General features: G+C 47.0%; 1 protein-coding gene and 1 long non-coding RNA gene across 4 annotated transcripts; one reads left to right on the top strand and one right to left on the bottom strand.

Annotated features, from left to right (window-relative positions):
• Positions 1 to 3,714: 3,714 nt before the first annotated feature.
• On the bottom strand, positions 3,715 to 146,706 carry LOC138487729 (interleukin-18-like). 3 transcript variants are annotated; one of them, XM_069614276.1, is made up of 6 exons: positions 95,800 to 96,835; positions 49,338 to 49,402; positions 46,075 to 46,086; positions 45,794 to 45,937; positions 13,801 to 13,934; positions 3,715 to 5,278 (listed from the first exon to the last, which is right to left on the bottom strand). In XM_069614276.1, the coding sequence occupies exons 2-6, from the start codon at positions 49,390 to 49,392 to the stop codon at positions 5,060 to 5,062; spliced, it is 564 nt and encodes a 187-aa protein (XP_069470377.1). In that variant the 5' UTR covers positions 49,393 to 49,402; positions 95,800 to 96,835; the 3' UTR covers positions 3,715 to 5,059. The 3 variants fall into 3 exon arrangements, with proteins under 3 accessions (XP_069470377.1, XP_069470376.1, XP_069470378.1); XM_069614275.1 differs by lacking the exon at positions 95,800 to 96,835 and adding an exon at positions 52,334 to 52,471; XM_069614277.1 differs by lacking the exons at positions 46,075 to 46,086; positions 95,800 to 96,835 and adding an exon at positions 146,557 to 146,706.
• LOC138487730 (uncharacterized) lies at positions 52,566 to 239,967 on the top strand. The gene is made up of 3 exons (XR_011274531.1): positions 52,566 to 52,667; positions 125,463 to 125,537; positions 239,757 to 239,967. It is a non-coding gene; the product is annotated as an uncharacterized lncRNA (long non-coding RNA).
• Positions 239,968 to 246,339: the final 6,372 nt, after the last annotated feature.

The following is a 246,339-nucleotide window of genomic DNA, read 5'->3' as shown; positions in this document are numbered from 1 at the left end:
CTAGTAGGGATAAAATAGTGCCTGGAAGAATGCTTCTGGTTGCAGTCTAGGTTCAGTCTCACCTACTTGTGGCTTTCTGAGGGGTTTTCAAAGCAGAAGGTAGAGGGACATTCTCCCCAGAATGCTCCTTTTAGATTTTACCGGTAAAGGAATATTTTCTCAGCTCGTGTTAGCAGGAGCCAGGATACTCCTGTCACGGTCACCCTTTAGGACACCCTCTGAGGTCTTGCCTCTTCCCTTGCCAGGAATTTGTCTTTGTCGCTCTGTACTGGCCAGCTGTCGACCCCGTCCTGGTCTCGTCCTTTCTGCTGGAGCCTGCTTCCAATATCTAGCTACAAGGGAGGCCTGGCCCTACTTTCTTCTGACAGCCCCACCGAACCCATGAGGCTTCTTCTCCCTCCTACATCTCCAGCTTTTGTACCACCACATTCCCTCTCCAGCTGTCTTTCCAACACACCTCGTGTCGCGCACCTCTGCTATCGCTCCATTTCCCCCTCCTTCTCTTGCAACCAGTCTCTTCTCAACCATCTCTGTATCACCTCTTATTGCTCCTCCACTCATCTCCATCCAATTTCACTTCCAAACTCCCACATCCTCTGACTCAAGTGAAGCCCTTTTGTGTGGCATGAGACACTCTCCCAGGTTTGTGTTTGTTGCAATGCACCCAGGGTTGTAACCTTGGCACAGCAGCTGATGGGCCCTGACCCCATGAAGGCTAGGACGACCACCTTGGATCTTGTTTCTCTTCTGGGTCTCTCACCTGGGTTATGGTTCATGCAAAATTGACATCCTGGTCAGTCTAGTTCAGTGCGAGTCGGTTTCTGTCTTTGGCTGTGAACTCTTTGACTCGTGTGTTTACAAACTGCGATCAAACTGGAGTTGTACAAGTCCCCTGCGAGCAGCTAGGCCGGTCAAAAAACGCCCTTTGGAATTTCCTAGCACCTGAATGCTGCGGTAGATTTAGCCCGGACCCGACTTGCAACAGATGGCATGTTCTCTTAGTGACCACTCCCACGAAAGACGCCTGAGGATATACAATAGTTTGACTCCTAAAATCACCCCGGATTGGTAGGTCGCCAGGTTCTGGGAAACAAAACTGATTTAACTGGATGGTTTTTTCTTACAGGGTCCACCAGGGCTGTTGTGGCTGTTCGCTACCAAGTGACGGGACATGGGAGGGTGTCCAGGGATCCTTCCCATGCTGCCCTTGGGTCTATCATCCACTGGCCTGGTACCTGGCCTCCCTTTTTACACACTTGGTGGTCACCAGGAGCAGGGGACTTCGTCAGACAGGGCATTGCAATTCCTTTCATTGGTAACTTCTCGCCACTTTTTACATAATGCTGGGCCTTCATGTAAGTTCATCCCCATTCACAGATGACTGGTATCATTTTCCTTATTAGCTTTTCGAGGAGAAGCAAGTCCACCCAGATGGCCATCTCGTGGCTGCTGTAGTCAAATAGAACGCACTCCAAAATTTCACATGCATTGCTAGTACCTATAGCCAGGGCACGCAGTTGGGTTGAAAGAGTATTAAAATTGTCAAAGGATGGGAAGTTACCAGGCTATCCAGGCCTTTCTAGGGGCATGTATTAACTACAGTACTCCCAGAAAGTAAGACTTTGGTGAAAAGTAGGTTTTTTAAAAAAAAAGTATGCAGGCTGCCGTAGCCTGTTTCTCACATTTAAAAAATGGGAAGGCTTTCTCCATCACCTATTGGTAGCCTAGAAGTGCCTACAAGCGCTTTGCTTTCTGTGGATTCTACCGAACGAGTACTCTGCAGACTCCTCTCCAAAGCACTCTTTCCTTGTCTGGTCCTATTCTCTGTTCTTATGGGACTGGCTGTCATCTTGATGGCTCCCAAGGAGATTTTTTAATATCTTGTCTCTTTTCCGCCTGGGAAAGAAAGCTTCTGCAGAAGCGTTCTACATTCTTACTCCTGCATCTCGTAATCCTTTTGAATATCATGTTGTTATAATCACCATCCTTTTTCAAACATCCTTGGACATATGATCTAGTTTCTGACTCTAGAACTTGGCCACTGGAGTGCCCACATTTGCCTACTTAATTCCATGATGGCATCTGCAAAAAACGACAGTCTCCCCAAGTACGTCAGTTCCCCTTTTACAAATATATTTTGGGGTGCACAGAAACTGTGAGTCTGGTGCCTACACGTGAAGCAGGAACCTTTTCCACAAATTGGTCTTTGGGGACGTGGCAAAGGAATGTGAGCAGTGCTCCAGATAAGATTTTGAAGTGGGAGTGTTTTACTCCCCATTTTTAAAGTTGGGTAAAAGTCCTATTCCTAATGTGAGTTGTTTCGTAAGCAAGTACACATTTTAATTGTAAAACAAACAAATGCTTTTGCAGTAAATATTTCTTTGCATTCATGGACATTAAAATATACATCCTTACCTCTGGATTAGGGCGTAATAAGTTTTTGTTTTTCTTCCTACGGTACTGTTTTTTACTGGCCAAGCATACCAGTAGAGATGTGTGGGTGAGAGCAGGGGATAGGCTCATGTGTGTGTGCTTTTTTTTTTTAATGTGGAGCACTTTTACTTTAAAATATATATATATATATTTATTTGTTATCGTATTTGCCTATTTTTAGGGCATAAAATAGACGGATTCACCATTTCATTTGTAGGGCTGAATGCGAAGGAGGGTGCTGCCAGGGGCATAGTTTAGAGGCTGAACTTTCTATGTCTCTGCTGTTGATTGCAACTGTTTCAGTAATTGCATGGATTTAACCGGTATGACTGCTGACCGTTTTAAAGAAGGTATGCCGTATAGTTTTTCCTAGTTGCAATAGCCGAGTGCCTGTTACCAGAAGCATCTGACATCCCCTCCTTTGACGCCATGAAGTGGGGGAGCAAGTATGATTTGGAGGAACTGCATCTCTAGCAAGGTAGTGCTAGCTACTGTAACCAGGGTACTATGATGTTACATCTCCCGTTTTATTTCAGTTTTTTTGCCAAAAATACGATTAGAAAAATATAGGGGGATATAAGAGGTACGGGGCTGGGGAGTAGGTAGTAAATAATAGGGGAGTAAAGGAACACCCCCCGCCCCCTAAAAATGAAAAATTCGATACGTTTTTTCAGCAAAAAAAAAAGTCTGATAATTCTCAGGAATATACAACCGTAACCAGCATACTATGCACACTGATTTGAGACACTTGGTTTCAGAGAGGACATGCCGTGGGCACAATAACTAACGGTATATTTATGAAGTCCTCGTTTACTTTTTTGGTTTATTTTTACATAATTTAAATTGATACTCTAATACAGGGATTCTGAAAACTAGGGCTCGACAGATATTTTGAACTATGGTTTTCATAATCCCTCACCTTTTGACTGTGCTGGCTAGGGTGTTATGGGAGCTGTAGTCCAAAACATCTGGAGAGCCAAAAGTTGCAGACTCCTTTTGTAGCGGCTCTGCTTTACGAGAACAGTTTCTCATTTGTGTAGTCGCCAGTCCTTGCATCCCGACATTTGTGTCTCATCACAGCGTGGAAAAGAATTGCTCCATCTCATGGTATTACTAAGCAGATGGGTTCCTGTTGCAAAGTTTACTAGAGCAATGATTAAAACATAGTCATCACTTGTATGTGTGTCCCATCTAGCGACCGCAGTGGATGTTGTGTAAACTGTACAGATCGGTCAAACACATTAGAAACCTGGTATTGGAAGATGAACAGAAAAATCAAAGTAAATTCATGATTGAATTATATTTAGAAACAAAATGGAGGGATCAATTGTTCATATATTACAAAACTGTATATTAAGGTATATGCAATACAGGACAAACGACATATAAGGAATCAAATGATGACCCGATACAATTCATACAATACGTGCGGTCCTACCTAGAATCAATCAGTCTGCACCGTAATCTACACTTGGAGCATTATTTTGATCACCTGGGGTTTAGCCACCCTCATACTAGTCCATATCGCAATCTTATTCAATTCTCCATTTGTAATCTTATCATGATTTGGGGATTTGACACAAGGCACCATCTCAAAGCAAAAGTGAACGCTTGCCAGACAATTCTTTTTGTAGTAGACCTATCTAAAACACATGGTGCTATACCTACAGCAGTGTGTTGTGTGGAGTCTGCGGAAGCAGCTTACAGAACAGCAGGTGTGTAGTGGAGGAGAGCTTGGAAAATTAAACTGTGTCACTAATAGCACATTCTACAAACAATTTCTACTTTTTTACAATGTAGGCAGAAGGAGAGCAAGTGATTTTCTCTATATGACCAGAATTGTGATCAAGTTCGTAAGATTAGATTAGAGTCTAGGTCTTGAGATTCCAGGTCAACAATTTAGTGGCCTAATTAAATCCCAATACCATAATGTTTGTGACAATCCGAGACCTGGACCCATGCCAGGGCTGAAGTGTAATCTGCAACCTGGGAAAGCTGGCCTGATCGGAGCAGTTGTACTAGATTCACAGGCTCCCTGGAGACTGTTCCCAGTCCATACCACCATAGACTTGAAGGAGCAAGGTAATGGAGCTAGTTTAGCAGTCCTTGGCCCGAGTCGCTTCAGCCAGTCCCACACCCAGATATCGGCCCTGTATTAGGAAGCCCTAGACTGAGGTCAAAGGATAATGGAACTAGCCTGAAGGTGCAGGAGAACATACATTTTCCACAGGGAAGAAACCGTGACATCTACTGCCTGTATGGAGAAGAACACAGAGAGGCAACAGTCTTTAAGAGTCTTATTGAATTCAGATCAACCGAAGTAGCCAGCTGGAGCAGAAGGGAGAACAGGGACTGCAACAGATTACGTTGAGCATACCACAATGCCTGCCCAATGAATTGGAGCCTTTGATCTTGAGATCTAGTCCAAGTGGACCAGAACAGTGAGCTGGGCAGTTGATCTCTACATCAGCAATCTTGTTCACAAAAAGCAACAACGTTCATAGACCGTCTATTCTAGAGGATTTTGTAACCTGTATATGGTATGACTAAGTAAAAGTTGACAATCCCGTTAATGTCTTGAGTGGGTCTGTATTCCTATGCTGATGTGTTGATCGTTTGCATCTTTTCATGAGCGTTTGTCCAGCTTTAAGTGGCACGCTTCATCCACCTGATCCTGGGCTTCCTTCAGAAACAGCCTCCTGCTCCCACTCTCACGGGCAAGATAGCCTCCCTTGACAAGCGACGACTCAAACTTGAATATATTGGAGCTGCTCCCGGAGAAGACCCTTTGGTAGAAAATGAGATCACTGCCGTTGCTGGGGATGGATTTCGGTGGAGTCCCTTCCTGCAGAGAGAGGAAACAAATGAATAAACTAAGAAAAAAACGTGTAACATTTGAATGTGAGAATATTTCTAATGATAGCCTAAAGTTACTTTTGGGTCGGCTGCAATCTGTACATTTCCAAAATGGCTGAATCTGGGTCTTGCCTCAATAAACGGCACCATTTTATTTTTTGTGGGATAAAACCTTCCAGATAAGGATCTATGAACTTTTGCTGAAAATCTTTTGTCAAATGCCATTTCGCTGATTTTGTTTTCACTGAATTGATCACTTCCTTACTTTCTAAAATATTCGGCAAAAAGAATTTCGTCATAACTATCATTTGGCAAAAGTAGCTAATACCCCAGCTGAGGAGTGAACACGTCAATGCACTAAATGGAAAACAATACTTGCAATTTAACAGAATAGAAAAGCCAAACGGAACATGCAACCCTAAGAGGAACGGTGTTGGTGTGTATTTTCATTGAGTCAGACCTGTAACCATCTGGCCCTGCACTTGGGAAGGCCTGACCTCCACGTTATCTGGTGAAACACCCTTGCCACAGTGATGTGCACTGCCTCTGTAGACCTGGGGCTTTACGTAGTCTCTCATGCAACAGAGGGAGCTGAAAGTGCAATGGCAATAGTTCATGCACAGCTTTAAGTCATAACAGCCATCATGAAGTTGTCATGGAAAAGTACTGGTAGCCAGTGCAGATCATGCAGAATGTGGTTAATGTGCTCAATAAGCGAAACATCTTAATCAGACAGTTGGGTATTCGAATAAAACTGTTTGTTAAGGCAATGGCAGATTGTCTGAATTCGACATACAAAAAACAACGAAGTCCTGGTACGCCAAAGTTCCACTTCCCCTGGACTCGTGGAATGTCCATACAAGTTCTATGTTACATTGGCAGTTATTTTTCACTGTGTTTTTTGCTGATTTTGTTTTTTACCTTTCCCCCCCAAAAACCTGCCTCTCCTATTAGTTACTCCCTATTTCCTACCCCTTATATCCTCTTACCCCTTGATCCCCTCTATTTTTCGATGAGTTTTTTCATTACAAAGGTTTAGGTAACAGCTCATTGAAAAATATACTGAAACTGCAACGTCGTCATACCCATACAAGGGTTTGGGGACCTGCGTGATTTTCTGGGGTGCTATAAAAGCAGCCAAGAAAAGAGGGAGCTGGGAGGCCATGCATTCATTTCCTCAGGCCCAGGCTCCGCCTCCACCTTGCCCGTCAGCTTTATGGTGCTCTTTTTCCATGTTGGAGAATCACTGATGGTGCATGCATTGCTTTCCTGGATTTAAGAGATGAGGTTCTTTTCTGACCAAGTTCCCGACTGATGACGCATACTACCTGTGTCCTCTGGTCAGTAAAATGATTACCATTGAACAGTTAACATCTGTTATTTGCACCCGAGGCCCCACGGGGTAAACATTGCTTAATGATGCGCCTATTGGGATCTGCCCAGGGCCTTGTACCTTTAAAAAAAACAATAATAATTTCACGTTGCTTTATAGCCTTTCACGCCTGATTCTCCCATGTCTCAGCACTTGAATAATAGCTGCAGTTGTTACCCAATTTACTGGCACTGAATGGATCGATCTCCTAAAGATGGAGGAAGTCTGCCCCGTCAGGATTTGAATTTGCAAAGTAGTGGCTTGCCCTGTATAAGACGGGTGTATACTCCAGAAGCTATCCACCCAATTTCCATGGCCCAATGCGTACCACCAGTGGCGTGGCATGAGCTACCCCTGGAATCTGTGGCACCCATTTATCCTAAACTATGATCAGCACCCCTGCAGAAGTCAGTGCCCCACCCCATTCACACTTTGCAATGGCCTATTGGTTCACTCGCTTCAATGCTTTGAAGCATTCCCCAGGTGTGGTTATTTCGTTAAGAGTTTCCGCACCACAATGATTCCAGAAATGTGTGATGCTGAAGAAAAAGAACCTGAAAAGATCTGGAGGCTTTCCCGGGGTGTTGCAGGGATGTCATTCCAGTGACTGTCTGAATAGGCTGGGATATCACAATGGTACCTTTGCATTGGGGCCCAGACGTCCACTGTACTACTGCAAGCAGTTCAGGGAGAGGTGACTGATCTTGCATCGTTCTGAAGAGTCAGTGGATCTGCTCTGCCCACATCTGAGGGGATGAATCGCCTCAAATCTGCAGTTTCCTGTTGTTTACCACAGTACCTTTGGGACATAACTTTGTTCCACCAGGTTGCACTAGTATTTTCCAGTTTGGGGGCTGAGCTGCTGCACAAAACAAGTTGTGCAAGGCGTTCGGATAGCAATGAAGTCAGAGGAATGCCCAGAGCGATACCAGGAGTTGAGATTAATTCTAAACCTTACAGCCATCACCTCTGTCGTTTTTCATTTCATACCCTCACCATTTCATCAAATGCATGCCCGATCCATTTTTGCAACATGTATTTGGCTGCCCAGATCCTGACGTGCGGCAAGGGTGAATGGCTGGCAGCCATCGACCTCCAGGGTGCCTACCTTTACTTCCCGAAATGGCCTGCAGGTAGAGTTCAAGTGGTTTGTGCCCAATAGTTTCCATGACCATTCAAGGGCACTCCTCTTAGCCTTTGCACAGCCCATCTGGTGTTCACAAAGATCATAGGGGGGTACTTGAGGCATTAGGGGATGCACGTCTACCCCATTGTAGATGACTTGCTTTTCAGGACCACGTCTCCTCGGATAGCACTGGATTCAATCCAGCAGGCATTGGCACTGTTGTCCTCTTTAATCTCATCGACCAATGTGCCAACACAGGTAAACCTCTTTTGATTGTGATACAATCAACAAATTAATATTTCCACAATACACATAAAAAACAATTTAACATCAATTAAATTAAGTTACAATTATATCAAATGATTAAAATTATTGGAAATGATTGGTTAGAAATACTTAGAAGTGCTAAAAGGGGCCAAACAGTAGTAAAACTATATAATAACTATACCTTCCATATTCCAGATCGTACAATTTAGGGCTTACTATAAAATAGGCTACCCCTTTTTTACATGGGCTTAAAGCCCCATCTTGCAGCTCTCAAGCATTTGTATCACTGCTATTGACTTCTGCTGAGACTGCCCATCAATCAATATTTCCCACGATTGATCTTGAACACAGTCTGTTGTGTCGTGGACAAATTTACTAAAGAACTAAACCTCTTCATAAGTGTGGCTTGGGTATTCCCTCCTGGTGAGAGACTGGGGTCACTGAGCATGGTCCTATGCTGTTTTCGCATACAAAGAGGGTTGGGCATGATGGAGTCGGAAGTCTTTTGGCTGTATGGTGTCCGGCGCACTGGTGCTTATGAACCCCAGGCTCTGGATGAACAACGTGCACCTGGCTGCTTCTTGTTCTCCCGGAACGGGACCCCCCGCTCCCTCCTCCCATTACTGCCTTTTGTGAGCCAATCCTGGAAAAGCTTCTATGGTGGGAAGTCAAGCCCAACTTTTTTGAATGTATCCTTTCTCCCAGGCAGAGCCTTGTCGGAGGATGACTCGAACATTTCTAGGGGAGCAACTTCTGGTCCCGAGAGGATCAAACACTCCCGATCAACGTTCTGTAGCCATATTAGGATAGGATCAAACACTCCCGATCAACGTTCTGTAGCCATATTGTTAAACATTTACATGCATTCAAAACATTGAGAAAATGCAATTTGCACTCTATTTACTACGGTTTGTGTTATAGAATGGCGCAAACCATTTCCCCCCCCCGCCCCAGTCAATATTACAAAAATGTTTGCACTGGGTCAAATATGTACCCGACAGATTTTCTTTTTTTATTATATTCACTGTGTTGCATAAAACGAATCGGATCTTGCCGCAAAGTGAGTCCCATCTTTCACATTGGAAAGGTGAAGGAATATATATTTTGTTCTTTTTGCATAAACAGAAAAAGAACAAAAAGGTGGGTTTGTGTGCCAAGATTTACTGCATTCGAGTCTTCGTTTGATTAGGCTGGCAAAAAATAGGCAAATCATGTTCTGTATTACACAAGCCACAAAACTGTTGCTAAATCCATTTGCTCGATTTTTTTTTTAAATTACGTTTTGCAGAATTGCAATTGTTAAACAATCTGGTGCTCAAGCCCATCTTTTTGTCATTGAAGATCTGTCCTCTTCTGGTGCTTGGCTGGAGGATTCTTCTTTGAACAGACAATACCACTGCCATGTTTTCCGTAAAGAACTGGAGGAGGGCTAATAATGGTGGTTGATCTTTCCGCGTTGGTGATGACAAGAAGGAAAAATGGTCATTGGTGGATTGGTGAAGACTATTAGTAGAAAACAGTGACTGCACGAACACAACAGCAACACGAGACACATTTTGAGTGTTCCCTTCCCTCCGAGCCCCGTGCCTTTATACCCGACAGTACACATTCTTTTCAATGTACGGGGTGGTCCCAACAGGTCAAGGTTGCATACTAAATTCATCCTGTTAGCAAAGAACAACGCTTCATTATCAGCCTTTGACACCAGCTCTGCTCTTTCATGTAAGCCAGTGTTATCCGTGAGGTCACCCTGTCGTAACTCAGTGAAGGTGCCCATACTCCTTAGTGTTATCCGTGAGGTCACCCTGTCGTAACTCAGTGAAGGTGCCCATACTCCTTAGTGTTATCCCTGAGGTCACCCTGTCGTAACTCGGTGAAGGTGCCCATACTCCTTAGAGATTCCCATATGCTATGAGGCAAGCAAGAGTGTTGGTGTTCTGACGACTTCTGCCCCTTGGTGCCGCTTTTCTTAATCAAGCGAGAGCCTAGATACCTCTTGCATATGCCAAAAGAGAAACTCGTTGGATGCGAGAGATGAGAAAGCGAGCATTCCAATAAGCTAGGCAAGAGGCTTTCATTTCACAGACATGCACCGTATATCATACCGTCTCTGCCTCGTATAAACAAGAAACACTGTTTAAACATGGTAGGTTACAGGGCCCAGTCACTAGAATACTGCAGTGCCAGGTACGGGGAGTACTTAATATTTTCATTTCCCCGTTTTCGTCCACAGTGGTGGTGATCATACGTGGTATTATGTAACTCATCTGGCAGGAGACCTCCACACAGACTGAGGCACTCAGCAGGTTGAGGGTACTTTTCTGTGAGTAGTCTATCCACAAACCGGTAGTTCACAAGCTTTTTTTTTTTTTTAACTGGTAGATCTGTTGTCATCATAGAACGGGGCGTGGGAGGGGTTCCCCGGCTTTGTGTCTTGGTTGGACATGGTGCCAAATTGAGCAATGTCCTTTAGCTGTCTGGAGATAGCTCCCTCGTCTACTGGTCTCGAAGGTTTCCTATGGATCATGAAGTGCGCTAGGATTATGAAATCTCTGTATTGGCCCAACCACTTTGGTTTGTCCAGGTCCTAGTTAATTCTCCTCCCTCAACATGTTTTGGTTCTGCAGCCCTTCTGCTTATCTTCTGCCTTAGCCACCTTGTAAAGGTCCAGTCCAAAGTAATCCACAAAATAATACAAAAGTTGTCAAAAACTGAGTGAACCAAGTGCAAGAAAATACAGGTGTTATTACAAAGAAACAGCTGGGAGAAAAGCAGACGGTTACATGGAACTAAACTGGAACATGTTCTCAACATTGTTGGGCTACATCTTTTAAAGCAGAAGAATGGCAACAATTAATAGAACTCTAAACATTGGTTGCTCAAGATCGGGTCCCTAAAGAATGCTATACATTGACAAATCTAACTGGTGGTTTCCTTTCTCATGGAGAAAAAACAAACCGCCCGTTTGAACATTATCTAATGGAAGAGTCGGCACAAAAATGACACCGTGATTGGCTGCCATTGTTCATTGCACAAGTTGATAGAATGCTAGGTGCCAATTGGGCAGTTATGTTTGAGACCGAGTCAGACAATAACATCCTGCCGAGAAGGACCAATGACCTTACGAGTGGAAATCAGCGAGGGCAACACTTTGTTGCTTTCCTCAGAACACCACAATCCCATAGCCCTGATTGGATGGATCCCTTACTCCCTCGCCCCTGCTCGCTTCCCACGTCGATGCATGTCAACTCTGGAACGATGCTCACAGCTTTTTGCTAAACCATGGTATTCTGCAGCGTTCAACACTGTCCGGCTCCCACAGGCACATTATCTTGCGCCCTGCAGCAACTAACAATTATACCTCATACAGTAGAACCTATATAATAAACCCAAACCCTACCTGCCCTTTTCTTAACAATATGAGCATGCTAACCCATGTTCCCTCTAAACACTTCCCCTCTGCACGTGTGTTCTTCTGCACAGCCCCCAACCTGACTACTCCCTGATGTGTGGCACAACTATATGTATATTCTAATTACCCTGTGGCGCCACCAAACCATTTGACCACTGCATCACTACCCAGGTCTAAGGCCTTGCTAAAATATTTTCTGCAGTACTTGTGCCCCTTTTGGGACACTGGATTAGCATCTTTACAACCTTGTTCCTGAGGAAAGAAAAAATGTAACGCCCATCTTGGTCTCACCATGGGCAACATGCAATCATGTGGGTGGCTAGACAAAGTTAAATGTGCTGTCAGTTTAAGAGAAAGTGTCTCTACCGTGCTTTACCAAGATCTGGGCATTAGTTGGGAGTCCTGCAAGTCACTTTTAGCTGCTATTCGACATTAGTGGGATGCGACCGATCAGGGTGTGGCTCTGGGTAACTTTGTTTTCAACCAACATTTTGGGAGCTTTCCACCCCCCCCCCCCGCCCCCCCCACTTTGAAGGTCTGTCCCCACCTGGGACTCTAATGTTGTTATTGCTCTTTTTACTCATAACCATTTTGAACAGATGACCACTGTGGATCTTGAACTGGTGTGCTGGATGATGGTATTTCTGGTGGCCGTCGCGTTAGCTCATCAAGTGGGTTTGTTGCTGATAACCCACGTTTGCTTTTTCATTAGGACAAGGTGAGTGATCCAACAAACATCCATCCTTTCTCCCAAAGGTTTTGTCCTTTTGCATATGACTGAGGAGATTGTGTTGTCAGTGTCTTTCTGCATTGGTTCTCAGACGCTTGGTTAATCCTCCATGCACAGGACAACAAGAGGGTGCTGAAGTTTTATTTGTAACATTTGAAATCCAGGCCACGCTTTCTGACCTTTGGTGAAACATTTCCTTGCAAGTATGCAGAGAAGGCATCCATTGCTCGCACAATTGTTGCATGATTTCTACAATAGTACACTGTCAGTGGCCTCCCATCTCCATCAAGACTCCATGCTCGCGCTGTCCACGAGAAGGCAACCTTGATGGCATACCCATGCTAGATTCTGCTGGTGCAAGGCAGTTATGTTGGTCAATCGTCATGTAATTTGTAAACAATATTTGGTGGATGGGAGTTGGAGATTTTCCTCCCAGTTTGGCCTTGTCATGCTAAAAAACCTCCTTCTGAGCTGCTCTTCTGAGGGTATCCTGTAGTTACAACGGCAATAAGTACTGCAAAGTTACTTCGATGTAATTAGTTCAAAAATACTCCAAAAATATACATATGTGTAAAAAGAAGGGGTAGTAGTCGAGGGGGAAGTGGCCCCCCAGTTTAAAAACAAATCTAAGTAACATATCAAAGTAATTACTGGTGTCGAAATGACAGAGAACCTTTCTGAGGTATGCCTTTTCTAGCTGGTTTATTTGGTAATTGATGCCACAAATCTGGAAGAAGGGGGGCCACGAGCCGTAGTGATAGTTATGACTAACTCCCTGCAGTGACTCTTGCTCCCCTAGTCCATGTCCCCTTCCCTCGGACGAGCTCACTCAAATTCCAAACTTCTCTGTCGGTAAACAAGGCTGCCCAGGCGAAGAAAAGAAATCTGATGGATGTACTAGTGAGAAGAGGAGACTGGCCATGGCCTGAGCTGTTCATGCATGCACCAGGCTCCCTTTTGTTGTTGTTGTTATTGCTTTTGTTCAGTTTCAAATAAATGCTTTCCCTGTACCTTGACATGGACAGCACACAAGTCTAGAGGAATGCGGACTCGGAATAAGACTCCCTACCAGTCGTAAGTTGTACCTTTTCAGAGAGATCCAACAAAAATTTGCAATGACTGATATCGCACATATTCACCAATTTTTGCAGACCAAATCTGATAAACATTTGGTTTGTGACATCCTAAACATTCATGCATGCCTCATGCATCTTTGCTAACTTTTGTCCTGGCACTCAGCCAAAATACCAAAGATAAACATTGGGTATAAACAAAAGAAAGCTGAAGTCCACGTCCAAGTCCAAATAGACTAGATCAACCTGTGCACAGTGATCACACATTGTTTACATCTGATTTATATCAATCTGTTAATCGTAGAACTATTTTCTTTCCCCATCACAAGGATTTGCGTGAAATAAGACAACAAACGTAGACCATGCCAAGAAAAATCGAAAAGCCCAAACATGCGGTCAGAGGAGCAAAGAGAAATCGGCGATGTTACTGTTTTCTTTTCTCCTCCTTTAGGAGTCGCCGCAGTTTCTCGAAGCAAAATCATTCCCAAACGATCAAAGCTAGGACAAAGAATTAAAGCTTTTTGTCCTTACCCTGAATTGAATAGATTTATCCTTTGTGCAGTACATATGGTAGGTCTTGTTCTCCACGTGCACAGAGAATGCAACGGCTATCCCATCTTTGCCATTTGTGTCTTTGTACAGATGCAGTTGGAACTTGCAACGGTCTGTTGGGAGAGTTGAAGAAAAAAAAAACTTTATTTAGTGATCAGCCATAAAAAGTAAGTGCAAGCAATGGCACTTCTAGTTAGCAGTTATTTACTTGTCTCAACATTCAGAGTGTATATCACTTATATTACAGTTACAAGTCTATAATGAAGAGCCTTTGCTTTCCCTCTGCAGAGAATCGATGCGTGGGACTGGATCACCTGCAGCATATGCTATTGTTTTACGGGATCCAGTGCTTCAGTTAACTTTTTGATAAAGTCCTAAAATTCCAATCCTGGATATCTTTCAAGCCATTCAATTGTTTGAGGATGTCAAAATACTTCAATGTTTAATAGGTTGGGAGTAAATTACTTCTATGATAAACAAATGTCAGTGGTTACATAACAATACTGTGTGACAAAGTCCCATGTTTGAGATTGGGGAGCCACAGGGGTGAGGACCACCCACTACAAGAAGTAGGGCCCAGAAGACGTAAATACTGGATTACCAGCTCCTTGCTAATATTTGGTGTTTAAATATATCTTATCCTCCAACTGGCACACCAGCCAGGTCCAGCTCTTCTAGCTTATATTTTATAGTCTTTACTTTATAGTCCAGACTCTTCATATTTTTGTTAAGAAACCTTTCCTCCTGAGGCTTGCACCATAAGTCCTATATTTTGAAAAATACCTATACTCTACATATTTGTATAATGCTATATCTAAGCACATTTCCTGAAAAATAACTTCCTTTGGCACTCCTTATTTACAATTCAATAAACATCTACACCTAAGCACATTTTCTAAAGCTCTGCAATGAAGACCATAATTATATATTCTCTCAACAAGCCCATTCATAAACCTTTTACTAACTGCACAACTACTTACATTCATGTATATACCCAAAACAATGGAGTATCTTATAGTTGCCTTTGCACTAAATGTGACTTTCATTATTTCTATCCTAGTTTTAACGCTATATCTGCATTACTCTTGAATGCTTGTGCATAGACTCATCATTCCCACAAAATCAAGGAAAAGAGAAGTATGTTGTGCAGTCACACCTTTTGTGCGTATTGCCTTAGCAGTCGACGCAGGACTTCTACCAGGCACAGTTGGATGTTCTTCGACATCATTTCATGAAAGATGCCGGGCTGAGCTCCCAGCCGCTCCGCTGCCCATGTTTGAGTGTTTCCATCTGGCACCTGCCAAGCCGCTCCTTTTTCACCGGCACCTGCAGGCATCCCACTTTCTCACCCTGGATCCTCCAACAACAGCAGCACCCCGAGTACCCCCTAATTGCTCCGTGCCCATTCCATTGGCAATACCATCATGTAAAAGCTGATTGTTTTATTAAGGGATAAGCTGGGAGGGCATTTTACCTGAAGCGGTAATGTCGCCCCAGCGAGGGGATTACTGCTATTACTACCCTGGCCCGTTGGACCAGAGTACTAATGGAATCTTTTCGGGAGTTGTGAAATGCCGCCAACGTTTCAAAACAGAAAAGGGAAAAAAAATGGCCTACGTAGTCCCTTCTCCCTTTTCATTGTGGCATGTCACAGATCTGGGAAGAGAGGTGACTGAACTCTGTGACAAAGCGGGGTGGGAATGCAGGGGGGAGGGAGGAAGGGGGACGGTGGCCTCCAGGCCTGAGGAGGTTCAGAGTGGCGGGATTACTGTATAGTAATGCCCCCACTCTGAGCCTCCCCATTGGCTGGGAGGACAAAGCCCCACCCCCGCCAGGGACTCATTTCAATTGCTCTCAAGAACACACACAATGTGTTCTCTACCATTTTTGCCAATCATGGGGGAGTAGTGGCCACTTTTCTTTTGGTTCTTGTAATTATCGCCACTTTTTACCCAGCTAACCCCAGTGAAAGTACATTTAGCAAGGCAATTTTTGTGGTACTTTTGGGGAGATTTCTCACACAAGTGCTAAATTCCCTCTACCTTAGAGCCCTCCAGCTCTTTTGCTATATTTTGGGGCTTTGAACTTTTTATTTTCAATGTGTTTTACTTTTGTGTTCTTTGGTTATGGAGTTTCAAAACAACTCCATAGGCATCATCTTTTTCTGTGTGTCACACAGCACCTTCAGTGCAGTGGCACAGGGATGTCTTTCAGACTTCCCAAGGTTTAAATACCTTCTCTGGGACTGACTACTGTCATCCAGAGCATGTAAAGTTAAATTGGCTTTACTAGTCTCTTTAAATTTACAGACCCAGCACACACTATAGAGTGCTGGAGGGGTAGCCTAGCTTCGCCCGAGTCAAAACACTCATGTAACAGTCCAATATTACCATTTCCTACTTTAAATGGCTGGTGGCAGTGGTTTAGATTAAACTACCATGATTTTTCCCAACTGCAAAAAACGGTAGCTAAAAATCAGGTCAGCCATGTTTTTCAATATGGCGCCCAAGACCTACCTGTAAAAACGGACTCTGGTCAACTTTTATTGCTATTTCTTTTAGGAAAGGTCCTTCTTGTGTTTGTGTCTGCGTGACAAACCAGGTTTAGTCCCTTTTTCGTTGGCCTTTGGTGGGCTTCAGTGCTGAAGCCCTCCTCTGGCACCTGAGTGTCTGGGGTGGACAGGATGCGAGGGAGGTGCCCGAAACTCCCTGTGCTTAGTCTGCTAGGAGACCTGAATGCACTGTGGCGTGATTGGCCGGCTGTCTGTCCGGCAAGGACAGCCACCCTGCTGTGTAAGTGACAGCCAGGATGGAATGAATGGGGGGAAAACTGGAAAGCTGCAGCTTTCCTGCTCTGGTCTCCGGTCCCCGTCCTCCGCCTACAGCACTAATGAAGGGAAAGCCACCCAGCGGTAGCTTTTGTTTACTACAGCTGGCTGGCTTTTCCTTCATTAGTGCCGCAAAAGCAAAAGCCAGCACAGGCGGGGCATCCATTTCACAAAATGGATGCGCCCATGTGCTTGCTTTTGCGAATTTTGAGCTTGAATAGCTCAAAATTTTACATAGGAAGTTTTAAAACGGAGAATGCTAGTATTTTTGTTTTTTATGTTGCCTATCTATTTTTTAAATAAAAATTTTTACTAGACCATCTCTTTAAAGCTCTGCCATTTCCCACCTTCTAGCATCATTTCTAACACTTCTATACACTTTTTGCAACCTTTTCCACTGTTTCTGCAACTGTCGACGTCCGCAAACATCTGATGTCATCACATAACTTCCGGACAGTGCCACGTGACCATGCGCTCGCACGCAGCATGATGACGTGTCTGCGAAGGCGTCCTCACTTCGCGATCGGGTCCATGCTTTGGAACTGCATTTTTCGACTGATCTAGGCACCTTCAAGCTCAAAATGTACCCTTGCACAGCTACTACACCTATACTTACTCATTATCCATTAACAATCTAGTACAAAGCACATACTTGGAAGAATACTAGCAAAACTGCTCTTTCTCTTAAAATTGGCATCAGCAATTGCCATCCCTTCTCCCCCAAGAGCCACCACCACCAGCTGGAGGACCTACACAACAACAACAGTATATCCAAAGACAATGAAGAGGACCAAGAAGATGAGGTAGTACCTACCTCTAGCACCCAGAGAGAATCATGGGTGTGGCAGTTCTTTATCACTTTTGGGAGTGTACCAAAGGCTAAAGCTACCAAAGTGAAATGCACTGAGTACTCAGTCATGGACTACCTGGACAGTACTCCTATGGGACCACCTCCATGCGCCGCCACACCAAATCCAACCACCGCAATGCTCTCAGTAAAGGTTGTTCCTTTCTCAGCAAGTAGTAAGAGGTGTTCCTCCACCTCATCTTCCTCAACCAATACTGTAACCACACAGTCTACTTCTGTGGTACACAAAATCCCACCAGCTACCTTGCAAGCAATAAAAGAGGCTGTTGGTCCATATCTTTGGAAGACAAAAATCCTCTGTATATACTGCAACACACCACTCTGCAGGGGGAAGCAATTTCGACATGCGTTTTGAAGCTGTAATCAAGGAGCATGAGAAACACTGCCCACTACCTTAGAAGTAACACACGCGCAACATTGTCCCCCGTCCACCTGCCCCTCCATATTAGTGCTTCTTCCCTCATTTCCCTCCTCCCCTTACGTTCTAAGCTCTCTTGCAAACATTGTTTTAAAACAACAAAATAAATGTTCCTTTAGGAACCACCTTTCACAGTTCAAAAATAGAACTAAAAAAGTAAAGTACATAGAATCAATAAGTTTTTCCAACATTTCCTTTAGCATTTTGTGTTATGCTAATGGGAATAATGTGACTTCCAACCCCCATTCCAGTGTCCGGCACAGGGGATAACAGCCCGGCAGCCCAAGTTATCGGTCCAGCTTTCCTGCTCTGATCTCCGGTCCCCGTCCTCCGCGTACAGTACCAATGAAGGAAAAGCCACCCAGCGGTAGCTTTTGTTTACTACAGCTGGCTGGCTTTTCCTTCATTAGTGCCGCAAAAGCCAGCACAGGCGGGCATCCATTTCACAAAATGGATGCGCCCATGTGCTTACTTTTGCAAATTTTGAGCTTAAATAGCTCAAAATTTTACATTGGAAGTAAAAAAAAAAGTGCTAGTATTTTGTTTTTAATGTTGCCTATCTATTTTTTAAATAACATTTTTTACTGGACTATGCCTTTAAGACCCCCCCCTCTATTTTCACCACTCTTGAGAAAATCCCACCAAACTTTAGAAAAACATTTATATCCCAATGTAAAATTGTTTTTTGCAAACTGTTGTGCAGATTCGTCAAATAGCACCACATTTATAAGCCTTTACATTATTGTGGGACCCCCCTCTACTATTGCCCCCAGTTGACAGAATCCCACAGAACTTGCAAAACCATTCAGAATTACATGCAGTTTCATTGAGTGGCGCCAAAGTTATAAGCCATCCAAAAACTGCTTTTCACCAACCCTGTAATGCAGAAATGGGCACAGATGTCCTAGGACATCAGAAGTGTCCCAGGACATCTGGAGTGTTCGTGGACTTTTGGGGATTAAAACCCATTTTTTGGCTTCTTATGGCCATATTCCATCCATCCTCGCCCCACCACCTCCCCAGAGATCATTTGTTGAGTTTGACAAGTGCAACGTTGCGTTTATTTATTTCCCTGCCGCAGTGTTCTTACTCCAAAAGTCCACAAATCCAACATGGCGGGCGTTTCAGGAAACATGGGGCATTTCATGTTTTTCTCCATCTAATCAGCGGGCGCGCCTGATGTCCGAAGACTTCACGTCACCCGATTGGCCAATCGGATGACTGTCCGCGGACCGAACAGGGAAACTGGTCCGCAGAGCCAGATATCACAAATGATTTTGACTTATGTTTAGCCCGTTATAAAGAAAACTACTGGACAGATTTATGCCAAATTTACAAAAGCACGCTTTCGGAACGAAGCCGCTGCTCCTGCCACAAATTTGGTGAAAATCCATCCAGCGGTGTGATCAAAGTTTGTGGGAAAAAATGAATTTTGGGGACACCCCCTATAACTTTGCTCCCCCTGGACGAAACCTCACCAAAAAAAAATCAGAGCAGGCCAAAATACTTTTTTTTTATTTGCAAAGTCTGGTGAGGGTTCGTCCAGGGGGAACGAAGATATAAGCCACCCGAAAAGTGCTCTTCCTATCGGTTTATCAACTTAACCATAACTACATGCCCGCTACAGCAGGCAGTGTAATATAAAATATCTCATGCTATAGGGTATGAACAAACAGGGCACTGCTTATCTGATCTATTTACTTCCCAACATCCTCCTCTCACACTATTTGCACATGGGACACACATCACTGTTCTAGTGGATGTACACGACTGCCCTGTACTTGGCCAGGCGTGGTGCTATGTTATTGCTGTCCCCAGATATCCGTACATGCACATGGTGTAGTAAGGTGTGTGTACTAGGGTAATTATATACAGGTTGCTATATCTCATATGTACTTACCTGGTACTCCATATTATACCTCGCTCAGAATTAAGACTACTACACCTTACATATAAACTTGTTTTACAACTCAGCCTCATGCTCAGGACAACTTCATTAAGGATTCTTGGGTGCCCAACAAATTCTCAGCGGGGAACAGTTTTAGTCTCTCCAAAACGTATCTCAGTGTAGATTCCAAAGGGGAGCTCCAGAAACCCCTATGCCATTGTCCTGCTTTGTAATCTACAAGTCAACAAAAGGAAAGGCTCTGAATTATGCCTAGTTCTAGGCTATGCATCTGTAGCATGAATAGGTTTCCCTCAAGGTGTCCGCCTGCTTTCTCCTGCTCTAGGCATGTTCACAGCCTCTGGTAACCCAGGAAGGGGAAGGATGCAAGGTACCTGGTCCCGCAGAGTGCGGTAATGGCCATGGGTTCCGCCCTAGTGTTCCCTCCTGGTCTCCTCGTTGCTACACCAGAGCCTTCTTCCTGCTTTTTCTCATCCCCTTTAGATCAGGAAATCTGCACCTAAACCCAGTGCCTGCTCTCTGAACCGATGCCTCCCTATGTTCAGGTTGAGGTAGGTTTCATTTCACTACCTACTGATGTTCTATCCATTCTCCCAATTCCACCTAATGTTTATCTAATAAGTTCCCCTGTTCCTCCTGCGGATGTTTCACAACCTCCTGCTCCGTCCAATGTTTCTTCCAACTTCCTCTAAAGACTCTCGTTCTTCTCTGTCCAGTGTTTCTCCAACTTCCTCTAATAAATCTGCAACCTCCGACTTCCAATGTTTTCACACCTCCACAAAAGTCTCTCCCACTTCTGATGTTTCTCCATGGTCCACTAATAGATAGTCCCATTGTCTTCCTCCGTCCATCTTCTTGCTCGGATATTTCGTTGGCAGTCCTTTCTGAAGCCTTCTCTGTTACTAGCTCTACATCCTCCTGACTCCCCAAATGCATCTCCTTCAGTCTTCTCCTCCAGTCTATGCACCTCTTCCTCTGTCCACTTGCCCGCTCTCTCCAAGTGCCATCCACCATCTGTTCCAACAAACTGCACCCTGGGCTATGAGGTCTTCCTTTTTAGAAGGTCTATGCCCCTCTCCTTGGTTGACTCAGACTCATGAATTACACCTGGAGCTTGGGGTCTGTACTCATTGTGAATGGATATTTCTTAATACCTGCCATGGGGCCTACCTAGTGAGGTTGAGGCTATACATAGAAATTGGGCCATTCATATTTCCATTGAGCGAGGTTCATATGTTATAACAAAATTACTTCTGCTCTGCAGGAGTATAGGGTTGAGTACAAACCAAAAGTGATCCCAATTAAACAGATAAAACCAGCACAGTCAAGCGATATATTTCTTTTGCCTTTCGTAGTAATGTGAGGTGGTGGAAGGCCTTACTCTCAAGGGGGAAAGGGTGAATGTGATTCAGTACTAACCCAGTGCAGCACTGAACAGCGTCAAACATGCAGTTCGAGTTTTTAGAGCTGGGTGAGTGCCAAAGGCAACTCCAGATCGTCCTGGTAGTTTGAAATGTGGTGAACTCGGTTCTACGGACGTTTGACTGGTTTGATGCAAGGAAAAACAAGAAAACGAGGATCCTGGCTGTCTTCCCTTCTCATGAATAGAGGTCTCGGGGACAAGTATAATCCTTGTTCTCAGGCTCCCACTGCACATTTCCAGGGATCCTTTACCACAATAAGGTACTGGACTGCACTGTGGCATGGCAGAGTTGCAGGTCTTGTTCCAGCAGCAGGGTCACTCTAATGCATCCTGTGGAAGAGTAGGAAACAGCACTTACCTCTACCTTTGACACTTGGTCTTTATCTCACTGTTGGAGGGCTCTGGAAAGTCAACTCTTCAATAGAGACCTAACAACGTTCTTCCAGAGGTGTTTCTTGCAATGAGTGGACCAAACTAAGCCTGCCTCAAGGGTCCCTGTTCTTGGAACAAGTGGATCCTTGCCTTCTGTCATCATACCCAAAGTGCTTTTTGCTACAGGATATAGGGGGGCAAGAAGGAAAGATGGAGGCAGAGGGAAACAAGATGGTGGAACCTTCCTCCAGCTGTATAAAACCTTGCCCTGTCTACACTAATCCCTCCCCTTCACTTCTCAATAGAATTAAATGCCCCTTTGGTGTGCAGAACCCCGGTTTTAGGCTATTCCTTGGTGAATGTGTGTGCCTTGTGATTCCTGTTCCAAGCACAGCTTCCTGTGGAGTAGCTATCTGTCTGAGGAGGGTATTACTTGCCCTCACTAAGGAACAAAGAGGAAACCCCGAAGCATACCATCATATTGGTAGCATCCCTGCAGCTGTCAAATTGGCACCTGTGTCCTCTGACTCTGCTCTGTGCCATGGAAGAGCAGACGCTGCAGATCAAGCCACTGATGCAGCAGTGCCCAGGTGTGCGCTGTGCTTTTGTTGAATGGAGCTTATGAAGGTGGAACCTGATTAGGAGGTTACCCTTTCTGAGATGGAATTGCCTGCATCATTTTTAATAATTAATAAAATATAAGTCAGGGCTTCTACACCCTTGCCAAATGCCAATCCTTCACACGCCCCTCCAGCCAAAAGGTTTGATACTCGCCCTTCCAAGGGGCTAGCTCGTCATCCTGGTGAGAATACCTACTGAGGCCATCTGCATTTTAGTGCTGCGACTGAGGTTTGTTCTGGATATCGATGTCCAATCCCTGTAGGGATATGCCCAACGCAATATCTTTTGGAATCTCTCCCTGTATGGCCCTTTAATCCCCTAAGGGTTCTGTGGTCCGTCTTGACAGTGCAGTCAGACCCAAAGAAGTAGGGTTACAGCTTGCTTACTGCCCAAACTACCACATATGCCTCTCTTTAAATGGTGGCCCAGTTGCGCTCTCGCTTGGTCAAGCACTTACTTAGGTGTGCTCACTGTTGTTTTACTGCCTCAGAGTTCAGCTGTGCTACTACTGCACCAAATCTGAAGAAGTCTGTATGAATTATTGCTCATAATCTGGGCTCTTGTGAACTAGAGCCTTGAATCTACCATCTTTCTAGCTCTGGAAGGATGTCCGAGAGGCAGGGGGTCCAGGTGAACTTCTTCGGCATTGTGTTGGAAATAACATTGTTAAGGGGGTGAGGGGGCAAGTGTCCCATACGCCTTGATAAAAAGCTGGTATTATTCCATGAGGTGCGGGAAGGCTCTCATTTGTGTCTGGGTACTGGGAATGTCCCAATTCACCACTGCCTGCACTGGCCTGGAGAGGCTGTTTCTTACCACCACCCACCTGGTGTGCTAGGTAAGGTACCGCTCCCTGCACTATCTGGCACTTGATAGCAAAGCCAGCCTTCTGCCTGGCTTAAAGCACCTGTTTCAGATGGGATAGGTGGTCTGAACACGGTCACGTCATGTAGGTAGGCAATGCTGAAGTCTTCTAGTTTGTTTATTTATTTAGATTATTTATAAAACGCTTGGATGAAGCCCATAGGCATAGAGGCGGTGGGACAAAAACAGACCAACACAAAACAATAAGGATTAGATACCAGGCGCCGGACATTCCTTATTTATAGAGGATGTCTTCAGTCTATGCTTGAAAGCTGATAGGGATGAGAAGGATCTAAGTTAAGGTGGTAAAGCGTTTCACAGGCGAGATGCTGCCCTGGAGCCGCATCCTGCTAAGACTAGAGACAGTTTGGTTTTTGGAGTCTGCAAAAGGCAAGAGTTGTTGGACCTCAGAGTGCACATAATGGGAAGCCAGGAGAGCCAATTGGTGAGGTAAACTGGGTTTTTCCCGTAAAGGCAGGAATGTGCGATACATAATGTCCTGAATGTGATCGCTTACCAATTGATAGCCAATGTAGGGATCTCCCAGCCATCGTAACATCATCACTTTTCCAGAGTCCCTTGACCGCTCAAACTGCATTGTTTTGCACCACTTGTAGACGATTTCATTCACATTTCCCTATACCCTTGAGTATGCTGGAGCAGTAGTGCAGACAAGCTCCTATAATGGCATGGGCTAGAAAAGGGCTAATAGCGCCAAGAGTTTTATTTCATAGGATGTGCTCAACACAAGGCTACTGATGTGATCTTTCATAGTAAGTTCTTTGTCCAGAACCACTCCAAGAGTCTTAACCTTGCGAAGTGTCACTAGTGAGCACTTTGCAATTTGGAAATGAAAATAGGCATCAACCAATTTACACAGATTGGGTGCAGTGCTGACAACAGTCTTTGCATTATTAAGTGCCAACCCATTGCACATCATCCATGAGTGTATGTAATCATAGGTGGTGGTATTGATGGTCATGTTGTCTTGAGTATGGTTGCAGAGAGGGGAATAAGGCACTGTGTATCATCTGCATAGTTGCCATATATTATGTCTATAGCATCCAACAGCTCAGAGAGGTAGAGTGAAGAGATTGAAAAGAATTGGAGACGTACAGGACTCCTGCGGTACCCCGCATGAAAGCGCATACCCTTCTGCCATAGCTTCTTCATGAAAGACTCTGGCAGTCCTGTTTGTCAGTAAGGAATGACCCCAGGAAGATGCTTTGCTGTAAAATGAGGTAGAGTCCTGAGGTTTTGCTACCAAAGTGCTGTGATCTACCAAATCAAAGCCGCAGTTAGATCCAAAAGCATCAGAAGCTAGATGTCCCCTTTATCACAGTGTTGCAAGATGTTCGTTTTGAAGTTCAAAAGAGTGGACTCTGTACTTTGAGCACGTCTGAAGCCTGACTGCTTAGGACCTAAGATGTTATATAGGGCTAAAAACTAATTTACAGTTGGCCGTTTTGTCAAGTATCTTTAGAAGAAAGAGCACATTTGCAATAGGGCGATAGCTGGCTAGGACGTTAGGATCCAACGAAGGCTTGTTCAAGAGTGTAGAAATCCATGTGCGTTTTATATCAAAGGGAACGTAGTTGTCTTGAAAAGAGGCATTTACAAATTCGGAGATAAGAGGAACAAGGAACGTTGCACAGGATTTAATAATAGCCGGGTAGACATCACCTCTACAATTAGTAGGTTTTATATTCTCAAGAGTATGCAACATCTCTGCTTACTTCACCTCTCTGAATTGAAACTGTGGTATTGAGGGGATGCAACCGCCACGTTTACCTTTGGCAGACAGTTTGTCTGAGGTCTCTAAATTGGATGAGATTTCACATTTGATTTTTTTGCAATTTTTCTACCATCGCATTCTGGATGGAGGTGCACCAATTTACATCTTTGGCCACTCTGGTAGCAATAGGTTGAGGGTCTTCCAGTTCTCTCCAGATTTTAAATAGTTCCCTCGAGTCAGATGTTGCCTCCTTGATTCTTTTGCCATACAAAGATTTTTTTAGCTGCACAAATGGCAGTTTTAGATTCCTTAGCAGCAATCCCGTAGCTTGTTTTATCCTCCAATGTTAAGGACTTTTCCAAAACCCGTAATGCTTTGTTTTTCTGATGTTTAAGTTTCAAAAGTTCTTTGGAAAACCACGCTTTTGATGGTTGTGATCTCATCAACTTGGTTTTCTGTGGAGCTAAATTATTTACTGTTGTGGACTTTGCACTGTGCAAGATTGTGGCCAGCTCAGTTGTCGGTTCCTCAGATTGTCCAAAATGGGCGTAAGGAATGGCAACATAGAGGCAGGAGTAGGTTTCCGCAAATTGCGGCATGTTATTTTTGACGGCCGACTTCTGGGTCTCTGTAGGGGTCCTGTCCAGAGTAGCTGGAATTGAATAAAGGAATGATCCAACTAGGTACATGGAATTATTTCCACGTTTTCTACCAGGGTACTATGAGTGACTACCCAGTCCAGAATCATGCCCCCTGAGTGGGTTGCTTGTGTAACCTGATGAGCACAGCCAAGTCCCTCCAGAGTGGATTGAGTAGATTTAGCAAGAGTATCCATAGGGTCATCTAAACCTAAGTTTAGGTCTCGCATAATCATTTTAGAAAAAATGTAGTCGAAATGTATAATAAAATCAGGCATACCATTTAGGGGCCTGTAAATCACTAGGACATTAAAGGGTGATATCATCAATGGATTGCTTGCCTTGTAAAACTTCACAATCAGGAATGCTGACCTCTTTTACTTGATGTATTTTGATTGACTTATGGAAAATGAAAGCAACACCTCCTCCATTTCCAATTGCTCGAGCCACTCTCAGAACATTAAAGTTTTGATGTAGTGCCCAGCTTTGGGAAGGCACCGCTGCAGCATGCAGCCAGGACTCAGTGATGGCACAGAGATCTATCTCATCCGAGATATAATGAGCCACCCTAGTTCAGTGCCTGAGTAAGGGTCTAGTGTTCAGAAGGCAGCCTTTTAGGATTTTTCTAGGGGGTCTTCACTGACAACTTCAGGAAGCATTGTATAGAGGTCAACCAGTGAAGTTTTTAAAGTGAGGTCTGGTTTTATGGCCTTTTTATGCGAGGAGGTTCCGACTCTTAGTGGGGTCTTCAGGTATGTGAGCATCAGCAGATACTCTGCCATTTGATGTTGAAAGCCCTGCTTTCTGAGTATCAAGATGCAAGCTGAAGGACGCGTTTGCATTTTGTAAGGGGTCATGTGGACAAAATATGTCCTTTGTGATTGTGGTCCTGCATTTATCAATGATGATGACTAACTGCTGCAGGTTGTAAGGAGGAAAAAGTCTTCCTGCTGGTCCGGTGCCTTCCACCAATCACCTCAAGCAAGGGAGAGGGAGAGGAGGGCTTTGCCTGCTGGGGGTCAGTCATAGGCAGTACTGCGACCAGCATTGTCATAAGGTTCTTGTTGAGGCGGCATAACCGCCTATAGTGTATGTGTATAGTAAAGAGGCTTAACTAGGGCTAATCTAAAATATTTCTCAACGATAGCCGAAGTCCTTGACCTAATGCTGCCTGTTGCCATGGTTGATTGCAGCGTGTACACTGTTCTACTGAGAGAGAAGCCGGGGACAGGCTTAACTTAAACTATTCCACCCTAGATCGGTCGTGCGTGGACGAGAACTGTAGATAACCGGCCTCACAAACACGCCAGCACTAACGGGCCAGTGACAGCGTTTTGAGGCACGGTTATCCTGGGAAATGTAGTTCGGATGAACCACAGAGAGCACAGGACTGTAAGCAAGCCTGCAGCCGACCCATGAATGAGCACACGTTGCTAGGGTTGAAAGAATACAAAAATCAGCAATGCTGTCAAAGATGAATGTAGGAGATCTCAAAAATATACAGCAGATATAAATCTGCACGTCGCAACTATTAATCAGCAAGTGTGAGTGGCAGTCCTTACTGCCTGGAATAACAGTGGAAATCGCACAAACTCGCCTTCCACAATAGCACAAGCTGGCAAAAGATAAAGTCTGAAACAATGTTCTTATAGGCAGCCAATCCTCACGCACATACAAACTATCCGATATTCCAGATAATACCTTGTTTACAATCCTCGAAAAAGGTGACGGGGGCATTTTTTAACCCAAAGGGTCTAACAGTGAACTAAAAGTGAACTGGCAGTGCCCTTCTGCAGTGGAAAATTATAACCGCTCCTTTGCATGATCAGATGGGCCGACCTTCCAGTACCCTGAAGTGAGGTCAAAGATACTCATGAACATGGCAGTGCCTAATCTGTCACTGAGTTTGTCTGCCTAGGCATTGGGTGCATCTGTCTTGGTGAGCGAATAGAGCCCCGGAAGTCCACACAAAAGTGGGCTTCTGACTTGGGATCCAAAGACCCACAATGTCTATACCGATCCTCTTGGAAGTGGCTTCAAGGAGGGCTTTTGTGGCTCTGCCAGCCTGGCTGGATGCTTGACAAGTATGGCAAGCTCTCAGATTTTTACTCTCTTCTGGCACAAGTAAAAATGGGCAGACAGCCTGTCTGCTTTCTTGGTCATCCCCAAATGGCCTGTGTAAGGATTTCACAGTATAAAGAATAGACAGACACAAGTGATCACAGTTCAAGGGTGTTTATTAAACTGTATAGGTAGGGTGGAAAAACTCCTAATCTAAACCTAAGATGGGAGCATGCTATGACAATCATATCAAAATAAGGCGGTACTAGTGGGGTCTTGTCAAATAAAAGGGCCTATACTAAGAAAAACGTATTGCCAATCTTATGCTAAATACAAAAGAGTGTGGGATAAGATTCACAGGAATGAAAGAAGTGTTCACAAATAAGTCAGTATGTGGTAATTGTGGTGTCCCTTACCCACATTTTGAGCACAGGAAAAGGTGGGCTTTAGAGCACAGCACACGCTTGAGCTTTCCTAGCACAAGACTGGAAATGTATCAGAGGGGCAGGGCCTCCATATCCTTGTCCTTTACTGCTTTTTATTGCGTGTTCTGTCGTGTTTGCCACACAGGAGTTCATGCGGGACTCCTGGCGGTGCACCTCTCTTTTGGTTTGGTGTACAGACCCATGGGATACCCTTATGGCACCCATGGGTGGGGGTACAACCCTGTGCCCCTAGTGTATGTTTTCGGACACCTCTGTGTGGCCCACAGAGCAGGGTACTGGCTGGTGGCAGCTCTGTGCTGAATTGACAGATGCCCTGAGCGTCCTCCATTTTGGGATGCCCAGGCCCTGTCATTGGAATTGCCTTCAATCACCTGTTAACTCTTGTTTTCCCAAAGTCCCGGGAAGCCCTGACTCTGTTCCTTCCCCCTGACTGGCTGTTGGGTGGAAGTTCTATATATGGTAGTGTGAGGGGGGGAGGGCGGAGTGCCGACTAGACTGGCTGAAGCCTTCCCAACGTCCGTATGATGTGGGTATGCCTGTGGGTGGGACCTGGGTGAATGTAGTGTGTGACGAATACACATTCTGTGTTGTGGATGTCTAGTATCTGGTGTTTGACACAATGACTGAGACAGCCCTGCCCGAAACTGGTATGAATGCAGTGTGTAGCGTTGAAGGGCATGGTACTTGTCTGAATCCACATTCTTTGTTGTGAGTGTCTGGATGGAGAAGAATGGCCCGAATGCACTGTGCGCCTGATTGGCTGCCTGACTGCCTTCTGAGTGATTGGTTGCCAGAGTGTTGCCAGAATGTGACCTAGCAGAATGAATGGGAGATCAACAGTATATCTGTGGGCCTCTCCCTGCTAGAATTCTTTCAGAAGCTGGAGTTGAAACTGATGCTTAACCTTGAAACCCTGCTGGAAGAGCAGTATTGCTGTTGCTTTACTTCATCGATCTAAAAGCTGCTGTGTCTTCAAGAACTGATCCGAGAGAGGACCTGGTTAGGCGCCCTCTTCCCGAGCTACGAGGGACCATCGTGCAACGCTAACCTTCGCTGAAGCGCCCTGGAAGTTCGCAGGTTTGCTATAACCGCTTGAAGCCTGTCAAAGTTAGTTTCCCAGAAGAGGGGACTCTTTGACACTGTGCCGTCAACGACTGAAGCCGCAATGCTCCACTGAGTAAGACATTTGATTCCCGGGCGCGCTTGTCTACACCGCCGACCGCCTTATCCCGCCGGAGAAGGCTAGGCTGTCGGCGCATCTGCCGGTGGGTTTCCCGCCACCCCAAGACCGTAGAGACGCCGGACGTCTCGACACCCTTGCTGGGCCACAGTTCCTCACAAACTCTTTGCGGTCCTGAACTATCGACGTCTAGGTGCCCTGCACCCCTCTTCCTTGCAGGATGTCTTCAACTTGTCGATGAACACCGCCAGGACCGAAGCTGCTGCCTCACCACCGTTGTTCACCCCTTTCTTCGAAGGATCTCGACGATCTGTGGCTCCTGCTTTTTTTTTTTTTCCTTTAAATGTGTTAGTACAGCAAGATAAAAAGCAAGACATGTAAAACAAAAACACAACTCCCCTCCACTCCTCCCGCTGGCCTGCCCCATGCCCGTCAGTACGGGGGCTCCACCCCCCGGGATGTCTCCCCCTCCCCCCCCCCCCTTCAGGAGGTGTTTTGATTTTCCATGGCCCGCCGGATGTTGCTGGGCTTATAGGTCAGTGCGGGGAATCTTTGATCATACTCCAACACAGGGGCCCAAGTGTTCTGGAATCGGTGGAGGGCTTCGGCCCTTGCTGCTGTGATCTTATCCGCGATTAGTGTGTCCCATATCTTCCCCCACCCTTGTGTTATAGCAGGGCCGTCTGCAGCCCTTCAGAAGCAGGCGACCACTATTTTTTCCCACCAACAGGCATTGGGTCAGTAGTTTAGCTCTGTTTCCGGAGCATGGATATATCCCAGGAACCAGAGCCCCCATGAGGACGGGTTCAGCCTCCAAGGGGAGGGTCATCTGGGTAATTTGCTCGATAGTGGCTAGGCATAGTTTCCAAATTTGTTGAATCTTCGGGCATGCCCACCACATGTGGAGAAAGGAGCCTGGCTGGCCGCACCCCCTCCAGCAAGCACAATCGAGTGAATGATTCATGTGGTGGAGCCTGAGAGGAGAGTAATACCACTGCAGCAGGACGTAATACACACATTCTCGGTTAGTGATGCAGGCAGATGCCTTGTGTATCCGGGACCAGATGTCCACCCAAGTCTGGTCCTCAATCGGTGTCCCAAGTCAGCCTCCCACTGGGCCATGCATCGAGTTTTTGAAACCAGGAAATCCCCCAGGAATCGCCTGTATAGGGTAGAGATCCGTCCTCGGGCTGGGAGATCCTTAAGGGTGAGTTTGAGCGCTGTGAAGGGGCGGGGGGCGTGCAGCAGCTTGCAGAGTTTGGGGGTGGGAGCACCAATGGCGTAGCTGGATATATGTGAATCTATCTCTTTCTTGGAGTCGAAACCTTTCCTTACATTGTTCAAAGGTGCAGGGTCAATCCCTCTCATAAAGTTGTCCCAGAGTTTCTAGGCCTCCCACGATCCAGTTTTGAAAGTTCTGGGGGTTTGCCCCAGGCAATAAAGCCGGGTTGTGGAAGATCGGCGAAAGGGGGCTCAGTCCTCTCGGGATTCCCTCATTTCTCAGCGCCCAGTCCTAGCAGCTCATCGTGTGTTTAGTCGCCAGAAGGAGTCCCTGCCCCCGCTCTCTGAGGGAGGGCGGGATGTGTGGGAGAAACCACAAGGGAATAGGGGTCAGAGATTGTTCTAGTTCCACCCATCTAGGGCGGTCAGAGGTTATTTGCCATGCACGGAGGTGCGCCAGTTGTGCTGCCACTCTATATGCTTGCAGGTCGGGGACCCCCCCAGTCCACCCAATCTAGCATCGCCCAGAATTGACTTCTGGGGAATCCTCGCCTTCTTACTCCTCCAGATGAACTTAGCCTTCTCCTCTGTAGCTCGCAAAGGGCGGAAGTTGGGATGGCCTCTGGGAGGGATGAGCAAGCGTAGAGGAACTTCGGGAGCAAGTTCATCTTGCAGGCTGTTATTCGTCCCATCAGTGAGATCTCTTGGGTTGCCCAGTGTTTCAGATCACCCTCTAGTTCCTTAAAAAGCCGGGGGAAGTTGACCTGATAGGTGTCCTTCGGGTTTGCGGGGACCTGGACCCCCAGGTAGGGGATGGCCTTCTTCTCCAATTTGATTGGACACAAAGGGATCCGCGTTTTTCCTCGCTCCTCTGGGGAGAGACCCACTCCCAGGGCCACCGATTTGCTGAAGATGATGGAGAAGCCCGTGATCTCCCCATAGCTGGTTATTTCCGCTAGGGCCTGCTGTAGTGAGGAGCGGGGCTCCGAGGTCGTGAGCAAAACGTCATCTGCGTACAGGGCAATTTTGTGCTGGGATGCACCAGCCTGCGGGCCCTTGATGCCACAATTAAATCTGATCTTTTGGGCGAAGGGTTCCATAATCAATGCGAATAACAGTGGGGATAGCGGGCAGCCCTGTCTGGTTCCAGACGTTGGGGGGATCGGGGCCGAGAGTGAGCCATTGATCCTGAGGAGGGTCTTTGGAGCTTTATAGTTGGCCAGAACCATTGCCCGGAACGCCGGGCCAAATCCAAAGGCCTCCAGGGTCAGGCCCATAAAGGACCAGTCCACCTTGTCAAATGCCTTGGTGGCATCCAGGGCCATCAAGACTAAACCCCTGAGGGCCTCAGGAAGCCAGGTCGACCAGGTTCAGGGCCCTGCGGATGTTATCGCCTGTTGCTCCATTCAGGATAAAGCCTGCCTGGTCCGAATGGATTATACTGGGTAGGATGCGTGCCAGGCGGGATGCGAGAATCTTGGAGTATAGGTTGGCGTCGATGTTGAGCAGGGCTTTCGGCCTATAAGAGGCCGGGTATCTCGGGTCTTTACCTGGTTTAGGCAGTAAGATGGTGGTGGATTCCTGCATTCATTGAAGGGGTTACCGACCCCGATTCCCAGAAGAAGTTGAAGAGCGCCACTATAACAGACGTTATGCATCAGCTGAGGTTTAAAACTTTTGTAGAACCTGGAGGAACATCCGTTGGGGCCTGGGATTTGAGGGATTTAATGGCCTCCTCGATGACCTCCCCTGTGATTGGAGCTTGTAGATTCTCCCTGGTTGCGTCGTGTAGCCAGGGGAGGGCTGCTTCCCGTAGGTATTCTTTTTGTTTACTCTGATCTCGAGGGGGCACCGTCATAACCTGGGCCAAGTGGTCAGCCGCCAGCAGTAGTTTTTCCTGTTCTGCATATTGGATCACCCCCTGAGGGTCGCGAAGGCCAATTATGGTATTACTACGTCTCGCTTTAGCCAGTTTAGCTATGAGCAACTTGTTCGCCTTATTGTTCTTCACATAGTAGAACTGTTTGGCTTTAACCATGAGCTGTGCGGTGTGTTCGGCGTAGTGAGCCTCTAGCTTTTTCCTGGCGGTTCGGATCGCTCATAGAGTTCTGGGAGACCAGCCTTTTCGCTTATGGGTTTCTTCCGCTGCTTTGAGCTCTTCCTCGAGGACCTGGCGAGCCAGTCATCTGTTATGGTGGTATGCCACCCCCTGTGTGACTAGTTCTCCCCTGATCACCACTTTCAGGACGGCCCACGTGTTTGCTGGGGAGGTGTCTTCGACTGGGTTTTCTCTGAGAAAGTTGTGAATTGCTGTTGCGATCTTGTCTCTCAGAGGAATGTCGTTAAGGATAGGGTCGTATAGTGTCCGTCTAGGCGGCACAGAAAGTTTAGGAATATGAGCTTGGCTCTCTATGACGACTTGGGAGTGGTCAGACAGGATTTGTGGGCTAATGGATACCTCGTTAGTATAGCTAAGCAGCTGGGAGGATGTCAGGAGGAGGTCGATCCTTGAGAAGGTTCAGTGAACATAAGAATAGAAGGAATAGTCCTTCTCGGAGGGGTGGAGCACCTGCCATGAGTCCACCACTTGCAAGGCTCTGAACAGGCATAGAAGGCTGAGCACCTGAGTGAAGTCTCCGGAGGTGGGGGTTAAGATTTGTCCAAAGTGGGATCTGGGATGCCATTGAAATCTCCCCCAATTATGACTTGGCCTTCGATGAAGGGGGAGAGGGAGGAGCCCATTGCGTCATAGAACGCTGCTTGCCCTGAATTAGGGGCATATACCGATGCAAAAGTGTATAGGTCGCCCATCAGTAGGCATTTGACTGCCACAAAACGGCCCTCCGGGCATATTTTTGTTTCCAGAACCTGAGGGGCCAGGCCCTTCCTGAAGAGAACCTCTGTGCCACCTTTTTTAGAGCCCCCTGAGGCCAAGAACTGAAGGGGATAGGGTCTCCTGAATAAGAGCCATAAAGTCTTATGCTCCTGAGCCGGGTCGCTCTCTGCCGCCACATTCAGGGAGGCAAGGTCGGGGGGGGGGGGGGGTGGATTACCCATCATCTCGCGGATATGCTAGGAATGTGTCCCGCTGCTCTTGGGATTTTAACATGCGCCCCCCAACAGGGGGGTGTAAATTTAACTGGTAGGAGTGACGACATTGTGGGTTCATCAGTTCCCCTGGCCAACGGGCCAAACGTATAGGTAAGGTGTGTGCGATTCCAAGGACTCGTATGTGGAATGTGCCTTGGAAATGGGCATGGGCCGTGGGTGGGGCCCGCAGCATTGGTGAACTATGTTCATAAGCTCGGTCTAGGTTGGTAGGGTTCCCTTAAAATGGCGCCCGAAAGTTAGTGAGCTCATCAGTCTGGGTTACGCTGGTTATGGTCCTGCCCCCAGCTATCATCTCCTACTGCTCTGCGGCACTTTCGACCAGGAGGCCTGCCTAGACTTCGGGGGGAACCGGATCCCGGGTCCCCAGTGTCTTCTGATCTTGGTGAAGTAGCCTCTTCAAGCGAGGGAGGGTGCAAGATTTTACTGGCATCTTCAAGGTGGTTACTCCTGCGTAGGGTGCCCTTATATGAAAACCGTAAAGCAGTTGGAAATAGCCAATGGTAGTGAATTTGATGCTCCTGGAGAAAGAGTGTTGGAGGTCGGAGAGCTTTCCTTTTCTGGAGGGTGAGAAGGGAGAGGTCCTGGTAGATCTGGAGGGGTGATCCTTGGAAGGAGAGTTCATCCTGCGTTCGGCTGATTGCTGAAATTGCCTCCTTTGTTGTAAAAAGGTGCACTCTAGTTATGACATCAGGAGGAAAGTCAGACTCCACTCCCCGGCATGGGCACAGCCTGTGGGTGCGATCCAGGAGGAGTTGGGGTTTGTCCATTTGCGGGAGCAGGGATTGAAAAAAGTACCCCACCACTAGGTTCTTGTCTTGAACAGAGGTTGGGATCCCTCGAATGCAGAGGTTGTTGCGCTGGGCCCTGTTTTCAAGATCTTCTTGCTTGAATTTGAGGATTTCACATTTGTCCTGTAAAGTCCTGATTGAGCGCTGAACCTCCCCCAGGGCGATTGTATGGTCCTGGGAGCGGTCGTCTATCTGCCCCAGCCTTTGCTCCAAGTCGGTTACTCTTTGATCGGTGTGCTCTAGTTTGGTGGTAAGCTCTGTCATGCAGGATATGAATTCTGACTTGATATCGGCCATAAAGGCCTGTATGTCCTCTTTGGTAGCAAGAGCTCCTTTATCCTCCTGGGTTTTCTATAGAGTAAGGTTGGCGGGCGGCAACTTTCTTTCCTTTATCTGTTGATGTGAACATAGTGGCGATGTCCGAATTTTTGCCCGCTTTTGATTGCTTCGCCATAGTCCCAAATTGAGGGTGGGGAAGGCAGATCAGGGCTCTTTCAGAGGTGTGGAGTGGAGGAGGCTGTAGTCTGAGATCCAGAGAATCCTGATGTAGAAGCGTAAGACCTGAGTCCTTGGTTAGAACTTGTGAGGGCAGGTGCTCTCGTGGATTGAGGGCCCCTAAGGCAGAAGGGTCATAAAGCTGTCCCTAGATTTTTAGTGGGGGTTGGGCGGGAGTAGGGGAGTGGGCAGGGGCACCCCAGGAGAGATGTCCACCTAAGGTGGGGGAGCGGGTCAGATGCAGGACAGCCCCCACTGCTGAAGCGTTTGTGGAGTAGCGGTTAGGGCCTCCTACTTACTGCTAGTTATTGAGCCGTTGAGCTTCCAAATGCACGATCTAGGCGATGGGGAATGCAGGCCGCCTCCCGATGATCCAGGTAGTTCTATCTCCCCAAACGGCGATGAGGGAGAGCCAGGAAAGTTCCAAGCAGAATGGCAGCGGATTCCTCACAGGGGGCTGACGTGGGCCGGGCACCCCAGGATGTGGAGGCGGCCTCGGGGCTTCGAGCCCATGCCGCTGGCACAAACTTGGTCCTCCTCTAGTTGGCCACCATGGGTCCAGTGCACGGGTGTTGCTTCCGGGGCCTCCAAGCAGATACAGGTGAGGGGGGGAGGGCTGGGGGGAGCGGGGGGTGAGGGTCCGTGGCTCTCAGACTGCCGTAACAGAAAAGTAACTTGTATTCCCCCTCCGTCCCAGAATGGTGGGGCGAGTCCTCCTGGGCTCTGGGCTGGACCTCTGGTGCGGTCCAGATAATGCTGGGGGGGGGGGGGGGACAGGCTTTTGTAGAGGCATGGAGGTCGGTGGGGGATTCAAGGGTCCCAGGCTGTTGTAGAGAGAGGGGGGGGTAATCTTCTTGGGCTCTGGGCCAGAGCAGTGGATGGTGTAGAGGCAGGGGGGCGCCACAAGAGATGTGTCTTGCACTCCCCCTCTGACCCGCCGTTGAGGAAAGGGTTCTCCTGGGCCGGGACAATGGTGCAATCAGGATGGCGCTGGGCCCGCCGAGTTAAGCACCTCGGCCCGCCGTGTCCCCACCCATGCACCGGGATGGTGTAGAGACACGAGGGGGGGGGCACCGGCGGCCACGCTCCCCCTAGGTCTGGGTGCAGCAGGGGGCTGCCGAGTCTCGCACTGTGATGAGCCCGCTATGAGGGGCGCACTGTGTTGAGCCGTGCCCTGGGCTGATGTGATGTTGCAGTGGGGGGGAATCATAGAGTGCCCCACAGCTGCCGGAGTCAGCATGAGGGAGGTCGTGAAGCTGGAGGCACCCTGCCGACCGTGGCCCCCCGCACCGGCGTGTCTATGCTTGGCCTATGCCCAGGCCCCTCCAGGTGGTGCTGTGGCAGCGCCGCCTCAGTCTAGGTGCCATCTTAGATTTTTCCGGCACGAGTGCCACAGACTCTCACCCGCTTCGTTCCGGGGTCTGGCACTGCGTTATGGGCTCAAACTCCTGCCCCAGGTTGTTCAGATGCTCCTCTTGCAGGAACCATCGCTCATTGTGTTCAGGGTGGCGGGAACCCTATGTTTTCATTGCATGCTGCGGGCTTCCCCACAGAGGCCATCAAGGGTGCAGCCACATTGCTGGCGCTCCAGGCCACGCCGCCGTGGCTCCTGCTTTAAAGGGAGCCGTTCAAGAAGGATCCGTCGACGACTCGTCATCTAACTCTGCTATTCCAGGTACATTGGGGTGGTAGAAACATTTTAGGAGGAAATAAGACTTACTGAACAATATATGGACTGGGCTTGTAGTATATCCTTATTTTACAGGTTGCCCAGGTGGGTGGAGGGTGGGGGGTGATCTCCACACAGAACGGAGTCTAGGTAACAGGGCCTGTATTCTGACAATTGTTCTAACTAACTGCTTTCCTCCTATATCTATTGCTGGTTACCTTTATTAATTTATTTGTGTGACATTTGACCAGAGTACATTTGATGCACTTTAATAAAATCTGATAATAATTGTGGTACCACTTAGAACTGTACATATATCGCAATGTAGATTAACTGAGCACAAAGTGAGTGATTGTGTATATAACCTTGAACCTTAATTATATAAAGACTGTGTTTTCACTAATACAGTGTGTGGACATTCCTTAGTGGGTGCTTGAGGACCACACTGTACTTAAGAACCAGCACCCATATCACCTGAGAAGCTAGGCCTTGATTGCTCGTCCACTGCTACCAACAATAGAGAATCTTGGCTGGGGTACTCTTTGTACTCCTGCTCTCTATATGGTAGAGGAGAGGCAGACACCCCCACCTCCGGTCTTCACAGACGAAAGTTCTGTTCTCAATTATCAGGACCGTCAATAGCCAAGTCTCTTTCTCTGTAAAAAGTCTCTTGCCTTTGAGGACCTGATGTGTAACAAAAAGTTCCTTTGTAATGGTACTAGGGTGATGCCTTTTCACCCTTTGATCCCCATCTTCCGGGTTCAGATCGCCAAAACGGTTCTTGGCAATATCAGGACCTTCGGAGGTTAGTAGTCCTGCTTCCGATGGCCTGATAGATTCAAAATAAAATAAACAAAAAGTTCCTTTTTGGGTTTGCACTTGAGGTGATGTTTCTTCACCCTTGCGCCCCCCTCTTCCGGGCCTCAGAACCATATCTGCCTCCCTCTATTGGGTTCACCCTCACTTGTATTCAAAAACAATTTCTCAATTGCATTCACTGCTGTTGGGGTAAGTTTCTTACCCCTGGATCCCCCTCTTCCGGGCGCAGAGCCCTCTCAACTCTTTGCCTTCATCTGTTGGATTCACTGCAACTTTCTACACAATCTTCTTTGTGATATTCACGAATCTTAATGTGTTAAATAGTTCACTGTGGACAACCCTCTGCCGAGGTCAATCTTGTCAACACACTGTTCTTTCATTTTTCTTATGATGTGGGATTCACTTTCCATAGCTTTACGATAATTTGCCGGTCAAAGACTTTCGACTGTACAGAGGATTTTACTAGACCCCCCCCCCCCCCATGAGCACTTTGTTCTTCTCGCCTGTCCCAAAGCCTTCTGGTAACAGTAGTTTCAACAATCTGGTAATTGCCCAGAGTTTCTCGAGCGAGCACCCACATGGTGTCTGCCTCATCTGCAGCTGGCTTTCCCCTTTCACATTAACAGTTCTTTATGCTTTCTGAAATCAGCAGTTTGTTACTTTTGTTCAACACAGTTCGGTTTCTTTAACGGTTCTCCCCTCGACTCACCGGCTGTGATGAACTGCTTGTCTTTCTTTGCATCAGGAGTCCGGTACCATAGTTGCAGGCGTCCCCCTCTGTCCTTTTTATCAGCGTCAACATGCTCTGTGTACCGTTGACATATGCTGCAACACACTTGGGCTATTGTTCACGGTTTTAAGATCCCTTCTGCAGAGGTTTTGCGGGCCTGGGTTGGAAAGGACAAGGTCACTTCTCTCCTTGTAAGCCTTTCCGGTCTTGCAGCCTTTCTTCTCCTCTTGAACTGCCATGCCTGGATAGCTATGTTGTCATGCAGTCTGCCTTGTTCGTATTGTGCTCTACCTTTTATCCCTGTGGGGAAGGGAAAGGCCCGTCGGGTGTGTGTGAGATTCTGATCAATTGCCTGGCCCTTGTATTGGAACATGTCAGGTAGACAGCTTGGGTGTTTGTCGTTTTTTGCAGTGTGCAAAAGTGTTTGTCAGAAAAGGGGGGCAGAGTGTTCGAATATCCTATGGGTTAGGATGCGGAAAAGGTGTTATGAGAAGGGGGATACTGCATCCCATCTGTCGGTGTCCCGATTCCACTCCCCAAGGACCCCCATCCAGGTGATCCTCCCTCACTAGTCCACCCCCAGAAACTGAATGCAATAGCGATGGCTTTCTCTTGGCCACCTGGATGATAGATCCCCAGAGACTAGTGCGTAAGACACCGTCATGTTTCTCACATACCCTTCCCTTATGTGAGGTGGATTTGCTTGTTCTTTGTCCAGGCCTTGTGTTGTCAAAACCTGGAAGAGGAGAGGGATGAGAGATGTCCAGGAAATCTTGCATATTCCACTGCTTGGTGTTGGTCAAAGTAGCTAAAGGTAGAATTGTTTTACAGGTTTCTCTACAATAACCTATGAACTGGGTTTTCGGATCTGTTTTGGGGTCCACAGGTTCACGGTTATCACAGTTTCATATAGGAGAGTTGTGGGAATAATAATGTGCCTGCTAAGAACTCTGGGGTAGGAAGTCTTTGTATGGAGTTGGAGTTTCCTGTAAAAGAGTAGAGAATGTGGGAAAATCCCTCACTAGAATAACTTCTTCATGCAGTATTATTCCTGGTATTATGGCTGATGATACTTCACAGGATTTACCCCGGATCTTAATGTGTACAGGCATTTTAGGGTACACCTCATTGTCTCCATGTACACATGTAACTTTGACTAGGGCTGCGTTATCCAGATTCCTGGTTGAAGTAGAGCGGCCCGGGCCTGTATAGCAGTTTGTCTACTGCCCGAGTCAATTAAGGCTCTTACCAGTCTCCTGTTTACCCAAGCTTTTTCATAAGAAAACTTGGTAGGGGGTTGACATAAACAGATGCTAAAGGTATCCAGCTCTTCCTCAGGTTCTTCCCCACTCTTTGCCCTTTAGACAATAGGTTCGTCCCGGATATTCGTGGGACAGTGCCTAGCTAAATGTCCCGTTTCTCTACAGGAAAAAGAGACTGAAAGTGTTTTCTTCCTTTTATTTCCTCTCTTCTGCTTTCCTCTTTGGATTAAATTTTCTGATTTCCACTCTATCCCGGGGTAAACCCTCTTTACTTCCGAATGACCCAACTTGTTTATCTGTTCCCGGAGGTTGAGGTTCGTGGATCCTTTTGTTCCTCCCAACGATGGGCCGAGTGGAAATGTTTACATGTGTCTGAATGGTTTTGTGCAGTTTCATGGCTATGGCTAGTGTATGTCAGTTGAACTGTAGCACAGCTTTTTGCAAATAGAGGGTAAAGAGTTAGTGAACTGCTCTAGGGTGATAATCTCTGTCAGTTATTCTAAGGAGTTGTCATTGATCCACAGGGCCACAGTGTTTTTGACCCGTTCACCAATTTCTAAGGGATTTTCCCCTGGGTTCAACCTAATGGCCCTCAACTTCTGCCGATAAAAGTTGCAGTTCCCCCCCCCCCCCCCACTCTTTTTAACAGTCCCTCTTTGATGGATCAAAAGGTGGCTCCCTGTGCAAGATTTAATAGCCGATATGAGGTTTGTAGTTCGCCTTTTAGTAGAGGGGCTAAATAGCATCTTTTAAGACTCTCTCCCCAATCTAGTTGTTTAGCTAGTCATTCGAAGTTCAAGAAAACATTTCCTAATGCTTCGCCTTCAAGATATGTTGGAAGCACCCCTTGTGGTAGTAAGGGTCTTGCTTGTAGTTCATTTAGCTTAGTGAGATTTTCTTGAAGCCTAAGCTCAGCCTGCATCTGATGGGTCACCAACTGGGCAATGACATTGGCTAGGTCGGACATTTCTTCTGGGGGTTGTAAGGGTCACCTCAGTGGATGGTTCTGAATCGGAAAGGAAACTACTTTCAACTCCATTGGACAAGGTCTCAAAATCATCTTGATTCTTCTGACTTGGCCAAAGTAATGGGTTGCAGTAAATTAATCCCTAAGCCGCATGATCCTCCAACTGACGACTGGGTAGCTAAAAAAAAAAAAAAAAAAAACAAGGTTCTGAAGGAGGGAGTTCAAAGCACTAGGTCTAATAAAGGAAAAAATACGGGTCGAATTTTCAGGACTATCCGGTCCCACAGTTGTATGCTCTAATGAGAGAGAGAGGAAGGGTATCTAGTAGTACTTGAGTTTTAAAGAACAGATCCTGTTGACCAGGTGGGACACGTAACAGAGAACACCACCTTTTTCAGCATGGATACTCGGTCAGAATCAAGGAGGTCAAGTAGTTTGTTTTCCCAGTCTGGTGGTATCACATTAGCATGGGTTTACATTTTCTTTTTTTAGCAATTGAATCACATCCCACGTCTGACACCATATGTAAGAAAGGATTGCATGGTATCAAGAATAGACTGACACAAGTGATAACAGTTCAAGGGTGTTTTATTAAACTGTATAGGTATGGTGGAAAAATGCCTAATCTAAACCTAAAATGGCAGCAAGCTACAACCATCAAATCAAAATAAGGCATATACTAAGAAAAACCTATTGCCAATCCTTTAGCTAAATACAAGAGTGTGGTATGAGATTCACAGGAAAGAAAGAAGTGTGCACCAATAAGTCAGGATGCAGTAATCGCGGTCTCCCTTCCCTACGTTTTGAGCACAGGAAAATGCAGGACTGGAGTACAGCACATGCCAGAGCTTTCCCAGCATGAGACAACAGTTCTGTTCTCAATTATCAGGACCGTCAATGGCCAAGTCTCTTTCTCTGTAAAAAGTATCTTGCCTTTGAGGACCCGATGTGTTCAACATAACAACAAAAATTCCTTTGTAATGGTACATTGGGTGATGCATTTTCACCCCGGGATCCCCTTCTTCCGGCATTCAGATCCCCAAAATGGTTCTTGCCGATATCAGGACCTTCAGAGGTTAGCTTTCCTGCTTCCGATGGCCTGATAAATTCAAAATAAAATAAACAAAAAGTTCCTTTTTGGGTTTGCACTTGACCCTTGGGCCCCCCTCTTCCAGGCCTCAGGCCCACCTCGAATAACTGCCTCCCTCTATCTGGTTAACCCTGGTTTGTATTCAAAAACGATTTCTTGATTGCATTCACGTGCTGTTGGGGTAATGGTTTCCAACCCCTGGATTCCTCTCTTCTGGGCTCAGATCCCTCTCAATGGTTTGCCTCCCTCCTTCGGGTTCACTATGGCTTTCTACACAATCTTCTTTGTGATATTCACAAATCTTAATGCCTTTTACAGTTCACTGTGGACAACCCTCTGCTGGTTTCACTCTTGTGAACACACTGTTCTTTTCACTTTTCTTACAATGTAGGATTCGCTTTACGATCATCTGCCGGTCAAAGACTTTCGCCTGTACATATGATTTTACTCGACCCCTGTATGACCACTTTGACCCTCTTCTCGCCTGTACAAAGGCCTTCTGGCAACAGTAGTTTCAACAATCAGGTAATCGTACAGAGTTCCTCAAGTGAGCACCCATGTGATTTCTTGCTCTTCTGCAGCTGGCTTTCCCCTTTCACATTAACAGTTATTTATGCTTTCCGCAATCAGCAGTTTGTTGTTTTTGTTCAACACAGTTCAGTTTCTTTATCGGTTCTCCCCTCGACTCACCAGCTGTGATGAACCACTCGGTTTTCTTCATATCGGGAGTCAAGGCCGGTAGCAGGTGTCTCGCTCTGTCCTGCTCATCAGTGTTGACATGCTCCATGTACTGTTGACATCTGCTGCAACACACGGGCTATTGGAAAGGGCAAGGTTGCTTCTCTCATTGTCAGCCTTTCCAGTCTTGCCGCCTTTCTTCTCCTCTTGAACTGCCGTGTCTGGATAGCTGTGTCATTGCGTGGTCTGTCTTGCTCATATTGTGCTCTCATGCTCCACATTTTATCCTTGTGGAAAAGGGCTGTCAGGTGTGTGTGATTCTGATAAATTGCCTGACTTTGCCTGACCCTTGTATTGGGACATGTCTGGTAGACTGCTTGGGCGTTTGTCTTTCGCAGAGTGCGAAAGTGTGTCAGAAAAGGGGGAAGGGGAGTTTGAGTGTTCAAATTTCCTACGGGGTAGGATGGGGAAAAGGTGTTATGAGAAGGGGGATACCACGTCTCACCAATTGGTGTCTCGGTTCCACTCCCGAGGACCCCCCCACGTGATCCTTCCTTACTAGTCCACCCCCGGGAACTGGACCCAATGGCAATGTCCGTGTCCTTGTCACCTGGGGAGTAGTGCGTGAGACACCTTCAGGTTTCTCACACCTGCCGACAGAATGTTGTGAGCCAAGTCCCCTGTGCCATTGGAGGACCACCAAAAGTGGCCTTGCGCCTGCCTCATAATTCTTGGGCTCACTGTACAGGAGACCATTTTCCCAGTAGACCCTGAACATCCGAGTGGCTTCCTTCCCTGCGCCGGTTTCTCTGTCTGCTCACACAGATCTGCCAGGGTTGGGGTAGTCGCACTGTGATTGGTCAGCCTGGCTTGGACTATGTGTTTTTGTTGACCACGCTTTTACTGTGCCCTCGTAGTTGATTACATATTTATTCATTCCCCCTTTTTTCGACCTTGTGTGTTTGAAAGTTTCAGAATTGCTAGGTTGACCTGAAATAACCATTTACTGCTTCCATTACCTACCTTATTGGGATCACCATACCCTACATTAAACTGGCCCTTACAGACACCCTGGGCCCCTCACAGCCCTGTCTCCCAGCCCGCAGTCTTCTTGTACCCACCTTGCTGATTCTGCTTCACCACTCTTGCCTGCACTATCTGTTTCCTTACCTTGTACAAGGTCGTTCACAAAAATGTAGCTCCCCCCACCTATCAATTCCCCCCCCCCCACCTCTCTGCCATCGAAACCAGAGCTGGAATGGGAGCCAAAAGAGGCCCTGAAACATTTGCAAATACTACACAAAAGATGCCAATGGTGCAGAGGCCTACCGGGAAATCTCCAGAGGTCCCTATAAGCCAGTCCACCCCTGATCAAAACACACCTGCCTGGAGCTAGCAAGCTGGGGGCTGATGAAATCTATGCTGCTTCCGGCGATTGAGGAGTACGAACAAAGAATGTTGGACAGTCTCTGCCTGACGCATTTTACTTTGATCGAACAAACAGTGGTCGATAACTGTACTCTTAAGTGACCATGCACATTAAGTTTTAGCTGCAATGGATGGCATAAGTGGGGTATTTGCAGGTCAGGAGGTTGGCATATGGTGCATGTGAGGCTGCTTCTTAGATATTGTGATTATAAATTGAACATGATTGGATGACATAACTGGGGTATTGCCATGTAAAATCAATAAGTGGACGTCAGGGGCTTGAACCTGCACTGTGCACAATGGATCACCAACAGGGTGGGATTGGCCCCTCAGCCGGCCCAAAATCGTCCCTGGGGAGTGGGGGCGGTTTTTGGTTTTTGGCCATGCCTGGGCCGGTTTGGAAAAAAAAAATCTGAAAAGTAACAAAAAGAGAAGTTTTTTTTTTCTTTTCAAAAACCCTTTCTTCCTTCTTAGGTCAATAAATGAGTACCGACACAGGTTGGGTGATATTGTATGCATATTTGTTCTATAAAAAAGAGCTTAGCATAAGTGCTATACAATAACATAATTTGGCCTTGGACGTCTGCTTGGATTCAGTCATTTGATAATATGGATCTATACACACACACAGATCTTATTGATGCATATGGTGATCCATTCTTGTATGAAATGAATATCACATTAGTGAAATCATAACTACATTTGTTTTCGTAGTGTACTTAGGAACAATGCCATTTGATGCAACGTCTTGTTTTGTCAAGGAGTGAAAGGTTGTGTTTCATCGCTTCCTGGGATGTCACTTTCGGGTGGGGTCAAATGACATCACTTCCGGTGATGTCAGAGGTCAAGGGTCGCGAGGGGTGGGCCACATTTTTGGGTAATCGGGCCTATTTCTTGTCCCAGTCCGACCTTGATCCCCAAGGAGAAGGTGCACTACTAGGATCTGGTAAGGGAACCAACAGAAGGGTAAAATAAGCAGGCTAAAGCAGGAAGGTGCAAGAGGCAAAGAAGGAGTAGAGTGGAGAAGAACAGTGCAAGCGTGCACCCCAAAGTGAAAGAAAAAAAGACAATGCACGTATGCGCAATAAACACCTGAAGATAAAAGGTTCCAAGGAAAGTGCAAGTTCGAAATAAAGAGAGGGGTAAAGGGTCAGAGTCATTGCACTGAGGAAAAAGCAAAAAGCCTGGCACTTTTGAAAGGCTCCGATTCTACCCCAAGTGTATGTAAGATAAGTTCTACATAAGAAAAAGGCATATCCTGGCCAGCTGACTTTGTGTTTGAAATTAGAGAGGCCTAAACTTGGGGAAGGGCGCCCTGAGAAAGTAAAAAGCAACTGTAATATATTTTGTGTTGAAAGCTGGAGGAGGCCTGTGCTTGGGGAAGGGAGCCCTGAGAGGTCTACTTGAGAAATCAAAGTACATCCTGATGAAATGTACTTTGTGTTTGAAAGCTGAAAGGGGCCTGGGCACGGGAACCCTGGCAGTCCCAGCTAAATTGTAGACTTACTGCTTTGCTTTATAGTGTGGAAAAGACTGAAGTGTGAGGACAGGGAACCCTGGGAAGAGAACCGCGATACATTTTCTTTAATGGTGCTTGAACCTTGAATAAGGTGAAGCTTGGGGAAGGGAACCCCAAGGAACTTAATGACACTGAAGGTACTGGAGTTCACTGTAGGGACCATGTGGCGAAGGTCCACCAAGCAACCCTGTTTTTAATTTTTTTTTAAATTTTTGGATAAGCTTAAAACCACACCAGGCAAGAAAGCCACTGGAAACCAACCTTGGTTTCCCTATTTTTCTGTTGAACAAACTACTTTCCATTTTTGAAAAAAAGATCCACCAACACTTTTTTGTATAGAGTGAGGACAAGCATAGGTTTAGACTGACATTTTTTGGACTTGACACCAATGGCCCTTAGAAGCATTGTTTCAGGGAAATATCCCTTTAGAGCAAGGTCTGGTTAGGTATTACACCAACCCTCAAAATTTAAATAAAGGTTTTGAAATCTTACTCTGAGTCTGTGTCTCTCGTCACCATGCCTGTCTCACAACATTAGAGAATGAGATGTACATGGCTATTCTATTACCGGTGTTTATCGCCAAGCCAGAACCCTCGGTTCGGGGCTACCCATGAATTATCTAGCTCCCTGCATCTGTTGCTGTCACTGCTGCTCCCTTATTGGTCAGCCATGATTACAGATATTGACAGGTTGCAGACAACGGGTGACGTCCAATCACAAGTCTGTCAGTGTGGCACCCCATGAAGGGGAAAAGCAGCAGTGAAGATAGCAGTAGAGTTGGAAGGTGGCAAAAAAAGGTTGGGATCAGGCAACCGTGAAAAATGAGCATCATTTACCTTTTTTGGAATCGCTCTCCACCACAGGCTGAAATTGTGCAGAGCTTGTCTCGGGAAAGCCCACAAGTGTATCATTGAAGTAGTCCAGAATTAGGTACGGTAGACTTCCTCGATCGTACTTGAAGGCATCTGTTTCCAGACCATCTAGAGACCAAAGGGGGAAAAGATTAGAAAATGTATATCCACCTTCTACCTTTGGAGAATATTATAAATAGCAGATCACCAATTAAAAGACTCAATTGCATGCTCTTAATAGCATGATATATTTAACAAAATGGTACCTTCCGGTTGTTCTGTTTTTCACCAACAGTCAGAAAAGGAAGGGGGGGAGAAAAAAAAAAAGTGTAATTATATATTTCAAAATAAAAAAGATTCACTTCCAGTTGTATCATACAAAATGCTATTTCTATTTTAAAAAAAGAAATACGACTTGCTATAACACTAAAGATGGAGTGTGTTTTTCAAATATGAAGCCAAATCTATATGCAGGATCATCTCCATTTTACTATATGATCTTAAAGTATGTGGTCTGCGCCCTCCTCCTGTATAATAGTAAACATAAGCTAATCAAAACAACCAGGTTTTACACAAATAGAAGGTATTTTATGCTGTATAATACCCACCGTGTGCATTTGCTCTCTCTCCATCTTATTGCCATTCCCTCTTTCTTTCAGATTCCCCTTCATACTCTGGTGGTGTTGCTCTCTTTCACACTTTTGCTGTCTCAGCTCAGCGGCAGCGTGCTCGCCTTAGAAACAAGACGACACAGGTTCGATCCCCGGGTCCGTGCTTAGAAACCTCTGGGTATCAAGCACGTTATAAATACGCAACTAAGACATATTCCGTAACAGCACCTCGATGGCTTTAAAAAAGCAAATAAATACATCTATTTTTCATTTTTAGAGACATCAGCACCTATCTCCTGGCCCCTACTAGCAAATTAGAAGACGGTAGCTGGCAGAGTTAAAATTAATCATAACCTCCCATACTGGTCTCAGCGACACTTTTGACCATCGCTTTTCGGCCTGCTATGCCATTACAGATGGGGGAAAAAACCATACGCAACTCAGACATGGAGCCCCTCCTGCGGGCACTTGAGCCCGAACTGCTGGGTCATACCCCTTCTGCACAAGACCACAAGCAACCCCAGACATGTTTCAGCCTTGTTGGCCAAGGTCAGTAAGGTGTAGCTTGGGTCTCTGGGCATAGCAATCTTGAGTATCACCTCTGGGTACCACCCCCCCCCCCTTAGGGAGACTTTAGCAAAATTGGAAGCATGATCACTGGGCGGTTTTCAATGATTTATAACCTCTAGCATTGTTTTGGGCAATCCTTATCGGTTTTCAGCCTGCCAAGCCATTACAAAAGGGGTGAGACCAAGCCTGAATTGGCTTATCTCCGTCAATGTTGATTTACCAACCCTAATTTTCACATGGTCTTGCCCCTTCTCTAATGGCACGACAGGCTGAAAAACACTGGCCTGGAGGGTTACCCCGAGCAATGCCAAAGTTTATGATTTAAAAAGAGGTAAGGGCTCCCCTCTGCAAGAAAGAACACTGCATGATAACCTGTTCTGTGGGAACGTACCCACTCAGAGTCCGCAGCCACATGTTTTTGCTCACTGTACCTTTCACAAAGGAGGAATAACCATATGCATAACAGTCTTTGCCCCACCCACTTGAGCAGTCCAGCACCGAAATGCTTTTGCAATCCTCCTTTGAACAAGAGTACCAACAGCCACCCCAGACACGTGCTTCAGCCTAATCGGGCCTCATCAGTGAGGTGGAGCTGTGCCTCTCTCAGCACAGTGAGCCAGGGGGTCCACGTCTGGATGGTAATTTAGGGTGACCAACCCCAAGTTCCTTTTACATATACAAAAAGAGATCAGGGCGCCCCTATGCGAAAGTGAAACGTACTGTGAGCTAAAACATGCGGCTGCGGACTGAGTCGGAACATTCCCACAGAACAGGTTATCATGCCATGTTCTTTCTTGCAGAGGGCATCCTTTTTTTTTATTTTTATAAAGGTTGATTTATTCAAAATCTTCCAGCTATCAACTTCCAGTTTTGCAAATGTCAACTCAAGTGCGAAGGGTATTACCAGACTTGGATCCACACCTAGAGGCAACATATACACTGCAGATAACAAATGAGTCTGAAACATTATCTGGGTTGGTTGTGGTCTCATGCAGAAGGCATGTGACACAGCAGTTTTCTCTGGACTGCCATCTCTGGGGGTGGAATCAAGTCTGATTTGCATATTGTATTTCCCCTTCGGTAATGGCTTGGCAAGCTGGAAAAAGATATGTCGGGAGGGATTCCGAATGTAGCGCCATGGGCTATGATTGATTCAAAACCTTCCAGCCATCAACCTTCAGTTTTGAACAACATGGCACTGGCTGCTACCCAAGGAAGTGCCAGACTCTGTTACAGTAAATTGCTGACACAGTAGGACTGAGCCTTCCAGTTGTTTTCAAACCAAGCAGAGCAGGTTAGGAGAAAGACACAATGGGATAAATAAACAAGAGAGCATTGTGCTATCAGAGCAATAGATCATCGGACTGGGAAACCGCACTGATATCAATTGGACAAATCTAATTTATAACGCGCTTAATACCCAGATGTTTCTAAACGCAGACCCCGGGGATCCAACATGTGTTGCTCGGTGTCGTCTTGCTTCCAAGGGGAGCACGTTGCCCCTGAACTATCATCCCTAACACTAAAGGGCAGTGTTAAACAGATGATTTAATACATAGTAGTAATGGGTAGTGTCAGCGCAGGGGGGAATACTGCTGATATGGGTTTCTGAATGGAGGGCAATTAGGTAAGTGCTGGGTAAGGCAGGGCAAGGGGAGGAGGCATCTGTCATCCCTTAAACGCAGACATCATCCATTTGCTGCTTTGGCTCTTTAAGGGGCCTGTGCATTGGATAAAACTACGCACCTAAGGATATTGAGCTAAGGGCGGCAACAGTGTGGCTCCTTTTTACAAAAGCACCCTCCCCACCTGATGATCTTGCTGCTGCGCACTGAATCATACAGGGTGTTACTGGAGCAATGTAAATGAATTGCTGAATCTGCAGCAATATTCCCTCTGTGCTCAAATGATCTAGATAGGATGAAGTGGGTGGTATTAACTCCCTGAGCTCCCCAGTCCCATGTAGTCTGCCATTTTCCCCGTCAGCTGCAACTCGGTCAACTCTACTTAGCATCCAGCTCAGTATTTGCTAACACCACAAATACCTCTCGATTGCATAACATCTGCCCCATTAAAAGGGGAACCGTAGGGGGAATTTCACTTTTGCTGATGCAACACAAATTCCTTTCTCCGGTCAGGATCCTGATTCAGAAAGAGGCTGGCGACCACAGGCCAATTTCGCCCCAGTAGTAACTCATCTTGGACAGAATTCCTTCTACACGGTGTAGACCGATGGGATCACCGATACGAATCCGCTCCTGATCAACATTGCAAACATTGGCACCCCACTAGGAAGCCAAGCCCTGCTATGTGAGCCACGCTTGATGTTCACAATCAGACCAACTCACCTTCAATGCAGAGTATGTCATCTAACTGGAAAACCATTAATCTGCAGCCGTCCATCTTTCTTCCACTGAAAGTGAATTTGTAAAGCAATGTCAGTATTAGTCGTTATCAAATGCAGTATATATCTTCAAAGCTGATTAAGACAACTGTGTTGGCTTAGGCCTTCTATCTTTTCTCATCTGCAGGCACTAGGGAGTCCGGAATAATGCTGCTCCTCTCCCTCTGTGCCTGAATTGAAGCAACATCCCTCCAGCACTTTCCTTTCTTGAAACCCGAATCGCCAATGGCCAAAGAGAGCAGTTCCCTAAAGGGAAGTGCTCACTCGCTCGCACATGCACCCTCGTAGGTCCCAGACAGAGGTATTGGGACAGTGGCTGGCATGAATATAGTTGAGGATGATCATGGTCAACCATCATCAACCAAGGCTGGTCTGGCAAAGGACGACCACGGTCTGGTAAGTGTCTTTCGCAGTCTGTTTAGAGTCGACCATGGAAGGTGAGAGGGTTGCTGATTGTCAGCTGTAGTTGATAATGCCATATAGTTGGCAGTGGAGCTAGCTAAAGTTCATGCGCAGAGCCAGACCTTAAAAAACCTTTGCCAGTACAAGTAATATCAAATACCTGACTCTAAAATGGCTGCCAACTGTGACACATACAATGTAGACAAACAGCACCAACAAAATACATTTGCCTCCATTATGCCAATCCTCATCTCTACACATGTAAAACATTAAATTTGGCTCGGAGCCAAAACTAAAAATAGGTGACCTTTTCTCATTTCAAAACCTCAACACATTGCTGTCAGAAGGCCATAACCATCTCCTGTCCACCACGCCCTACTTTCACAGGTGATACCCAGGTGGACATGCACGCCTTTCTTGGTCTTGCAGCCAGGACCCCTCACAGCTGGCAACCATGGTGGTGATCACCCAAAACCTGGCTCCTGCAACAAATCTAGCTTCCCTGGATTTAGTGGTCCCATCTTGGACACTGACCACCAATGCAGGGAAAGGAACCCTCTAAAACTAATAATGAAAATATAAATAATAGCTGTGGGGACATAGGATGTCAACTAATATACGTTTTCAATTTCAATTAATCTTAAATACCTGAATGCTAAACTCATCTATTTTCTGCCACCAGCAACCAAGTGAAGAGCTAGCTTCGCAGCAGGTCAACCTCTTCACAACCAAGAATAGTAAATACGATTCATCAACGACATCATCTTCATATGGGAAGGCAGCATGGCAGAACTTGAAACTTTCTTCATATGGTTAAACAATCAAGACCCAGATATGCAATTAAATATGGAACAGTAGGCAAGCTATACATTTCTTAGACTTAAAAATCAGTCACAAAGAGGGAAAACTGATATGTAACCTATACAGAAAACCAACGATCACAACACACTGTTACACTATACAAGCGACCATCCACAACATCTTAAGGAAAATCTACCATATGGGCAATTTTTGCGGTTACGCAGAAATTGCACACAATTGGAAGATTTGTATAACAATGCGGCAGAACTGAGTGAAAGACCGAAATACAGAGGCTACCTGAAGAAATTGGTTACCACATCTAAGAAACGGGTGAGGTTTACGTGCCGAGAATCAATTCTGACACCACAAGAGAGACAGCAAGAAGAGCAATACACCAGACCAACAAGTTTACTCACACATGGCCCCCACACATACAATATCAAGATCATCATCCGAAAATACTGGCCTCTGGCGAAACTTAATCTTCCGGAGGAAAATGAACCACGTTTTGCATTTAAAAGATCACGCAACATCCGAGAATTTCTGGTCCAATCCAATTTTACCAAGACAACTTTTCGAGGAGGACCTTGGAATCTAAGACCCCTTGTGGGGCACCACCCATGTGGCTCGTGTGTAGCTTGCAAGTATACAAAATAAATGCAGAGCTTCACTTTCAGCAATAAAACTTGGACATTTTAACACTTCAGAAACTGCAAATCTGCGCAAATAGTATATTGTATTGAGTGCCCGTGTGGCTTACGATACGTTGGACAGACCATGCAGTGTCAACATTCGCATCTCGGAGCATAGATCGAGAATCCATTGCAAGAATGAAACCTCGCCTTTGGTTCAACACTACCTGAACATGAAACACATGCCTGATGAACTACTATGGTGGGTCCTTGAGAAATTAACAGCAGGCTCAGGAACACAACAACGCCTTTTGAGATTGGAAAGTCGCTGGATTCATAGGTTTGGTCAGATGGGAGAATGGGTTGAATGAACAGTTCGTACCACCTTAGACACCACATCAACCAAATGTCCCATTCAGATACCTTTTCCAACGTATAAACTGATGCCTCATCACCATGAAACACTTGTGAATAGGCGTGTTATAAACGCCATATCATATACCATTGTGCTGCCATCTATGCTTTTGGCAGCTGCTCGGTAAACACCATGTCAATCGAGAGACAATACCATCCTTTATTCACACTACGCTCCATCATGAGATCAACCTGCTTAAATTGCACATCTCGGGCAGGGAACGCAGGAGGCACTAGGGACCCCATGAAGGCCCATCCACCCATATTTCTGATCATCATTGTAGGAAGCAGAGTACTTAGAAACTCTACTTTTATATGTGTGTGTCACTTTATTAAGACTGTATGTCCACACATGGGACACAGTAACCGAAATGTATCGTGCAGTAGTGCACCTACACTTAGACCTGGTCCGCAGTAAATCCCCTGGTTTTGCCCTACAGGGCCACTGCAACGGTGCAGTGTGCAATGTAGGTACAAGACCAGTACTCCTGTGCACATCGGGCATTCACACTTCGGTGTGATTAAATGTGCACATTACACTGCACACACGCATCTCTCTCTTCCCGTATTACAGCACGAGTCTGGGCATCAATCCCATCGGCTTTCAATGCCGCTACAGCAGCCATTGAGTAGGGAAAGCTCTTTCTAATTAATGCCTACATTGGGCGCCACCCTAATTCGTGTGCCATACCTTTTTGTAACTAATAGCACCTCATTATGACTCATCAACACGTCTGCAAGAGCCATCAATGTGCTTTCACATTGAGCACAGAGGGACCTCGTCATGGACCCTCACACCCCCCCAGTTGGCGGACCTATTGGTCTCTCTCTTTGAGCAATCGCCCTCTTTTTCTTCTTCTTCGTCATTTACCCGCAACTTCCGGGTCACGTGAAACTGACGATATCAGCTCCTTGTTGCTAAGCAACCGGCTTGACGAGCCGGGCTTTGCTGAAAGACACAGCACTCCCCCCGCACGCAGACTACAGCGGACAGTCCACTGTGATCAATGCTGCTGCAGCCTGAGGTAAGCCCCCCCACCCACCACCTCTCATCCAGTCACCCACGGCTCTCCCCGCCCATGGGTAACGCCGGCACGCGGCAACGCGCTTTTTTCTGCGCATGGAAACAATTACACAGTAATTTCAGGGGAATTTTAAAAAATAGGAAGTTCCTGGTAGGAGCACTTCATATTACCCATTTCTTCCAGTTTTTCGAATCCCTTTTGTTTCTCTCCCACAATAGTATCCCTGCAAGACACCACAACTATTGAATTAAGCTCTTTACAAACACGGGAGCATCTATAGTGAACATATCTCCATTTACCCCAATGCAGGTTAAAGAAAACGACGCAGAATTATCACACTAGCACCTCCCGTACCCCAGAGCCTTTGGCACGCCAGGTGCCCCAGCCACCCCTCCGCAAGGTCGCCAGAGACGCGAGGATCAGCATGAAGTTTCAGTCTCCCGTTTCTTGAGACTGCCCCAAACCCCTCGAGGTGTGAAAAGATAAATCCCCCTCTTTTCCCACCCCTAGTGGGGGACCTAGAACTCGTGTGCAACATGCAAAACTTCTCTAAAATCTTATAGCGAGCTCGTTTTTAAAATGTGATTTCAAGCCTGCAAATTTGCCACTTAGCATAACATTTTTTAGACTTCAATTCTATCCACCTCTTTTTTGTCCTTTTTCCCTATAGGGTACCATGAATTCGCCCTGATGAAGGTGGCAGCACAAGACCACCGAAACGCGAATAACACTAAGGGGAAATTGCTTCTAGAGCTGAATTTTGGACAGATGAACAACTTTCCCTTCCTTAGGAACTAACAGAGTGTCTGGAAGCACACCTTCTTGGTTTTTCTTCATTACATTCCCCCTATACGCGTTGGCAGACCCAATGGGGGTTTCCACATGGAATCCATGAACTGAACTCCTTAAACTTATGGACTCCTTCATACCAATATATATAACAAATATATTAGTAGGAACTAAAGAACAGATTGGTTTGACTAATTATTTATATACCCCGATCTCATACTGCATTTGTAAAAAGCAGACTAACCTTGAATTCATAACACAGGCTATATGTGTATGTGTATGTATACACATTGGACCCAAAGTATACACAAATAAGTTTCTGGTGTAACAGGTCAATACCCAGAATTGTTTTTATAAATTGTAAATTTACCATTTCTTTTGTTGTGAGAAAATCTGGCTTAGATCTTACTTAGAAACGAAGTCCTTTATTTTCATTTTTCTTTCTCTTTGACTTCACCATATTCAGAGACACCTATTTCTCTCCCCTCCAGCACTGGGTTTTTGTTCACTTGCATCTCTATCCTCTTCACTCTTTTCCCACTCCATTATCTTCAACAACACGATTGGAAGATGAGTTAATTATTTCTTATTTTTTGTTCATATTTTGTGTTTAACATACTCAAACTTTGTTTGAAAAAAAATGTCTCCATGTAATTTGAAATGTGCAATTATCACAATAATAATTATATATTTAAAGTGTTATGGCATATGTGGTATTTATTTACATGAATCATGATTAATATGATTGAGTTCGGGGCAAGATTTGGCACACAAGTCCCGGCCATAAAAGGTACAAATGTGTAAGGTGAATAGTACCATTTCTTTTGCAGCAATTGGTTGTGTTTTTGTGTTATTTAGTAAATACGTGGAAACAGGATGCCAACTGAGATTGGTTGTTGAGTGACAGTCACCGGCTCATTGCAAAATAGAAGCCATTGCCAATGCATTCCATTAAAGCCAACATCGAAGGCTGACACAGCAATGAACTGAATATTGACGAAAGGGCCCCTTACATAGACCACAGAAAGGAGCGCTTTTGACATAGGCTATGGATGGGAACACTCCTGACATAGGCTAGGGACTGCAATACCCCTGGCATAGACTAGGGTCGGGAGAGTTCCTAACATAGGCTAGGCACGGGAGGGCTCCTGACATAGACCACAGAAAAGGGCGCCTTTGACATAGGCTATGGATGGGAACACTCCCGACATGGGCTACGGATGGGATGGGAACACTCCCGACATGGGCTACGGATGGGAAGACTCCTGCCAAGATCTCCAATCCCTTTTGACAAGACTAGGTAGTGACTCCATCTCATGCTGTCATCCATCTCTGGATCCATCCATCAATCATTGTCCATCTCTGAACTTTGTCATGCTAACCCCATTAAATTGAGAACTGCTCTGCTTAAACCCGCATTCCATTGTTGAACACGCCGTAGAGTTGGCCAATCGTTTGGTCTAATCAACATTTGCTCTTAAAGCACTCACTGAAACGTGGTTACATGATGCTCCCTCTCATTCTGGCAACACCGGAAGCTGCAATTCTTATAGGGCAGATGGGGGTCTTTCGAAGTGGGGCAACTCTTATCTATAAAGACTCTTTAAAGATACATTCCACTAAGAGCCTTTCGCCAGATAATTGTGATTTGTGACTGGTGAAACTTAGTTTAAATCCCACCATCAGTCTCCTGATAATGGATCACCCACCACAAAAAATGCCACAAACTTCGAGGAGCAGTTTCTTGCCCTCTGTAATGAAATCTTGAGACGTGCAACCCATTTCTTGTTATTGGGGGGAGTTTAATCTGTGGTCAGGGAATGATCAAGATGCTGATGCAGCCTCACTTATTGGTACTCTTGAGCCTTTTGGTATTAGCCAGGAAGTACACTCCGCCACACACCAAAAAAGCAATACGCTTGACTGGGTGCTGTTCCATAACATGAAACTTATTTCCATTGAAGTGACCCCATGCCCTTGGTCCAATCACCATCTTGTTTCCTTTGATCTTACTCTGCCAGATAACTTGTTCAGGCTGAAGTGGCCGCTTAAAGGAATAGAAACGATAAGGAACTATAAGAATGTTACACCCCAATCGTTAGCAACTGTCGTGGATTTTTTTTCCACCCCCATCTATGCTAGTGGATGACTTTGTTACTCAATACCAGCATATCATCTATGCGGCTATTGATACTCTTGCCCCCCTCTTATGACTAAATACATTAAAAGGGATACCAAAAAAAAAACCAAACACTTGGTTTAATAACGACCGGATTACACTCAGAAAAGCAAAAAAGGGTGAAAGAACGAGTTTGGCAGAAAAATCTGTGCACTGATTCACTTCTTGGTTATAAGAAAGCTGTGGCTACCTAAAAGCAGGCTATTCTATCTGCCAAATGAACTAATCATAACAGAATCATCGAGGCCAAGTCTAGTTCACGTGAGCACTTTGCAATTCTCTGTGAACTCGAAGGAAAGAGCAAAAGGTTGGATATTGAGAACAGTGATGTTTGGTGGCAGTCCATTCAGGACTAGTTTATTAGAAAAAAGTCTGTCCATTAACAGTGCATTGCATCTCATCAAGCATCTCTCAATCTCTCTTCCTACCAACCTGCGGATTCCTTTGCGCCTGTAGTTCTGCCACTTTTGGAAGATCAGTCGCTATTCACATTCCACCAAGTGTCTGAGGATGATGTCCTTTCAATCTTAAGGGGCAGGAAACCCACCTCCTGTCTGGCGGGCGTGTGTCCCTCAAGCATCATCAAGGACTCTTGTACAGATTCCCTGGATTACTAGGATCATACATGTGAAGAGGGATGAGGAAGCCAACCCCTCCTACGAAATGTATGATGCGGAAGAAGGCCAGGAAACACTGCAATCACTCATTTTATTTTGGCCAAATTCCCAATGGACCAACAGTTGAGAAGTACGTCGAGAGATACCCCCTCAGCCAGTTATATGCCCTCAACCAGCCATACAGAGCAGGTGCAGTACAAATTTACCCCAGCGTGGACGAGGAGCCCTAGGCGATAATCAAAGACACCTCAATGGACAGTCAAGCAGCCCTGTTGCTGACGTTGTTTGAGACACCACGACATAGCTGCATTAGACATGAAGCACACATGCCATCTGCACTTCGGGACACAACCATGCACTCTAATACATGAAGAACACGAGTGTACAGTTCTATAGTTAGAGGACAGCCACATATACATACTGTCATTGCTTTATTATTTTTGCAACTAATCAAACGCAGCAATGCAGAAACCGCAAGAAACAAGAGACCCTGAATAAAGCTTGCAGATGCATACATGCGAATAACCATGTGCAACTGCAGGGGCACCTATGGGGCCTGACAGAACCATGTGACTAACCTATGCAGAATGTAGTTTAGCATGGATATTGTAGAAACCGCATTATAATGGTTTAGGAAAATTACAGCAGGCCACAGGCTGCTCAGCAAGTCGAGTTGAATTCAGGCTGGACAGAGAGCAAGACGTGCGAGACAGGACGTGCAGCCAAGGCCACACAATACGGATGACATTCCATTCCCTAGAGGACAAAGGCACCATCTGCTGTAAATATGAATAATTCCTCATAATCCAGAGCTGCACAGCTCAAATTAGTGGTCTCGGAACACCGAACAGCCGAAGCAGACAATGGACAGCGACAAGCGCTGGGGAAAAAAGAGCCGGTCTCGGGTACCCTACAGAACACTGCAACAAATATGCTACAATATGAGACAAGTGTTGCACCGAGCAAAAGAGCACGCTCATATACTAAGGTAGTACAGACAAGTTACAATGCAGACACAGTCATTCTTATTACCTTGAAGAGGTACACCGGGAGCTGAGAACCTTTGCAGATCCCAGTCCTTGGGGACGTCAGATCTAGCCAACCACAGTTCAGTATCCTAGGGGTGGGTATAAATGGACAAGAACCAAATGGTAAGACCCCCACACTGCAAAATTGTTATATATAGTGACTTGGGGATGGACCAGGCCAGCCACCTGACATTCGAGGGCCAGTAGAATAACATGTATAGCGTCCACTATAGGTAGTAGACTACTTAACACCCAATTACGAGGGCCAATAGGGTTTCTGGAGAAGGGCCTAGGTTATGACATGGTGCTGATGCCACCCTAGAGTAAAACCGGCCGGCGAGCAGAGAATGAACAAGATGTGCATGGATTCTCCTATTCCTGTGCTGATCCCTGTTGGTTTTGTCTAATAAACCACAGTTTGAACTTGCCATTGACTGAGTTCTCGGTTTATGCTGGAGAGGGCCTCCTTTACTGAGTCCTTAGTTCCCTCTTCCATCAAGGAAGCATGGATATACAACTCCAATATTTTTTCAAAGCTCTCAATCTAGTGGGGGCTTGGCAATCTGGCTTTTCAGTCGGATATGGTACGGAGATGACGCTGCTCGATTTTAAATCAAACATTGAGTGCATTATTGACCGGGGTAACATGGTATTATTGATGCTTCTTGATTGGTCACCAGCGTTTGATTTAGTGGACCGTTCTCTGCTTTTCAGGAGACTGGTGGAAATTGGCAGATGTTCCAAATCCACTGCAGAGTGGATACAATCCTTTCTGGGACCCCGCAGGGCTAGGTTGGCAATGAGTGATTTTCAGGCATCCCCAATCCAACTTACCTGTGGTGTTCCTCAAGGCTCGTACCTCTCCCCCATGCTGTTTAATATCTATACCAGGCCACTGTTTGATCGGCTTGCTGGCATGGGGGCCTGCTATACAAACTATGCAGACGACACCATCCAGGTTCTTTGGGAACTGTCCGGTGTGAATGCCCATGATACCATAGCCATCAATAACATCCATGCTGTTTTCCAATCTTGAATGGCTTTGAACTCTCTAGCTCTCGATGGCACAACAGAGCTATTGATCATGTGTTCTGCCACCAGGCTAAAAAAACCTGACTCATGTTGTAGTCACTTCTCAATTGCTGTGTGGTCTATTAAGGTTTCTCCCCCCCATGTGAAAACTCTGGGAGTATACTTTGACTCCACGCTCTGCTTCGATAAGTATGTTCTCAACTGTGTTTACCCTGTATCTACTTAAACAACCTGCTTAGGCAAATACGCCCCTACCTCTCCACATAGAATAGAGCTGTTATTGCTTCAGCCCTAATCAATGCTCAGCTTGATTACTGTAACAGCTTGCTGGATGGTACCTCTAACTCTAAAATTAATTAGATGCAGGTTATCCAGAATGGGGCGGTCAGGGCTGTCCCCTCACAGAAGAAACAACATGTTGCTACAGCCAGACGGTACTTCCACTGACTTCGAGGAAAACATTGAATTCTCCACAAAGTCTGCAACATGACAACGTTGGGGTGGTCAAGAAGGCTCCCACGAGATAGAGGGGTTCATGTTGCATGTGTCATATTTGTCACTGGGGGTGCGTCAAAGTTAGCACAAGGTTGAAATTTTATATATGTATCAAGTGTAGTTAAATGTGAATGGGAGGTGTTACTTCAAGTGTTATTTTGTTTTCAAGTTGATACATCTTAGAATTGTAAACACGCAGCAAGATAAATGCCAAAAGCACCAAATTAAATATAAAAACAATCCAGAAACAGTGTGCAATGAAGGGCCTTGAGGCTGGGCAATGAGAAGTTTCATAATGCGCATGCGAGGAAGGAGACTTGTCATGGAGGACCCACTGTGAAGAGAACATGGTAGTTATTAAACATGCATGCACACTGGTATATACATACACAGGGGATTTATACATCCACATGTAGCGTCTTCTCTTTAACAGAGGTTTGCAAGGTGAATTTTAAGTGACTTGGAAAAACTGGTTTTGCAAGGTTTCAGAGACCAGAGGACTATAATGAGTAACTACGACCTTAGCAGATGGAAAGCCAACAGACCGGCCCAGGGTTTTGAATGGCTTGGCAGTATCCCAAATGCAGATGTAATATTTTTTTAAGTGCATGCTGACTGCAGACGGATTCAGATATTTGCTTCTGACCAACAGTAAACGTGGAGTGAAGGACACCTGAGGCCAGAGCAAACCAATACTCCCTGTGTTTCGATTGTATTTAGGATGTGCCATGCATGCTGAAGCGGTATTCGTTAGATTTGAATTTTCCAATGGTGATAGGGAGTTGGGGTGGGTGAGATAGTCATCAACAGTTCAAAAAGAACATGTTTATTCTCCTGCTCCTCATGTCGTTTGTAGTATTCATGAAAACCATGTGCAATTACATTTTAGGGTTAGGTCTCAGACCAGCAGGGACTTGTAATGAATTATGTTTGCATGTGAATGTGTAACTGTATGATGATGTCATGACCTGCCATTGACCAATCCTAAAAAGAGATGTGTTCTGCACATGAGCTGAAGATGGTAGTTAAGATAACTGCCACCAATGAGAATGGGGGAATTAGGGAAAGATTGGATTTATTTGTATAGGTTAAAACCAATCACGTGTGGGGGTGATTTGTAATAAAATAATTGGGAGTGTTTTAACTGTTGAAAAAATGTGTATAATGTGCCAACTTGTGTGGTTCAGGAAGACTCTGGCGGGGGGGGGGGGGGGGGATTAGTTTGACTCCACGTGCACTTGCTTAAGAGGTGGGTTAAGGTGATTGAAGGTCCACCCCTACATTTTTGGCAACCACGAAGCGACCCTGGGCTCCGAGACAATTGGGGTCTCCCTTCCGCACAACTCGGCTGCAGCGCCTCTCGGCAGGGACCAGTCTTCCATGCATAGTGAAAAAGAGAGGTTTATGGGTGCCATATTGGTTAAAGACCTATCGGTTCCTCTGAGGCATAGTACTGTGGAGCAGCTGTGCAGGGCAAATTGAAAGAGCACCACTTCGGGACTGCACTTTTGAGGGTAAAGCAAGAGGAGAAATGGAGGAAGAAAAGAGGGTTGTTTCTTTCTTTTAAGGGTTTTTTGGTAAGGGTAGAATTGGAGAATGTGTGTGGAGTTAGCCGAGGTTACGTGGATTGAAAGGGTGAATGCTTTGAAGAAATTAGTGAACTGTTTTGAGTTGTTAGTCCTTCGTATATATTTTTACCTAGTTTGTTATTTTAGAGGTGTGAGGTGGTATCTTGCACCAGCATGTCCATTGTGAGGTTTGTCCTGATACGCTTCAGTTTGCTTGTCTGGTTGGCTGGAACCCTCACCTAGTGGTGAGGTGGCATATTATGGTAAGTCCACCCATAGATACCTTCCTGAAGTATATCCTTGACACCCTTCATTTTGTATTGAGTGTGCGGGCAGAGGCCCTTGCCTCGCTTTTCTTAGTTAGTCAAGGTAGTGAAGGGTATCTTCAGGAGTCAGGAAAATATGGTATTGTAGTAAACAGTACTGTACTAGTGATGAAGACAGCAGCAGTATTGTAGTGGAAGAAATGGTGCTCCTATGCTCGAGTTAAGAAGATATATCAGAGATATTGGCCAGCATGTGTTTTATGGATAAGATGCTGTCTTTTGCGTAAGACTGAGAAGTATAACTAAAGTAAATAGCTAAGGGAAAGGATTGTGGCGGAAACGAGTAAGGTCCCCCAAGGAATGGTCACTCTTTACACTGTAGTAAGTGCGTTTGGAGGGAATCCTCTCTCGCTCCCCAGTGCTCATATGTACCAAGAGTAGGACAGCCCACAGGGATCTCTGATGTGTCCAGTCCTGTCCGTTACCACCGATCCAGAAGAGGAATCCTGGACAGGTGTGCGACCAAATGTTTTTTGTTCATGGTGAATACAGGGGCTACAAAATCTTGCATCAAGGAAGGCGAGCTCCACTTGTCAGGCAAAACAATTGACACAGGTATTACACTGAAGATATACGTATTAAGCTAAGTACACAAAATGTATTTTCTCCTTTGTTGTATTGCACGGATACCCCGGCAAATCTCTTGGGCAGAGATCTCCTCGGTCGACTCCACATGTTGATTGCTTTCACGGAGGAAGGTATAGTATGCTCCACTCCAGGTTTGTATCCAGTAAGAGCAGCAGCGCATTTGCATGCGTACTGTAGTAACAGCACGATAAGTGGGGGTGGGGGGGGCAGTACATTCAAATTTGTTTCTTTATGGGGTAATTGTTTTGTTGAGTTGCATCCCAGGAATCAGAGAAATTGATTGAGTTTTTGTTTATGCCTGTTCTGCCGGAGGTAACACCAGGCACCATTACAATCTCCTAGAAGCAGTAGTCATTAAGAACAGGGTGGTTCTATCAGGCACGGATGAGGAAGTCAGAGAGTGGTGCACAGTTCTGTGCATCGATTTGACCTTAACGCTCAGACGTGTCCGACAAGCAATTGTTCAAAGACACCAAAAACACAGGAGAGATGGTTTTTGAGATTGGGGGTGCCTTGCCAGATAGTGATGGAGCAAAGGGAAGTACCTCAGACCATGTTAATTGTAAGAAATACATCGCCCCATTGAAAGGAGGATCTGGGAAAGGTGCCCGACCATTTATGGACCAGCAATCCTCATAAGGTGGGGCTGCTAAAAAGTGTTGGAGCAATGAGGATAAAATTGATACCTGGTGCGATATTACCACATGTTAAGCAGTACCCCATGTCTAGAGAGGCGGACAAGGGAATTTGAGACCATTATGGCATTGTTGAAGCAAGGCATAATGCAAACTTCTGCGTCTACATGTAACGCAGCCATCTACCCTGTGAAGAAGGTAAAGGGGTCTAGTTGGAGGATGGTCCAGAATTTGCGCCCCCTCAATAATATTGTTGAGGTGGAATTTCTGGTGATACCGAATCCTGGTATTCTCTAATATCCCTACTGGGTCGACCCACTTCATGGTGATTGATTTAAAGAATGCATTTTACTTGGTCCCCTTACACTCCAATTCTCAGTACCTCACAGCGTTTAAGTACCGTGGTCAGAGATTCCAGCACACAAGGTTGCCCAAGGTGTACTGTAAATCTGAGTATTTCCAACAGGGTGGTTAAAATGGATTTGGGGAATTTACATGTGTCCAGTTCAGTATTCCCTTATGTGGACACTTTGCTAGTTAGTAGCACCTCAGAAGAGCAATGTTGAGGAGATGCAATAACACTCCTTACCCTGCTGGTGGAGAAGGGGTACAAAGTGGACAAAGAAACATTTCAGTACTGCCAGACAGAGGTAGTATATTTGGGGCAAGTCATATTGCCCGCAGGAAGAAAGGTAATGCCAGAGAGAGCTACAACAGTTCAGAATATGCCTCAGCCAGGCACAGTGAAAAGCAGTAAAAATGCAGCAGTTTTTGGGACGCTAACTATTGTAGATCTTGGATCTTTGACTTCTCTAGTTACGTGAGGCCCTTACTGCAGGGACTTAAGGAAGTGCAGACCATAAAGGGCCCCATAGAATCGTCTGAAGAATTGATGACTTGCTTCTGGGAACTCTAGGCCGTGATCAGCAATGCTCCCGTCTTGGTAACCCCGAATTACAAGAAGCTATTTTATTTGTTTTTTGCACTCAAATGGGCAGGTGATGAACATCGGTCCTGACCTTGGGAACATCGCTAGGCCATACTACAGCAAACTCATTCAGTGATGCAGGGACAGTTAACTTGCGGGCAAGCTTTAGCAATTCAAAGTCTTCAGCCATTACCATGGGTTTCCCGGTGACATTGTACGTGGAGCATGCAGTCTTTACGTTCTTGCAAATATCCAAGTCGACTTTGACAACCCAAAGAGAGTCGGGGGTATGAGGTTAGTCTATCAAATGCATCTATACATCCCTTGCAATGTCACCTAGTCAATCATGCGACATCTGTAGCTGAGCCAGTGAAACCATGTGACATTGTCCATGATTGTGCAACATATAAGGGAGAAGAGGAAAAGAGGACAAGTGTTAAGGAGGATGCTTTGGAGGGAGGCACCTTTGGTTGATGGGTCCTCAATAATTAATCAGGATGCCGGTGAGAGGCATATGGAGCAGCCATTGTGGGCCTTCTGGATTGGGAATACCAGGTCCAACTGAAGAAACGGTTGCCTTCGCATTACTCAGCGCAAGCGGCAGAACTAGTGCCACTTATAGAGGCACTAGAAATGAGTAAGGGAAAGGTGGTGTGAGGAGTCCGAAAAATGAGGCAGACAACTGTGAGGTTTTCTCAACAAATGCCATTTTATTAAATTAGAAGGTTGGATAAACGTTTCACTATCCCTACCATAGTGAGGATTTCCCTGCTTAAAATAATCTAAAGGAAACACTAGGATATCTGTCCTTCACACTTCTACATACAATACAAAAATGAGGAAATGCATGGCCGTTCAACACAACAGTGATTGAATTCTTATTGGAACAACAGTCTGTTCTTAGAACCTGGGCGAGTTCCCTTTCCACAGATTACTGCTTCACAGTTCAAAAAAAAAAAAAAACGAACATTAGGAAATCCTGGTTTGCAACAATGTTCCAACACAGTTCTTTGCAACTTCAATTTGTCAACAGAAAGTTCCAACACTCCAATGATTCAACAAAGAAAATAAAAGGCTTCTTCTCCTTGTACCATATGTCCTCCTTAGATAAAGAACATCTTCTGAGTTCATCAATAACAACAATAATGGTCTTGGTCAGGATGATTTGCCACAACTGATACAAAGAAGTTGTATTTCTGTAGAACGTAACAGCTTTACACAGCTCTTTCTTCAGAAACACAAGCAACATAAATGGTCTCTTGTCAGGGCCACTTTGTACCACTTCAGCTTCCACCTGGTTTACTCCATGCCAGGTCTACTCCTCCAATGGTTTACAATCCAGATATACTCACCTGCCCGAACAGCGTTTCACAAGTGCTTTTGTGGTTAAGATCAACTGACAAGAGGTTAACAACAGCGTCACAGTATTCATCAGTTTGCAGCTTTAAAGCTTAACAACTTCAGGGAAAACAAGATTCACATTGCTGCTCTTTAATACTCCTCTGTAAATAATGCTACTCTCCTTCTGAATATCCTCTTCCAGAAGGGCAGTCTTTTGCCACTCTTGTTTCCCACTGCACAAGTAACCAAATACCGAGACTCCTAGGGTCTTATTCCGTTTCTCCCTTGGCTTTGGCATTGTGAGCTAATACCAGCTTTTAGCATATGTTGTACCAAGGTGGGCAACAGGTTTCACAACTTATGGACCTTTCATTAGCCCCCCCCCCTTCTGCTGTGGCATTTGCTGCTTTTGAATAGTCTGGTATTCAAAATTCATTTGGGAACTACCTTCACTCATATGTGAGTGCTGTTTACTTGACGAATTCCTGCCTGGAACACGAGAGCAGGTTTGGAGCGCTCCGGGGTCACTACCAGCTTGTGAACTCCCTGGGTAAGACGTGTGCTTCCGATCCCCTTGCCGCTTGCGGGACGTCTGCTTCTGTGGCTCCTTGCGACCCGGCAAACTGCTTCACTTAGCCCACCGCCTCTACCTGCATCTGAAGCTCCTTTGGCTCCTGGGGCCCTCTAGTGCAGGCCAGCCACTGGAGACTGCCTTGATTCCCTCGGGTGAACGCAGCCACTGCAGACAGCCTCCTGGGAAGGAAAGCTTCCCTCATGTTCGCTTCCTGCTGAGCAACAGGTCTCCAGAGGGCAAGCTTTCCTCTTGCATGTTTCCCACTGCACCACCTCTGCACTTCAGGATTTGGGAGACACAGACACTCGCAGGACTGGCAGCTGATAACTTCTGAACAGTGGTCCTGGCCCTGGCATCTTCTCTCCTCCAGCCCCTGTCTGGGCTGGCTGCATGAACCACACTGCTCTTGCTCTCTGCTCTTCCCTATGGGCTGCGCCTGTGGGGGCCTTTTAAGCCTCTCCGTCTCCCTCAGGTGTGGGTCATCTGAATTAACGAACTGACCACTCCTGCAACATTGCACCTATTTAGCCCTCTTCTTCATCCCAGTACCTAGGGAATTATGGGACTTGAAGTGGCTAATGGCAAAGTTCCTTTTTTCCCTACTTCCTTTAAAATAAGCCATTAGGAGATGAGGGTTTCTAGGAAAGGCAAATAAGGGGGTCTCCCATTCTCCCTGACCGGCTTCCCATCCCATGTGATCCTCCTGTAGAACACCCCTTCCCCCCCATGTTCGGGTGGGGGGGGGGGGGGCGGGGGAACAGGAAGCATCTGCCGTTCCTTGGCCACATGAGAAGGGTCTCGAGGCAGGTTCTCTGGAAGAATCATGGTTGAGCCATCACATCGGTCACTATTTATTCTGACTCTGCGTATGTAACCTCCACTGTACATTGTTGGTTATCAAGGTGGCAGAGAAGAGGATTTAAGAGATCTGACAGGATCACTATCCAGCATGCTGCATGACTATCCAGACTAATTGAAGAGTTAACCCTGTCCACAGAGGTAGCCATTTTAAAATGTGCTTTGCATACTAATCTTACTAACGCAATAGCACTTGGAAATGATGCCACAAACAGGGCAGTGAAAGAAGCCACATATTTGCCGTTTAGAGATTCCCAGAAAATGTAAACGGTGTCCCAGCAGGTACAGTTGGCTGCTCAATACACTGCAGTTCTGATACTCCAAATCATAGAAATGCAAGGTAAAGCACCTAAAGGAGGAACAGGAGGTTTGGGCAAAAAAGCGGATGTTCTCCCTCACCTACAGATTTGCTGTGGAGACAGGAGCTGATGGGCAAGGAAGTAATGGCTGTAAAACTGTTCTTTTGGCTCTAGAGCATTACTGTTATGCTCACCCGGTTCCCGCAGGGGCGTTGAACGGAACTGAACAGCAGTGGTCTCCACCAGCGTGACTCGTAGGGCGGAGATGGCTGACTGGACTGGCCCTCCTAGTTTTGTCTGCTTGACCTGTAAGAGTAGTTTCCTGAAAACAGTAGAAGGGAGTTAGCCACCTGTGGATTGCGAGGATACCTGCACCCAATTCGTTCCCACTGAACACCTCCGATATTCCCTTTATGTCCTCACTTTAGTGCTTGAAATGATGAGCTCTCCATCCTCTGCTGATTGCAGGGGCGTGTAGAATGCCAGTTACTTCTCTGGATCGAAGGAATAGGGCGAGTTCCAGACGAAATAGGGCTCTGGGGTATGTGGCGTGGAGCCGTAATTATATAGTCTTTAGAGTTCTAATGTCTGCTATTCACTCATTTCCCTTTTACTTTATTTATCTTGCAGCTTGTTCCAAAAGGAATTCTCCTGATTGGCAGCAGGTCGTGCTAAGGTAATAGTCTGTATTACCCAGCACTGTCCGGTAGAAAATAATGATGCTAAATGTCTCTAACCAAGTGCTTTTGTCTTCTTACAGGTGGGGTGTAAGAAGATGCTGGATGGCGAAGAATTCTACCTCGGGCAGCAAATCAAGTAAGTGCCTGGCGGTAACCAAGATTGTCTATGTTTGCCCTCGGCTCACCTTGTTTTTTCTTGTCTTCCTCTAGGTGCCGAGAATGCAGCTACGAAGAGATGTAAGCTGCGCTGGATCGTGTAGATGCTGTGAAGACTGGTAAGTATGGCGCGGCGCAGTTGCTAGCGGTGCAACGCGTTTATTTTTTCAAAGTCTTTTTCCTTGTGCAGGAATGCGGTGGATTCAGGAGCTGATGAAGATTAGAAGGTAGGTTCTTGCTCTAACTTTTTCTTCTTCTTCCCAGGATGCGGTCCGGACTCGGAGCGGGTGTGGCAGGTAACAGGATGCTGGCTGTAGGCACGGTGAGCGTTACGCTGCTGAATGCAGAATAACACGAAGCGTGTTCTGCTCTTCGGGCGTGGGTTAAATAGCTTCCAAAGTAATCCGAGGTAAATAGCTCCAAGCACCACACCCAAGTAAAAAATAGTCCCTGAAGAAAAGTAGTCCTTCCCTGGCCTCACAAAGGCCAATACTAGAGTTCCTTGCAGCATGGTCTGCATGAGGTAAGTTTGACTGTATGAGCCTAGCGCCATATCCAATATATGAGCCTGGCGCCTATGGCGCCAGGACTGAATCCATAAAGCCCCTAACCGGGGCTTTGTGGGTTCCAATAAGGGGCTGGATGTCTGCCCTCTGGACTGAAGGACTTGATCCGGAAGTCCGGGGGGTAGGCATCATGACATTTACTCGTCACACACTTCTCAATGACAAATTGCAGCAGAGCTCCAGGAGGAATGGTTTATACCATACCTCCAGGAACAGGTAAGTAGATTTGTAAGAACCTGCATAGTTTGTAGGGAATTCAATCCTGGAAACACCATGAGGTCAGTAAGGGTAGTTTTGCCTAGGCCCTCTGGGCCATTTAGGGAACTCCATATTGACTTAGTAGATATGCTTGCGAGATCTAACAACTACTGGTACCTCATAGACATAGTTTGTCTATTCTTCTGGTGGCTTGAGGTAGGCCCCTGCATACACCCTGATGCTAAGTCTGCAGCAAAGTTTCTGGTGAGTGAGTTATCACAGTGGGGAATTTGTGAGGTTTTGAAGTCCAACAAATGAACACACTTTTTTAATGTTCTCAGAAATCACTTTGCTCTTGAGAATAAAGCACAGGTTGTGTTCAGTGTACAACCCGCATGCCAGGAGGATCGTGGAATGGTTAAATGGGGTTCTTAAGGTCTGGTTAGCAAAAATGAGTAATGATTCAAGTAAACTATGGTTGCACTGCCTTACATTAGCATTGTTTTATTTGAGGAATCAGCCAGGGAAGGAGCACCAACTCAGCCCTCATGAAATCATCACTTGCAAGCGGAGCATCAGATGCACATAAGACAGCAGAGGTCATGGGTGAGGAGTTTATGGAGTACTCTAGGGCTTTAACCAAAAGTGTCAGAATTATATCTTCACATGTTGTGTCTTCTCACCAACAGCCTATAGAAGGAAGTGGCAAAGAATCCGACGAATGGCACAAGCAACTACTATTCCCTGTGGACTGGATTTTTGTCCGGACCTTTGTGCAACGCAGGAGTGAGCGGTGTTTCCTAGGGTCATACCGTGTGACTTTCACAACTCCGATTGCTGTCGAGGTAGAGGGCAACACGAGTTGGGTCCACATTAGCAACATGCAAAGGGATATTGGTACCCCCTACACTGGCACAGGAGCAGGGACAAACTTAAGTATGCCCTAAGGATTCACAGTTAATTCCAGTGGAAAAGGGGGATGTAGATAAAAACTAGGAATATTTTTCGAGAGAACTTTGGATTTAAAATGTATAGTAGGATGATTATTCATATTACTTTTTCATCATGTTCAAAGATGGCAAATAATATGGATGTGAATGGTTAAATTGATCTAGAATCATAAAGTTTGATGAAGGAAATGTTGATGTTGCCTTTTGAAACAATGAGGACGATGAAAATGTAGACCCCATGATAGATGCCCATGGCTTTGCAGCAGATAATGTAGAGAGATATATATATATATATATATATATGTAGGATTTTGCTACATCTTCTGTCTCATCCCCCATGCTTCTGGTGTCCCTAGGATGTTTAATTGGATGAAGTAGAGTAAGCAGATGCACTGTGCCTAGTGAATCTAGCTTTCTGCAAGGTCTGAGGTTCAGTTCTAAGGGCAATCAGTCACACCTTTCATTTGACCTGTTGACAAAGACTGTTTAGCTATATATTGTAAAGATAAAAGAGCAGAGACCTTTTGGTGTATGCAAAGAGTCCAATTTAGTTTAAAAGGGTCCATTATCATCAATGAACAATGGGAGCAAGGGGTGAAGAGTTGCAGAGCTGAAGGAATGAGGGGATTCTCATAAGAAGGAGTGGCACGTGTACACCAAGAATGTGGAAATGTGTGGCAGAAATATATACAACATCGGATATTGCTTAAGGAGCCTGAAAAACCTGTTAAAATACAGACATGTACCCATTTTTCTCTGTGTTTTAAAGGCGATGACATGGTGCCTATTGGCGCATGCTTCACATCGTCAACATGGCTGGAGGTACAGCTGCACTTCGGGAAGTTTTTTGGACTTGTGGATCATACGCCTACAGGCAGTTCCATCTAGGCTGGCGAGGTGTGCAGTTTCACCACATTACATGTGCCTTTCCTTGTCAATCTGGAGGAACACTTGCTCCTTGCCCACCTAATAGACACATCTGTGTCCCCTTTATCACCTGTGCCCCTTGAATCCCCTTTCTCATGATATAAGGACATATCAATGAATCTGTCAGATAACAGAAAGGAGGGACTATTGTGACAGACCAAGAGATCCAACTATCTTTCGGCGGCATCATCAAAAGCTTTGATGAACATTCCTGAACAGTACCTGCTGTTTGGTCAAATCTAGATCTTCTTTTCATCCCTTCTGGCACCTTGCATCCAAGCCGCGGCAAATGCCAAGTGGCTCCAGATGTTACCGTACAAACTTCTGCGGTTTATAAATTCTTCTTAATCAGCTTTTAGTGCCATCATGGAAAAACTGCGGGCCTTGAGGCTCATAGCCTTGCTAAATAGGTAGATCCTCGACCTAACCGCTACGGAGGGAGGGGTCTGCCAGAAGAAAGGGAGCATGTGCTGTACATTTGTGTCTCCAAATGATTTGGAGAATGGGTCCATGACAGACCATTGCTGCAGGAATCACAAATGACTCTTGGTTGGACTCTTTCTTGGGTGCCGTCTTGGATGAGTCTAGCTGTGAGAAATCTAGTGCCTATTTTATCTTAACTTTTGTTCCTGTCTGCCATGATGACTGTGACCCTGTCCAAAGCTAGAACCACTACCATTTCATATCACATGGATACTCTGAAGCTGTCTTGCAGCTTCCACCAAATGGGCATGATTGTGTGGAGCTGCGGGTAGATTGTGGAAATGGTGGGGGGATGAGTTGGGTTTGTCGAGCAGAAGATTATGCCCATATTGGGACCAATGTGAGATATGATGGTAGGTCTTTTTCCTGAGAAGATGGTTTTAAAGAACAAGACTTTGATTTATTTATATTTTATGTAATTGTTTTTTTATAAACGTACCCAATACCGTACCCGAGTTCGGCTTCTAAGCGCGGATCCGGGATTCAAACCTCTATTGCTCTTGCTTCAAAGAATAGCGCGTTGCCCCTGTGCTATCCTCCGTTTATTAGTGAAAGTATTAACTAAAGGGGGGGGGGGGGGGGAATGGTGGGGTGGTCAGGAAAGGTCCCACCAAGATAGAGGGGTTCATGTTGCACGTGCAATATTTGTGACTGGGGGTGCAGCAAAGTTAGCGTGAGGTTGCAATTTTAAATATGTATCCAGTGTAGTTAAATGTGAATGGGATGTGTTAGTTCAAGTGTTATTTTGTGTTCAAGCCGAGGCTCGCCGAGAATGGTCGTAGAAGTTCCTAGTAGCCTGCTCTAGCCCTCGCCAAGGCTGTAGATCTGGTCAATTGCATTGAGAACGTGGAACAGGGTCGTTCCATTTACTCAAACTATCTAAAACAGAAATCACTGCAGTTTCATGGTGTTCTTTTAATAAATACACAACACACAGGCTGGGCCAACTAGGACACCGAGCATAAAGAAAGTGGGTTTTTATATTAGAAGAAAGTGTCAATTATGTGACTCCTCTCCACTCCCCTGGCAAATTGACAGACAATATTTTTGTACTCCCAAAAATGGCATCCATAGACCATGGTTGTGTATGGGTGGTAATATTTCGATTCCATGGGACTGAATATTGTAGTAGCAATCTATTTCTGGAGTCAATGAAGTAACTGAGGTAGAAGGACATTTCTGCCATTTACAGCCAGGCAGGCTATTGACACAATCCCCAGATACCCTAGCTGCGCCGACTCTCTCCCCTACACACTGAGTGAGTCACTGCTTACATCTATTCTCCCCAAGCCAACCCCTGTTCTCCTGCTGCTTTGGACCAAACAATTATAATATGGTGGGGGGGTAGGAGGGGGGGGGGGGGCTTTTGGAAATTGACATGTTTTCATCCCCAGGAACCACAATATTCAAATGCACTCGGTACATAGATTCCCCCAGACCAGACTGTCAGGTTTACCTTCCAGGTCCTGCTCATGCTGACAGCTGTGTGTTACACATCCCAGCTGTAGGGCAGTTTTATGCTGATGCAAGAATAAAGACCCCTGCCCCCCCCCCCCCCCGACATGATCACAACACCACACAACCATCACAGGTCTGTCCCCACTGTTTGTGGCACTGGACAGCTACCCTCTTTGTGTTTATTTTCTTGTTGTACTTAGAGTTAGCCAAGTGATGGCTGCTGCTTCACACGAAACACACTAATGGTTGTTTGTGATGTCAGCTGGGAAAAAGTCACCAGGTAGGTGACTTTTTTCCTGCACCCATAAAAGCCCTCCCCCACATATTCTAGGACAGGTATAATTTACTATAATATACTACAGTCCAAATATTTGGGGAAAGTATTTGATTTCATTTGGAGTCTACATTATGGGGAATGCTACCCCCTGGCGACCATTTCGCAGGCAACTATCACTGGATACCACATAAAAACAGCAAAATGCAGAATTCGGTTTGCGAGGAAGAAGAGCCAAACAATACATGTAAGAAGAGGAAGAAAGGAGAATTGATGACTTGCAGATGTCCTTATTGATTTCCCATCACATATAATCTAAAGAAAGTACAAGGCTGGGAGAGAGATACGAACCCCGAGACACATACAAAAAAAAATAAGAAGAGTGTAGAAGCAGGACAAGGATCCAACATGCACATAAAACAGATAAACTCATACTGCCGGAGATACCCTGGATGCTCTCATCTCCTCTGAAATTTCTATCTCCAACCTTCTCTCACTAATCCTCTCTCAGATCCCCCTACTATGTCTCGGCCGTCACCGCCTGTCTCCTTCTCCGTCATTCAACCGATGAAACGAGTGTCAGTGATTGCCTTTGTCTCCACCTTCATTCTTATTTTTTATTTATATATAATGCGCCAGCAGCACACGGGCATCAGGGCGCAGTGAAAAACACGCTCATACAAACACAGAGGTCAAGACAGTCTGACCTGGGGAAATAAGTACCACGCTGTTACTCAGAACACTTGAAGAGTAGAGTTTTCAGTGACTTCCGAAACTATTTTACGTCTGCCTCTAGTTTAAGTGCGGGTGGCAATGCGTTCCAAAAATATGCTGCCTTTGCAGGGAACGATCTTCCTAGGCCTTTAGTGCGTTTGAAGCTCAGAGCCAGCACCTGCCCCTGGCTGGAAAATCATAGGGTTCTACAGGGAAAGTAAAGCAGGGTCAATGGTTTGAGGTAAGCAGGGGCCATTCCAAAGAGGCAATGGTGGACCATGATGCCCATTTTGAAATGTATGCATTCCTGCATCGGTAACCAGTGTAGGTCTCTTCTGAGGTCTGAGATGTGGGTCCTTCTAGTAACATTTTTTGACAATACACACTGCATCATTCTGTATAATCTGACACTTCTTAAGGTTGAAGAGTGAGGCTCCATATAATAAAGAGTTGCAGTAGTAGAGTCTGGTTAAATTGTTGCCTCGGGCGATGATTGCGTAGTTCATTTCTGTAATAGAATGGCAAATGTTCCCAAGTAGGCGTAGATGGTAATTGTAGTTCTGACTCACGTTGTTAACATGAGCATCTGTATTTAAGGAGGCCTCCAATTGAACACCCTGGGTTTTTAACCTTCTTTTGTAATTGGATGTCATGGTTTCCAACTTTTGTAGTCTGTGCTAAGTTTGCTCCCGGCCTGCCGTGAGCCAAAAATCAGGAGCTCAGTTTTGCTGCCATTTAGGCATAGCCAGTTATTTGACATCCAGTCTTCAATTTGATTATAGATGTTGGTTAGGGTAGTCGAGTCCTTGGCGTTGTCGCCACTAATTTCCATGACTATTTGGGTGTCATCTGCATAGTTTGTAAAATATGCACACAAGTTGTCTAGGAGTGAGCACATCGATCTGGGGTAAAGATTGAACAGCACGTGCGATAGGTCCGCCCGCTGGTGTACCCTACACGTAATGGGCACTGATGGGGAGAAAACTGAGCCCCACTGGATTCTTGACTCTCGATTTGAGAGGAATGAGCGGAACCAGCCAACAGCCTCTTTAGAGCAGTGACCCAGACGGCTTAAGGAGTGCAGAAGACGTGTGATCTATAAAGTTGAAAGCGGCGGATAGATCCAAGAGGATCAACATCCCATCTTTCCCCTCATCCATGATTTTTAACATGTGGGACTGGAGGTTGACAACAGCTGTCTCGGTGCTGAAGGAAGGTCAGAAGCCTGATTGCCGATCATGGAGGTTGCCATTACGTTCCACGTGTGCTTGAAGCTGCAAAATGGCACATTTATCTAAGAACACAAGGAGTAACTGACAGTTTGTGATCGGTCTAAGATTGCTTGGTTCCCTTTGGGCTTCTTGGGGAGAGGGGCATCTGTGACTTTCTTGATTGAGTTGGGTACCGAGCCATCCTTAAAAGAGGCATTTACAAATCTGATCAGGAATAGGGCAAATAAATCTTTGCGTTCCAAAATCAATTTTGGTGGAAGAATATGAAGTGAGGTGCATGGGGATAGCATTTTTTGCATGTCTGGAACAGAGATTGGAGCAAACGAGAAGACAAGTTGTTCATGTACCCTAGGTTTGATAATCAACTGGTCCTTGGGTGCGAGGATAGTGCTCTGGGCTTTTTTTTATTTTGTTTCTTGCATTGGAAACTTTGGCCTCAAAAGGCGGATGGGACCGCGAAACAGTACTGGTTTGTGGGCTGGAAGGTGGTTTGGAATGCCTTTGGTTTTTCTAATAGTTTCAGGATTTCAAAGGGCTTCCCGGTGCAATGGGAGGATTGCTGAATCATGGTGGTAAGAGTTCTTTTTTGTTTCCACTATTTAAGTTTGTATATTTTATCAGCATCCTTCCAGGCAGTTCCCCTCCCCTCCCCTCCCCTCTCCTCCTATGGACACCCACACTGACTCTTTCCTTGCTAATCTTCATCTATCTCCAATACCCTTGATATCTTTGCCCCCGTTATGAGGATTCGCGTGAAACCGGCCTCCAAGCGTAACACCTGGTACAACTCTGACCTAGCCGCTCTAACACAAATGCAGAGTGGCCGAGCAGAGGTGGCAGTGTCAGACGCACCCTCTGACAAACTGTCCTGTCACCTGCTCCAAAGGCAATACAGACTCTCCATTCTCTCAAAGAAGAGGGCTCACATCCAAGCCCACATCTCTGGGGCCTCTAACAATTCTAGCAACTGTGAAAATCTGCAAGGAACTTGCCAATTATTCTGCAGTCTCTACCTCTCCACCTCCAACCCTGTCCCTCTGTCCCTCTCTGGCCTCCCACTTACTCTCCAAAACCCAGGACATTCTGTCCTCACTCTCCTCTACCCCCCTCCTGCCCCGGCCACCTTGTCTGCCTTACCTCCCCTCCCCCATTCCCTACCTCTTTCCTCCTTCTCTCCCATAGCACTGGATGAGGTCTCTAGATTAGTCCGCTCTATGAAAGTCTCCTCCAAACAGGTGCTCCCCTGTTCTTCTAGAACTATCAAGGACATTATTGCCTCCATTGTGCCTTCCCTGGCTGATTTATGTAACCACTCCTTTGTCACTGGATCCTTCCCTCAAGCACTCCATTGTGCAATCCCTCCTTAAAAAGCCCTCTTTTGACCCTTCCTGTCCTGCAAACTATCGCCCTGTCTCCATTACCCCTTTCCTTGGCAAACTCAGAGAAGATTGCCATCTCCCAGCTGACTCAGCATTCTGATTCTGTTGGCTGTCTTCACGACCATCAGTCTGGCTTCAGAGTCACAGAAACTGCTCTACTGAACACCCGTGATGGCCTTCTTTCTTACCTTGATTCTAACTTTCCTTCCGTTCTTATGCTCCTTGATCTTTCCTCCGCCTTTGACACGGTCAACAATGCCACCCTGATAAATTGACTCTATGCCTCCCTTGGCATCACAGGTCTGGCTCTTGACTGGTTGACCTTCTCTCCAACAGACCCTTCCAGGTTCAACTGGGTCCTTTTCTCCCCTATCACACTCTCCACCTGCGGCGTCCCTCAAGACTCCTTCCTCTTGCTGTGGCTCTTCAATGTCTACCTTGTGCCCTTGGCCCGCCTAATCTCTGCTTTCTCCCCTCACTTCCAGTGTTACGCAGACAACACTCAGCTCTCCTTCAAGCTTCCCTCTCCTTCCTCCTCGCTCATGTCGGACTGCCATTCAGTCCTCAGTGCTGCCAGTGATCTCTGCCTTAAGGCCAATAAGACTGAGATCCTCTCTATTGGGACCCTGCTCCCACCTTGCTTGCCTCCCTCCCTCCCTCCCTCCCTCTGCCCGTCTTCTATGGGCTCTCTCCCCTCCCCCACCTATGAGGCAAAACACATTGGTACAAAGGGTGAGGTGTAGGGGTGCACTGATCTGTGTAAAAGATCATTCACTGTTTCTATAGAAGAGTTTTAGGGGGGGGGATATTCATCAACAAGTATTCAGGTGTCATGTGCAGATTATTTCATGTGCAGGCGGGCTGACGTCACAAGGCCACTTGAGACAGAACAATCGAACAAAACCAGAGCTGTGTATTGCTACCCAGCAAGCCCAAATGCACTACTAGGGGACCACAATCCCCAATTACACAAATACTTTTCATAAATATTTTTGCCAAAATGGCAGACATTCGAATTCAAAACGTTGCTTAATCTCTAATCAACTTGTATCAAATGGCTGTTAACTATACATCATTCAAAATAAAGCGTCACAAATCAATGTCAAATATATAGGTGAACCAGATCGTAGAGATAACTCTTGAATTTGAATCATTCAAGTACAAAAGTCATTCGAAGTGAGGAAATCAGATTTGCAATATATCCCATATTTACACAGAGCATATTTTGTCAATGTAACACACAGGACATGGAACATTTTCAATACAGGAAATGCCTTGCAGCAACAGGCATTGTGCAGATCACTTTCAAGTATTAGCAAATTGTCGCTTCATTGATCAATTGATCCAATTAACATACGTTTCCAGAAAAAGTCCCTTTTGAGTATCAAAAGATAACTGACGCATTTCGGTTCATAGAACCATCTTCAGGGTATGGACTTAACTGTTCCCATTCGTAATCGCATTCATACAACAGACCCTAGAGGGTAATGGAAATAGACATCTATTTAGTAATTACTCTCAGCTTCTATACTCAAATTCAATAGACAAAGATGTATGGTAAGTAAGATACACTAACCTCTCTGAGAAAAAGGGAGGGGTCCAGTGAATGAACTTACAGTCGTACAGGAGAGAAAAAAGGGGAATATCAGAACCCAGGACAAATACTCCAACAGTCCCATAAGTATTCAACACAATAACAACATAGACGGAATGCACCCATCCACTTACCCAGCCTTCTGGCAGTAATCCAAAAGGACTGGGCTTTGATAGAGTACAGTCAATTGAAGTTCTAGAATAAACAAAATGGCCCATTTGTAATAATATGCCTCCGATATGTATTGTCAAGACAAATTAGCAGGTGACTCCTGCAATGTATATAATGCTGGGGAGATCGATAAAGCTGAGTGCTTCAACGCACTAAAAGGCTCATATAAAGCTGAGTGCTTCAACGCACTAAAAGGCTCATATATAGGAAGCTGCAATACCATAACAATCTAGTAGGTAGCTCAAACTAGGTTTGTAAGGAGTTGGGGAGAAGCAGGGTGCTCAATCCGGAAGCAACTAAACCGTTCCGGATTCAAACTGGTAAAGAGATGTTAGATCAAGTTATAAAGTTAGAAATCAATGTCCTTCTGAATTGGATCTCTAAGTAACACAACGTCGCAAATGGGGCCATTGCCCCTCCGGCATGAGGACACACAAACTCGCACCGAGCCGTGTGTTTAACTTACCTCGGGACGCAAGCTCTTCCGTTTGGTGTAACCGCAGCTGAGCGCGTGGTGTGAGTGAGCTGTAGCATTATGCATCGTCCTGGCAACCCCGCGGCCAACTTGGTGTGGGCACAGGGCAGTGCTTTGTTGTCAAGACAAACGCAACAAAAGTGCTGCTAGAGGTCCCAACCTCCAAGAGTCCAACGTCAAACTCAGGTCTCCGTGAGAGTCACAGGGGACAAAGGCTAAGATGCTTATGATAAGGTAAAATGATCTCGAACGCGCATGGGGGCACAACCGCAGCTCCAAAGAAACCGCGGGGTGCCCCCATGACGCGGAGGATAAGTCTGGTCAGCCATCAGGTAAAGATGTCCAGTCTAGTAAATTGCGTGTCGCGTAAGGAGAAAAGGGGCAGTCACGGGCGCAAGTGGGGGCAACCCGTGGATCGGATGAATCAGCGCGGTGCCCATATAGTATGTCACAAGTATAGTAATGTAGTCAGAGGTCTGAATTAGAAGACACGCATGGGGACACAACTGCGGTTCGAATGAATCCGTGGGATGCCCCCATAGCGTGTCATGAGGCAACAAGCCTCCTAAAATAAAAAGCCTCGTAAGATAAAATAGTGCTCAAAAACTCTCACTGGATGTTACAGGAGTCAAACAACTAGGAGTGTAGATAAGGGTGCTTGCACGTAGCTTCACGGGGTAAGGTGTCAACTACATCTAGACATCACATCACAGCTGCATGAGTTATTTGTATAACTACATTCTCTGCAACACTTGTACAAACTCAAATTCAATTCTACAGGCATATATAGATACAGACATGGAAGCTCAATACAGACTGTGTGACACAAGCCGGTCCGCCGCAGTGACTCATTGTAAATGGCCTCATGCATCATTCATACATAGTCACATGCAAATTCGGGTGAATAACCAAGCTTCTTCAACTGAACGACAAACATGTCAGTGTTATACGAAGCACATAAGGTCAAACTCAGTGTTCATGCCTCGAGGGCTCAATGAGTCCCACAGTTCAATCCATAGGATTTCCCGTTGTAGCAGTTTATGCTGCACATCCCCACCCCTGCTCCCCATTGTGATCTGTTCTAAGAGAACACATTTCAGTTGTGCAATGGTGTGTCGTGCTTCCTCAAAGTGTGAAGATACCGGGGACCTTTGGCTCTTGGTGCGGATATTTGATTTATGTTCAGACCATCTCATTTTCACTTTTCTGGTGGTCATGCCCACATAATAAAAGCCACAAGGACATTTCAATGCATAAATCACATTTTGGGCATCACAAGTGCAGGAATGTCTAAGTGAAATCGGTTTGCCAGAGTGAGTGTGATATGCTGTTGCCTTTGATGATATTCCCACAGTGCTGGCAATTGTGGCAGGGAACCCTTGAACTGATTCTGTGTTCGAGGAGATGGTACTTCTGCTTTAACTAAACTCTTGCGTAAGGACCTACTATTTCTGTATGCGAAGGTGGGCAATTCTTGAAATAGTTGTAACTGTGGGTCCATTCCCAGCATTGTCCAATTCTTTTGGATTGCCCTCTTTATCTTCATGCTCTGCATAGAATAAGTTGTAACATAGACTAGCAGCTCCCAGAGTTGGGTGGTTTAGGAACCAGTTGTGTATCTCGATCCGTACCCCTAACTTTCTCCGCCACTTCAGCAATCTTGAGTGATTGTAACCTCTTGACTTAAATTTAGTCTCAGGTAGTGACGATTGGCGCTCATACTCAGTGTTCTCAGAGATATTCCTTCTGTAGCGCAGAAATTGGCTTAACGGCACGCTGTCAACTGTTCTTAGGGTGGAAACTCGTAGCAAGCAGCAGGCTGTTCCTGTCAGTCTGTTTCATATAAATCCTGGTCTCTAGTGAGGTATTGATGACATATATTTCAACATCCAGAAAGTGGATGGTGATGTTGCTAGTCTCAGTAGTGAGCTTGATCCGAGGGTGCATTCCGTTCATCATTTCATAGAAGTTGTGTAGGTCGTCTTCAGGGCCTGTCCATAGTCCGAAGAGGTCATCGATGTACCCGACGTATAGTGAGAGATGTCTCATCCATCTTGGTGATTTAAGGATATGTTCATGCTCCAAGTAGTACATGTATGCATTCGCATAGCACGGTGCCATAGCTGCACCCATGCTCGTGCCCAATATTTGAAAGAAGAATCGATCTTGAAATTTTAAAAAATTGTTCATGAGCACCACTTTCAGCAGGGTTCATACAAAAAGTCTATCGCCCTGACATTTGTCAGTTTGCAGTAACAGCCATTCAATTGCTTCTAAGCCTGCTTCATGTACTATGTTTGTGTAAAGCGAGGTTACATCCATGGTGAACATCAGGTCTCCCCCTTTAACAAATTGCACACTTTTAAGTTTCTGTAGGAAATCCATTGTATCTTTGACGTAAGTAGTAGTTTCCTGAACTAGAGGTTGCAGGATTCTGTCTAGGTATTGAGCCAATGGTTCTAGGAGATTATCTGTCGCCGCTATGATGGGACGTCCCGGCGGTTTAATTAATGTCTTATGTATCTTGGGTAGTAGCCAATACATAACCGGCATGATGGGATGTTTATTTTCAAGGAAGCGACGTGTTTTCTCTGAGAGGACATCATTTTCTTCCGCCTCATCCAGTACTCCTTTAATGAGGGATCATACTGATTCTGAAGGATTCAGGAGTACTTCCATATATGTCTCTCCATCATTCAGTTGGCGTTCGATTTCATCAATGTAGCCCTGTTTATTCATGAGAACCAAGGCTCCCCCCCTTGATGGCTGGTTTGAAAATAACGTCCCGATTGTCCAAAAGATTTTTAAGTGTCTGGCGTTCCCTAATTGTGAAATTGCCTTGAGTGTTAGTTTTAAATTGTATTCTCTGGAAGTCCTGCTGTACTGTCTTCTCGAAGGTAGCTAGAATATGATTCTGTATCGGTGAATTAAAAAGGTACTTTTGGGACTTAATTCCAAGAATCTGTGTGGTTCTTTCAATGTGGCGTCCTCCTCTAATGAATCGAAGAAGACCCTCAATTTCAACTTTCTCATGAGTTTGAAAAAGTCTATTTTTTCATGGAGCAATGTGCTGTTGTTGTTAGGGACAAAGGATAAACCTTTCTTCAGGACTTGTAATTCCATTTTCGATAGATGGTAAGATGAGATGTTGAAATAGCCATTGAAGTAGCCGCTGGATCCTTTGCACTTGGTCCTGATGTTGTCTCTGGATTCTGGCTTGGGGTGACTTCAAGTTCCGTATTTGAGGCATCCGATGAGGTATTCTCTGCCGGCGGTTGACCTGGTTTCCATGAATTACTAAAGTTAGGTTTATTCTTAAAATGACCGTAGTATGCCTGCCAGCTGTAAACAATATCGAGCTTGTAGTCCTGCATATCACGTCTGAATTTTCTGATCTTCTTAACCTCAAGTTCTTCTTTATAGCTTGCCAATTTCTGATTTGTCTCCTCTAGGATCTGCTTAAGTTGATCCGCGGTGTAGCCTTTACTCAGCAAAGTTTTAAGTCCTTGTATATCTTCGTTCACATTTTTTAGTGAATGCGCTAGTTCCTCAATTGTTAGTAGTATAACATCGAGCAAGCACTTATTCAGAATTTGGTGCCACCGTTTAACAAAAGCGGGATTTTACTTACAGAGCATCAGCTCTAAGTTAACACGTAGGCCCCTCGGTATTCTCTTGGTGGTATAATATCGAGCCAGAATAGAGGCGTGGAGTTGAAGATTGATCTCCCTCCATATCTTCCATTCAAGTTGCCATATTAGAGCTTCAGGTTTATCAGTTGCTGTGATTTCGACTCCTACAGATTTGATCAACTCCAGTATTCTTAGTGCTTCTTCTTCACTAAAAGCAAGAGTTTCAGCTCCGTTTTTTGTGTTCTGGTCTATTCTAGAAAATTGGGGATTGTGGTCCCCTAGGAGTGCATTTGGGCTTGCTGGGTAGCAATACACAGCTCTGGTTTTGCAAAAAACATTGGTGTGATCTTTGATTCCTCTCCCTCCTTCTCTGCTCACATCGCGGACCTTGCCAAGACGTCCCACCATCAGCTACACCTCCTCAGAGGTGCTCTCCCTTTCCTTACCTTCCCCCAGAAACTCCATGCCTCCAGAGATCTGGTCCTTTCTTGGCTGGACTACTGTAACAGCCTCTTCCTAAACCTTCCTTCTACCTCCCACCGTCCCCTTCAACTTATACACGCAGGGACTGCATCTCTCCAGCCCTAATTTCTCTCCACTCGCTCCCAGTTGCTGCTAGGATCAAATTCAAGACCCTCTACATCATCCACAAGGCTTTCTGGGGCCTGGGACCCTGCTATATCCTGCTCTCTCGCCCCAAATACCTCCCTACCAGAGCCCTTCGGTCTGCTACCTCCAACTCTCTGCGAGTCTGTCGCTTCTCCAAACAAAGAGGGGGGGGGGGCAGATGTTCCTCCTCCTCCTCCTCCTCATCATCATCATCATCATCCTCCTCCTCCTTCTCCCTCTTCATCCTCATCCTCCCCCTCCATGTCTGGATCCTTGGTCCCCTCCGAGTATAAGAGGGTTGCAGGCCCTCTAATGCCAGACCCCCTCGCTCTGCTTACGTGCTATCCAAGGCACTTGCCCCTTTCTCCCCACCCCTCCCGAGCTCCTTACCTTCCCCTTCCCTGTGCTTACTGGCTTCCGATTGCACTTGCCTTTTGCCCCCCTAATGACCAATTCCCCCTCACTTTTCCCTTCCCACCTAAGTACTTCATTGGTTCCAAAGCTGCACTTCCCCTTCCCCCCCCCTCGCACTTCTTGTTCTGCACTTGCACGGTCCGAATATCCCAAGGCCCAATAGGACCGTAATTGTAGCCTTCTCCCTTGCCCACCCCAACCCTTTTTTGTCTTGTGGCGCCTTGAAAGAGCATTTGTTGTATAGGCACCTCTCAAATGTCCAATGAATACAATAAATACAATGAAATAAACACAAGGACATGTCAAAATCGGCCTTTCCTAACCATTGCAGGTCCAGCATTGCGCCCAAGATCGAAACGTCCTTTCCGCATAAAGAGTCTCATTCTTAAACTTCAAATACATTTACAGTAATTTGGACAATCACATTAACAGGCGCAGAGTACATGGGTCAGTTGATCCCGTACGCCTTAAACCACGGGGGGTAAGAGTATCATTTTGCTGCAGTGGATATTCTGCATGCATTTGTATGGGGGCGAGTGGGCGACCAAAAACGAAGAGGGGTGGGGGGGTGGAGAAGGGGGGGCCAAAGGATTGAGTGGTGTGCGCTTTTAAATCAGCCCGACGGGGCTTCTGGTTGCTCTCCTGCTGGTCTCAGGATCAGTGAGTGTTCACAGGCATCTTGCAAAATTATCAAGTGCAGCTCTCTTCAAAAGGAGGAAGGCTGTCTCATGAGTGGACCACTTGAGCCTTAAGGGGGGGGGGGGGGTAGGGCTAGAAAGGCCAAAGCTGTTAAGCAGGCAGAAGAGGTATGGGGAAAGTGCAGATCGAAAAGCACAATGCGCAGGTCGGGAAAGACAGCTCAGCAGGTTAGGCAACTGTTGCTTCAATGTTATAAATTTGGACCCGGACCCGACTGTAAATCATTTCCAATTGTATAGCCATGGTCCCAACACACAAAAAGAAAGAAAGCCTCCTGCATGCTGGGCCTTTCCTAAGACGTTGAGGGCAGGCAGCCCTGTACTGTCCAGCCCGTGGCTTGGTTTCCAACAAGGTGTAGGTACTAGATTAGTCAAAGAATACATGGACAACTGATTAAATGTGTGCAGCACCCCCTCCCACCCACGGCGCCCGCCACCCGGGGAGTGGCCCAAATGCGCAAAAGTTCCAATTCCATCTTAATGACGCATAGGTATATATTTGATGGCAACCATATTTAGGCACATTAGTTGTGAGATTTATCAGCGTGTTTAGTTTCAGGGCTCGGATGTGACAGGGCTGACCCTGTTGTAGGTTCTGTCTTACCTAAAAGCAGTGACAGTAGGGTTGCCACCTTTGTTTGAAGCAAAAAACAGACTTGCAGACCTATCCACATTTTAGAATGCCCACCCCTTGACATCCCTTTTATAGATTTGAAAACTATAGTACAAAAGCAAGGGAAGAGAAAAAAAATCTTGCTTCTAGTTATTTTTTGATGTACACATGTATCATAGGATCACACCGAGGCAATGTGCTGGTCTTGGAACAAGGCCATGCAGAGTAGGTTTGAATCCCGGATCCGCGCCTAGAAACAGAACTTGGGTATTAAGCGCGTTATATAAAAAAACAATGAAAATAAAAACATTTAAATAAGGTAATCTTCATTGTTAAATTAAGAATTAAGGTAAAGCTAAAAATGACATTTCACTAACTTATATACCATACATTCTTTTGACTTAGGAAAGAAGCAAGGCTGAGCTGGTTGTAACAACATTGGATCCAGAGACTGTCAAGACTCTAACAAGATGGGCATTAAACCACTTGCTCATTTTGCTAGATCAAAAGATGGCACAGATCATTTAATTCCTGCACCTTGGTTTAAAGAAGCTGTAAAAACATTCGTGGAAGGGTTATTTGAACTTTGAAAGCCAATGAATCTTTAGAATAACTCAATAGGTTCAGAACCTGCAGCAGAGCTCTAGCTACAGGTTTCACATAAATCACTGCAGCAGGCACATTAACCCACCCAGCCAAAATTCCAAAAGAATCTCATGGGGAGAAAATATAAGGGTGATTCTTCAACCATTCTAAAAAGCACACACCAAAAACAGAATGGCGTGTTGCAATTTTTAAGAAATACTGACATTACTACCCAACCAAATTAGTTTTATAGTAGCAAAAAAGTTTAAAAGCTGGTTTAGGCACATCTAGTATCAAGCTGGCTCATCCCAACCCCTACCAACTTTTTAGGAGGTACAGGCCAGTCATAAAATCCTGCCTGATAATAGTTTATTATCGAATCATTCATTTTGTCAGATGAGATAAGAGGCTGAGCCAGGTACCCCTACTAAGTCTTTCACAGAAACTGGCCCGATATTAACGCCCCCGTTTTATATTTTTCGTTGCACTCGTTAAGCATATCTTACAGCAATATTGTAGACCTCCTGCTCCCTTACACAATTATTAACCCCTCCCCCCAGCTAAAAGTGATTTCGCTATAAAATACTGCAAAAAACACGCACAATCTGCATTAAAAAAAAAGAAATGTAACACCATATGAATGGGGAAAAGGGGAGAGAGCGGTAGCTGTCGGCCAGAGGTGGGTATGAGGGTAAGCAATGGGCCAGAAAGCAGAGAGGGATCAGTGGGCCAGATGATGAGAAAGGGGCAAGAAGGCAGAGGGGTAGTTGTGGGCAAGAAAACAGAGGGGGCCAGAGGGTGAGCAGTCTGCCAGAAGGCAGAGGGGTAGCGGTGGGCCAGAGAAGGAGTGGTCGGTCAGAAAGAGAGCAGCAGGCCAGAAAGCAGAAATGAGCGATGGACAAGTAGCAGAGGGGAACAGGTCAGCCAGAGGGGTAGTGGTGGCAAGGCAGAGAGGGAGTGGTGTGCAGGGGGAGATTAGGGGGGGGGGGGTTCAGTGGACCAGAAAGCAGAAGGGAGGAGTGGAAGCAGACGGGGGGAGCACGGTGGACCACAAAGAAAGGAAGCAGTGGGTGGGAAAGAGGAAGTGAGCTGCAGATTTGGAGAAAGGATGGTGAAGAGGACGATAGACTGGGGGAAGGTTGCGAGATGTAGAAGGAAAGAGAAATACTTAAGGACCAGGGGAGGAACTGGAGAGGGTGAGGTGTGAGCATGGTTGAGAGTGTAGCAGGGACTTGGCAGTGAGAGTTGTGACTTGGCCATGTGACAGAGCAAGTGAATAAGTGCATCACTGGCAGAGCGAGAGGTTTGGGGCAACGGCATCTGGGACTCTATTAAATTGAAATCTGGAACCACATGCAAAAGGTGCAGATAAGGACACCCTTGCTCTTTTGCAGGTTCATGTATTGTCTCTTTATAGCAACCTGGCTCTCTTGCAGCCTGGCTCTCCTGCAGCCTCCTCTCCATAAGAAATATTCTACACTAAATAGAATTTAGTGCCGTAAAAATGTTTTTTTTTTTTTTGCTGCAACATGTTAAAGAATATCCTGGAGTATCTGAATAATGAAGTCTAATTTTCCCAATGGAAATTTAGTTCTATTAAATGGCAGACTTTAAAGCTTTATGTTGGCCTTCAGGCCACGAGTGGTGTAGCTCTCCCCTCGAATTGGTTAGCTAGATAGATCTAAGAGAGCACACTACATTGCAACAAAGCTTTATTGCTTTGTTGGATTTTATAGCCGGTCCGTTAGCACAGCGAGTAGAGCGCTCGCTTTGACATCTGTACACAGCTACAGCCTGCTGATGCAGGTTTGAATCCGGGCAGGGCCAAAGTTAGCCTTTCATGCTTCCGAGGTCGATAAATGAGCACCACACACCGTGGGTAATAATAAGCAGCGCTCAGATACCCGAGGGTTCGTAGCACTATATAAATGATAAATTATTATTAATATTATTGATAAGTGGTCCCATAACATATCAGATACCCCACATCCAGCCCTGGCTGTCCATTCAACAGTGGTTTGCATTAGTTCAGGTTTCCCCAAATGTGTCCCACAAATGAAATGTAGGTTGGCATTGGCTAAAATGCAAACACTGACCACTAGCCAGCTTCTTTCCCGCCACTGTCTGCTTACTCTATATGGTAGTGGTTTCCATTAATTTCTGCCTGCCGGGCAGCCCTTATCTGGCAAAGGAGTTGTAAATCAGAGCCCATTTAGCTCTGGTCTACAGAACATCCTGGCTTCTGAGACAGACCGCCATCCCAAGGGAGAGAGACATCCAGATTATGTGTACAAACCAGTTAAAGCACTGAAAACAGTCAGCCCGGACCAAATACCGACGGGTGTATTTGATAGTGAGGGGTGAAAGCTCAGGGGCAACACGTTTGTCTTGGAAGCAAGACAACGCAGCACAACACAGGTTTGAATCCTGATCCCGCACTTAAAAACCAATCTTTGATATTAAGGGCGTTATAAAAGAACAATAATGATAATAGGTTTTGAAAGAATTTGCTTGATGGGGTACAATGCGTGGCAGAAAGAGTCGTTATAATTACACGTCTGCTTCCTGGCCGATACAAAGCAGAGTACCTTTAAGTATGTGACATTATATATAATAATTAGAATGTGCAGAGCATTTGCGATTGATGATCAATCGCTCATTCATACTCTGGTCTAGTTTCTGGGCCAATTGGACCATGGTGGGCTTGGCAGTGGCTGGCTGGCGGCTTGCTTACCTGTGCCTCGCAATTCTTCCCGAGCCTGATGTCGGGCTGCTGCTCACTCTTATTCCCTGTCGAAGTACACAGCGGAGTCCAGCCCAATCACCTCAACTCTGAAGACTCCTCAGGAGGCACTTGCAAAGTACGCAGCGGAGTCCAGCCCCATCACCTCAACTCTGAAGACTCTCAGGAGGCACGTGCAAAGCACGCAGCCGAGTCCAGCCCAATCACCTCAACTCTGAAGACTCCTCAGGAGGCACGTGCAAAGCACTCAGCCGAGTCCAGCCCAATCACCTCAACTCTGAAGACTCCTCAGGAGGCACGTGCAAAGTACGCAGCCGAGTCCAGCCCCATCCCCTCAACTCTGCATAGCGCATGTGTACAGTCGGGTCAGGAACTGTCTGCACAATAAGACACCAATATTGCTTTTAAGATAAAACGCATGCCGGCAGTTCACAGATTCGGGGCTTGCAGAGAGCCAGGTGCTAGGATTTGCCAGCACAGCTGCTGACTGCAGTAGAAACTTGGCCTCACAGAGAGAAAGATTTATTTTTTTCAGCACTTTGTTTTATACAATACAAATGATGCATGGTGGTGTTCGACTCCCTTGAGGCTGGCAAGCCAGGCAGCCGCTGATGATATGATATGGCATGGCATGGCATTGTAAGTGATTTCAATCCAGCACTCCAACTAAGTCAATGCCTAGTATGGGATGTCCAATGGAAACCCTTATTTATATATTTTTATGTCAAAAGTTCTTGTAATTCTGGATGATGTACCCTTATATAACACCCCTCTCTTTGAATCCCCCCGGTCTCCAAGACCAAGAAATAGGTTTGTTTTGCAAATTAAAAGATTTATTTGAAGAAGAATTGAACAATATATAGATTACACTTTTATGAATAATATCTAAATATCACACTTATGAATATGAACAATGATCAGCAATGGGTAATATTACAATATCAACAATCTATTTAATCAAGTAGGAATAGGAAGAATAATGTAGCAGAGAATAACTTTGTATGGTTCAAGGAAATGCAATGATAGGAAAGAATGCAACACAAAAATAAACTTGCTATGAATTCAATCAAAGACAATGGGATTACTCTTTCCCTCTGTTACTACTCACTCCCCCCCCCCCAACATGCAATATGAAGATGTGGAAGGAGGGCACACAGGTTTCAGGAATAACAATCAACAATTGCAGTTTCAATCCAGATTCCCCCCAGTAAGCTTAGAGAGAACAGTAATGATTTTAAAACAGGTCAATTGCTTTTAAGTGTGGTTTGGATTGAATGGGAAAAATGCTAAAAATGACTTTAATTCGCTAAATTGAATTCAGGACTAGTGAGAGTGGCCTTGGATTGGTTCAGGTCAACACTAGCAATGATAGTTGAACGGTTAGCAGATGGAAAACGAAATTCAGAAGTTGAAAACAAGAAATAGCTGTTTTTACAGGTAGCGAAATTGAGCCAAATGCAAATTCGCGGCAACTTTTCCGTGTGCGAGAAACGCGATTACGGAAAAACTATAAGGATGTTAGCTTCAAAATGACATTTAAATTTTGTTCCTAGCACATACGGTTCAAAAGTCAGAGGTTTTAGTAGAGGTCGATTTTTCTCAAAAGGAGTCAAGATTGCTAATGAAATTGCACTTTACAAACAGGTTGGCTTACACTAACAATTATCACAAGATTAGATGGATGAGAAAGGATTCAGAATGGACAAAAGAGATTCTACAATGCAGTCTGGATATGTTGGAATGGGTTGGATGGATTACTTTAAACTAAGGGATGACTATGGACAGTTCTACGCTTAATACTCACAACTCTGGTTTAAAATGGAATGGGCCTGTCACAGATCTGGTCAAGGGTTTGGACTGGATTTCGCTCGGCACCGGGCAGGTCTCAGGCGCTTGGTTCTGCTCTCAGCACTCTGGTCTCTGCGCGGCCTCTTGGACTGGATCTGCTGGGTTCTGGGTTACAGCTCTGCTGGACTGATCTGGATCTTGGGTTCTAGCAAAGGTTTTTGGCCAGAAGCAGCAAACAGCTCAGCCAGGCTGTTGGATCAGTTAGGTTAGGCCCTGTGGAAGTTAGGGGTTAAATCAGGTTTGCAAGGTTTTTAAAGGCCTGCTGAAAAGGGTTCAGCTTTTTGGATTAGGCCTCTGCTTCAGGGTTCTAGAGTGTGGATCTAGGTTCTGGAGTCTGGATCTTCCTGCAGGGTGCTTCGCCAGTGGATCCGTTGATGAGTGAAAGTGTGTGCGTCTTGCCTGTCCTCAGCAGTCCATATTTATCCATTTTCCATAGTGGGTGGGGAGGCTGATTGTCTGTGCCCAACTCTCTAAGGATCTGATAGGTCAGAGAATTCCCTGTCCCCCGATTTGAGAAAGGAACAAGGTGTCATGTGTCAGAGTGATGCTGCCATTTACAATCTAGGGAAGATCCTCCCCTTTGCTTTTACCCAGAAAATCTATTTTTCCCCAAAAAACATATTTCCAATATGCAAAACTTGTTAATAATAAATAGAAACGTACCTTAGGCAATCTGTGATGTGTATGTCAAAATCTTATCTTCCTACAAGTTTTGGTTCATAAATGACAATTTTTCGCGCTTTTGGTTGGTTAGACATTTTCGGATCTGTGCGATTCTTTACACATACATGCACATACCCTCTGGCCATATTCCTGTAATTTTTCATGTTCCTAGCATAATCACAATAGCTACAATATTTTAAAAAATCGTGGTTCAGTCTCTGAATGTCGCACAGATTCCAGATTAGTTTTAAACTGTGAGTGAATTTTTCATTTTAATAATCTCAAGTTTCATATTTTTCAGTTCCGTACAATATTTTATAAGTCTTTTCCTTAAACATATATTTAGTCCAGTTTCAAATCCACATTTTCAGTCTGGCCCACCTCCACATGGCTTGTCTTCCTGCCAGGGCAGTTGATGTCAGTCACACCCGAATTAGCATTTCCATTCAGTTCAAGGACTCCATTGTCTCTTTCCCAGAGCCACATGCTAGAGTGCCCCCTCCCATTTCCTTTCACATTTGCCTGTCAGATACTGAGCAGAGCACAGGAGAAAAGATTCCTTTGTTTAGGGATAAGGTGTGGAATGTGTTTGAAACCTCTTGGAAGTTTAGCTGAATCAGGTTACCTTACAGTCCATTTTAACATTGTTCCTTGTGCAAAATTACAGTTACAAATTTAAAATAAGCAAACATATCTTCAATTCCAGTCTTTTTCAACATGAAAATCAATGCGTGGCAACCTATATCGCATTTGATGGAAATCCCTTCTTCTATTCAGTTTTTGAGACACAAGTTTCTCCTGTTAAGATTTAGAAATCGCCAGCGTCTGACAGAGGCGAGTAACGGTATTGCACCCATTTTTGACAGATTTCTTTCCAGCAACCATCTTCAAAAATGGACTTTGTTCAGATAATATATACTTCTGCTGACATTATATTTATGTGGATTCTTGAATTAGAATGATGTTCAACACCCAACAGGCGGTTGGATCTTTTGGGTGGTTTGTGAGCCATGATTTATGCAAATTTGACAACCAAGAAAAACCGGATTTTCACACAGCTCTGTGTTTCTTTTGCAATCAGCCTTGCTTTGTGGGCAGCCAAGTGATGGGTTTTGGCAGTGGTCTCCTGTGTTACCACTGACATAGGCAAAAGTGGATGGCAGCCTATTTTTCAGATTTTTACTGCACATTTCTGGGCGATTTTTAGCGAGCAGCATGCTTTCCAGCGGCCATTTCTGATGTTTCTGCTGCCAGCAATGCCCAGTAATGTTGCAGGGCCTGGACTAGTGGGTTGACACATCCCACAGCATGGCATTTATAACGCGCCTATACACAAGTGTTTCAAGGCGAGGAGAGGGAAGGCAGACAACGAGCCTACTAGGCCAGGTAACATTGAGATCGTGCAAGTGCGGGGGAGCGGAGGGGGCAGTGCAGTCCATAGGATAACAGAAAAATAAATAAAGACTATAAATAAAAGTGTGGCAAGTGCAAGACCAGAAATCAGGGTCAAGTGCTAGTAGGGGCTGTAGGGATACAGAAACAGTCCCCGAGTGCAAGGGTTGCCAAGGGGGCAGTGCCGGTGTGCAACTAGTGGGGAGGGGACCTGGGCCGAGATCAGAGGGTAGCCATGTAACCAGTGCAGTTTCACATTCAGTCAGAAGATTAGCACGGGAGGAGGAGGAGAGAAAGCAGAAACAAAGAGGAAGGTCTTGAGGTGCTTCCGGAACCGGAGATGGGTCTCATCAAGTTTCAAAGAGGCAGGGAGGCTGTTCCAGAGGGAGAACTCAGCTGGAAAAAAGATCTACCACCAACTCGCTGCTTGGAGAAGTGACTGACCCTGAGGGAGTTGGAGGCAGATGAGCGAACAGCTCGAGGGGGAAGGTATTTAGGAAGAGAGAGTTGAAGGTATTTAGGGGCCAGGCCCCAGAAGGCCTCGTGGACAATGCAGATGGTTTTGAACTTAATCCTCGCCGCAACTGGGAGCCAGTGCAGAGATTTCAGTCCTGGAGAGATACAATCCCTGGGCTTGAGGCCAAGAACAAGCCTTGCAGTCCTGTTTTGGATGAGTTGCAGAGGGCGGAGAGTAGAGGCAGGCAGATTTAGAAAGAGGCTGTTGCAGTAGTCCAGCCTAGAGAGAGCCAGAGCTCTGGAGACAGTGAGCTTCGGGGGAAGGCTAGGAAATGAAGAATACCTCTGAGGAGGTGCAGCTGGCAGAGTGACTTCTTAGAGACGTCAGAGATGTCAGGAGTGAAGGAAAGTGTAGAGTCGAAGATGACCCGATGTTTTTAGCCTCGCAGGTGGGAGCAGGAAGATGCAAAGATACTGCCTGATGCAAAGACTGGCCCTCTGTGCTAGAAAAAAAACTGATGTGGCCAGAGGAATTGTTTCGGCAAAATGTGCTCTTGGAAAACAGGATTCTTAGTCATGAATTTCAGCACTGCGCCCCATCCCAAACCTGGTGGGAGAAGGCGGAGACATGCCAGACGATGGAGGCCACCATTTGTAATGGCAGTATTGTCCAATTGCAACACTCAGCGCTCTTCCTCATTTGGCTACTAAAACAGTTACCAAAACATCAGCACCCTAACCATATATTTTCAATTGAAAGTCCACCATTTTGCTCTGGTAGGAGGTCGCAGTTGTGGTAGGAGGTTGGGGGGGGTGCCTTTTGTAGCTTTCTAAGTAGGCTGTTGTGGTTCTTCAACTGATAAAAAAAACTTCTGTTTTTAATTGCCCAGCTTATCTGTAGATGCTGTTGCAACACAAGCAGTTTTCATGACAGTAAATATTCAATCCTGCAAACAGCCTTCCTAGCGAGTGGAAGCCCTCTACAATATTTGTTATGCTATGCATATTTGTAAGTATTTGGCGTATGGACATGGTTGTGAGTCTTGGTGGAAGAGTAAAAGAGGGTTGCAGTAGCCCGTGAGTCATGCATGGTTGTGAGTCTAGGTACAAGGGTACCAGAGATTTTCAATTGACCACAAGTCGTGTATGGTTGTGCGTTTGGTGCAAGAGTAAAAGAGGGTTGTAGTAGCCCATGACTTATGCATGGCTGGGAGTCTTGGTGCAAGGCTACCAGAGGTTGCAGTAGACCCAGAGTCCTGCATGGTTGTGAGTCTTGGTGCAAGAGCCAGAGGGCTACAGTAGCCCAAGAGTCATGCATGACTGGGTCTTGGTGACACAGTAAAATATGTTTGCAGTAGCCCACGAGTTGTGCATGGTTGTGAGTCTTGGTGCAAGTGTGCCAGAGGTTTGCAATAGACCAGGAGTCGTGCATAGTTGTGAGTCTTGGTGCAAGGGTGCCAGAGGTTTGCAATAGACCACGAGTCATGCACAGTTGCGCATCTTGGTGGAAGAGTAAAAGAGGTTTGCAGTAGCCTATGAGTCATGCATGGTTGCGAGTCTTGGTGGAAGAGTAAAAGAGGGTAGCAGTTGTGCATGAGTGTGAGTCTTGGTGCAATGGTACCAGAGCTTTGCAGTAAACAATGAGTCCTGCATGGCTGGGAGTCGTCGAAGAGTAAAAGAGGGTTGCAGTAGCCCATGAGTTGTGCATGGCTGCGAGACCTGGTGGAAGAGTAAAGATGGGTTGCAGTAGCCCACGAGTTGTGCCTGGCTGTGAGGCTTGTTGGAAGAGTAAAAGAGGTTTGCAGTAGCCCACGAGTCTTGCATGGGTGTGAGTCTTGGTGCAAGGGTACCAGAGGGTTGCATTAGCCCAGGAGTCATGCATGTTTGGTTTCTTTTTTTAAATATATTGTATTGATTTTAACACAAACAACCCCACAACATCATGCACAGATCCATAACCAACGCATTTGCATGTCCCAGTCCCTCCCCCTCCATTCCCATCTCCATCCTCCCAACCCCTTTCAATCCCAGCCCCTGCCTGCATTCTGCTTATACTGCAACGCATTCCCTTATTGAACATTAGGAGCCCACAGCACCCTTGTCCCGATCATTGTGCCCCTGCTTCTTCCGTGTTAGTCTCTGTGAACCGAGATCCCAGCAGTACTTCCCAGTCCATGAGTCCCACCGTGGCTTCCCCATGTCCTCTCTCCACCGCCCCCTCCATGCCGCTATTTCCGCTACTCCCCACCTGTACAGGTCTCTCCACCAGCCTACCCGGCCACTACCCGGGCCTTTGCAGAATTACCATGGGATGGAAATCGACCATTTGGACATGCCCAGAACATGTGAAGCATCACTGCCTCCATCGCATGGCAGTTGGGGCAGCCTTGTGCCACTGCCCCCGGAAAACTTGAGATCCTTTGGAGTGTCATGTATGCTCTGTGCATCACTAATAGTTAGATAAGCTATAATCTTGCATTTCGTGACACCTTCTTATGCTAGTCGAATATCCTCCCCCATTGTGCCTCAGTGAAATCTACGCCAAGATCTTCCTCCCATTTGCCCCTTGTCACCAGAGGGGGGCAGTCCCTCTAGTCAGTAGGCAATCGTACAACCTCGATAGAGCACATCCACTATCAAGTGCTTCCCTAGGAGTATGCAGGCCACCTACGTATAATGATCTCTCTCTTCACGCTACCATGTAATATGTATTGACTGGTATGCATGCCTGTCTGTCTGTCTGGCCAGCTCTAAGAAGCGTATAAAAGCAGTATCCTGTAATAAGTCCCCTATAGTGGCCACCCCGCAAACCTCAGTATGTGCGTATTCCCATTCTCGCCTGAGCCAAAGATGTCATTATCGAAACCAAGGGAGTTTGTCCCGAAATTGGGTCCTTTAGCCCTATCACCGCCAAAGCCCTGTCCCATACTTTCACCCCTAAGGCCCCAAGGTAAGACCCCCCAGCCACTGTGTGACCCCCCCCAAACCACAATAGCTATTTTTAAGTAATACCTCCACCCCGTGGATTGCAACATCTGCATGACCGGGATGGGTTCTTCCGCTAGCCAAGCCACCATAAATTGCAGCTGTCCTGCTATGTAATACAATTCAAAATGAGGCACTCTGATTTCCCCCCCCCCCCCTCTACATACAGCCTACACAACAATGCCAGCGCTATTCTATTCCTCCCATTTTGCCACAGAAACCCTCTGCAGATTCCCTACAGGGCCCTGAAAAAGGATCCAGGTATATAAAAAAAAAAAAGAACATTCACGAAAAAGTGTAGTAGTCTGTGCAATACCACCATCTTCAGCAAAGCTTCTCTCCCCATCATTGAAGGAGGTAGTCTAGCCCAGAACTTCATTGAGCTCTTGATGCCCTCTAGGGCTTGTAGCATATTATGTCTGTGTTCAACCGCTGGGTCATGGTACACGTTAACCCCCAAATATCTGAACGTGCGCTCCTTCCACTGTAGGGCAAGCACGGGCAGCACTGTACCATCCACCCGCGTAGTCCCACTAATAGGAACAATGTCGATTTATCTGTGCTGATGGTAATCCCCCCCGACAGCTTTGCAAAAAGCGCCAAGGCCTCCAGTAGCAACTCTAGGTTATCCTCCGGGTTCTGAATATACAGTAGCGGGTCATCCAGGTACAAGGATATTAAGTGTTTGACCCAATCTATTTCAATACCCGCATCCCTATATTCCATCCTGAGGTACTGAGCAATTGGTTCCATAGCGAGGACATACAGCAACGGTGACAACGGACATCCTTGCCTCATACCCTTTTCTAGTTCCCATGCATCAGATATGTATCTACCCGTTTTAACCCTGTGCCATCGGCCTAGTGTACCCCAATTGCACCCACTTAATGTAAGTCTGCCCCAAGCCAAAGCTGCGCAGTGTGCCATACAGCCAATCCCATCTCACTGAGTCAAATGCTTTCACTGCATCTAGCGTAGCTATGGCACATAGCGGTGTCTGCTTCTTCAGCCCAATGGTGATGTGGCTGTAGGGGCTACAGGATGGAGGGCAGGATGACTTTCTTTTTTTGCATGCACCGGGATCTTGTTAAGGTATCTTTGGTATGCCCCCCTCATTCAGGGGTTGTTTCCCTCCCCGATGACCATTGTTAGTTTGGTAGGTGCAGGTTCATAGAGTCCCAAGCCTCATTTTCCTGCCTCTTTGAGGAGTGCCTGTCCTGGGGGATCAGTCAGCACACCTGGAATCCGACCCCCGTTTAGACTACCCACAGGCCAGTGGTTGGTGGTTTATCTCGGGTGGGCGGGGGGGTGGCTTTCTGGAAAGCTATTTCTGATCATCTGGCTTTGAGAATACAGTGCGGTTGTTGCCCTTTTACATTGCACTGGGCCCTCGTCTTGCTCAGCGTTGTTCCTTGGGGCTCCTCGCGTTGCTTGGTGTTGCCTTCTTCACTGGAGTTTTGTTTGGGACTTCTATGATAATCTAGAGGATTTTCCAGTACAATAACCCCCTAGCTATTAAGGGGAGGAGCTAAAAGAAGAAAAAAAAACAAGGGTTCTGTCGGAAGGCCGAGCACCGTTCCAGTGTAAGTACTGTGACGAGGGAGAGTAGGGCTAGGAGGTATGAAGATTACCAGTAAGTATTTAGAGCATTAATGTGAAAGGCATAAAAGGAGGGCAGGAGAGACAAGGCAGGAAGTTCAAAAGCGGGGGCTACTCTCCCCTCTAGTTTTAGATTACATTGTTTGGAGTTAACATTGTAACACGTTAATGAAGAGAAACTTCACAATTGGTTGTGGACTGAAACTGCTGACAGGTGAAATTGAAAAGAGTATGCCATTGCACACTGGACAGGACCGAATGAAGGTCATTCTTGTGGCATGGAGCAAATTGACAACTATGAGCATTGAGTGATGTACAGTTACTAAATAAGCACGCACAGACATGTAATACAAAAACGAGTAAAACGCTGCCCAGCCTTACCTCTGAATGTTTGCGTCTTTATTTTCACTGGCAGAGTTCCTTGGTGCTTCTCCTACTGACTGAAGGAGGAAGTCGTTCTGCGTAGGTAGGGCAAAGGGCAACTCACTCCACCGGCCAAGCCCTCCAATCTCAGATTCTCGTCAACAGGTAAAGCTTCGAGCCACGGACTGGGCATTGCAGGGGAAAAGGGTGGGCGGAGGAGGAAATGAAGGCCAGGAAAAATCACTCCACCTCCAGACAAGGACACTCCTGCAGGACCAGTGCTGCTTTCATCTCTTTATATAAAGGCATAGCAGCGTCTTTTCATGCCAACGCGCCTGTTCCATTCGGGAGGTGGTCCTCCAGCCATGTTTTTTTTTCTTCATTCTGGGTCTTTAAATCTTGCATGGTCCCCATTATAAATTGTGCGCTACAATAGGCGGAATGCAAAGAAACAAACACATTCCACACTTCCGGCAAACGCCTTTGACTCTGTGTACTTTAACCACCATCTTATCCTATTGCCCGTGAATCCTTCTTTCAACTGTGCAAGCCCTCCTCCACCATTCACACACAAGACTCTGACCAATGTGTGTGTCGGAAGAAGGCAGCCGCAGAAAGCTTCTTTTGTCCCAATAGCCGTCTCACTACATTTCTTTTCACTGCACACTTATGTTGTTGCACATTTTAGGATATGTCCACGTTACTTTCCCACCCAACAACTGGAGCTTGGAAAGGGTTCCAGGCCCCCTCACCTCCCCCTAAGTGACATGGCCTCCCAAGGTCTTGTACCCCTGAAGGCTATTCTAAACGTGTGGCTGCGCTGTACGATGTGGTGACCGGTACACATGACCAGCATGGCACGTGATGCATCAGAGGGTAGGGACATGAATATATAGGGGCAAACGACATGACACTCGTCAGTTTGCCAACCACTACATTCTGAGTGCCTGTCATTACCGGCGTGAGGTCGGCGTCCAGCGCAGCCTCCCAATGATTGAGGACGAAGGGCTAGAAGGAGCACTGCCGAGCCGCTGCTGTAACGTTAGAAAATGCTTATCGTCAGAAAATACTTTGCCTGCTACTGCGCATGCGTGAAATGCAATCGGTTAGCAAAATCTGACGGTACATGTAAACATCGATTTTGCTACCCGTCAGAAAATGCTTCCTATAGTATTTTTTGACAGTGTGCTTTTCACAGCCAACCCTATGTTGTGCGGGGCAGTGCTGCATTAACCCTATGTTAGCAATTTTGACCCAATTTTTGTACTAACCCCATGCTATCAAGTTTAACCCTATGTTGAGCAGGGCAGTGCAGCATTGACCAGTTAGAAAATTCTTCTGATGCCATTTTTTGACAGTGTGCTTTTCGTAGCCAACCCTATGTTGTGCGGGGAAGTACTGCATTAACCCTATGTTAGCAAGGTTGAACCAATTTTTGTACTAACCCCATGCTATGAATTTTAACCCTATGTTGTACAGGGCAGTGCAGCATTAACCCTATGTTGGCAATTTTTACCCTCTGTTGCGTCATTTATGTAGAGATAGCAAAATCTGGTGGCAGGGTAAGCAAACTCTGACGGCAAGTAAAAAGTAATTTCCTGCTGCCCTGCAAAGCTGCCCATCAGGAATTGTGCCAATTTAACCCTATGGCAGCTTGGCGCGGTCCTTCCTGGGCAACTGGAGCTGTGCCTCAGCATTTTTAACCCTATGTTGCCTCATTTAGGTAGCGTTAGCAAAATTGGACGGCGAATCCTCTGTGGATTAGCGGGTATTGAGTCATTTCCTTTCCCCATCTGTATAACCTGCGGGCTTGTCCTGGCCCATTTTTAATTCCATGAGCCTCCCCCCCCACCTGTGGTGTTATCTATTGTGGTGGGTGCCCTCCCCGGGCTTTCATTTCATCTTAAAGTTTAGCCTCCCTGGTGCTTTTATTCTGGGCCTCTCGGACCCCTCGTCGCCCTTGCATTTCACCTTAGTCCATTCCCATGTTTTCTTTGTTCCAGGCTCCCTTCCTCCTCCATAGCTGGGTTCTGGTTCTTCCGCCTCAATTCCCAGGATGGTGGCTCCTTCTTTGCATGTTGTAATGCAGTGTCGTTTTCCCTCCAATTCAAACAGCAGACCAAAAGGGAAAGTCCAGCAGTATCTAATGTCCTTCTCGGTGAGGATCCGTGTTATGAGGCCCATTCTTCTCCTTTTTTGTAGTGTCGCGTAGAGGTTTGTGGAACAATTTGCCCATCAACTTAAGAAAAGAAGCGAACTACTTAAGTTTTCTTAAGCAGTTGAAGACTCCTATCTTTAGCTATAACTGGCTTCTTAAAAACCACCTAGTCATTCCATCTGTGCCTGTCCCGTGATTTAGGTTTGTATTATGTGTCCATGTATCTGCACCCTGAGACTTGTGAGTTACCGGCGCAATAGAAATGAATAGAAATAGAAAAATAGGTCTTGGAAGAGTTGAAGTTTGGTTCCAGTATATTTGATTTGTTTCGCCCTGCTCGCTGCCCGAAATATCTGTTCCTTCTGGCCATATTCATGGAGGGCTGCCAAAGTGTCCCTGGCTCCTGGTTCATTTCTTTGTGGGCCAACCCTATGGACCCTGTCCAATTCGAGTTTGGATTCCCCATGCAGGTCTATTAGATCAGCAAAGATTTGCCGGACCGCGTCCATGAGATCCTTGTCATGGACATCTTTGGGGAGGCCTTTAATCCGAACGTTTGATCTCCTGGATCTGTTTGAGGTCCTCGGCCTCTAATTCCAGATTGTATGTGGAGGCAGCCAGTTTTTCAACCAGGTCTTCTGTCTTTCTCCCGTCTCTGGCATGTCCTGTAGTGCCATCTGTTAAGATACACAACTAAAAAAGGGAGGAGCGGTCAACACTCTCCCCCGAACCACAGAAGCCAAATGAAGTCGACCCTCCCACCGTGGTTGGCACAGGTGCCTGGTATAGTGAACAGGACACCACGTGGCAGCCAGTGGGGGGGGGGGGGGGGGTGGAAGAGGTTGTGGACAGGGTGGGGGATTATAGGGAAACCGGAAAGAGGTTGAAGGGAATCCTAGTGTGGATAGGTTAAGGGAAGCAACAGGAAAAGACCCTACACTACTAAACCTGCCTAGTTCCTGAACATAACTTATTGGTAACTCCCTTGAGAACACCACATCACATCTTAATACATGTACCACAATGCACATTGACATGGAACATTACATAAAGCAAGCAGGATGACACATGGAGAAACTTACTCTCCTCATGAAGGACATAACACATGGCCCAAATTGGGCTAGCAAATAGCAACAGTGATCACATTAACATAAGCAACATGTACACATGAGTATTGACTTCTTTTCAGTGCAAAAATTCCTCTTATCAGCAGAGTAACCCTATATGCCTGCTGAAGAAGGACTGGTGTCTGAATGTCCTCGAGAAGGCCTTGTATACCAGGGCATAGACCCTAACAATGTTCGTAATTCAGACCCTAACAATGTTCGTAATTCAAACTCATTACCGGATCTGCAGAGGACATTGCCACCCCAGCCCTTCAATAACCAAATGTCTGTGGTGCCCAGAAAACTCATTCAAACGTGAGAAAACATACTCATGAGGCACTTATCTGAAGTCCGGGAGGCTCGGAAGCCGTCCCGACGCTGGATGACTCAGCACTTCACAGCGGCAGCCTTGCATGCAACTCAAACCGCCTGGTCACCGCCCGCCACCGTCTCCGTGAAAGTTCACTCCGACATGGAGCTCCGCGCACACCCACAAGAAGCCACATCTGCCATGCGCCGTGTGGCCTTAATAAACCGTTCCTAATCCAACTCAGCTGGCCACACGTGCGCACGGTGGGGAACTACACATTTCCGCAAGTGCTCATGGGAATTGTAGTCTTTACCCTATTTGTTCAGTTTCTGGCGTCTCTTCCGTCCCGAACAGCCCCTAATCCTGACATTACCTCCTCTCTCAGGGCCCTTTCCAAGCCGTGGTTTACCTGGATAACGCCGTTGAAATTGTTGAATTAACCTTGGGGCATGTATCGCCTCCACTGGTTCCCAAGAACAATCCTCAGGCCCATAGCCCTTCCACTGAATCAGGTACCATAGTCTTTTACTTCTTTTCTTGACATCCAATATCTTGTTCACTTCATAGTCCGTCTGCCCATCCTTTATAATCTCCGGAGGTCTTTTGGTGGTCATTCCCAGAGCTGCGGGTTTAAGTAAAGACACATGGAACACCGGGTGGATGAGTAATGATTTAGGCAAACACAATTTCATAGCAGTGGTAGATACACATTTAATAATTTCGTATGGCCCAATGAAACGAGGTAAACATTTTCTTGATCCAATCAAAGCTAAATTTCGTGTTGATAACCACACTTTATTCCCCACTTTAAATTTGGGACCTTCTTGTCTGGGTTTGACTGTCTGAAACTTGTATTGTCTTTTTGCTTGTTCCAAATTTTCCAATGCCTTCTGCCTGATTTCAGAAGCAACGGTTTATGCTCATGTAATACTGGCATACGGGTTACTTCAGGCAAGTGTTCTGGTATCATATTTTGTACTGGACCATATAAGCATTCATTGGGTGCCATTCCCAAAGATGTATGGTACGTATTATTATAAGTGAACTCTGCCAACCATAAGGCCTGTACCCAGGATTCTCTGCCATCTCCCAAGTACCCTCTTAGATATTGCGCCAATGTCTGATTCACTTGTTCTGTCTGACCATCTGTTTGGGGGTGATGGCTCATGGAAAGCGCACACTTAATTCCCAGCATCTGACAGATGGCACGCCAAAATCTGGAGGTAAATTGCGATCCTCTATCTAAAACAATGCTCTTTGGTAATCCATGCAATCGTACCACATGCTGCAGAAATAACTGCCAATTTCCCAGCTCCCGTTATACTCATACAAGGAACAAAATGAGCTTGTTTGGAAAAGAAGTCTACCACTACCCAAAGGTGTCAAATTCATTATCAGGGGGTACGCTGTAATGAAATCCATAGAAATGATGGTCCAGGATTGTGCAGGAGTTGGTAACGGTTGTAACAACCCCCCTTTTCTTTACATGTTCCGCCTTATTGCGTGCACAATTCTCACACAACCCCAAATACCTTTCCATGTCTTGTCTTAAGGTCGGCCACCAGAAGTATTTTTCTAATATCGCTTGCATTTTTCTCGACCCAGCGTGTCGTGCTAATGGAGACTTGTGGCACCAATCTAATGCTTTATTCTGTAAGTCCTTAGTAGGTAAATACAGCCTACCCTTATGATAGGGTAACCCATCACGAACGATTCGTGTCACATGACTCTCTTCCCACTCCTGCATCTTCTTGAAGGGTAACGCCTTCTTGACTTCCTCAATGACCCGTTTTGTGATCACACCAATTATTCTTTCAGGTGAAATGATGGTCTTAGTTTCACTTACTTTATCTAGACAACAGAATTTGGAGAATATTGTATCTGATTTTCCATTCTTACTGCCTGGTCTGAAGGTAACTACAAAATCAAACTCATTGAAGTACTGAGACCATCGTAACTGTCTAGGACTAAGGGAATGGGCAGTTTTAAAATACTGTAGATTCTTGTGATCTGTAACTACCACCACTTGATGCTTAGCTCCCAGTAAATAATGTCTCCATTCTAGAAATGCTAATCGGCTAGCTAACAACTCTTTATCAGTGATGGAGTAATTTTGTTCGCATTCTGACAACTTCTTAGAAAAAAATGCCACAGGATGCAATATCCCCTTCTCATCCTTCTGAGATAGAATTGCTCCTACAGCCACATTACTAGCATCCGTTTCCACCTGAAATGTTATATCTGTATTGGGATGTCTTAACACAGGAGCCGTAGTAAAGGCTGTTTTTAAGTGCTGAAAAGCTCCCTCTGCCTCCTCAGTCCATTTAAACTGCACTGCTTTTTTCAATAATTGTGTAATAGGAGTGACAATCTTAGAGAAATTGCTAATAAAGCGCCGATAAAAATTGGCAAACCCTAAAAAGGATTGTATATCTTTTATGCACTGTGGAGAAGGCCAATCAGCAACCGCCTGAATCTTTTTAGGATCCATTACGATTCCAGTGTTGGTCAGTATAAACCCCAGAAACTCCACTTGTCGCACATGAAAAGCACATTTCTCAATTTTCACACACAATTGGGTATTCCTGTAACCTCTTCAAAACTGCCCTTACATGATTTACATGTTGCTATGGAGATTTTGAATAAATCAAGATGTCATCAATGTATACAATGACAAAAATATCAATAAACTCATGCAATACCTCTTGCATGAAAAACTGAAAAGCTGCGGGAGCATTACACAACCCAAACGGTATCACAAGGTATTCAAATAGTCCAAAATTAGTTCTGAATGCCGTCTTCCACTCATCACCCTCCTTTACTCCTTTTAGGTGGTAAGCTCCCCTCAAATCCAACTTGGTATACATTTTTGCATTTTTTACCTGATCTAGCAACACAGAAATTAAAGGCAAAGGAAATCTGTTCTTAATGGTTACTTTGTTTAACGCCCAATAATCAATGCACGTGCGTAAAGTACCTTCCGTTTGGGAACAAAAAAAGAACGAGAAAGGCACAGGGGAAGTAGAATGTCTAATGAATCCGTTGGCCAACATCTCATCTAGATACTCTCGTAGATGTTAATTTTCCTTTTCTGTGAGGGCATAAATCCTACTGCAGGGTAATTTTGCTCCTTCCTCCAACTCGATAACACACTCATATGTCCTATGAGGAGGTAATTGTTCTGCTATTCTTTTATCGAACACCTTCTCAAACTCCCTGTACGGTGCAGGAACACCTCCCCCTACCGTTCACACTACCCGAGTTCCCATGTCCTTCTCAATTAACAATGCGGCAGGACCCGCTTCCGATAATATGTGTTCCTGACATCTTGATCCATCAAACTCCACTGTCTGTTGTTCCCAATCAATTCGGGGATTGTGTAATCTCAACCATGGTATTCCCAAAAATCAATCCAAACTGGGGTGCAGCTATGAAGTCAAAAGTAATTTTCTCCTGATGACCCCCCCCCCCCCCACACAGACCATTTCCAAGGCCTCTGTCTGTTTCCGTATGGGCCCCGATATTAGCGGAGAGCCATCTACTGACTGGACTCCTCCGGCTTGTTTCTTGTCCACCAATGGTAACCCTAACTGCTTGGCCAATGAAATGTCTATAAAATTACCTGTAGCCCCCGAATCCACCATAGCCATGACTTCCTGTTTAGTTAGGGCAAAACATAGCGTCACCAAAATATACAAGTGGGAAGTTATACCCCCTACCGTATTGGCAATCCATTTGAGGAATCTTACATCAAAAGGGCCTGACACCTGTGTTCCCCCTATAGCCGGCCCGCCTCTTTTGGATTTTTCTCACCATTCTTCTGAGGAGTATTGGAGCATGTACGTATAAAATGCCCGGCCTGTCCACAATACAAACATAACTTGTTGGCCTTGCGCAATTCTCCCTCTCCTGCTGACAAAGGACCTCTTACACTCCCAATCTGCATGGGTTCTACCTCACTTGTCCTTCCCCCTCTACTCCTGTCCAATCGCACAAAAGGTGCTGCTTCTGGTCTTTTTTAAAATCACCTTTTCGCTCATTCATACGATGATCTAATCTTAATGCTAAATCTATCATGGCCGTACATGTTCTGGGTTGCGGTCCACTTGAGCAATTGCGTCTTTAAGTTCCTCCCGCAATCCATGATAGAATAACACTGTCTGTTTAGCCACCGGCCATTCAGTCTCCATTATTAATCTGTTAAATTGGGTTACATAGGTTACCAAATCCCTCGTTTTAGACCCAGCAATTCCTTATCCTGGGCTAGAGACACTTCTCGCCGATCAAATAGCCTCCCAAACTCTGCTAAAAAACCATCCCAGTTATATAACAGAGGATCATCTTTCTGCACCAATGGCATTGCCCTTGTCGCTGCATCTCCTGTCAAGTATGAAATTACAAAGGCTGTCCTAGCTTGAATTGTCTCAAACGCAGCAGGTTTACACAAAACGTGTAACCTGCATTGTGTAATGAACATGTATTTTCGAGGATCCCCTGAAAACCTTTCTGGCGCAGCCAGTGGTACATTGCTAGGAGGTTGAACTATGACTGTAGGATTCTGACTAGAAGAGGCACCCATAGTGCTAGTGCCAGCCCCTTCTAACGGCGTCCTCTGTGCTACCAAACTTTGTACTTGTTGTTTTAGATTATCAGATTCTTGTCTAGCCTGAACTAATTCCATCTGAATATCCTGCAATGCCTTTAGCACATCGGCCAAAGGCGGAGGAGTCGCTTCCATTTGGCTTGCATGGTTGTATGTATCCCAATTTGGGAGTGGCTCATTATGTCAAGATACACAACTTAAAAAAAAAAAAAAAAGCAGTCAACACTCTCCCCCGAACCACAGAAGCCGAATGAAGTCGACCCTCCCACCGTGGTTGGCACAGGTGCCTGGTATAGTGAACAGGACACCACGTGGCAGCCGGGGGGGGGGGGGAAGAGGGTTAGGAAGAGGTTGTGGACAGGGTGGGGGATTATAGGGAAACCAGAAAGAGGTTGTAAGGGAATCCTAGTGTGGATAGGCCGAGGGAAGCAACAGGAAAACACCCTACACTACTAAACCTGCCTAGTTCCTGAACATAACTTATTGTTAACTCCCTTGAGAACACCACAGCACATCTTAATACATGCACCACAATGCACATTGACATGGAACACTACATAAAGCAAGCAGGATGACACATGGAGAAACTTACTCTCCTCATTAAGGACATAACACATGGCCCAAATTGAGATAGCAAATAGCAACAGTGATCACATTAACATAAGCAACATGTACACATGAGTATGGACTTCTTTTCAGTGCAAAAACTCCTCTTATCAGCAGAGTAACCCTATATGCCTGCTGAATAAGGACTGGTGTCTGAATGTCCTCGAGAAGGCCTTGTATACCAGGGCATAGACCCTAACAATGTTCGTAATTCAGACCCTAACAATGTTCGTAATTCAGACTCATTACCGGATCTGCAGAGGACATTGCCGCCCCCTCCGAACCCCAGCCCTTCAATAACCAAATGTCCATGGTGCCCAGAAAACTCATTAAACGTGAGAAAACATACTCATGAGGCACTTATCTGAAGTCCGGGAGGCTCGGAAGCCGTCCTGGACGCTGGATGACTCAGCACTTCACAGCGGCACCCTTGCTTGCAACTCGAACCGCCTGGTCACCCCCCGCCGCCGTCTCAGTGAAAGTTCACTCCGACATGGAGCTCCGCACACCCACAATAAGCCACACCTGCCGTGCGCCGTGTGGCCTTAAACCGTTCCTAATCCAACTCAGCAGGCCACACGCGCGCACGGCGGGGAACTACACATTTCCGCAAGTGCTCATGGGAATTGTAGTTTTTACCCTATTTGTTCAGTTTCTGGCGTCTTTTCCGTCCCGAACAGCCCCTAATCCTGACACCGTCTCATGCGCGTTCGCCCTTTCTTCGAGTTTGCTTATGTCCCCCTTCACCTCATGTAGGGCGGAGGCCCAGTTTTCTCTAATCTTGGCTAGATGGGTTTCTACTGTGCCTGCTATTTTGTCCCCAAGTCCTGGAAGTGCCATTTGAGAATATGCTGGGTAATTGATTGGGCTGCCCCCGCCTCGCCCTGCTTCTGCCTGGTTTCTTGGGATTACGAGGGCACTTCCCCATTGTAATACGCCTCTGTGTCTTTCCTCCAGAGTTCTTTGGGGGGTTTGGGGTCTTTGTTGCTCTTTGCCTTTATTCTTTGACATTCTCTTCGAGCCTCTCCCTGCCTTCCCCACCCGCTTCTCCTTCCCGATCTCCACCCACCTCCCAGCCCGCTCCCCTCCCTGATTGGTCAAAGTCTCTGTGTTGTGCAGGTCTAGTGCCAGCAGCAGCCTGCACTCGTTTCTTTGCTTTGCTAAAAGCGAGGTGAGTGGAAAGCATGTAAAAGCTCCTCTGAGCCGGTTTTTAAAAAAATCCATTTAATTTTATTAATCTGTGCTCCGTGCCTCAGTGAATCCCTCTCCCTGCCTTCCCCACCCACTTTCTCTTCCTGATCTCTGCCCACCCACCTCCGATTGGTTAGATCACAAGTCTTAAATGACCCTCCTAGCGCAGCCCCTGGTGTGAAGGGCCCAAGGCAAAGGGTGGCTCCTACAAGAGGCAGCTTCATATCATGTCTGCAGGTGTCACCAGTGGCCAGCAGCAACTAGTAAGGAAAGTGTGCCTAGGTAGCTACCACCTACTAACTATCTAATCTCATTAAATGTTAGCCTACGTCACCCCTTTTTAAGCAATGCAGGCCGATTCTGCTAGTCCAAAACAATTAGAAAATTGTTCCTGTTAGCCTGTCTCGCATCCAGATAGTGTGCCCAAGGGACTACTGTGTTGTTTCTGCCTGTCACACACACCTAAATTGTTCCCCTTAACCTGTCTCATATCTAAATAATGCAACAAGATTCTACTTTCTGGGACTCTGCTGGTCGCAATCACTGAGATATAATTCTGGTAGCCTACTTCACATCTAGATAGTAAACCTTATATCCTTAGATTTTCTGTGCAACATTCTCCTATTCCCAAACTCAGAGAATTATCCGGGTTTAACTTGGAACATTTACTCTTATTCTGATCCTGCACTCATCCCCTCAGGTGGCACTGATTACCTACCTACGCTTCATAATTAAATTGCTTTCACTCTCTCCCCCTACAACTACAAGGGCCACCTGTAAAGTACTGTAATTCACTTAAGTTCTAAGCGCCCTTCCTCATCTAGACTTCCACCCCATCTACCACCACAGGTTCTTCAATTCCTAGCTTCCCAACACCAGATGGAGACACCTGCCCACAAGAATTCCCCTCTCCCACCTGTACCGATCCCTAGCCTCCCCAGATCCCTCAGCACCTGGCCTGCACTCTAGCACCCACCTTCTCGAGCCCCCCTATTTCCCTCCCCTGAGCACAACCCTAGACACCTCCCCTCATTACATCCTGGCCCCGCTTGCCTCCTCTCCTACCACCACCCTGCATCCAACTCTAAAATCAGAGGTGCACTCTGGCGCGCCAATCACCTCCCTCCTTAGAAGCCTATTCCCCACCCTGCTTCCCACCCAAACTTACCGTCCCCCACCCTCCCTCTGACTACTATTGAGAACTCCCAAATACCCCACGCCAAGACACCATGCCCCCTATCGAACTCCCAAGCCACAGGAGTCCGCTGGCATGCCAAACAGCGCAAACCCACCTCTCCCTCCACTCCTTCCTTGCACCCTCCAATGAACATCCCTCCCTTTCGCTCCCCCATGCCCCCAGTCCCTCCCCCATAACCCTTCTGAGAACCCCCTCCCTCTCGCACATCCGCCCCCCCCCCCCCCGAGTGCACCCTCCCCCCCTTTAACCACTTCTCGACCCCTGCCAACAAACACCCCATCATATCCCTTCCCCTCTATGAAAACAGCACGCCCCGCCCTCCCAAGAACGGTAGCGTCATCTCCCTCCCCTTCTGCCCCCCACCCTCTCTCACATCCCTAAAGCACCAAAACCCACAAAATATAGAAAACAAGACCGGTCCCCATCCTCGACCCCCTACTCGACACTTCTACCTCAACCCGTCCTCCCAAACTCGCCCTCGTCCTTGCCCTGCTTCCACCCCCTCCCTCTACTTCTCACCCTGTACACCAGATTCCCCTGAACCCTCCCAGACTCAGTCCAATTTCTAGCCCCCTAACACCTAATGACCATCTTTCCACTCACCCTCTCCATCTCAGCTCTTCCCACACCCCTCACATATCCTCCTCCGCCTGCCTAGTTTTCCTAGCCCCCACAAATGTAACCCCATCTCCCGTCACTCAAAATCCAGGCCATGCATTACCTCATGTGAATCCCTTCTAGTTAAACTCTTGCTACCTCAGACTTTCTCCCACAGCTTCCTACTCATCTACAGACCCCCTGGTTACGAAGAGACATTTCTCCAACAACCTCTGTGATTCTGTAGCCACTATTCAGGTAAATTACCCCTCTCTGACTCTCCTTGGAGATTTCAATATTTGGTTGGAGATTCCCACCAACCCCATGACCCATCCACTGGTCGACAGTCTTGATGCGCTCAACCTCTCCCTTCAAAATGACTGGGCCTACCCACTCAAGGGGGCACACCCTTGATACAATGCTCCCATGACCTGATCTATTTATCCCCCCCCAAAACCAATCATCTGGACTGACCACTTTGCCATCCCCTTCTCCATTCTATCCCCCTACCCCTCCACCCCCACACCCCTGGTCTCCTCCCCCATGACCTCAAATGCTGGAACAAAGTGAAGATCTTTCCTGATCTTGCCGAAGCCCTACTACTTAGATCCCCTACCATGCCCCCTCCTGTCAACTCTTGGCTCAATGAATCTCTTATTCCTCTCACCTCCCCCCCCTCTCGCACTGCGCTTCCTCATGCAATGGACCATTCCCCAAATGATTCCCACCCCAACGCCAAAAAACAAATGACTCTCGAATGCAAATGGCGAGCATCAAAAACTGATCTCAGCAGATATATGTTCGCCTTGCACCATCGTAACTACAAAGCTGAAATCCAAACAGCCAAAAAAGCCTATTAAAACAAAAATTCTCAACTGTGGAAACCACAGCAAAGAACTCCACAGAATCATATCTGAATTCTTCACACCCACTTGCACCTCTACCCAATCCACCCCATCTCAAATCACTCTGCAACTCCCTCTCCCTACACTTCTACACCACTGCTCTTGACAAGACAACCTTGCTTAACAACATACCGACTCTGCCCCCACACACACCCAACCAATCAATCCAACAATCCCTGCCACCCTCCTCCCCCTCCCTCTCCTCCCCACTCCTCCCCCACTCCCCAACGTTGAGTGTCCTATAACAAATTCAAAATATGTATACTGTACAGCTTATGAATTATATCTTCTTTAGCACTACCAAGGAGTTCTCCAGGCTGAAGTTTCAAGGCACAGCAAATAGTTCCTACTGAACAGTATGTGATGTTCCATCCCACTCTGTTACTCCTGTCAGCAAGCATAGATGTACAAGCCCCCATTCACTTTATTGGCCCACATTCTATATAGTTGAAGGCCATTTGTAGCCAGAGAAGTTACGCTGATTTGATCAATGTGAACACAAAGAAGCAATCAAGTTTTACACTGATTTTATTCTTTACAATGAAATAAATTGCAAAAGTCAGCCAGAAATTCTTTTTGGACAACTTTGAATCAATGTCACTCAGAAGGAGTTTGGTGCGAAATTCAGGTTACCCACACAAGCCAACACTGAACGCTCCAATGAGGAGGACTTCTCTCCAAATGTAGAGATGAAAAACGTAAGGCTCAAAGATTGGGAGACATACAATAGGCACCAAAATGTAACGTATGACATCATGAGCATATTAAATCAATAATTTATAATGCACCTATACAGCAAATGGTGTATCAAGGCACATAGTAATGTGAAATTCAAAATTACAATATAGAGGGCGCTAGAAAGCCCGACAAAAATCGCTGCAGGCTCATGAGCTCTGTGCCACCTAACAAAAATCCGGAGCAATACCCGGCAGATTCCCTCATAGGAGAGAGCAGAGAAATTGGGGTGGCAACTAAGACGGCACAAACGGAGAAAACATTTCTAGCGAATCGGAGCAGGTGAACCCCGGAATCAAGCCCGAGTGACGGACGGCGTGTGGCCCGGTTATGATATGGCATTTGTAACGCACCTATACACAAGTGTTTCGAGGGGCAGAGAGGAGGAGCTTGGTGGCGCGCCTGTGGCCTATTTCCCTCCCCCCCCCAAAACAATGAGGGGTGCAGATCACCGAGTCGGCATCAGAAGGGAGGGGGCCTCCCCCCCGGCACCCCGGACTCCTGATCAGAGGCTGTGAAGAGCCACAGGTGCGGACTCCTGATCAATAGCTGTGAAGAGCCACACGGGACCGGCACCCCAGACGGAGGGAAGGGTACGGCGCCAGTTCTCCAGGACCCCTCTGGCAACTAGGTACACATTACGGGAGATATTGGTAGCCCAGGACGGAGACCGCCACCGTTAGGGTCCAGTGGTGCAGGTGGCGCTACCGTTGGAGGTTGCAGTCTCCCAACAGTCTACAGGGGCCTGGGGGCAGACCGGACACAGGCTTGACCGTGCTGCGGAGCGGTCAACAACAACTGCTGCAAGGGACACAAGGCCCAGTCACCTTGCAGGTCTTGGTTTAGGCCCATTGGGAGGCCGTGAGCGGGGCTAGATGACTCTTGGTGAACAGAGTTTGTGGACTGCCAGAGAAGCGGAAGAAGATCCTGTAGCCTGGCGGCCCCACTACTGACAGAGAGCGGCGCGCACACACAAGGACAAAGTGGCCTGAACGCATCTGGACACACGATATCCCCGGGTGGTGGGGGTGGACTCCCTTCTGGCCACGCAATGTGGTCAAACTGAACCAGGGAATCTACCCACCCAGGATCACAACTGCCCGATACCCATCAACCGAGGGACACAGGGCGCGTGACCCGACCCGACACAGGGTGTCACTCCCGTTGTGCCTGGACAGAGAGGATCGGACCTCTCCCGCCGCTGCCCCTCCTTGGAACACACTACTGGTGCGCCGCGGTGGTGATGCTGCCTCACGGCCGCTGTATTTACGAGGATGCGGTGCCACTGGATGAAACAAAGGATACAGAAGGACCGGCGGGGCGGAGTGCGGCATGCACCAAATTCAGCCCACAACATCCTACGAACACGCTGGGTATAAAGAATTGGATCCTATACCGTGGAGGGCACAACCCACTCTGGATCTGGGCAAAGGTGAAATGGTCTGTTTTACTACACAGACATAAAAGTATTGAGGCTGCACCTGGCGCAGCAGACCCCTGGTGGGCATCATCAGATAAGGAGTCTTTAAAACCTGTTGCGTGAGGGGCAATGAACCCGCACTGAACATAAAGTGATCTAGAGGTGTGGTATGGCCTACTCTACACCCTCTCCCAAGTGGCACACGTGCTAAGAGGGGGTAGGATTCGCAGTCAGTCCTCTTTAATGCAGCAAGCCCGTAAGGAGGAGTTCACACCTTGACACCGCCATAACATCGAGAACTGGAGTCCACATGTAACACGTCACATACACTAGGAACCCACAGGTGGGGCTGTCCGCATAGCCTACAAGACCAACGGACGACGGGTGTGGAATTGACCCAGCAACCTGGGGGGAGCCACACCGTCCCGGCCATCACTGCCTGCTGCATCAATCATTTACTACAAAGGCGGGACTGTACATAGGCACTGACCAGGTGGCAAGGCTAACACCCACAGAGATCACAGGATACAGACGAATTGCTACTATATTGCTGTGGCACAGACCACCCAAATTCATAGCGGTGGGGGCCGAGGGGTGGACCTGCCCTATAACAAGTCCACCAAGGTGCACAGGAAGGAACTCGGTGCAAGTGGGCCTGGCCCAGTATCCATGGATGGTACAGTAGCAGAGTGGCCCCACCAGGGAGAGCACACTAAGCAGACAATCAGCGGACCAAGGCTTTGACTACCCAACGATACCCTGGCCACTGGCAATGTCCAAGTCAGGGAAAGGTGGCAAGCATCAAGCCAAATGACACTTGACCCGCCTGCTCCAGTCAAAAATAAAACAACGGAGACAATATCAGACATGCACTCTCAAACTTCAGCGCAGGACCCAGCCGGAGCATTTCAGGATATTAAAGAAATGTTTATGCAGCTACAATCCATCATTCAATCCTTGGATGGCAAGTTGGACTCCATGACCTGCAAGGTAGACCACATGCAGGTCCGTCTAGACAAGCACAGTGAGAGATTGGATGAAGCGGAGGGAAGGCTCTCCGCCTCCACTGCCAGGGAGATGTCCCGGGTAAAAAGAGCCTTGAAAGAGCTCGTAGACAAACAGGACGATCTGGAATCCAGATCGAGAAGAAATAACTTTAGAATAAAAGCACTGTCAGAGAATGCCGATTGGAAAGATATGGAGAACCTGGTGGAAGAAATACTGTGGGAAGCCCTGGGCCCGAGAGTTTTTCGGATTTGTGCATAGTGGAGAGAGCACACCGGATTGCAAGCGGAAAGAGGCCTATACCGGGAGCACCACCACGCCCTGTAATTGCATGACTACTAAATTATCGGGATCGAGACACCACACTGCACAAAGTTAGGGAGAAGGGAACAGTTCACTACAAAGACAGCACAATCAAACTGTTTCCAGACTTTTCGGACAAGGTACAGGCGTTGAGTAAGATATTCTTGGAAGTCAAGAAATTGCTGCGGGATCGGGGGCTGAAATATGCAATGTTGTTCCCGGCTAAACTTAATGTGGAATATGATGGTCGGGCTAATTTCTTCACCACTCCGGAAGAGGCCACTGCATTTCTAGAGACAATACTGAGGAACCCCAGACAACAACGGCTGATTATGCCTGGCCGGAATATATCCTTTTGCAGTAGAGTAGCTTTGCTGCCTACAACAATAAGCTTCTTAAATGTTGGGGGAATCTGTGGTTAATTTGAATCCGTTAGGAGGTCGGGGTCATAGTTGCGCGCCCCCTGCCCCCCCCCCCCCCCCCGAGTGGAAGCTTGAAAGGGCATATGTTCAGAGAAGGGGGAAGGCTGAATGGTTGGGGGATTCAGCACGGAGGGTGGGGGTAAACCTAACTTCGTGGGCTTTGATGTTGACAGGGGAAAAGGAGTGGGAAGGGAGGGGACTTTATGTTCACTGATGAGTTGGGGTGGCCGGTGTGGGGTCAGGGGGGGGTGAACAGGGCACACCTGCCACATTATTTATGATTTACCTAGCGACTGGTGGGACCAGGTCACAAGTATGCACAATGAGCTGCCAATCATTCACGCAATGGGCAAAATATGGGAGAAGACAGTGGTCAATACTGGCAATCATGGGTAGGAGTGGTATTCTTACAGGAAACTCACCTCACGTCAGACTCAGAATCTAGGTTTGAGAAGACATGCGGCTGCCACAGGTACTTTTCCTCATACTCGTCTTACGCAAGAGGTGTGTGCACCCTAATAGACAGCAATGTGGGGTTTCATAAGACTACAGTTTGAAATATGATTGGGGGGGGGGGGAGGCCTCATTGTTCAGGGTACTATCCAGGGGGATTTGTATACATTAATTTAACTACTATGGCCCAAACCTGGACACGGTAACCTCATGGGAATGGGTGGATCGACAACTGGGAGAGCTGCCATCTGGAAGAGCTGCCATCTGGAAGATCATCTGGGTTGGGTTTCAATCTGGTGATGCAGCCAGCATTAGACCAAACCGGGGATTGCAGAGATCTGGGAATAGAGGGACCAACAGGCTACAGGGCATGACCATCTCGTGGGATGTCGTGGATAGTCCGCAACCAAGCCGTGAGACAGTACATGTGCCATTCATACTCTCATAACTCTGCATCAAGGATCGACTTCTTTCTGGTGTCGTACTCACTAATGAACTGGGAGGTGGAGGTGGGAATACATGCTCGTACCCTATTCGATCATGCTCCTGTTATGCTAGGGGTGAATTTACTGGAAAGGGTAAAGGGAACGGACCCCCCCCCCCCCTGGCGTTTTAAAAACGAAGGACTCACCGATGCAGTATTTTGAGAAAGAATAGCCCACGGCAATAGACACCTTCTTTGAAGAGAATGCAGGGTCAGTTCAGTCAGCAGGGACTCTGTGGGAGAGAGTTTTGAGTGCATGATGCAGGTGGATGCATCTCCAAGGAGATAGGGATTAGACGAGAAATAGAACTTAAGGAAAATAGCATACGTATGTCTCAGACGGGCCCCTGAACTCCACGGATTGGGAACAAGCTCGCCTAGGCCAAACAATACACCCAGACCACTAATAGGTTTACTAGGCTACACCAAAGGTATCATTAAACACACCAGGAAATTGCTTAGTCTGCTACTTATGCTGGCTAAACGGCAGGTGGCTATGCACTAGGGGGCAGGGAGGGGGGGGGGGCAAGGAGCCCAGAACACTCACAATGGAAACTAGACATTACATATTGTTTTGATATGGAAAACGTTTGGGGGTCACTGACTCAAAGTCATGGCAGTAGCAGTAACATCTGGGATGCCTACACAAACTATTTGATCCAACAATCTGAGGACACTGGGGAAGATTCGCCTACAACAGAAGTAGACTGTTAATGTGCAAAATGTTGTACTGTGAAAGTAAAATCTGAAAAAGTGATTGTGAAATAGTACCAGCACCATTATACAAGCACAAGATGGCTGCGGCTCAACGATTGGAACTCTAAAGATATCAGGTCTTGTGTAATGTAATGAATCTCTGAAAGGTTGAAGGTGTACCAGGAGGGGGGAGGAAGGGTGGGAAGAAAGGGGTATTACCAGCACGCAGTGCTGACCATTTGTTTTTGTATTACTAAATGCCAATAAACAGTTTTTAAAAAATGTACATCACAGTAAGCACAATGGTTGCAAGTTCAGGCCCAGGTATCCCGCAGAAAAATCATACAATAAATTGTGAGCCTGATCTCGCAGTTCTTGGGGGGGGGGGGGGGGGGGGGGGGGGGAGGGTCGTTCGCCTGAAGTGCTCCAGCACCGTTTCCCACAGTTCTCAGGTTCCCTTCTCCTTTGTTCTGTGTCCCAGGTGCTTGTACAATAATTGGAGCCGGTGAGTGGATTCTAGATTATTGGGATATTATTATTCCTGTCCCATTAACTTAGTAACTTCCACGGACCTCCCCAACTAGAAACAGTTGAGCCGCAGATGCCCAGAGGGCGGAGAACAGCACGTTGAGATACTTACCAACTGCAGAGTGAGGCAGCGAAAGGTAGTGTGGCGAGGAAGCCGTGTCCCCCAGGTGTCACGGGTCCTCTGTCTGTTACGCAGGGGCAGCACAAACTCATGCATCCCCATATGGTTATGACACCTGCACTATAATAGTACACAGGCCACTCTAACCCATTAGGGATGGAGGGTTAGGGTCCATTGGATTGGATACGCACAGGGAGGTAGGGTAACCGGAAAGAGAGTTAGGTATAGGGTGTGGAAAGCAAGGGGAGGAAGTAGGGTAAGGAACAAGTTATTTACCTGTAACTGTTCTCCAGCATGGGTCTGGCATGGAATCACATGCTCATGAATATTCCCCTTGGTCGGGCTAGGAATCTTCGGTATAAGAATAAACTGTTCACTTTCGTTTATAAACTGTCTTTCACCTATAAACCATTCACTGAGTTCTGGGTCATACTGTCCCCAGCCAATGATTCCCCTCTCCCCAAGTCCCTCCTCTGGCAGCCATCTTCAGATTTGGTAGCACATTAAGTGGCAGTATGACCAAGAAGAGCCCCAGAGGGGCAGGAGGGGAGGGTTTGCATATGAATTCATGCCAGACCCATGCTGGAGAGTTACAGGTAAGTAACTTGTTCCTTCTCCAGCATGGTGTCTAGCATGCATTCACATGAATAAAGAATACATAGCAGTACATACACACACAACCACGGGAGGTGGCAAGGCTCACAGAATGAATAACTCTTACCTCCTCACCTTCAAGCAACCAGGTTGCGTAGCACTGCTTGCCCGATTCTGGACTCCTCTCTGAAATCTCTGTCAATGCAGTAGAATTTCGTGAAGGTGTGGGTAGACCTCCACGTAGCAGCCCTGCAGATGTCTAGCAGGAGCACACCAGACAGGAATGCTGTTGCAGCGATCGCTCTGTTGGAGTGGGCTCTTGGATAGCCAGCCAGTGGTTGGTTTGCCAACCAAGGACAATGAGTGATGCAGCTGGAGAGACACCTTTAGATGGAAGCCTTGGACAAGGCCTTCCCATGGTTCACAGGACTAAAGTTAAGAAAAAGCTGAAAGGTCTTCCGGAAACTTTGTGCGGGCCACATAAAACAGCCCTCGAGCCACCTCCAGCGAGTGCAAAGTCTTTTAAGCCGGTGTCAAAGGTGTCGGAAAAAACACACTGCTTGCAGGACAGGGCCTGGATCTCACCTACTCTCCTGGCAGAGGTGATGGCCATGAGGAAACCGGTCTTCCAAGACAGGAACTTGAGCAGAGATTTATGCATAGGCTCGAAAGGGGCCCCTGTGAGCCTAGTCAGTACCACGTTGTGTTCCCACGCCGGGGCAGTGCCTTCACCAGCAGGAACGGTCCCTTGATGATCTCCTGGACTAGACAGTGCGACCAAAGAGAAGACTGTCCGGAGCCCTGGTGTAGTGGGAGATAGCCTCCAGATGCACCAGGATGGCGTCGTGCGCCAGCCCAGACGTAGCCAATGACAACAAGTTGGAAGGACTTGTGGGGCCATGACCCTCAGAGGGTTAATCTTATGCGATCGGCACCAAGTCGCGAAACGCTTCCATTTGTGTCTGTAACACTTTAGAGTCCATGACGCCCTGGCCTTGGCGAGGACATCCTTGCAGTCCACAGGCAGCTCCTAACCACCAAACTCTAATGCTACAGGAGCCAAGGCTTCAGGTTCAGCAATCCTGGGTCGTGGTGCAGGATTGCGCCTCTTTCCCTGGCGAGAAGATCTGCGACCACTGGTAGTTTGACTGGAGGGGACACGGACATGCAGAGAAGGTCCGGGTACCAGATTTGCCTCGGCCACGACGATGATCATCCTGCACGGCACAATCTGAGTTGACTTGTAGTAGCAGCAGCAATGGAGGGAACGCATACATGAACAGGCCTTCCCAAATGGAAGGTGAATGCGTTCCCTGTGCTCCCCGGCAAGGGGGAAGCTGATGGTGAACCTCCGGCACTGGTGTTCATTGCCGTCGCAAACAGATTTTGAGGGCTGCCCCACCTGAGGAAGAGGTTGTCCATTTCACCCTGCTGAATCTGCCACTTGCGGTAAGAGCGCAGCTCCCTGCTGAGGGAGTCGTCAATGTTTTTGACTCCTGCCAGGTGATAAGGAATGAGAAAAATCCCCCGGGCAACGACACAATTCCTGCACCTCTCTGGAGAACGCCGTGGATCTTGTGCTCCCCTGCTTCCGGATGTAAAACATTGTGGTGGTATTGTCTGTGAAGACTCTCACCACTTTCCCTTGAGGGACAGAAGAAATGACTTGAGGACCCAAAACACTGCCCAAAGTTCCAGAACGTTGGTGTAGGATCTTCTCCGGTAGCCACAGGCCTCTGGCGTGGAGACGTTAGTTTTGGGCTCCCCAGCCTTCCAGGGAAGCATCCGACGTGACCGTCTCCTGGTATGGCAGGCTCTCAAGTCTGTGCCCCTGGCGAGGTTGGAGCGCACGCGCCACTGACTTATCGCCACCGACAGTCAGCTGTCTGTGTCTTAAAGCAGATTTGCTTTGGGAGTAGGACCCCTGAGGCATTAAATCAGTCCTTTGTAGGCTTCGAGGAAGGGAGCCCATTTCATTTCTCTGCTCAGTAAGTGGTCATGTAGGAGGCCTGTTATATTTTCCATTTCATAAAGGTCTTTGGCTTTTCTTGCCCAGGTAGTTTCAGTCAGGAGAGCGGGCAATTTCCATCTCATCAAGATGCATGCCCTCGCCGCCAGCAACAAGAAGTGAGCCATGTGGGGCACCCTCCTCCATTGCTCATCATTCCGTTCCAGGCCAAATAGAACGAGTCTGGGGTCTAAGTCTCTGGGGAGCCCTTCAATCTTTCTGATGCAGGCTAGAACCTCCTTCCAATATGCTTGCGACTTTGGGCAGGCCCACCACATGTGCCAATAGTCCCCCTGGGCACCACATCCTCTCCAGCACAGAGGACTCGTTTGGGCAAACATTTAAGAGTCTCTTTGGATCAAATTGCCACAAGTGTAATAATTTTATACTGTGGAGTTTGTATTGGGCCTGAGATAGACTTTTGTGTGCTGATCTGCACAACATGGACCATAGGTTAGCCGTCATTGGGCCCATATCTTTCTCCCATCTTTTTCGGTGGCTCTGTTTTGATCCCCTTCGCATCGTCAAGTGCAATTTGTAATCTTGAGATGAGCCCCCTGGTCTGAACAGACTCACTCAGGATTTTTTCCAGAGGTGTGAGATCTCATTAGCTTATCCTTCCATTTTGTTGATGTCGGGTTCCCCTTTAATTGGAGGAATTTGAACACATCCAGTGGTCCCACCTGCAGGCTGGCCTCCAGGTCCTGGAGTGATATGCACCCCTTGGGTTTTATTAACTGTCCCACCCTTTCGAGTCCAGCTTTGTACCATTGCTGGAACCGTTGTGGCTCTGTGATACCATTACGAAGCAGCGGGCCCAGATACAGCTCTTGGGCGACGGCCACGTAGTGAGTCCCTTCATTTCTCCCTTGTTCCACCATAGCCGCAAGAGGGATCACATTACTAAGTGTTTGATGACACTGTTTGGGAACTAATTCCTTGGGGCCCATAACCACTCCCCCAGTGAGACTGGTCTCATTCTATAGTTTTCAATGGCTACCCATTGTTTTTGCTTGTCCCCTCATAAATGTGGGACTATGGCTCTGAACTGGGCTGCTCTGTAGTAGGTGTACATGTCTGGGAGCTCAATCCCTCCCATAGGCAGGCAGATTTTAACAGTGAGCTTCTGGGAGAAGGAGAAGGTATTGTGACTTCTTAGAGATGTCAGAGATGAAAGGAGATTGAGGAGTTGAAGAGGACCCTGAGGTTTTTAGCCTCACAGGTGGGAGCAGGAGGACGGCCAAGAGAGGCTGGCCAGAGAATGATAGGAAAAGAGGAAGCAGGTGTGCCGATGAGGAGAATCTCAGTCTTACTGGCATTCAGGCATAGCTCATTGGCAGCACACCACTCCTGGATAGCAGACAGTCAGATATGAGAGAAGGAGAAGAGGTGACTGAAGGGAGCCTGAAAATGAGCTGAGTGTCATCCACATAGGACTGAAAGCTGGGGCAGAGAGCGGCAATGCAGTGGGCAAGTGCCAGGTATTGGTTGAACAGCCAGGGAAAGAGGTTAGACCCCTGGGTAACACCACAGATGGAGATAGAGGAGAGGAAGGACCCAAGTTGAACCTGGGAGGGTCAGTCAGAGAGGAAAGAAGTCAGCCAAGCCAGGGCCTGATCAGTGATACCCTGGTTATCACGGAGAAGGTTGAGTTGGATGGCATGGTTGACCATGTCAAGGGCAGAAGAGAGATCAAGTAAGATGAGTACACAGGGTGTGTTGGAATCGAGGTTGGAGAGCAGGTCTTCACGGATGTTCCGGAGAGCGGTTTCTGTGCTTCTGGCAGCTCTGAAGTCAGACGGATGGTCGTGTAGACAACCAACAGAATCAGTGTGAAGATTAAGCTGGGAGATGGCCACCTATGGGTTTGCCCAGGAAAGGAGTGATGGAGATTGGGCGATAGTTAGCCGGGCAGGACAGGTCGGCAGAGGGTTTCTTAAGAAGAGGGTGCACAAAGGAGTGGTTCAGGGGTGTGGGGGAGACTCCAGTGCGAAGGAGTGGTTGCAGAAGCCAGCCAGAGCAAGAGCCAGGGTGTCAATCTGGTCCTTGAAGGTTTTGGAGGAACAGGGGGTGAACCTGTTTTGACAAGACTTTCATAGATCGGACTCGCCTAGAAACCTTGTCTGGGGAGAACAGGGGAAAGGCAGCGAGGGAGGAAAGAGAGAAAGAGAGAAAGAGAGAAAGAGAGAAAGAGAGAAAGAGAGAAAGAGAGAAAGAGAGAAAGAGAGAGAAAACGTCCTGGGTGTTAGAGATGAAGTGAGAAGCCAGAGCCGGGCAGATGGCCTGGGTGGGAACAGAAGAGGTAGAGACTGCAGCAGGGTTGCCAAGCCCCTTGCAGATTTTAAAGAGTTCGGCCGATTTGCTAGATGCCGCAGCAACGCAGGCTTGGATGTGGGCTATCTTCTTGGTGCAGACAGAGAGCCGGTATTGCCTTTGGAGCAGGCGGCAGGCCAGTTTGTTAGAGGATGTACCGGAAGCATGCCATTTCCTCTCAGCCACCCTGCACTTGCGTTTAAGGGTGATGAGGTCTGAGTCATACCAGGAGTTGCACTTGGCTTTGGGCTTCAAGCGGATCTTCATGACACGGGAAAGAGCTTCAGGAGTATCAGATATAGCAGAGTGGAGCATATAAAGGGCTGTGTCAAGGTGTGAGCCAGCCTAAGGGGGAGGTGGGGGCGATAAAGTGGCGGCGAAAGCCTCAACTGACACGCTTCATAGGTCGGATTACCGAGAAGGTAGGTGGCAGTGCTGGTGTTGGCTTGGCCTGGTGGGTGGAGAGAGTGAGCTGGGAGGGCAGGATAAAGTGATGGGAGAGAGGAGTGGTGAGAGGGATAGATAGGGGAAGGTCTGTAGAGATCAGAACATCCAGAGTGTGCCCTGCAGAGTGAGTCGGGGCGGATAGACAGTGAGAGAATTGCAAGAGAGTCCATAGGAGGGACAAGAAGCATCCAGGTGGATTAAAGTCTCCAAGAAGGAGGAGTTGAGTGGTCGAGACCAGGAGGGAAGAGGAGAGGTCTGCCCACTCCGGGAGGAAGGAGGAGAACTGACCAGGTGACAGATGGTAGCCACAGTATAGAATGTCTAGGGGGGGGAGAGAGATAGAGAGAGCGCCTGAGGCATTCGAAAGAAGAGTAGGCCTCCTTAGGAATGCCAGGGGCAGCAATCTACTCGGGGAAGATCAGGGCTACACCCCCTCCGAATCGATTGGACCTGGGTGCGGAGAGGATCTTGTAGCCATCAGGGAGGAGAGTGTCAAAGCTCGTGACAGAGCTGGCCGTGAACCATGTCTCCGTGAGACCGAGGACATTGAAGTGGAGTTCTTCAAGGAGGCGACATATGTTAGAGGAGTGTTTGACAGCTGAGCGAGAGTTTAGAGTGGCAATATTGAGAAGTTTGCCGTCCTTGAAAGACCTCTGGGGAGGGGGGGGAAAACAGGAGGTATGCCCTGGGGAGGTATAGAAAGAGCCCAAGAGGGGCCAGAGGAGGAAGCAGGAGAGGGCAAGGTAGCCAAGGAGGAGACAGCAGGGGGTGGCAAGGAATCCATGGAGGGAAGAAAGGGGACAGCAGAAGAAGAAAGGAAATTGAGGAGGCACAGGAAGCATCTATTAAAGAGGAGAAGGTTCCCCCCGAGGGCCTTGGACCAAGACGGTACCATTCAAGTAAACATTAATGAAGACCTTAGAGGAGTGGAAAGAGGCCAGGAGGGCCTCTCACCAGGTGCCACCATTAATGGGAGAGGAACAGAAAGGAGAAGGCACTGAGATCATATGAAGAGTCCATAGGTCTGGCGAGGGAACGACAAAGAGGATGTTGGTGAGGGTTTGCCTGGAGGAAGCGCTGGTATAGGAGGTCAGCGATAGGGAGGCCTGGGTTGTAGACCAGGATGTCCTTTTTAAACTTCTTCCTACCAGATTTAGTGAGGAGAGCAGGATAGTCGATGGAGAAGCAGTTATAAAAGATAGGAGAGACTGAGAGCACCATAGAGTAGGTAGGGAGAGGAGAAAAAAGGAAGGGCTGTGGGGGCGGGGAGATCACTAGGGAAGGACACAGGGAGGGGCGCGAGCAGACAGGGAGAGACAAGACAATAGTAGACAATTGAACAAAACGACAAGAGCTCAGACAGTAGTAGAACAGTTTGCTAGATGAAAGCTTTGCTAAGCAGGCAGAACCAAAGACAGCACTACATTCACAATGCGATTTAAATACTGTTGAAAACACACCTAGGTCTGAGAGTCCTGTATAGTGAGAGAAAGGCCTAGGTTTCACAAAGTAGTTTAAATACAGCCAATAACCAGAGAATTATATCAGAGTGGCACTGGCTAATAGTCACAGTATTATTCTATTGTACGTAAGGGTTGTTATATGGCAGGGTTTTCGGGGTAGGGTGAGAATCAATTCCTCTCCCGGGCCACTCCTACCTTACTAGTCACTGCTGGTTGAATGCCCAGTAAGCACTGGAGTAACCGCAAGGCACCTGCCGCTCTCCCCTTCTCTTCCACATTTACATGAACCCCTCCACCCTGCCCCCCCCACCCAGGACCATCCGCTCGCACAACCGCACCTGCTATAACTATGCAGATGACACACAAATCATCTTGAGAATTCCTAAATCGACCCCCTACCCTCACCCAGACTAGCAGCATGTCTCACATAGATTGACCAGTGGATTACGACTAACCATCTTCTTCTACACCCAGGTAAGACAGATCATGGTATGCAGCAAAACTCCTTTATTCTTCCAACCGACTCCCTGGCCACCCTCACTCACCCCCCGCCATAGTTCCCCCCCCCCCCCTTCTTTCCCAACCTCCAAAATCTTGGCTGCACGATGGACTCAGACCTAGCTCTGTTTCACCACATTAACAATGCTTCAAAATCCTGTCATTTTACCCTAGGCTCCTGAAGCAGATCTTCCGTACCTCACCTACCCAAACAGACTGGAAACAATTTGGTCCATTGTCATGTCCAGACTTAACTATGTGTCTCCCTCTACCTGGGTGCACAGGTCTACCAGCTAAACAAACTCCAAAGAGTACACAACTCGGCTGCCAGACTGCTTCTTGCATTTGGACAAAGGGACCACATCTCACCTGCCCTCTGCACACTACATGGGCTCCCAATTGGACACAGGGCGACCTTCAAATTCCTACGCATCACCCACCGAGCAGTGCACAAAGCAGGCTCCAAATTCCTGCAAGAAAATGTTATGCCTTACCACCCCACTCGCACCCTAAGGTCAAGCACTGCCCTCCTCCTACTGGTCCCCACCTCCAATTTGGCCAGGATAGGAAGGTCTGCCAACTCAACCTTGGTGCCTACTTTGTGAAACTCACTGTGTCCCTGCATTAGACACAACAAAGGCTACATGGCTTTCCGGAAGGCACTCCAAGCTTGGCTCTTTGCCAAGAAAATAAGGAATGCCATAAATCACTCGATTTACCACGAGCACTAAACTTGCATGGTACCCTCCTCAATACAGAACCTTTTCATAGACTCTCAGGCCAGAGATCTACCATTACCTGTAGCCGAATCTTAGCGACACCCATGCGGATTGATTCATTACCTTCACCCACAGGAATACTGTATGCTCTGAGACCTAGAGTTATCCATCGCCAATAATCTGGACTGACTGTGCTAGACTCGCAACCCAAGCGCTAATAGCACTCATGTGATTGATCAAGGCCATGCAATTATGCATTACACGATCAGTCATATAAGGCATATGCCTGCTAATCTCACTCATCTGGAAATCCAACAGCAGAATCAAATCCACATCCATCAAGGAACATATTTAGCAGAACTACCTGCCGGGAATCTACCTAGCAGAACTCCCAACCCAAGCGCTAATAGCACTTATGAACTTAATCACTGCTCTGTAATTATGTACTATGCAATCAGCCCAGGAAATCATCCCGATTGTTAATCCCACACTTCTGTAAAGCCATGAGCTGAACTACCAAGGAATGTTCTAGCACTGATAATCCCAACTATATGGGAATGCTCTAGAACTACCAGTCAGGGATTCGATTTAGCAGCACTACCAACCAAGTACGTCTCTAGCACCGTCACCACCCATCAGCCTTCACCAAAGCAATCTTACCCATCAAGGCAAGGAGAGGACCTCAGCCTAATAGCTCAAACCCAAAAGAGATACCATCCCCTCGACAGGCACAGGAAGCACAACAGGAAGAAGGTCCCTCTGGAAAGCACCCAGACACTCAAACACCCCACGATGCTAACTCTTTCCTCTACAAACAATACAGCTACACCCCTCGATTAATTCAGCCTACCTGCCCACATACTTCCACCTCAACAGTCTTTAGAATGCAGCTATACCCATCAAAATCGGCCTAGCTGCACACATGACCTCATTCACAAACGCCACGCAAGTGCCGCCAGAATGCAGATACCCAAGTCCATTGGTCTTGCTGCACACATTCTACTGATCTCATACAACCACTGCAACACAGAAAGCACTAGTGCGCAGCCACACCACCTATTCCACACTGGCTGCACAATAATGAGTCCACCCAAGCACGTTTTACTACATTATTCTCTCCACTGACCTGCAGCCCCCAAGGGTGTTCAACCCACAGTGCTTCGGAATCATACCAATGGTAAAAGGCAGAATACAAATGCTGAATGCATAACATGGCACGGTCTCCCTGTGTGCCCTGTAAATTGGTTCTTCTTCCTCACAGACAAGTTTCTATGCAAGTATAGAAGTGTTTTCACTTACCACCACCTTAAAGTGCTGTAGTGGAAGAGCACCATTCAGTGGCCCACATTGGCGCTTGGTTTGTATGTCTGTAGGTGGGGGAATCTCAGGAACCCAATCACCAGATTTTGCAAGTGGTGTCTTCAGATTCTTACACCACCCTGCAGCTCGATGCCTGTCCTGCAGACCCTAGTCCACTCTGCCTTAATGAGAGATTCCAACTATGCCACCATCCTACAGATGCCGTTTTCTTCTCGACATCAGCCCTTCTTCCCTTTGTGCCGTCAGTCCCTCCAGTCTTTCCTCCATTCACGCAGAGCCAGTGGCCAACTCCTTCCTGCACACCACACACCATTTCTTCATAGACTATTGTCCATTCATCCACCCTGTCATCTCCTTGCTGCAGACCTTGTTCCATACTGCAAACCGATTGCTCATACTTTCAAACTACACCCAGTTGCCCAAATCCTACTGAAGACCTCAAGCCCTGCCTACCGTCCTGCAGTTCTCAGACATAACTCCATTCCTAGAGACCCCAATCGATACTCGCTTCCAGCAAACAGCCTCTCATTCTTTCTGCAGACATTGGTCCCTCCCATCATTCCACAGACACCAGCCCTCCCACACTCACGCCGACCCTAGTGGCTCATGCCTTCTTTTGGACCACTTTTTCCCTACAGACTCAGTTCCTCTCCCCTTGCTGCAGATCCTAACTGCTCATCTCTCGCAACAGACTATCCTCCTGCCTGAAAGCACCACTTCCTTTTGAAAACGTGATTCCCTCCACCCCCAATCATAGACCTCAGCCCTTCCTCCATTGCTGCAAAACCCAGTTGCTCACCCCTGCCTGCAGACCTCAGGTCCTGCCGTCTTAGACAAGATGAGAGTTCTTCCTCACTTCCTGCAAACGTCACCCTCTTCTCCCTTTCTTAAGATACCAGTGTGCATCCTTTTTGCATGCTTCAAGCGACTGATGTTCTTACAGTAGAAGAAAATGCAGCGCAGATCGGTTTACTACAGAAAGTCTTTCTGAGAGAAGTACTATTCACAAAAGTATGCTTCCTGTTGGATTGGCATCTTGCTGCCATGATGAAAAAGGATACCTCTGTGAAATGCGAAGCACAAATGACAGCATGGACATCCAAGAAGGAAATGTAAAAAAGAAAAAAAAAATATCCAGAAACTGGCTTGTGAATGCTAAGGGCATGCCAAGAATTGTATGTTTCCATTTAATTCACTTCACTTTGGATAATGCTGTATTTTTATTTAAACTTGAAATGTGACCGATTATGCAGTTCACCCAAAAAGTATTTCTTGCAACCAACTCCAAAGCCGCCTGGTGCACGAGGAAAAGAAAAATGTAGTAACCAAGTTGGAAAAATAATTGTCTCTGCAAATACACATCATACAGGGACATTCAGTGTGAATTGTGCATTCTGATCTACAGAATACAACTTTATTAAACTCGCAAAAATTTAGATCCAGAGTTCCATCATTAAAAATAAATGCCTCTCCATTAGTTTACAGGACTGCGTTCCAGCCTTCCCTTCTGTGTCATGAGACTGGTGGGAGCCACACCTTACTTACAAGATGAGGTGAGTAATTATTAATAAATAGCTTTCGCATGGAATAAAAAATTAATATTCAAGAATATTTCTAGATTCAACTAGAACGCAATCGGAACAAAGACAAATTGGAAATTGGTATTCAGGCTGGCTAGAGAAATGAGCCTTTGAGGAAGTCATGTTGGGGATTGGGTTCCAGACAGCGAGTTAAAAAGGACCTTGCTGAAGCAGTAACTCCAGATCGAGGGGCCAATCGGATTCTCCAAAAAGGAGTTTTACATGTTTTAAATGTAAAGAGAGCTCCGAGATAAACTCCAAATTGTCCCTATCGAGTATCCATGGTAATATCCCAGGATGCAAGGGGGCTGGGAGCCAGTGGGGAATGCTAATGTGACAAAGATATAGGTGCAGTGTTAATTATGATGCCCTGTGTCTTGCATACAAATCGGGTACCAAGTGATATGTAATTTCCTTAAAGCCGAATGTGTTATTTGTATTCAGAAGTGCAGTTTAAAACTGGCAGATTTGGTGCAATTTAAATGCAGTGTTTTTGTAAAATGAAGCACCATTTAAAATATAATTCATGGATCCTACCGGCATAGACACAGAGACCACAGTATGGTCATGAAATACCATTGTCTGGCGAGGTATCATGCAAATTTGTGGCTGATGGGAGCTTAGTCATAAATTAGATGTTCGTGCAACAGAAATTAGCACGAGGAATTCTTTTTAGTCACAGAAAATTGTGCAAAGTGTTAAACCCATGCAGTACTTTTTCGTGAAATGCAAAAGGGCATGGGTGCTTTAACATTGTACCTTTTAAAGGAGAAAATGACATCTCCAAGTAAAAAAAAGGGGTAGCTCTGAAGGCAAATGAATAATAGATGGAAAGATGTGCACACACGTGCATTGAAAGCTTTGCATATATGTGTAGCTTGAAAGTTGCACACATATTGATTGAAAGTTACATACACATATTCAGAGAAATCTGCACACACATTAAAGAAGCCCATGCACCACATGTAATGCAGTATTTTGATCTGTAAATTGTGCGTGTCATTGTGAAAAATGGAAACTGTATTTTGTCATAGTAAAACACAATGGTATGCCTTATATTGAAATGCTTATGTGAAGTTAAGGACGGCAAGCATTCAGATCGATTAGAATCTTAGAGTATATATAATATATACCTAGAATTGACTGTGGTAATGAGTGATTGTGTGTGAATAAGTAATATTTATGTAACCAGACAAAACGTCATGTTGCAGCGATTCCCCTTTGTATAAAGCTAGAGACCACCTCTGTTTGAATGGACTTTAATTCTTTAAATACATTCGAGTTTTGAGAAATCACCGTTTTTCTTACCCTGAATTGTGGTGGGCCTACATATCGGGGATATGAAGGTAAATTGTGTCATCCCAAGGTGAGACTAGAATTTAAATGTATAACAAAAATATTTCTACAATCCAGAGTTCAGTTCCTCATCCCATCCTGCACTCAGATACCCCTCCATCACTGTAGATCCCCGTCTCCAATCCTGCAAGCCAAGGTTCCCTCACCCTGCCACCAGATCGTGGTCGGTCCTTGTTTTCTGCAGACACTGTCCAAACCCCCACCCACCTTAAGGTCCGGGCAGGCAGCTCCAGCTTCCCTGCTGTCGCCGCCCTACTCTGGAACTCCCTACCGCCTCACATCAGGATCATTGAATCCCACTCAGCCTTTTGCAAAGCCATCAAAACTAACCTCTTTGACTGCTTTAACATGGGTTCTATGACAATATGCACCTGCATGTATTCTGTGATACTCTTAACACTTTCTCTGAACTGTAACAAGCACTCTTGGGCAGCTTCCTTGTAACCCTTAATCAAGCCTTCTTAAGCTCCGATATAACCCCTCCATGCCTGCGGGCTGTAGTGCACTCTACAAATTTAAATAAATTACTGCAGACCATTGTAGAGGAGGTCCCAGATATGGCCTACACTCCAGCCACCCATTTTTAGATACCAGGAACATACTTGCCAAGATATGCGATGTATGATGAGCAAATAAACCAGCAGAGAGCCGTGCTAGGGTTCTGCCCAGTGCCCATCAGAAGAGCAATACCTGTTGAAGTGCCTATAACCAGACAACCATGGTACCCATTGAGACAACCGTACCAACAGCTGACACGAAATGAAGAGTACCTACAAACTGTGCCTGAAGAGACCCAAAGGGCCTTAATGGAAGGCGAATGGTGACGTCACGAGGGCCCGGACAGACGTACGAACAACAACCAAAAGATAACACTAAGACGAAAACTCTATGGATAAAGATATCACAGACATATAAGAAGAGACAATGTGAAAATATAAAGAAACATAACCATAGAGCAAGATGAAAATATGCAACCAGTTAACGCCTGTACATAGGCTTGTAACGCAAGAAGCTAAGAAAACAGTACGGCTTGCTATGCTTAGTAGACGAATAGAGCGGCAACCGCCAACTATATATACATATATATATCTACCTCAATGAAGCACATTATATAAGTGCAGTCCACTTTACATGAAAGCAGAATTAAGCCCAGGTTGGCAGGGCCAAACAGGCCAGGATTCATATACCAGCACAAAGCCAGATGAAAGAGCGAAATCGAAACTTAGCAAGAAGCAGCTCATGCTTAGGAATTCGAGGTCAACTCCAGGAAGGGAGGAGAGCAGCAACTTCGAAGAATCAAAACTGAAGAGCGTAGCAGCCTGCCCCATGAAGGTCGAGATAAGGAGGCCCAGGCAGGTGGCAAGGCAGAAGGGGAATCAGATACAGAAAAATAAGGAAAATGAAGCAGGTTCACTGTGAACTAACGTGACCAGCCAAGCGCGAAGAGGTACCAATGTCTGATGTCACCCAGAACCCGAGGATGCCATAACTTTTCCTGATAAGAAGCTACAGCTTCGAGGCCATCCTCAGCCAACTAATTGACACATAGCCCTAAGGTACTGATTGATGGAAGGGAGGCAGGGTGAATCTTGGGGCACACCGCATCTGGGTGTCCATGCTGCTAATTAAAGTGGAGATTTATGTCTAGGGGTGTAACCTAGCCAATCACAATGGACCAAATAATCCAGGGTCCTATAGCTAGTAGAACCAATGAGACGTCGTACTTGTAGTGACGTCTATCACAAGTGATGAGCGTAGACGCCCCACCCGATAAGAGTCATCCAATCCTCACACTCTGTTACCACATACAGATATAGCACCTATGCTTAAGTTACCTTTTCCAACCAATAGAATTGCATGACAAACTTATGAGTTTAATACGTAAATGATGATGAAAATCAGCTATAACTATTGCTGTCTGAATGAAAAAAAGTCAGGAGTTGAAGCGAGACAGGCAATCGCATCATTGTTGATTTCCATTTGTTTCCCCGTTTTTTGTACTCGTCATTAAACGAACTTCCCTTTGGCAAACCATTTGAGTTGTCCTTATTGATTGGTATTGGAGTAAGAGAATCCTGCACCCCACCCTCCTCAAGGTGCAGCTATCTCGTCTTAAAGTACTTGAGGGCGGGCTCTGATCCCATGGGCCTGTCAGAGGTCGCTCCGCCCTCATGTACACCATGATCTCGGATTCCTTCCCATAGACACCAATGCATCCTTCCTGCAGACCCCAGTCACGGCCATCTTTTGAGTGCTTAGTTTGTGCTATCTTTCTGCATACTTGTATGCATATATGTATGGTATTTACACAAACAGCTAGTAAGCAAGGAGGTGCAGTATAAAAAATTAAATAAAAAAAGATTAGATGGGTTAAGAGGGTGGTTCCCTCATATTGTCATCGCTCAGGGGCAACACACTCGCCTTGGAAGCAAGACGACATGGAGTACCACAGGTTCGATCCCCGGGTCCGCGCTTAGAAACCTCTGGGTTTAAGTACGTCATAAATAACCTATCATATCATATTCCTGTAGACCTATGAATCATGTCTCACTACCAGCAGCAGTCAGTGTTGCCAGTTTGTGCTATTTCACCACACAGCTGGGCTTTAACCTGTAGGGCGCGATAGGTATGTGGCACATTTGCAGAGTGTGGCAATTTTGGGCTAATAATACCATTCCAATGATTTCAGGGAAAACATACTCAATGCTGGGAACTCTGTATTCCCTTACTGCGAGAAAGGAACGGAATGGAAGTACAGTGGTGGGCTTGGAAACATGCAGAACGCCCAGATATTACGTTCCGGGAATGAGGAGGGACAGTCTCGGTTGAGAGGGCTCTCAACTTACCAGTGAGGACCTGCAACGCTAAGTAGGGCAGCGCAGTCACTGCCTTATTGTGACCTTAATCACAACAGAGTAGCTTATGCAAGGCCATCAGCTGCAGAACATCTGCTTGAGTTGAGCGGTAGTTCGCACCCTTACCCACCACGTGCTGTAATAACAGCGGAGAGATGTGCATTCATGCACATTCACGTTTATCTCAATGCAAATGGAAACTGCATTTTCCAAGAACTGGGTTTAGGTGGCATATAGAGGTTGACACTTCCAGTTGTAAATGCTACCTTGGCCAGTGGTCGAAGTGTACGAAAAGAAGTAGTGGAACTATGTTCCCTGCTGGCCTGCTCCGCTCCCCACAAACCCCATCACCTCGTCCCCTCCCACACACAATACACCCCCCCAAACACTTGCACCTGCTGTTTAAGGGAACGTTCAGTGCCGTGCACTGAAAGTGCAAGTTTCAACTTCTTCCTAAACTTTTATTTTAAAACAAAACCATTCTGGAACGGTTTCTTTTTCAAATAAAAGTATAGGAGCTGCAAAAGGCAATTAAAAAAAGTACAGGAGCACTGTTCCCGACCGCTCCCGCTCACTTCGACCACTGACCTTGGCAGTATTCTGCATATGCAGAGCACGGACTCTGTCCTGGATTAGTCAGTAGCCCATTCGTACCTCGTCTCTGCTTTAATTTCTGGGCCATGCAGATCTGCATTTAGAGTCAAACTACATGACATGATATAGGAATTTATAAAAAAAGGTGCGTCACTGCCCCAGAATACAACTAAATAAATGGAGTGGCGACTCGCGAGCTATGAGCTACCTCGAGAACTATGTCTGATATTCCTATAAAAGGGGACTAATACTTCTCCCACATACCGGTCAGGGGTGCACAGTAAAAAATACCAGTATTCATAACCTAAATATAATGTGCATTAAATCGGTTTACCGTCTGTCAAGTTGCATCTATTAAATGCGTGTGGCTAATTACTGAACCTGTGGAGGTGGCAAGTAAGTTTGGAACCTATTGGGCAGCACACAAATGGGCTAAAAAGGGATTGGGGTTTCAGTCTCTCTGTAAACTTTGCCCGTTATTCTTCCGCCAAGCCCAGACTCCGACTGATCGTGTCTTCTGCACACTCCAGCCCACCCCCTTTCCTGCAGATGGCTGTTGTGGGGCTTCTTTGTGCCTTGCTGTGAGTAATGGACACGCACGTAGTGTATTATTCGTATACGTCTTTATTCCGGTTGGATTACAGTGGGATGTTTGTTACATCACGACCTATGGAATCTTTTGCCAAGCCCCTGCCACATGAGAAGGTGCCCTCTCCACTGGCGGTTCCGGGTGTCCAATTAGGTGTACCTTGGTTATGGATCCCAGAGTTCTGATTTGGCTGCATTTCCAGTATTCTACGGTGCTGCGCCAATGGAAAGACCGTCTCCTCGATTTGAAACCATAACCTGGGCATTTGTCCAATAGCTATGCCGTTTGTATCCAACCTCACACATTCTGTCAGCCCCTTCGTTTCCCCTCCAGTAAGGTGCTGCATGAGACATTTCCTTTGGTTTGGCATAACAAGGCCGCAGATTTATTTTTACATATACATGACCATTGCAAACAGGTAAAAATTAGTTCCAACAGGTGTGGCGACTGCTCCTCGTCCTGCTTCCCCCTTTTTCCTCCAGGCACAACTCCCCCAAGGCCCTCGAGTCTGAGAAACCGCCTGCCCATGCAGGTCTTTGCGGACTGGGGGAGCGCCGTTTGTTAGGGGGAAGTTGAGCCCCAATTGCTACCGCCAGACACCCCCGCCGTTTAGGCTCCCAGGAGGCGCTGTCTAGAATGGGCGAAGCCCCTTCCGGTTTAGCAATGGCTCATTCGGAGTCTTTGTCTTATATTAGGTTGCCACAACCCGCCTGTCCATCCTGCGACAACGATGTCCAGGCTCCGCCATAGCTGTAGGGTGGGAGGGTGGGAAAAGAAGTCCTCCACTCTTGGCGGGCGCCCGGCTGCTGGAAGAGCTGCAAGTGGTCCTGTGACGGGCGCCCGCCGCCTTTATGCCCCAAGCCCCTGCCCCAAGCCCCGCCCCCTTCCTTTGTTGCCCTTCGCGGGCTTTCCTGGGCTCTTGGCGCCCTTTTCTCTGGCTCCTTTGCCGCCCTCTCCCCTGCCCCTGTGGGGGAGGGGGAAGAGAGCGTAAAGGAGGAGGGCCCCTGCCCCGGTTATCGGGGTGCCTCCTCCATTCGCCGTGCTCTCCCCTCGTCACCTTCATACGCCCTCCATCTCCTTTGAGTTTAGGTCTGTGGGCGAATATTGCACTATTTAGCAGTTTGCATCAATTGCCTTCCAGCCCAGCCCACAGTATCCGCTTCAGATCATCGATTGTGGTCAAACCGTTCAGGGGGCCTCTACTGTACGGATCATCCATCACGTAAAATCCTGTTGTGGACTTGCCGTTGCATGTGATCGTAGCCTCGAATTAGACCCCCCCCCCCCCCATAAGGTCGTACATCGGAATCCTGGTGCTTCGCGGTGTGCAGGTTAGAGTGTTGCAAGTAAGCATATCTAGGATGTTTAAGGTTGACCCGCTGCTGATAAGGATTAGAAATTGCCTGTCAGAAAATGCTTTCATGCTAATACATTACCGAGCATGCGCAGTAAGCAGGGAAAGTGTTTTCTGACGATAAGCATTTTCCGACGTTACACCGCCACCTCTCGATGTGCTTGCAGGCAGTACGGAGAATGGGCTGGAACAAGACAGAACAGCGCACCACCAAAAACGTCTTGCCAGAGCTCCGCTCTGTCCCCCAGACCCAGGGGCCTTATGTAAGATATCCGTCATATACATTCACGTTCTTGTACGTGTAGATGGCGCACGACTTGACATTCGGTGCTCCAATTTAGAATGTCATTGCGCGAGCAGTAACAAACATTCATTCTTCCGTTGGGGTTCCCTCAGCACGGATGATGTTGGGGTCTTTTCTGTAATTAAACTTCTAACATTATACCAGCTTTACTTGGATGTGGCAGCTGATTTATTGCCATAGCTCTCAACCTTTTCTGTCGCAAAAGCGGGTGAAAGCACACGATTTTGTTTTTGGCGGGTGAGAGGCCATTGGAATGAATGGGCGTGCAGGAGGCTTGGCGGGTGAGTCAGCTCTTTACAAGGCGGTGACACCCACCAAAAAGCATGCGAGTTCAGAGCCATGTATTTCACATGGTTACTACATTTAATTGGCGACGAGGATGGGAAAAAGGATCAAAGACCTCAACGTTACTGAGGTCATTAGGAAGAACAGCGCATGCGCTTCACCAAGGGACAAACGTGTTAATTAATGGGCACATGGCACACATTGCGGCAAGTGCGTGTGTAGGTGGGTGCGAGGACAGACTTCATGACACGGCGATACCCTGAGGGATACCAGGTCAGGGCCTGACTTTGGGCTCTGGGAATTTCGCCACAATGGGCGGCCGTTCTGGATGCATACGAGTGGGACCCTGTCAATTGATCCGACGAGCTGAATTTCATGGTTGATATGGTTGTACGCTGGGGGAAATACAGCGTTCACATTGTTTATATGCTGAGGGTTATCGCTCGGGGCCTAGTTCGGTGCTCAGGGAACACCGCCACAATGGCCTAATGTCCTGTGATCTAACAAAGTGACTTCACTCTGCCGGGGTCCAATTCGGGGCTCGAGGTATATCCCAGGAGGGACGTCGAGAGTCATTAACCCTGGGCGCTCGATCACTTACTTGAACGGAGAGTGTGTTTCCAGTGTCCACGAGTGGCGGCAAAGCACATCCGAGAGAACATTTCCAAAGAAGGATCTCTTTCGGAAACTGACTTTGCAGTTTTTGCATACGTACATTTCCACCAGGGAGGAGTACAACGCCACCTTATGGGCTGAACTTGTAATGGACGATATATAATCTTTCAATGGAGTCCGTTTAAAATTAAACGCAGTGGGAGATTTTCCTGCGCAGTCTGCAAAACAATTATTTTTCTTCCTCTTCCTGAATTTACGTGCAGTGGGAGTGTCGTTCCTGCACTGTCTCAGGAATACTCACCATATTTGTTGATTTTCTTTGTCTCACTTGACATATTTTGTTGCTTTTTGTGTCTGGTTACATTGAACAACAATACATACCCAACAAGGGTGGCGAAAAGGACATTGTCCACAGTTCGGATTTGAAAAACATGGTCTAAACGCAAAAGAGTGCCCCGCTATGAAAGGGATATGCATTATGGGTCATTTTGTAAAGTCAATCCAAAATTTGACAATTGGGGAGATTAGTGTGAAGGGTGTAGAGGATGACAATCAAGATTGGTGTAACAAAGTGGTTCATATTGTGGGGGAGGGGGGGCAATGATGACGAAGGGGATTATGTAGCTCCTGGCAGGACAGATCAGAGCTCTAGCAGATTCAGGGTCCCCATATATAATCATTTCAGAAGCAAGATGCAAAGAGATTTGGGAAGGAAATAACACACTTTACACAACACAGATATAAAGCCCAAGGCATATGGGGGAGAAGATAGATTTGAAAGGTTTTGGGTGGTGTGATATTGCAAATGGGGTCAAACACATTCATTGTAATGTGTATGTGGCTACCAGTTAGGGTGGAAACACCAAGGATGTTGGGGTTAGAATTGCACCCTACTAAGGAGTCACAAGTATGCACAGTAGGAAAGAAAGCTTCCAGGAAGTTCAGTGATATGGGAAAGGGTCAGTAAGGTTTTTCTTAATGGCATTGGAAGAGAGGTTACGTACATAAAATTCAGTTATTGGAAAATGCACTTTCCAGTGTCCAGAAGGCGAGTTACCTGCCACTGAGTGTGAGGGAAAAGGGGAGACTGGAATTGGCAAATGGCACCTGCAAAGAGAAGAATATTCACGTATTGGGGCAAAACACCCCTTCCTTTGGAGGAGGCATTCCAGGTGGTAGTAACACACTGATGAATCTACCAAGACAACATACTATGTAACCGAAGAAGCAAAGGACACCCTCCTGAGCTGTCTGACGGCTGAAATCTTCGTACTAGTACACTTCACGTTCCAGGTATATCTGATGGACGTGGAAAAGCTGTGCATGGAATATGAGCATCAGGTCCATGGAATAGGCTGCCTGAAGGGTCAATAGGTGAGACTGCATGTAGACTACACAGTGCAACCTGTCGTGCTAAGACATCAACGTATTCCATTCCACCTGCTGAAAAAGGTAGAGGAAGAGATACCATGCATGGAACGGGGCAACATAACAAACGCATTATTCGGTATACCAGAGAGGACCAGGGTTCACACTACGCATTCACCATTCAGAGCACCCAGAGCCCAACATTTCAGGCACGCAACTATATCTTCGAGTTGCACCAGGATCAAGCAGCACAGGTAAAGATGGGCAAAATAATAAAAAATGTGATTATACTGTTGTGTCTCTTTATTCCAAGTGGAGTATTTGTATTTATATTTTGGAGAATTTTGCTTGTTGTTAGCGCTACCATTGTATCCTCTAGTAACATTACCTCAACCCCAGCAGATGGAACGACAAAGTCAGGTGGACAGGAGAGCACTGACAGCAGGTAAGGAGAGGTAAGTGGAGTGTTGACAGAGACATGAAAGGGGTAGATCGCTTTCTCACTGCTAGAGTGTCTAATAACATGTAGTATAAGCACATGACAAAAGTAGGTAAGGAAAGCAGTGGGGAGAGCCATTGTGTCTGCTCATTAATCCGCTATGCCATGAGTGCCTCCAGAATGTTTATAGTAACTGCAATACCAGGTAAAAGGTAACAAAAACTGAAGGAAGATTTCAAGGGAAAACAGCAACATTGAGATGGATGTCTCGAGCAACGTTCCCGTATGAAGATGGTTACATAAAGACTCGACATTTTGAACAATTACTGGCAGTTAGACGAAAAATACAGTATATAACTGATGGTCCTCAGAAAGGAGACAAAGACTATAACGTTGAAAGAATTGCCTTGCCCATGGAAGAGAGTCAAAGAGATGGTGGGAGAACCTGGTTGCTGGGAGAGACCACAGATGTTTGTGCATGGCCAAGTGTACACAGAAGATGGATGGAAGGAAGGATGGCGTGGTAGAGAGCAAAGCACACACTCGCAAAATTAGAGTGAACAAGGAACAAGAAGAGACTGACAAGTGCCTGAAGGAAGGAGTGGGACGCGAGTGCAAAATTGCTCACTTCACTGGAAAACTAAGCTGGACCAATGCCTATAATACCCTTGAAAATGCCAGCACTCTTGTTACCAAAATGACGGTGAGGCGGAAGTTGCTGAGAATACAGGATGCCGAAGCATAGACAAGCACACAGCGATGAAGACTGGCACTGCAGTGCTGATGGATCACTACGGGGCATGCAGATCCAAGGCATACGAGAAGCTGCCACCCAACTGGGGAGGAGTTTGCTCATTGGTGCACATCAATATATCCTCATTAGTTATGCTATGAAAGGATGGAAGCTCGACGACTTCCCGAATATCGACACTGACAAAAGGAAGAAGAAGGGGAAAGGCCGGTACAAAAAAGTGGAGTGAAGAGAAGAAACTATTTCTCACTGAAATCAGAAGCAGCTTTGGATGAAGTGCCAATGTTGTTTAGCAGAACGCAAATGTTCTTCACATCAGCTGTTCCCGCTGTACAGACGTATATGAATGCGAAATGGCTGCAGGTTACCCAGTGGGAGCTGATGACGATTAATTCCACAGTGAATGGGTTCAATGCAATAAAGGAAGAGCTCCAATCAGTAAGGTTGATGGCGCTCCAGAATAGATATATTCTGGATTTACTCACAGCAATGGAAGGAGGTATTTGCACAAAAATTGGGAGTTCCTGTTGCACATTCAGACTTGCCAACGACGAAGATAACGGCACACTGACAGAGCCAGAGACCCAGCTATCCCAGATGCATGCAGAGATGTAGGAAGAAGCCAAAGGGACTGGTAAGGATCAGAGCTGGATATCATACATATGGTCATGGATGCCATCATGCCCGCCAGATGGACTTAAAGTAATATTGGGAGCACTAATATTGGTTGGAGTGACACTATGCGTCGTGAAGATTTGAAACACCCAGTGCCGAAAGATGGCAGAGGAGACTATTGGCATGAAGGTCCTGCTGGATGGGACCATAGGAGGAGCAAAGGATAAAGATAGTGGAGTAGCGAGACAAGCTGAGAGAATGAATAGTAAACTGTCCACTATTCTCACTTCATGCAATGAAGCTAGATAATCCATTTGATGCAAAGTACTACTAAGGGAAATGGGTATGGTGCAACACGGAAGGAGTGTGCAGTTGTATGGAGTGGACTTTTGATGATCATGTAAATCATTATGGACATGGAGAAATTACAAAATCCTGGCAACCAAGAGCTACAGGCTTAACATATAAGGATTTGGTCCGACAGGTCGACCTGAGGGGGGACTGAAGAGGGGGGTCCCAAAGATGCCCCTCCTCACCCCCAGATTCATGCCAAGACGAAGAGCCAGGAATGCTCGCAGCCACCCATCTTATGTCGGACGAATCCAGAGTGCACCAATGATTGACAAGTACACTGAAAGGTATCCTCTCAGCCAGCCATACAAATCGAATACAATGCAAATCTTTACATGTGTGGGAGAAGACCCAGAGATCGTGGACAGAGACACACATGCACAGCCTCCACTAAGCACCAAGAAGCCATGGTGCTGATGCCATTAGTGACATCACAACATAGCAGCTTTAGAAATGAAACACACTTGCAGTCCTGCACTGCATCACACAAACACACACTTGTATACATGTATAGCATAAGAGCACAGTTCTATAGCTAGGACAGATACATATACATGCTGTCAATGCTTTTATTATTTTCACATTAGCCAAATGCAGTAACACAAGAGATTCTGAGCAAGCTTGCAGATGCTTATAACAATAGTTGCATGGACATACAGGAGTATATATGGAGCCTGATCGGACCACATACAACTAACCTATAGGGAACATAGCATAACATGGACAATGTAGAAACTATATTTTAAGGTTTAGAAAAATTACAGCAGGCCTCAAGCCACTGAGCATGATACGAGCAGAGCTGATTCAGGCTGCACAGAGAGAAAAACGTGCAAGACAGGCTCACAGCCATAGTCAGAGATACAAGGGCACATTCCAATCTCCAGATGACATGGGGACCAGCTGTAGAGAAACAAAATAAATCCTTATAAATGTGAGTTGCAGAGCTCAATTTTGCAGAGCTCAATTTTGTGGTCTCTAATCACGTTGTACAGCGAAATGAGACAATGGACACTAATCCGTGGTGGGAAAGAGGAGCCGATCCCAGCAAGCCAGACAGACTGCAATAAGTGTTGCAATGTGGGGAGAATATTCTCATAGGCAAAGGTGGTATGCAGGTACACACAAGTTACAATACACACACACATTCACATCACCTTGAAGAGGTGCACAGCGAGCTGAGAACTCGATCGAATCCCAGGCCTGGGGAGATTAGCTCTAAGCAATCACAGTTTAGAAACCCAGGGGTGCATGGCAAGGGGCATGAACCAATGGTAAACCCACTACTCTGCAACAATGTAATAGATCGTTTCTTGGGGATGAGACAGGCACCTGACATGCAAGGACCAGTAGAATAACACCTATAGGGTCTCCTATAGGTAGTAATGGTCTCAGTACCCAATCCCCCATGCAGATAGGTTTTTTGGAGACGGGCCCAAGTGATGATGCCAGAGTCACACAAAACCATGCTGCACGCCATGGTTGAGATGTACCAGAGAATTCCTGTTTTCTTGTATTGACGCCTGCGACGCATAAGAAACAAACATTGATCCCCATTGGTTTTGCAATAAACCACAGTGCACTTGCCGTTGGCCGAGTCCTCCGTTTGTTCTGGGGAGGGTGTTGGGCCTTCAAAGTCGGCAGACACCCAACAATACTCTGGCATACCGCTGAGTCCCACCCATCAAGGACACCCGTGAAAGCACCACCAATCGAGGCGCTATGACACCATGGCAGGCAGTAAGCATGGATTTCAGCACCATACAAGACAGATAAGCACTTTAATTATCACACTTCCCAGAAGTGCAATTCATAAAAGGTGCACTGTGCTGGAATTCGTCCTCCCAGTGTTACTGGAGATGTTTGCAAGATATGACCTGCCAGAGACATTAAGTTTGGACAATAGAGCAACGTTTCAAGGCCATCAGTTTTCAAAATTCATGGATGCACAAGAAATCAGAGACATCAGAATCAAGCCGTATTGGCCCAAGGCAAATGGATGCGTAGAATGCTTCATGATGACTCTCAATAAAAGTGTTTTGGATTGTACTAGCGGAGGGCACGATGCTGCAGGAATAATTGGCGACTTCCGTCATACAGGACGACCCCTCACTCGACCATTGGGGCATCACCGCCTGAGGCGCTCATCGGGTGGAAAGTCCGATCAGCGATGCCGGAGCACAGCTCCAGGGAGTGCTGGAAATGGAAAACATGTATTGGGGGGGGAACTGTCACCTCTTTGGAGGGGTGGGGTCTGGCCCCTGGCCAAGTTGCACAACACAGTATCCCTTCATAGAACCCAAGCCTAGCAATTTGCATTAAAGCAAAGAGCATTATGGGAACATCGTTATGTCCACAATTTTAAATGTTAAACATGTCTTATAGTGATTCAGTAAGAAGCCCTTTTAAGTGAATAACCGACTTTGGTCACAATAGTCACCCGAATAAATAGACGTCTATAAATTGCAGCACATGTATACTAGTTTGGACAGCTGCAGCATTGTATGTGATCATTTGGTAGTTTCTGCCTGGAGAGCTGACTCTTCTGAAAGCTCAGTTGAAAAACGGATTACTTGTGCTTGCAATGTAACAAGCAGACTCCTTTCAGAAGATTAGGCTTCACTCTGTGCCAAGACTTGGTCTGCTCTAGGACCTGGTAAGTCATGTGCTGACCCCTGACGGGGTGGGAGACGGGGCAGCTATCCGGCAAGATAATTTTTTTGCTGGAGCACTGCTCCGTCTTGTTTCGGCTCATTCCCTGCACTGGCTCCAGGAGCGGGGTGCTCCTGGAGTGGAACTGCATATGGAAAAGGTGAACAAGGCGCAAAAGACAAAACAAGAACAAGGAAACAGTGCCAAGAAGGCTGGAGGCCTCGGACATTCAGTGGGTGACGCAGCGCTTGTGAAGAATCGGTAACTGAAGCACAAGTTAAGCCTCCCACACGAGTTATCCCAGTGGACCTCGACAGAAAGGAAAGGCCCTATGGTGACGGCTCAAAGGAACGCAGGAACTGTCACAAGGAAATGTAGCTGGTTCCGGAAAATTCTGCCACCAAGAAGGAAGCTCATCTAGCAAGGAAAGTGGATGCTAACACCAAAGTGACAGAGAAGAGGACGCCCCACACGAGATCACGTGGTCATGGTCTAGAGAATCAAGAGGCGGATGAGGATCACATGATCCTAGCAGGTGCATGACGATACCCAGCAAGAATGTAGAGAAGGTGGTCACCTCGACTACAAGATTACGCGGTTGATTGAACATGGAGGGGCACCATCCAGAACTGGCAGACTTATCTCTTCGCTATCTCATTGTGATATTGGTTATGAAGGGATGTGGTGACCGTTACACGTGACCAGCGTGCCGAGTCTTGGGGGGGGTGGACATGAATAAGTAGGGGCGAGCGACGTTGCTACGATTAATGCAAATCCTTTTGATCGTTACCCCCCACCCTCACAGAGCCGACCCTGTGAAACCATCTCTACTGTGACAAGAACACAGACCAAGAAGCATTTCAAACTGCGACTAAACTCTCAACCAGAGAAATTGGAGTAATGAGCATCAGCCTCCGTATCCAACATCCCCCACTGACAGATCAAAACTGTCACCAAGATAAAGTTCTCCATGACCCGCATCAGCTTCCCAGCCACTACATTCTGTGCGCGTGTCATTATTACTGTAAGGTCCGCGTCCAGCACGGCCTCCCAACATGCAGTAGTCCTGTGATCCGACCGTTCTTTCTTGACGGATGCAGACCCGTAGCAGATAAGGCCAGAGAAACAACACATATTAATGAACAATCTTTACACTGAGGTAAACGATCACAAATCTAGAATTCTGCAGTAGGCTGTAGAGATGTCTCTTATTAGTCACACCGGACACACAGACCAGCTGTGGAGACTTAAGTTATTTCCAGGCAAGGCTTTATTTTACATATGTACAATCTGTACATTGCTCCAGTTACTCTTGTTATAGTTACAGCACGTGTGGACATGGGAAGGTATAAACATCACTCACAAAGGAGCAGACCCACCGGCCATCCATTCAACCCAGCTCAGGCCCCCAACTGACACTCTCAGAACATTCACACACAGGTCCACCCAACATTCTCCTGAGCTGCATTCACGCACCAACATTCTACAGCAAGCATCCAGGCCAGTGGCAAGACAATACAACATCTCCCTTTCATACCAGACTCATCACACTCAACATCTCCCTTCCATACAGACTCACCACAACATCTCCCCATCACCAAAACATCTAACCAAACAATCACCTTCCATTTGGACCTGCCACATCCAAACACAGAGCCTGCCACACTCTGGCACCAACCATACACAGCCAAGGAAACCAATCATACATTCAGGTGGGGAAAAAACAGGGGGGGGGGGATCACGCATTTGCCCCACCACGGACCCGGTGTCACCACAAACATGACACCCTGGGGAAGCATAGTCCAAGTAACTAACACACAACAAGAGGTGCTGCCATGACAGGTCAACAATTGCAGAGGGCTACCTAGATCACTCCTCTTACACCCTCACATCACATCCAAATACAAATCGCTCCCACTTGACTCCCTCATACATCCCACAGAATCACCAACAAGCAGAAAGAAAAAAACAAAACCACCACAACCAACAATCGAACTGCAACCAGAAAGGGGAACATACGCACACGTCACTTATCACCACTATCATCCAAACCAGACACTACCAGAATCACACACACAAACGACATGTAACAAATGATGTGCTCCTGGTAGCACTAATGCATTGAACAACTTAACTTTGACCTGTAGGGAAACAATAGTTAACATTCTAATAACTTAAACCTATTAACTAGAGTGCACTCTATATACATTGTAATTACAACCGCTGGCCAGTTCAACCCCAATTGGTTGATATAACTTTACTTGTAAAGTTCCACTAAATATTCCACTATACTCACACCATAGCACCCTTAATGATGGTTGACCATTAACTTTGACAAATACTATCCCAATAAATATTATAACTCTCAGGCGCAACCCTTACCCGGTTGGCCACCACTGTACCTCAAACTTGAGTCTACATATCACATATGTACCTCATAAGTGAGTGTGAATTCCATCACATATACTGGCAAATACAGATCCACCCAACATTCTCCTGAGCTGCATTCATGCACCAACATTCTACAGCAAGCATCCAGGCCAGTGGCAAGACAATACAACATAGGCAAACAAAGGCTGCCTGAGTTTAGGCACTGCTTTTGAGTTGGGGATGCAGGCCTCTTTTGTTAAGAGCCACGCCCCCCAAGTGACGTCCCTTCATGGTAGTGCTAATCCTGAAGGGCCTTAACTCAGCTTGGCCTTTAACTATGAAGGGCGTAGATCTAGACTCCGGGCCCGGTGGGGGACGCCACAAAATGCAGTTACCACCAAGGCTGCATAACAGAGTAGCCACCAGCAGGACTGTCCTACAATCTCCCTAATGAAATGTGGCATGTTGGCGTATATGCATGCAAGGGGGCTGAATACAAAGTTTGACACATCAGCAAAGCACTATGCAGATGGCCAGATCAGTCCAACAAGGACACCAGTGTTTATATAAATCAAACATGAAGGTCGCGCTACATATTTTTGGTCCCATATTCCGCAAAAATATCACGATATTTTTGCGGCGATATTAAGGCATAGAACCTGCGGGGGACACCCTTGCAACCCCTGTATTATTATAAAAGGAGCGGGGGTGCACCGCCGCTCCGAAAAAACCCTAATATTATCCCCACTCAAAATATCGCCTATGGCCATTCGTAACGACCATATTATACGTCGATATTTTTGGTAGGGATAATATTACCTGGTACTATATTTTTTTTGGCAATATGAACTAAGGTGTCTGTGGGGACTCGTCCCACGCGCTTTTGTAGCTACAAGATCTCGCGCATGAAGTGAGAGAAGCGGCATACGCGGAACGGACTGCCAGGGCACCAGGTCGTGCCCCAGCGCTCTTCCTGAGGTGGGGCACTACACCCTCACTCAGCAGACTGACACCCTGATGCTGAACATTACATCTTCACAGGCCTTAATTCCATGGCCATATAATGAGGCCTTGTGGGAGCTCTTGTGAATAGGTTAAGACTTGCAGATAGAAAGTGTCACGTCAGTGCAGTGAAGCCAACTCCACTGCTTCACTAAGGACTCTGCGAGTATGCCAAGTGCTCTTCAAGTTACGAGGTGCTGATAATACACACCTTACAATCATTACAGCGTCCCGTGTTGATTGGGCCACAGTGTCCGTCAAGGCCTTGAAAGATAAATAAACCAAGGACATTTTTTTTTAAACTGCAACCCATGTAACTAAAAGATTGACCCGGCATGAAGGGGAGAAACATCTCTAATACTGTGTGATGAAGATAATAAAATCAATAGTTAAAAAAAAACTAAAATAAAATAATGAAAATGAAATCAAATTAGACTAATACAGGGTCCAATTCAGGTACGATTGCTCAAGGAGTTAATGTGCTTGTTGCAGACAACAGGGTTACTCCATGCCCCCCCCCAAAAAATCTAGGGTGAAGCGTGCAGCATGTAAACTAAATGAAAATGTCTGCTCTAAGAACGACAACTGTTAACAAAAAGGGTTTCCTTCTAGCAGCTCTCTGTAGTGTCCAGTGAGGTGTTAATACATCAACTGATTACTTACTGGTAATCTTTATTACTCCTCGTCCTACTCTTCCTCGTCTCAGTACTGACAATTGAATGCGTCCCACCCTCTCAGGGACTCTTGACTTTCTTCCTTTGGCTCCTCGCCTCCCAGGAGGTATAATCTCCCCCTTGCCTACAACTCCTCCGTAGTACCCAAAGCAGAGGAATGGGCAGCTTCCCCTCAAGGGTGGAGAGGAGGGATGTCAGTATTGGGACGAGGAAGAGTAAGACAAGGAGTAATGAAGATTACCAGTAAGTAATCCAATCATTAACTCCACGTCTCTCTACCTCATCCCAGTACAGGCTGCGATACCAAAGTAAGAACGCAGGAAAGTAGCCCATGTCCAAATAAAAATCCACCGACACCAAGGGTAATGCAACACCAACATAACACCCGTTTGAGCAGCAGGAAGGTTGCACAGAGAAACAGAACTGTGCCCAAAAGTCAAAAAGACAGCTCCAGGCACCCCCACACCAAAGAAAGAGCGGGGTTCATCAAAGTCAAGCTGATAGTGTTCGGGGTAGCCCAGTAGATATCCCCAGAGGACCCCTTGAGCATTAGCCCCGCAGGCGGCCATCCCACTCGTGGACCGACCCTGGATCTGACCCTTGGGACAGAGGGGCCGGAGGACTCATAAGTCTGCAGAATCAGAGACTTGATCCACTGGTTAATCGTGGGAATGGATGCCCTCTGGCCACAGCTCCCACCGCACCAAAGGTGACCAAGAGATGATCGGTCTTCCAAAAAGACTGAGTGTAGTCTGGATACTGCAAGACCACACCAACATCCAAACAATGCCACACCGTCTCGTCAGGAGAGGAAGGAGCACCACCTCCTGCGAATGATGGCACTTCAAGAGGACCTTAGCAACAAAGGAAGGGTCACATCCCAGAATCAGAGCCTCCTTCTGGACCACCGGAAAGGGGGGGCCTGCGCATAAGGGCCCCAATCTGACCCAAGCATCTGGCCGAAGTTATAGCAACCGAAAATGTCATCCTAAGGGTCAACTACTTCAGCTCAATACTCAGAAGGGGCTCAAAGGAGGAATCTGCAGCATGGACAGGGCAAATGGGAGGTCCCAGGGAGGATCCCCCGCAGGAACCAAAAAGCGAGGCCCAGCCACTCCCTTCAAAGGCCTCCAGACCAGTGCCCTCCCACCCAACAACCACTGCAGGGGACCAGGAGACCTGAAAAGCCTGAATAGCCGACCACTGAGAGCAGAGAGTAGAAACAACCAAACCTGTCACTGCCCCTTCATGTAGAAACTGCAAAATGTCCGGAAGGCCACACTCCAGGGCCTGGACACCCCTTTGCGCACACCATGCCATAAAATTAGCCCAATGGTGGCCATACATCTTCGGTGTAGATGACAGACGAGTACGCTGAACTGCCCCCACCACTGCTGCCCAAAGACCTAATTCCTGAATGCCCCAACTTTCGGTTTCCAAACCCTCTAAAGAAAGAGAGGAAGAGCGCCCCACCAGAGCGGCGACAGCCACCAGGGCAACATCCCAGGGGGAACCACCTGCAGCTTCAGAAGGCTCAGGGACCACCCCCTCCTGGGCCAGTAAGGAACCACCACGATAACCGGATCCTCCTGACAACCCGAGAAATTAAGGGGGATCAGCAAAAAGGCATAAAATACAACTGGAGGCCAGGCCAAGGTGAGAGCATCCACTCCCCAGTCCCTGGGAGGCAGAGCCCGGGAACAGAACTGGGGAGCCGAGAGGTCCACCCAGAGTCGACCAAACCTCCTGCAAATCTCCCGAAAGACTTCGGGACAAAGCAACATTTTTCCTGACACCGGGAACACCTTGCTGAGTTTGGTGGCTGTCATATTGCCCACCCCCTGAATATGGACTGCCTGCAGAGAGACCAGGTGCGACTCAGCCCACGAGCCGCTGGACAATGGCAGAGTCTCCAGAGACCGGGATCCCATCCCCCCTGATGATTCACATAGGGCAGGGCCATGGTATCGTCTGTCCAAACCAGCACAGTCCTCCCCTGGATCGACTTCCCTGAAGAACATCAGAGTCCTCTGGATGACGGCCAGCTCTTTCCAATTGGAAGAATGCTGCTTGTCCCCCACATTCCACTGCACCCGATTAGACAGGCCCTGGAGAGTGGCACCCCAACCCAGGTTGCTGGCATCGGTAGTAACTATGGTCAGCGACTCTGGGGACAAGTCCACACTCTTCTGGAGATGAGACCAGAAGGACCACCAGTGAAGAGCCCCCTGTAGGGCCAACGTGATTGGGAGGAAAGTGCTGTAAGTCTGAGACTCTGGGCCCCAACGGGACTGCATGTGATGAACCAATGGTCTCAAATGCAGCTGTGCCCGAGGGACCACAAAGACCCAGGAAGCCATACGGCCCTGGAGACACAACTCCCCCCTAGCTTTAGCCCAGTCCTTGCACAAAACACCACACAACAGGTTCCTAAGCCGGACCACCCTGCCCAGAAGGAGCCGAACCGTTCCTTCCCGAGTGCAGAACTGGGCACCAATAAACTGGGATCTACGGGATTACTGTGCCGTTTTTACTGCGCCTCCTGAAAATGTCGATTTTATTTTTAACCCCCTTTTCACTGTATATATACCCCCACCCCGGCCCCGTTACTACACCCATTAATTATTTACTATACTGACACCTGCACATATATATGCAGTGAAAAGGGGGGCGAAAAGAAATGTCCAAAGTCGACATTTTCGATAGGCGCAGCAAAAACGGCGCAGTCATGAAATGTTCTCCGTTCCGGTTCGCCCTGGCCCAACACAGCCGCAGAGGAGGACACAGAAGCCCCCCTGCCACCCCAATGCCAGAGTCTCACCTGACACCCGGGGCAGGGCACGGAACCCCGACCCAGGGAAGCGGATCCGCGGTACCCCACAGGGGACCCGCCAGGCATCCTCCAAACCCTCAAGCCGTGCAGGAGAGTCGCCTGACGCGGGCCACCAGCTGGTGCTGCTCTTCTGCCCCCACGCCGAGAAGACGTTCCGGCAGGAACAAAATATATGGGGAGTTGTAGGTATGGGGGAGGTTATACCTCCTGGGAGGGGAGGAGCCAATGGAAAAAATCTTGTAAAAGAGGTCCTGAGAGGGCGGGACAAACTCAATGGTAAGAATTGGGGCGAGGAAGAGGGACTTGAAGTTAATACCCTTTCTATCTCGTATGCACAGTTGTAGAAAGATGCTCTTTCACTGCAGCCTGCAGAAAGAGGAGTGGGGTCCTGCCCTGGGTTGAGGGCCAGCAGGGCCCCATCTCCATGCTGAATTTAAAACCCCTCTGCGAATCTCCCACAGGGTGCCTTCTTAAAGCCCTGACATCTATTGCTGCCAAGTAGTTCCATGTGATGCGTAACGCCGTCAGCTCCTGACTCTTCAACTCTTTGCATTATGGGAATTGTACTTCAGTTTTCCCAATTCCAAATATGATGATAATGATGTATTATTTATATAGCGCCTTAACCAAAAGCGATTTACAGAGCACATATTTACATACAATATCACCCAACTGAAATTGGTACAAATATGGACCAACAAGTCTTTACACGTAAAATGCTGATGTCTAAACAGCGGGTCGAAACTTACGGTAGCACACGTAACATAACACGAGACCACACAATAAATCATTGTTTTTTTCTTACGCAACAGTACCTGAGAGGGGTCACAGTCCAGTGGCGTGCGTACAATGCGTGTTAGTCGTTTCAGAAAACCGTATCAACTTGTCAATTACATCTTTAAAGCCCCGTCTCATACTTACACACTCAGAATAGCTCTTTGTTGCAGTCCTCTGGCATGATAGCTCAGTGGGTTGACGTCGGCGGTATATGTGATTAAGTATGGCGTTATCCGAATCAGCTTTTGATTCTTTAGGTACTGGCCAAATACATCGAATGCGAGTATGATATGATAGTAAGTGATAATAACACTGATTATTTCGCGCGAAGCAAGAACTTTGTGTATGGAGTGCGATAAACAAACGGTTATGTACCAGTCCCAATATCCAGCAATTCCGTTTTTTTCAAATGTTTTTTTTCTTCTACTTGCATGACCATATCCGCGGTTAAGTCGAAAGTTCACAGACAGTGCAGCCTCAATGTGGCTTGCATCAGCTAGACAGGAACTGACGGCCGGCAAAGAGCCACATTCGGATTTTGTTTAGAAGCCTGCTTCTATTTATTTTGTAAAAATACGATACGAAAAGTATTTCTACCTTACGAAAGAAACTAGAACCCATCAAGTGCACGTGGCATGCCATGTGCAATGATTATATGCTAAAATAGCTCAGTGGGTTAGCCGGCTGCGGTTAATGATAAACTGGGTGCATCCTACAATGCTGGGCTTTTGGAAAATTTTATTTTTTATTGTGTTTTGAACAAATATTTGATCTTTCACAAATCATAAAATACAACAATTTATATTCAATTTTTATACAATAAATAAAAGAAAAACTTAATTTAATAAAATAATTTCCCTACACCATATCACTTAAACATTTCAGGAATAACCTGCATTAAAGTACATTTCATTTAATCATCTTTACCAGAATTTAATAAACCTAAATCATCCAACATTTTTACAATTGCAAACGCTAAAAACAATTCACTTCCCGCACACATTCGGTTACAAAAATCATCTGGATAAACATCCTTATTCTGACTAAAAAAGTGACCCAAATGCTTTTTTCTAAGTTCGGACAATTTAAGGGATTCCGCCAATAAATGTTTCAGAGTTTCTGGTTTTCTTAGGTTGTGACAATGAGCACAAACATTATAAAGTTTTGTCAATGTTTGTGGCACGGACATAGTGAGTTTCCCCTGTGGGGAGGAGATTTAAAGGAATGGTTTAGTCAAAATTTTTTATTGTCCCTACGGGTCGGCCTTGTGTTTTTAAGCCTAAGTCGCTCGATTTTAGAAAAATTTCCTATGGACCTTACCCGAGTTTTCGTCCATTAAACGCACACGAAAACAGGCACCAGGGAGCTGCCATTTTGTGATAATCCTAACACTTGCCCCATCGCCCTGGCTGACCTGCTTCTGCGGCACTAAATCATATCCCCCGCCCCTGAGCCTGACATTATCAAAACATTCATATTCCCCGCCTCTCTCCGTGACGTTTCTGTGCCGCCCAGTCGTCTTCTACGCGACTTCACACAGAACCCGGAAACCAACACAGATCAGCTCACAACACAGCGCGCCACAATTCGGAATATGAAACTGTACTTTAAAATCAAACAGCAACACAGTAAATTTGGTAAAGTACATTTATTTGACATTAAATGTTTATAGAATATTCAGCAATTGCCATATGAACTCCGAAAGTCATATATTTTCTTTTATCTCTATCCGCAAATCCGTAAAATTTTATCGTGAGTCACGCGCTGTTCCTTTATGGTACACAGGGTGTTGGTTTTCGTTCAAAGAAGCACTTTTGTCGCACGTTGAACTACAAGGCTGTTCCATCAAGTAGGCCCTAGGCCAGCGTAAAAGTTGATATGTTGCTTCTAGCCGCTAGTACCGCGTAAGGGCATATGGGCCCTTGGCGATCGTCCCATAAGATCATCAGAATGGTGCAGTTGTTTACATTAAGCTGCAGCTGGCGGTTGAAGAAACCGTCTGCCGGGGTCTGAAACTGGTGGCAGTGGCAAAAGGGAAGTATATACCTGTTTTGAAAACATAAAATTTATAATTAGTCTCGCCAGCCGATCTTTATTAATATTATTCATTTTATTTATTACGGCCAAGCTGAAACTATTTGCTTTCAAGGATAGTGCAATGGAGTATGTTCGGCTCTAAAATCAATGCGAAAACTAACAAAATAAATCGAGGTTAGTACACAATGAGAAACGACTTTTTGTCTACATGCATGTGGAATGTGGACCTGCATGCCCATGTGCCCGCTACAAGGACGATCCCACAAACGTTTTCAAAGCTATTCATTCATTCATTTATTCATGCATCCATTCATTAATTCTTCATTCCGGTATAAAAGCGTCTAAAGAGTTACTTACATTATATTTGCAATTTCTATTGTGTCTCTGCGTAATGCAGTCTGTAAATCCCACTGTGCTCTTGACAACGATTTTTCATATACTGAACTAACATGAAACTCGGTCTAGTTTAAGAATTTTCTGCCTTATCGTCTCTTACGTTATTGCACCCCCCACACCCCCTTCAAATGAAGTTCTTTCGGCATGGTCCCTGTCTCTCAAGGTCAAAAAACAATAGAACCTTATACATCCAGTGCGAGTTGTGGGCCTCTTCAGGGCGCGAGCTGAAAATCAAAGCCGCTGACCTTCACTAGAAATGAGCATACATTCTTTCTTTGCAACATCCCGTAGTAAAGCCATCTGTTAACTTTGGATGACATTCGCGTAGGTGGGAACACTGAGCAGGACACGGGGCATCCATTTTTGTACCCCCTTTACACTCCATTTTGGTGACCAGGCCTCACTGCTATAGTACAGCGCGCAGAGCACATGGCCCACACCCTCGTTCCCACTCTGACTGGAAAACTCCGGAGGTATTTGCAACAGCTAATAAATGTAACACATCACTCTCTGAGATCACGGTCCTGCATGTGAACCGGTCTGAACCAAGCACATGGCTCGTTCATCTCCACAAACGTGTCCTTGCCCACGCACCCTCGCCAGTGGAAACTTACTGACATTCTGACCCTGTGTCCCTGCAAGGTATTCTCTTCATGTGCCAGACCACTGACCACGCCATGATGCCCACCTAGCAGATCCCCAACTAACATTAGACCCTTACTGCAGTATATCGTTGCATATCAATAACAAATGCCACATACCAGAGATTCTTGTGAGCACAGACCCACACTTCAAACAGTGTATTATAGTGGTCAAGACCCTTGACCTAAGGCCTGTATAATCCAATGTTAATTGATAGTATAGATATATGTGTGACTTTTATAGAGACATAACCGACTGAAAGACTTTGAACAAGTTTTATTTAGTGCTTGCATTATTGATAATATATTATGTTAGCTTAGATAGTGACCACCCTGCTTCACAGCGACCTGAACTTCACCCATTCCGAGCACAGATGTCTGACGTCCATCCTTGAATGGAGACACACTTGATTGATTTAAAAAATCGAAACAACTGTTGTTAAAATATATGTGGTGTTTTATTTTGTATCTTATTTTGATGACACAAAAATACAAAACTTTACACATTGTACAGTTCAGGTTGCAGCACAGCGAGAGAAAATCCCCTGTACTGACCGCTGTCACTCGGGAACGTTTCTCTTATGGCACGAACGGCACAGGCGGGTATCACTCTTCGAACGCGGTGTCAAGCCTCCTGCGAAGCCACCATGTAAAGGAACAATAGGCCACCAGCCTGTACCACCTGTGAAAAGGAATGAAACAAACTGTTTTTAAATGACCAAGATAAGTTTAATAAACGTTTGTTGTCAATGACAATTCTTGTAACTGATGGCATTCTGCTCGGACAAATGCTATCTAGACACTGCACACTATTGAAAGACCTTTGTGCGTTACAATGATATGTATATGTAATTTTGCATATAGTAGAAGACCATGAAATAGGAGTGGCATGACAAGCAGAGTATACTTACTCGTTACTCGGATTACGAGGACGAACAGTTGCGCGAAGTTTGTGCATAAGCACCATCATTATCCTCAACACGGACCGTGTGAGGCAGGCTGCCCTGAAGTCTGGCAGCTCGGTGGTGCATTGCGGTCGTGGCTCGCCTTCCGAAATGTAGGCCACGCATCCCGAGTTTTCACAGCAGCAGCAGTTCTCGTCCTCGGTTGGCATTAGCTCGCACCGATTGCATGTGCACCAGGTGGAAACACCGTCCATGCGACTAGGTCCAGGCTCTTCAGCTGTTGAATCGTCCTCCCAACTGCCGTCCGAAGACCCATCGTTTTCGCGTGTTTCCCTTTCCAGTAGTTCCTCCTCGGTATACTCGGGCTCGTACATGTAGGGCATTATTGTATCCATTGTGTGTTAAACAAACTAAAATACTGGTATCTGTTCACACGGGCTACAAGCAACGAAGGTAGCTGACCAGAGCACAGAAACGAGTCACAGAATATTCAAAGTAACAGAGAGAGAGGAATGGAATCGAAAATCTGCTGCTGTGTGTTGTGAAACGGTCTGTTTATACTTATTGAGGAAAGAGGCGTCCTGCCATTTCCATGGCGACATGTCATTAGCTGAAGCGCAGCGAATGTTGACACGGGACGTGCTTTGGCGTTGTGAAATGGGCGGTACGCGTCTGCTGATGACAGGCTCAGGAGCGGGGGATATAATTTAGTGCCGCAAAAGCAGGTCAGCCAGGGCGATGGGGGAAATGATAGGATTATCACAAAATGGCAGCTCCCTGATGCCTGTTTTCGTGTGCGTTTAATGGACGAAAACCTGGGTAAGGTCCATAGGAATTGTTTCTAAAATCGAGCAATTTAGGCTTAAAAACACATGGCCGACCCGTAGGGGCAATAAAAAATTTTGACCGAACCATTCCTTTAATCAAAATTGTAGGAATTGGTACCTAGTAAATGAACACGGATATTGGGTCAAGTATTTCGGCATGTCCTCCAAAGCTTTGTCTAAAATTGAGAATGCGGAATGAACTGTATAACCTCTGATTTGACTTAATGTATAAATCCAATCCAATTCATTTAATGTTTTTTTTAATCCAAGTGGATTTTCATGTAAATCACAACGATCTTTACCAAACCGAGAGAGCAATGCGTCAGTAAATTTCTCCATTAATTTCAAAAAAGGGGATGTTTTGTCACTGTCATGAAGATTCATAAACAAGTAATTGGATTTAGGGAAAAAGATTTTGCCAACAATAGATTTTACACGCCAGTCAAACCAGAAGCGTAACGACAGAATACCGAGTTCAAATCGTAACGACGCCATGGGAAGAGAGGGTGGCAGACCCAGGACCTGCTTCTAGAGCATTGGTCTTCATACTTTTTTGGCTGGGGCCTCCCCGAGCAAAATTTGGGCAGGCCGTGACCCCCCAGAAATGCCAAATGGACAGTATGTATAGCGTGCCGCCACCTGCTCCCATCACAGTCGCTGTGCTCCCTCATTCCACTCCTACCTAGTCCCTGGTCTCTCCCCATTCCATCACACACCCTGGGCTATCCCCACTCTGCTCCCACCACAATCCCACTCTGCACCCACCCACTATGCACCCACGTGTGGGTGCTGACACGCCCTGCTCCAGGCTGCTCTGTCCGTATGTGCGAGGAGGCGCAGGAGCTCCCCCTCAGACATACAGACATGCAGTGCCCCAGCCAGAATTTCCAATGAGCTATGCAATGCTGGTGAAGCAAAACGCCCCAGCACTTGCATGGCTCAGTGAGCATGTGCGGATGGGGAACTAAACTGAACTGTCAAAGGGAAACAGTGTTTCCCTTTGACAGTTCAGCCAGCCCAGGAGCACTCCATCAGCTGGAAAAAGCAGCTGAGGGAGTGCTCACTGTTTCACTGGGCTGACTCCTTAGCGCCTCCATAATGGGTAAGGGGTCACTGGATGGGCGCCCCCTCGCCATTATGAATGAGCTGCCAGGCTCGGACTGGCCTATAGGGCAATGCCTGTACCAAAAATGTAAAATGCTAGTGTGGGCCAGTCAAAATGGGCCACCATTTTGGCCAATGTGGACCAGTTTGATGAGTTACTTTACTATGCAGTAAGTAATTTTGACCATTGTTGCAGAATATATCACCATTGACTTACATTTTAACACAAAGCACCCCCTTGGGTACTATGGAAACAGTGGGCCTCATTACAACCCTGGCGGTAGCTGTGCCGGTAAAACCGGCATGGCTGCCGCCGGCGTTGCATGTGGGTCTGTCACCCGCAAATGGGCAATTACTGGGTCATGCCGAGTTAGGCGGACCTGATAATTGCCCTTTCGCGGGTGCCGGTGCCGGTAGATCCCCAGTCCCATTGGAGCCCCATAGGGCTCAATGGGAGTGGGGAGCTTGGATGCACCGGCACCATTAATAACTGTGCCGGTGCATCCGACGAGCTGTGCTCGCGGGTGCCACACGGCCTGCCATGTCAGACCTGGCGGGCTGTCAGGCACCTGCGAGCACAACTTGTACTATGGCAGTACGGTAGCAACGGTGCCGGTAGTTTACTGGCACCGTTGTTAACGTACCGCCATAGTTGTAATGAAGCCCAGTCTGTGACTAAAGGAATGAATATCCATTTACAACTGTGGGCCACTTTTTCATTTTTGCTGAGACAGTTTCATGCTTCAGCCCGAACATGTGAGCCAACCCTGTCCATTTCTTCCAATCTAAAAAAACAAAAATAAAAAATAAAAATATTTTTTTTAACATTTCATGCTGAGCGCTCATGGCCCCCCCCAGGGATGCACCTGTGGACCCCTCAGGGGCTGCGCCCCACAATTTGAATACCGCTGTTCTAGAGTCTGCCCTCCAGTCTATCCCATGGAATGTCATACGCCGTAGGTTCTATCTCCGTTCCATACAATATCTTCGGGATTACCTTGCCGACATAGAATTTTATTAAATGCTTGATTGAAAATGTACAGTGCCTGTCAAAAATGTGCTTTGTTTGGAATGCCAGTTGATCTATTTAATTCCCAATGTTTTGAATCGTCACCACCTTGTTATACTGTTTAGACAAATTGAATCCCAAATAGATAACCTCGCTCCTGGTTTCAATACAGATACCATGAATAGACCCTTTCACTTGACTGGTTTCCTTCCTGCGATTAATAAATGTGATTATATGACTATGATTAGATCATTCGTTTTTGAGTAATTACTCAATGCTGTGAGAACGCTCTCTAGTCCCATTGGCGAGCTATCCAAGAGGGCGATATCATCTGCATAGGATAATCAGCTGATTCCTTGTCTGCCAATTTTAGGACTGATCAGCGCAGCATTCCTTAATGTTTCATCCAGATAGGCTAGATATAAGTTAAATAAACATGGTGCAACTATGCAGCCTTGATGCAATCCTTTGGATGTGGGGAAGTTGTCATTGAGTGATCCCTTCATATCAATCTGACTTTCACTGATGTACCTTCATGCACATATTAAAGAACAGATAACAGGGATGGCGGTATCCCCCACTTTCTCCATTTTTTCCATAAAAGATGGCGATTGACCATGTCAAATGCCTTGGCGAAGTCTATCAAAGCCACACATATTTTGGTCGGTGAAGAATTCTCCCAGGGACTGGTTCCATCATTTCAGACTGACAAAATTAGTCCATTCAATGTTGTTGATAGTTCCTTCCTAGAACCACATTGAAATTTGGATAGGATGTTTTTTTCTATAATCCACATTTCCAACTTTTCCAAGATGAGTGCTGCAAAAATGTTACTATCAGAGTCTAGAATGGCAATGGGCCGACAGTTGTTCGGATCCAAACAATTGCCTTTTTTGAACACTGGAATAAGGATGGATTCTTTCCAGGACTCTGGCATAGTACAAGTATTAAACAATATCTGTGAAGAGTAGTGTAATTATTAATGACCACAGATCATTGGTCTGTTTGAACAGCAAGCTAGTGAGGATATTCAGCCTTGCAGCATTAGATCCTGAAGATTTTGTGATTAGACACTTAATATCGTCTTGTTGAAAGTCCACATCCCATGTAGACAAATTACTATTCAACTTCTAATTGTAGGGAGTTGGCGGATATATGTCAGCCCAATGTATCCTCCAATCTGTTTAATTAACCCCATTACTTTGTGCTTCAATTTGACCACAACTTGATTCAAGATACTTCGGACCAGGCACTGCAGCATCTCTTCACTATCTTGCTGTACCACAGGAATCTATGATTCCAAAGCCAATTTTTATGTGCTCTTATCTTTTGATAATATATGTCTAGTTCATTATGCGTCAGACGCAATTGTTTAAGATTGGCCCCATGTTTTTTCCTTTTGATCCCATACCAACAGATCAAAGCGATGTACGTGTGTAGTTTTCTTACTCTGGCGTACTCTAGGAGTTTCCCCGTCCCATGTGAATTCTTGAAAACATGAGCTTATACAACATGCATAAATTTCAGCTTTGGGTGCCGTATTCATGTAATTTTTCACTTTCCTTTTTCAATAAATTCCACCCCAACTGAACTATTTAATATGATTTCCACTACTACTCAAAACCAATTTCTGATTTCAGTCAGAGTCTAACTGATTAGTGTACAATTCAAATGTTTTCATAAGTAGATTGTGATCACTCAAGTTTGCCGGTTTGATCCCAAATTGATTACATATTTTAAACATTGATTTAGATAAAATAAAATAATCAATATTCGACATCTGATCTCTTCTTGTCCAGGTTAGCATTTGCACGCGGTCTCCATACACATTTCCGTTTGCAACCAACAGGGCCCATTCTTGAATAACATTTATCCATTTTTTATTTACGGTGGTGCAAGAATTTTTTCTCTGAGTTATAATCTTGCCTATAGCAGGAGTTAAGCTCTCCCGCCATAATCACATGAGTTTCTCCACTAATCAGCCAACTACCGATACACTGCGAAATCTGGTTAAGAAAGTGGTCTATTTCTGAATTCTTTGAATTCCAACATAAGTTTAAAATAAGAATGTTATCTTTTTATCACTAGTTTTAAATAGCACAGAGACAGCTAAAATACTCAGAATATTATCTGATACAATGTTTATTGATTGAAATGTAGAATTTCTGAATTCATTTAATAGACCACGTGCAGGGCGACCTACCCTATGTTTATAGGCAAATTGTTGGATAATTTTAAATCCATCTAACCAAATTTCATTTGTCAGCCATGTTTCTTGTAAAAGAATGAGATCACCTATTTAAGAGATGTTATTTTGCTTTTCATTTTTAAAAAAACCATTGTAACCTTTCGATTTCCATATTAATAAATGAAAGTTATCTAACACCAGATTTCTCTTTATCCGCACATTTTCTTTGCAAACTGGCGTTTAAGAGATTCAATCAACAAAGCCTATCTACCCTGAGACTCAGACATGAATACATTGCTGAGTCTTTCTTGTAAGGGTCCCAGGCAGTCCCCTCTATGGTTTTCTATCCTGGAATCGTATATATCTTTGTCGATTGATTAGTAGGAAATTCTTGTTTACCTATAATAAATCTCTTATTTCTTTTCTTTCCCCATGTTAGGTTTAGTATTTCACTGACCGAGGGTAGCAGGCAAAGTCTTTGAGTAGGTCACTCCAGGGTTTCTGTCAGACCTTTGGTTAAAAACAGAGGGTCTTGCAGAAATGTGGAAAAAACCAAATTGAAGGGAAAAACCCCAGAGATGGTGTAGTTCCTATCCAGTCGGAAGAGTAGTGAAGGTCTTCTTCTGTTGGACGAGGATTTGGGGCTTGAAGATCCTCTGTCCAGATAAGGAGGTCGAACTTGCATCAACCAGTGATGCAGGGCATTAGTGATAAGGATGAGGGACAGGGAATTACTCAAAGGATGGAACGGGCAACCACGTCTGCAACCCGTTGCAGGACAACGTGGACATGGAATTATGCCTAGGAGAAAGGAAAGGCGAGGAGCGCTGGCCAGCGTGTATCAAGAAGGCAGCAAGGAAAAATCTCAATATGCTGCAGAGCCGAAAGGCAGAGTAAGAGTTTGCGCTGACATGGCGCATTCACAAGCACCACAGAAAGAAAACAATGCCCGGCGGAGCCGATGAGTAGAATACAAGTTCGTGCTGACAAGGCACAGTCACAAAGGCAGCACTGAATGAAAGTAGCGTTCGGCAGAGCCCGTGGGTAGAAGATACGTTTGTGCTGGCTAGGCGTCTATGGAAAGGTAGCAAAGAATGAAAATAATGATCGGCGGAGCCGAAGGGCAGCAGGAAAAGGGACGGAAGGGCAGAGCAGGAAGGCACAAGGAGTGCAAGAGATGGAAGCTGGGAGGAAACCGGGAAAGTAGAGCAGAAAGTGGGAAAGAGATTACCGGGTTCGGGATGGCTGGGATCCACAGTCGCTCGGATAACAGCTTGCAGGAGTTCCAGGAGGCACGCTTCAGAAGTAGCAATGCAGCGAGCAATGTCCAAGCTGCGTTTTTATGTTGCTGCTCCTCCTGCTGGAGGAAAGGGGAATTGAACTAGCCTGATACTGTCCGATAGGGTACACAGCTCTGGGCGGCGGCCATCTTGGAACAGGTGGATAACTATCAATGTAGCTTCCAAGTGTGCCAGAGATTCCAGGTATGTTATTCCTGAGAACCCTATATACCATGCACCCATATTTTAATAGTTCAGATTTTTTTTCTCCAGTATTGACCTAATCACAAACAACAATTTCAGATGTATCTTTGCTAAATCTGTTCTAGTTTCATAAGGGAAACTGACATACTTTATGTCTTCAGTTGAAATTCTTTCTAGGGTCGGAATTTCATGTCGCAATTTCAACACATTTGTCCAATTTAGAGTTATATTTAGATTTAGATTTGTCTGAGCTCCATTTAGAGCTCACACCTTTTTTCCCCAGTTTCATCAACTTTAGGAATCAGTACTGATGCTGGATAGCTCTTCGTTTTGTTGTTACTTTTAGCGCACAGGTAGATTTAGCTGATATGCAATCTTGTATTTCAAATAACCCAATCAATTGTTCTCAATCCCACTTAACTACTTCGTTATTGGCTGGCTGACGGAAGGAAGAGCCAACATGGGCGGCCCCTGAGAAGGATGACACTCTGCTTCCCTTTTTTTATCTTTCTTCATCTGTGTGTTATTTAAACTTTGTGGTTTCTCCAACTCTTTTTTGCTGGCAAATGCTCTTTATCTTCTATTCTTTTTTCTCTTGTCCGAGCAACCTGATCAAAACTCACTTTCTTAGCCATATTCTGAGTTTCCGACACTCCTTTAGGTTGATAAGTCGAACTACTGGCCTCACTGAAATTAGCAGTGTTCTGTTTACTGAAGATCCATATGTCTTCATTTAATTGAGTTGTTTGTATAGACATGTTGCATGTTTGTACCTCGACAGACACTGAGGTGTTCTTCAATCTTCGATCATTATTATTAGTTAAGTCAATACAAACATGGCTGTTATTCTCAGTTTGAATAGCAATATTTTGTTGCCTTATTTTTCAGGGTTCTTTCTCTATAGTTTCCTGATCCTTTTAAATTACTGATAGCCTCATCTTCTATTTGTATAGCTCTAAGACATTTCAGAAATTTAGACAGAGCTGATTTATCCTACCATTCTTTGATTTTCTTTTGTGCCTTTTTTGATAACCTTTTTACGGGAGTGTTAACTTCACCCCGTTCTTCTATTTCAAAAAAGGTAGCAGGCGCTCCTCTCTAGAAAGAACATGGCATGATAACCTATTCTGAGATGAGAGTTTGCAGCACACGCTTTTTGCTCACTGTACCTTTCACAGATGGGAAATATCCATTTGCATATCAGTCTTTGTCCCGCCCACATGGGCAGTCCAGCACCGAAATGCTATGGCAATTCCTCTCTGAACAAGAGTACCAAAAGCAACCCCATACACGTGTTTCAGCCTTGTTGGGCCTCATCAGTGAGGTGAAGCTTTGCCTCTCTGAGCACAGTGAGCAGGGAGTCCACGTCTGGTTTCCCCCAGGTAACTCAGGGTGACCAACCCCAAGTTCCTTGCAAATATTTCAAAAAAGGTAGCAGGCGCTCCTCTCTGCATGTTTGTACCTCGACAGACACTGAGGTGTTCTTCAATCTTCGATCATTATTATTAGTTAAGTCAATACAAACATGGCTGTTATTCTCAGTTTGAATAGCAATATTTTGTTGCCTTATTTTTCAGGGTTCTTTCTCTATAGTTTCCTGATCCTTTTAAATTACTGATAGCCTCATCTTCTATTTGTATATCTCTAAGACATTTCAGAAATTTAGACAGAGCTGATTTATCCTACCATTCTTTGATTTTCTTTTGTGCCTTTTTTGATAACCTTTTTACGGGAGTGTTAACTTCACCACGTTCTTCTGTTGTATGATCTCTCTGGTTGTCACTCATGAGTGGCATTTCTGTGCCCAAAGACGGCGACTGTCTGATTACAGTATTGTCTCACTTTATCTGATTAGAGACAACATCTTCCATTGCTGTTTGTTTATCACACAACTTTCTAGTTCTGATTTTAGACTGATTCAGCATCAAGTTACTTAATATGTAAATTTTGCAATTTAGCTCACTTAATACTAATGTGTGTGCTTACACTTCATCTTAAATATTTCGTACAATCCTACTGATGCACTAAAGACAGTATTTATGGCTGATATAGATGGAGAGGTTAATTTGTCCATCAGCCTCCCTCAAGGTATAATGTAAAATCTTTGGACCGAACATTTCCAAGCCTTGAGCCATGTCACTAATAATCAGTTGATCCAAGAGCTGTGATGGTGAATCCGGTAATACATCAATGTTATCATGAGGATGGGCTTCTTTTCCTGAGTGAATATTTAGGAGATGAATATTCACATGAGCGTTAAATCGATGATTCTAAATCTTTCTTAACTTCACCACCCACTGCCAGACAACCCACTATTCCAGCCTCTTCCATTATACTGATATCTGTCATATCACCCAGACACTCAATAGAGTGAATTTTAGAACACTTAGAGCTCCAAACCTCCATACTGGGTTCCACCTGCTTCTAAAAAATCTGTTATCTTTGGATCTCCCCCCGCTGTGTGTTCAGTTATGCGTGGTGCTTTAATTTAGTTGTGGCTTTTTTTCCTGTTCCTTCTACTATAGGGATTTCTTCTCATAGCCTAGGTGGTCTGTTAATTAATAACGGATTGTTGTTCACTGGGTTTTGCATATGTTGTTCATGCAGTCTGGGATCCCTAATACTGGAGCTGTGCATATTGCTTCCTTCCGCTCTTCAAATGCCTCGGACATTTCTTTTGTCCACTGTAAGGTATCCTCCCCTCTCTGTGCATCTTTCGGTGTGCTTAACAAGGGCCCAGTATACGTTCTGTAGTCAAACACCCATGTTCTGCAATAATTACATAGTCCTAGGAACTTCTGCATTTGTCTCATGGTTGTGGGCTATGCTGCCTTGTGTATTGCCACTGCTTTTTCTGGTGTCACTCTTCGCCTGTCTTGTGACATCAGTTGTCCAATGTACAACACCTTTTTCTGGCAATATTGTAATTTGCCCTTACCTGCCTTGTACCATTTTTCTGCAAGCACAGTCAACATGTGTTCGGAGTCATCTCTACACTTTGCTGCAAATCAATAAGTCATCTACGTACCTTATATCGAGACTCTCTAAGTGTACGTTTCCTATGTCCATTTGAAGGAACCTGTTGAATATTGAAGGTGATTCGCAGTACCCTTGAAGAAGTCTAGTGTGCTTCCACTTCTTACTTCTGTATAGAAACGAATTTAAGTCTTGTGAGTCTGGGTGTAGTGGTATAGAGAGGAAAGCATTCTACACATCTATAACCGTGAAGTGGGTTGCTTCCGTAGGAATGTTACACAAAATGGTTGCTGGATTCAGAACTAAAGGAAATTCTGCCTCAACAGTATGGTTAAGAGGGCGCAAGTCCTGTATAAAATGCCATGATCCCCCGTTGCCTTTTTGACAGGGTACACCGCTGTGTTGCACAGTATTTCTGATGGTATTAAGATGCATTGCTTCACCATTGCTGCGATTGTCTCATAGATACCTCGTCTGCCTCCCTCGACAGGGGATATTGCCTAGCTCGTAATAAAATTGCTCCTGGTTTATGTTTTATTTTCACTGCTCCTATACCTTTCAGAAGCCCCACGTCATAGGGACTTGTGGTCCACAAGATGCTGGGGACCTTTGCCAAGTCTTCCTCGAGAAATGTCAGCGGTGCTTGTAGCATCATCACCATTTCTGTAGTACCTCCCTGTAGTGTATCTTTACCCAGTATGTAATGCTAATGTCGAACACTACCTCGTGATCTGGGCGGTTGTCTTTGAACAGTTCTTTGTCCGTCACGTTAGCTAACCAGTACGCTTCAGCCACCACGGACACTGACCTCCATAGTTGTCTGGTGTCATCTGTCCCATGTACTGTTATTCTGTCATCTCCCACGATTACTGCCTCTAATTCTAGTGGTATTATTGCCCCTTCTTTCTCGTCAAGTGTTAGTTCTGGTTTAAACATGTATTAATTTAGAAGGCGCCACAATTTTCCCCAAATCCCTGGGAGCCATGCTATTTTTACTTCAGCCCCATATCAGAATAGCTCTTCATCTGCTGGCGCCCCCCTCTGTACCTTGCGCCCACAATAAGCTTGAATAATTTCCTACACTAAGAAGGTGGATTCCCCAGTGTGGAACACACTATCCCTTTGTCAGTGAATGAGATGGTCATGTTAAGTTTGCTTATGATGTCCCTTCCCATTATGTTTACAGGTGTCTGTTGGGAATACAGCAAGGGTGGAGCTAGATCATGCTCCCCTATAGAAAGTTTAAGATGGTCTGTAAACGGAACCAATTCCGTCACCCCAGAAAATCCCTTAGCATTCATGGCATTGCCTGACATTCTGTACCTTCCCTCTCAGATGCAGAATCTAGTTGCCCCTGTGTCTACAAGAAAGGAAAAAGTCTTGTCACCTATCATCACCCCTATGCTTCCTCCGCTGGGTTGGGTGTAATCGATAGGATGGAACACATCAGGTCTGTCTGTGGGCTGTCCTATCGAGGGTATATTGACATTCTGTTCCCTGAAAATGCGTTTCCCACCACCATGGTAGCCCCACCTAGTTTCCGAATAGGAGTCATCCCCATGGAGTTTGTGCGTGCTAGTGTCCCGTCAGGTTATGGTGCTGTGGTTGGTGGTTGTGTGTTATTCTGTACCTGTGGCATCTGGGGTGTCTGTGAATACTGCTGTGCTGGTGCCTGCATTTGTGGTCTCTGTGTCATGGGTTGGTGTGTCTGCAAGTACGTGTTTGGTGTCTGTCCTTGTCGTTCTGTCTGGTCTTGGGTGTAGTGCTCAGTATGTTCCCCTTGATATGTTGGCTGATATTTCATTCCCTCATTCTGCTGCATCCCCCCTCTGCTACTGAACACACTAGAGATGTGCCCTACCTGTTCGCACACCCAGAACTTGGGTGGTTCTCTCATCTGTCTCTGGTACCCCCCAGCAAAAACCTCGGAACCTTGTTGTACTGGTTGCCCATATCCGCGTTACCCTCCCGAAAACCCCTCTTGGATTTGTTGCATTTGATGCCCATACCCGCATCCCCTAGGTGGCCCCCATCTCCCTCGGAATCCATGCTGTGAATCCTCACACTCCACGAACCCTCCTCCCGCAGGCGGTGGTGCGTACTGTGTCTGTGGTGTGCTCTGTCCTCCCGTGCTTGTTAACACTGCCCCTTCCATGGCATATTTAGACAGTTTTTTCTGCACTAACTTCACCTCCTCCTTTCTTTCCTCTAGTTTTTTCCTCACACTTTCTTGAATTAACCTGCAGTAATGTACTATTGTACGTTGCATTTCTGACCACGACTTTCCCTCCATCCCCACTAACATCTGTAGTTGCTTTTGCACCTGCTCTGTTAACCCTTGGCATAGTATATGATCAAATAATGCCACTGTTTTATCCCACGGTTCTCGCGTTTCAAGTTTCCATAACTCTTGAATAGCCTGAATATATTGTAGGGCGTCATCATCTTCCCCCATTTTGCATGCCATGATCGTGCTGATATCTGATGTTTCTGTGCACTGCACCCATAGAGCTTGCCATACAGCCGCTCAGCAGTTATTAAACAGTGAACCATTGTGCGCCATGTTTTGGGTGGTTAATCCTTGGTATCAAGCCCTTTTCCATACATCATCGGCAGCCTCTCTGAGGATCGCCGCTAATAAACCCTTAATGTCACCTACCACTAGTGTCTGTCCTGCTGTAATTCTTTCCATTTCATATATCCATTTTCCCACACACGCGGTCAATGTGGGTAGCTTACACCTCGAGTTTTCCGTGACGATCTGTTGCCTTGGTATATATTGAGGTCACCCCCTCCCTTCTCCAGTAAGGGGAACTGTGTCAGCCCGATCTCCCCCTCCAGTCTCCCAGTGTTTTTGGTGGCAGTGAATACCCTCTGTAATTTTTCCCTCCTGCACACTGGAAGGTCCCTTAGTGTCTGTGTGTATGAGGTAGCGCTGTAAATGCTGTGCGATATAGACCTACAATGATGTACCCTTTCGTCTTTGTCACCCCACAATCCACTCCCGTCCTTGTCCGATCCCTCTATCGTGTCTCGGTCTGTGCCCTTCCCTAAGTTTCCTCGGACAGGCCGTCCTAGTCCCTCATCCTCTCTTCCTCTGAAGTCATCGTCCGACCTAGTGTTTCTGCCATCACTGTCAGAATCATATTGGAAGCTTAGCCTTCTCAACATAGTTTCTCCCTGCTGTCCTTTCTCCATGTCAATCATGCCTCTGCAGTCCCGACTCATGTATTGCTTTTGCTAGATAGCGTGGCTGCCCTGTCACACCTCTATCTACTTGCTCTTCCTTCTCCATGTTATCCTCAAAACGTGCTCAACCCAACTTAATCCTTACTTCTCTCACTGTGCATGCTTCCTCCACCTTGTGCCTATGCTCTCTTACGAGCCACTCTATTTCTAACTTTCTCTTCTTCTTTTTTATCTGTACTTGCCTTTCCCTTTTTTCATCTTCCCTTTTCCTCGCTATCTCCTCAAGCTCTCTCTTTCTCCTCATCTCTCGCTGTCATCGCTCTAGTTTTTCTTCCTTTTGCTTTTTTCTTCACACTCTCTCACGTTCCTCCCTTTCCTAGTTTTCTTGTCTCTCCACTTCTTCCATTATCTCTGCCCATTCTCTTGCTTCACTATTTTCCTTACACCCTGTTACTTCCTTACTCACCCCTTCTATTTTTCCTGCTGTCTTCCTGTCTAGTTTCAGTAATATTTGTCTCCCAACCACTCGTTCGATACTATATTCTCCATAATATATATCTCTGGAGTATAGCTCAGCGGCAACATGCTCACCTTGGAAGCAAGACGACATGGAGCAACACAAGTTCGATCCCCGGGTCCGTGCTTAGAAACCTCTCGCTATTAAGTGCTTTATAAATAACCTAGCATATCGTATCATTCTCTCTCTTTTTCCCCCTGTTCCCAGGTCACTGTCTTTTACTCTTATCTGTGTCTTGCTGCGCCGCCCTTTTTTCCAACTTTGGCACCTGTTGTTCCTCCTCCTACCTGTCCGACCCCTTTCTGCCCCTCCTCCCTAGTGTATGGTGGAGGTGCGAATGTTGGGTTTGTGGACCCCGCCGCTGCTCTCAATTCCCATATTTGGTATACTCCCTGTACTCCTGCTGCTGCCCCTTCATTCCCATGTTCAGGAGGAGTATGCAAAGTGGGGTCCGAGGGCTTTACACGCGGGTCTCCTGTTGGCTCAGCATCCATTGATGCTGCGCCACATCCTCTCCGTTGTCTTGGCACATTTTCCAGAGCTCAAATATTGCCATACGGTTGCTCAACTTTTTCCCCTTATAAACCTCTTGTATGTGTGTATGTAATGGTTGCTGCACATATTTGGAGAAGCTTCTGCCCTTTGGCTATGGTTTAGGAAGTTTATCTTCTGTGCTCTGTGTCCATTCCGTGCTATATTTACAAATCTTGTCCTTATATCGTGGAAGGGACGGCACATGTGCTGGAGGGTGTGTCCCCAACAATTATTCCATGATAAATTATTCTTTATACTTACTTGACCCCAAGTCATGGCTTTCAATATTTCCACAGTCTCTTAATAGACATACTACCTTCACATTTTTCAATTGACAGTTCTTTTCATACATTGGTGAACCTCTCTGGCTCTCAATCAATACCTTGGGAGTGCTCTGCGCACCTCCTCCTTACAACCTTTTGTCTCCTTGATCACACCCAATATTCTCACGCATGCACCTTCCACACACCACCTCAAAACACCACAAATCGTTTGCACCTCATCGTGCTTTTCAAGTCCAACACAGAAACCTCAATGGTGAGGTCACCTTTAAACTGCATAAGTGAAGGAAACAAACCAAGGACAGTGCTCACAATACCATTTCCCAGTTATGCCGTTATTTTCACAAACACAGACAACATATACCCACAGCCATGGTCCTGCCTCTTAACAGGGGATATCAATATTTCACGTGCTCAATCTGTACCTACAGTGCCGCCTTGTAGATAAAATGCGTCCGCAAGACTTAACCAGAAGAACATCTTACGCGGTTCAAGCTAGCCTCAATTGCTAAGCCCCATACACGGGGAAACCATCTTCCATGACCCAAGTTAAAATGCACAATCCACATGGAATCAACTTTTTACATAACCTCTGTCCTCCGTACCAATAGTCTAGGCTAACCACCCAAAGCGTTTACCTCAACATCAAATGTTCCCTATCCATGAAAAAATGACATCTACCTCCGCTTCTTTCTCAACTATACTTCTCAATGCTTCAATGATACTGAACAGTACTCATCACCACCCCACAGATAATTTTACCACCCCCCTCTATTGCTGTGTGGCTGAGTCAATACTTACACTCCGTAATCCACTGACATTGCTCGGCCACAGGCTCTCCCCAAAACTGCCACCCCGCCCTCCTGGTCTGCTGGGCTCCTCACGGACCACGGGCAGGATATTCTCCAATGCAGCTCCTGATGACCTCTGCACGGGGTGCAACTCCGTGTGACTCATGCTCCCTGGTTCACCTCGCAGCCCTCCAGGCTTTGCGACGGAAGAGGCGGCTCTATGCCGAATAGGCGTAATGAATCGTCCTCTGCTACCAATTTGTAAACAGGTATACCAGAGGACCAAGGTTTGTGCTTGTTAAGCAGAATCATATGCAGTACCCTTTGGGTACACTGCACACAATTAAGACTACAAGTGTCAGTACAATTTCAGCTTTAGTACAAGTCTGTACTACACAGTAATGTGGTAGCAGCGGCTGAGCAGCCAGACATATCTCAAGAGTAAAGTGAGCAGTACAACAGGTTACACAAAGGACTAGCAATTACAGTGATTCAAACAAACACTTACTCAAGGTTTCTTGGTAAAAGAATATACATTTATTTACACAATCATTTGGAAAACATTCCACTAGCAAAAGCAGCTCAATACCACAATCTAATACACTACAATACACAACTAATCAGTTTCTGAACAAGTTCAGCTCCCCTGAAGTGGGAGCAAAATGGCACTTCAGTTACTTTAAAAAGTGGTAAAAAGACAAGGTCATAAGAATCAACAGCACAAATACTTTCATATGCAGGGAAAAGGGTTTCAGTTCACTACAACCAGCAATTCAATTCAATAGGCATGGGCTAAAGTCAATGGTTCAGAGTCTTGATAGCACAGTTCTGGTAGTAAACGGTTAAGTCGTTGCCACAGGTCTTAGAAGAATTTGGTCAGACGAAAAGTTAGATGTTGGTTTAGGGAAGGACAAGCCTTCAAAGTTGGGAAAGTTTCGGAGACTTTCACCGCGGCCGAATAGAGTTCTGCACCACAGTTGCATAGTACCTTGTAAGTGAAGAAAAGCTGTAGCTGAGGCAGTTGTTCCTGGCAGTTCGTGCAGATCTCGCTGTTCCTGTGCTTCAGTCGTGGGGACAAGAAGGAGGACTTTGGGAGGTTCCTGCACTGCCCAGGGAAGAGGCCACAAGCTTGGCAACAGTCTGATAGTCCGATATCCGTGGGGAACTAGGTGGGATCTCCTGGCACTATCCTACTAACTACCAGACTGTTGACACAGCAAACGTTAAGTGTCTGCCCAGCCCTGATGAATGTGGCCCCTACCTTGTCTGTGCCACTGAAACCGGTAGGCTCTTTGTGGCTTTGTTACCAGGAAAAAATCCAGACGAGCAGACATTTTCTCTTTAGCTCGTCAGATTTCCTTCCCCCTTTTTCTGACTCCCGCCGAGAATAAAGATGAAAAGCAGTAATATTATGCTCTGGATCCAAAAGAATAAATAAAAAATAATATAAAGACCAGAAGAGAAGATATAACATGGGAGATTAATATTTATATTTTTAAGAGATTTTGGAAACATCCGGATACTATTCTTCCAAAGAAAAACGAACACAAGTATCCAACAGAAATACATATATATGTGTTCCTGCATCCTGTGGATAGAGAAATGTAATAAAAAAATCCTTTTTCATCTATGAAGCAGTTTTTAACAAAAAGAAGCAATCCCAAGTACCTCACAAGAAGGCGAATTTAAATCCAAATTAAACCTTGGATCACAATATCCCCTACAACCGATCAACCTGAGTCTTCTAATGTTTTAATATATAAGGGTACACTCAGGCATGAGACCCTCTCCATCTTGTGGTCCCTTTTGTGTCAAATACATCTCAAACAGATTACACAGGCAAGGTGCTCAAATGGTAGAGCCGCAGTTGCTCCAATGCCAGCTGTTCCTGTACTTGTGACACAAGTTACATTTGTAAGATGTTGTTTTGCCATTTTATTTTATGACGCGTTATATTTGCCCAAAAACGATTACTTGATACTAACAGAAATGTATTCATACCGTTCTCGCCGCATCTCTGAAATCTGTCACTTCCTGAACAGAGGGGAACCTTAGTCCTGCCGGAACTCGAACACCAGACACTTATCCCCGACACTTCCCGCCCATGTTTTTCTCTGGGTGCAATTAATATAGGGACTCCTCCTTTCTCCTTCTTTAGCTAGTTAAAGGGCCAGTTGTAATTCTGCAAAATCCTGTTTCAACGCCAGAAACAAGCTGACTGCCGACACCGTAGACGCCAAATTCTTGTCCCCCCCACTTCCCCTTTGATTCTGTGATGAGGATAATCAACATTTCCTCTTCAACGGATGGATGAAATGAGTGCCATAGAGCTGGGGTAGCTGTAGCGTTGATCATTAAAGCGCCTGGGAGCTGCAAGCCTGCGCAGTGAGGGAGAAGGGGTAGGAGCCGAATGTGACATGTGGCACATGCCACAGCGTGCCACAGCATGCCACCAATCTCTGGACTGGCTGATGGAAAATGTGCAGTTTTAAGGAGTTCAAACATATTGTACAAGTGAAAAATACCCTCTCAATCATTGTGGGATTGTTTTATATTGAAACACTTTCAGCAAATGCATAGTTTAAGTACTTATCATGCCACAGCATGTCACCAATCTCGGTACTAGCTGATGTCAAATTTGCTGTTTAAATGACTTTCAAGACATTAAACAAGTGAGTTAAAAGCTTCACAATCCTTTTGCGATGTTAATAAATCAAATAATTAAAAAAAATGTGGATTCTGACAGCTACTTAGAACTTTCAACCTCATGCACTGTAGTCTTCAGTTCTACAGTTGCACCAAAGCTTTACATAGGAAATGTCTGGTGCTAGTTCTTATGACCTATTCAAACAGCAGGGCCCAACAGTCCCTTTTCAGTGTCAATTCTAACGTGGCATGCCACCTAGATATGTCTTATATCTCCTTCAAATCACTGTTTTCATTGCTTCAAAATTACTTCAGGCATCTCACCTCTTAGTCTCTTGTCTTATGTTTCATACCTTTCAGCAATTGAATGTTTGGAAGCACTTGGAACTCCAGCATGCCACAGCATGTCACCCCTCTCGGGACTAGCTCATGTCAAATTTACTGTTTAAATGACTTTTAAGACATTAAACAAGTGAGTTAAAAGCCTCACAATGCTTTTGCGATGTTAATAAATCAAATAATAAAAAAAAAATGTGGATGCTGACAGCTGCCTAGAACTCTCAACCTCATGCACTGTAGTCCAGAGTACTACAGTTACACCAATGCTTTATGTTGAAAATGGCTGGTGCTAGTTCTTATGACCTATTCAAACAGCAGGGCCCAACAGTCTCTTTTCAGTGTCAATTCTAACGTGGCATGCCACCTAGATATGTCTTATATCTCCTTCAAATCACTGTTTTCATTGCTTCAAAATTACTTCAGGCATCTCACCTCTTAGTCTCTTGTCTTATGTTTCATACCTTTCAGCAATTGAATGTTTGGAAGCACTTGGAACTCCAGCATGCCACAGCATGTCACCCCTCTTGGGACTAGCTCATGTCAAATTTACTGTTTAAATGACTTTTAAGACATTAAACAAGTGAGTAAAAAGCCTCACAATCATTGGGAGATGTTATAAATGAAATTTAAAAATAAAATTGAATATTGAGAGCTTCCTACCTCGTGCACTGTAGTCTGAAGCTCAACCATTGCACCACTGCTTTAGATGGGAAATATCTGGTGCTAGTTCTTATGACCTATTTAAACACCAGGGCCTGAAAGTTCCTTTTTAGTGTCTATTTTAGCGTGGCATGCCACCTAAATATTTCTTTATATCTGCTTCAAATCAGTTTTTTCATTGCTTCAAAATTACTTCAGGAATCTTACCTCTTAGCCTCTTGTGTTTTATTTCATAACTTTCAGCCACTTGGAACTCCAGCATGCCACAGCATGTCATCAATCTCTGGACTAGCTGATGTAAACTGTACTGTTTAAATGGCTTCAAAGACATTAAACAAGTGACGAAATAGTCTCAAGACCATTGAGAGATGTTATAAATTAAATTTAATAATAAGAAGCCTGTACGTCACCTTGCGGCTGCTAGCTGTCTGTCTCCTGTGCATTACACAATATGGCCTGGGTATAAGTAGAATCCTCTGACAGCGAGTAAAGCAGAGAAGGGCCTTCAAACATTCTGCAGGACCCCTCTCTGGGACAGCTGATGGACAAAGCAGCATGGGCAGGCATAGTACCGCTATCCCATAAGCTGGACTGTCTCCTGGGCTGGTTCGCCTTCTCGCAAAGGCCGACAGCTGTGAGGCCCAAAGCCTGCAAGAGACAATGGCAGGAGGAACATAAGGCCAGTGGCGAACCACTGTCCGAATCACGCAAAGGACACACAAAAGAGAGGCATGCTAAGGGAAAGGTGTGATGGAAGGGACAAGGTGGAATACTCCTTAGCCCACAGGAAGACCAAGAGGGCACTGAATGGGATTCCAGCAGCACTGAGAGTTCTCACCTTTCTGTGAGCTTGGCCACTCCTCCGGAAGGAGAACCGTGCAAAAGGCACAATAAGAGCGTTTAGAAATGCAGAGATAGTTCCCTGGTCGACCCCTTTCATCCAGACCTGCTACTCCACCCGAGATCCTCGGAAGGGAGACTCTCACTTAAGGCCAAAAGGTACTTGAGCAAGTGACTGCGCACGCCTTTAAATAAGGAGGTGAGAGGCTAATTGAAAGCACAATATCCCAGACCTTCTCTGCCGGATAAAGTACCGGACACTCTGGAGGTGGACTCATTCATGGTGAAGCACACCAAGGACCTGAAAAGGGCATTGACCGCTCATGGATAGCGTGCCAGGAAACACTCCCCGATTCCATAGGTCCATTGGCCAAGATCATTAAAATGGCGGAAGAGACCAAAGAGGCCCTGCCAATGGATGTGCATATTCTGGCTAATTGGGCACAAAGAGCAGTTTGTTTAATAAGTAATACCAACTGTACAATAGCAGCGGAGAGCAGACGGTCGATTGTAGTAAAGATCGACCTGAAACTCAGGGAGTTGGCATCCTCTGAGGCCACTGCAGCAGCTAAAGAGCTTTTGTTTAGAGAAGCATTTGTCAAAGACATGTCCAGATTTGTTAACACCTTTGCTGCTCTGGACAAAGGTCAGACATTGTTAAAAAAGAGTGTTTGTGCCCTGTGTATCTGCCAGGGTGGCAGAAGCAGAGGCGTCTCCGCTAGCCACTGAGGAGGCCAGAGGCCCTATAGAGGAAACAACTAGTGACAGCAGGAAGACAGAAGGCTGAATCCTTCCTTCCCCTCCCGTGAAAGAGGCAGGGGTAGGGGTTGGCACTGCAGCAGCATGTGAGAGTACAGTCGTATGCACACAGTGCAGCAGCAAGCAATGATATGATGTGATATGGCATTTGTAACGCGCCTATACACAAGTGTTTCAAGGCGCAATTCCCGCGATAGTTGGTAGGCTAGCGATGCACCTAAGTGCTTGGGAGGAGCTTACCGTGGACTCTTGGGTCGCAGAGACTGTTCAGGGGTGTTGTCTGTAATTTTTAAAGAGCACAAACTAAACCGCAGCACCCTTTCGCAATTTCAGAGTGTTAGGCAGAATCACATGCAGTACCCTTTGGGAACACTACATGCAATTAATACTACAAGTGTCAGTATCATTTCACCTTTGCTACAAGCCTGTACTACACAGTTATGTGGTAGCATTGGCTGACCAGCCAGACTTATCTCAAGAGTTGAAGTGAGCAGTAGAACAAGTTACACAAAGGGACCAACAAATACAGTGGTTCAACTCAAGGTTTCTTGGTAAAAGCATACACATTTATTTACACAGTCAATTAGAAAACATTACACTAACAAAAGCAGCCTAATATCATACACTAATACACCACAATACACAACCAATAAGTTACTGAACAAGTTCAGCTCCCCTGAAGTGGGAGCAAAATGGCACTTCAGTTACTTTAAAAAAGGGGTAAATAGACAAGGTCATAAGAAATGCAGCCCAAATACATTCATAGGTAGGGCAAAGGGTTTCAGTTAACTACAACCAGCAATTAAATTCGATAGGCCTGGGTCAAAGTCAATGGTTCAGAGTCTTTGTATAGGATAGCACAGTTCTGGTAGATAACAGTTAAGTCTTTGCCACGGTTTTTAGAAGAATTCGGCCAGGTGAAAAGTTAGACAAATTTTTAGGGAAGGACCAGCCTTCAAAGACGGGAAAGTTTCACAAACTTTCTCTGTGGTCGAAAAGATTCCGGACCGGGTTTGCACAGTACCTTTAAAGTGAAGAAGAGCTGTAGCTGAGGCAGTTGTTCCTGGCAGTTTGAGCTGTTCCTGAGGTTTAGTCGTGGGGACAAGAAGGAGGACGTCGGGAGGTTCCTGCACTGCCCAGGGATGAGGCCACAAGCTTGGCTAAACGTCGGTTTAAGGTATGAGTGCCTTAAAGAACACAAACTGGTATCCTTCCCACTGGCTATCCGGTTTTCCACAGCACTCTGTAGAAAATTTGATCAGGAGGGGACGGTTTCCAGGCGGCTTGTGAGTTGGTTGGTTCCACCAAATTCGAGGGAAGAAGTTAACCTTGAAGGGCTTCTCTGTCGATGGAGTTTCAGGCAATTCGGACCTACAGCAGGGCTTCACCGGTCGTCCAGGAGTTGCAGCAGTCCTCTTCCTTCAGCTCGTCTTCGGTTCTTTCGTTCCAGTGGTCGACTCTGCTTTCCAAGTCCCAGGGACCTGCTTTTGAACAGTTTTCCCCCATTCATTCCAGCCTGGCTGTCACTCACACAGCAGGGTGGCTGTCTTTGCCGGACAGCCAGCCAGCCAATCACGCCAGAGTGCATCCAGGTCTCCTAGGAGACTAAGCACAGGGAGTTTCGGGCACCTCCCTCACATCCTGTCCACCCCAGAGGAGGGCTTCAGAACTGGAACTCGCCAAAGGACAATGAACAAAGGGACCAAACCTGGTTAAACACAAGAAGGACCTTTCCTAAAAGAAACGGCGAAAAAAATCGACCGGAGTCTGTTTTTACAGATACGTCTTGGGCGCCATCTTGAAAAACATGGCTGACCCGATTTTTTGCTACCATTGTTCGCGGTCTGGTAAAATCATGGTAGTTTGATCTAAACCACTGCCTCCAGCCATGGTAGGAAAGGGTAACATTTCACTGTTACATGAGTGTTTTGACTCAGGGGATGCTGGGCAACCCCTCCAGTACTCTATAGGAAGATAGTGCGTGCTGGGTCAGTAAATATAAAGAGACTAGTAAAGTCAATTTACCTTTACATGCTCTGGAGACAATAGTCAGTCCCAGAGAAAGTGTTTAAACCTTGGGGAGTCTGAAAGACACCCCTTTGCCACTACACTGAAGGTGTTGTGTGACACAAAGAAAAAGATGATGCCTATGGAGTTGTTTAAAAACCCCATAACCAAAGAACACAAAAGTAAAACACACATCAAAATACATGGAAGAGTGGGAAAAAAAGGCTCACACTCTTCCCAGGTAGAAAAATCAAATCCTAGAAATCCAGCAAAGTTGCTGGGGGTCTCAAAAGGTAAGGGAAATTAGCACATTTTGAGAATCCTCCCTAAACACAGAGGAAGAACAAAGCCTCATGGACAAGGAAGTAGGAGAGTTTCTAAAGAAAATGGAGATAAGGCCAGCGCAGCAGGTGGCGCAACGCTTCCTAAGCAATGTCTTACTGGTGAAACAGAAGCAAAAGGTCAGGCCGGTGATAATCTCAGACAATTTAACGCCTTTCTCGTGTACCGACACTGCAAGATGGAGGAAATCCATCTCTTCAGGGACATTTTGCAGAAAGGGCACTGGCTAACCTGCATAGATTTGAGGGATGCCTATCTAGCAGTACCCATTCCTGAGATGCACCAGCAATTTTTAGAATTCCTCTGGTGATGGCAAAGGTGAGAGTTTATGTGTCTCCCTTTTCAGACTAACTTCAGCACATTGGTGCTTCACAAAGCTACTCAGGAGTCAGACTGATTTTATACATCGAGGATATTTGTCTCATGGCGCAGGATCCGATGCGGCTACCAGAGCAAATGGTCCCAATGACGAGTCTCCTAGAGAAACTCTCATCAATTGGGAGAAATCCGAGACCAGACCACAGCAGAGAATGGAGTTCCTGCGGTTTATCACAGACTCAAAGCTGGGGCACTATCTCTGCCTCTGTAGAAATTGAACGACCCTTTGAAACATCACAGTATTGACTTTCCATTAAGGACTAAACTTTACTTGACAGTCTTATGTTTGCTCAATCACCTCTTCTGTTTACAAGTTCTTTTAACTAACTGATCAATTTTCCATCAATCAAATGTCATAACAAGTTGCATGTGTCAGTAATTTTACAGTCACTTATCTAAGAAGGAATCTGCTGAACCTCCAAGGGAACCTGACAGCAGGTGCGGACACTAAACAGGCAGACAACACACGGCGGATCCCTGCTGGAGTTGGAGGCGGTTCATTACAGGTTTTGTTCTTCGCTATACCCTGTTCGAGATGGAGTCATTCATTAGGAAGCTACAGCGAGACAGTGAAAGAAAGAGGAATTGGGGATGAGGAATTGTGAGGCGATAGGACCATAACGCTGTGATTCATGGACTAGGACAAGTGTTATGCCTGAGGGCAATAGAGTTTCAAACTGCAAAGACTACATTGACACAGAAAATGTTTTTTCTTTGATTTTTGTTTAATGTTTTTTTTCTTTTTAAGATTGCTGCTTGAGTTTTAATAAAGAAGAGTGTGCATAATACGAGCCTCTGTGTCTTTAATAGAATCATGACTTTCCTGAAAGAAAGTATTGACAATCTGGACTCTACCACAGTACCAACTGCCTCAATGGAGTTTACCATCAGACAGCATTTCTGGCTAGTCCCTTTTTTCTGGCAATGTATTCCATATTGTATCATGGAGTGCCCCCTACATTATCACAATTTTTTTTTTATTTGTATTGGATAATAAAATCATCCTTTCAAATTTTTACATCATCATAATTTCATTACTATACACATTTATGACATCATACAAGTCATAATTCATACTATTCAAAACATAATTCATACTATTCATAATTCATACAAGGATAAGTCATAATTCATAATTCATGCAAGGAAAACACCAAATAAAATTTCAACAGCACAAAGCAATCACCCTCTAAAATCAAGGATTAATCAAAATGATATTATATCCGGAAAAATGGTCAATAAAAAATGAATGATTGCTATACGAACCGTTAGCTTTCCATTATTAAATAAAAGGTGCCTCACTGCCTCTGGTTCCATGTTACTACATGAACTTACAAATTATTTACTGAAGTGTCTACTCCTCAGCTCTAGGTTAGGGCACTTAGTTAAAACATGTTCTAAATTTTCCTTGCTGAATTTGTTACTACAGAAGTGACAATATTCCAAATCTCTGGAAATCATCCTTCTTCTCACCAGGATTTCACGTGTTGGCCACAGATTCAGCGTGAACCTTTGGTATAGGTTACGCATTTGAGGGCTAGGGAATTTGGAGAGATAGTCTGCCATACTTCAAAAATGCTTATGTACAAATGGATTGGACTTAAAGTCAATATATCGAAAACATAAATTCCGATTTACAAGCCAATCATTTTGATATATTTTGGCTTTTGCTCGATCAGGATTCTCAAGCAATAAATCCAATGTTATTGATGCATCGGCCAACGCGTGCAATACATATTCACACCATTCTTTGGTAAAAACCTGATCACGAGCAAGCAGATGTTTTGCCATTATTCCCAAAAGATTCGAGGTTTTTAGACCTAAAATGCTTTTTCTCAGTGTGGCAGCCATTTTCTACTTCACTTGTACTTCGAGGGATAATAAGCCCAATGCAGGCCTAATCAATGGCAGCGGGACGGATTTTGGTAACATCAGTAGCTCTTTCCAAAACCGGGATTCACATTTTTGCCAGCTTATGCTTGCCACAATTAGACACTCAGTTCCATATATCGTAGGGATGATCTTTTGTTGGTAAAAAGTCATTATATGACTTATAGTAAATTTCCCAAATTTCCCTTTTAACATTTTCGCTTGTTGTATTAGCGTCTCAAGTTTATTATATCTCTCAAGTTCATTAATTTTATTTGACACCGGGACTGCAAAAGTTAGACCCAAGTATCGATACTGCTCTACCTTAGAAAGACTTCTGTTTTGTAGCTGCCACTTGTAATTTTTGACTTTAGTCTTAAAATGTGGATGACAAACCATAATCTGTGTTTTAGGCAAATTAATGATTAGATTGTTTTTCATCACAAAGTCATTCAACTTATCAAGCAACCACTGTAACCCTGCTGGAGTTTGGGATAAGAGAATGAGATCATCCGCATACAATATGGGCGAGATTTTTTCTGTCCCTAATTTTGGTGGGTCACATTTCAGAGATCTCATCTCCATGCCTAATTCTAACCAGAAAAAGTTAAAGACTGATGAGGCCAATATACAACCTTGTTTTACCCCTCGGAATGTATTCAATTTGTCAGACAGTTTTCCATCCAAGGTTAATCTTACTTGTACTGTGGTGTTATTGTGAAAGCGCATAATCAGCTACAGTAAAGACTGAGAGCAATTGTTTTGTACTAGTTTTTGATACAAGATGTTCCTATCAATTGAATCAAAAGCAGATTGAAAGTCTATGTACGCTATATACAGCACTTGGTTCTTTTTAGCATATTTAGTGCCATAAGATTTGGGATAGTACCCAACCCAGCTACAAAGCCCGTTTGAAAGGGTCATGTAGCTCATTCTTCAATGTCCATTCTCTGAAGTCTCTCAACACCAATCTAGTAAAGATCTTGCCAGGCGCATCAAGTAACGCAATGGGTCTATAGCTAGACAGGCTCGAGCGGTCACCTTTTTTATATATAGGGACCAACAGAGAATGTGTCCAAGAGGCAGGCAGGGATTGATTCATATTAATTATCCTGAATATTTCAAAGAGTATCCCGGCCCATAGCTCAGGATGCTTTTTGAAGGTCCTATTTGATAACCCATCAGGTCCACAGGCACCTGAGTTACTGATTTTATTTATGAAGAATTTAATATCTTCCAGATCATACTTTTGGAAAAAGGGACCCAGATCCTGCGGAATAGTCACTATCGAGTTGGAAGGGGCTGCATAATACTCCAATATATGGGCACACCACACCTGGTCGGTAACATTATTTGCTTGCATAATGTTTTGTGAGTAATGCGTTGACTTACTCAATAAGGCACAGATTTGTGCTAGGTTTTTCGACTGTATTTTCGCCAGCATATTTTCACCATCCTGCTGCAGTCTAAGTCCTCTAGTAGCTCTGAGCCAATTTGTATATGTTGTTTTAATATGGGCCAACGCAAGTCCTCTTTCCTTCAAGGTCAAACAATTAACTGCCCTTATTTGACGCCGATACTCAGCCTTCCTTGCTCTGGTGGCAGCATCATACACATGTATCTGGGGACGATCTAGGTGATCTCTACACCCTCCTTTGCCTCTTCTGTCGGCTTGAAGGTATTGTAACATGTCAGCATAACACGGCTGCAAATGATTCCCCCCTGTACACCTTTGACTTTCAAGTTGATCTTTGAGCCATTTTAACAATCTCTCCGACCATCATAGCCTATTACCATTATTATTTACAACAAGATTTACTCTCATTAGATTTTTTTTGTCCGGTTGTTGGTTCGCCACTGACTGTCCATTGCATCACAAGTTGGTTGTGATCACTCTGTGTATTTTCCACAATGCAAAACTTATTGATCCCCTCAAACATATTCATATTCACATAAATAAAGTAAATTATGGAAACACTACCACCACAATGCCAAGTTGGATGAGGGGGAATATCGGAAGGAAAAGCACCATTCAACTGTATCAAATTATTTGATGAGACAATTCAGCCCATTTATTCAGTCTTGGATTATACTTTAAGGGCTGGTCATTGGTGCAATCCAAATTAAAATCTCCAGCAATTATAATTCGTGAAATTGATGAGTCCATTACAATAAGACTACATAGGTCTCCAAATGATTTGAAAAAGGACCCGTCCGATATTCCCACTGGATTACAGTAGACATTTATCAGCCCATACGATTCATTGTTGACTTTTACTTTAACCAGTTGGAGAAATTCATTCGGCGTTTCCCATGCCTACGCGCAGATCCCCCCTTTAGATTTAATGGCTATGAGTAGGCCAGACATCGGTCTTCCGTGCAAAGCCTGTGATGCAGGATTTTAAAAAAGATCAAAGCCATCCCACACAGGTACCGACATTAGCCATGTTTCCTGTAACATAATTATGTCGAATTGCACTAGATCATTGTTGTCATTATTTAACAGATGGACAAAGCTCCTTGTATTCCAACTAATTAATGCCAGATTTATATTTGCGGCTGATCCTACTAGTTAGGCTCGATCTTTTCTTTGATTACAATTACAATTACACACTTCACCCTGTTTAGTATTTCTTTTCCGTGAGGCAAAGGTTAGAACCATTGAGATTGTAATTCAGCAGTACCTCATTTTTGATTTCGACATTTGCAGTTGTTTCAGTGAATACTGTAAATCCCAACAATGTCAAATCAGTTTTAGCAAGCCAGATTGTATTTTGCACCAACCTCGAATTCATCCATATTCTTACACTTTGGCGATTCCCTTTGTCCAGCTCCAAGTCTGTGGAACAAATGTCCTCAAGACTTGGTATATCCGAGAATATGGCTAAAATAGCTCTTCTATTTAGTTCATATTGCACTGCCGGAGAGGCGTTACAAGACAGCCTCAATGAATAATTTGCCAGTGATTTTCTCTTAATGGTCGCGGGTTTAGTCTCCGACACAACTTTTGTAACTGCTGCCATTGAGGGCATGGAACTTCTTTGTCTGCCACCGGTACTCAAAGCATTTTGTATAATGTTTAAAAATTCTGGCGTAATCTGTGAGATCAAGGAATTCTGAGGTATTACAGGACTTATGTACTCTTTGGCCTTTTGGCAGATTTCTGGATTTACCATATGGTTCTCTCCCAGTCCCAAAGGCAAATTATTTAACTCTATTGTTGTAGGTATGTTTATGGGTGGGACAAAATTTGTTTCCACCCTTTGTTCTTTAAAACTAACACTTTTAATCTTTTTACATAAGGGCATTGGCTCCGGCTTATCCATGTTAACCACCAAATTGCTACTCATGTAGGCATCTACTGCCTTTCTTATCTCCTGGCGATGGAAATCTCTTATATTGAGGCTCGGCACAGTGGTCCTCACTTCTCCAGAATTAGAGGCTTTCTCAACTGGAACTTTTTCCCTCTTGGACCCAGTCCGGAGATTCTGATCTGTTACCTCATCAACCAGAGCATCAAGGGGGGCATGTGCTAGTACTGGTTGCAATGAACCACTTCCCGTTCGATCATCCTTTGAGTAAGTACGCATGTGATATTTTTTTGCAATAGCTTGAGCAGTTGTGATTGTATTGTTAGTTGGAATGCTTAACTTTTTGATAAATGTTTGTATTTTAGCCCCCTTCTTATTTGTTGGCATTGGTTGATTTTTTGGTAGCTTTTTACTCACATGGTTACTCTGCTTTGTACCACTTTTTGCCTGTTTGGTGACGACTGTATAGGCAACTTTGTCTTCCTTCATCACAGTGTCACTAGCGAATCGCCTCCCTACAACTTCGTTCTCTGTACACTTACCCTCCTGCGTAGCTATTTTGTCAGGCGCATTACATTCCAACACCTCACCTATAATACAATCCATTTGTGGGATAAGTTTGTACCCCGCCCTAACACCCATGTTCCCTGCTATTGAACATGTAGTTAGATCAGGGCGCGTTATACTTGGATTATCACTTTTCAATTTCAATTTGTGCATAGCTTTCTTTGCCATAAAAGCAAATGCTCAATTTGAAGGGCTTGCTTACGGACCTGTTCAGCCAAGGTATCATATAATTTAAACAGCACAGCCAATGAAAATTGAGTAGCTTTTAGCGCAATTTCCATGAGTACAACACTATTTGGGACCTGGTTGCCTATTTCTATTTTCTGCAATGGTTCCACATCATTGGGTACTGTTGGTTCCTGCCCTACCTCCCCACAGCTTGGTGCCTCCTCATCTACACACACATATGGAGTAACACATTTCCTCGGAGTTGGAGCACAATATGACACATTTACACTCGAATAACCAGAACCAATAGTAGAAAACATATCAGGTGTTTTCGATAAATTATCTGTGAGCAATTGTGCAGAAAACCCAGAATTAAGAAAGTTCAAATCAATTATGGCATCATCTTTTTCACCACCATCCACTACGACTTTAGAGGCATTATCAAAGGCTGTACATTGCACCGTATTCAGCAAACTAGTGTCCGTTATTGAAATATTCAGATTTGCCATTATGGTCCTCGGGACTGTGCCCAACGTGATGTTTTTTTTTTACTTACATTTGTTTCCTGCTGTTGTGGTTTACCATGATTACCATTTCTCCTAGACAAGGCATCAATCACATTTACATTGGAGTCATTAATAGTAATTGGCTGAGTACCTACACCCGCCCCCCCGGCCAAGGGCGGTTGGATCCTTGGCGGTAATGGATCTTGGCAGAATTCTCTAATATCCGTCCCATGACTTAAGACGGTTTTCACCTTATTTGCCTTTCGCAAAACCTTTGGCGTGGATGTATTACTTAAATGACAGTTTATGACATTATTACTCGTCCGACTCGCCACACACGGTGCGCTAAGCGGACATATGCCCTTTGGCATGCCTGCCTTCAAAGACATGACCATGAAACCACATTCACCCTCACCCGCGCAAGTCAAAAAAAATTAAAGGATGGACGAAATACACCTCTCCCACCTCTCCGCTCCACTGTGCTCCGAGGCAAAGAGGGAACGATGGGCCTGACGGAATTTGCTCGGAGCGTTCCAATCTATTACAGAGATCCCAAATCAATAATCACATAGGCTTGGGGATAGGCACCTCGCAACGAGAACCGCAAACAGACAACAGTACTTAGCTTGTACTTTGCAGTGCGCGGCGCGGGTGCGCCAAGGTGCCGGTATTTATTGGAGTAGGCGGATCGTTGCACAAAACCAAGGGCGGGGCCAACCTCCCAAACACACACCCTAGGAAATAAATAAATAAATAAATAAGGGGTTTTAGATATATGACTTCAAAAAAATAAGAAAATTAATTCTCAGTTTTAACCCATCCCAAGGCTATACAGATTTCAATGGGCTCCAAGTATGGATATGATTGCGGGCACACAGTTTTCAAATGGGCTCCTACTATAAATGGCAATGCGGCCACACAGTTTTCAATGGACTCCACTATGAGCCCTACGTGCAAGTACAAAAGTCACCTCCTACTTCCTGAATGGAGGGTCAGGCACTTCGCGTGTCTCCAGCAAAGATGTCCTCCAGGGCTGAAATAAACAGCACGCCACGAGTGCCGATCCGGATTCAATACATCTGAAATGCGTAGGCAATCAGAAACGTTAGCCCGGGATAGTGTCGCGAACAGCCAACAGTACTTAGCTTGTACTTTGCGGTGCCTGTCAACAGAGCTGCCAAGTGTCCCTAAAATCGTGGAAGTCTCTAGCAAAAGGAGGCGGACACCTGCACTCTCGTATTTGAGCAGGATTTTCTTTCTACATCTGCAAAGAAATTCAGCTGTGCCTCAGACAGTCCCTTTGTTTGTGGCAACACTGGGTTGAAGTAAGTAACACACTGCTGAACACAGCACTCAACAGCACATGCTGGTCTGACTGGGGCTAAGCTGTGTCCTGTACACCTCTGCTGCTGAATTTCCAGCTGATCTCAGTGGCAACTTTGGATAAAGAGGGATAAATGGTATAGATAAGATGATCATGTGTGTAATTTCAGCACAGGTGGTGTGCGAGAGGCTACACAGCCCATGTGATGGTCTGACATGCATATTCTGGCACACAAACATGACTGTAGTGTCTGACAAGACATATTCTTGCTTTGCTTCTAAATATTATTAGAAACCACATCCTGCAGTCTCATAAGAAGCACAGTTTAGAGTTTCTAAGCCAGTACTTTCGTTTTATAATGTTACATAAGAAAAGGAGAGGACCTTGCAATTCTCTTATTGATTTCATGTGCAAGTTCATCACTACCAGGTCGGTGCTGCGGGCCCCGGTCAATGTCAAGGGATAGGCTTCACGGAGGGACTACTTCACCTTAATGTCTACTTTCCTGAAGCCTCAGCCTGAGGAAAATCCAGACACTTCCCAACAGACTGGTCCCTCTGAATGTCGCTGTGGCTCATATGTCTCACACTCTACACGACCTCTATTGTTCTTCAAAATCATGCATGAAATAGACAACTGTCCTCAGGGCCACAGCTTTATGGAAGAAATGGCAGCAATTATATGGCTTTTCCCCTAGTCCATGTTGGCAAGAGAGTAACAATATTCTTATACTGCAGGCCCATGTGAAATATAGCTTTCTCTTAAATCTATGTATCATATGTTTGTCCTTCTGTAGGCTGTTGATTTCTTGGAGTCATAGATGTGTGTGATGTGTTGCATTTTGATAAGTTGTTCACATAGCTCTCAACCATTTGGGTCGCGAAGGCGGGTGAAAACACCCGATTTTAGTTTTGGCGGGTGAGACGCCCATTGAAATGAATGGGCGTGCTGGAGGCTTGGCGGGTGAGTCAGCTGTTTACAAGGCGGGTGACACCCGCCAAAAGCGTGAGAGTTGAGAGCTATGTGTTCATTTTGTGAGGCCCATTGCTTCCAAGTCACATTTTACATGTTACTGTGTGGGATCTCAGCAGTGGGACAAAGAATAGAAGAAAAGCATGACAGGGTTTAGTTAAAAACAATATTTCCAGAGACACATGGCCTAGATGGAGCCTGGGGTCCCCTGGTATATTAAACAGGCCAGGCATTTCAGGAGCCACATAAGGAAAGAAGGAATGCCCTTTTCCCTGGAATAGGGGGTGCAGAGAGTGGGGGCTCCCAAAGCATTGATACGAACAGAAATGCGACATTCACAAATAGAGTGTGAGGTGTTCTTTGGTCTGTTCTGGTGTCGTCATGTCCACCTTTACATTTTTCATCATCCTAACATGATCGTGATGGACCCAAAACCCCTACTGCCAATTTTCCAAGGGTCATTTCTTCGCACACCACTCCCATTAGAGCACTTGACTGCAACTGTCAGATTACATGGTAACTGTCCATTTCGATGCAGTGGCTGGCAACCCCATGGACTACCTGCTCGGTTATCCAGGTCTTCGGGCGTCGACATCGGAGGCAGTGGAAGTTGAGGCAAAAGCTCTGGTTAGCATGGTCAGATCGATGACTCCTCTAAAATATTTATCACTTTGATTGTCCTGCTGCTATTTAAATTCGTTTTCAGCTGTGTGCACATCGTGATTGTCCTGCTGCTGTTTAAATTCGCTTTTATCTGTGTGCACATTGTGATTGTCCTGCTGCTTTTTAAATTCGTTTTCAGCTGTATGCCCATCTTGATTGTCCTGCTCCTGTTTACATTTGTTTTTAGCTTTGTGCATAACCTGCTTTTCATGAGAATGTGTTAACAAGTCCACCCCTCTGTACTCTGTCTAGTCTGCCACCGGTTACCTCACCCTTCCTCAGTCCCATTGTCCCTCTGTGCTGTTATTCCCCTCAGCCATACACCCACTACGTCCCCTTCCTCTGCGTGTTCACTGTTCTTCTGTGCATATTACCTCCCCCAGCTCCCATTGTTTTTCTCCCATTCTTGTTCCCTGTCTCCCCCCCCCTCTACCTTCTGCTCTCGCTGTGCCTCTGTGGCCTCAGTCTGGTTAAGTGTACCTCACTCTCTGCAGTTTGCTACGGTGCTATCTATCTCTCCTATCTTCTCAAACTGCTTCTCTATCTCTTATCCTTCACCCCTTACTAAGTCTGTCAGGAAGAACCTCAAGAAGGACATACTGAGCTCTAACCCAGGCCTTCCAATTGCAAGCACCTACATCATTTCCTCTGCCAGAGAGACTCTCACAGACATACTCTGTCGTTCCCTCACCCGTCCTATGGACTCTCCATATGATTGCTCTTCTCTCTCCTTTCTCTTCTTTGCCCATCAATGGTGGCACCCGCTGCGAGGTCATTCTTGCCCTCTCCACCTCCAGGGTCATCATCAATGTCTACAGCAATGGTACCATCATGGTCCATGGTCCTCAAACCAACCTTCTACTCTTTCATAGGCTCCTCCCCCGCCTTATCAACCTCCCTCCGCCTTTTGCACCAGCTCCTTCAGCTGCCCTGGCTCCCATGCCAGCTGTGCCCACCTTGGCTCCCTTGCCACCTCCTAACCACCATTCTACCCTCGCCATGGCTTTCTTGCCACCACCCCACACATTGACAATCCCATGTGCCTTCTCCTCTTGGGTGAACCAGTCACCCACTAACAGAGAATCTGGGGCTCCCTTGCCCCCTGTGGTGCCTCCCGCACCGGCTCCCTCCTCACCCATTATGGTCCCGTCTCCCTTACCGGCCTTGGCTCCTCTGCCCCCTTCTACCTCTGTCCCTCAGGTACTATCGTTACTTAGGGGGGCCCACTGTCCCCTGCTCCCCCCATAAGTCTTTCACTGATTGCAAGCTGCTCCACATTGCCATGGTAAGCACTCGCTCAGCTGTCAAACACTCCTCTGACATCTGCAACCTCCTTGAACTCCTGGATTGTGATGTTCTTGATCACTGAAACCTGGTTCAAGGATTGCTCTGTCACAAGCTTTGACACACTTCTCCCAGAAGGCTACACAATACTCTCTCTTCCTAGACCAAACAGATCAGGTGGGGGAGTAGCATTGATCTTCCCTGAGTGTATCCCTGTGTCTGTCATTCCCACTCAGGCCTACTCATCCTTTGAGTGCCTGATCTGCAGGCTGTCCCTCTCTCCAAGCTCTTCACTACTGCTGTCCACCTTCTATCAGCCACCTGGTCAGCCCTCCCTCTTCCTTTCGTAATGGGCTGACCTGGCCTCCTCTCTCCTTTCCTCCTCTTCTCATCTCCTACTGGGTGATCCCAACATCCATCTCGACTCACCTGATTCCTTAAGACCTTTATGCAACCTTTGCGACTCTCCCTTTCTTTCCATCTTACCGTCTGGCCCAACGCACAGCGCTGGCCACACCCTGGATGCTCTCTTCTCAACTGACATTCCGCTATCTATCCCTCTCACTACTTCTCTCTCCTGGACTGATCATTTTCTCCTCTCTTCTCACTTGAAGCTCTCTTCTCCCGTTGCATAGGTAAGCCCGGCACTGCCTCCCGTCTACAAGGTCATCTGACCCATGAAAAGAGTCTCAGTAGCTGCCTTTGCTTCCACCTATTATACTCCTTCCACTCCTGCGACTGACTCCCACCCTGCCACAGCCCTCTCAAACTTTAACCTCTCTGTTTCCAATACTCTTTATATTCTTGCCTCTGTCATGAGGGTACGATTGAAGCCTACCAAAAAGTGCAACTCTTTGTATGACTCCAAATCAGCTTCTGTTAAACACAAGTGCAGGGCAGCCAAATAGAAATGGGATTCCTCTGGCGCACCCTCTGACAAACTGACCTGCTGCCTCCTCCAAAGGCAGTATAGACTCTGCATCTGCTCCCAGAAAAGAGTCTTTATACAAGCCTGCATCTCTGCGGTATCCAGTAACACGGACACAGTTTTCAAAGTCTGCAAGGAATTAGCCAACCCTACCGCAGCCTCTTCCACCACCTCGCACCACCAGCTCGCACCATCCACCACACATGACACAAAGTCAGGCACGCACGCAGTGTCAATGAAAGGGAAGGGGCGCCTGAAAGCAGACCCATGTCTGTGTCAAAGGGTAAAATAACACATATACTGCATAGCACCTGCATCACACACAAGCATGTGACTGGCATAGTCCTTCCACAAACATGACTGATGCCAATACACAGATGGCACGTAGTATATCCATGCCAGAATTGTCAACTAGCCTCAGATGGAAGTTGAATACTCCTGACCATGAGCCATGTACAATGCATGTCAGATGACATTTCATGGAATTCACTATTAGAAAACACACATGTGTCACAGGGTGCAACAGCGCTAGGGTGTTGTAATACAGTGAGGGCAGGCATACGGATTCAATAATGCTAGGTCACATTGACATCACGCAAGTGAATAGGCATATTGAAGGGGATAACAGGGTTTAGAAGTGTGTGGGTGCAGTGCAGTACATGGGTACAGCCTCAACTATGAATAAAAACACAGATCCAGTAATGCAATGTCGTGGCCTGATGGCAGTGTAAGGGTAAGTGCCGTCATCATGTGTAAAGTGTTGGTAGTGGGTTGTAGGGATACAGTAATCCCCACCCCCAAGGGCGGGGGTGGCTGGGAGGCAGTGCGTGGGTTAAAATGGTTGCTCAGAGTACCGTGTCGTAGCAGACAGTGTGGGCAGGTGGCAAGTGCCTTTTCTCAGTCATCTGGGACTACAACAGGGGAGAGGAGGACAGAAAGCACAACACATGAGGAAGCATCAGAAGTGCTAGCATGCCTTGAAGAAGCTACACCTCCAGTTACATAGAGGCAGGGAGGCTGTACCAGAGGGAGGCCCCAGCTCAACACAGATGTGAACCACAAAGTAATTTCCATGAGGAGCAACTGACCCTGAGGGAGTAAGAAAGGGATGATCAAAGACCATGAGAATGAAGTAAATACTGGAGGTGGAGTTGAAGGAATTGCTGGCCCAGGACCCATAGGGACTTGCTAAGAATCCACAGGGTTCAGGAATGAACACTCATAGCAACTGTGAGCCTGTGCCATCATCACAGTCCTAGGAAGATACCTTGCACCAAGCCTAAAGGACTTTTCACACAGTCCAGGACTGGCAGAGTTGCAGAGGGAAGAGTGTAGAATCATAGAAATCATGGTGAAGCCTGTTGCAGTAGTCCATCAAAGGAATTACCAGTCCTCTGGAGACAGTGAGCTGCTGGGGGATGGAGAGGAAAGGAAGAATTCCTCTGAGGATGAGCAACTTGCAGGGTGACCTCACAGAGACGTCAGTCATGTGATGATAGAAGGCGACTGTTGAGTGGAAGATCATCAGAGGCTATCCGCGACCACAGGTTGGAGCAAGAATAGGGCCAAGAGAGGCTGGACAGAGAGTGTCATGGAAGGAGGGAGCAGGTGTGGTGATGAGGATTGCCTCTGTGTGCAGCATATGGTTTGTATGCAGTCTGCATGATAACAAGCACGTATCAGTCCAACATCACAGGGGTCACACATGGCAGTCATTACAATGTAGCTTGAACTGGCAGGCAATCATAACACATCACCCAAGCAACATACACATGGCCTGTACACACACGCATCACCACTCACCGGACATTCCCTCATACATTGGCAGGTCTCCCACGCCTTGGATCTGCTCCACTGCAATGAAATCACTAGTGATCTCCTCATGTCCAGTGAGTTCATCGTCCTCTGGTGGTGACCCACTGTCAGTCACCATGTAGAGGCAAACTTTGAAGACAGCTTGTCTTTTGCTCGGTGTTGGAAGTCATTCCAGCGCTTCACAACATCACCAGCTGTGCGCCTCTCATAGCCCAAGACGCTAATACGGTCAGCGAGGCACTGCCAGGGGTGTCATACGCTGAGCAAGTGTATGTGTACTCCCTGCCTGCACCAGCATGTCACAGCCATGTTCCAACATGTAGTCCAAGAGTATCTTCAGTTCCTCATCACAGAAACTCCTCATTCTCGATGTGTGGGACTCCTGTGTCGTGTCTGGGGTCTTAGCCTGTACTGCTGGAGCATGCTTCTGCTTCCTGTGAGGTGGTGCAGACCCTGAGTGGCGTGTACTGCTCTGGTCAGTAGGGGCTGGAGTACAGGTGGACTGGCCTATGGAATCAGCCACCAATGTAACTACAGAAGGTCAGCTTGCAGGTATCATTAGCTGGGTGCTTTTGCCAGGACTATGCGCCACACATGCTTGGCCTTAGTGACAAGGGACTTGGCCCCTGAGTCACACTGGGCCGGGACCAATCCATTCCTGGCTGGGTGACCCTGAGACAGGGTGCCGGTTGCTACAGCTGCCCTTGCAGCTTCCAGACACTGGCCGGTGTGAACAGCAGATGACACCGCTGCTCCAGATCCCCGTGTGCCGGTGCCTGGAACTTGCACCGCACGTGTCTTGGCCTTCGGGACATGGAAATCGGCCATTGAGTCACCCTGTCCCTGTGCCGGGACCACTACCGTCCGGGCTGGCTGACCCTGAGCCTGGGTAGTGATAGCCGCAGCTGCCCCTGCAGCTTCCACACTCTGGACAGCAGATGGCACTGCTTGTCCCGGCCCACGGGTGCTGGGTTTGTCAGCAGCTGCTGCATCTCCCTGGCCCGGTTGGGTGTGGGGCATACTTCTCCATGCATGGTCCTGCACACCTTGCCCATGTGGACCACCTTGGCCACCTTGGCCACCCTGGCTACGTCGCCCACCTTGGCCAGCTTGGCCACCCTGGCCACGTTGCCCACCTTGGCCACCTCTGGCAAGTCGCCCACCTTTGCCTCCCTTCCCACTTGTTGCCCTCCCAGTCATGGCACTGATGGACTAGCGCAATGGGAGGCGCAGCCAACAAATGTCCTAGGAAATTGGAGTGAGGGGCCAGGGTATGTGATGGAAAATGTACCACTGTGCTCCAGAAAAGCTCTATGTGACCCCTGGTGAAAAAATAACAGGTCGCGCAAAGCTCAGGCACCCAAAAAACAAAAATCAACATGTATGGGACCCCTCGGTAGCCCACCTTGAGTAAAAAACAGCCTGCAGTACGCTGTGTCACCCAGCAACACAAAAAATGTGTACGCGAGGAATACATAGGCTACTATGACCTCGAAAATGGTGTACGCGTCACACAGGGGCAACCACAGTGGGAAAAATGTGTGCACGACTCACTGTCTGTCTCGTAGAATGAAAAAAAATCACACGTGTGTCTGCGCGTAGGCAACTCCTGCGCCAAAACAAGAAGTATGCACTGCCACAGTAGTGAACTATTTGCGTGTGAACCCACAAAAATATGAAGTTCACGCATCCGTCCCCACGAAAAGCATGTACAGTGCACCGTTGTCCTACCCAGACCTTTAACCCGATACTGAATGACAACGCTCAATGTCCAGCGCATGTCACGTAACTTACGCGCTTAGGGCCTTTCCTCTGATTACACACTAACGTGCTGTTTACGCATGTGCGGAGTCACTCTGTTTCCAGCTGGCCGCGCAAAAGAATATGGAAAACCCACGCTCCTGCTTACAAGGCCATTTACCTGCCTCCAACTGTCCAAGCTGCCTCCTACGAGCCATCTGCTGATGCCAGCCCACTCTGTGTGCCTGCTGCCCACATGCCCTGCATTTTGGTGCTTGCTCATCAGCCATTGCCAGTGATCCTGTCATTGTGACCACCTCTGCTGATCCTGAGGACTCCTGACTGCCATTCCACCGCTCCACAGCCCAGCCCCAGGACCACCTGGCCCACCCACACCTGCCTCAGGGGTTGCCATGTCTGACACCACACCATCTGAGGCAAGTGGCAACCCCCTGGCAGAGAGGCAGAGGGCTGTCAGCTTCTCACCCAGGGAAGTTGGCATCTTGGTAGAGCAAGTCCTGGGGCATCATGATGCGGCATCATGATGCCCTCTTCCACTGCCCATCGCAAGTTGGCAATGAAGGACGGAAGAAGATCTAGGGGGACATAGTGGGTGCCATCAATGTAGAGGGGCTGGCACCCCGCGACTACCATCATGTCCACAAGTGCTGGGAAGACTTCATGTCCAGGACCCACAACAAGGCCCGGTGCCTCATTAAGGCTGGTGATGATCGAGTGAGGTGCCGGGGCCGGTTGACCACCAACGAGATGTGGGTCCTGGAGCCTACCCAGTGCTGTACCCCCAGGTCTTGGAGTTGGTGCTCCTTCTGGAGTCGAATGGTTCATGTGTTCTTGTCCACCATTGAGCATGTGCATGTTGACATGTGGCTGGAGTGTGCACCTTGGCCTTATGTCTCGCATGCCTCCTGTACAGATGTCTGTGTGCATGTCCCTGACAGTGCTGCATGAGAGTCCATTCAAGCGTGTCCCACATCAATGGTGTCTGTGTTGCGCACCGTCATGTAACGATGCGCACATGTTTGCATACCTGTGTCTGATCTGGGGCATATGAGAGGTGTGACGCATAGGTGCTTATGTCATCATCATGGACATGCATGGTGTACATGTGCGTGTGTCTGAGTAGTGAGTGTGTAACTGCCCAACACTCCGCACGTATGTTACTTGAGTTCTTAATTTGTGATTGCCTCACGCTGCCAATTTGCCCTTGAGTGCACTGTGACGTGATAGCTCCATGGCCTGCCTCATGACTGTCAGGTGATGTGTGTGAATGAGATGTGTATGTCCCATGATGTGTGTGAGCTGAATACAGAATTATGATCTTGTGTCAGTGCCTTGTCCATGGATGTGAATGTCTGTTGTGAATGATAGACATGTTTGTGAATGTGTGTGAATGGCACTTCCCTGTGTGTAGTGGAGGGTGATGATGGTTGTGACCTTTGACAGTACCACTGATGTACATTTGCATTGTGACAAACACACATACACACATATGTTCAGTAGCCTGATGTTTGTGTTCTATGTTTCCCTATCCACAGTGACGATGGAAGAAGAGGGCGGAGAAGGCGCTTTGGAGCACCGCAGCAGGGATGCCTCCACCAGGCACAGACGCAGGGCACAGTCCTCCTCCCAGGTACTGTCATCTTCCAGGAGCGAGGAGACTGGTGCCGCGTCCATGACAATGGCCACAGCTGCTGAGGGGAGGCCCAAGCGTGTGAAGTTGGTCGTGGGCACCTCAGCAGTGGGAGGGACAGATGAGCCCACACAGGGGCAATCCTATGCAGAAGACAGTGGGGAGTCATCCAGGTTGGTGGTGGTGGAGGAGGAGGAGGAGGCCATATCAGCCCAGCACATGGGGCCCAGCAGGGGTGATGAGGTAGGTGTGAGTGGTGCAGTCCAGGATCAGGGGCCAGAGGCAGTGCAGGTCACCGTGGAGGGGCATGTGACTGATCTTGTCCCTGGAACTGCGACTGCCCCAATATGCACCTGCGGGCATGCCTCAGGCCGGACCCCTCCGCAGGTGGCGGATGTATCCACGCAAACAGATCCTCCACTACCTGTGGATGAATCAATTTGTCACAGGGTGGAACTGTTGCTAGCCGTTGCTAGCCGGTATTGCGAGGCATACAGGCACCATTAGTGATGATGTGCAGGCTTCCAATCTGGGGCTTGCACATCATCACGATGAGGTCTATCGCCTCATTAACTGGCTAGCTCAGTTCCTGGTCACAAATCTGGTACATGTGCTGGCCACTGCTGCAAACCCTTCTTCCTTTTCCTCCTCTGTGCGCCAGTCCTCCTCCCTGCCATCTTCCGGCCCAGATACCACCCAGGCCCCCTATGTACCTGTCCCAACCCCGGCGGCCAGTCTGGTGGAGATCACATCCCTGCCACAGTCGGGAGTCGAAGGAGGATCAGCAGAGGTTGTCACTACAGCGACAGGAGCTATGGCAAGGGAGGAAGTGCAGGCACCAAGAAGGAGGGCACGTGCATGACAGCCCCGGGTTGTATCATCATCCCACAGGCTGTCCTTGTGGCACAGGCACCAGGCATTTTGGCAGCAGCAGGCTCAGGAAAGGAGGCAACAGGACTCGGGCGTTCATCATCAGAGGGGCAGGTATCGGCCATCGGGCAGGAGACAAACGTGGACCTTACGACAAGGATGTCTTCCGTGTTGGAGCGTTTGGACCGCCAAAACGGGTAAGAGCGGCAGCGGGCACAGGAGAAGCAACTCACCATGGCCAGGGCGGAGAATTCACTGCGTCGGGCAGAGAGGCGGGTGGAGGTCCTCGAGGAGACTCGCAGGGAGTTTGAGAGGAGCATGAAGGAGTCCCTGCAATCCCTCGAGGGCGAAGCCGAGGCCCGCCTACTCGAAGTGGACGCAGTGTTCGATGACGCCCTGGCGGAGACTATGAAAGAGCATGGTGAGGAGATGGACTAGCCTGCTGCCTTTGTATATAGTTCTTTAGGAGTAGGTTTCATTTGTTTTCTTCTTTTTATTTGGAGTTCCTGGACTTTGCTCCGCATCTTGTATATAGTTATTTTTGTATTGTATTTTTAGGATTTTTCTACATGTTTTGGGACCATGGACCCTGGATCTTTGTAAATATTTGGATTTTAATTTGGAATGGTTTTCACATGATATGTGATTTCATTTGCACATACATTAATGGACAAGGACCACATTCTTGACTCTTTCATTTTTTACATCACATTGATTTTGGTTTTCACTTTATTTTGATTTTTCATTTGGTTCATGCATGTTTAATTTGTTGTTTTTACTGTGGGTGACTTAGATACATGTTTTTTAATATAATTTTTTGACATTGAAATCGAAGTGGTATCTGGTCTCAACGGTTTAGTGCATGTTTCACTTCTCCTTGACGCATTTGCGTGTCCCTGCTGTTCACCAATGTTGTTCATGTGTATGCACATGCATGCATGTGTGATGTTAGGATTCACATAACATAGGGAGCATGACTAATTGTTGAGGTGCACCAGGGGGATGCAGCGTGTGGTGGCATTTTAGTTGGCATGTGCTGCGTGGTTGTATGTTGGTCCAATGTGTTTTGGGGTGGGGGGCGGGGACATGTGGCAGGGCCTGCCTGCAGGTTGCGGTCACTGGTGGGGTTGGGGACATGAGGCGGGGCCTGCCTGCAGGTTGCCATCACTGGTGGGGGGTGGGGACATGAGGCGGGGCCTGCCTGCAGGTTGCTGTCACTGGTGGGGACATGTGGAGGGGCCTGCCTGCAGGTTGCCGTCTCTGTTGGGGGGTGGGGACATGAGGCGGGGCCTGCCTGCAGGTTGCCGTCACTGGTGGGGGGGTGGGGACATGAGGCGGGGCCTGCCTGCAGGTTGCCATCACAGGTGGGGGGGTGGGGACATGAGGCGGGGCCTGCCTGCAGGTTGCCATCACAGGTGGGGGCATAAGGCGGGGCCTGCCTGCAGGGTATGGTCACGGGTGAAGGGGTGCCTGTGTGGTGTGGGCTGCCTGCGGGGTATGTTCATGGGTGATGGTGCTGTCCCATGTGGTGTGGGCTACCTGCGGAGTATGTTCACTAGTGATGGTGTGGGTCCCATGTAGTGTGGACTGCCTGCTGGGTGTGGTCATGGGTGATGGTGGGGGTCCCATGTGGTGTGGGCTGTCTGCAGGGTGTGGTGATGGGGGAGCCATGTGGTGTGGGCTGCCTGTGGGGTATGTTCACGGGTGATGGTGGGGGTCCCATGTGGTGTGGGCTGCCTGCGGGGTATGTTCACAGGTGATGGTGGGGGTCCCATGTGGTGTGGGCTGCCTGCGGAGTATGGTCATGGGTGATGGTGGGGGTTCCATGTGGTGTGGGCTGCCTGCAGGGTGTGGTCACAGGTGATGGGTTGGCCATGCAGGGTATGTTCACGGGTGATGGTGGAGATCCCATTTGGTGTAGGCTGCCTGCGGGGTGTGGTCACGGGTGATGGGGGGCCATGTGGTATGGGCTGCCTGCGGGGTATGGTCCACTGCTGGGGTCTGGCTGTCCCGTGAGGAGGCATCTGCCTCCAGGGGAGTTGTGCATGTTTCACAGGGTACACGCAGGCCTTTCCACGTGATTTGGCTGGTGCGAGCGGGGTACGTAATTTCGCTGGGGCGCGGACGGGGTACACGCGGGCCTTCCCATGTGATTTAGCGAGTGGGGTACATGATTTTGCTGGGGTGTGGATGGGGTATGTGCGGGCCTTCCCACGCGATTTGGCTGGTGCGAGCGGGGTGCGCGATTTTGCTGGGGTGCGGACGGGGTACGCATGGGCCTTTTCACGCGATTTGGCTGGTGCGAGCGGGTTACGCTCTGATTTTTCATGCAATTACAATGGGGTGGATGTGTTCTGGGTCACGGATGGTGTGGGGCGTTGCGCCGTATTGGGCATTTCACTGTCTTTTGCCTGCGCATGGGGGTGTGTTGGGGCGTTGCTGGCGCTACTTGATGTTCATTGCGCCACGGTTACTGATGCCTCAGAAAATCCATGAATACGCGTGCCGTGCAATTGCTGGTTTGTGCCACAGCTGGTGCACGCATGGCATATGCTCCTTCTCGGCGTGCAGCACTTGTGCTGCTTCTGCGCTGGATTCTGTGAATTGGGCCCTAAATCTGAAGATTTAGCAACATTTGTAAATTATGTTTTCATGATCGTGTATATACTCTGATATATAATTTATACATATTATCAGTAGGATATGGTTGTACTGTATTTATCACAGTTTGTACAGTCAAGTGTGAAACGCATGAATTAATGTACAAACACACACTTTAATATTGTGACCATACTGTTTTGGAAAACATGTACACAATACATGATTGACATTTAAAGCATTACACAGTAACAGGTTTTGGATTGAACTGTTTTTTACATTTTGTATTATGCAAGAAAAGCACAAGATGCAAAAACTTTCAGTAAATTGTTTCTATGCTACAAACTTTCATAATTGTACAAGAAAAGGAGCAGTTTTGAACCATGTAGGAGTTCACATTAGAGGTAGAATTTGATTGAACTTTTAATATCGTGAGACATAATGGTGCAGTGGTTAATGGAGCTGTGCCCCTAACAGGAGGTTATGAGTTTGAATCTTTCGTAGAGCATTATAATTTTATTTTTAAAAAAAGGGAATAAAATTGACATTTCGTATTTTTATTTTTTAAAAGGAGGATTATAATTTGAAAACCGAAGAGACACCGTGACACCTGAAACCTTTTTTTTGGGGCATGGCATGTGACAGCTGCTAGTGGCACGTGTCACTTGTAGTGGTGACATGCAGTGGCACGTGTCACTGGCATATGACACATGCCATATTCGGCTCCAACCCCTACTGCAGTGAGGGCTAGTCACCCACTATGCTGTTTCCAGGTCACAGTTAGGGTCTTGACTTGTTCGGTGCAGCCTTTCTTCCTTCCAATCAAGGATGAGTGGCTCCCTAGCTAAGAAGTGTGTGGAGATCCCTGCTTTGCAATATAATATTTGGGGGTGATTCCCAAGTCCAAGAACTTCCATGAACTGGAAAAACATGCTCCTCCAAAAATGATGCAGCAAATCCAGGCTCTCACCCGGTGTGCTGAGGCCTAGGTCCAAATAATCAGCAACTTCCGGGACCAAACGTCGGCTAAGGCCACCTTAATATTATTTTCACTGGCCCTGCAGTGGTGCAGCCGCATCAACAGGGAGCGCGATAACTCTTGTTTTTTTGTTTATAAATAGAGGAACAGGTACACCCCCTTTTAGCGCCGCGGATTCGGCGCGGGCCGTTTCGGCGCATCCGCTTTGGTGCGGCGGCCAGTTCGGCGCGCCCATTTTGGCGCAGAAGCCTTTGTGGCGCCGCCTGTTTGGCACGAGGGACGTTTGGACGTGGCTGACATTGCAGCCACTTCTAAACACCCTCACGCCAAATGGAATTGGATCACTTGGAACACACCATTCTCCACACACACATCTCCTTCACAGAGGTATTTTGTAAGATGTAAATCCAGCGATTATATATATGTGTATATATATATATAGTATATATGTCTTAACATATTGAATGATGGTGGTAAAATAGGTAACTTCTGCACATTGATCTCACAGGAGCAGTTTGGACTTGCGGTTAAGTTCTCCGCTGCAGTCCTCCAGACTATGGTTCGTGGCTGAGCTATATCTTCATTATTTTTCTAATTAGCAAAACATACCATTATTTTTATTTTAATGTCAAAATGAAAGAAAGGTAAAAAAAATAAAAGCTGTTTCTTAGCCACGAACCGTAGCCTATAAACTGGGGGGCAAAGAGCGTAACCACAAGGCCAAACTCACCCTGTTTGAATGTTCACAAGTGACATATTTTACCAATATAATTCGATATCGTGATAAGAAAATGCATTTTATATATCATGTTTTTATTTTACTAAAGCATCGTATTGGGGGGGCAATGCAAGTGAAATATATATTATATATATATATGAGACAAGAAAAAAAATGAAAGCTGTCGCTCTGCCGCGAACCATCGGCGGTGGAGAACGTAACTGTTAGGCCAAACTGGTAGTGTTACTGTTCTGTCCATAAGTCACATATTTCAGCACCATAATGCAATACCGTACATAAAAAAAAACGAATCTGTTGCGCCAAAAAAGCCCTGCGGCGAAACATCCCAGTGCCGAACTGGGCACGCCAAAATGGGCGCGACGAAATGTCTCCTGCGCCGAAGAGGTCGCGGCGAATCGGCCCGCGCCGAACTGGCTGCACCAATTTGTCCTGCCCCGAGAGGAACCTTGATTTTTCTTTTACCTGAGAGAGGGGGTCCAGTAGGCTAAATTCCAGTTATCTATTTTAATGAATCCATTTGCTCACAGATGAATACCTACACATGTTCCAAATTGTTATCGAGAAAGGTCCAGGGGAGAGCACATTTTTTCAGGTAAATTCTATTATTAAATCTCATATGATTCAAATGCATTCAGAAGAAACAATTTCTTAAATGTAATTTGGAATTTTACTAGCATGAGCTGCTCATAGCTGACATGGAACCACATGTGGTATGCCACCTATGCCTCTGTTGGCTCAGGCTTTTTAAATGAAAACTGATGGTGTCATTTTGGAAATTCCACTTTGACATTTTCAAATAGTTTCTACTGGATCCAGTTACTGACTTATGAGGTTTTGATCCTCTTTGAAGAAAGTTTGACAGGCCGATTCATGGAATTAATGTGTGCCGAAAATTCCCGCGCATAGGTGCCAAAACGTGCGATTCGCAGTAAAAGTGCGAAAATCGCAGTGCAACTGCGAAAATCGCAGGGAAACCAGCGCACATCGATTCATGGAAGTCCGTGCGCGAGAAAAATATTGGATGTGCGCTGAAAAAGTGCGCGGCGCACGCCGGCGCACAGGTCATCCAACGGCGTGCGCCACGGCCGCTGCGAAATCGCACATAGCGCGGCGCACATTACAAAAGTAGGCGTAACACGGGGCGTAACACTCGGAATGGGGAACAACGCGTGACAATATGGGCGTCACGGGGGAAGTACAGGAGGCAAGTGCGCGGAACGCCCACACGCTCGCCTACAACTCGTATTCATGGAATCAAATAGGGCAAACCAGGGCACGGGCAAAGACACGCACAGGGCCAAACAAGTACGCCACAAGAAAGCAGGCAGTAGCGTCCCTGCGCCTGAAATAAATGTGCGCCAAAATGTGCGCTAACAAAAAGCACCCAAATACAGCTATGATGAATGATCCATACAGTGGCCCTCTAGGACAAATGAGGTGCAAAGGGGTACCGACAAACACGGACACCAGCTGTGTGAAAAATAGCGTGTGCGTGTATTATGGGGTTCGCGGGAAGTTCCACACGCGATTGGCCTGTGCACGTGTATTCCGGGGTGCGTGGGAAGTTTCACATGCGAATTTGGAGGGTACGTGTATTTCGGTGTGCGTGTGAAGTTCCACATGCAATTTCAGCAGGGTACGTGTACTCCGGATGCGCAGCAAATTCCACACGCGAATCCAGCAGCCTACGTGTATTTCGGGGGTGCCGGGGAGTCCCACACGTGAATTGGTCGTGTGGGTCTTCCCAGCTGTTCCCTCTACACCCTCCACGGCCCCCTGCAGGCGGCCCACACCACAGGGGACTACCCTGCACCCCTGCATATGTCCCGCAGGCAGCCCATCCACCATGGCCATGCCCCCCAGCCAACCCACATGTCACCTTGCACTACTGCCCACCAACGCATGTCTCCCTGCACCCCCACCCCCCTGCATCCAGGGGCACCCTCCACCAGGCCCCCACTCCTGTCCCCCTGCACCCCACCCCCCTGCATCCAGGGGCACCCTCCACCAGGCCCCCACTCATGTCCCCCTGCACCCCCACCCCCCAGCACTGTAGGGCAACCTCCACCAGGCCCCCACTCCTGTCCCCCTGCACCCCCACCCCCCTGCATCCAGGGGCACCCTCCACCAGGCCCCCACTCATGTCCCCCTGCACCCCCACCACCCTGCATCCAGGGGCACCCTCCACCAGGCCCCCACTCCTGTCTCCCTGCACCCGCACCCCCCAGCCGTGCGATTTGCCTGGGTACGTGTATTCCAGGGGTGCGCGGGTAGTCTCACACGCGATTCCATCAGGGTACGTGTATTATGGGTCCGCGTGAACTTCCACACGCGATACCAGCAGGGTACGTGTATTTCAGGGGTGCGCGGGTAGTCTCACACACGATTCCATCGGGGTACGTGTATTATGGGTCCGCGTGAACTTCCACATGCGATACCAGCCGGGTACGTGTATTTCGGGGTGCGCGGGAAGTTCCACACGCGAATTTGCAGGGCACGTGTATTTCGGTGTGCGTGTGAAGTTCCACACGCGACTGGGCCTGTGAGAGTGGGGTACGTGCATTCCAGGGGTGGGCGGGAATATTTACTCGCGACTGGGCCTGGGAGAGCGTGTTACGTGTATTCCTGGGGTGGGCGGGAAGATTTACACGTTCGCCTACAACGCGCCAAAAAATAAAAGGTCCAATCCTGAAACACGTACGCCAGCATGAAGCAGGCGCACTTCTGGCGCAGCATAAAAGAGTGCGCAAACAACAAACAAGCTCAGACGCCAGGATGAATATACCGTTCCTAGCAGCAGTGGCCGTGGGATACCGCAGGAGGAGGAGAAGGATAGTCAGGGCCAGAATCTTCACACCCAGAACCAGCCTATTTGGTATGCCTGATGACCAGGTGTATGGGATTTACAGGTTTCCACCACACATAATACTCAACCTGGTCAGTGAGTGGGGGGATGACCTCACATCACCCACCCTGTGCTCCCAAGCACTCAGCCCCCTGGAGAAGGTCCTCAATGTACTGCACTTCTTGGCTACCAGATCATTTCAGCGGACAAGTGCCATAGTGGGGGGGGGGTGTCACAGGCCACGCAGTCACGGTGCCTACACCAGGTGTTGGCCATCATCACTGCACGCCCATCAGTCCGCAGGCACATATACCTGCCCAGAACACCTGCAGAAAGGCAGGCTGTCAGCCAGGATTTCTACAGGGTGGCACAATTCCCCAAAGTGCTAGGTGCCATTGATTGCACCCATGTGGCTCTACGTCCCCCCAGGGCATCTGAGCACATCTATAGAAACCGCAAGCACTGGCATTCCATCAACGTCCAGGTAGTATGTGACGTTCTGGTGGGCAGCTGTTATACGCTCCCCCAGTAGTGTGCAGGATCATAGTGGCAGCATGTGTCCTGCACAATGTTGCAACACGCCGGGGCCTGGCTGTGGACATGGTGGTGCCCCCACATCCCCAACCACATCCACGCCCGCTGCGCATGGGAGGGGAAAGGGCACGGGGTGAGGCAGCCCGTACGCAGCTGGTGGCTAATTACTTCACATAGAAAGCACACCCCTGTGGAGTGCACACAGCCCTGGCACATACCATCTGACAATCAATGATGACTCAATCTGACAATTCTGATGAATTAAGGGACAGTCAACTGTCAGAACCATAGCAACCTGAGATTGTTCATCTGGAAGTGTCACAATGTGTGCATCCCTACCTACACAAACACCACCAATGCAGTGCCATCAAAAGACACACTTCCATGCAGCAAAAATGAATACCCACTTGCAAAATACAACATGAGAACCGTGCCATGTCACCCAACCCCTCCCCGGCACGGCCACACAACACACCATGGCATGTCATGCAATGTGAGAGCAAACAAATTAATCCCCACAACATGCCCCAAGTGTCACCAACTACAGTGTCCCTAATGGAAACTGGCCACACATGAAATGCTCACAGCAATGCAGGACCAACAACACACATTACCAAATACCTACCAATAATACCAATCACCTACACAACCTCCAACCTACCATAAACATGACAGTACGGACTTAAAAAATTGTTAGCCTCACTACCTGATAATGCCAGCACTTCGAACACTTCCAACTATACAGTGTTAGCGCCACGCAAGAGTGTAGGTGCACTGCTTACAACATGGACTCCAGTTCCAAAGTAGACCGCCTTGTGAAGACATGAGAAATGGACCTGCAAATTAGGAGGATGAGATGGATGCAGAGGCACATATCAATACACCATGCAGTGTACAATACAACCACAATATGCACTAGGAATGTATACACAGTATTGACTACAGACTGCCCACACATCATATGGGAGTCCAACATCACCGTGTAAGTCAATGTCACTTGGGCACACCCTTTGCAAGCCCATGGAAACGGGAAGCAGGAGGGGTGTGTGTCACACAAACCCAAGCATCTGACCCAAATTCAGGACAAGCCTGCATGTGCCCAGCCACAATACAGCGTATGCCCACGGGAGCCACACAAGGCAACACACTGTCAAAAAAATCAAGATTAAAAAAAAAAATAAATCAAAAATCAAAAATGGCCATGAATGGGCCTGGGGGGGGGGGGTTGGGGGAGGCCACCCAGGAGGTCCGAGGACAGGGTGCACACCAAAACCCACCTGTGTGGATCTTGCTAAAAAAAACACCTCCATGGGCTCATGGCCTGCACGGCTACCCTATTGTGGGAGAATCGCTGCTGTCGCTCTCCTCACTCTCTGCAGCTGCATCAGGAGGTGGTGGCACTATGGGAGGCAACCCACGCAAAGCCCTAGTCTGGTCCTCCATGGCAGCAAGCATGCGGGTGTGGAAGGTCTGGTTCTGGAGGATAATTGTGTGTAGGTCCCCAGACAACAATTCACGGGATGCCCGGACCTCCGCCCTAGTTGCCTGCATCTCAGCTGCGAGCGTACGTGTGAGCCACTCAGCTGCTGTTCTGTCCTCGTGTTAGCTGAAGCCTCAAGCTCAACCAGAGTTGCCCTGAGCTGACGGAGTTCCACCCTCAGGGCTTCCCTGTGGCCCTGGGACTCAATAGAAATGGCTTCCCGCAGAGTCTCCAGTGCTGCCTGCCTGTCCCTGTTGGACGCCAACATGTCCTCCCTGTGTGACTGGCTAATGGAGTCTGTTGCCTGCTGTAGTTGGTCAATTAGCCTTTCTTGGGGGACAATGGAAGTGGCCACCCTATCCATGGCCTGAGCCATCATCTCAGTTGATGCTGCCTGTTGGTTTGCCATACCGTATATGGATTGCTCCCATGCGGTATTGCCAGGTGGCGTATGGCCACCGCGTCGGCGGGCACCACACCTCTCTGGGGCAAGGCGAACTGCGCCTTGCTGTGCCGGCACTGCCTGAGGCTGCAGGACTGCATTCCCCCTCTGATCTGCTGGCCCAGGAACAGGATCAGATGTAGCGGAGTGTGACCCTGCATCCGTAACCAACAAAGGCGGACCTACCAACACTGATATCCCCATTAAGGGTTCTACCCCTGGTTCAGGTGGGTTGGACAGTACAGAATCCCTCCCAGAAACACTTACCTGCGATGGCACATAGGTCTCATCATCCGAATCGGCACCTGAATAGAGCTCGGGGGAGGTGCACCCAGAGACACCCCTTGAGATGACGGCCTGCAGCAACTGTGGGTTCTCACCCACCACCACACCACATCTCTCACTGGTGCCCAGTCGGCCCTGAGACCCCTCCTGGGTCTGCACCATCTCCACAACCCCAGCAGTATCGAGTGCGTCATCCCCTGCAAAGACATGAAAGAAAAGAAATGGGAACAAGCATTAGCAACATGGAACACAATTAGGGCTGAGAAACAACAGAAACAGTACTTCATTGACACATGTGCCACATGACTATAACCGTTCCATGCATGCACTGTCACTGCGTATGAAGGGGAGGCAAATGGCACACATTGATGACACAAAGATGGAAGAAAAACAAATTTGCTGCATGCTGCCTAGCAGTGCCATCACACATTGGCCTGTGATTGGCATGTCCAATACACATACATGACACATGCCATCACACAGATGGCATGTACCCTAGCCAAATCACACATGTGACAATAGGACTGAGAAATGCCTAGTGAAAGTGGTGGAATGCAGACAATCAGCCTGAATGAACACAGAATAACATGCAACTATGTTGTGGCAAGATGACAATTCAAGGGCAACTGGCGTGAGGTTGGCTGAATGTCTACTGTTGCCAGAAGGGATACTGCTACACCCAAATCCTGGTGCGCAGAATGTATTGGATGAAGCACATGGGTGAGCCAAACCACTCAGGCACACACACCCTCACCTGGCACTCAATCAGAAGCACTCACACACACACCATGCACATGGATGACACACACATGCATGTGCACTCACCGGACGATGCCTCGTAATCTGGCAGGTTTCCCACGCCTTGGATCTGTTCCTCCGTGACGTATGTCCCAGCAACATACTCATGTGGAGTGAGTTCTATCCGGAGACCCACCTCCAGTCACTAGAGTTGCGGCATGACTTGAGGCTAGCTTTTTCTTTGCCCTGCGCTTAAGGTCATTCCAGCGCTTGTAGCAATCATTAGCTGTGCGCCTCACGAATCCAAGGGCACTTATGAGTTCCGCAATGGTCTGCCAGTGTGCCTGACGTTGTGCAGGTGTGGTCTTGCATCCTGCAGTAATCACCATTTCGCTGTCATGTGCGGACACATACTCCACAAGTGCATAAAGTTCGACCTGATTGAAGCTGGGCTTCCTTGGTGGGCCGGACTGTGTAGCCGTGTCTGGGGCATCAGCCTGTACTGGACAAGCACTCTTCCTCTTCCGCTTGGAAGGTGGTGGTGATACTGAGTGTCCTACGCCGCTCTGGACACTAGGGGCAGGAGCCCCAGTGGACTGTGGACTAGGAGTGTGGGAATGAACACTCACCATGGGACTTGGTGCAGGCATTAGCTGAAGTGTGATGTAGTCAGGGGGAACGTCAGCAGGATGGACTAGGACCGACACTGTCCTGGCTGGGACAGTCAGAGCTGGGGTGGATGGAGCCGCAGCTGCCCCTGCAGCCTCCCCACCCTGCCTACTCGGGGCAGCAGATGACATAGCTGCCCCTGATCCACGTGGGCTGGTGACACCAACGTGCACCGCCACACTTGGGCTAGACCTGCTGACCTGGAAGTCAGCCATGGAGTCACCCAGTGCCAGGTCTGGTGCCACAATGGGCTGGTCCAACAAGGGCTGAGCAGGGATGGTGTCAGCCATGTTACCCTCAACCGGGGGGGGGCAAGGGTGTCCCTGACTGGTCTCCCACACATGGGGGGCTAGGGGCACCCTGCAAGTCCTGGCCATGTCCCCTACCGTATCCACCACGGCCACCTCTTGTGGCTCGCCCCCCTTTGCCACCCTTACCGCGTGCTCGCCTCCCAACCATGGCACTGATGTTGTTGTGCGTATGGGAGTTACAGTAAACTATTGTCCTGGGCAATTGGGGGTCAAAGGGGTAGGGTACTAGATGGAATTCGTACCCTAGTGCTCTAGCAAGGCTGTATGTGACCCCTGGGGGAAGATGACGGGTCACGCAACGCACAGGCACCCCGAAAAAGGGAGATAATGTGCACGCAACCCCTCCTAGACCACGTGCGTGGAAAAAAAAACCTGCACTACGCTGTGGCACCCAGAAACACAAAAATGATCATATGCATGTCACACGCAGCCTAGACTGACCTCTGAAGGGGTAGGCAACACACGGGGCAAGCACAGATGTCAAATACGTGCGCGACTCACCGTCTGCCAGGAGAAATCGCGTGAAAAATACGCGCATGTGCGCGTTGGCAACACCCCCGCCAAAAGAAGAATTGTACGCTGTCTGAGGAGACAGGACAACATGAGAAGTGAACGCTGTTTGAGGAAACAGGCCCAGGAAAAAGACAAGAAGACAAAAAGCTGTCAGAGGTAACAGGGAGTACGAACTTGGAACGCCGTGAAGTAAATCGCGTGTGAACCGACAAGAAGTACAGATTTCACCCACTCGCTCTCCACGAAAAGCACGTACAAGGAAATGGCGTTCTACACGTACCTTTTAAACATGCGCACATGTCCAGCGTCACTCCCGCGTGTACGCGCTAAGGCCCCATCCTCCAATTACACGAGCTGACACTCTGACGTGCAGTCATTGGACGTGTAACATGCACCCGTGTACAGGGAAACGCCCGCACACGCACGTCACAGACGCGCATACACGCTGGTGGCCTTTGGGCCAATGAATTCGCGTACGTGTGCTGACGCGCTTACGCGCTAAGGCCCTTTCCTCGAATTACATGCAGACGTGCTGGATTTTCACGTGCCAAATCACTCCATATCAAGCTGGCCACGTGTAAGCACACGGAAGACCACGCTCCTGCCCAGAAGGCCGAATTACTGCCCCCCAGAGCCCCAAGCATGCTCCCACCTGCCATCTGCTGCTGCCTGATTGCCTGCTGCCCACGTGCCCTGCCATTTGCAGGGGTGCTGTTGCTGTGACCACCCCTGCTGGAACCGAAGACTCCCGACTGGGATTCCATCGCTCCACAGCCCAGCCCCAGGACCCAGTTGCCCACCCACTCCTGCCTCTGGGGTTGTCATGTCAGGCACTGCAACATCTGGCACCACTCACAACCCCCGGCCAGAGAGGCAGAGGCGCACCAGCTTCACTGCCACCGAAGTTGGTGTCCTGGTGGAGCAAGTCCTGGGGCAGTATAATGCCCTCTTCGGAAGTTTGCGCGCCGACAAGGAAGGACGGACTCAGATCTGGACGGACATCGTGACTGCCATCTACGCGGAGGGGATGGCAGTCCGACTATTCCATCATGTCAAGAAGCGCTGGGAGGACTTCATGTCCAGGACCCTCAACAAGGCCCGGCGCCTCTTGAAGGCAGTGGATGCTAAGGGGCCCCGGGGCCACTTGTCGGACGATCAGATGAGGGTCCTGGAATGCATATCCCCAGCGCTCCACGTCCAGGTCCTTGAGAGCTAGACCCGTCTGGAGTCGAGCGGTAAGTGTACATGCATCATGATTGTAAGCTGTGCGTGTGGTGATGTGCCAGTAGTGTGCAGGTTGCACATGTGTTTGTAGGGGGCCAAGTATGGGTGGGGGTGTTACAGGGCCGTGAGGCTAACACATGCGAGGGCTGTCATGTGTGAGACATGGATGGTGCTTGTGTGTGTAGGCTTGCATGCCAAATGCAGTTGTGTGGGCACACATGTTTGGATGAATGTATATGTAAGTAGGCATGTTCGTGATGTCACACATGGATGTTGTTTTCAGCTGCACGTATCAGCACTGTGTACATGTGCATGTGTGTGTATTTGACAAGGGTGCAATAGTGATGCAACATGGATGCATGTGATAGTGGAATGTGGAAGCCTGATTGGCAGATGTGACATGGATGCCGATCTGAACACTGCAACAGTTGGCAGAGGTGTACACATGCATGCAAGTGTGGTGGTGTGTGTACATGTGTAGTGCACTCCCTGTGTTGCATGTGATGTCTGGCTCACCTTTGCCTGCTCATGCTGTTGTATGTGTATGGATGGTGCTGGCAGTTGCGATATGGCTGTGGTATGGCTCAAGTGTGCAAGTTGAAATGACTTGTGTGATGGCGATTGTGATGCCATGTCTGAGGTTTGCCAATGCCACTCATATACAACTGTCATGTGTGTATGTGTCCATTGTACAGTGCCCTGATGCCTGTGTTTTATTTCTCCCTGTCTGCAGCGTCAACTGATGAAGAGGGCGGAGAAGGTGCTGTGGAGCACAGCGGCGGGGATCGCACCGTCAGCCGGAGACGCAAGGCCCGGCTCCCCTCCCAGGTTGTGATCTCGTCGGGGAGTGAGGAGTCTGGTGCCGCGTCCCAGGCCGCAGCTGCCGGGGGGAGCTCCAAGAGGCAGAGGTCGGAGTTGGACTCCTCGGCAGCAGAAGGGGCAGCTGGGACCCCACAGGGCCCAACGGGGGAAGATGGCACGGAGTCATCCAGGTTGGTGGGGGGTTTGGTGGAGGAGGAGGCCGTGCAAGCAACAGAGACAGGGTCTGGAAGTGGGGATTCCACTGGTGCTAGTGGTGCAGTGCAGGACCAGGGACAGGAGGCAGCACAGGCCGCCGCGGAAGTGCCTGTGTGCAATCCTGTCCCTGATCCTGTCACTGCATCATCTTGCACCAGCAGGGATGCCTACGTCCAGACCCGTTTTCAGGCAGGGGATGAGCTCACAACAACTGGCCTTCCTCTGCCTGCGGACGTGGCTATCCGGGTCCGGGTTGAGCCTGTCCTGACTGGTGTGGCGTTGCGTCAACGGGCCATGCGAGGTGACCTGCAGTCTTTTCATGAGGAGACTGCACGTCATCTCGAATGGCTCGTTGACCGCGTCGGCCTACTGGGACAGGTCACCCAGGCCGGATTCCTCTGTTTGATGGGGCTTGCTCAGACCCCCTCCTCAACTGAACCCCCTATGTGCCAGTCGTCCTCCGTGCCATCTTCCCACCCATTAGTCACCTGGCTGCCCTGTGGAGCTGCCTCTGACGGTGCGGCCAGGCTGGTGGAGGAGGCATCCCTGCCACAGTCGGGAGTCGGACGTCCAGCAGGGGTGGCCACATCAACGACTGCACCCCAGCCGGTGGAGGATGTGCAGGCAGCAGGAGCCAGGGCACGGGCACAGGCACAGCAGCAGCAGCAACGAGGTGGGAGCCATGATGGCTCAGGGCCTTCGACATCGGAGGGGCAGGCATCGGCCGGAGGGCAGGAGGACCCAGGACGGGAAGTGTCTTCCGTGCGGCAGCGGTTGGGCCACGCCATAGATGCAGAGCGGCAGCGGGCGGAAGAGGCACGGCTCACGATGGTCAGGGCGGAGAACTCCATGCGGAGGGCCCTGACGCGGGCCGAGTGCCTCGAGGCAATCCGCAGGGAGTTGGAGGTGAACATGTCGACGGCCCTGCGGACCCTCAGGGTCATGGAGGAGGACCACCTCCGGGACATTGAGCAGGAGTTCGATGATGCCCTGGCCCGGAACATCCCGAAGTGAGCCGTCGGACTGGCCCGCTGCCCTTGTAAATAGTTCTGTAGTTAGTGTTAGGTTTCCTTTGGTTTTGCATTTTTTTTTGGACCTTTTGGACAATGGGCCACATTTTTGTATATAGTTTTTTTTATTAGGTAGTGTTATTAGATAGGTTTCATTTCTTCTGTTGGGATCATGGACCCTGGATTGTTTATCTGTATATACTTGACTGTTGGATTTTCAATTTTTTTTTATAATTTACCCATGGAGCAATGGTTTTCGATTTTAATTTTCCATTGGATTTACTTTTGTGAACTGTGACTTTGGACACCTTTCCTTTGGATTATGATTTGTGGTTTTACATTATTTTACGGACATGCTGCTTTCTTTTTTTAATTCCCATTTTCGTTTGTTTATTTTTGATTCAATTTATGTTGCTTTTAATACATATTTTTTCTTCAAACTTCAATGTGTAGTATCATCTCATTGGTTTCATGCATATCATGATATGGGTTTTGACATTCACTGACACCCATTGTGTGTATGTGAGGGACATGTGTTCATTTACAAACTTGCCATTGGGGTTGTATCATGTAATTGCCATTTCTAAGTGGGTGGATGCAATACTTGGGTGGGTGTATGGCATTTGGAGGCTGCCCATAAAGCCCAGGGATCTAGATTGTGATGACATGTTGGCTGGGGGACATGTCGGGGGGCCTGCTGGCAGGTGCCCCTGACTGGTGGGGGGTGGGGGTGCAGGGGGACATGAGTGGGGGCCTGGTGGAGGGTGGACCACAGTGCTGGGGGGTTGGGGTGCAGGGGGACATGAGTGGGGGCCTGGTGGAGGGTGGCCCACAGTGCTGGGGGGTCGGGGTGCAGGGGGATATGAGTTGGACATGAGTGGGGGCCTGGTGGAGGGTGCCCCACAGTGCTGGGGGGTGGGGTGCAGGGGGACATGAGTTGGACATGAGTGGGGGCCTGGTGGAGGGTGGCCCACAGTGCTGGGGGGTGGGGGTGCAGGGGGACATGAGTTGGACATGAGTGGGGGCCTGGTGGAGGGTGCCCCACAGTGCTGGGGGGTGGGGGTGCTGGGAGACATGAGTGGGGGCCTGGTCGAGGCTGGCCCACAGTGCTGGGGGGTGGGGGTGCTGGGAGACATGAGTTGGACATGAGTGGGGGCCTGGTGGAGGGTGCCTCACAGTGCTGGGGGGTGGGGGTGCTGGGAGACATGAGTGGGGGCCTGATGGAGGGTGCCCCACAGTGCTGGGGGGTGGGGGTGCTGGGAGACATGGTTGGACATGAGTGGGGGCCTGGTGGAGGGTGCCCCACAGTGCTGGGGGGTGGGGGTGCAGGGGGACATGAGTTGGACATGAGTGGGGGCCTGGTGGAGGGTGGCCCAAAGTGCTGGGGGTGGGAGTGCTGGGAGACATGAGTTGGACATGAGTGGGGGCCTGGTGGAGGTTGCCCCACAGTGCTGGGGGGTGGGGGTGCTGGGAGACATGAGTGGGGGCCTGGTGGAGGGTGGCCCACAGTGCTGGGGGTGGGAGTGCTGGGAGACATGAGTTGGACATGAGTGGGGGCCTGGTGGAGGTTGCCCCACAGTGCTGGGGTGTGGGGGTGCAGGGGGACATGAGTTGGACATGAGTGGGGGCCTGGTGGAAGGTGGCCCACAGTGCGGGGGGTGGGGGTGCAGGGGGATATGAGTTGGACATGAGTGGGGGCCTGATAGAGGGTGCCCCACAGTGCTGGGGGGTGGGGGTGCTGGGAGACATTAGTGGTGGCCTGGTGGAGGGTGGCCCACAGTGCTAGGGGGTGGGGGGGCTGGGAGACATGAGTTGATCATGAGTGGGGGCCTGGTGGAGGGTGGCCCACAGTGCTGGGGGGTGGAGTGCTGGGGGGTGGGGGTGCTGGGAGACATGAGTGGGGGCCTGGTGGAGGGTGCCCCACAGTGCTGGGGGGTGGGGGTGCTGGGAGACATGAGTTGGGCATGAGTGGGGGCCTGGTGGAGGGTGGCCCACAGTGCTGGGGGGTGGGGGTGCTGGGAGACATGAGTTGGACATGAGTGGGGGCCTGGAGGAGGGTGCCCCACAGTGCTGGGGGGTGGGGGTGCTGGGAGACATGAGTTGGACATGAGTGGGGGCCTGGTGGAGGGTGCCCCACAGTGCTGGGGGGTGGGGGTGCAGGGGGACATGAGTTGGACATGAGTGGGGGCCTGGTGGAGGGTGACCCACAGTGCTGGGGGGTGGGGGTGCTGGGAGACATGAGTTGGACATGAGTGGGGGCCTGGTGGAGGGTGCCCACAGTGCTGGGGGGTGGGGGTGCTGGGAGACATGAGTGGGGGCCTGGTGGAGGGTGGCCCACAGTGCTGGGGGGTGGGGGTGCTGGGAGACATGAGTTGGACATGAGTGGGGGCCTGGTGGAGGGTGCCCCACAGTTCTGGGGGGTGGGGGTGCTGGGAGACATGAGTTGAACATGAGTGGGGGCCTGGTGGAGGGTGCCCCACAGTGCTGGGGGGTGGGGGTGCTGGGAGACATGAGTTGGACATGAGTGGGGGCCTGGTGGAGGGTGGCCCACAGTGCTGGGGGGTGGGGGTGCTGGGAGACATGAGTTGGACATGAGTGGGGCCTGGTGGAGGGTGCCCACAGTGCTGGGGAGTGGGGGTGCTGGGAGACATGTGTTGGACATGAGTGGGGGCCTGGTGGAGGGTGCCCCACAGTGCTGGGGGGTGGGGGTGCTGGGAGACATGAGTTGGACATGAGTGGGGGCCTGGTGAAGGGTGCACCACAGTGCTGGGGGGTGGGGGTGCAGGGGGACATGAGTTGGACATGAGTGGGGGCCTGGTGAGGGTGGCCCACAGTGCTGGGGGGTGGGGGTGCAGGGGGACATGAGTTGGACATGAGTGGGGGCCTGGTGGAGGGTGCCCCACAGTGCTGGGGGGTGGAGGTGCTGGGAGACATGAGTGGGGGCCTGGTGGAGGGTGGCCCACAGTGCTGGGGGGTGGGGGTGCAGGGGGACATGAGTTGGACATGAGTGGGAGCCTGGTGGAGGGTGCCCCACAGTGCTGGCGGGTGGGGGTGCTGGGAGACATGAGTGGGGGCCTGGTGGAGGGTGGCCCACAGTGCTGGGGGGTGGGGGTGCTGGGAGACATGAGTTGGACATGAGTGGGGGCCTGGTGGAGGGTGCCCACAGTGCTGGGGGGTGGGGGTGCTGGGAGACATGAGTGGGGGCCTGGTGGAGGGTGACCCACAGTGCTGGGGGGTGGGGGTGCTGGAAGACATGAGTTGGACATGAGTGGGGCCTGATGGAGGGTGCCCCACAGTGCTGGGGGGTGGGGGTGCAGGGGGACATGAGTTGGACATGAGTGGGGGCCTGGTGGAGGGTGGCCCACATTGATGGGGCGTGGGGGTGCTGGGAGACATGAGTTGGACATGAGTGGGGGCCTGGTGGAGGGTGCCCCACAGTGCTGGGGGGTGGGGGTGCTGGGAGACATGAGTGGGGGCCTGGTGGAGGGTGGCCCACAGTGCTGAGGGGTGGGGGTGCTGGGAGACATGAGTTGGACATGAGTGGGGGTCTGGTGGAGGGTGCCCCACAGTGCTGGGGGCTGGGGGTGCAGGGGGACATGAGTTGGACATGAGTGGGGGCCTGGTGGAGGGTGGCCCACAGTGCTGGGGGGTGGGGGTGCAGGGGGACATGAGTTGGACATGAGTGGGGGCCTGGTGGAGGGTGCCCCACAGTGCTGGGGGGTGGGGGTGCTGGGAGACATGAGTGGGGGCCTGGTGGAGGGTGGCCCACAGTGCTGGGGGTGGGGGTGCTGGGAGACATGAGTTGGACATGAGTGGGGGCCTGGTGGAGGGTGCCCCACAGTGCTAGGGTATGGGGGTGCTGGGAGACATGAGTGGGGGCCTGGTGGAGGGTGCCCCACAGTGCTGGGGGATGGGGGTGCTGGGAGACATGAGTTGGACATGAGTGGGGGCCTGGTGGAGGGTGCCCCACAGTGCTGGGGGGTGGGGGTGCAGGGGGACATGAGTTGGACATGAGTGGGGGCCTGGTGGAGGATGGCCCACAGTGCTGGGCGGTGGGGGTGCTGGGAGACATGAGTTGGACATGAGTGGGGGCCTGGTGGAGGGTGCCCCACAGTGCTGGGGGTGGGGGTGCTGGGAGACATGAGTTGGACATGAGTGGGGGCCTGGTGGAGGGTGCCCCACAGTGCTGGGGGGTGGGTGTGCAGGGGGACATGAGTTGGACATGAGTGGGGGCCTGGTGGAGGCTGCCCCACAGTGCTGGGGGGTGTGGGTGTAGGGGGACATGAGTGGGGGCCTGGCAGAGGGTGCCCCACAGTGCTGGGGGGTGGGGGTGCAGGGGGACATGAGTGGGGGCCTGGTGGAAGGTGGCCCACAGTGCTGGGGGGTGGGGGGTGCAGGGGGACATGAGTGGGGGCCTGGTGGAGGGTGCCCCTGGATGCTGGGGGGTGGGGGTGCAGGGGGACATGTGGGTTGGCTTGGGGGCATGGGCATGGTGGATGGGCTGCCTGCGGGACATGTGCAGGGTTTGTCCCCTGTGGTGTGGGCCGCCTGCAGGGGCCGTGGAGGATGTCGAGTGAACAGCTGGGAGGACCCACACAGCTGATTCACGTGTAGGACTGCCCGGCACCCCCGGAATACACGTAGGCTGCTGGATTCGCGTGTGGAATTTCCCTTGCACCTTGGAATACACGTACCCTGCTGAAATCGCGTGTGAAACTTCACACGCAACCCAAAATACACGCACCACGGACAATCGCGTGTGGAACCTCCCGCGCACCCCGAAAATACACGTCCCCAGGGCAATCGCGTGTGGAACTTCCCGCGCACCATGGAATACACGTACCCTGCTGAATTCGTGTGTGGAACTTCCCGCGCACCCCGAAATACACGTGCCCAGGGCAATCGCGTGTGTTACTTCCTGCGCACCTTGGAATACACGTACCCTGCTGAAATCGCGTGTGGAACTTCCCGAGCACCCCGAAATACATGTACCCAGGGCAATCGCGTGTGGAACTTCCCGCGAACCCCGTAATACACGTACCCTGCTGATATCGCGTGTGGAAGTTCACGCGGACCCATAATACACGTACCCTGATGAATTTGCGTGTCAGACTACACGCGCAACCCTGATATACACGTACACAGGCGAATCGCACTGCTGGGGGTCTGGGGGGGGGTGGTAGAAAGGAGTGTGGGCCTGGTGGAGGGTGCCCCTGGATGCTGGGAGGTGGGGGTGCTGGGAGACTTGAGTGTGGGCCTGGTGGAGGGTGCCCACAGTGCTGGGGGGTGGGGGTGCAGGGGGACATGAGTTGGACATGTGTGGGGGCCTGCTGGCAGGTGCCCCACAGTGCTGGGGGGTGAGGGTGCTGGGAGACATGCGTTGTTGATCAGTAGTGCAAGGTGACATGTGGCTTTGCTGGGGGGCATGGCCATGGTGGATGGGCTGCCTGCGGGACATGAGCAGGGGTGCAGGGTAGTCCCCTGTGGTGTGGGCTGGCTGCAGGGGCCGTGGAGGGTGTAGAGAGAACACCTGGGAGGACCCACATGGCCAATTCACGTGTAGTGCTCCCCGGGCACCCCTGAAATACACGTGCCCTGATGGAATCGCGTATGATACTTCCCGCGCACCCCTGAAATACTGTAGTATCCACTATTCTGATAGAAGCCGCCTGACCTAGGTGGGACATGCCTGACCACATTATGGCATGCAGAATCAGAACACCTGGAGCTCAAGTGTTTACAGAGTTCTAGAAGGGAAGACTGGAATTGAATCATAACCGTCCAGATCCCTTTGCTACTAGTTGTCTCCCTCCTCCTTTTACATGTACTGTTATATACTTATATTATTATATGTATTATACAATAAATATACTTACAGTTATAATCGCCTCCTGCCATTTGTACTATATCGATTGCGGCTACTTCAAGTGGCGACGAGGATGGCTCCAGTTGAAATGCTGCTACATCAAGTTGTACGGAGCTGCTCCGCTCATGCCCGAGTGTAGAAGCGGCCCCGTCTTTCTGTTCCTGAAGGTAACGCTCGGCTTTCGTTTTAATTGTATCAAGCCAGCGTTGTGTTGTATTCACTTCAGTGCGGCACATGAGGAATTTGACGAAATTTGAGGGTCTGCGATACATATCACTGCACTGCTGTATTTACTTTACCCATTGGATTTCGCGCATGCGTTGAATGAGCTGAAGAAGGAAGACAATTTTAAAGGCGTAGTACACTGTTTTGTCCAAACGCAAGCCTGCAGCTCTCATACACTTTGTCAGAATTGAATAAACATAACTAGCCGTCATGGCATTTAGCAGTGTGCCTTCACCTGCCTTCTTTATGCCCAGCACTGACGAACCTGCTTTACCTTGGAAGAGGTGGATCAAATCTTTCGAACATTATGCGGGGGTGATTTGTGGTCCCAATTGCAGTGCAGAGAAAAGGAAGTCATTACTCTTGCACTGTTTAGGTCCTGTTGGTCAAGAAAAATATGAAACACTTCCAGAATTACCAGAAGAGGAGAGTTTGGACCTGAATGAACACCAGCTATCTGTAAAGAAAATTGATAAACATTTTGAAAAGAAAGTGAGCATAATTCTAGAATGTTACAAGTTTGGCAAACGTACACAGGAGGAGGGAGAGAGTGTGGAGAAGTTTGTCACTGCATTAAGGAAATTAGCAAAGTCATGCAATTTCAATGAGCAACTGGATGAGAGACTCAGAGACCAATTTATGTTAGAGTGTCGCAGCAGCAAAGTGAGGGAAAGATTGTGGTCAGAAAATGATCCTTCGCTTGACACTGTTCTCCGAGTAGCAAAAGAAGTGGAACACACCGAGGAGTGTGTTAAAGAATTGGAGATTAATATGAAACAAGTAAAAATAGGAAGCAGTAATAGTGAAATGCATGATACACCTGATGAGGAGTCAATTTCCATGATCAATAATGACACCATTAAGAGGAGATCTGTCACAAAACAAAATAATGTATGGAGAACGGACAAAAGATCAAGCAAATATGGTCAAAAGGGTTCATTATATGAAGCTTATAAGAAAAACAGTCCAGAGAATCAATTAAGGAAAGTGGAAAAAAAACGCCAAGGAAGGTGTTACAGATGCGGCAATGTGAATCATTGGGCTGATGACCCAGATTGTCCAGCATTAAAAATCATTTGCAACAAGTGCAAAGGAAAAGGTCACTTCTCTAAGTGTTGCAGATCTCGCGATAATGCCATGAACTGGATAGGGGACAAATCCGATAGTGATTGTAGTGAAAAGGATACTCAAGACGAATGTGTATGCACTATAATGGATGACGATGATGAAGAAGTGTTGGAAAGTCCCAGGGCGATGGTGTCCATTGATGGCAATGAAGTATGTATGATGATTGATACGGGTGCAAAATATATACTCCTGCCGAGACAATTTTGGAACAAGAATAAACATGAATATTTACATGAGGCGGATATCAATCCAAGAGCCTATGGAGGTGTGAAAATCAATGTCATTGGTTGGTATTGGGGAAAGTTGAAATTTAAAAACAGAGTTGCCAATGGCAAAATATATATTACAAGTGAAGGGAAAACTGCTCTACTCAGCTGGACTCACCAGAGTAAATTACGAGTAAAAGTGGACTCCACCAGTATGGAATCAGTTTTGTCTATAAGTAGCGGAGGTGCCGAATCGATTAATGGTGGTGATGTTATAAGTAAAGCTGGTTTGCTAAAGGTTTTCCGAGATAAGATAGGATGTCTTCAAGGTTATACCCATCAGATATTACTCAAGCCAGATAAAAAACCGATAGCTCAAAAGTTAAGAAGCATTCCTTTAGCTGTACGAGAAGAAGTCAGCAAGGAAATAAAGAAGATGGAAGAAGATGGAATCATAGAAAGCATTGATGCCAGCGAATGGGTTTCTCCACTTGTGGTGATAAGAAAAAAATCAGGAAAACTTAGAATTTGTGTTGATTTACGCGAGTTGAACAAATGTGTCATACCTGATCGCCATCCTTTACCAAATAAACAAGAAATTGTTTCTACCATTGGACCTTCCAAAATATTTTCGACGTTAGACTTATCATCTGCTTACCATCAGATTAAATTGCATAAAAGTTCAAGGAAACTTACTGCGTTCATAACTCCTGATGGGTTGTATCAATTTAAAAGAATGCCGTTTGGATTAGTGTCGGCAGCATCAGTCTTCCAGAAGGTTATGCATGGTATGTTCAAGAATACCAATGGAGTGATTTGTTTTCAAGACGATATATTAATTCATGCTGTCAATCAAGAATTACACGACAAGAGATTATTACATGTATGTAAAAAATTGTATGATGCTGGCATGACTTTAAGCAAGGACAAATGTAAGATAAATTGCATGGAAATCGAGTATTTGGGACATAAGATTACAGCAGAAGGAATTTTTCCAAAACCACAATTGGTCAATACCATTGTGGGAATGCCGAGCCCGAGTACCAAACATGAGATTCGCACATTTATTGGCATGGCTGAATATTACTCAAAATTTGTCAAGGATGTTGCCATACACACTGTTCCATTACGAGAGGCACTCAAGAGGAAATTGTTTGAGTGGGACGTGGAGTGTGAAAATGAATTCAATTTTATAAAAAATGCGATAAATTCTGCCCCTGCATTAAAGAATTTTTGTACCAATGACAAGATTATCATCACTACGGATGCCAGCAACATAGGATTGGGAGCAGTGTTGTCCCAAGAGAAAGATGGTCAGGAAGCAATAATTGCTTTTGCATCAAGATTGCTTAAGGGAGCAGAGATTTCATACGCCACTATAGAGAAGGAAGCTCTAGCTATTAAGTGGGCAGCTGACAAGTTTAGAAGCTTTATATGGGGAAACCAAGTTGAGTTTCGAACTGATCACAAGCCTTTAACTCAAGTGTTCATGTCAAAAGGTCTTAATAAAGTATCCAACAGAATGAGAAGATGGGTCATGATGCTGCAAGAGTTCAACTACACTGTGACATATGTTCCAGGAATAAAGAATGTGTCTGCTGATTGTTTATCTCGTTTAACTAACATTTCTGAGATTGTCGATGAAGATGAAGACATGGAAGTTGTCTTTTGTGTGGAAACTTCTTCCATATCCAAAGATGTGTGGGATCAGGCTGAATCTAAAGATAATAACATCCAGAAATGGAAAGAATTAATTCAAAGTCATCATTGTATGAAGAAATCTAAATTTGAGGAGGCCGACTTAAGTGCTTTTTGGACGATTGCAGATGAACTGCATGTTCACGATAATTTTGTAATGAGAGGAGATAAAGTCATTCCTCCGATGGATCTGCGTTTGAAAATTATAGAACTGGGTCATGAAGGTCATCAAGGAGTGATAAAGACTAAACAAAGAATTAGAAATGACTATTGGTGGCCTGGTTGTGACCTGCAGATTGAGCGATATATTAGGGAATGTATCCTTTGTTGTGATGATGAAAAAAAATGTGTGGGTTCCAGGCAACCCATGGTTATTACTGACATTCCAAATAGTGTATGGAGGGATATAAGCATGGATATTTTAGGTCCCATATCTTGTAAAGGTGTACAGAAGTATTGCTTAGTGGTCATAGATCTTCTCACCAGATGGGCAGAGATTTTAATTACTTCTAGCGTCACGGGTAAAACTGTGGTTGAATTTTTATCGAATATATGTGAGAGGGAAGGATATCCGGGAAGTATTCTTTCCGATAATGGTACTCAATTTAAGTCTAAAGAAGTGGCAGACTTCTGTAAAAAATTTGCCATTGAGCACAAGACTAGCTCAATTTATCATCCCCAAACTAACGGTACAGTAGAACGTTTTAACAAAATCTTGAAAGAGACCATCAGAATGGCGTGGGCCAATGGGTTAAATTGGGAGGATGCTCTCAAGGAGAAAATTATTGCTCATCGCTTTACTCCACACACCAGTACAGGTATTTCTCCTTTTGAGCATAGCAGGGGAAGAAAGGCAAACACCAAACTAGCTCCCATTTGGCTTATTAAAGGGGGTAAAGAAATAGAAAAAAATCTGGTTAACGCAAAGGACAGAATTAGGGAAACACAAAAGAGAAACAAGGTGAATTATGATAAGAAGGTTCGCAGCAACAAGTATGATATGCATACAGCTGTTGGTAAGTTGGTTAAAGTGTTACTTCCTCCTACTTTAAGAAATGGACCATGCAAATGGTCTAATCCTATTAGGGTTATAGAGGCGTTTCATAATGCTGTCAGGACAGAGGACAAAAGGATATGGAATGTAGAAAGAATTTGGGTGTGTGAAGGCAATGATTGTGACAAGAAAGAAAGGAAAAATGTAGATCAGAATACAATTAGTAATGTTAAGACATCTAGAAATTTAGGCAGTGGTGTGAAAGGTAAAAGTAACAATACTGTTGAGAAGAGATATGATGGTAATTCTGAGCGGTTTCAATTTTCCTTGCCAACCACCTCCAGACATGGAGGATGTATGTCCAGATCCGGCAGACATTATCGTTTACCGAAGAGGATGGAGGACTATGTGGAGTTCAAGTGAACCAGCTGGAACTGTTGTTACATCAGCTGTTGTATATAGTTTATGAACAATATAAGGGAATATAGTTTGTTTGGAACAATATAAAGGGAAGGAGATGTGTAGTATCCACTATTCTGATAGAAGCCGCCTGACCTAGGTGGGACATGCCTGACCACATTATGGCATGCAGAATCAGAACACCTGGAGCTCAAGTGTTTACAGAGTTCTAGAAGGGAAGACTGGAATTGAATCATAACCATCCAGATCCCTTTGCTACTAGTTGTCTCCCTCCTCCTTTTACATGTACTGTTATATACTTATATTATTATATGTATTATACAATAAATATACTTACAGTTATAATCGCCTCCTGCCATTTGTACTATATCGATTGCGGCTACTTCAAGTTAGAGAGAACACCTGGGAGGACCCACATGGCCAATTCACGTGTAGTGCTCCCCGGGCACCCCTGAAATACACGTGCCCTGATGGAATCGCGTATGATACTTCCCGCGCACCCCTGAAATACACGTACTCTGATGGAATCGCGTGTGATACTTCCCGCGCACCCCTGAAATACACGTACCCTGATGATTTTGGGTGTGATACTTCTCACGCACCCCTGGAATACACGTGCCCTGATGGAATCGCGTGTGTTACTTCATGCGCACCCCTGATGTACACGTACCCAGGACAATCACGTGTGAAACGTCCAGCGAACCACTGAAATACACGTTCCCTGCTTGCCGTTTGCTGTTTGGCAGCCCTGTGAACTGGTCCAGGGTTAGCGCAGCCCTTTGCGATGAATTGGGAATTTTGATGGCTTTTCCTTGCTCAAGGGCGTTCTTGGGGGCGTAACTGGCGCTGCTGCAGGGTAGCTGCGCCACTCTGCGCCACGGCTGGTTTTGGAGGCTGAAATCCATGAATACGCTGTGTGATGAAATGGATTTTATCGCACGCGGCTGGCGCAGTGTATCGCACGGGGACACTGTGCGCCAGCCGCGTGCACCACTTTTGTGCGGAATTCTATGAATTAACCTGTGAGTGTCTATCCCAATGCACTATACCAGCCTTCCTCTCCTTGGCCATGCATCTACAGGCAGCGCAATGAAAGCTACATTTGTTCCATCTTTAACTACTATCCATCCCCCGCCACTCTTCTACACTCGTTTAACCCTCACTCCTAAAATAGCATTTTGAAATAAGTATACCAAAGCACTTCTTAATGTGGTCACTGTTTTAAATACTCCCAATTTTGACATTTAAATGGATTGAGGTAAAAAGAGCAATGGTGATTTGCCCAGGATCACACGACTTTGGAAATGTGAGAAATCCAGCTTTCCTGTTTCCAAATTATTAACCTTTAACCATAACAGTTTAACACAGATATCTCACCCATACATCCAGATATCACCCAATTATGAATTTTCACTTCTAGCAAATTTACCAATCCTCCCACCCAAATATTTATTGTACAATGGGTACATCTTTTTTTGTTGTCTTTTGGTGACCCCCTGTGACAAGGCGGTGGAAAGGAAGGAAGCTCTCTAGCAAGAAGCCAATCAGACCTTGGGGGATGAGGTCATAATGGAGGGAGGCTACAACCTGGGAGACCTTGGGAGATGAGGTCATAGTGGAGGGAGGCTACAACCTGGGGGAGACAGACAATTGGACCAATTGTAATGCTCTAGAACAAGAAAGATTCCAAGGATGTCATACTGATACAGGTCTCTGGTGTTTGTCTTTTGAATTAGAGAGAAGAGTTGGAGGAGGGCCTGGGGCCTGAGGAGCAGGTGGCCTATGAGAGGGCCTATTGACGTCCTACCATAAGGAAACAGTAGTCCAAGTTGCACCCGTTGTGCCCTATCCTGTTATAACCCGTTTATGTTATGTTATGTTATATTATGTTATGTTATGTTAGCGGTACTTGTATAGCGCACCGTCACCAACGGAATTGATCCCCAGGCGCTCTGAGACTATAGAGACTTACTAAGACATTTATCCCCAAAGAAGAAGTTAGCCATGAGAGAGTTGTTGCTGACGGCCCTAACGTCACTTGAGACCCAGCTGGAGGCCTCTCTCATTCGGAAACAAAGGTAAGCGTCGAGTGAATGAGAGGAAGACTGAATGAACAGAGAGGCAGAGGACCGTGCTAACAGTTGTCCAGGAAGCCTTCCCAACAAGGAGAGGGGCTGGGCCAAGGAGGCTGGAGTACGACCAACACCAGTGAGGGTGTGAGCTGGAGACCTCCTCTCTGGAGAACTATAGAGAAATTAATAGAGAGGCTTGAGAGACAATACGAGACTTTAAGGAATTGATGATGAATGATCCCTAGGAAAACAGTTTCCAGAGAATAAAAGGCAATAGAGTCTCATCTCCTGGAGAAGACTCCCGAACACTGTTAGCCTCAACAGAATGATTTGTGAACAGTATCTTCACCTTTTGAGAAATAAAAGCAAACGGCATGTTGTCCCCCATTTTCCCCAGAATTAAAGAAGCTCGTTGTTTCTGCAAATAAAAGTCAGTAGGTCTAAAGTGTTGAAGGCTGGTCTTCTCATTTCCAAATACCTACATTTGGTGGCAGGGGTGGGATTAGGAAACACAATGGAAGAGCTGATAAAGTCACTAACGGAGGGACAACAACTGCTGCTACAAGCCCTTCAGATACAGAGCCAGCAAGCCCAGGCTGACCGGCAAGCTTTCCAGCAAGCTATTCAAATGCAACAGGCTCTGCTGCTTGAAGCTACCGCAGTTAGAGCCCAGCCACAAGTACCTGCGTCAGTGTTGCAGAAATACTCCCCAGGGGAAGATCCTGCCCATTTTTTTGTTAACTTTGAAAGGGTAGCCCGAAACGCTCAATGGCCAGTCGAGAGGTGGACGCACTATTTTGCTCCCCTTATGATGGGGGAAATGCAGAGCGCATACCAGGCCGCTAACCCCATAGGAGACACCACATACCCTGAGATGAAATGGGCCGTCCTAGAGAGAATGGGCCATGATGAAGAAGCCTACAGGATCAAGTTCAGAGATACCAAGCTGTTGCCCGAGGAAACCCCCCGACAGTTGTTTTACAGAATCAAGGAACTTGGGGACAAGTGGTTGCAAACCACTTCTGCTACTGTGCATGAGATGGCAGAGAAGGTGGTCCTCGAGCAATTCGTGGAGGCCCTTCCTCCTCCAATGCAGAGATGGGTGAGACAACACCATAAACCCACCCTACTCGAAGCATTGGACATAGCTTCTGCATACCAGAAAGCGGTGCCCCACAGTGCTGGGGGGTGGGGGTGCTGGGAGACATGAGTTGGACATGAGTGGGGGCCTGGTGGAGGGTGCCCCACAGTGCTGGGGGTGGGGGTGCAGGGGGACATGAGTTGGACATGAGTGGGGGCCTGGTGGAGGGTGCCCCACAGTGCTGGGGGGTGGGGGTGCAGGGGGACATGAGTGGGGGTCTGGTGGAGGGTGCCCCACAGTGCTGGGGGTGCAGGGGGACATGAGTGGGGGCCTCGTGGAGGGTGGCCCACAGTGCTGGGGGGTGGGGTGCAGGGGGGACATGAGTGGGGGCCTGGTGGAGGGTGCCCCTGGATGCTGGGGGGTGGAGGTGCAGGGGGACATGCGTTGGTGGGCAGTAGTGCAAGGTGACATGTGGGTTGGCTGGGGGGCATGGGCATGGTGGATGGGCTGCCTGCGGGACATGTGCATGGTAGTCCCCTGTGGTGTGGGCCTCCTGCAGGGGCCATGGAGGGTGTCGAGTGAACAGCTGGGAGGACCCACACGGCCGATTCACGTGTAGGACTGCCCGGGACCCCCGGAATACACGTAGGCTGCTGGATTTGCATGTGAAATTTCCCTTGCACCTTGGAATACACGTACCCTGCTGAAATCGCTTGTGAAACTTCACGCGCAACCCGAAATACACGCACCACGGACAATCACGTGTGGAACTTCCCGCGCACCCCGAAATACACGTGCCCAGGGCAATCGCGTGTGGAACTTCGCACGCACCTTGGAATACACGTACCCTGCTGAATTTGCGTGTGGAACTTCCCGCGCACCCCGAAATACACGTGCCCAGGGCAATCGCGTGTGGTACTTCCCGCGCACCTTGGAATACACGTACCCTGCTGAAATCGCGTGTGGAACTTCCCGCGCACCCTGAAATACACGTACCCAGGGCAATGGCGTGTGGAACTTCCCGCGAACCCCATAATACACGTACCCTGATGAATTTGCGTGTCAGACTACACGCGCAACCCTGATATACACGTACACAGGCGAATCGCACTGCTGGGGGGTGGGGGGGTGGTAGAAAGGAGTGGGGGCCTGGTGGAGGGTGCCCCTGGATGCTGGGGGTGCTGGGAGACATGGGTTGGTCATGTGTGGGGGCCTGCTGGCAGGTGCCCCACAGTGCTGGGGGTGAGGGTGCTGGGAGACATGCGTTGTTGATCAGTAGTGCAAGATGACATGTGGCTTGGCTGGGGGGCATAGCCATGGTGGATGGGCTGCCTGCGGGACATGAGCAGGGGTGCAGGGTAGTCCCCTGTGGTGTGGGCTGGCCGCAAGGGCCGTGGAGGGTGTAGAGGGAACACCTGGGAGGACCCACACGGCCAATTCATGTATAGTACTCCCCGTGCACCCCTGAAATACACGTGCCCTGATGGAATCGCGTGTGATACTTCCCGCGCACCCCTGAAATACACTTACCCTGATGGAATCGCGTGTGATACTTCCCGCGTACCCCTGAAATTCACGTACCCTGCTGATTTTGCGTGTGATACTTCCCGCGCACCCCTGGAATACACGTGCCCTGATGGAATCGCATGTGTTACTTCACGCGCACCCCTGATGTACACGTACCCAGGACAATCGTGTGTGAAACTTCCCGCGAACCACTGAAATACACGTTCCCCGCTTGGTGTTTGCTGTTTGGCAGCCCTGTGAACTGGTCCAGAGTTAGCGCAGCCCTTTGCGATGAATTGGGAATTTTGATGGCTTTTCCTTGCGCGAGGGCGTTCTTGGGGGCGTAACTGGCGCTGCTGCAGGGTCGCTGCGTCACTCTGTGCCACGGCTGGTTTTGGAGGCTGAAATCGATGAAGACGCTGTGCGATTAAATGGATTTTATTGCACGCGGCTGGCGCAGTGTATCGCACGGGGACACTGTGTGCCAGCCGCGTGCGCTACTTTTGTGCGAAATTCTATGAATTACCCTGTGAGTGTCTATCCCAATGCACTATACCAGCCTTCCTCTCCTTGGCCATGCATCTACAGGCAGCGCAATGAAAGCTACACTTGTTCCATCTTTAACTACTATCCATCCGCCGCCACTCTTCTACACTCGTTTAACCCTCACTCCTAAAATAGCATTTTGCAATAAGTATACCAAAGCACTTCTTAATGTGGTCACTGTTTTAAATACTCCCAATTTTGACATTAAAATGGATTGAGGTAAAAAGAGCAATGGTGATTTGCCCAGGATCACACGACTTTGGAAATGTGAGAAATCCAGCTTTCCTGTTTCCAAATTATTAACCTTTAACCATAACAGTTTAACACAGATATCTCACCCATACATCCAGATATCACCCAATTATGAATTGTCACTTCTAGCAAATTTACCAATCCTCCCACCCAAATGTTTATTGTACAATGGGTTCATCTTTTTTTTTTGTCTTTTAGTGACCCCCTGTGACAAGGCGGTGGAAAGGAAGGAAGATCTCTAGCAAGAAGCCAATCAGACCTTGGGGGATGAGGTCATAATGGAGGGAGGCTACAACCTGGGAGACCTTGGGAGATGAGGTCATAATGGAGGGAGGCTACAACCTGGGAGAGACAGACAATTGGACCAATGGTAATGCTCTAGAACAAGAAAGATTCCAAGGATTTCATACTGATACAGGTCTCTGGTGTTTGTCTTTTGAATTAGAGAGAAGAGTTGGAGGAGGGCCCGGGGCCTGAGGAGCAGGTGGCCTATGAGTGGGCCTATTGACGTCCTACCATAAGGAAACAGTAGTCCAAGTTGCACCCGTTGTGCCCTATCCTGTTATAACCCGTTTATGTTATGTTAGCGGCACTTGTATAGCGCACCGTCACCAACGGAATTGGTCCCCAGGCGCTCTGAGACTATAGAGACTTACTAAGACATTTATCCCCAAAGAAGAAGTTAGCCATGAGAGAGTTGCTGCTGACGGCCCTAACGGCACTTGAGACCCAGCTTACAAAGGTAAGCGTCGAGTGAATGAGAGGAAGACTGAATGAACAGAGAGGCAGAGGACCGTGCTAACAGTTGTCCAGGAAGCCTTCCCAACAAGGAGAGGGGCTGGGCCAAGGAGGCTGGAGTACGACCAACACCAATGAGGGTGTGAGCTGGAGACCTCCTCTCTGGATAACTATAGAGAAATGAATAGAGAGGCTTGAGAGACAATACGAGACTTTAAGGAATTGATGATGAATGATCCCTAGGAAAACAGTTTCTAGAGAATAAAAGGCAATAGAGTCTCATCTCCTGGAGAAGACTCCCGAACACTGTTAGCCTCAACAGAATGATTCGTGAACAGTATCTTCACCTTTTTGAGAAAGAAAAGCAAACGGCATGTTGTCCCCCATTTTCCCCAGAATTAAAGAAGCTCGTTGTTTCTGCAAATAAAAGTCAGTAGGTCTAAAGTGTTGAAGGCTGGTCTTCTCATTTCCAAATACCTACACCCTCCACCCAAGTAATGTCCAAAATCACCAATCATTGGTGCCTATGATTTCTTAGATTTTCTGTGAAACAACCAGGTCTCATAAGTGAACCTGACAATATACAATGTTATAGAAACATGTTGGGAATAACAAGCATGATTCACATGTATAGTGTGAATCAAGCCTTGCCCCAAGAGACATATATGTCTTCAGACGGTAATGCAGCTAAATTCACATTCAGGGCCCGATTCACAGAATACGCGCATAAATCTTGCAAAGTCCCTCGTGCTGAAAGCGACTTTGCGCGTCCCTGCGTGTAAAAGATTCTGTGCGTGCTCTGCATAGTCATGGAATTCCGACCACAAAGTAAACCCATGCGCAAGTAGCGGACAGAATGCCAACCACACCATGTATGCCAACCTTTGCACCCTCCTTGTCCACAAAGTAATGCACCCTGGCTATACTGCATGCAGAACCCCCACTCAAGGCAGCACCCCAGTGGCACTGCGTGGGGTCACCCGTAATTATGTACAGCACGCCGTCAATATGCTTACCATTTTTTGTAACTGTAGTACGTCCTCAGTAATTATGCATGCAAACCCCTGTTAACCGTGGCTGGACCCCGCTACTCTGCATATGCGCACCACTAACAGCGATTGGCACCACAACTGCGTGCATGCACCCCTAAATTCCCGATCTGACCTTATAGTTGTGCTGTGATTCTTACACGATTGGGGCCTTGCGCCTGCTTTCATGTGGCAGTGTGATCAGAAGCTTTGCATGCTGATTTCCCCGACGTGAGGTTGCGCAGCCAGATCCATGAATATGCTTGGTTTTGCATAGTGATGGGTGTGTGATGTCCTTGCACAGGCCGTCCCTTGACACGGCCACATTATACCTTGTGCTTCCCCATTCTGCATGGAGAATGGAGTATAAGCATGTTCCCGCACCCTATTTAAATCTCTGCGCTGGCCCAACCCACGCTCTATGTGGACTCTTGTGCAACATGCTCGACTGCAAGCAAAGATGTGCCGGAACAGCACAACGTCCCTGAAGTGTCCCGAAAAGGCCTGCAAAGTCGATTCCATGAATCGACTAAGGGGCTTAAGCGGACTATATGGTGTGCAAAGCCACAATTCAACCTGCAAACAATTCCATGAATTGGGCCCAAAGGGTGCATACACATAGAGGTGTTTGCACGGTGCACACTAAAGCAACAAATGTGTACACAGCAAATGAGTGGTATGAATGTGTGTAGGGGATTCCTACGTCAGAAACCTGGTGAAAGGCACATGACAAGAAAGTATGTGGCTACAGATCACCTTTATTTCAAGCATGATTTTGCAGAGTCCATTCATGAAAAGAAAAACAATGTGCAGAGTAATGTTTCAGAGAGGTGTAAAGGCAACATCCACATCACATGGGAAGCATTGGGATGTGGCTTCACAGCAATCTAGTGAGAGGTATGACACATGGTAAGTAGGAAAGTGGAGACAAGGCCTTGGCACGAAAAACATTTGCAGGACACATTTCTGGCATGAAAATATATGCAGGCGATAGTCATAGCAGAGATAAAAGTAATGTACACCACTCCACTGATGTAATGTACTATAAGACGTTTTCTGTAGCGCCCTTCTGCCATTTATTGTGACTTCTCTGCGCATGATTCAGTGAGAAAATGGGGAGGGCGAACGGATAGGTTCATTAGTAGGACTGTGGGAGAGGTGGATATGAACCCTGTGGTGTTGAAGGGGAAACACCCAGTTTTTGTGTGTCAATCTGCTTTCTATGGCAGAGAAACCTACGAGTACCTAATCCCTATGGAGGAGCCCATGATATGATCGAATACAGCATTTTGGTTGGCTTGGTCAGCCTTGTATGTGCAGGAGTGAGATAGGGCTAACGAGGAGCATTTTGTTTCGCGGTTTGGTTAGTGCCGATATGCTAACGTCTAGTCCTGTGGTGGTGTCTGTGGAGGTGGGGCAGTTTGTGTAGTGAAAGGTGGTAGGGGATCTTAAAGGAAAGTTGCTTAGTCCAGGAAGCGGCGTTAGGCCTTTCAATTCAAAACAACCTCCAACCCTGAACTCCCATCACTGGCATGCGGAAGATATGTTTTGGATTCACCTGTTGGACACTGTGTACCCTAGGGGTATGACCGAAGAATTCAGATTAAATGGTTTAATCTGAAATGGGGTCACTTAGTGAGAAAAGGATATTCCTTTTAGTGTCTCCATGCTGACTGTCTTAAGATTTGTATAGTATGCAAAATATGTCAGTAGTCATGCATGAGGAGTAGGTCTGTGGGAATGATGGTATGGGTTATGCCATTAGTGACCTTTGAGATGTGAAATGCATATTGCTGTGCTAGCATGCCATTAGGTGAGGGCATTTCTTTTTCGTAGGATTGTCATTAGATATGAGGTGGGGGCATTTGCATGCAATCACCATATGATGTATGTGGCACTACAAACTGAATAGGAATTAGGATCAGCTTTAATGGCTGAAATTCATGTTTTGTGTAATTTTTATATATTTAAAAAATGTGAAGTGGGTAAGTAGTGGACATATAAAATTATTCACTGTAGCCTCGGGACCTGTTCCTATGTACTGTTATTTGCTTTACTAGGACCTGCTAATCCATCAGGAGATGGTTGTGCCAGATTTAATGTACTTTATACTGTGAGCATTGTGGTTCCAGCCTTTACATCTTGGATACCTGTGTTTACTTTCAGGGAGTGCTGAATATCGGATAGATAGCTCTTTTTTGCAATGTTTTGCCATTCTGCGATGGGCCCATCTATAAATGAATTTTGAACACGTATATTTCTTCTTTTCCTTGTTTGGTTAACGTTATGCAGAGAGCAGCAGATTTTGATCTCAGCTCTGCTGTCTGTTTAAACGCGGCTTATGATCTATGAACCTGCTGTACATTTCCTAAAGGTGTAGTATCCATTCCCTGGATTGGGGTTCCTCAATATACTCCGGCTCTATGTAGATAATCTTCTTTAAGATGGCCGCCAAGTGGTCCTGAAGTTTATGCTCTAGTTGGTATCGGGAGACACTTGGTTTTAGTCTGCTAACGTGAACGCTTTAGGAAGTGCCCTATTTACGAAGGCAAGCAGGGTTCTCGGCAGACCGAGACACGAGGGCTATAGCGGCAGAGTGAATCTATGATTGAACTGCACATAGGTAGGTGAGAGAGATCGAATTCAGACATGTATGAATACTGTGGCCATCATTTGGGGCATATATGATATTAGGACGGAAGTAGGTTAGTGTTAACAGCATGAATACTTAATAAGACATTATACATATGTAGTTTTAGGAACTGTGTTCTGGTTACCTTCTTTCCCAAGAACATTGCCGATTCCCGGGCAGGCGCACTGCACAGCAGTGCAGATACGATATGTTTGGAATTCCTCCAGAAGGAAGTGGTGAGCCTATATTTTGGATTACATTTAACGCTGGTACTTGAATTGTTATACTTTTCCTCTGAGGCCAGACGGCTTTTTTCCTGCAGTCCAGACTGAGATCTTCATCTATACATCAACATTATAGTGGCTAGCTGTCGCTAAACGAGCCAGTTATGCTTTGCAGTTCTGACCCCCCTTACCACTTCTTGATGGGAATGCACTGGCTGGTTTAGGTGCGCTCAGGGTAGTTTTACTTTAGAATTGGTGGCACATGCAAGATTGGTGAACTACCACTGGAGACTGTTTATTAATACTCTATTTCTATAAACCTTTGGCATGATAAGCACCAGCATTCAACGTGGGTTATATGGTAACAATTTTGGGTAACAATCAGTTAGTACATATGGAAGAGTTATATTTAAGACATGTGGTCTGTCTATGTTTACATCTGCAATTTCCCTCCTGAAGAAGGGGGAGACATCCCCAAAATGCGTTGAGCATCTTTGGTTGACATCTGAACATTATGAAATAAAGAATACTGGAAGAGAGAAAAGGAATTACTTTCAGTGTTTCTCTTTTGAATTTTTCACAATTCTGTTTATTCATTTAAATATCCCGCTGGTTTATCAGTTAAAAGGTGTGCAGAGGATGGGAGTGTCGATAGATTGGACAACATTGTATATCTTTAGTAAAGCCTTCGTGTCAGGGCTGGAAATCTTCCCGTGCACCAATACAATTGTTGAATTTGTGTCTTTTTGATATGTAGTTTGGTGTGCACTGTTGTATATCAGTTTGATCTGCTGCAGATAGATCCCATGTCACTAACTCACTTTACTACTGTCAATCACTCTCTCTCTCTCTCTCTTTTTCTCTCTCTCTATTTTTCTCTCTCTCTCTCTCTCTCTCTCTCTCTCTCTCTCTCTCTCAAATGGCTACATTGCATCCGGTTACTAGTCTTTGCATCAAATTTATTGCATCGAGGATTACTTGCATCAAATCATATCCATCGAAAAATCATTCATCGAATTCCCATACATAAAGTGCAAAGTGCTTATGCATTGAAACCCTTTTATCGAATAGGGTTTCGTTATATAAACATTTTACATTATTTGCATGGAAATTTGATGAAACATGCCTAACGTTAAAACATTACAGGGAGCTGTCCAGTGCTGAAATCGTTAAAGTATTTCAGCACTGGCCAGCTTCCTCTAATTTGTAGTGTTTATTGTTTATTGGGGGGATCCCCCCGTAGCCCCACCCAACCCCCAAGGGCACCCCCCCTAAACCTAACCCAACCCTAACTCTAAGCCTAACAGTAATCCAAACCCTAACTCTAACCCTAGCCCTAACCCTAACTCTAACTCTAGCCCTAACCCTAACTCTAACTCTAACCGTAACTCTAACCCTAACTCTAACCCTAACCCAACACTAACTCTAACTCTAACCCTAACCCTAACCCTTACTCTAACTCTAACCCCAACGCTAACCCTAACTCTAACCCTAAAAATCCATCGAAATTAATTCAATGAATATGATTTTTGATGGAAAAGCATTTCAATGAATACATTTTGATGGATAATGATTTGATGCAAATTATTTCGATGCAAAGACTGGATACCATTGCATCCAATGTTCAACCAAACAAGCATCTATGAATTCAAAGTTCATGGAAAAGGGGCCATTTGGAGACTCTACTTGTGTGCTTGTGGGGGCCTCTCTTGCAGCCTCTGCCGTAGCCTGTGAGCAAACGCACATGAGGAGAGCAAGCTCATGGAGATGAGCGATGTTTTAGAAACCCTGAGAGGTTTGCAGCTATAATACCGCTCCTTAGCATACGCTATATGCTAAGGGTTATGGGAAACAGTGGTGAAAATGGTGTACACGCATAACTGGCACATGTAGTGAAGCCCATAAGAAGACATTTACTTCTAACCCTATACATAATAGGATTGCAGCTACATTACTACTAATTACCATAGACTACATTTCTAATGGTTATTGGAGGAAATAGAGTTCATGGCGATATGCCATGTGGTGTAAACCTCAACATATAGTAATCCCCATAGGAAGACATTTACTTCTAACCCTATACTCAACCCTAACCCTAACCCTGAGAGCATTTCAGCTATAATGCCACTCATTATTGTAAACTACATGCTAATGATTATGGGAGGCAATAGACTCCACATATATCTGGCATGTGTAGTAAATCCCATTAGAAGACATTTACTTCTAACTCTATATCCAGCCCCTAATCATAACCCTGGGTGAATTTCAGATATAATACCACTAATTACCACACACTGCATGCTAATGTTTATAGGAGGCAATTGAGTCCATGAACACCTAGAACATGCAGTAGACTCCATAAAGACATTTACCTCTAACACTATACCCAGCCATAATCCTAATCCTGAGAGAATTGCATCTATAATACCACTCATTACCATAAACTGCATGATAAGGGTTATGGGAAGCAATGAAGTTCACAAACATCTAGCATATATAATAATTCCCCATAAGGAGACATTTACTTCTAACCCTTACCCAACCCTAAGAGAATTTCAGCTATAATACACTCATTGCCATAAAATAAATGCTAATATTTATGGGAGGTAATGAGGTCCACACACATCTAGTACATGCATTAATCAAAATAGGAGGACATTTATTTCTAACCCTATACTCAACCCTAACCCTAAGAGCATTAGAGTCCACAAATATCTGGCATGTTTAGTAAATCCCATTAGAATACATTTACTTCCAACCCTATACCCAACCCAAACCCTGAGAGGGGTGCAGCTATAATGCCACGCATTACCATAAGCTACATGCTTAGGGCACGGGATACAATGGAGTCCATGAGCATCTGGCACATGCACGTAACCTGATTAGAAGACATTTACTTCTAACCCTATACACAACCCCTTGGACTGTTTAACAAGCCCCATTAAACACTTGAATGAAAATGGGTAGCAACTAAACAATCAATTGTGGCCATCCCCCAACCTCATGACAAGAGCGGTCACTTCTTTCTTAACTGCATATGTACCAGATGGGAGGGCCCTTATAAAACCGAAATGCGCTTTTTTCTCAATGAACCAGGGGAACTCCTTAGTCACACTTCATGTAATGCAGGCAGGTTTGGGGGGGTCAACTATCACTGCTCAATCCACAGTTTTGCTTAACCCTACAACGCCTAATTTAAGTATCTACGCAGTCCTCAAACTGGGATTTGGGCACAACATACACAACTTCTGGGGGTTTGTCCCTTCAGTTTAGTATCTTCCCCTGTTTTAAGTGTGACCTTGTGCATCACATATTCATTCATTCTTTTGAAGGTGAAACTATTGATATCATTGGCAATACCATTGGTGATATGATTATAACAACATAGATGTCATTAATGATGTAGTAGGTGATGTCATCAGTGAAATCACCAGCAATGTAATTTGTAATGTCATACGTTAGAACATGGGCAGGGCATGCAGGGAAGCTTGGTTGCAAAGCTAACCATAACTGGCTAAGTTCAGGAGTATTTGGCTTTATATTGCAACCCCGTTGTTCCTTAAACTAAAGTTTCTTAAGTATAGTTGTAACATTTTATTTTCATTTTATATATTTTTTTATTAAAAATTGAATAAATTGTAAAACATTAAAATTAAATGTTCTCTAGTATATATAATGAGACCGTGGCAATGCACCACCTTGGTTGGCTGCTGAAATAAAATAAATCCCCCTTGACCTTGACCTTCTCAAGAATGAAATTGAGAGCGGTATCCCAAGTAGCCTCATAAGAACTATTCGCAAACAAACGCAAACATCTATTTTGTAAAAATCTTTTACTGATTAAATACAAAAAAAAAAAAAAATCCCCCATGCTAGCCCTAACTAACAAAGGAACCTTTGAACAGTTCTGTCTAATTTGTCCTCCAATTTACAGCAAGCATCTTGGAATTGTAGCAAGATTAACTCTTGCGCAGATTCTAAATAGAGTAGTTTTCATGTTACAGTGCAATGGGCTTCTGAGTCTAAATTCATTACATAGACATTCCTCAGGGAATTATATAATCAGTCAGTGCCTCAACTTCGAGTAGCTACACTGAGTTACCCAGACTTCTTCCCATGCCCAGCTTATCCACTACTCTTGCAAAGGCCCCAGTCATTTCCAATAGGCAACCTCCATCTAAATGTGTGTCCCAACCATATCAGGATGTGCAACCCAAGGGCAACCCATACACATATGCAGCAGTTACAGCCTGGGTCTGGGGGCCTTCAGGGGCCATGTTGTTCATGCCATGCCTGTCCAGGTGTAGCACCCACTGGGCACAAGCTTAGGTAAAAGCTATGGCCTGTCCTTTGTACTATGTGCCCAGGTTTACTGTGCAGAGGATATGCTCAAAATGTGTATATTCGGTTTCGGCCATACACAGGTCTCCTGCACCCGGGGCTAAGGCCGGGGATGGCAGTAGGTCAAGCCCTGTGTTTGTAGTTTTCCCTACATTGCTAGCATATAGGACATTGCTGAAGGTTTGTGTGTGTGTGTGTGTATACTCATCCCGTGGTAAATAATGAAGGTTGCGTGGGTGCGTGCGTACATACAGTGGTAAACATTTAAGGTTGCAACTTGGCGAGACAAGTAGACTTTTAAAAAGTGGTATGTAGACGGACAAGCTTTTCTTTACTCTGAAAAGTAGATTTTTCTGAAATGTTCGCATCTGCCTTTGAAGATAGCAATTGTTAAGTGTGATTGAAGTACCCCACTCTTCTGTAGGAGATTTCAATGCATCCATGAAGGTATCTGGTGAGTAGTAATGTGCACTGCAGCTTCTATCCCCAAGGTGGCCAGTGAAGACAAGGACACTGGTGGAGACACAGGAAGAAGATGGCTGTGCTCCCGTGCATGCCTGGGAGGGCGCGTGCAGTCTCATATACAAGACCCATTTCAAGGTGGCCCACAGAGAAAAGCCATAGGACCCTTGCATAGATGAAGACTTAACAAGCACACTAATCCCAGCATGCTGGCACTCAGACCATCACAGAGAGGGAAAGCCGGGTTCACAGGTGCAAAGGAGTTCAGCAGCACCCACATGAGCCTCCCACAATAGATACACCACAAATCCCAGTTCATTTAAAGTTGCAACTGCACTTTCTGTAATGGCAGTACTCACCCTAGGATGATAGCTACAGCGTAACTCACAGCGATGGTTACAGCGCTTTCTAGAAAAGGTTTTGCAAACATTCTACACATTACACCAAATCTGCATGTACTTTTATTTTAGATAATGATTTATGCATTTTGGTATTCAGTGGAAATATTATGGAGCACAATTCTACAAATGTAACAATAAAGAGTAAGCACATCACCCAACCCAAATCTCCTCCCAAACGTCCTCACCAGAAATCCATCGCTCACACAGCTTCCCAACACTGCCCCACCCCCTACCACAGATCTATGTCACTGGCTCTCGTACATCATAGCACTATCTCTCTCATGTAACTTGCCTCCATCATCTTCCATTTCACTGTTCACCAGTCTCCCCCTCCGTGTTCCGGCATCTGGGCCTTCTTCACCCTCCAGATCTGAGGACACTGGCCCTCGTCACTATCTACCTATGGACGTCCTCCCTGATGTCTACACGAGCTTGTTGTGGGTCCACTAATGCTCTATAGAGGCCTCCATGTCTGCTACCCAACCCGTGGGCCTCATCACGACTTGGGCGGTAAATGTGGCGGATTATCCGCCGGACCTAAATAGCGCTAAAGCCAAGGCACCCGGCGGATAATCCGCCAGATCACGACTAATCGTGCACCCGCCCCGGTCCAAGGCGTAAGCGCGATTAGTGCGAACCCTTAAATCCGGCGCACCGTGCGCTACCGCCAGGTCGCGCTCATAGCGCACGGGAAACGCGTCACCGCCGGAACGGGAAATAAAGCGGTGGCCATTTTGGAAATCACAATCCGTCGGATATCTCAGGCACTGGAAGCCATCCACTCCATCCGAAGGCAGTAATGAGTCAGGAGCGCACCAGGGGCAATTCTGCCATGGATAGGGTCCGAAAACCTAAGTTTAGCGACCAAAAACTTGAGGTCCTTGTGGATGAGGCGCTGACTCACCACCACGAGCTGCAGCAGCGCAAAACAAGCGCACTGCGCAGAGGGCAAATCTGGAGAAGTGTGCCACAAAGGGTCAGTGCAGTTGGCCGCGGGTTCGGGTGAGAGGCATCCTGTCCCAGCACAGGAGTGCAAGCAGGGCCACAGGAGGAGGCCCACCCCCCGCGACCTCACACCATGGGAGGAGAAACTGTCGGGCCTCATTGATGTTGGGACCATTGAGGGCATCGGTGGAGTGGAGGCAGGGACTGGCATTGATCCAACGGCAGGTGAGTCCCATCCCCGAATACATGCATCTGAATGAGAGTGAAGACATGTGTCTGAGGCACTGCATACACCCGTAAGTGAGGACCACATCCCTAGAACGTCAGTGCTGCCTAGACGACCCTGTACGTGCAGTGCATGAATGACAGGGGCAGGGGATAGACTCCCATAGCCATATGACAGCTACGTAGTGGGGTACTGTGCATCAACACAACCACAAAAGCCTGAGCGCAGTCCACCCCAACCACGCTTACCCATGCTGTGTCCCTCCATGCACATCCACAACAAGCCCCACATGTTGACTGAACAGAATGCAAGTTGAATGCGTCATTGTCACTGTCTTCATTCACACTTGTTGGCATGACCTGCATCACACAAATGTAACCACCTCCTATGTGCCCCACAGGCACACGTCGATCCCAAGAGGCCGTTGATGATGATGATGAGGCCACACCAGCAATGCGCCCACAACACCATGCCTCCACCAGCACCCCCCCCCGAGGCCGCACCCACGGGAGAGAACACCGTGGACACCCTCCTCACCCCAACTCAGCCCCGCCAGACAGCAGCGGCAGCCACATGGCCGCAGGGGGGCTACCGGCAGCTCACCGGAATCCTACATCCATAGCCCTGACGCTGAGGGAGGGAGGCCAGATTCGCAGCCGGATGTGGGAGTGACACCTTCACGTGGGCATTATGCCACCGCAGCACACACCCACAGCAGCAGTGATGGGGAAGGGGCATCCACAGCCCATGGAAGGCCAAGCACTGGCAGACAGCAGGCAGGGAGTCGGCATGTGGCTGTGCCCCACTGCAGCACACCCCAGCCCGATGTCGACACCCCGTCATATGGGAGCCCTGAGGGCCATCGTTGCGAGCCAAGCAGCCCAGTCCGGTCTGGTGACATGTCACCATGCAGCCCCCCCCCCCAACAGCGCACAATTCGTGGTCCACCACCTGACGCGCCAGGAGAGGGCCTTGTCACTGGGGCAGCAGTAATGGGCCGCCTGGACATAATTGAAGCCAAACAGGCCCGTGTTGAAGCAATGGCCAAAGTCCAGAGCTGCCATATCAAGGCTGTGAGCAACTCAATCCGGCATGGTTGCAAGTACATTGCCCGGGACAATGCACGCACGCGCCATGTCTTGCAACAATGCACTGCTGCCCTCACAGGCTTTGGCCAGAGGGTCCGTGAATTAACGGAGGCTGTGTCTGCCCTAGCAGAGCAACAACGTGAGGCCAATGCCCTCATGCGCCAACACATGATGGGCAGTGCTTCCGTGCCCTCGACCTCAACAACACCAACAGAGGGTTCACTGGACCCATCTCCAAGGCGCCGGTCCTTGCGCCACCTGAGGGCACACACACCGGAGGGTCCCAGGAGAGGGAAGCGCCCGCGCCCATCATAGGGGTGCATGGCATCATTGGTGTTGGCCTGATTAGGCAACAGCACAGTTTTGGGTGTTCACTGGGGGAGGGGAGATTGTTGGGTGTTCACTGGGGGGAGGGGGGATTGTTTGAGGGAAAAATAAAACACACTACAAAAATCACAATGCATGGACAGTGGTGATTGTTACAAATGCAATTCAATGTAGAAGTGACATATTCTGTATTTACCTATTACCCATTTTGAAAAGAATCCGTCAATCAATCCCTGTCTGGCCAACCTCCCTTCCCTCAGGACCACCCTTTGTGCATGTGCTACACCTTCTGGACCTTCATCATCCTCACTGCCATCCTCAGGTGGCTGCACATGAGCATCAGGGGGCAGTGGCACATATCTGCAACAGCAGATGTTGTGCAGCATGGCACATGTCAGTGAAATTTCACCACCTCTTCTGGACCATACATCATAGCACCTCCTGTGCGGTTGAAGCACCGGGAGCGTGCCTTCAAAAGTCCAAATGCCCTCTCCACGCAGATCCGTGTACGGGCATGGCCAAGGTTGTATGCCCGCTACGCAGCCGTGTGTGGGTGACGCACAGGGGTAATGAGCCACGCGTACTGGGGATATCCAGATTCATCTGTAGGGGAGAGAAAGCCGGTATGGGGACAAGGTAAGTCCAGTGGGTGTACAGAGCCTTGTCATCAGTGTGATTTTGCCATATTTCTCATTTGGCCTATGACATTGTGGAGTGCGCTGTCCTATGGGCACGATTGAATCAATGGGGTAGTCTCCACTTGGTACGGCCATGTTTCGATATGTAACAGTACTCATTCACATGTCGCAGGATGAGGGGGCCCTTCCATCTACTTCTGCTTGACAGAAGTGGCTGCCTCATGTGTCCTTGCTAATCCATTGGCCTACAGTTGCATTTGCTGCTCTTCACTATTCTGTACTGTTCTCAATGCATTCCCATGGCCATTTTGGGGACAGTGTTTGTGGGATGTGCATTGTCATCACTCGGCCTACTTATGTGTGGAGCATTCGTGGATGTGCCAGGTGATGGTTTGGTATTTCTTTGCTGTCGGGTGGCCAGGGTGGGATGTCTGGAGTGTGTCAGTGTTGGGAAACATGGTGCTACTCACACTGGAGGCTTTGTTGTGGTGGGTATTCCATATGTCACGGTGCCGCTACATGACTTACATCCTGCATGGGTGTGTTCTGCTGTGTTGGACATGTCCAAGGTTCATCGTGCTTTCTGCTTGTATGTGTATGCTGCTGTGATGCTACTGACTTTTGGGAATGATGGATTCGGTGTCAGGCAACATCAGTTGTGGATTGACATGCTTTGTGGTATACATTTGTACTCACCCAGTAGACATGTGTTTTGCCCTTGGTGCCTTTCCATGTACGCTGGCAGGGTACTGTTGTGTAGGAGCATGGAGTCGTGGGTGGTCCTGGGTAGCGGGCACAGCAGTGGCTGAAGGTGAGGTCAGGGCCACATGTCACCTGCACATTGAGGGAATGGTACTATTTCCGGTTTCAGTAGGCAGCCTCTTGTGCCTGGGGTGGCACAAGTGCCACATGTGTGCAGTCCAGGGCTTCTATTACATTCAGTACTTGGGCAATGGCATGGGATTGACCCTTCAGCTGGTGCACCTGTGCCTGTGTGGCTGGCAATGCAATGTGTTCGTTCACATGATTCAACAGTGCATCAAGCACTGGTACCAGCATGGCACTGAATGTGGACTGGACCATTCCATGCATCATGGCAACGGTATGGTGGTCGCTGCCAGTCCCAAGTGATAGTAGCACAGACACGAGATTCACTAGGGGAGGTACTGCCGTGCTGCTGGATATGCGGCTGCATATGTCCCCCGGATTGTGTCCAGCAACTGGGTGATGGTTGCCCTGTCCAGCGGATATTCTGTCACCAACTGACCATCAGTTAGGGCCCAGGGTGTTGGCCTGACCCTGGGGATGGCTCGGCGCCTTGCTGCTGCTGCTCTCCTCCTCCTTCTCCTCATCCCCACTGCCCCCTGCACTCCCAGGGCCCTGGCCTGGTTGACTGGCCTCTGTAGCTCCAGGCGCAGCAGGTAGTAGTCGACATCAAGGCTCCCGGTTCCAAATGGCAGCATGGTGTTGAGGAGGGGGTGTTGTGCATGGGTGGGTCCTTTGTAGGACTCTGGATTGCATTGCTTACACCTGGGCCCACATTGCTGTGGCTTGTGTACTGTTACCTCCAACTTTTTGCTGGAGGTATTTTCAGCGGATTATCCGCCGCTTTCATGGCGCTAATAGCTCTTATGCCGGACTCCTGATCGATGATGTTTTAGCGCTAAGGGTTCCTGGCGCTGTTATGGCCGGCGCTTGTACAGCCGGCTGTCCTTGCGCCAGCTGTTAATCCGCCGGTGGTATTAGGAGTCGTGATCTGACGGACCCTTAAAATCGGCGCTATGAGCGCTACCGCCAATTTTAAGGGTTACCGCCCAAGTCGTGATGAGGCCCAAGTGGGGTGCTTCTCTTCTATCGGAGGGCTATTCTGCGTTTAGCTCAGACTATGACAACATTGTCGAATCATGTCATGGCTCTTGAAAGCTTGGGAGCGTACCCTGAACTACAAGTCTCACAACTAGTTGGACATTGGTTTCCAATGTATGCTCCAGGTCCACTCGCCATTTCCCCGAATTTAGCTCCCATGGTGCATTCCCATATCAGTTGTACCATTGTATCGTCCAGCGCTCCGCGTGCCACCCAGGGTGGACAATAGCTCTTGGCCTACACATGAATACAGTGAGGGGTATGGTAGACAGGGACATCATTTCACCAAAATGCCACGGGGAGCAGAAGTGACATCACATGACCCTTGACCTCTAATGACATCACAGGAAGCAATGCCATTTGACCCCACCCTGAAGTGATATCATAGGAAACGATGGAACACAACCTTTTACCCATGACAAAACAGGAAGTGGCATCACATAGTATTTTTCCTAAGTATACTACGAGAAATATGGTTACGATATCACTGTAATGTGATATACATTTCATACAAGAATGGATCACCATGTGCATCGTTAATATCAGTGTGTATAGGCCAATATAACCAAATTACTGTGAATGCAAGCAGACGCCCAAGGCCAAATGATTATGATGTGTTATTATATAACTCTCACGCTTAAGCGCATTATATAGACCAAATATACATACATATCACCCAACCTGTGTTGGTACTCATATTTCGACCTCAGAGCGCTGAAAGGCTGAGGTTGGCCATGCCAGGATTCGAACCCGCAACCTGCAGATCACACACACATTGCAGCAGCGAGCATTCAACCCACTGAGCTATCTTACTGGCTATAGCTATCTTACTGGCTATAGTAAAATGAGCAATTACATGTCTGAATGTTCTCAAAGTCAGAAAGCAAATTGCACATTGTAGTGGATACCATTAAACTGGTAACAAATTTAACAGCAGGCCAGTTCATCTGCAGGTCTGGTGCAAAGTTGGCCACATGTCAAGCCTGCTTGGATCTACTTTTCAGGCTTCAGATGTTGGCAAAATACATACAATTGAGAGGGTTCATAACTGTGTATTAAAGAATTTAGAGTAGCGCAGGGAAAGTGCGCACTCACACGGCATTCTTTACTCTGGGCATTTGTTACCTCATGCATGCAAACAAACATCCTGAACAGCATGCCAGGGAGATAGGAAAGATAGACACTTTACAACAAAGCATTAATTGTGGCACAATGAAATCAAGGGCCACTTTACATCCTATGGTCAAACATTTCTATACCGTACACACGCTTTTAGGCACAAGGAATTTGTCAAGTGACCGAGGACACCGAGATGGAATGTCTTGTGATGATCATAACAGAGACAATGGCAGAAAAAAACATGCTATAACTGCAACTTGCAAAATGCAAAATACATAGTCCATAATGGATGCTTATTCTACTCTAAATGCGTTTTGGAAGTTTTTGTCTGCATTGTGAATTTGAGGTGTTTAAGAACAGACCAAATCAGTGACTCACCCTTTGATGTATGCCTGAAATAAACCCTTAATGAGTCTAGCAATTACTGTATATAATTCCAGAAAGACAAATTATTTATTATTCCTCTTCTCTCTTATTTAGAGTCACTGCTCAAAGTGTTACAATTGTGATGCCCCCTGTTTTTTCAGAGGCCTGAACAAGAAAGCCAGCCACTCCAGAAACAAAGAGCCCATTGGCACTGGCAACATCCCAGGAGCTGCTGTTTTAAAAAAAATAATGTAACCCCCCCTTTTTTAGGGGTAGCAAGGGAGACCACATGGGTTGCAGTTGCGACCCCCCAAATGACATCCCTGAAGGTAGGTTCTGAGTAAGATCCAGTAATGTATTAACTCGCACCTTGCATTTAATGCCATTTGTGCTGTTCTGCTGCATGCCACCAGGGTCGGACTGGGGCACACCATTGGCTCAGGCACCACTCAAATAGTGGGCGACAGTCACAAATGGCAATGCATTCCTATTGTGACAGACAGGTCGAGTTGTACCGAAGAGGGAATGTGTTGCAAATTGCACGTTTTAAAGAATATTTCATCAGTAATGCGCGTCAAACCTACTAGTTGCACAGTGAAGTAACCCATAAAATTGGCCCACTTTGACAAAAAACGAGCCCACATTAGCATGTTTTGCCTGCACCTTTGGCATTGTCCTATTGCCCTCTATGCCAGTCCGAGCCTGCCCGCCACCTTCCAATCCTCTGCTGTGATTTTCAGACTCTTTTTTTACCCCCACACTCCCAGGGACATCTTTTGAGGGTAGCCAGGGGTAGCAGCTGCTACCCCTTGCTCCCCCTCTGCTACCCCTAAACCTATCCATGCAACCCCTTGGCCAATGAACAAAGAGGCAGTGTCAAGAGCAGATATCTGTTTTGCACCTGAAAAAACAGCTGAATGTGCCACAGGTTTTTTTCAAACCCGGAATCTAGATCTCGCCTGATAGTGAGCTGAACCTAGATAGTAAGATGAAGAAATAACAGAGATGCAAGAAAAATCATGAAGCCGCCATCACTAACAGGTTGGCAGTCCATTGGTGAAGAATGTCAGAATGGTTGGGTTCAGAGGCGGGGCAGTCTGTGCAGCTGATACCCAGTACTGTAGCAACAGAAAGGGTATGGGGGCTAGGTCCAGCTGGCTGGGAATGGGTAAGTGCAGCCAGCAGCACTCATTGACAACATAGCATGAATGCAAATCTCATTAGTGTTTCTCGTTGTCTGCTTTGCACATCCAGTGAGCCACTGGACCTGTGATTAGAGGGGTGTGCCCCAGTGGCTTCTGCAGCAATCCTGCCTGGGCACAGTTTGTCCTGACCCAGATCTGCCAGACCTGCATCACCGACACACTGTAGATAGACGCAAGGTGAGATAATTTATTTTGCACAATACCTCTGGCTCTTGAATGTAGCTCTCTGCATCGATACAAATGGGTCTAGCTGCTCACCTAAGGTCTCTCACACTTCAAATACTTGCACAACACCTCTCGCACTAGAATGCAGCTATCCCCACGACACAATTCAGTCTAGCTGCTCACATAATCTCTCTCCTGCCTCACATACTTTGAACAAAACCCCCAGCACTAGAACGCAGCAATACCCCACAATAACATTCGGTGTAGCTGCACACATAGGGCCCGATTCATGACATTATTTGCGTGTCAATCAGATATTTGCATGACATTCTGCACGCCAATCCCTGTATGACAAATGGGGATTTGCGGGCAGAATGGCACGCAAATCCCTGTTTTACAGACAAATAATTCCATGAATCAGGGCCATAATATCTCTCTCACATTCTCTCTGTGCTTCCTCACCGCACCCACCCACATGCATGCTCAACATGGGTGTCTAGCAGGGACTTGGCCAACCCTACTTATCTTCGTACTGGCTAAGTGCACGCACACACTCTGTTTCTCTCTGATTAATTTTCCCATACCTGAACTTCTGTCCCCTAAGGGCGTTCAACCTATAGTGTGTTGAGATCATACCAATGGTGAAAGGCGGTTTACGAATACCCATTGCAATACAATATAAGACATGAAGTTGCCCCTCGCCTTCGAAGTAAACCAACTGTTGCTTCCTCAAGCAATACTCCTGTGCATTGTTGGTGACTTGCATCCATTGGATTTTTGGATACTGTAATATAACAGCAACTGACAATGTATGGGCTCTACTAATCAAATAATGTCAATATGCAACTTGCAGCCATAGCTAACATAATATGGAAGTAACTGGCCATACAATGCTGAAGTGGCATATCCATGGCAGTGCCATGGTCTATGTTGATTCTATTGGGTCTAACCCTTTGATATCATGACCCCACCCATGGCATATGAAGGCAGCACCCTTGCTAAAATGTGGTTGGTATCTACAATATTCTTGTCTTCTTTATTAACAACTTGGTATTTTTAAAATTGTAAATTTATGTACTTTTTTTACACTTGCATGCCACTTGTGGTGATGTCACCAAATTTAAAGAGGAACTGATGTCATCCAGGTAAAAGGTCATGTGACATCGCTCCCTGTGATGTAATCAGGTATATAATCAGGTATGTGATGTCACTTCCGCTACACCTGGCATTTTAGTGAATCGACGTCCCTGCGCGCCCCCCAGGTTCCCCGCTTCTGTCTTATTTTTTCAACTGCCTCCAACTTCTGCACTATTGGTTTGTGACCGTCCTAATCACTTAAAGTGTATGTTTCAGTTCTTTTGATGTAGAGAAGGGTTTATAGTGAAAGGTTTGAATACAAAAGGATCAAATGCAATAGTTTTGAATCAAAAGGATCGAGAAAAAAAAATGTGAATGCATGTTTTTTTTTTTTTGGGTTGGGGGGCCTCCCCCAAAACCCCTGTTTTTTGGGGGAAAACTAGTATTTTTTCCTATACGAAGGCAAAAAAAAGATACATTTAAAAAAAGGCATTCACATTTTTTTTTCCGGTCCTTTTGAAACCATTGCAGTTCGAAAACAATGTATTCGACCCTTTAACTGGACACCGTAGAGAAGATGTAATAGATGCATGTGGTCAATTTTTATTGCTTTCAGTAACTGACTTGAATTGCCTCAGGGATAGTGAACATTATAGTTGAAGGGGTGTGCAAGTGTGAACAATAACTTGGTGGTGATGGACTCCAGAGCCATGTACAAACCAGTATTTAAAAAATTAAAAATAGTCATATGGACACGCTGGCAGTACAATGCATGAGAAAAGATATGTTAATTATTTCCCCAACACAAAACACAGAAAACTTTAAGGTCATGCGCATGGAAGCACACTTAAAAGTTCAGCTTGTTCCTGTGTCCTGGCAACCAACTTTACCCACTACCTTCCTTAGCAAACTCTTCGTTCAAGGGGTAAATACATTCAAAGGTGTCATAATGCTTATCAGTACCCGGCGAGGGACATTAAGATTGTTACAGCGGTGTCTAGTCAATGATCGAATCTAAACGGTCGACAGGTCAAAGGGTTTTCGATTAGGGAAAAAGTGTTTTTTAGCAAAAAAAGGGGGTTGGGGGGACCCGCCAAAAAAAAAAAAAAAGGGGGAATTTTTTTTTTCGATCCTTTGACCTGTCGACCCTTTGGTGTCGATCCTTTGACCTGTCGACCCTTTCACTGTCGATCCTTTGACTGGCAACCGTTACAGCCGCGTCCCCCAGTGTTCCATTCACAAATGGATGTCATGAAAAGGGAGACAACCATTACGTGGCGGCCATTTATTTTTTCTACTCACAATTCAATGGCGCCATGGAAAGGGAGAAGAGACTGTGGGCCAGGGGCGTAGGAGACCCATAAAATCTGGGGGGGACAGGGGACACCTTGGGGACTTTGCTTTTTTAAAGAACTCGACTTTTCACAAAATTAAAATAGCGGTATGTATTAAATTACATATATCATCACTGTATAAAACAAGAGAATAGAAGAAAACAACACTGAAGAAAATTAAGAAAAAGAAAAGCAGTTCAGAGTATAAAATCCTCCCAGCAATGGACATTTAGAGAGATCTTTTATAATACTCTCACCTGCGCTTTAAATGCAGATGCTTGATGGAGTTTCACCAACCCATCCTATCCTATTCCACTTGAGCCCCTTTACAGCAGTGTATGGGCTGCAATCATACCTCGGCACCAGGGTATTTACTGGATTGACATGGATACCGGAACAAGTGCTGTTTGAATCTCGAGGCTCTGCTTTATTTTTTTCTGGGTCACCAAGATGGCTTATGGTTGCCGCTATTAAAACTTGTCTACAATGCATTAGTCAGCTGGTGGTGGGTCACAAACATGCAGTTTTAAAACAAGCATTGCAACGCCAACCATTTGGGCTTTAATGTAGGCATGGAAAAGGCACTTGCCAAGCACTGCCATAGTGGTATTAGGTACCCACTGATGGTAGCAGCTGCAAAATGGTGCAAGTACCTGGACATTTAATAGCAGTGCCTGGCAAATGCCCAATACGTATACCCAAGCAAACACTTGCCATTGCTGGTTTTTAGCAGGACTTCAGTGATGGACATGCATAGTGCTAATAGAGTGGATGAAGGCATCCCTGGATAAGACATTTGTATTACACTAGTAGTATGTTCCCAGCTCCAATTAAGTTATTAACTAGACAGGGCTTTGTAGTAAACATCCCTAAGTCAGTGGCTTTATCTAAACCAGAACTGGCGTTGCTAAGATAGCCCAAATAACATGATACTGTTTCGCAAGGCAAGATGCCACGCACCCTGGCACCAGCTCCCACTACAGGACAGGTCAGAGGTGAATATATACCTCATTTAAGGTTAGTCCTGACTTCAGACTTGGGTTGCAGGTAAGATTGAGTGAAAAGGGAGTTGATGTAGGAACAGCCTGCTGTGACTGTCTCTTCCTGGAGAGGAACAAGACAGGAGCGCAGATGACACTGGGGCAGTGGGAGAGCGTCGGGCCCGTGCTCCCACATTTCTTCTAATAAATCCTCCCCATGCCGGCCTGCACCTGGGAGAGGGGGGTCACTGTGTGTATTATCAGGCCCAATCAATGCAAAGACAGGTATGGTGTAGTGTATATATCTGCAATTATTTCAACAAACGACTTCTAATCGCCCTCGTGCCGGCCTCGTGAGCATGGACACCAGCCGACACGTGCAATTTTAGAACAAAAGGATTTTTGGACTTGGGGATTTGACCCCGCTATTACTTACCTGACAACAGTCGTATGGATCTTTCACGTTATCCACGGCCCTGATTTTAAAAAGGCTCAGGCGAGCTGAAACACATGTAATCAACCTAAAGAGGGCTAATCAACTTTTTTGTTTGATTGACCATTAAAATCAAGCCCACATATACTTACTGGTGCTCAGTCCTGGAGTTTTCCCTTCTTGTACTACATCCCTATCTTTCATCTGCACTCCGTTCTTGTTCCCATCTCTCCCCTCCCTTGCTCTTCTCTTTTTCTGTCCTCTGCACCCTTTCTACCCTTTTTCACTTTGCAGTCCCACGCTCTACTGCAACCCAGTCCCTTCCTTCCCATTCCCCCATGGCCAGCACCCCACAACTCTCATCTGTACACTTACTCAGCACTTTCTCCTCAGTCTTCAGAGCACCCTCACTATCCTGGCTTACATTTCACAGGTTTTCTCTTGCCTGCCTTGCATGACCAACCACTCCATATAGCTTCTCAGAATAAGTTAGAACAGGCATGCCAGATCCATGACCTTTAAAGTGCCCATTGATACCTGCAAGCATTATCTCTTAAGAAATAGTCAGGAGCATGGATATTTGGAAGGGCGCACAGACAGAGAAGTCACTAAATCCTCGTACTGCCGAGGCTCTACCCCCAAAATCTGATTGCACTGCGACCACTCAAGTACGCTGACTGAAATAGCCAGGCTGAATAAAACAGTGAAGCTTAGCCAAGACCTACAGAAGATTAGCGCTTGATTTCTTTTGAGAGATGCGCAGGATGGGCACCAAGAAATGGTTTATTTTGGGCAGGGACAGCGTTCAGGTCTGTGCTGGTAATAGTTTATATTATGGAATATAATAACACTTTGGTCATAGTGCTTCATGCAGATGCTTTCAGCTTCTAGGCAATGCAATAGCAGGTATTATTACCCTCATTTGAATGGTACTGAATTTATGAAAGGTTAAGTGGACCCAGCTGCTGCTGGGTTTGAACTAGAGAAATGCAGGTAGCCCTCATGTCAGAGACCAAGCTTTAGGTGTGGTACCATCCAAACTTCAAGCAGGTGTGAGTTGGTGGAAAGAGGTGGAGGGGTGTGCCTTAAGTGAGGCCTACTGATATTAGAGCATACATCAAGTGTTTTCCCTTGCCTACCTTAGACATTACTATGGAAAAGAGGACACATCCCATGTAGCGGCCCTTCCTGAGATTGGCTCATCCTCATTTTACTTTATATGGTTTTATGAGGATTTCGTATGCTATGTCAGGCTGATATCTCAGGCAGTGTCTGCACTTTGCAAGCCAGGCCTGGGGTACAGGGACATCTTGGAGAAAATCCAGTCTTTCCCAGATTGTGTGATCCTGGGCGAATTGTGTGACCTCCCCACTGTGCATTTCGTTTCTCTATATGTCTACTTGGGATCACCTAGAAGTGGCAGTGTACACTAGAACGGAATGCCTCAATCGTAAATGTTCTAACAGAGTTTCTTGTTGCTCCATGTATGCTAAGCATGTTGAG

The sequence above is a fragment of the Ambystoma mexicanum genome, chromosome 9 (assembly GCF_040938575.1).
Source record: "Ambystoma mexicanum isolate Mex_15411 chromosome 9, UKY_AmexF1_1, whole genome shotgun sequence".
Lineage (NCBI taxonomy): Eukaryota > Metazoa > Chordata > Amphibia > Caudata > Ambystomatidae > Ambystoma > Ambystoma mexicanum.
Note: the sequence above shows the minus strand (reverse complement) of the source record. Positions and strands in the feature narration are given on the sequence as shown.

Excerpts from the sequence above, each read along its gene's own strand:
- LOC138487729 (XM_069614275.1), bottom strand. The coding sequence starts at position 52,428 with ATGACGAGGTCCCTCTGTGCTCAATGTGAAAGCACATTGATGGCTCTT. Across the intron at positions 49,403-52,333 it reads GTGCTATTAGTTACAAAAAG|TGGAAGAAAGATGGACGGCT; the intron begins GTATGGCACACG and ends ATTCACTTTCAG. Across the intron at positions 5,279-13,800 it reads ATAAATCTATTCAATTCAGG|GAAGGGACTCCACCGAAATC; the intron begins GTAAGGACAAAA and ends CTCTCTCTGCAG.